At 37.0% G+C, this 288,358-nt stretch overlaps 9 protein-coding genes and 1 pseudogene across 16 annotated transcripts; 7 read left to right on the forward strand and 3 right to left on the reverse strand.

The window, feature by feature from the left end:
• Positions 1-2,876: 2,876 nt before the first annotated feature.
• Positions 2,877-6,010, forward strand: LOC306860278 (retinoic acid-induced protein 2-like; the record flags this gene model as incomplete). The annotated part of the gene is made up of 1 exon (XM_079401895.1): positions 2,877-6,010. The coding sequence occupies one exon, from the start codon at positions 2,877-2,879 to the stop codon at positions 4,575-4,577; it is 1,701 nt and encodes a 566-aa protein (XP_079258021.1). The 3' UTR covers positions 4,578-6,010.
• A 4,444-nt stretch (positions 6,011-10,454) lies between these two features.
• On the reverse strand, positions 10,455-41,002 carry LOC306860270 (sex comb on midleg-like protein 2). Its single transcript, XM_079401885.1, has 15 exons — positions 40,931-41,002; positions 33,379-33,451; positions 30,704-30,772; positions 30,552-30,628; positions 29,294-29,528; positions 27,713-27,801; positions 27,362-27,605; positions 21,515-21,819; positions 21,277-21,403; positions 19,485-19,688; positions 19,239-19,400; positions 17,956-18,084; positions 17,574-17,783; positions 13,929-14,092; positions 10,455-11,270 (listed from the first exon to the last, which is right to left on the reverse strand). The coding sequence occupies exons 2-15, from the start codon at positions 33,407-33,409 to the stop codon at positions 11,145-11,147; spliced, it is 2,172 nt and encodes a 723-aa protein (XP_079258011.1). The 5' UTR covers positions 33,410-33,451; positions 40,931-41,002; the 3' UTR covers positions 10,455-11,144.
• Positions 41,003-43,528: 2,526 nt separating this feature from the next.
• LOC306860108 (cyclin-dependent kinase-like 5) lies at positions 43,529-111,802 on the forward strand. Of its 3 annotated transcripts, XM_079401643.1 has the most exons (20): positions 43,553-43,638; positions 53,838-54,050; positions 71,450-71,484; positions 91,202-91,247; positions 92,136-92,272; positions 92,361-92,481; positions 93,332-93,391; positions 93,792-93,882; positions 94,766-94,955; positions 95,042-95,122; positions 97,544-97,707; positions 98,229-99,270; positions 100,031-100,132; positions 100,389-100,494; positions 101,831-101,924; positions 103,868-103,973; positions 105,248-105,370; positions 106,831-107,019; positions 108,514-108,887; positions 111,537-111,802. In XM_079401643.1, the coding sequence occupies exons 2-19, from the start codon at positions 53,987-53,989 to the stop codon at positions 108,841-108,843; spliced, it is 3,081 nt and encodes a 1,026-aa protein (XP_079257769.1). In that variant the 5' UTR covers positions 43,553-43,638; positions 53,838-53,986; the 3' UTR covers positions 108,844-108,887; positions 111,537-111,802. The 3 variants fall into 3 exon arrangements, with proteins under 3 accessions (XP_079257770.1, XP_079257771.1, XP_079257769.1); XM_079401645.1 differs by lacking the exon at positions 100,031-100,132 and having other exon boundaries at positions 43,538-43,638; XM_079401644.1 differs by lacking the exons at positions 100,031-100,132; positions 111,537-111,802 and having other exon boundaries at positions 43,529-43,638; positions 108,514-110,892.
• On the reverse strand, positions 110,179-119,779 carry LOC306860109 (retinoschisin-like). The gene is made up of 6 exons (XM_079401646.1): positions 119,682-119,779; positions 119,062-119,087; positions 118,516-118,702; positions 115,052-115,193; positions 114,702-114,897; positions 110,179-111,659 (listed from the first exon to the last, which is right to left on the reverse strand). Exons 1-6 carry the CDS (start codon positions 119,725-119,727, stop codon positions 111,501-111,503), a joined length of 756 nt encoding a protein of 251 aa, XP_079257772.1. The 5' UTR covers positions 119,728-119,779; the 3' UTR covers positions 110,179-111,500.
• A 5,759-nt stretch (positions 119,780-125,538) lies between these two features.
• Positions 125,539-146,239, forward strand: LOC306860774 (AP-1 complex subunit sigma-2-like). Of its 5 annotated transcripts, XM_079402674.1 has the most exons (7): positions 125,539-125,667; positions 126,791-126,969; positions 134,412-134,520; positions 134,596-134,733; positions 136,289-136,319; positions 141,416-141,493; positions 144,217-146,231. In XM_079402674.1, exons 2-6 carry the CDS (start codon positions 126,791-126,793, stop codon positions 141,466-141,468), a joined length of 510 nt encoding a protein of 169 aa, XP_079258800.1. In that variant the 5' UTR covers positions 125,539-125,667; the 3' UTR covers positions 141,469-141,493; positions 144,217-146,231. The 5 variants fall into 5 exon arrangements, with proteins under 5 accessions (XP_079258800.1, XP_079258802.1, XP_079258801.1 ...); XM_079402676.1 differs by lacking the exon at positions 141,416-141,493; XM_079402675.1 differs by lacking the exons at positions 136,289-136,319; positions 141,416-141,493 and adding an exon at positions 139,000-139,082 and having other exon boundaries at positions 144,217-144,311.
• A 23,093-nt stretch (positions 146,240-169,332) lies between these two features.
• On the forward strand, positions 169,333-185,603 carry LOC306860948 (protein-glutamine gamma-glutamyltransferase K-like; the record flags this gene model as incomplete). Its single annotated transcript, XM_079402974.1, has 14 exons — positions 169,333-169,337; positions 170,110-170,222; positions 170,451-170,642; positions 171,944-172,192; positions 172,278-172,396; positions 172,815-172,922; positions 174,895-175,072; positions 175,279-175,417; positions 179,809-180,001; positions 180,138-180,291; positions 182,957-183,241; positions 183,825-183,985; positions 185,151-185,287; positions 185,429-185,603. 14 exons carry the CDS (start codon positions 169,333-169,335, stop codon positions 185,601-185,603), a joined length of 2,208 nt encoding a protein of 735 aa, XP_079259100.1.
• A 3,874-nt stretch (positions 185,604-189,477) lies between these two features.
• LOC306860949 (protein-glutamine gamma-glutamyltransferase K-like) lies at positions 189,478-204,856 on the forward strand (the record flags this gene model as incomplete). The annotated part of the gene is made up of 16 exons (XM_079402975.1): positions 189,478-189,810; positions 189,957-190,210; positions 190,297-190,542; positions 195,199-195,311; positions 195,540-195,731; positions 196,672-196,920; positions 197,006-197,124; positions 197,867-197,974; positions 199,803-199,980; positions 200,243-200,381; positions 201,101-201,293; positions 201,430-201,583; positions 202,574-202,858; positions 203,312-203,472; positions 204,436-204,572; positions 204,712-204,856. The coding sequence occupies 16 exons, from the start codon at positions 189,478-189,480 to the stop codon at positions 204,854-204,856; spliced, it is 3,006 nt and encodes a 1,001-aa protein (XP_079259101.1).
• A 3,012-nt stretch (positions 204,857-207,868) lies between these two features.
• On the forward strand, positions 207,869-222,493 carry LOC306860950 (protein-glutamine gamma-glutamyltransferase K-like; annotated as a pseudogene). The gene is made up of 10 exons: positions 207,869-207,878; positions 208,020-208,203; positions 210,320-210,427; positions 212,156-212,333; positions 212,541-212,679; positions 214,054-214,165; positions 219,853-220,015; positions 220,703-220,863; positions 222,041-222,177; positions 222,319-222,493. The product of its transcript is annotated as a protein-glutamine gamma-glutamyltransferase K-like (transcript).
• Positions 222,494-223,817: 1,324 nt separating this feature from the next.
• LOC306860995 (protein-glutamine gamma-glutamyltransferase K-like) lies at positions 223,818-236,172 on the forward strand. Its single transcript, XM_079403039.1, has 15 exons — positions 223,818-224,229; positions 224,456-224,545; positions 225,866-225,978; positions 226,203-226,394; positions 227,282-227,530; positions 227,616-227,734; positions 228,473-228,580; positions 230,833-231,010; positions 231,269-231,407; positions 232,148-232,340; positions 232,633-232,786; positions 233,792-234,076; positions 234,543-234,703; positions 235,654-235,790; positions 235,932-236,172. The coding sequence occupies exons 3-15, from the start codon at positions 225,879-225,881 to the stop codon at positions 236,074-236,076; spliced, it is 2,160 nt and encodes a 719-aa protein (XP_079259165.1). The 5' UTR covers positions 223,818-224,229; positions 224,456-224,545; positions 225,866-225,878; the 3' UTR covers positions 236,077-236,172.
• Positions 236,173-247,505: 11,333 nt separating this feature from the next.
• Positions 247,506-260,654, reverse strand: LOC306860650 (E3 ubiquitin-protein ligase TRIM39-like). Its single transcript, XM_079402460.1, has 7 exons — positions 260,510-260,654; positions 259,248-260,083; positions 258,192-258,281; positions 256,345-256,578; positions 249,702-249,849; positions 249,127-249,153; positions 247,506-249,012 (listed from the first exon to the last, which is right to left on the reverse strand). Exons 2-7 carry the CDS (start codon positions 260,079-260,081, stop codon positions 248,480-248,482), a joined length of 1,866 nt encoding a protein of 621 aa, XP_079258586.1. The 5' UTR covers positions 260,082-260,083; positions 260,510-260,654; the 3' UTR covers positions 247,506-248,479.
• Between the last annotated feature and the right edge of the window lie 27,704 nt (positions 260,655-288,358).

Consider the following 288,358-nt stretch of genomic DNA (forward strand, 5'->3'; position numbering starts at 1 on the left):
TCACCAGGAATTCCATAACTATATTTTTTAAAAAAATTTTAAATTAGCTAAAATAATGTGGGCTAATGCCATGTAAATGTATGTACGAATGATCATCAAGCTTGTAGCTCACAGTAGGTCTGTCTTTAATAGTTTATAAGATCAAAATCAATTCCCCTATGGAGAAAATTGATTTTTTCTGAATTTGTTTATAATGGAATTTTTGCAACTGTTGTGCTCTGTTGCTGTAATATTATTTTGCTTTACTGAAATAACCAATTTAAAATGAGTTTTATACCAGTGAATTTCCAAGTAGGATTTGAGTTTTATTTCAGTATTGCTGAAGTCTACCCTCAAGCTCGTAGCAGAGTTGTCCATGTTAGTGAGCATTCGATACTTCCCGTCTAGACAGTGTTAATCATCACATTCCAGCTCATACCGGCATCAAAGCTCAAAATTCACTTCATTGTATCTGTATGAAACACTTCCAGTAAACACTATCATTGCAATTGGAAGTTTCACATCTGTGTCTGTCTTTTTTGCATTCTTGTTTGCCAGCCACATGCTTTTGTAATGACAGATAAAGTTAGTCATATTCTTCTTGGGTATGACATATCCAGAAAAAAAAAAAATCAGGACTTATATTTTAGATATTAATGTGTATAAGGTTATATTCTTTATTCAGAATTATTTAGATTTTGGGGTGAAGTTTGACCTAGACATTTCATTTCTTGATGGTTTTCACCTTTTATAGCATCACAACTACATAATTTAGCTCTAATGAGTGAATCAGTCACATGAGAACATTTCTTTTCCACATTTTATTGTTGCATAACCTTTTAGATGCGACAACAGCAGATGGTGTGTTTGGTGTTTTTTTTTTTTATCTGTAACGTTTTTAGCTCTGACTTAGTGTTGAGATCTAACCGATCTCACCTGCTGCTGTGAACACACGCTTCTGTAATACTGTTTGCATTTAACTGTCTCACACTGCAGGAATCCGTCAGTCCACAGAAAGCCCATCTGGAATGCAGTATCTCTGAAACAAATCATACAGAGGGTTTGGCGACCCACCTTGTTGGCTTTCCAATGCTAGATTGTAATTTATCGACTTTTATCCCTGCTCAGGATTTATTTCCGAGTTTTTGGCTGTTCCTCTCACGGATTGTAATTGGGTAGCATTTGAAGCATGTGTTTGTTTTCCAAAGACTTCAACAAACGCGGCGTTTTGTGCCAAGTTACGTCACTCAGCGTCTTTGGCATAGAGAATGCAGAGACTAATACTAATTTTAAATTAAAGACATGTTTGTGCAAAGACTGATGGGGGAAAAATGCACCTCACACATGTAATGTTATCCAACACAGGGCTGCAGCAAGGAGACTAAAGGTGATAAAGCAGGAGAGCGTAGAGTTAATTTTGCATGTAAACGTGCACAGGTTCACACTGTGGATTAACGTGAATTTATTTACCTGCTTGGAATGTCATAAAATTCACAAAATGTGCACAAAATATGCTTCACAATATCATTTGAAACAAAAACAAAACAAAACTGCAAGGCAGTTTAGAAGTCACGTGTAACTACTTGGAGAGGTCTGATCTTGGATCAGTGTTTCTAAACCACAGCACTCATCTATTGAGGGTTGATTTAGGGTCGGTGGGAAACACTGTCACTGAGTAATCAGAGTGGAGCAGATGTGTCGAGGCCGTCTGCTTCCTTATCTGACTTTTTCCACTGTTCTTCCGTCAGTATGGCAATGGAAATTCAGTGCTTTAGAAGTGGTTCTGAAATTCACCCTGGGACACAGTTGATCCTAAATCAGTTGGCAGCTTTCTTTTGTTTCACAGCTTGCCTGAAAAAACGCAGATAAGGCAGTTCTCGCTGTGCTAGCATGAGCCTGCCCTCCAACCTTTGTCAGCATTACATTTATTTTTTGGTATGATATACTGACGGAGAAAATGTATACTTTTCTGCTGTTATGCTTTTGGGAGTGTTGCAGATAAAATCGTTGATAATGTTTTTGGTAGTGAAAACAGAAATGCAAAAGTTGGTTTTAGTGTGGTTTGTGGATGGTGCACGTGTTCAGGTCATCCTGTTAGCAAAAAAAGTTACAATGTTTAATGGGTACTTAACGCAGACTGAAAACTAGCTGTTTTGAAAGCTGTTTCTTTGAAAGATTGCACCCATTTTTGCATCCCCTGATCTTTTTTCCTTCACGTTTTTGGCTTTTCTCTTCCTCCCTCACTCTTTTTATTTCTTCCCATTTCTCTCTTCTTCAAGGTACTCTCTTTTTCCTCATTTCTGTCTCTCTGGCGTTCTTTCACTCTCTGTGTGTTTGCCAGAGGGAGGTTCACTTCATAGTCTTGGCAGTATTTTGTGTAATAAACTCCACACTAACGCTGGCTTATAAACAAATAAACCCAGGCACTCTGCGACGTAATTTCATCAAATCCTCCCCCGTGCTCTCTTTGCTCCCCTCCCAAGCCAGCGAAGCAGTCTGTCTGTGCAAAAGGGTCCAAGTCTTTGTAAACTTTCTTCTGGTGTCTCCCATAATTCTGTGTTTGTGTCTGCGATTCCACTCTCGTGTCATGACGTCATTCTGAAAGCTTACAGTTCTAGATGGACAAAAACAGATGGCTGAACTTTTAGCAGAAAAGGAAACAATGGCTCCTTGGTGCCTTGTTAGCTTTGTGTATTAAGTTGTAGAGGACAGGTAAGGATATAACAGATTATGAAGGTTTACCAACAATTACTATGTTGACTATTGTGGTTTACATCGACACAGTTATTGCCAACTACTAATCCTCTTCTCCCATTTGATTCTAGGGTTTGTGTTGAAGAAAACCATGAAATCCTCTACTTGCAGCACCTGAAAGAGATTTACATAATCAAGACACGATGGAAGAGCCGTACAAAGATTCTGTAGCCGTAGACATGGCAAACCCTCAGGAAGAGGTCTGCAATGGTGGATCCGCCGTCACCAATGCAGTTGGGAAACTCGAAGGAGAACCCACTCCAATTATTTCAACCGAGACATGGAATGTCAGCTCTCCAACCATCACAAAGCGATCCCCGTCGCCCTTGCTAACAATACAAGCCACCCCCGTGGTGACCCCGGCTGCTGAGTCTCCCAACGGTGTTGCCCTGAAGGTTGCTACAACTGTGCTCCAGCCAATCTGCTTAGGCGAGAGTCCAGTAGTATTGCCAATCCTTGCTGGACCAGCTGGCCCTCAAGTCGGACAATCAGGGGCCACTTCGTACCTGATGACTAGTCAGGGCCCCGTGTCCCTACCTCTGGTCTTGGAACAACAAGTCCTCCAACATTTGAATCCTCAATTGCTTCAACAAATGGCAACTTGTCCTGCCCTGCCACTGCAGAACAGCATCCTGTGCCAGAACCCATCTCTTGCTCTTGGAGCCCCTCCAGTCCTGGACCAGAAAGGCACAAGTCCAGTGTTCGATACTAGTCTACTGACTCTTCTTCAGAACCCTAACTTTGCAGCCATCTTGCAGGACCTCTTCCCTGGCCAAGGCAACTCTTCTCCCACTTGCCACCCAGTGTCTTCCCCGCAAGTTGACCTTTCCTCTGCGTTCCTTCCTCCTCCACCTCTCTCGCACCCCTACAGCTGTCCACTAGCCCCTCTGGTGCCTCCAGCCACCTTGCTCGTCCCCTATCCTGTTGTGATCCCACTTCCAGTGCCTCTTCCAATCCCAGTGCCAATCCCAGTCCCGGTCTCCACTTGCAAGGTAGGGGTAGACACCCCTAAACCGGCTTGTACTTCAAGCAAAAGCACACAGACTTCACCTAGTGACATCTCCCCTCATTTGACATTTACCAGCAAGGAAATGGCAGTAGTCCAACAGTCTCTTCGCTCTTGCTCGTCCCCTGTAGTGACAGATGGAGAAGTGCTAGATTTATCCATAAGGGCACCTCAACCTTCAATGCATGTTGACATGCCACAAGGGATCCAGCTGTTTCAGCAAGACAGTGTCCTTGATTTGTCTATACCTAGTATAAGAAAGACATGCATCCAGACTTGTAGCACATATGGGCCGTTGGCCCCGGAGCGGGAGAGGTTGTGCCACTTGGGGGACGATGTTAGCAGTGGGGCTTTGGCTCTTGGGGTTCTCCGGCCAGTAGACTGCACACCGAAGTTAGACACCAAGCTGCTAAGTGGTTTAGCATCTCTAGAGTTCAGCAGACAGCACAAGTGGGTGGTAGACAGCGGTCACGGTAGCACAGTGGCTGGGGCGGTACATGACTCTGCGCTCACCGGAAGTGGCAACATCGAGATCGTCAGCACGTCGCAGACTGCCAAAGTCATCGTGTCAGTCAAAGACGCCATGCCTGCCATTTTCTGCAGCAAGCTAAAAGGATTATCAGGCGTTTCTACAAAGAACTTTTCCATCAAACGTGATGCCAGTCAAGGGGGCTACGCCGCACTGCCCAGAGTCCCAGGGGATCAGCGAGGAGAATCCAGTGACACGCTCAAAAAGATCTCTAAAAACAGAGGCATCAAACTGAAGAAAGTAAGCTCCCAGGAGATTCATATACTGCCAATAAAGAAGCAGCGACTGGCGTTTCTGCCCAGAAAATAACACATGCTCTCTTGCTTTGAGAGTGAGAAGGGACAACCAAGGACATGAGCAATGAAACGGCTACTGAGGTGTACCTAAATAAATAACTACAGTGAAAAAGCTGGTCTGAGAAATTTAACCAGGGTATGATGATGATAAATGCATTCCTGGCAGAAATAAAGCCTAAAGCTTGTTCTCCAAGCTGTCCAGATGATTTAGACTGATGCTGGCCGCCTCTGGTCTGACGGTTGGCATTTGATCCATTCATTATAAAGCAATCAGATGAAGTCGACAGGAAAATGCTCCAAGTATAAAAGAATCAATCTGAACTGCCTAAACTGCACTACTACTGATATTTTTTAGCATTAATGCCAGAATCGACTCCCTTCCTATGCATTTTGAATTCGGTCACACCTCCTCATGAATGATTCATCATGCGTAATCTGCATTGTCATTAATATGCATGAGATCTGTTTTGAAACCTGGCCAGCTGTCAGTGAGAAACGTGACGTGCAGCACTGACAAATTCTCCTATCGCTAGTATGCTGTATTCTTGCTCTCCTCTCGCTGTTTACACTTGGAGTGCAAGATGTTTCCCATTTTGGTCCTAATGAACTGTAGAAGGGTACCGTGACCTTTTGCTTTCCTATTCACTGTATTAATCAGTGGGGCATTGGAGCGGAGCATTCTCTTTGAAGAACAGGAGGGGTAAGCAGTTAGCATGGTAGCCTGATAAGGACTTGGCAAAGCCCAGATCTCGGTTTCATTAAGTCTGATGATTGGAGGAAATGGTTGTCAGTAGCAACAAAGCATAGTTTTCATCATTCTCCCTTTGGGGGGCAAAAAGCCTCCCCCCACCCGCCTCAAACCAAATTAAAACGAAATAATCATTGGGGGTTCGTCCCTAACGACAACAAATCTGAGTGAAATGGCTTATTAATGCTGTTTTTATGGCCGTGGGTTCAACTCTCAGTCATTTTTTAGGTTATAGTCAGCCAGCTGTGTGAACACACAAGGAGAGTTTCACTTGCAACAGTGTAAAGAATAATCCTAATATACCTTCAGTGTTTTAGATGGTGAATTGCTGACAATGGACGTGAAGAGTTCAAAATTAAACATCTATCCCTCAGCAAGCATTAAGATCAGTTTTCCTTCTCGGGTGAGCTTGGTTTTCTTTATACTTGTCATTACTTGTCATGTTGTGCAAAATTCATCGGTGTATGTTATTCCTTGTTTTAAAAATCTTTGATAAAAATGAAGAACTTGGGTGATATCAGCAAAGTTGCACAAGCAATTGGCTAATATTAAGACTATTTAGTCGATGTTTTAAGCTACTGTTGCAGGTGATGCAGTCTTGCTAATAGATAATGCAGAACATTTAATGCCAAGTAACATTACAGGATAAAAGGTTACAGCAATAATGATACAATTAAAAGTGTTACCATTTGAATATGTGGAGATGCTCTTGAGGGTGAACTTGACCTTCAGTCTCAGTCAAAACACCTCTTCAAAGGTGTGTGCTGGTGATATGTACAATCCACTGCATACTCCCCTTTAAGTCTGGCCTCATTATCTCGGTTTTCATGATCAAATACATTTCTGATGGATAAAATTAAATGCCACTTTTTAACTTTAAACCATTCATTAAAAATTTTAATGTGGATCACGAATGCTGCTTTATGGCACAAAATCTGTTTTTGTTGCTTTCATGTGGCTGGTGGTTTGATTGATAGCACGAGGGCGTGTATTGAACCACAGGTTTCCACCCTCTCATTAACCTAATGATCATCCCAGTTTAGTAATCAACTTATTAAAACTGTGCTACAGCTGACAAACCCAGATCACAACCTCAATACTGAATCAGCAAAATTAACCCCATAAGCGCATATATATATATATATGTATATACAGTGCTGCTTGAAAGTTTGTGAACCCCTTGCAGAATCTGTGAAAATGTGAGTAATTTTAACAAAATAAGAGAGATCATACAGAATGCATGGTATTTTTTATTTAGTACTGTCCTGAGTAAGATATTTTACATAAAAGATGATTACATTTAGTCCACAAGACAAAAAAATAGCCGAAATTATTAAAACAACCCCATTCAACAGTTTGGTTCTTAATGTTGTTGTGTGTGGTTACCTGGATGATCCATGACTGTTTTTTGGTTTTGTGATGGTTGTTCTGAACAGTTAAACTGAGTGCTGTTCTTTAGAAAAATACTCCATGTCCTGCGGAATCTTCAGTTTTCCAGCATCTTTTGCATTTTACATCTTCATCCTGTTCAAAAGTTTTCTCTTAATGCATCGTGTTTCCATCTATCTGTCTGTCTGTATATATATATATATATATATATATATATATATATATATATATATATATATATATATATATATATATATAAGTGGCATTTACTGAGTAGAGTTGATTTACTGAGTTTACTCCTGTTGTTCAAAAGGATATTTTTGGGTAAAGTTCACAAAAATGGTCAAGAACATGCCAGCAAGTCATATTGCACCCAAAAAATGAAAATATACAAAAGAAATTAGATTTTGCATTAAGAAAATGAATAGAATCAGAATTCAGAAAGAACTGTTTTTAGGACCATTTTTAGTTAGTTGGTTAGTTTGTTTATGCATTGTGATATTGTTATTATAAACACCATTTCTTTTCATCATAATGAGAAATTATATATAATAATATTTTCTCAGTTACTGTATTTAGTTGACCACAAAATTACTGTAATACTTTTTTTTTTCAATTTATAGCAGCATTAAAGGTAAAATACTGTCACAATATATAAATCCGTTACAAATTTTACTTTGACTTTTTTGTGCATTTACAATAATGAGAATTTGGATGGAAAATGGTGTTTAAGATAAAAAAATCACGATGCAAAAAAATTCTCATCGGACAGAATTCTATTAATTTTCTTAAAGCAAAATCTAATTTATTTTATATCTTTTTATTTTGGGGAGCAGTATGACTTGCTGGCATGTTCTTGACCATTTTTGTGAACTTTACCCAAAATCTCCTTTTAAACAACAGGAGTAAACTCAGTAAATCAACTTTTATTCTATATAAGGTGCTGTATTTCATACTTCATGCAAGTTCACCCCAACCGTAAGATCATCTCCACAGCGAAACTACCAGCTTTGAACGTTTCATTTGTAGGTACAGCCAAACCAACAGGAGTCTCGTTTGGTCACACGTGAAGAGTCTGTGTAACGTAATTTAAAGTCAGTACCAATATGATGCAGTGGCTCAAAATGAGCTTCTAGACACACCATCAGAAGTGTCCGTAGAAAGAAAGATGAAAGCCAGTCAGGATTTATTTGACATGTCAGTATGAAATGTGCCGTCTCGTGTTTGCGTGTTTGCTTATTGGAATTCCTGCAGAAGGAAAATCAGGAAGGCGTCTTTTATAGTTCACATTGAGCCAGGAAAGGTTTTCATGTCGAACTCTATGAACTTTCTCTTCAGCTTGACAGATTTCCTCCATTTTCAGAGTACACTCTCAAGTATTGGGTTTTATAGCATACACTAAATACATCTGATGAGCAATTTTACTTTTTTTGTCAGCACTGAAGTGTGTTTTTAACTCTAAAGCCTTGCAAAAATGTCCTTCCTCAGTTTTTTTTCCAGCACAAATATCTAAACATTCTTAAATCAAAATGTATTCACTTGAGAAGCAAAATGTGTTATTTTCTGAAAAATTGCTTATAGTGACTAAGTAAGAAAAATAAACTTGTTTTCCTTTGAAATACGTTTATATTTCTTAACACACTGGTGGATGTTTTTTCTTGGTTTAAGCAAAAAGTCACTCAGTTTTGACAAATGTTTCAAAATCTTGCGGTGTAAATCATTTTCCAGCATGTGATACAGTATATTCTCACTCTTCTCAGATCTACACAAAAAACAATCCGCATGAACACCAGATGAAGTTTATGAATAAACCATGAGCGTTTCTATGATGTGAATTAATTTGTGTCAGACGACCCTCCAACTCTTTTCCAGGTACTGAACTTTTACGTATTGAATGTTTGTTTGTGTTTGTTTTTTAACATGAAGAGCTTTTGTAAACAACTGAATGGGTAAAAGAATGAAACCGAGTCTGGTGATGTTTTAAATTATATATTTATTATTTGTATCGTTGAAAATGTGTATGTGACGAATGCATTAGCTTTAAAAATTTCATGATTAAAAACGTCTCTGGTATCAAGATCGAAGCATGTGTGTGTTTCCATAACAAGTATTGATATTCAATCATTTGATGAATCTATATGGCACAACATTACGAATACATGTGATTTTCTTTTTTACAAAAGGTTTGACAAAGGAACTGAAAAGTCTAAACGATCACACTCACGACTAACTTGAAATGCTACGTTACAAAAGATGGAAAAAAACCTGAGAAGTCTCAAAATAAAGCAAGGCAATTTGAACATAGATGGACGTTTCCTCCCGGTAAAAAGCGCTGGAAGGCAGTACAAGGTATATTAAACAACGAATCCCGAATAAACAGCCCCCCAAATAAACGCTTCCCACCTCCATATACAACGTGTGCAGCTTAAAATATTTCTTCTCTACAAAATTGTACATTCCTGTTGCTGAGTTTTATGGTTAAACCCATAATACACCATTGACGTCTGATCTATCAATGAAACTGATCAAATATCAACATAAACTTCGAGATAAAGGACACGCCGGCGTTCACATTACATCACATTCCCACTATTTTAGTGATATTTCAAATGAGGCTTCTACTGCGACGCTTCATTGAAATGAACAAGTTTAGACGACTTTCCTGTTCTCGAGCGGCACTCGTTCATTTCTCCATCACGTGCTGCGTTTCGGTCTCTTGAATACTGTTCTGCGGCTGGTGGAGGTGTTAGGTTAACGTCTAACCCTGGCTTCACAACACTTCGTAACACAAGTCCATTCAAACATTCCCCAGATAAGAGCTCGACGAGTTTCTGTAACAAACCCGAGGTCAACTCAAACAGCGTTATCTCGAAAGCATTATAACGCTCTGGAACATCCACACTCGAGACGAGAAAGAGAAAATACACAGCGATAGAGGAAAAACACAGTGTACGGAAAACTATATTAGATATATGACATAACTCTGAGGTTTTTCAAAGCAGAAGGGCATTTCCCTGTTAAAGATTAAACCTACAGTATTTCATTACTGTTTAGGCTTACATTTAAGATTTATGTATTTAAATTGCATATAAAAGTTTAGATTTCACAGTTTTAACATGAATAAACTTAATGTGATGCATATTTGTCAGTCATACAGAATTGAATACGCAACAACCAGCTTTATATATTTTAAATATATGTATATTTTTATTTATAAAATTATGTATTTACATTTATATATATATATTAGTGCTGTCAAACGATTAATCGCATCCAAAATAAGTTTTTGTTTACATAATGTATATGTGTGTACTGTGTATATTTATGTATATATAAATACAAACATTATGTATTTATATATACATAATAAATATACACAGTACACACATATATTATGTAAACAAAAACTTTAATTTTGGATTAATCACGATTAATTATTTGACAGCACTAATATATATATATATATATTATATTTTGATCTCATATAATTTTGGTTTCACTGCTTGTCATATTTAACCATGTTTATCATTTTAAACTGAATTAATGTAATTGTTTTCGCAGTTAACAATTTATGCTGATTCTAAGCGATTTGAATTAATGCATTTTGAAAATATTTAAATAATCAAATATAACCTTGCAATGATTCTGAGTGCAAAAATCTGTTAAAACTGTGTAATACAAAAAGATGGACATTTTATATACAATTCAAATACATAAATGCCAATTTTAGGCCTAAATGTTTTTTTTTTTGTTCTGATGTGATTTACTTAAATTAATATGTGCCAAACTGGTTCAAAATATGCGATTGGTATTGTTTTGATGTCTGGAGCGAAAACACTCTTAAATCTAATCTCCAACCAAACAAAAACAAGCCGTTTAAAGGGTCTGTTTGGTCAAAAATAAGTTCGCCAATGTAGCAAAATTGCATGAAAACGAGCAGCGTGAACATTCTACAAAATTCGACGTAAATAATGACGATTGGCAGAACTTTTCCTTTAGGATTGCAAAACATGATGTGTTTTGTTTGAACTAAATACATAAACGAAACGCAACTAAAAAGCAGGTATTCAGTGGCTGTAAGTGATTCCAGAAACACCTGTGAACTAGTATGACGTCACGGGAGGTAGAGCGATAAATAGCCAACATCAGACTCAAACACCACCACTATCGGTGAGCTAATCAGCCCGTAAAGCATCTGCATCTTTGGGGAGACGAGATGGCAGGAGGTAAGACCCATCCAAACACACCTTCGCTCCCGTTCGCTGGTCGTTCCCAGAGAGCGGCACTAATGTTCCTCGGAGTGTGCTCTGGCTGCAGATGAACGTCCAGGTGTGTGTGTTTATGGAGAGACGAGCCTGTCCGCTGAGCAGCACACGGCGGTTTCCCATCAGCCCCCTCTGTAGCAGCGTGTCGGTGTGGAGGTGAGGTTTCTGTCCGTGTGTTTCACTGCTTGCCCTGCTTGAGTCTCTCGATGTGGTGGCAGAGTTTGAGCGCCGGTCCGAGTTTCAGACCCATGTACTTCATCACCATGTCGCTCCTCAATAACATCAGAGCTTTACCGTCGATCTCCTGCAGACAGAGTTTTACCACGGTTAACACTTTTCCCGCCAAACACAGAATTTTCCGTTATTCATGAGACGGTTGCAGCGTCCCAATTCGCATACTAGCCGTCCTAAACGTGACCCTGGAGCACAAAAGCAGTCATAAGTAGCACTTAATGCAAAATACAGTCAAGTTGGCCTTATAAAAACCAGTCAGCAGTAAATATATAATTAAAAAATACATGTTATAGAAGCTAGTTAGTTATAGAATGTACTACTATTTTATAGTAAATAAACTTTATCATTTTAATATTACACACTTATTGAAATAAATGTATGTTTTGAATACCTTTCATTTGATATTATTTAAACAACTGAAATATAATGGTATTTATGACAAAAACATTAAGGATCTCAGTTAGCATGCACATAAATCTATACTAAATATTTCTAGTAAAACCTTATAAACATCAAATTGTAAACATAGTGACAAGCTATTCATAATTCAAACGGCAAAATAAGTCATTATTCTTTTAAAAATGTAGTCAGCTTCAAATAAATATTAAATATATTATAAGTAAATAATTTAAAATTTGTATTTATTATTTCATAGCAAATAAAGTGTTTAATTTGTTAAATGTATTCACTACCTACCAGATTACATAATTTAAACAACCAAAAATATGAGCATTATTTACCTGATATCTATGACAAAAACATTAAGAGAATGAAGCATAAATATTAAAATTAATTTTATATAATAAACATTATTTAATGAATATTCATAATATTAATTATTTATTGATATTATTAATTTTATTAATAAAATAATATTTTAACGATTTTTGAGAAGATCGGTATCTAATGACATTTTACTTAAAAAAAAAAAAGTCAGTAAATAATTTCATTTACTGAAATAAACCGTATAAATATTTGCTAAAATTAATTAGGATTCCCACATATAATGTAATCAAGAGAATATTTTAAAAAGAGCGTTTTTGCTTATTGCTCACTTTTTAAGCATGAGTGTGTGTTTGCGTTTATGCATTTGGCAGAAGCGATTTGCATTGCATGTAAGTTTAGAATTTTTTTTATTATTTGTTGCATTTTCTGGGAATTGATGCCATAACCTAGATGCAAGATTTCACATGATAAAACCAGCATTACTTTCACACAATTTGAATACTAGCACTAAAGAAAGGAGTTAATTTAGTAATGCTGTTGTATGAGCTACTCCTCAATACGGATACAGCTGTGAGTCTGTCCAGATGGGGTGTGTGTGTGTGTGTGTGTGTGAATCTCGCCGGTCAAGTCTAAACACAGATAATACATGTTCCCACTCTCCCTCGCACCGCGCTTGATTTACAGGCAAATATAAATCACAGAGAGCGCATGAAGTAGTAATGGGAAGATCAGATCGTTTTACAGACTCGGATCTTTGAATCTCGTTCATCTAAATGAACAAATCTTTTTTTGAGTCATTTCGTTCCTGTTAATGCAATAAAAGTATAATGCAACCAAGGCCAGATTATGAGAAACAGAAAGGCATGCCTGGCTGTTAAATTTTGACCGGTTGATGAAAAACAAGTTTAGTTGGATTCTACACATTTAAACAATTCAGATAAGTTATCTAGAGTAATTTATGGAGCTGATAAAATACATATAATCATTTATTAATCAATTACAATTTAGACTTAACCCTATTTTTTATTTAAAGGCTGAAATGTGAGGTTTATCTTTTTATAAAACTTTTTCAAAGCTTTATTTGAAAATTTCGAACATGCTATTAGATAAATTGTTGTCAGTTTAGTGTTCATGCAAACAAAAAGTCATTTTATTTGTTTTGTTGATTTTAAATATAAAACTTGGTGAAACGATTTGTGCCAGACCTTTATGAACATTTCCAGCACATTTGAACAATACCGTGATAATACTGATAAGCGTGATAATTTTGGTCACTATTATCATGATAAGAAATTTTCAGACTGTTACATCCCTACTCGTTTGTAAGGAACGTTGGTAATTATTAACTAATTTCTGTATCCAATACTGCTGTCACGTCACATGACAAAAGAACGAACGAATCAAGAATCGAGAGGTGAACTAATCATTTCTGTTTCCTGTAGAACTAATATGTGACCCTGGACCACAAAACCATGATTGTCATATGGGTCAATTTTTCAAAATTGAGATTTATACATCTTCTGAAAGCTGAATAAATAATGTTTCCATTGATGTATGGTTTGTTATGGCAGGACAATATTTGGCTGAGATACAACTATTTGAAAATCTGGAATCTGAGGGTGCAAAAAATTCAAAATATTGAGAAAATAAAGTTGTCCAAATGAAGTTCTTAGCAATGCATATAACTAATCAAAAATTAAGTTTTGATATATTTACGGTAGGAAATTTACAAAATATCTTCATGGAACATGATCTTTACCTAATATCCTAATGATTTTTGGCATAAAAGAAAAATGGATAATTTTGACCCATACAATGTATTTTTGGCTATTGCTACAAATATAACCCAGCGACTTAAGACTGGTTTTGTGCTCCAGGGTCACATATGATGTTGCGCATGCGCGGTTAATGCGAAATCGTCGTTACCGAGTCATATTAAAGACTAGGTCAAATTGAACGAATCATTCATGTTCGACACATCACTAGTGTGAAGGTCACTGACGTGTTTTCTGAAGAGCTCTGCGTGAGGAGCCAGCGCTGTTGGGTCTGCGTCCCGCACAAACTGCATCACTTCCTCTATGGACCACGAAGACGGGCTCCTGCCGGGGATTCTGGGAAGGTCCGCCGCCACCGCCGCTGTCTCAGGACCCGTGGTAGAGCTGGCAGCTGGAAAGAGAGAGAGATGCTAACGTGATTATGCTGTCAGTCTCTGATGTTTCTCTGAGTTTGATGTACTACATAGTAGAATTAAATAGTATATATTTAAATATAGTTATTTCTGTCAAAATGTTGACACTAAAATGGTTTATATATTAAATAACCACGTGCTAATGTCTATTTTGTATTATCCAGTGACTGAAATGCTTTACAAATGAAATTATTATTTAAAATTACATTTACCAAAAATAGACATTTGAAACGTATAATATATATATATATATATATATATAGTGATATATGTATATATCCTACTGTATATACATATTTCAATAATATATGTATTATACACTGAACAAAATTATAAACGCAACACTTTTGTTTTTGCCCCCATTTTTCATGAGCTGAACTCAAAGATTTTTCTATGTCTAAGTTTCTTTTTGTTCCTTTTTTCTATGTACACAAAAGGCCTATTTCTCTCAAAAATTGTTCACAAATCTGTCTAAATCTGTGTTAGTGAGCACTTCTCCTTTGCAGAGATAATCCATCCCCCTCACAGGTGTGGCATATCAAGATGCTGATTAGACAGCATGATTATTGCACAGGTGTGCCTTAGGCTGGCCACAATGAAAGGCCACTCTAAAATGTGCAGTTTTATCACACAGCACAATGCCACAGATGTCGCAAGTTTTGAGGGAGAGTATAATTGGCATGCTGACTGCAGGAATGTCCACCAGAGCTGTTGCCCGTGAATTGAATGATAATTTCTCTACCATAAGACGTCTCCAAAGGCATTTCAGAGAATTTGCCAGTACATCCAACCAGCCTCACAACTGCAAACCACGTGTAACCACACCAGCCCAGGACCTCCACATCCAGCATCTTCACCTCCAAGATCGTCTGAGACCAGCCACCCGGACAGCTGCTGCAACAATCGGTTTGCATAACCAAAGAATTTCTGCACAAACTGTCAGAAACCGTCTCAGGGAAGCTCATCTGCATGCTTGTCGTCCTCATCGGGGTCTCGACCTGACTGCAGTTCGTCATCGTAACTGACTTGAGTGGGCAAATGCTCACATTCGATGGCGTCTAGCACTTTGGAGAGGCGTTCTCTTCACGGATGAATCCCGGTTTTCACTGTACAGGGCAGATGGCAGACAGCGTGTATGGATTATTTTGGCAAAGGAGAAGTGCTCACTAACACAGATTTAGACAGATTTGTGAACAATATTTGAGCGAAATAGGCCTTTTGTGTACATAGAAAAAGTCTTAGATCTTTGAGTTCAGCTCATGAAAAATGGGGGCAAAAACAAAAGTGTTGCGTTTATAATTTTGTTCAGTGTATATACATATATCACTAGTTCATCTACAGTATCTCACAGAAGTGAGTACACCCCTCACATTTTTGTAAATATTTTATTATATCTTTTCATGTGACAACACTGAAGAAATGACACTTTGCTACAATGTAAAGTAGTGAGTGTACAGCTTGTATAACAGTGTAAATTTGCTGTCCCCTCAAAATAACTCAACACACAGCCATTAATGTCTAAACCGCTGGCCAAGAAAAGTGAGTACACCACTAAGTGAAAATGTCCAAATTGGGCCCAATTAGCCATTTTCTCTCCCCGGTGTCATGTGACTCGTTAGTGTCACAAGGTCTCAGGTGTGAATGGGCAGGTGTGTTAAATTTGGTGTTATCGCTCTCACTCTCTCATACCAGTCACTGGAAGTTCAACATGGCACCTCATGGCAAAGAACTCTCTGAGGATCTGAAAAAAAGAATTGTTGCTCTACATAAAGATGGCGTAGGCTATAAGAAGATTGCCAAGACCCTGAAACTGAGCTGCAGCATGGTGGTCAAGACCATACAGCGGTTTAACAGGCCAGGTTCCACTCAGAACAGGTCTCGCCATGGTCGACCAAAGAAGTTGAGTGCACGTGCTCAGCGTCATATCCAGAGGTTGTGTTTGGGAAATAGACGTATGAGTGCTGCCAGCATTGCTGCAGAGGTTGGAGGGGTGGGGGGGTCAGCCTGTCAGTGCTCAGACCATACGCCACACACTGCATCAAATTGGTTTGCATGGCTGTCGTCCCAGAAGGAAGCCTCGTCTAAAGATGATGCAAAAGAAAGCCCGCAAACAGTTTGCTGAAGACAAGCAGACTAAGAACATGAATTACTGGAACCATGTCCTGTGGCCTGATGAGACCAAGATAAACTTATTTGGTTCCGATGGTGTCGAGCGTGTGTGGCGGCAACCAGATGAGGAGTACAAAGACAAGTGTGTCTTGACTACAGTCAAGCATGGTGGTGGGAGTGTCATGGTCTGGGGCTGCATGAGTGCTGCCGGCACTGGGGAGCTACAGTTCATTGAGGGAACCATGAATGCCAACATGTGCTGTGACATACTGAAGCAGAGACTGGGCCGCAGGGCAGTAATCGTTCAGGTAACAACACAGTATTAAGAATCAAGGGTATGTAAAATTTTGAACGGGGTAATTTTTATAAATTCAACTATTTTCTCTTGTGGACTATATGTAAACATCTTTTATGTGAAATATCTTATTCAGGTCAGTACTAAATAAACAATAACATGCATTTTGTATGATCCCTCTTATTTTGGTAAAATAATTAACATTTTGCCGATTCTGAAAGGTGTATGTAAAGCTTTGACTTCAACTGTATATTATGGTGAATAAAGTTTATAATTATATTTATAATTATGTATATACTATTAATATTTATACTTTAATTTAAATAAATGTATATTATTAAACATATTCATTACCTTTCACATTATTTGAACTATAAAATCTGAGCAGTATTTAAGATAAAGCATAAAACATTATCATGCACATTAATATTTACAAAACACTTGTAATACTGAAATATTTTCTTGATTTTAAGAGATTTTAAGAAAATATTTCAATAACTTAACAACACGTTTGTGGTTTTCTGATGACAATTAATAGTTGCATGATATGCAGTTAAACAAATGACATATTTAATCTTTATCTGTATTTTTATATTATTTAATTGTTTCATAATCCATTTTTTATTTGAATTTATTTTTAGAAAAAAAAAAATATATATTTAAATTTATTTTTTATTTACAATAATAAAAGCGAAAGATGCACAACATTTAAACTAATAAAACAAAATGATAGTTATGATAGACTCTCAATTCTAATGGCAGCTGATTTGTAATTACAAGGGTCTGGAACGGGGTTATTATAGTTAACTGAAACTAAAACCCATAATTTTTTTTTTTTTTTCATTTCAGCTTTATTTCTCATTTTCATAATTCATTTACTAAATTGAAAATATAAATTAATAAAACTACAGCCCTTAAAAAATGACAAAAACACAACAAAATTACTAAAACTTTAACTGAAATTAAAATGAAAACAGAAAATGTTAAAAGAAGACTAATTCAATTTCTGAACGTAATCTCTGATATCATCTCAGTGACGTCTGCATGAGACTCACCCTCCACTCGTCTGTGTTTCTGTGCGAGGGGGTTAGAGGCATGTCTGCGTAGAGGCGGGCCGTTGCCATGGTAATACGGGCTGCTGGGTGTTGATTGGTACTCTGAGGTGCTTCTCAAGATCTGTGGGCGGGGCGTCATGGAATTAGAGGCGGAGTCCATGAAGCGCTGTTCCTTCAGTAATCCATTATGTTCTGGAGGAAGAGTCTCTGCTACACACACACACACACACACACACACACACACATAACTATTCATAATTCAATAGAAATTCTTTTCATACATCTTTAGAAATTGCACTGACTGAGCAAAACCATTTTATTAGATAAATTACTTGAATAAATGTAGCATGTAATTAATCTCAAAAGTTAATGTTTGCTGTACCTTCTGACGGGTGTGTGTCTGTGTGCAGGAGTTTCGGGGAGAGAGGAGCGCAGTACGGCGGAGAGTCTCTAGAGATCCGCTTCACACCTCTGTTCAGAGACGGACCATCTGACAACAGCTCCTCTTTAACTACACAAAACACACACAAAAATAACATTACAATCCATCATTTACTCACTCCGGTCCTTCCAAATCTGTATGACTGACTTCTGTGCAACACAAAAGAGTTTCAAAGATTGTCACCAGTGTTATTTTAGTATTATTTACATACCAGTTTTATACTTATAGTATTATAATAGTTTAGTATTCATATTTATATATTTTCTGTTTTCATTTTAGTGTTAGTCATTTTATGTGCTTTTGTCATTCTATTAGTTTTATTTACCATATATACTATTATAGTATGGCTTTTATTTTTTTATCTTTTCAGATTTAAGTTTAATTGTAGTTTAAAATGTAGTATTTATTTATGTGCTTTGACATTTTTATTACTTTTAGTATTATATTATTGATATTTTTAATTAGTTCTTAATTTTATATGTCCAGTTTTCATTTTTATTTTTTAATTTACATTTTAATGCTTTTGTCATTTTTATTTGTTTTTAGTATTCTTTTGATACAATTATAGTATTTACTAATATTTTTATAAGTTTTTATTTTCAGTTTCATTTTAATTTTGGTTTTAGTAGTTTTGTTTTTGTTTGCATATTTTCATATTTGCATAGTTTTGTTTTGTTTTAGTAATTTTGTGTTTTAGTCATTTTAATAGTTTTTTAGTATATACTATTATAGTATTTATTAATACTTTTAATTAGCTTATTTTCATAATATATTTTAGTTTTAGTAAATATTTTGCTTTTTTGTGTCTTATTAGTTTTTAGTATTTTTTATATGCTATTATAGGATTTATTAATATTTAGATTTTTTGTATTAGTTTAATTGTAAATTGTACTGTATTGTAATCTTATTTAATTCCTTTTATTTAGTAAATTTTATTTTATTAATATGTTGAAATGGCTTGTATTGATATATTTTCAATTTAGTTTATTTGGTTTTTCACCTTGTATTTTTAATATTTACTTTCCTCTTCAAATGAGAATGATTTTTAATAGTTTTAGTCAACAATACATTAGTTAACCTAACAACTTAAGCAACTTGAGGGTGAGTGAATGAAGAAATAATTTTTTTAGTTAATTATTCCTTTACATAAACAAAATAAAGTGACACTTCACAGCATCAGAACACCAGACACTCTTGTGGCCAGTCTGAGCCTGTAAATATACCTGATTTAGCGCGGTCATAGGTGTTGTGTGGACTGAACGGTTGACTGCTAAACAGATTATCACACTGCAGGTGTCGACACACTCGCTCCAGGAAGTGCAACACAAACCCGGCGCTCGACGCTGACGGCAGCTTCACCAACCGCTTCCCGCCATCTGTTCGGACTAGAGAGACAAACCGATACTTCATTATTGTGAGTGCTTTAATATCATATTGAATCAGTTTTGTTGTTAAATGCTCGTCAGTACCTCTGACCACCTCTCCTTCACTGTCTTGGCTCTGCAGGCATCCCAGAAGCACTTTGGGCTGGTACGCGCAGTCCAGACAGGCCTGAACCGTCTGCTGCAGAACTAGATTCACCGCCTCCGGCCCGAAGTGATCTGGCAGTCTCTGAACCTGCTTACGGTCCAGATGTGGGCCGCAGTTCCCGTGTTTGTTCACATATACGCATACTGATGGAAACAGACAGGACAGGCATGTGTAAAAATTACTGTACAGAAACATTATGACAAAATGCATTAAAATGAATCTGAACAGATTATTGTGGTCATGTAATCTTTTCATAGTGGTTACATAGTCTGATTACTGCAGTTACTGTATATAGTCTACTTATTATGGTTATGCAGTCTGATAATTGTGGTTATAGAGTCTGATAATTGAGGTTATAGAGTGAGTTATAATGTTTGATTATTGTGGTTATCTTGTCTTATCATAGTGGCTATATAGTCTGATTAGTAAGGTCATATGGTCTGATAACTGTGTTTACATAGTCTGATTACTACAGTTACTGTATATAGTCTACTTTTTATGGTTATGCAGTCTGATAATTGTGTTTACATAGTCTGATTACCACAGTTACTGTATATAGTCTACTTTTTATGGTTATGCAGTCTGATAATTGTGTTTACATAGTCTGATTACCACAGTTACTGTATATAGTCTACTTTTTATGGTTATGCAGTCTGATAACTGTGTTTACATAGTCTGATTACCACAGTTACTGTATATAGTCTACTTTTTATGGTTATGCAGTCTGATAATTGTGTTTACATAGTCTGATTACCACAGTTACTGTATATAGTCTACTTTTTATGGTTATGCAGTCTGATAACTGTTTACATAGTCTGATTACCACAGTTACTGTATATAGTCTACTTTTTATGGTTATGCAGTCTGATAACTGTGTTTACATAGTCTGATTACCACAGTTACTGTATATAGTCTACTTTTTATGGTTATGCAGTCTGATAATTGTGATTATATTGTCTGATTACTGTAGTTACAATGTCTGATTATTGTGGTTATGTATTCTGTTCATAGTGGTTATATAGTCTGATTATTATTGTCATAGTCTGATAATTTTGGTTACAAAGTCTGATTACTGCAGTTGTTGTCTATAGCTTACTTATAATTATATGATAAATGTGGTTATATAGTCTGATTACTGTAGTTATAATGTCTGATTATTGTGCTTATGTATTCTGCTCATAGTGGTTATATAGTCTGACTATTATGGTCATAGTCTGATAATTGTGGTAACAAAGTCTTATTACTGCAGTTACTGTATATAGCCTACTTATTATTATTATATGATAAATGTGGTTATATAGTCTGATTAATATTGTCATGGTCTGAATCAAAAATAGTCTGATTATTATGGTTATTTAGTCAGATAATATAATCTGATCATCGTGGCTATGTTGTGTGATTATTGTGATTATGTAGTCTGTTTACTTTAGGTATGTTGTCTCATTTTGGTTATGTAGTTTGATTATTAGGTCCTATGGTCTGATAATTGTGGTTTTTTATTATTATTTAACCTTTAAAGTCTTATTATGTTTACATAAACAGATTATGGTGTTAGATACCTCTGGTAAAATAATCTGATCATTGTTGCTACGTAGTCTGATTATTGTGGTTATACAATCAAAAATGTGTGGTTATGTAGTCATATAGTGATTAAGAAGTCAGATTTTCCTCTCTTTTATGGCACACTAGCAGCTTTTTGTAAACAATTTGTAAACAAGCTTATTTTATTACCAGTAGATACCACAGATGAGGGGGATCCCAGAGGAGAGAGTCCATCACTGGGCATCTGAGTCATAGGCACCCTGGAGTCTGAGCTGGCTGCTATAGACATGGCGCTTTGGAGGAGTCTGGGCTTCCTCTGAGAAACAAAAACACAATCTGCTTAAGTAATTCACCAAATGACACCCTCCACAACCTTATCTAATGTGACAGTCCTTCATAAATCCACACAAATGTCTTTTAATGCTACCTTGCTGCCCGGTTTAGGTCCCCTCTTCTTGTATGGATGCAGGGGATGCTGGGAAATGGGCGTGGTTTGGGGCGTGGCTTCTCCTTGATCCTCTGTGTCCTGGGATGCAGTGGAAGCGGCCAGGGCTTTCAGCAGCGCGATGGTCTCACTTTTCGGCCGCCGTCCCCTAATGCCCTTCCTCACAGGGAGTTGAGGAAGAGGAGTCGGCAGGCGGTAAGGAGACGGCATGGAGCGCCGAGGTGGCTTAGGGTTAGAGGAAGAGGATGAGGAGGAGGAAGGTGTAGGACCCGGTTTTGGAACTGTGACTGCAAAATGGGAAAAATAAAGAAAAATGTAAAAAATAATAATAAAAAATGTTTATGTAGTCTGATCATAGTAGTTACATAGATGATTATTGTGGTTACATAAACTGATTACTGCAGTTGCTATATATAGTCTAATTATTGTGGTTATATAGTCTTGATTACTGGAGTAATGATTACTGCAATTATTATATAGTCTACTTATTATGGCTAAAGTATGATTATTGTGATTATATAGCCTACTTACTGTTATATGGTCTTATTACTGTGGTTATATAATCTGATTACTGATGCTACAAAATATAGTCAATTTATTATGATTATATAGTCTGATTACTGAGGATACTATATATAGTCTACTTTTTAAGGTTATATAGTCTGATTATTGTGGTTATAGTCTACTAACGGTTATTTGGTCTGATTATTGTGGTTATATAGTCTGATTACTAAAGTTACTATATATAGTCTACTTATGGTTATATAGTCTGATTAATGTTGTTATATAGTCTGATTACTAAAGTTACTATATATAGTCTACTTACAGTTATATAGTCTGATCATTGCGGTTATATAGTCTGATCATAGTGGCTATAGTCTGATTATTGTGGTCGTATGGTCTGATAATTGTGGTTATGTTGTGGTAATGTTATGTCAGATAACTTGGCTATGTTGTCTGATTGTTGTGGTTATATTATGTCATTATTTTGGTTATGTAGTCTTGGTTAGATTATTGGGTTTTATGGTCTGATGATTTTGGTTTTATAGTCTGATTACTAAAGTTCTACTGTATACTTATTTATGGTTATATAGACTGATTATTTTAGGCGATAACTGTGGCAGTATAATCTCATTATCATGCCTCTGATTGTTTCATGAATCTGTCACAATGTGATGCATACAAAGAGGCTGTTATTGGATATTTCAGACTGCATAACCATTGAATTCTTTGATATTTATTGCTAGAAAACAGGGCCTACAATCCCAAATTTTAGTAATAAGTATTGCAAAAATGAATTTCACATATTCAGAACAGCTCATATAATATTTAGTATGGCCTCCATTCGTTAAATAAACAGGAGCCCTATTTTGTAGTGTATCCGTGGAAAGTGCCTGACCAAACACACACACACACACACACACACACACACACACACACACACACATATACATCTGAACACATCCTGTCCTTTAACACACAGTGAGTGTGTCAGTGTGTGGCTGTGGATACGAGTGTATGTTTACCCTAAATAACTCTAGTATAACTAAATTAGAGGGCGTGCGGGAGGAAAAAGAGTTTGCCAGAGATCTGACACACTTGTACTCAAGCATATGGCAGCGATCACACAGACAGGCTGAGTTTTAACACGACCCTCTACCCTACAGTACAGTAAAACAAAAACATGGTAAAAAAACATTAGTAATGTAATTGATTTCTGTGATCAAAGCTGTATTTTCAGCATCATTACTCCAGTCTTCAGTGTCACATGATCTTCAGAAATCATTCTAATATACTGATTTACTGATCAAGACACATTTCTGAATATTATCAATGTTGAAAAACAGTTGTGCTGCACAATATTTTTGTGGAAACCATGATACATTTTATTTTTCAAGATTCTTTGATGAATAGAAAATTCAAAGAACATTTGTGACCCAGGACCACAAAACCAGTCATAAGGGTCAATTTTGTGAATAAATAATCTTTCCATTGATGTATGGTTTGTTATGATAGGACAATATTTGGCTGAGATGCAACTATTTGAAAATCTGGAATCTGAGGGAGCAAAAAAATCAAAATATTGAGAAAATCACCTTTAAAGTTGTTCAAATGAAGTTCTTAGCAATGCATATCACTAATCAAAAAACAAGTTTTAATATATTTATGGTAGGAAATTTACAAAATGTCTTCATGGAACATGATCTTTACTTAATATCTTAATGATTTTTGGCATAAAAGAAAAATCAATAATTTTGACCCATATAATGTATTGTTGTCTATTGCTACAAATATACTCGTGCTACTTATGACTGCTTTTGTGCTCCAGGGTCACATCTATTTGAAAAATAAATCTTTTGTAACATTATAAATGTCTTTACTGTCACTTTTGATCAATTTAATGCATCCTTGATGATTGACAGTATTATTTAAAAAACATTAATTAGGCACTGTGACATGTCCCACCTGAACGTCACAAAGCACAGAAAATAAACCCACACTCATTAAGACATTTTCTCATTAGAATTCTAACTTGAGACTAATTTAAGTGTGTTGGTCTGTCTTATGTGTGTTTCAGTTAAACGCTTTTTTCTAGTCGCCGGTCTTTACTGTAAACACTCTCACCATTTTCCTCTCTGTCTGTCCTGTTTCTCTGGCTATTCTCCATCTTTTCTCACAGATGTGTGTGTCTAAGTGTGTGATTTGTTTATTTTCACACAAACTCTCGAATCCCTCCTGACCCGCGCGGCTCGCTCGCTAATCATCTCATTTACACATAATTACTTGGATGGGCTACAAAAAAACAAACAGCGCAGGTCATTCCATATTATCCAGATCCAAAACAAATCCTTTAAACAAATGTCTGTAATTCCCAACACAACATGCGATGCGGAATTACAAACACTGCAACACGAGATCCGGAGGTTTGTATAATTTGGGGGAAATTTTCTGCAAACTCCAAATGAATTCCAGCTGCGGCCGAATGAACATTAATGAAAACGCGTATATCATCATCTATGGCTCAGACTGACTCCATTCAAAACACCAGATCTGGTTTAAATCCAAGCCAGTTCATGACTTCAGTGTGTGTTTTATTTTACAGAACATTATAAAATCATTCTGGATTCTGTTCGGTCAAATAAAGCGTTTTCTGAAGACTGTCTTACTTTCGTGATCCATTCTTGTTAGTATGAGAATGAAACGTTCACCTTCAGTAGCACAAATTACATTGTATATGGCACACAATATACTGTACGTGCTACCTAGATTGCTAGTATGCTATCCCAATCATAACCTATATTTTTGGAGGGCCCACATGTGAAATTTGAAAGATTAAATACGGATCGCAAGTCGCAAGCCCAATCAAATGCATCAGTCTCGCTGAGAGAGCTTTACTCAATACTGCTAACAGCAGACGCAATTATGATAATTAAACATTCCTAGTTAGTCTTAATTAAATAATTAGAATTCAGCGTGAGATTGTTCGCAACAGTGAAGGCGGGGTCGTTGAGTGGGTTGTCATGACAACAGGAATGATTGACAGTTAGGCTGAACTTGCTATTGTTAACTATTTAAAAACACTTTTGTTCGTCGAAATACAGCTGAAATAAATGAAAATGAGAAATGTTGCCGAACTGAAAAAACATGTTAAAGTTGAAGTTAGTTTAAGTAAAAAAAAAGACAAAATACACATAACAAATTTACTCAAATGTAAACTAAAAATAAAAAAATAAATAAATTCAAAATCCTAATAAATACTGTAATAGTTAACAAATAATACTAAAATAACACTGAAGCTGACTGAATGTTCAGAAATAAATAGTTTAAAATGAAGTACTAAAATTACTAAAACAAATAGAAATATAAAAAACTAATACAAATGACAAAAGCATAAAACAAAATGACTAAACTTAAACTATAAACTGAAAATATAACAAAATTAATTCAAAATCTTAGTATTATAGCTCTAAATAATACTAAAATAACACTGAAACTAACACATGAAATGATTCTCCTTTTATTTCTTATGAAATAATCATTCTTGTGTTGTTGTTGTTGTTTTGTTTCAATCAATATATTTATATTTTATTTCATCCCAGGTGAGGTTTGAGTTTAGGCCAGATGGAAACATACCATAGAGTAGACCAAATTATGATTGCATTACGTTTTAAAGGCTGAAACGGCTTTAAAAACAGCTTGGAGAAACAGACAGCCTTGATTCAGACTGAAGGAAAAGTGCTTTCATCTCAGAAGATCTTCCTCATTCAGTGGTCATGTGATTCCTGAGGGTGTTTCAGAGAGCTGTAGCGCGCCCTGCTGCTCACAAGCGGTTTACTCCTCTTTGTTTTCTGCCTTTATTTTATAGAATAAGAAGAGCACAGGAACCAGTGGCATTTTAGTATTATTTATATGATATCATAGCACTTACCTTTTTTTTAAAAATAGATTTTCAGTTTTATTTTTCATTTTTGTAAGTGCTTTTGTCATTTTTATATATTTTTTTAATATTTCTATTTATCTTTCATTTATTTTTATTTCAGTTCTAGTTTTAGTCATATTAGTACTTCAGCTTTTTTATTGCTAGCTGTCAAGGCATTTAGTTTTGATGCACTAAGTAACTTTTTGTCCTCTAGCGATAAATAAATAAAACTGCAATGATCTTGAGGAACAACATTGTTTTTAAAATGGGTGATTTGTTGTATTATAGTTTTCCTATTTTGAATGAGTTTTTATTGTTATATTTTCTGTTTTCATTTGAATTTTAGTTAAAATTGTAGTAATTTTGTCAATTGTGTTATTTTTGTTTAATACATCGCGCTCTCTCTCTCTCTCTCTCTCTCTCTCTATATATATATATTACATTTCCATTTATGCATTTAGCAGACGCTTTTATCCAAAGCGACTTACATTGCTGTCAAGTTACAGTTTTTACACTTGCTTTCCCTGGGAATCGAACCCATGACCTTGGTGTTGCTAGCACCATGCTCTACTATTTGAGCTACAGGAAAACCTGAAGGAAATCAATACAATACAATATTAATTAGAATATATATATTGAAAATATTTGTATATACATTTATATATTTATATTTGTCACGTGTTGGTTTCCGTTTAGTTCCTGTTTGCCCTTATTTGGTTTTTCCTGTCCTAGTTTAGTTAATCATCGTTTATTCCATTCACCTGTTTTGTATTTATCATCTTGTTTGCTCTTTTGTTCTTGTTCTTTTATAAGTCCTCAGTTCTCCCTTTGTCTTTGCCTGAGTTTAATGTTATTTAACGTTCATTAAAGGAAAGAGTGTGTTGATGCTACTTCGTTCTCGTGATCCTTTGTTTATTTTTACTACAACCACTAAATCCCGTAACAATATTCTTATATTTAATATATAAACAACATATTTTTCTTAAATATATACATGCATGTGTTTGTATTTATATATATATATATATATATATAATAAATATACACAGTATACACATATATTATGTAAACAAAAACTTTTATTTGGATGCGATTAATTGTGATTAATCGTTTGACAGCACTATTTAAAATAATATTTAATTGACTTTTCAATTAAATGTAACATTGATGAAAGTATACATAGTATTGTTTTGTTTTTAAATTGCACATTTATTTGTTGTTATTTTAAATCTATGTTTGATTATTTCTTAGGGATGCAAAAGGCATCGATTTTGTGGAATGACCCCTAAGCAAATTTCATAGGTGACCTATTTTGATCTGAAAAAAGCGAGTTGTCAGTGAAAGGTGAGGAATTTGCATCCTTGATAACTAATCTACAGCATTCAGTGATTTGTGCAGTGGTCACTCACTGCTGTTTCCGGGCGGCTGCAGGCTGTGTTTGGTGACGGCGCACCAGCCCACGGGGAAGATGTCCCTGGAGTCATAGCGGCACCAGTAATCGAACGCCCCCCTCCAGCCGTCGAACATTACGAACACCTCTTCCCCCTTCACCTCGCCGATGGTGGCTGGACAGATCAGGTACGGGTTCTTCTTGTCCACGGCCTCCAGTTTCATGCCGGGCTTGAAGCTGTTCTGGGGCGGCCGCAGCGGCTCCTGATAGAATTACAGAGCATCAGTGTCACCAAAACCTTTTAATGTGATTGCATGATGTGACACAATCATCCATGTAAATGAATTCTCTCTCTGAGGAGGTCCAGCACCTTTTTAAACGCTGTGGCAGGTGCTATTTCTGCTCCATTAAGGGTCCTCAGGAGAAACATGGGCCACGACGAGGCGTTCATCCTGAATCCTGACAAAATGAGGGAGAGAGACGCAATTATTATCTGTGATTCTACTCCAATGTGATCACATTCATCTCCAACAACAGTCAAAGCAGAAAACAGGAAACCAGCAAAACAGGAAGCTGAAAGCAGGCAAAATTAGAGAAGACAATATCATTTCCTGCAACAGACCAATGTTCGTTATAATTAGCTATCTGTAAAACTAAAAAAAAAAAACCCTTAATTATAAAAAGGAAGTGTAAAAATCTAATGGAGTACTAATATTACAACAACTAAAACAGAAATGAATTAAATCAGAAAATTAAAAACAGAAAATGAATCAAATCTAAATAGGCATAGAAAACAAAACAAAAAACAACTTCACACAAAAACATGAAAAATATATTGTTTTAAAATATTAATAAACTCTAAGGTAGTAATAAAATATAAGAAATATTAATAAGTACTAACTAAAAGGCAGGCGAACATTAGACAAAAGGATGTAATTTTCCCGTGCTGTTATCGTTAATTACTAAAAATAAATACTGAAAAAAAAATGGTTCCTTGAAATCAAATAAACTTAAATAGCAATATAAAAACAAATTATTGCAGTTAGTTGCGAAGGAAATATATCTAATTTTTGAATTGAAGTGCTTCAATCTTAAATAGATAAAAACTTATAAAAAGACCAAAATACACAGCAAAATTGCAAAAACTAACTAAAAATGTAAACTAAAATTAAAATGAAGATGGAAAATGGGAGAATAAAAAAAGCTAATTCTTTCATTTTTGTTTAGTTTAAGATGATGTACTAAAATCACTAAAACTAAAATAAAACTGAAAAAACTAAACATTTAAAAAAAAACTGACAGAAATTATTAAAATGCAACAAAATTGCATTAACTAACTAAAATTAAAATGAACATGAAAAAATATGAATAATACTAAATAAGCAATAAAATAAATATTAATAAATACTAATAAAAACAGGAAGCTGAAGACAGCCAAAATTTAGAGAAGAGGATATAATTTACGTTAATTAAAAAACCTACACTTGTTTTATTTCAGTTGGTTGCAAAGGCAAAATTTCTCTTTATCGTTTAGTTTAACCTGAAGTATTAAAATTACAACAACTAAAACTGAAATAAATATGAATAGAAACTAAATAAACATACTTTAAAAAAAGAAATAAAAATGACTGAAACACAACAAAATTACAAAATCTTGATCTAAAATGAAACAGAAATTAAATGAAAACAGAAAACATAAAAAAGGTCATTCAAAATATAAAGACTATGATAGTGTAATAATGATAGTAAAATAATACTGCATCAGATCTGTGGAGAATTAAGCTAAGACTTTAGATGCACGGTCCCTCTGAAAAACTGCCTTATGGAAATCACAGCCAAATCAGTCGCTATATTTGTCCACTTGTTTGTAGCTCATATTAAACATTAACTCTGCTTTATATGACTCATTGTTCTGGGATCAGCTATGGAGGGGAAGTGACATCAATCGTACCCAGCGGAGGCTGCAGCATGTCTCCGTTCTTCTCGCAGGTTCCGATTGGCTGGATGTCGGCGGAGTCGACCAATCGCCAGAAGTCGTTGGTGCTGTCGCTGCCATCCAGACGGAGGCGGAGCCTCACGCCCATCAAGCCCATCACCGTGGCGATGCAGGTGGAGGTGGAGTTACGAGGATCCCGGGCCTCCAGCTTCATTCCCACCTTGAAATCGTTAGAGGGAGGAATCCGAGACTGGAGAACAAACACTCTGTATTAACATACTATGAATTATTTTGATAGGTTTGCATTTTAATTATTATATATTATAAAATAATAATCTGAAAAATATACACTACCAAACGTTTTTGAACAGCAGGATTTTTTATGTTTTTTTTTAAAGAAGTCTCTTCTGCTTACCAAGCCTGCATTTATTTGATCCAAAGTACGGCAAAAGCAGTAATATTGTGAAATATTTTTACTATTTAAAATAACTGCTTTCTATTTGAATATATTTTAAAATGTAATTTATTCCTAATTTCAAAGATGAATTTTCAGCATCATAACTCCAGTCTTCAGTGCCACGTGATCCTCAGAAATCATTCTAATATACTGATTTACTGCTCAATTTTTTTAATTCATATTATTAGGTTGAAAACAGCTGAGTATAAGTTTTTTGATTAATAGAAAGTTCATAAGAACAGCATTTATCTGAAATAGAAATCTTTTGTAACATTATAAATGTCTTTATCATCCCTTTTGATCAATTGAAAGCATCCTTGCTAAAAAATTCTCACCCTTTTGTGCAACATCAGCTGCTCCGATCACATGATCCTAGCTCAAATCATATTGGATTAGTGTTTTCACTTTGCGAAACTGAAAAGATTCGTCGGACTGGACGGAAAAAAAACATTTGCATTTTCGGTGCGAGGATGTTCGCGGTCTGTGTGGAAGCATCCATAGGAAGCTGCTGCTTTATTCCAGCGTGACATTGCGTCCGAAATTTGTTTTGCTTTTTTGCGCTCAGTGTGGAAAGGCCTTTAGACTGGTAGTCTAAAAAAGCTAAATTTTGCATATTTGGTTTTTTTTGAGTGTCATATTTGATCCATCAGGCTTTTATGGCTCATGTAGTCTGATTAAGTGAGAATGTGGAGGAAAGGGTTAATGTGGTTTTTATTCACAGAGCAAACTAAAATGTAAAAATGTTAAACAATATAAAATGACTTGAAATGCTCTTTAAACATGGCCAAACCATCTTTTCTCACCGAGACGACTCACCTGTCTGAAGCAGCTGGGTGGAGCGGGATCGGACGACGTCTCTTTCAAATACTCCTCCCATGAGAACGACTCCATCACTGCAGCGGAGAAACACACCGATGCTTCACAAACTCATGACCATCACATACAGCACTTCAATTCAGAGTCTTTACCTTTGACTGGCCCAGGACCTGTGAGAGACATGCTCCGACCCGCTTTATCCTTCTTAATGTCTTTGTGATCTGCAAAAGAGAAATGATTTATGAAGTACATCAATCTCAAGTCTTGAATCTCATGTACAGCATTCCTGATCAGCTGAAGCAAGAAAGTCATAGAGGTTTGCAAATGATGAATGTATTGTCAATTCTGGGTGACGTTAACAGTGTTGGGGGGGAATGCATTACAAGTAACGCAAGTTATGTAATCAGATTACTTTAACTAGTACAGTAACGCATTACTTTTTAATTTAGAATGAAATATCTGAGTTACTTTTTCTATAAGTAATGCCAGTTTCACATGTATAGACTGGCAGCTCTGGTGTTGCCATGTTCAAATCAGGAGTAAGTGCAGAGGCGTTGTGTGTGAACATGATCTTAATGTAGTTCTAGACTAAATATGAATATGTTTTTACTCATCTCTCCTGCACAAAAACAGATTCAGTATTCCTCAAGATGAATAAAAAGTCAAATGCAAGCTCAGAATATGACTAGGGTTGGATCGGATTTCAATTTCAGAATCGGATACTTACAGTCATGGCCAAAAATATCGGCACCCTTGGTAAATATGATCAAAGAAGGCTGTGAAAATTAATTTGCATTGTTAATCCTTTTGATCTTTTATAATTTTTTTTACAAAAATCTAACCTTTCATTGGATAATAAGAATTTAAAATGGGGGGAAATATCATTATGAAATACATGTTTTTCTCAAATACACGTTGGACACAATTATTGGCACCCCTAGAAATTCTTATGAGTAAAATATCTCTGAAGTATATTCCCATTCATATTCACAATTTTGAGCACTCCAGTGTGATTATGAACATGAAATTATCCAGCCATGGCTTCCTGTTTCACAGAAATATAAATAGGAGGGAAAACAAAGCCCAAATTCCCTTAATCATCCATCACAATGAGAAAAACCAAAGAATATATTTCTGATGTGCAGCAAAAGATAATTGAGCTTCACAAATTAGTGAAGTGGCTTTAAGAAAAGAGCTAGAGCAGTGGAAATTCCCATTTCCACCATCAGGGCAATAATTAAGAATTTCCAATCAACATAAAATGTTACGAAACTGCCTGGAAGAGGACATGTGTCTATATCGTCCTGATGCACGGTGAGAAGGAGAGTTTGAGTGGCTAAAGACTCTCCAAGGACCACAGCTGGAGAATTGCAGAAAATAGTTGAGTCTCGGGGTCAGAAAACCTTAAAAAAAATTGTCAAACAGCACCTACATCACATGTTGTTTGGGAGGGTTTCAAGAAAAATTCTCCTCAGTCATCCAAAAACAAACTCCAGCATATTCAGTTATCAGACACGACTGGAACTTCAAATGGGACTGGCTTCTATGGTCAGATGAAACTAAAAAAATTAGCTTTTTAGCAGCAAACACTCAAGATGGGTTTGGTGAATACAGGGATAAAAAGTACCCCATGTGTACAATGAAATATACTGCTGTATTTTTGATGTTGTGGGCCTATATTTCTGCTGGAGGTCCTGGACTTCTTGTTAAGACACATGGCATCATGGATTCTATCACATACCAACAGATAAAAAATCAATAAGTGACTGACTCTATTAGAAATCTTATAATGGGCCATGTTTGGATCTTATAAACCGTACAATAATCCAAACACAAACCTCAAGAACAACACAAAAATGGGTCACTGAGCACAAAACCAAGCTTCTGCTGGCCATTCCAGTCCTCTGACCTGAACCCTGTAGAAAATGAGTGAGGTGAACTGAAGAGAAGAAGCACAAACATGGAGCTGTGAATCTAAAGGATCTGGAGTGATTCTGGATGAAGGAATGGTCTCTGATCTCTTGTCAGGTGTTCTCTAACCTCATCAGGCATTATAGGAGAAGATTTAGAGCTGTTAAACTGGCAAATGGAGGTTTCAAAAAGTATTGAATAAAAGGGTGCCGTTAATTGTGGCCAATGTGTATTAGAGAAAAACATTTATTTCGTAATGATATTTCCCCCCATTTTAAATTCTTATTATCCAATGAAAGGTTAGATTTTTGTGATTTTTTAAAATAAAAGATCAAAAGGATTAACAATGCAGATTAATTTTCACAGCCTTCTTTGGTCATATTTACCAAGGGTGCCGATATTTTTGGCCATGACTGTAAGTTCAGGTATCATAAACTTGTAAAATAAAAATTTAGATTCTGATAAAATTAAGATTTATTGATTACGTTGTTATGCCAGTAGGTGGCAAAAAGGGGCTGTTAAAAAGATTTGTTCACAAATGCTGATTCATCCAGTAATGAAACAAGTAAATTTTGAGTGAGTCATTGAATCATTCATTCATTCATTACATGTGATTTTGTTTAGTAAATTTTTTTCTTCAGAATCTTGAGAGAACCCGAGTCTCCATTAAAAAACATAAACAAACTCAGTTCCTGAGGCGTATTCATTTCACTTTTGTTGTGAAAAGCAAGCAAGCCCAGCCCAGATTTAAAAAGTAACTCAAAGGTAACGTAACGCATTGCGTTCCATAAAAAGTAACTAGTAATTAGTTACATTTTTTAGGGAGTAACGCAATATTGTAATGCATTTCTTTTAAAAGTAACTTTCCCCAACACTGGAAGTGAAAACTGTAAGTTACTCTCTGGATGTGTTTTACCTTTCAGTGCCGTTCGGACCATGTTGAGCATCAGCTGCTGTATGAACGTCCTGCAGAGATCCGAGCAGTCGATCTGTGAGACACACAGCGATCATGCAGATCTTTATAAATTTATATGTTTATAAATCAAAATATGTCTCTCAAGTGAGATACATTTCATATCGCAGCAGAATTTATGAAAACATGCATAGCCTTTAATGCTTGAATTGCTCCAGTAATAGTAGGGGTGCACTATTATGACAAAAATAATAATTGTTGAGTATTCCCTTGAGATTGGCTAGTACTGGCATCCATAATCGTAATCGAGATTAGAAATTTGATTAATTGTGCAGCCCTACATTTTAGCAACCCCAACAACTGCTTGGCAACTACTTAGCAAGGTCTAACAACACCCTATCAACCCGTAATGACACCTTGGCAACGACCTAACAATTTCTAACAATACCTTACCAACTCAACTCCCTAGAAACGTCTAATGGCACATTGGCAATTGCATAGCAAACCCAATCAACATCTTAGCAACTACCTAGCTACACCTTAGTAACAACCTAACAACACCTTAGTAACTATCTAGCAACCCATCACAACAGCTCAGCAACTCCACTACATTGTTTTCACATTAGAAAAGGCAAATATAACCTTCAAAACTCTCTACAGGATGCTGCCTAAACACAGTTACATTAATGCACAATCATCATCTCGATCATATTCTGATATACAGCAGTCATTATAAGAAAACACCCATGCATTCAAAAATCACATTAAAGACTCTTAAAGTAAACAATAAATAACCACTGCTCGAAAATGGCTTTATATTCTGGCTCTGAGACAAACTGCAGCACTCTATGCCCTACTGACACACAAATCAATGCAAAAGACATTATTTTCATCCAGATTCATGTGTGCAGTCCACCAGTGCTGGATTCAGACGCTTCTCAAAAAGCATCACAACATTCAAAGAAGAATCACAGCTGAGAGCTCAGATCCAGCGTCAGACACACAGCAGATCCCTCTGGACCGCATTCATCCCACAGGGAGACGCGCACAGAAAAACACACAACTACAAACTACTCTATTTTGAATAAATGCTGTTCTTTTTAACTTTTTATTCATCAAAGTATCAACGAAAGGTAAAAAAAAAAAAAAATGAAGCAGTTTCAACACTGTGCAGCCCTAAGTAATAAGATAATTCTTTATTACACTGCAATTTACAAATGGGTCATGGGTATGAAGGACCAAACCAGAAAATTAAAAGTAAAAAAAAAAAGGTAAAAATAAATACAGAAATACATAAAGGTGATAAAAGTAAATTCAGGATTAAATTTGATAACAAATTAATTATATTTAATTATCAAGTCATTTATTTCTTTATTTATTTTCTTATTATTACATGTGTGTATGTATGTATTTATTTGTAATTTTTGCAGGTTTGGTCCTCCATACATGGGGCATGAATTGTTCATTTGCATATTCTTTTGTTATTGCATTTGTTTTAAAATAATTAATAATACCAAATTACCTCACACATTTGTGTGTGTGTGTGTGTGTGTGTGTGTGTGTGTTTCATAAATAAATAAATATATAATATTAATTGAGCACCAAATCAGTACACTATTTCTATTAAAACAGGTATTAAAAAAGTTTTTTTTACAGCATTTCAATATAATGTAAATTTTGATATCTATATATTTTGATATCTATCTATCTATCTATCTATCTATCTATCTATCTATCTATCTATCTATCTATCTATCTATCTATATATATTTTTTTTTGCACATAATGCTTCTTTTAAACAAGACAGATCTACTCTTATGAAAACTGTGATATTTTAGTATTTCAAAAAATAAAATAATAATTACATTACACAGTTTATCACAAAATGTACAGTAACTGATGCTTGAGGAAGCAAAACACAATTTTAAATATTCATAAATAAAGTTGTTTTATTTTTTGTCAAATAGCTTCATCGGGGTAGTAATGCCATTTTTAGGATTCTTATAAAAGATTAAAAATGCATTTTCAGTAAGGGCCATGTCATGTGAACTATTAAAGTTAAACCACAAACATCCCTAAGCGCTTCACGGCACAGGACACTGATCTCTCTCTTATGAGACATGAAACAGAGAAAACACTCTCTGCTGAGGGATGGAAACTTCCCAAAACACACAAACACACACACTTTATTTCAGCCGCCCACACAAACACACACTTCCTTCATACAGCAAAGAAACGAAAAGCATCAAATGAGCGAACTCTCCTGCGCTTGAACAAGTCTTATTAGATCAGTAACTGAATCCCCACGCCAGCAGACAATTATAAGCTGAAGAAATGAGTTTTTTTATTCATGTCAAGCAATTAAAGAGTTCATTCCGCTTGCGTCTCCAGTGACCTTCTCGCTCTGTCATTCAGTTATTCCGTCTGCCATCATAATCGCTCTCTTTCACTCTGACTCTCCTTCGTTCGTCTGCCGATGTCGCCTTCTCGAGTTTCACATTCGCAGGCCACAGAATAATGTCAGTGTTTCTGTGCTTCTCTCAGACCAGGGCTTTTATTGATAAAACTAAAACCATTCATTACTGGAAATATATTATAATAATATTAATATAATAAACATTATATATTAGAGATGCAGCGATTGCAATGTTCTTGGCCGATTCCGATTTCCGTTTTTTGGGAAATGTGACGTGCCGATACCGATTTTTGCAGATTCCGATTTTCTTTCTAAGAATTATAATTGACAGCATATACAAACAAAAATCTATGCAAATTTCAATTTACATAATAATAGATATTATTAAACATTACGATTCCCTCAATCAAGTTACAGATTTTCTCTCACTTAAACAACTCTCAAAATAAAATACTCTGAGACTGGAAAGAGGAAGAAATGGCTAACGTAAAATGAGTTGTTGTATGTAACAAAACAGATGTCATTTCCCACTATGTTTATACAAACTTTCTTTCCACAGCCATAAATGCATTTACACTGCAAAATTTCAAATGCATAAATAATCTTATAAGATTAATGTTTATTTAGAAAAAAAACATACAAATAAATGTTGAAAAAATGCAATGATACTTTTAAATATGACTAAACCACCAGTAGGTGGCGGCAAGTGCCTGTTTTAATGAGTGAGTCATTTAGTCATTCATTCAAACGGCTGATTCATTCAGAAACGAGGCAAGTGACTGTCCTTATGAATGGGCCACTGAATCATCGACTCACTCGATTCGTTCAAAAACGTGGATTTATTCAGTAATGAAACACCGCTATGTGTTGCTCGGAGATACACAACAGTTCTGCTGTGGCTTTGATTTGAAAAAATATATATCCTATTCCTAAAATAAGAAATGTCCCAATATATCGCTTTGCTTACAGTCTCGCAATGTATCGCAATATATCGTATCGCAACCCCTGTATCGTGATACGTATCGTATCGCCAGATTATTGCCAATACACAGCCCTACTATCTATCATATGCTGCTGCCTTCATTACTGTGCTATAGATTTAAAAGAAATGTATTTTAATTTTATAGTATATATTTATATATAAATGCTTTTGCTTGTTTTTTCATGGATGTATTTTACAACAATACAAAGAGCAATGTTTACCATTTTTCCAGATTTAGTCCTACACTTATTCACTTTTAAAAATAGTTAGAAATGTTTCACTAGGTTTTGATAAAACTAGAGTATCTTTTGTCATGATTATATATTTTTTCATTTGTTATTTTTCATTAAGATTAAGTTATCTATATGTAGTAGATTGTGTTTAACACACAAAAGAGTAACACACACAGACGCACAGAAATTCTACATCGATAAAAAAAAAAAAAAAAAACTGCGCTGTATCGGATTGGATCGTATCGGCAGAAACTCAGAATTTTTGGTATCGGATCGGTTCTGAAAAAATGGTATCGTTGCATCCCTAATTAAAACAACAGCGCTAATGATGGGTCAGAGGTCATCACTAATTGATTCTCCTGCTAACGAGTTCAGCTATAATTACACACGTGTGTGAATAAAGCTATCACATTAGTGAAACTGGGAATAAATACAATCAAAACTTCCTTAAAATGTATAAAAGAATCATTCAGTTCATTCACCAAAATTATAAACTAAATATGCATGAATCTCATTAAATGCAATTTTCACCACAAATTCAAAAGAAAAAAAATGTCATTTTTATTTTATTTTATTATTTTACAAATACAAGCAAACATCAGGATTGTACTTGTTGTACTCAGTTTAATTTATGTTGCATTGTAGCATTTTTACATAAGCTTAAATATCATGAAAATAATGTTACAATGCAAAAAATCCTAATAGTCCTTAAAACAGGCTTCATTTATCATGTTGTTTTTTTCCACTTTTGATTAAGAGTGATTCTTAGCTTTAAGAAATGTGATAATTGCTTTTATACTTTCTCAGCATTTAAGACTAAAATGGCACTTTGAGAAGCTTGATAAATACAGGCCCTGATTCTCAGACACGTCTAATAATGTTATTTTAGATTTAAGGTTTTCTCTACATCAGAGAGTAAACTATCTGTACGCAGCGCTAAAAAAACACATTACTCAATGCAAATCATTATGCAAAATAAATCAAATATTCCACACAAAGAACGTCCTAGATTCACACACACACACACACACACACACACATGTTGGTTTTTGTGGTTTATGGGGACTCTCCATAGGCGTAATGGTTTTTATACTGAACAAACTGTGTGTGCTATTGCCCTACACCAACCCTACACCTAAACTTAGCCCTCACAGGAGACTTTGTGCATTTTTAGATTTTCAAAAAAACACCATTTAGTATGTTTTTTAAGCCTTTTGAATTACGGGGACATAGGCAGTGTCCTCATGTCCTCATAAACCACCTTCATATTGTCACTCTGTCATACCCATGTCATTATACACATTTGTGTCCTCATAAACCACATAAACATGCACACACACACACACACACACACACATATTAATTTCACTGTTTTGCATCAGAATGATGAATTTACAGTCAAATGATAGCATATGGAAAAAGATATAGGGCTGAAACCTATTTTTCTTTTGCAAAAAACTTTTGCGATCATGTTAATTTCAGTCATCTGTTTTTATCTTGATTAATTGGACAAAAATCAGACAAAAGCTCCTAAAGGTAACATTAAGAATTTTTCGTTTGATCTGTAAAACTGGTCATATTCCTGAACTGGTTTTGATAATCACTTATTCTGCTTATTTTTAAAATAGTTTGATAAGAATCATATTTAAAAAAACAAAACAAAAAAACCCAACAACTTAAAACTAACAAAAAGCAGGTAAACATATGCTATACTTACAAATAAACTGAATATATACATCAAATATAAGCTGAATTTAATTTGTCAATCATTACAAACTGATTGAATTGAATGCAGCATTCACTGCACATGTAAAAAAAAAAAGTTTTTTAAGTTGTAGATGAAAGATTATTGGAGAAATTACAGAAAGTGATTAACATTAAAATTACTATTAATATTTTATTATCTCATAGAGAAGAAAACCCCTCTTCTGACTCTCCTACAAAGTGTTTTATCCTAATAACATATCTCATAATTCCCCCTGAGATTCCCAGAGAAATCCCAACGTCCTGCTCCTGAAGCCACCATCAGGAATCTCTCCGATCCCATCATTCCCCGAGGCGTCACATTCCTGAAACTCGTCCGCCCATAAACACAACACACAGACCCAGCAGTCAGATCTGACAACATCCACAATCATTCATTCACAGAAACGTTTGATTCACCGGTTCACTCGTTGCAGTGAATCAGCTCAAACTGATTGACAGGTGGGGGCGGGGCTTAGTGCCATAAATGGGTGTGGTGGGCGGAGTTTGTCTGTGTTTCTCTGGCTTTTCATCATTCATAAGAACAAACATGCGCTCAGGAGTCAGGACTGCTTTCATTTGCATGTTTGATTTCAAGGGGTTTGCATCATACAGCAGGCATCGCTCTCTCTCTCTCTGTTCTACATCACAGACACGCTCCAGACTAAACACAACAACCTCCACCTGATCAACAGAATATTCATCAAACACCAGACATTTACATCACAAACACACACATTCATTTATCAGGCCGAACAGCTCACAGCTTCTACATTTATTTCAAAAATAAAAAAAATAAAGAAGACAATATTTGAAGGAGATCCAATTTTCATTTATATCATTTTTTCCCCACCAAAGTTATCAAACATGTAAATAAATATGTGATCCCTTATGGTTGGTATGGATTTGTTTTTGTTTTTTTATATATATCAAGAATTAATACATTTATAATAAACTGAATATTTAGATAAATCTAAAATAATGTCAATAAATATTATTAATTATTATATAATCAAATGATATATACACATGAAATGTATTATAATTACAAATTAATAAATAGATATATAATCGTGTCATTTATTTTTACAAATATTGCATAGGATTAGTGCAGTCAAACGATTAATCGCATCCAAAATAAAAGCTTTTGTTTACATAATATATATGTCTGTGTACTGTGTATATTTATGTACATTTATTCTTATATTATACATAAATATATTTAATATATAAACATTAAATATATTTTTAATAAATACATACATGCATGTGTTTGTATTTATATATATAATAAATATACACATATATTATGTAAATACAAATCTTTGATTTTGGATGCGATTAATCGTTATCCATATAGTGCATATAATATTTTATTATAATATATATATATAGTAATTAAAAGGTGTAATATATAATACAATTGTAAATAATCCATTGAAAACACTTGAAGAAAGAAAAACTATTATAGACCGCAGCTGTTAAGGCAGAATATCAGAAATTATTATTAATTAATGTAATATTTTATCCTTTAGCTCATATCATACAGAGATAGTAATAGATACTATGCTAATCTGATTCATAATCTAGTATTTAATAATTCCTATATTAATTTTCCGATGTGTTTACATTGAGTTTGTAAATAATAGTATGATACATGTCGCAAAAAACAAACATGGTATTACCATGGTAACGGTACCTTAACTGTGGTATTTTATTTTAGCGTAAATGTTGTTTTTTTTGTTTTTTTTAAACTGTGAATATGGTAATAAACGGATAATACTGATATAATAACGCAAAAAAAAAAACACGACATAAAAATGATTGATTGATTGACAGTGAATATGATGAGTTTGTTTACAAACAGCTTGATTGACAGCTGATATAAAGCGATGACGACACACACCCCTGATCATACACATAATCAACAATATGATCAATATACCGACGAAAAACAACACATCTGCGCGTTATTTGAGCAGCTCGTCCGGATCCACAGACACCTCACAAATAACAACATCAATATTCGCCAGCAGCACAGAAAGTGCTGAACATCAGGCAAAATAAACAACGAAATTATCATATCTAGTCTTCAAAAAAGCTCTTCGTTGTCATCTGATACAACGACTAATATCATAACGCGCGGAAGAAAATAAAATAAGTGCAGAAATGTCGACCAACCTTCGCGATTTTGTCGAAATGTAGCCAGAATTCAGCACTTTTCTCAGCTCTCCGTCGCCATGTTTGGGTCAGAACTGCGCATGCGCAGACGCACAGAAGCGTTGCGTGCTGCTTTTCTCGCTCATACGCATTCGTTTATTATTCTACATTGTGGTGAAAACACATTACACTATTTAATTATTAAAATAAATGGCGTCCCAAGCATTGTTTACGTTAAGCATATTATAATTATTTAATTAATAATTTATTTATTTATTATAACCAGTTATAACGTATGCAATTTATACATATTAATATATAATTTTTTTTTTTTTTTTATTGTTTTAATACATGCCAGTGTAGTTTTATCGTGTTCACTTGTGACTAGCCTGCTAACAAAATGTTTTGCTAATGTTCCCATTTAAGTGGGCCGAATGAAAACGTGATTTCGTAATGTTTCCTGAACACTTTAATTTATATTATTTTATTATTTTTTTTTTTTTTTGCAAACGTTAAGGGAACATTCCATTTTATAATGGAGCACAGAAATCACAAAAATATTATAATTTAGGCTTATAATATAACAGTTTTAAACTTAGTGTTAAAAAATAGCAAATCACTGGGAGAAAAAAAAAACAAAAAGCATACATTTGTGGGGTTTTACATTATTAACTTTACATTATTAATGCCATTATTATTATTTTTTGTCAACCATATTATTATAATTTGATGTGTGTTTTCTTCTGTTCTTCTTTCCCTCAGCTTTGCCTGTGTTTGGGCCCTCTGTATAGCATGTAGGTGGCTGACATCAGGCTGTCTGCGATGAGTTTTTATAGTTGTGGTGTGGGTGTATCTCTTTGACATTAGACACATAACTACATCTCAAGGCTTCATCGGGTGGATGTGATGCAACACAGCGTGAAAACTTAGAAACAATGATCTACTTGTTGACTTTAAGAGACATTTGGGCTGTGAAGGTCAAGATGCTGATTTCCATTATTCAAAAGCAAATAATCATCATGACCTTCACATTGATTTAATTCATCTAATCCATAATCCAAGTCCTTTTTTTTCCAAAACCAAGTGCAGATTGCATTTAAAAGAGCATCATATTCAAAAGGACTGAAATGAAAACAGAACAAAACTCTTAAAATCTAACATTACTTAAATTAGATATTTTATTTTATTTCTCTGTGTACACATCTGTCACTAGCAAAAATGTATTGTTTTTGCAAAAAGTTATTTTTTTCATAAAGTATTTTATCCATTCATCCATATTTCCATCCATGCATGGCATCTTAAATGATTGCTGTTCTTCATTTGTCCACTAGGTGGTGTGAGTGATTTGATTTGTTAACAGGTGAATATATTGAATTCATTAACTAATATATTCAGCGTTTTGTCAGTGTCATACAATTTAATTATATATATACAATATATTAATTTAACATTGATATAATCAGAAATGTTTCTTGAGCAGCAAATCAGTATATTAGAATGATTTCTGAAGGATGTAATGATGCTGAAAATTCAATTTTGCATCACAGGAGTACATTACATTTTCGCATATATTCACATAAAAAAACATTTATTTTAAATTGTAAAAATATTTCACAATATTACTATTTTTTTAATGTATTTGTGATCAAATAAATGCAGCCTTTTTTTACATAAAAATATTAAAAACTAAATAATTATTACCATCACACAAATGAATTATATTTTGAATATTTTATTTTATTTTAAATGAATTATATTTCCATAGAAAACAGTTATTTTAAATTGCAATAATATTTCACAGTATTACTGTTTTTACTGTATTTTTATTAAAATAAATGCAGCCTTAGTGAGACACTTTTTCTAAAAATATAATATATATATTTAAATAAATAAATTACTCCAAAACAAACTTTGCCACCACATAAATTATATTATAGAATAGTATATAGCCTATTAAAATATAAAACAATTATTTTAAACTGTAATAATATTTCATGATATTACAGCTTTTACTGTATTTTTGTTCAAATAAATGCAGTACTATATAAATGCAGCTTGTTATTTATGTTATTTTTAAATATATTTACACATATATTTAAATTTATAATTTCACTGAAATGTGAAAAGTAAATACTAAATAAATCATTATTTCACACTACATACATTATATTATATTATATTAGGTTACTAGATAAAGGTGTGTATGTATTGAGATAATAATAATAAAAAACTCACATAAATTATTATAACTTGATTTTATTAAGTTTTATTCATTTTTATTTTATTAATTTTATTATCAAGTTCTTTTTAATCATTTAGATTATTGAGAATCTTTGAGAGTTTAGAAGAATTTATCCAAATGCATTTCTTTGTTTAGCCAACATATTTTCAATATTTTTAATATTCAATCACAATTGAAATGTGAAAAGTAAATACTAAATCATTATTTCGCACTACATGTATTATATTATATTATTAATAAAAATGCATCATATTACAGTGTTTCTCTTCTGTGATGTTACTGTGTGCCACGCCCATATTGAGCTACCGCTCTTCTGATTGGTTTAGATCCCAGAAAGGGCGTGTCTGCTTTCAACGTCAATCACTGGAATCGGCTCCAATGACGCCAGTCTGATAACTGTTGCTGTAGTCGCGGTGCGTTGAGACACACATCGTTGCGTTTGTTTGGGGATGTGCGTGACTTCCCCGCGTCCAGATCAGCGGAACGCGTGAGTACACGGCTCGTTTTCTGATGCGTGCTTTGACCGCAGCGCTTTGACGCGCTGTTATACTGCGGTGCTGTGGTATTTGTGTGTTATGTGTAATTAGAGTGTGCCGTGTTTCTATGTGCGTGTGACTCCCACGCAGCGCGGATCCGCTTCACTGCGACGCCGAAGCACAGAAACACACGCAGACACCGAGATGCGTTCCTGTGCGTGACTGAGTCTGTCAGGGGTCGCTCATTTACTCAGATATGAACATAGAAGCAACACATCAGTCTACTGAGTTCTCTGTCTGCTGCCGTATTACTTATTCTTACACACATCAGGGATTGTTTCTGCAATTAATGCTGCTTAAAACACTCTCACAGGTTAATTGTATTTGTTTACTAACAGTGTCCAGTGAACATATATGACCCTGGAGCACAAAAGCATACAGGTATGTTTGTAGCAATAGCCAACAATACATAGTATGGGTCAAATATATATATATTTATTTATTTATTTTATGCCAAAAATCATTAGTATGTTCCATGAATATATTTAGTAAATTTCCTACTGTAAATATATCAAATGATTAATAAAATGCATTGCTAAGAACTTAATTTGGACAACTTTAAAGGCGATTTTCTCAATATTTTTTTTTTGCACCCTCAGATTCCAGATTTTCAAAGAGCCAAATATTGTCCTATCCTAACAAATTCAATAGAGAGCTTATTTATACAGATTATGCATAAATATCAATTTAAAATGGACCCTTATGACTGGTTTTGTGGTCTAGGGTCACTTATATGAATCGCATGTCATTTCCAGCGCATCTCAAATCATGGTTTGTGTAACATTGTGCAATGGAAATTACATTAAAAATGTTTTTTTGTAATTCTATCACGGCATCCTAATGTTATGGATACAGTTTTATGTCGGCAAAATGTGCCTAATTGAATGACAGAATTACAGCTTGTTTGGAAATTACAATAGAAATGTCAAGTTTTGGATGAGGATAAATTAAAATTTAGGCATGTGATTGGAAGAAGTTACAGTTTTGTTGTGATTGTCATGTCACAAAAAAAAATAAAAAATCCATAAAAGTGCTGAACAAAAAACAGCCTTTAATGTCTGTTGCTCAAATTTGATATAGACGTTATAGCCAAGTTTTCCGGTTTGTATTTCCACAGCGTTAAGGTAAAGTCATACAAATTTATGAATCGCTTTCTGGTCTACAACATCACTAGTTTCGCCTACTACTGTATAAATCACCATATAATTCACCAGTGATGCCATAGAGATGCAAAAACGGAGGTTCAAAGGCACAATTAGTTTCTCTGACACATGAGGTCTATAACAGTTACAGTTGTTTTGAAATCTGTCTAAATGGTGTAATTTTAACTTTAAAAGACTGTAAAGATGCTACGATAAAAACCGGTCAACATTAATTTACTTAATTGACTTCATGTGCTGTAAAACTATATCCAGATATTTCATGGAGTTTTGAAATACTGTTAAATGTACAGTTTTTGGGAATGAAGAAGAAGAATATGTACATGGACATTCCCAGAATTCCCTGTGCGACGCATTTTCATTTAAATAATTTAGTTTCTTCAGAGTTATGTTTCTTCTTGCATTTTTAAGTTTGTTTCTTTTTTGTTTTTAATTAGTTGTTACAAAACAGGTTTTTAATGCTTTGGTATATTAACGTTATATCAGTTGATATTTATTTATAGAACTGTAAATTTAAGTTAAAATTGTCAAATTTAAAATATTGCTACTGTATTTTTAAGGTAAGATTCTGGCAACCACAGCTGCCTTTTTTAAAGTAAAATGGCATTATTTATTTATTACATTGTAATGCTAGGTGGCCAGACTGGTGTTCAGCTTTGTGCAGTTTTTTTATTTTCCTTGTAGATGAAAAGCATTTCTCAGACAGTAAAGCTTGATGCTAGCAACACACAAATCTTGGGTTTCATTACAGGGAAGGCATTTTTCCCTGTATCTTTCATTTTTCCTTCTCATGCATGATAGTGATTTGAATAAACGTAGCTTCTAATGGGTGAACACCATTGCTGTTAAATGACTCTCATTCCTCTGAGTCTGAGTGGATGGGTGTTTTGCATCTGATGAAGTTATCTGAGGTTGGAATCAGATATTTTGAGCCTGCATCCCTCATGTTTTACATGTCCGTTCAGCTTTTGAGGTCATGACGACCTTGCATGCGCTCAGTCTGGGCTGTGCTTGTGTTGAAGTGGATGGAAGTCGTTGATTCTCTTCAGCTCTTGGTGAAGAATCCTCTGTTATTGTCTCTTACAGGGGCATTACACTGCAGGGTTTGCTTCAAAACAACCTCTTATTTGAATGAAGTTAAAGGTGAAGTGTGTCATTTTATTTGGATGTTAAAATACTTTCTTGTATGCCAGCTTAACGGAGTAGTTCACCCAAAAATAAAATTGACTGAAAATCTCCTCACCCTCAGACCTTCCAAGTTTTTCTTCTGTAGCTCACCAATGGATCCACTGCAGTGAATGGGTGCCGTCAGAATGAGAGTCCAAAAGCAGAGTGTCTGTAAGAAACAAATCCATCAAGACATTTTTAACTTCAAACCATTGATTCAAACCATCCATTATTACGGATTAGTCCATAAAAAAGCAGTGAAAAAGTGGTCTGGTCTGAATCAGGAGAGAAATCTGCACAGATCAAGCACCGTGAACAAGCCAAAACAGCTCTTAACAAATATGTGGCTGGATTTTGATGTTGAGAGACAACAAGAGATGGACTTTTTCACTGGAGGAAGCATTGTTATGGATTATGAACTCGTATTTTGCCCAGAAGCAATGGTTTGAAGCTAAAAACATCTTGATCTTGATGTTTCTTGCAAATACGCAGCTTTTCTCTTCACAAGATGTTAACTGATGGACTGGAGTGGTGTGGATTATTGTGATGTTTTTATCAGCTGTTTGGACTCTCATTCTGACGGCACCCATTCACTGCTGAGCATCCATTGGTGAGCTACATTTCTTCAAATCTGATGAAGAAACAAACTCATCTACATCTTGAATGGCCTGATTATGGCCTTGAATGTCTTGATCAATGGCATGAGTTTGGGGCAGGACTATCTGTTTGGCTAAACAATGGCAGACATGTGGAACGTTCACTAAACCTTTTTGAAACTCATTATTTCAGTTACTGAATTGATGCAGTTCAGTCTTAAAATGCAGTATTTTAGTGTAGTTAATAAGTAAAATGAACAGTTCTCTCAAGTCTGATCTGAGAAGACAAACATACTTTCACACAAATAAAGTGTCAGTTGGACAATGCATTGCCTTTCAGGAATGACAAAAATCTTTGAAAACAAGCAGAAATGCAAATGATTTCAGAAAGCCAGTCATTGTTTACTGTTCTGAAGGCGTTTATAGTCGTCTCTCTGTCGTTTTTCCCCTCGTACTCCTTCCGTGTCCTCATTCTGTGTGTCTGACTCTGGGGACTGAACCCAGAAACACACGGTGAGTTTAGACACGTGTCAGCAGGTGCCGTCCAGTCAGATGGGCTTTAAATCCGGAAGATTTGTTCGTTTCTAGCATTTGACTCTCTTCGTAAGCAGTAACAGTCAGCCGGATGTCCAAACGCCACACTCAAATCTCCTTTGAACCCCGTTTTTGATGTCCGCTCATAAACCTCTCGCCATTCTTATCCAAATCTGTGGCAGATTCATGGCAAAAACCTGCAAAGTGGCCTTATTTTCTTCAGCTGGAGCATTTGCTGGTCTGCTATTTCTGACATTTATAGGCTGACGGCTGTATTTTTAGCTCTTTTCATAGGCTCGATTGAATTAGTCTGAGTTCAGAGCTCATACACAGTAAAAATCAGGCTGCTTTGGCATTTTTATTGTTCATTTGTCTGAGACGGGATGACCTGCGTCGAGCTCTCAGCCGTGGCATTGACTCTCTCCCGAGAGCTTCATCAAGGGTCATGAAGACACAAATCAATTTCTTCGAACGAACTTTGGCTGTAAAAAAAATTTGTATAAAAAATTCAGTCCTTGAACTTATTGAATAAACTTTATTAAATGGATAATATTCATATTAGATGAAAAGCTTAACTTAATGTTTCTTTGGCAAAAAAAAAAATCAGAAATAAGCTGAAGCAATAGAACTACTTACTTGAAATAAAATAAAACTAAAGCTGAAGTAAAACTAAGACTGTAGTAAACATATCTTAAACCTAAAATGCTATATTTTCAAATGCCAAATTCCACAAACAGGTTCAAATATGCAACTTTGATCACATTCTGAATTAGAAAATCATAATGCAGCTAAATATAAATTATGAGAAAGAAAATGTATTTGATTTATAGTCTGATACTTTAATTTGTTTGTCACTTGACAGACGCAAAATGAATAAATCATTCATTTGACTGCATCTGGGAGACACACTATTTTGGTCATATGTGGTTTTTAATTTTAAATAATTTTTATAAATATCTGTTTATCAGTATTTGGCAGATATTTGACATTTCTGGCAATACAGTCAGGTCCGGAAGTATTCACAGTCTAAATTTGAGCCATTTGAGCCATTTTCGGGGGCTCAAATGTAATTGGACAAATAAATGTAATCATAAATAAAATGTTAATTTTTAATATTTTGTTGAGAATCCTTTGCAGGCAATGACTGCCTTAAGTCTGGAACTCATGGACATCAGCAGAGATTGGGTTTCTCCTTTGGGATGCATTGCCAGGCCTTTACTGCAGCTGACTTCAGTTGTTGTTTGTGGGTATTTCTGCCTTTAGTTTTGTCTTCAGCGAGTGAAATGCAGCTCAATCGGGTTGAGATCAAGAGATTGACTCGGCCATCGCAGAATATTCCACTTTTTTACCTTTACAAACTCCTGGGTTGCTTTTGCTGTGTGTTTTGGGTCATTGTCCACTTGTGCTATGAAGCGCCGCCCAATCAACTTTGCTTCATTTGTCTGAATCTGGGCAGAGAGTATATCTCTATACACTTCAGAATTGATCCGGCTGCTTCTGTCTTTTGTCTCATCATCACTAAACAGCAGTAACCCAGAGCCACTGGAAGCCATCACTCTGCTCCATGTTTCACAGATGATGCTGTGTGCTTTGATCATTGGCTGCTCCAAGCCTTCTCCTGACTTTTTTCCCTGTCATTCTGGTACAGGTTGATCTTAATTTCAGCTGTCCAAAGAATGCTTTTCCAGAAGTGCTCTGGCCTTGTTTGCTGCTTGTGGTGAAGCCTGTGTATTTGCTCTGGTGAAGTCTTCTCTTGATTGTAGACACGTCTGTCTCCTGGAGAGCATTCTTCTCTTGGCTGGATGTTGTGAGGGTTTTTCTTCACCATGGAGAGGATTCTCCGATCATCACCACTGTTGTCCTCTGTGGACGTCCAGGCCTTTTTATGTTGCTGAGCTCACTAGTGCGTTCTTTTTTTTTTTTTCTCAGAAATGTACCAAACTGTTGATTTGGCCGCTCCTAATGTTCCTGCTATCTCTCTGATGGATTAGTTTTGTTTTTGAAGCCTAACAATTGTCTGTTTCTCTTGTATGGAGAGATCCTTTGACTGGATGATGTGGTTCACAGCAACAGCTTCCAAATGCAAATGACACACTTAGAATCAACTCCAGACCTTTTACCTGCTTAATTAATGTAGAAATAACGAAGGAATAGCCCACATCTGTCCATGAAATGGCTTTTGAGTCAACTGTCCAATTACTTATGGTCCCTTGAAAAAGGGGTGAGGTTCATATTAAAGGGCTGTAATTCCTTAACCTTTCCTCTAATTGTGATAAGCATACCCTCAAATTAAAGCTCAGAGTCTGCACTTTAACCTCATATTCATTATATAACTGTAACTTGAATATATTTTGGTCCAAATATATATTGACCTGACTTTATATGTATGTTTATCAGAATTGTCAGATATTTAATATTTTGGCAATGTTTATTTATTTTAATCCATATTGGCAGATAATTCATATTTTGTGTGACATTTGTTTTTTACCTGTATTGGCATACTTTGGGCAGTATTTATTTATAATTTTATTCTCTATTGCCAGATATTTGATATTTTTTGGCAATATTTAGTTTAGTTTAGTATGTTAGCTGAATGTATGCATTTTTTGTGTATATGTGTAATTAATTAATACATTTGATTTATTTATTGGTGTTGGCAGACATTTCCTATTTTGGGCAACAATTATTTATTTGTTTATTTTTATATATTTTAAGTCCGTTTGGGCAGATATGAAAAAAATTGGGAAATTTGGATGTCATTCATTCATTCATTCAGTATTGCCAGATATTTTATATTTTGGGCAATATTAGTTTAACTATTTATTTTTAATCAATATTGGCAAATATTTGATATTTCAGGCTTATTACAAATTTAAAAATCATTATAATCCAGCTAAATATAAATAAAAATGAGTATTTCACCTCTTTCTAGTCCCTTCAGTCCTGATTTTTTTTTCACTGAACTAAAGTTTCACTGAACAAAGATGATATACTCTTCTCCAATATAGAAATGAGTCTTAAAAAAAAATTGTGCCAACTGATTTTTTCTCATGTCCACTACAATGGACGCCATGAACTGAAGAAAAATAAAAATCCTCCTATTTTAACCATACTAAGCGTTTGTGCACTACAGTTGAACTAGTGTTTAAGATTTAGAAAATAACACGTACTGTAAGAATGAAAAAAACATGTTTGATCCTTTTTGTATAATGTATAAATGTCTTTGTGTGTATGTGTACTTGCTGATTGTTTTGATGAATATATGATTGTGTGCATTATATCAAGGCATCAGTGAGTGTGTGTGTGTGTGTGTGTGTGTGTTGCTGTGTATTCACTGATCTCACATCCACTATCTCACTACAACCAATGAAAAGTTCATTGACAGGCTGTGGTCACTTTGAAGACATAAAAGAAATCATATTAATATTAATTTCATTAATTAACATTAGAATTTGTAGCTTTGTGTTTAGCTTCCACAAATTTCTCAACCTGTTTTACAACTAATTCATGAGGTTCCTGCTGATATCGTTGAAGACCTGATGTCCGTTGGACATTCAATTAAAAAAACATCCTGTGTCTTGCAACTCTGAAGATCTTCAAAATAACTTTGAATATTATCATTTGATAGTCTTAATTTTATAATAGGTGCAAGTTGATGAGGCTACCATTAACATAAATCTGCATATAAAAGGTCAAATGTGGTCTTCCTCCTCTTCTTGTCTAGTTGGTTAGTCGTGTCTCTCTTGTGTGACGCTTGTAGCGCAATCAGATTAATTTAGGAGTCATATCTTCATTGTGATTGGTTGATCAGGGACCAATCAGTGACCAGGCATTGCTCATATTATAAACACATAACATTTTATTGGTTTAAACAAAAAACGTGATGTCCATTTCAATGGACGCAGGGTCTGAAGGGGCTAGTCTGAGTCTTTCATTCTTTTGTCTCTTGACAGACACAAAATAAACGAACGGCTGATGAACGGCCCCTCACTATTCTGATCTTCATGTCATCGGTGTGTGTGTGTGTGTATGATCACTGATGTGACGTGTCTGTCAGAGTCCCAGGCCTTTGCCTTCATCGCTGGTTTGTTGCCGTTTTGGTCTGAAGTGATGACACGCAGTAACTGTATGCCAACGGAAACACACGCTCGCACGCAGACGAACATAAAGACATCCATCTGTTTGTGAGGAGTGCAGTGCTGACACCCAGAAACACCACATGGACGTCTGATTTAAACGAGATGCTCCAGGAAAAACACGTCATCTTTTTTGTCAATTTTTTTTATCACCAAATGTATTGGCAAAAATAATGATTGTGTTCTAACAGGTTGCCAGAATGGTTTATAGTCTGCCATTGTTTGGACAAACAGGTCACCCATGCAAAGTCTTTCTGAAGCAAATATGCTGGTTTTGCTAAGAGGCTTCAGTGTTAAACAGATGATGCCGTTTATAAACCGTAGAGATACACAATAAATTGACTCCATATCGCTTACTGAGGTTATATGTGGTTTTTGTTTATTAATTTATTAATTTAATAGTATTGGCAAATAAAGTATTTGTTATTTACAGCAATATTTATTCATTTATTAATTTTTTTTTTTATTTGTATTGGCTGATATTTGATATTTCTGGTAGTATTAGTTTATTATTTTTTTAATCGATATTGGCAAATATTTGATATTTCAGGTAATATTCATTCATTCATTCAATATTTCTTTTTTTTAAATCATTGGCAGATATTTTATATTTTGTTTCTTTATTTTCTCAGATATTTGGTATTTCTGGTAATATTTCATTCATTCATTCATTTATTCTATATTGCCAGATATCTGATGTTTCCTGTAATATTTAGTTTGTAATCATATTTGCAAATGTTTTTGAAAATATGTATTTATTAATTATTTTTTTTAATTGATATTGCCAAGTATTTGATATTCTTAGGTAATTTGTAATTGGTATTGGCAGATACTTGTTATTTATGGCAATATTTATTTATTTATCAGTATTGGCAGATATTTTATATTTTAATCGATATTGGCAAAATGTTAATATTTTGGGGAAGATTTATTTATTAATATTGGTTTTGGCAGATATTGCATATTTTGGGGTGATATTTATTAATTAATTTATTTAATCTGTACTGACAGATATTTCATATTTTGGACAATATTTTTCCCCTTTTTTTCTTTTTTAATTGATATTGTCAAACGTTTGATATTTCTGGCAATATTTAATTAATTAATTAATTTAATTTGTATCTGTAGATATATGATATTTCCAGCAATATATATTAATAAAATTTTTAATAAATTCTGCCAATTATTTTATATTTTTAGGTAATTTTAAATTGGTATTGCTGGATATTTGACATTTTCAATATGCCTATCGGCAAAATTTAAAAGGAAGATTTATAAATTTTTCATATTGCACAATATAATGTAGTTAAATGGACTTATTTTAGTTGTTAATGTGTTGTTATAGATTTGGATCCATATGCCGAGCGCTAGCATGCAGTCTAGTGAAGATGTGCTGATAATGTGGTGTATTTGTCTCGTCTCTGTCTGCTGGACACGTCGAGTCTCACCGGCTCTCTCCTTCAGTTCAGTGTGTCGCTCTTAAAGGCCGCTGAATATTCTTCTGTGGTGCACTATTTATAGCTGCATCCTAATTATCTGTGACCCACACACACTCAAACACAACACACTGCCGCTGTTGCTTCAGGATTCAGATCTTTGTTTCGTTTCGGAGAGCGTTTGGTGGAAGTGGTAAACAGCCACCTAGAAGACCCTAGCAACCACATAGCGACGCAATAGAAAGCATCTGGTCAAGTATTTAAGCAGCAGATACTGGTTTTCTGGCACCTCTTTGCTAAGAGTTAAAGAGATGTCTTTAATAAAGCATAACAGACCTACACAATATATTCTCTCCATATCGATTACTGGGTGATATGTAATGCTGTTCGTTCATTCATTTATTCATTCATCTAATAATTTTATCTGTACTGGCAGATTTTTCATATATCCAGCTTTATTTATTTATTTGTTTGTTAGTATTGGCAGATACTTGATATTCCTGGTCAAAAATCTGTCTGTCTGTCGTCAAATTATATAAAATATTTGGTATTTCCAGCTTTGTTTGTTTATTGGTATTGACAGATATTTGATATGTTGGCCAATACTTATTTATTGATATTGCCAGATATTGAATATTTCACTGGCAAATGAATTAATTTATTTTCCTTGGTATTGGCAGATTGATTGATCATTATTGGCATGTATTCGACATTTCCAGATTTATTTGTTTGTTTGCATTGTCAGATATTTAACATTTTCGTCAATAAATATTTATTTTATTTATTTATTTGTCATATATTGTATATTTCATGTATATTCTTCTGTAATATTTTATTGATGTATTTATTTAATAGGTATCGTCAAATATTTGATATTTCCAGCAATATATTTTTTCTTTATTTAATTACTTTCTAATTGATTTTGGCGCATATTTTGTAATATTTAGGGCAATATATAAATATATACATTACATGTTTATTTATTTATTGCATTGGCAGATATTTGGTGTTCTAGTAACCACATAGCGATGCACTAGACACTACTCAGAACACCTTAGCAACTGCATAGCAACGCCCTGGTATGTAAACATCTGTATGATGTGACTGGTGTGTTTCCTCAGGTGTGTGTGACGGACATCATCATGCTCAAAGGCTCTCGGTGATCCGCTCTTTCCCATGATTCCTCACCAGGCCGCCCCATGCCAGCCCGTAACCATGACGACCACTCGCCCCCGTGAGCCCCTCCGTCGCCCGACGGCCGTTTGACTGGATGAGGAACCCGGCCTCCAGTGATGTGATGCACAGGTTTGAGGTTCTTGGGATTGTGGGGGAAGGTGAGTCCTGGCAGACCACACCAGACTGAGAAACTAGGCTAAAATAAAGAAATGATGTGGAAAATACAGGATAAAAGAACACTTCATGCACTAAGTGCTCTGTTTTGTTCTGCTCTTTCTCCATCATTTGTCTCAAATGCTTTTTATGGCCTTGTTTCTTGAAGCACTTAATGGGGTCACAAATGAAAAATTTAATTTTCCTTGATCTTTGTTAATAAAAGTTTGATGTATCGTGAGAACTTGCTGTAACCTTCAGAACTCAGGGCAAAAAATAACTTTTACTGAGACTAAGCTGCAAAAACAATTTATTTTTTGCCTGGGTTTTTGATGTCAGACATTGCAAATGCATTAACACATGACTGTTTTGTTTGTAATGCTGTCTTTATGGGAGGTTTGTCTGAAATAGAGCACTGAAGATTACATTTTGAATTGATTCACACTTATTTTCTCTGAATCTGTGAATCAGTGTCATCTGATCACAGTCTCAGGAGCCTGATTTGGGTCATAATTTTATTCTGACAAAGTGTGCAGTGACTATATTTCACTTAATATCCTGGCATGGAAAAAAACGGTGTCAGTGTGTTTTTAAGTGGAAATGTGTGTATAGAGAGAGGAATATACAGTTCTGCTTGTCGATATTTATTTTACATTACGTACCTCAGTGAGTAGTTCTTACCGAAAAGCATTTGAATGACTCCTTTCATACATTTAATAAGGCTTTTTTTTATTGAACTCATATATTGTACTGGTCAGAAGTTTGGGGTCAGTAAGATTTTTTATTTTTATTATTGTTTTAATTGCTTTTTTCAGCTAATATAGATTAAATTGATCAAAAGTGACATGTTACAAAAGATTTCTGATTCAAATAAATGCTGTTCTTTTGAACTTACTATTCATCTGTAAATCCTGAAAAATAAAATGGATCAGTTTCCACAAAAATATTCAGCATCACATCCGTTTTCAACATTGATGATAATTTCTTGAGCAGCAAATCAGCATATTAACACTGAAGACTGGAGAAATAATAATTTGTTCACAGAAATACATTTTATTTTAACAGATATTCACATATAAATCAGCTTTTTGAAATTGTAATAATATTTCTGTTTTTGCTGTATTTTTAATCAAATAAATGCAGCTTTGGTGAGCAGAAGAACAAAAAAAAACAACAATAACAAAAACTTACTGACCTCAAACTTTTGACCGGTAGTGTATTTCTTTGTCACTGTTCTGCAATATTCAGTCAAGGTCTTTATATTTAACATGAACATTGCATTTAAAGATCTTGTGCATGACTTATGAATGTGCTGGATCTTCTGGCGATTCTATGTATTGTAGGAACGTGTGTGTTGAGGTGTGTGAAGTCGACCTGCAGCTTCTCTCTCTCTCTGTACATTTTGTATGAGGGTATGGTAAAAATCTTGGGGGATCAGGTTATTTTTACTCTTCCATCTATCTCTCACATTCTGATGCCCCACTAACACCGCGGTGAGTGTGTGTGTGTGTTGTGGAGGGCTGGTGGTGTGATCGTTGGGTAAGATGTGTGCTTTCTCACAATGAGTCTTAAGGGTGAATATCATGAAAACTGTAAAGTTGAGGTCATATTGAACCCCAAAATCTGAAATGACATTTTGCCTAAAGAAAATGAATGCCATTTGCAACGTTTTCTTGCCCTGTGACATTGTTTTTCATGACAGTGATGCTCATTAAGATGCTAATGGGGTTAATGCCACTGGAATAAGTCCAAAATATAATTCATTCTAAGATGGACTATATTTAGTAGCCCTATCCCCAACTTTTGGGAACATTTGTTAAATATCTGGACTCTGGGGTTGCAAAAATTATGTTGTTCATATTACACTATAAAGTAAATTACACTAAATTAGTTAGCTTCTAATCTTTTTTTATTTTTTATATTTTTTTAAATATTGTAAACAATACCCATTATTTGGAATAACAATATAAAAAAAATAATTAAAACATAAAATTATGCTTTTGTATGTGTTGTATGTGTATTTGTGAAACCATCAATAAATATATTGAGAGATGTGAGCACACAGCAGGGCAATTTGAAAAATATTTTTATTTTTGAATTTTAAATTGAAAACATGGGGCGCAGGGCAGTTTAATAAAAACCACAAGGTCTAGAGACAAGTTTTTGTAAAGTTTACTATCTTTTAACATGCATTTTTAAAACATGTCATGTGCAAGATGCTGCAAAAGACATGAGATGTGGGCACAGCATTCAAAGATATCTGTCTAGTGTGTACTTGCATAGAAAAACAATGGAAATGCAGTACAGTTGAATGCAAAAACGTCCCCTGCCTCTACCAATTTTATGTAATGTAATGCAAAACTATTGAATAAACTTTTAAATAAACTGTAAAGTAAAATTGTAAGTGGGTAGTTGATATTCAATCCTTTTTGGAAGTTTATTTGTCCTGAAATTTGGTTTTCTGAAAATCCGCCTTAAACAACATTTTGCTAATAATCTTACTAATTTTGCTGATTTATTAGGTCATATTAATGGGAATATTTGTAGAAATCTATCTTATCTTACAGATATTTGTTGCATTGCAATAATGCGTTTTTTGGGGTGTAAAAATAATGATATAATTTATGACAATCAGCCATCATAAAATAGGCAAAAACATGCTTTGGTTACTTTTAAGATTTTGTGCTATTTGGGCTGATCCCAAAGATACACTCGTTTATTTTATTGCACTTAATCTATTTGCATATGTATATTTCAATTACAATACATATCTTTAAAAGTTTTCTTCTCCACTTACAAATTTAGCAGTTTTATTCCTTTCTATATTCTGAAGGTTTTTACTGAGGGGTTTGTTCATATTTAATTCAGATGAATTTATACAACATTTTATTCCCAAAAACATGATAATTTTTTCTATATTATAATTTACTGTTATTTACTTTCTCCTAATTCCTAATTTTATTGGCGTTTTAGTGGAAACAGAATCTTCTTTCAGACTAGTGGAAAGAAAACACAAGTATTTTTTATTGCACTTTATTTGCACTTCTGTAGATTTCAGTTACAGTGTATATATATTTAATGAGTTTTATCTCCACTTCAGCAACACTTACAAACACCAAATTTAGCAGTTTTATTCCTCTCTATATTCTGAAGGTTTTTACTGAGGGGTTTGTTCATATATCATTCACACTGATTTATTCATAACAACATAATGAAAATGTTTTTTCTCTGGCTGTTGACAGTATATTCTGATTTATGGAGTGATAAAAAGAGAAATCCAAAATCCCTTCAGTAAAAATCTTTGTCTCAAATATGTCAAGAAAATTAAACAAAAACTTTGAACATGGCCTTATCCAGCATTCGTATTTATTTTCTGGAAATGTATGCAAATTAACACATTACTACACATTTCAGAAAACTTATAATGCAAAAAATGTTTGCAATTTCTAATGTAATCAATCAATTCTGGGGAATATGGTGATATCTAATAGTTACATTTTTAACCTTATTCGCCTGGGGTGTCTGAAATATAATTTCAAATTTTTTTCATACATTTTTTAATGAGATTCACCCATAAGGTCTTGTTGTCTTTGGTTATTAATGGTCATTAGTAGGGGATTCTTGTTGGTCTGTGACTCCAACTAATCCGTTTCAGACGGAAAGTAGCCCAAGGCCCGGGAGAGAGATGATAGTTATAAAGATCATTGTGTAATATAATCCAGATTAACACACAATAATGTACAAACCCGATTCCAAAAAAGTTGGGACACTGTACAAATTGTGAATAAAAACAGAATGCAATGATGTGGAAGTTTCAAATTTCAATATTTTATTCAGAATACAACATAGATGACATATCAAATGTTTAAACTGAGAAAATGTATAATTTTAAGGGAAAAATAAGTTTATTTTAAATTTCATGGCATCAACACATCTCAAAAAAGTTGGGACAAGGCCATGTTTACCACTGAGTGGCATCCCCTCTTCTTTTTATAACAGTCTGCAAACGTCTGGGGACTGAGGAGACAAGTTGCTCAAGTTTAGGAATAGGAATGTTGTCCCATTCTTGTCTAATACAGGCTTCTAGTTGCTCAACTGTCTTAGGTCTTCTTTGTCGCATCTTCCTCTTTATGATGCGCCAAATGTTTTCTATGGGTGAAAGATCTGGACTGCAGGCTGGCCATTTCAGTACCCAGATCCTCCTTCTACGCAGCCATGATGTTGTAATTGATGCAGTATGTGATCTGGCATTGTCATGTTGGAAAATGCAAGGTCTTCCCTGAAAGAGACAACGTCTGGATGGGAGCATATGTTGTTCTAGAACTTGGATATACCTTTCAGCATTGATGGTGCCTTTCCAGATGTGTAAGCTGCCCATGCCACACGCACTCATGCAACCCCATACCATCAGAGATGCAGGCTTCTGAACTGAGCGCTGATAACAACTTGGGTTGTCCTTGTCCTCTTTAGTCCGGATGACATGGCGTCCCAATTTTCCAAAAAGAACTTCAAATTTTGATTCGCCTGACCACAGAACAGTTTTCCACTTTGCCACAGTCCATTTTAAATGAGCCTTGGCCCAGAGAAAACGCCTGCGCTTCTGGATCATGTTTAGATATGGCTTCTTTTTTTACCTATAGAGTTTTAGCCGGCAACGGCGAATGGCACGGTGGATTGTGTTCACCGACAATGTTTTCTGGAAGTATTCCTGAGCCCATGTTGTGATTTCCATTACAGTAGCATTCCTGTATGTGATGCAGTGCCGTCTAAGGGCCCGAAGATCACGGGCATCCAGTATGGTTTTCCGGCCTTGACCCTTTACGCAGAGATTGTTCCAGATTCTCTGAATCTTTGGATGATATTATGCACTGTAGATGATGATAACTTCAAACTCTTTGCATTTTTTCTCTGAGAAACTCCTTTCTGATATTGCTCCACTATTTTTCGCCGCAGCATTGGGGGAATTGGTGACCCTCTTGCCATCTTGACTTCTGAGAGACACTGCCACTCTGAGAGGCTCTTTTTATACCCAATCATGTTGCCAATTGACCTAATAAGTTGCAAATTGGTCCTCCAGCTGATCCTTATATGTGCATTTAACTTTTCCGGCCTCTTATTGCTACCTGTCCCAACTTTTTTGGAATGTGTAGCTCTCATGAAATCCAAAATGAGCCAATATTTGGCATGACATTTCAAAATGTCTCACTTTCAACATTTGATATGTTATCTATATTCTATTGTGAATAAAATATAAATTTATGAGATTTGTAAATTATTGCATTCCTTTTTTATTCGTAATTTGTACAGTGTCCCAACTTTTTTGGAATCGGGTTTGTATAAACAATGGTAGTGTATTAACTGATGCTCTCAAATGAGTGTGCGCCTGTGTGTGTGTGTGCGAGAATGTGTGTGTGTGGCGTGCTGTGTGTTCAGCTGTCAGTGGATGGGTTTCTCTCTGTTGGCCATCAGTAGTTTAATCTCCTCTCAGCTGTTCTCTTCTCTCTCATATTCCTCCATTCCCATCCTGACGTCTTTGTTTATTCTCTCGCCGCTCAATGCTAATTGAAAGCCAATTGATTTGGTTGAAACTTGGCAATAAATGTCTGCCTTCAGGTGATCTTCAAATGATGGTGTTTATGAGATGAGCGCACATGAATGGCAATGTCCTAAGAGGGAAAGTCTGGATTTTCAGAGGAGCGTGGTGGAAGTTAATTGGTTTCTATTATAATCAGGCCCAAATGGAACTGAAATGCCTGTCATTCACAAACTTCTACACAGCTGCTGCCCAGTGTATTTTTGTTTGTCCTTTTAAAGGGTTGGTTCACCCAAAAATAATCATTCTGTCATTATTTATTGCCATTTACAGCCTCATGTTCCAAACAGTGTTATTTTAGTATTGATATACTATTATAGTTTTCGTTAATATTTAAAATTTGATTTTTTTTTATATTTAAATTACATTTTGTATTTATGTTTTCTTTGTTGTTTTCAATGTAATATTAGTTAAAGAGTTTGTAATTTTGTTGTTTTTCTTGCTATTGTTCTGTTTTTCTTTGTAGTTTTTAGTTTCATTTTTAGTTATTTTAGTACTTAAAATTAATGAAAAAGAGAAATGTTGCCTTGACAACTAGCTGAAATAAAATAATTGTAAGCTTTTTATGTTTTATTTAAGTAATGTTTATTTTATATTATTTTTAAGTAATGAATTTTTTTTTAAATTAATTATAATAAGCCTATTTACCAAATCTGTATGACTTTATTTCTTCTGTGCAGTGTTATTTTAGAATTATTTATATACTATAAAACTTTGTATTGATATTTTGAATTGGCTTTTATTTTTATATGTTCAGCTTTCTTTCACAATTGAATCACAATTCTTTCTAATTGTGCGTTTGTCATTTTGCATTATATAGTTTTTGTTTAAAAAAACATTTCTATATTTTTTTATTTTAGTTATAGTTTTATATCAGATTTAGTTTAAATTTTATTTCAGATAGTGCTTTTTGTAGTTCAACTTAAGCTTATTTCAGTTAGTTGTCAAAGCAACATTTCTAAATTTGTCTATTTAGTTTAAGCTTTTTCAACCAAAATTTTAATTTCAGCTTAATTTTATATAACAAATGTTTTTAATTAATATGCATGTTTTCATTTTAGTTTTAGTTAACGACACTGTTTCTGTGAAACAAAATAATATATTTTCAACAACATTTTACTTTCATTGTATGACAACACAAAAAAATCACAATACATTCTTTAAAATGTCTACTTTATTGTTTCATAGAAGACCTCATACACGTTTGATGGATATTTTTGAATGAACTTCTCAAGTATTTGCACTAATTTGAATGCACTTTCAGCAACAAAACAACATTGAGATTTCAGCTGTTAAACATATTTTCCCATATTTAAATCTATTTTTGTAGCTTTTACTCATACTTTTTCTAAAATAATTGTGCAACCTTTACACATTTTGCGTACTGTTGATGAATAGTGGCAAAACTTAACAGAAAATACTGCTCATTTAACAGTTTATGAAGGCAAACTACATTTCCCATCATTCTGTGCGACAGCATGATATTGATAATATAGACAGATTAGAGCATCAGTTACACTCTGGTAGCTCTTCATTTGGTTGTGTTAGTCCTAAAAGCATCCTGTTTTCATCAATAAGCTAAAAATAGAGAAACAAATATGAAATTGCCCATTTTATTTCATTTAATTGTCCAGAATATGATCATAATTATGACTTCCAAACTTGTATGAACATCACAGGAAGAATTCAAGAAAGCCTTTGGCCTGTTTTTGGCCTAGCAGTGATCTCAACAGTAAAACCAGTCCAAAAAAAGAGAGAGATTGTGCGTAATTCAAGATCGTCACATTGAGTCCTTGTTGAATGTTTTCCTCGAAAATCGATAACAAACGCTGATGGAAAGTCTCTGTGACTGTTGCGCCTGTTAAAACAGGTCACATAGTTCCACTTCAATGGCCTCGTTTTTCTTCTTTTTTTCTATACCGTCTCTGGAAAAAGCAGGCTAAGCTAGATACGTCTTGAAGATTAGTCTGTTTCACATGAGTCTGGAGATTCATTGCCTTGTCACCCACTCGTAGAATGCGCCGTTTCTCCTCAGCGGATTGGTCAAGGCGCGTGTGGCTCTCCTCCTGATTGGCTGCGGCAGAGGAGTGGGCGGAGTTTCAGCGTAGTTTACCAGCATCACGTCTTCATCACACATTGAGTTCAGGAGATGCTAGATGCGTAGATGCTACGATCATGTGCATCACGCAGGCCTCGTCGCCGCAGGACGCTCGCAGCACTCGTGTGTGTGTGTGTGTTATTTTGGTTCTTCTCCTTTTGCATCAGTGCAGCTGATGTCATTGCATTGTGAAGTGTAGGATAATTAATGTGACTCAGAGAAACAAACGCTACAATGATCCCAGAGGAACAGTGTATTGCTCTTTTCTAGCTCAGCAGCTCAGTTATGTTTTGGTTAATTATCAGCTTTGTTTGATTAGGAGAAATAAAAATAGTCGTATACAGCAGAGTTAACTATCAAATCATCCTGAGATCTCTGACTTTTATTGCTAAGATCTCTTCTCAAACTCCAATTTTAAAAAAAAATTGTTCATTAATATAAAGCTAATAATAATAATAATTAACATTATAAAATACATTTGATCTTAAAAACTTGAAATGTTTCCCTGGTAGCTAAATGATGAAATGAAGTAAAATGAGATTAAGTTGTAGTACTACTATTTTATATACACTGAACAAAATTATACACGCAACGCTTTTGTTTTTGCCCCCATTTTTCATGAGCTGAACTCAAAGATCTAAGACTTTTTCTATGTACACAAAAGGCCTATTTCTCTCAAATATTGTTCACAAATCTGTCTAAATCTGTGTTAGTGAGCACTTCTCCTTTGCCGAGATAATCCATCCACCTCACAGGTGTAGCATATCAACATGCTGATTAGACAGGTGTGCCTTAGGCTGGCCACAATAAAAAGCCACTCTGAAATGTGCAGTTTTATCACACGGTACAATGCCACAGATGTCGCAAGTTTTGAGGGAGCGTGCAATTGACTGCAGGAATGTTCATTTCTCTATGATAAGCCTTTGGAGACAGCTTATCGTATGTATATATGTATGTAAGTAAAATAACACAAGATTACTGGGGTTACTGAGAAGCAGTGAGAAGCAATTTTATTATTTATATTCAGTAAAAAAAATTATCAATTTTGAATTACTGTTTTTTTTTTTTTTATATAATTAAATTTTTCATTTTTGTTTTAGTTAAAATGTTAGTAATTTTTCATTTTAATTTTACTTTTGTCATTTATTTGTTTATTTGTTTTACTATGTAAATGTATTTCTTTTTATTTCAGTTTTAGGTTTACTTTTTATTTATTAGTCTTTCTAACTTGTTGTTGGCTTTACTATTTAAATTATTGTACTTTACTGTGTATTTAGCTTTAGTTTTGTAGTATTGTATGTTGATTTCATGGATATGCTCTTGAACCTGACTACAAATTATATCATACATGTCAACATGTATAGAATGACAAAAAATTAGGGCTGTCAACGTTAACGCATGCGATTTAATCAAAAAATATTTTTTAGCACAAATTAAGCGTTTGATAAGTTTGACCCCAACTTCTTGCCGTCATCGCAGTGCGGAAGGTAATCTATCATTGCCTGCGTCCCAATGTGCCCAGCAATGTACACACTATCCATCCTAAATTCTATGTGATATTAGTAATTTTTAATACTATTTAGGGCAGATAGGGTGGATAGTATGCACATTGGGACGCAGGGATTGTGTGATTGAGGCGCCGGGCTAGACGAAAAGCGAACGCGGAGAGAGAGAGCGACAGTGCGCGAGAGATATGTATACTCGTATAAGGGTACAGCGAACTAGTGCTGCCAGGGTCACGGTTTTCCCGCACAATTGGGCTATTTTGAAAATACAGTCGCGGGAAAAATTACAGAGCAGTGGGTTGCGGTTTTGGGCTACTTTTAAATGTACCACAGTCGCCCAAAGTGTATATATACACATGTGATCGCAAAAGGAAGTTATTACAAACACTCGATGGTGGGTTAAAGTGAGTTCTGAGTAAAAGTAATCTCATTAATCTCATAAATTGTCTTATGTAGCATGACGCTAATGTTAGCTCTAATGCACCTGCAAACAGGTCCAATTTTTCTTCCTAATGCATTTTGTCATAATACTTCATGTAAGGTCACAAGAAAATGTTTTGTTGTATTTATTTAGAAATACTTTTGATAATAGTTGGGTAAATGTATACTGGGATTGAAGCGATGTGGCTTGGTAAACGTTTTATTGCCAATATAAAGGCTGATAATGGCTGAAAAAATAATAATAAGGATTATGTCTCATACTTTGTGGAGATGTGAAAGGTTCTGTTTCCTTAAACTAGTGTCGTCATGCTTTTCTTTATTTCAACACATTTACAGGTAAATCCTAGTATTTTAAATTTGCGATTAATCGTGATTAATCACAGTCAAGGACTGTGATTAACGCAATAAATTTTTTAATCGTTTGACAGCACTACTAAAAATTAAATTAAATAAAATTTCCAGTTAGTACTTTTAGTGCTTTAGCTTAAACTTGTTTAAGTTAGTTGTCAAGGTAACATTTCAAATTTTCATCTAGTTTAAATTTTTCATCTAAAAATTAAATTAGATTTTATTTCAGCTGTATTTCAATTAACGAAAATGATTTTAATAGTTGTAGGGAAGTCGTGGCCTAATGTTAGAGATTCGGACTCGTAATCCAAAGGTTGCGGGTTCGAGTGTCTGTGAAACTGGGGGTAAAGTGATTTAATGTCTGATTTCTCTCTCTCATGGTCTCCTGCAGCAGAGACTGGAGTAAAATCATCCTGATCCATCTTAAACGTCTTTCTCTCTTCATTATTCATGACAGTGAAGTGATAAAATCTTAACGTCTTATCTCAGAATATGAATCAGTGAGTCCATCATCATTAATCTTGTGAATCATCTTTTTTTGGGGGGTAGAAAATCAAGCTACACTTTTGGAGTTTTTCAGTTAGAAAAATATTTATCTTCTCAATCAAACTATTCTTCTGTGCTGCTTTGAAATCTGTCTGTTGTCGAGCAGCTGTTTGGAAGAATCTGTCCATGTTAAATGTGAATCTGTTTGCCTGTTTATCTCTCTTACCTAGTGATGTTAGATGTGACACTAAAGCTTTGAGGCGTGTGTCAAAAAAATGAAACGATTTTCAGTGAAGCTTTGTATCGATGCTTGATTCGTTCTATCAAAATCACGTGACCGATGACGTCCGAAGCTTCGTTTCACACGCACACACGTGACCTCTTCATACTTTGATTCAAAGGTTTAAAAATGCACGACACAGGGTGCACCCTCGTGGGTTAGTAAGGTGTATTGCGAGAGTTTAGGAGCGTTCATTGTTGCCAGTTGTGAGACTTTGTCATGGAACCTGTTGCAAAGAGAAATGTGGGATCACTTTCATTTGATTTCTCACAATAAGGTTGAAAATATTTTGTTCTGATTCATAACATTTACATATATAACATTTATGACTTAAATCACAGTTGTCATTATGCAATTATCTCTGCTGAAATGAATTGTGACTGATAAAATGTGTAATTCACATTTCATATCATTCTGCTCATCTCATTCCCCTCTGCTGCGACTCAATAAACCTGTTGATTGTATTGCACTTACCTCTGTGTGATGTGTCTATCTGCTGACAGAAGACCAGACCAGAACCAACGACCGGAGATGGAGTTCCCCAACCCCGCCGCTGTGGATTCCCTTGAAGAGCTGGTCAGCGCTCTTCGAACAGGTCTCTCTCCGGTCACACACCCTCAGTCTGCCTCTGCCAGTCCCATGGCCATCCCTGCTAACTATTCGTGTGAGGCGGTTGAATGTAGAGATTATTTACTCCAAGTTTCATTCTACATAGAGATGCAATCCCATAAATTTTCCAGCGAACGGGCTAAAGTTGCCTTCCTGATCTCCCTGCTAACCGGACCGGCATTGATCTGGGCACGAGCCATCTGGTACTCACACACCACTATAATTAACACTTTCGATTCTTTCTCTTCCCACTTCAAGGAGGTATTCGGCCTATCCACCGGCTCGCTCTCCATTGCTGACCAACTCATCCGCCACCGTCAGGGAGATTCTTCGGCCAGTGACTATACCCTGCAATTCCGGACTCTGGCGGCCTCGTGTGGATGGAACGAGGCAGCGCTACTCACTGCTTACCGTCAGGGCTTGGATCCACAGATCAGAGCCCAGATGGCGAGCTATGATGACACTGTCGGTCTGGAGAGCTTTATGCAGAAGGCCATTAAGATCTCCCAATGTCTCATGGCCTGTCAGCCGGACATAACCGCTCATTCTCCGTCCTCACCAGCTGCCTGTCCTCCAGTACCAGAACCTATGCAAATGCATACTAATTGCCTCTCACGCACTGAGCATGCTCGACGTCTCGCCACGGGGCTGTGACTCTACTGCGGAGTTCCGGGGCACATCATTCGGGTGTGCCCCTCTCGTCCCCCACGCCCAGCGGTGAGTACCCTCCAATTGGAGCCTGCTCTCTCTACCCTACCACTGCTAATGGTACAACTGCTCACCCCATGTCATTTCATTTAAGTACCCGCCCTTGTGGACTCGGGATCCTCAGGAAATTTCATCTCACAAGCCCTCCTAAAACAGCTTGATTTACCCCAACAGAGACAGGCCGAGCTGAAGATCGAGACCATACAGGGAAAACCGCTCGGGTGTGGGCACATCAAGTTCTGGTCTCCGCCGATCACTCTGCAAGTAGGCTGTCTTCATCAGGAGAGAATTTCCTTTCTGGTACTGGAGGGACCCACCGTCGATATCATCCTGGGACGCCCCTGGCTATCTCAACATTCCCCCGAAGTCAGATGGGATATCAGCGAGATCCTTTGATGGAGTAAAACCTGCATCCAAAACTGTCTCTCCAATGTCCCTGTACACCTGGTTAGTAACCTGAAGCTCCAAGTTCTTTCCACTCTAGTGGAGAGCCCCGAACCTCGTGAGGTTCCGACGATCCCATCTGACTACATGGCGTTCCAGGATGTGTTCAGCAAACAGGCAGCCATGAAGTTACCACCGCACCGGCCATGAGATTGTGCCATCGATCTGCTGCCTGGAGCTATACTCCCCAAGGGTCGAGTATACCCCCTGTCCATCCCGGAGCGGAAGGCGATGGAGGATTACATCAAGGAGGCTCTCCAACAACAGCTCATTCGTCCTTCCACCTCTCCGGCGGCATCAAGCTTCTTCTTCGTGGGCAAGAAGGATGGAGGCTTGCGGCCCTGCATTGACTACCGGACCCTCAATGATCACACTGTCAAGCTTCCTTATCCTCTTCCCCTGGTCCCGGCCACCCTCGAGGAACTCGGTGGGGCCCGCATCTTCTCGAAGCTGGACCTGTGGAGCGCCTATAACCTTGTTCGTATCCGGGAAGGCGACGAGTGGAAGACTGCGTTCATTACCCCCTCAGGCCACTATGAATATCAGGTCATGCTGTATGGCCTTTCCAACTCCCCGTCCGTCTTCCAGGGGTTTATGAACGAGGTGTTCCGGGAGTTCCTCCACTGGTTTGTCATCGTGTACATAGACAATATCCTGATCTACTCCAGGAACCTGGCCGAACATCGCCATCACGTGACGCAGGTCCTACGCCAACTCAGGAAACACCACCTCTACCTGAAACTCGAGAAGTGTGAGTTCTACCACACCACAGTCCAGTTCCTCGGCTACATCCTCAGTGCGAATGGGATCCAGATGGACCAGGGGAAGGGGTCCAAGCCATCCGGGACTGGTCCCAGCCTCAGTCAGTAAAGGAACTCCAACGATTCCTCTGCTTCGCAAATTTCTACCGGAGGTAGACACTGACCACAAAAACCTGCAATATATCCGAAGTGCTTAGAGGTTAACCCCCCGGCAGGCTTGCTGGGCCCTCTTCTTCATCCGCTTCCAGTTTTCCATCACGTATCAACCCGGCGGTAAGAATGTCAAGGCGGATTCCCTCTCACGTATCCATGCCCCCGACGAATCCTCCACACCTGAACCCATACTCCCTCCAGCCGTCCTTGTGAGCCCCATCCAGGGGGCCCTGGATGAACAGATCCGCATCGCCTCCATCACCGAACCCGCTCCGCTGGGAGGCCCAGAGGGCAAAACCTACATGCCCACTTCCTTGAGGACTTCCCTACTTGGCTCCCTGCATGCTTCCCCGGGCTCTGGACACCCAGGCAGCCAGTGTACTCTCTCGCTCCTCCAAGCTCGGTACTGGCCCAGTATGGCCTGGGATGTCTCCCAGTATGTTTGTGGGTGCTCGGTCTGCGCCATCTCCAAGACTCCACATCACTTACCCGCCAGAAAATTAGTCCCATTACCCATTCCATGTCGCCCCTGGCCCCATGTCGGAGTCGACTTCGTCACAGATCTCCCCAAGTCAGAAGGTTTTACCTGCATACCCTCCGGGGTTTACCCACAGCCCTCGAAACAGCAGAGGCCCTCTTCCATAAACCCTTCCGCACCTTCGGCATCCCGGAAGATGTCGTCTCCGACCTTGAGCCACAGTTTGTCTCCCGTGTCTGGAAGGCTTTCTTCGAAATCGATGTCCCCGTCAGTCTCTCCTCAGGATATCACCCCCAGACTAACGGCCAGGCTGAGCGGAAGATTCAGGAGATTGGGAGATATCTCTGGGCCTACTGTCATGACAACCAGCACAGCTGGAACCGCTTCCTCCCGTGGGCCGAGTATGCACACAATTCCCTCAAGCAAACCACCACCGGCCTCACCCCTTTCCAGTGCATACTTGGCTACCAACCCCCTCTGTTTCCCTGGACAGAAGATTCCTCTGACGTTCCAGCTGTCGACCACTGGTTCCGAGCGAGAGAGTTTGGGACTCAGCTCATGTCCAACTCCAGCAGGCAGTGCGGAGACACAAGACCTATGCAGATACCCGTATATGTCACCCCTGTCTATCGTCCTGGAGATAAAGTCTGTCTCTCCACCCGGGATCTGCATCTCCGCCTGCCCTGCCAGAAGCTGAGTCCCCGCTATATCGGTCCCTTTACCTTAGAGAGGCAGATTAATGAGGTCACCTTCCGTCTCAAACTCCCTGCACGGTATCGTATCCATCCCGCATTCCATGTCTCACTCCTCAAGCCTGTTTCTCCCTCTTGTCACAGAACCCGACGAGCCTGCAGTACCTCCTCCTCCCGAGCCCCTAGTCTACTGAGTGTAGGACATCTTGGACTCTCGGCGACGGGGTGGTCGCCTGGAATATCTTATTGACTGGGAGGGATACGGACCGGAAGAAAGATCCTGGGTAGCCCGGGAAGATGTGCTGGGTCCCTCTCTCCTGGCCGAGTTTCATCAGAACCACCCTGACTGTCCCGCACCCAGAGGCTGTGGCCGACCCCGTAGCCGTAATAGGGCATCAGGAGCTGCCCCTGGAGGAGGGGGTACTGTCTGAGAGTCACCGCAGTCTCCACTAACGACACTCACCAGATCCCAATCCCCTGATTTCTAATCACCGCCATCTGTCAGCACTCATCAACAGCACTATATCCCTGCAGTCCTCCCGTTCACTTACTGTCTGGTCTCAATCATTCCATGTTGACTAACCTGACCCACTTACCTTTTGTCTACTTACCAGTTGCTCCAGTGTTCCCATCCCTGTTCTCCACCGCTCCAGTTCTCCACCGTCTCCACGCTTCACTGTTACCTCCGGATCCCCTGGAAATGGAAAAAGGACATTCACACTGAGATAAGCCCCCAGAGACATTCCCATTCCCCGCTTGCTTACCTGGACATTCTGCTAATCTCATTCCCCTCTGCTGCGATTCAATAAACTTGTTGATTGTATTGCACTTACCTCTATGTCCTGTTTCTATCTGCTGACAAGTATAGTGTTTATTAATATTTGTTGGCTATTTTTATATTTTTTTGTTGTAATTTTGTGCTTTCCATTTTTATTTGTTTTTAGTTTAAATATTTCTATTTAGCTTTAATTTATTTTTTGTTTCAGTTTTAATCATTGTAGTATGTCAAATTATCGAACCTATTTTATTTTAGTTAGTTGTCAAGGCAACATTTGTAATTTTTGTTTAATATAATATAAATTTTATATTTATTTTTTGTCAGTTTTATTTAACAAACATGATTTGTAATGGTTTATTTTAGGGATGCGCGATATTATCGGACTGATATCGGAATCGGCCGATAATGGCTTTATATGTAAATATTGGCATTGGCCTGATATGAAGAATTATGCCGATATGTCTTGCCGATAAGTGGAATGGGTTAACTCACATGTGCTCATGGTGTGTTAGCGATTAGATCACGTCAACAGTGTGGCTCATTCTTGAAGCAAAGTTTTGTCAGAATGACAATGTTCACTGTTTTGGATTGCTGCATTTAATCTGTGAAAGCACCTACAGAATGACTCATTCGGTGTATAAACAGTAATAGCACGCGCAGCGGTAGCAGTGACAGCCTCCCCTAGGTCCTAACACCCGTTCGGTAAGGAGTTTTAATTTGTAAGGGGCACTGTTGGCCTACTTCTAGTTAAATTAAAAGTAAAATAACTTGCATAAATAACATTTAGACTGTGTTTCTGATTAAGTAAAGCAGTAACTGATGTCATAAAATAATGAGTATGTTTTGATTTAATGGTCAGAATCTATAGCTTACATGAAAAAAAATCACAAACATGACACTTGTAAATTAAATAATTTTAAATATACTGATTTATTAATTAATGTGTAATATAACAAATCATGAGCCCTAAAAGATTTTCAGAATTTGTACAACTCTTTTGTTTTAGACCATCTACAAATGTTAAATCTTAAAATAAAATGTTAGGGTTAACTCTGCATCTTTCTGGGGGAAAAAAGGCAGCGTTTGAGATAGTTTGTAGTTATTTTCAAAGTGTCAATGTACTGTTCATTATTTTTTATTTAATTCTAATAAATAAGTTCTTGTTAAAAACTAACCAAAATTAAAAATATTTTGCTTATAATTTCTGCAGAGGAGAGACTTAGTGTTGTTTCCAAACAAAAGGAAATATATTGGTATCGGTATCGGGCAAAAATGAGTTGGAAAAAATATTGGCATAACGGATATCGGCAAAAATCACACTTTTTATTTTATTGTTTTTTGTTTATTAATTTTTTTTAAGGAAAGCACCCTCAAGAAGTTCAGTAAATGCATGATACATCAATGAGTCAATGATTAATAATCATGACCTCAACATTAACCAAAATAATCATAATTATGACTTTCCATCATCAAGCAGGCCTAATGCACACTGCAAGTCTCTCTGTATCTCTCACATTGAGCAGGTTGTGCTAAACGTGACTCTTCTCGGATGTGGGCCCGGATCTGTTGGCTGGGATCTCAGGATGAGCTCAGCTCTGCGTCTCCTGCGGGGCACTCGTTTTGTGCCGCAGATATGATCCACGCTGCCAAAACCGCACAGACTCATCTGTCAAAAAACACTGCGTTCACAGACACCTTAGCTCCAGTCTGCAGATTGTTTGGGCTCATATGAGATTCCTAATGAACTGGGCTGATTAAACAAATGCTCTGGCAGCGATCGGGTCTCAGGTCTTAAGAGAAAACAGGAGGTTCTTACAGTTCCCTGAACATTTCTCTGTCACGTCTGTCCGCTGAGGTGAAGGCAGGTAAACCAGTGCCTCCTCCCTTCAATCGCTTCATTCATCAGACACAAAACGCTCTGAGGCTTTGGCATCTGCTGAGAATCACGCTCACAAAGACGAGGTAAAGACAGGTGGAACTGGGTGAAAGTTTGAGTAAAACCTGTTTGTTTCTCTCTGTTTCTCTGGCAGGAGCGTACGGGGTCGTCCTGAAGTGCAGACACAAGGTAAGATTTCAGAAACACGAGTTCAGATCATGTCGTTTTTAAGCACACAACACACAATTCAACTCATTTGCAGCCTGTTTGGCTTAAAAAGTGTGTGTGTGTGTGTGTGTTCATAAAAAAGTGTGACTTGGAAAGCATGTAAGTCTATATTAATAATTCATTTTGAAAGAAAGTAGCATGTATGCATGCTTAGCAAATTATACACATACAGTCTAACACAAAGCACAGTGTGCAATGATTTTCTGTATGCATGGAAATGTGCCTTGCCAAAATGTACATATGTGCAATAATAGTGTATCCCATAATGAAATCATGCACTCATAACATAGAGAGCTTATAAAAAAAAACAAAGAGAGCTTATGTGACACATAATGTTGCATTTTAATATTTGAAATGTTTATCGTTTCTCTAAAGTGTGTTGTTTCACATTGTTTTTTTTATAGGCACACTGCAGTGTTTTATATATTCTTGTTTGTTAATTTTCAGTGAAAATACACAACACACAAAAGCAAAATTGCATTCGTTGCATTCACAAAATAGATTTTCAGACAATATATCTTGAATTAAATTTTTTTCTCATTAATCTAATAAACACTCACACACGCACACATTTAGTATAACGTATGTGTGTGTGTGTGTGTATATATATATATATATATATATATATATATATATATATATATATATATATATATATATATATATATATATATATATATATATATATATATATATATATATATATATATATATATATATATATATATATATGAAATAAGATATATTTTAAAAGAATTAATACTTTTATTCATCAAGGACACATTAAAGGGATAGTTCACCCAAAAATGAAAATTCATTAATTACTTACCCCCTATGCCGTTCCAAACCTGCAAGACATTCGTTCATCTTCAGAACACAAATTAAGATATTTTTGATGGAGTCTGAGAGCTCTCTGACCCGCCGTAGACAGCAAGGATATTAAAAAGTGACAGTAAAGACATTTAAAGGGGTCATATGATGCGATTTCAAGTTTTCCTTTCTCTTTGGAGTGTAACAAGCTGTTAATGCATAGATAAGATCCCTGAAGTTGCAAAGACTAAAGTCTCAAAACCAAAGAGATATTCTTTATAAAGTTAAGACTCTGCCACGCCCTCCTAAAACGGCTCACAACTAGAAATCAGTGGTTCAGTTGTATTTACAACACTGTTCCAGAACAGTTCAACCTAAATATTTGAGTGTGTGCAGCACATTTTACGGAGGACTGCTTCCTGAACCTGAGAGAGTAGCCTACAATGCTGGCTGCACAAAGGCTGTTTCTATAAAGTGGGGCAATTCTAACTTTGCAAGGACAGTCTGACGCTTCTGACTCAGCCTGTAAGTATGTTTCTGCTACTGACGATTCAAACACAAGGTTTGAGCAGTGTAGAGTTGCGCTTGTTGTTTGTTGTTTCTCCGATCACAAATTCAGACATGGTAATGTTTACGTGACGCGATGCGTAAAAAGACAGTATAAGCCATTATAATCAGTAATGATGTCCTCATTGGATGCAACAAATGCCTCGTTTATAATGGGTTTTATTGTTTTCGTCTCGTGGCGCCGGGACACGGCATCACAATACGGTAAGGGGCGTAACATTTCTGTCTCACGCTTGAAGTATTTGGCCAATCACAACGCACTGGATAGCTGGCCAATCAGAGCACGCCTTGCTTCTCAGAACGATGATCTTTGTAAAAATCAATGCGTTTCAGAAAGGCGGGGCATAGAGGAGCAACAATAATGTACAGTATGTGGAAAATAATGTGTTTTTTTAACCTTAAACTGCATAAACACATTGCATTACACACAATAATGTTCTTTTTAGCAACGTCATATGACCCCTTTAAAATGGAACAAAAGATTTCTATCTCAAATAAAGGCTGTTCTTTCGAGCTTTCTATTCATCTGTGAATCCTGGAAAATCAAATGCATCACAGTTTCCAGAAAAATATTGTGCAGAACAACTGTCTTCAACATTGATAATAATCAGAAATGTTTCTTGTGCAGCAAATCAGCATATTAGAATGAGTTCTGAAGATCACGTGACACTGAAGACTGGAGTAATGATGCTGGAAATTCAGTTTGATCACAGCAATAAATTACAATTTAACAGATAAAACAGCTAGTTTAAATTAAAAAAATATTTCACAATATTACTGTGTTTTTGATCAAATAAATGCAGCCTTGGTGAGCAGAAGATACTTGTAATTTTTTCTTCTGTGCTGTAGTACTGTACAGTCTGTCGTGTTAAAGTGGTAAGAATAGTAACAGGTTTGCGTTCAGCGCTGACAGAAAGTGTGGTGATGTGACATATGGTGAGTTTATCTATTAATATCTCCTCCGGTCATGAGCGGTGCTGGTCGTAGCGCCCCGTGGCCGTCAGACAGATGGTCTCTGTGTTCACGGCTCTCAGTCTCTCTCTCTGACCCAAACACTCTCTCTGACCCAAACACGCCGGTCATGCCATCTGCCGCTCTCACCTGCCGTCTTTCCCTGTCAGACAGCCGCATGCCATCATGTTCACTCGCTGGTCTCACGCTCTTCACTCACATTTCAGCATGGTGTTGATGTATGCAGAGAAATGAGTGATTGACTGACTGTAGAAATGTTTACATGCACTCATTTTCATCAGTCAAATGTATCCAGCCTGATGACTGATTCTGAAAGCTCTGTTTATACGAACCCTAAATGCTGCAAACCCAACTCACATATTTGTTTACATGTGCATTATATGCATTCTGAACAAAACTTCCCAGTCACTGTCGTAATAGCAAACACTGTACTATTTATTTTAATCAATATAGTTGTAAATGTATTATTATTTTCTTTATAATTTTCTTTCTTTCTTTCTTTTTCTCCAGACCTTGCACACTAAGAACTTGTGCACTTAATTTTGTTATTATTTGTTGTATCGTTATTGATTATTTATTAATAACTACTTCAAACAAACGTCTGCATATGCTTAGCATTGTTGCCACTTTTAAAACAGTTTAGTTTATTTATTTGAACTTATCAAATGTTATTTTATCAATGGTTTATTTTAATCAAATTAATTTTAGTTTAATCTTATTTTATTATCTGTATTTATTTTTAATTTAAATTTGCATCATTTTGCATTTGTTACATTCCATTATTTATTCTTATTAATTATTATACATTATTTATTTTAATTATTGATTCTTATGATTATTATTGTAATAATTTATTATAAAATGCTTAATTTCTTCCTGTCATTCAGATTATTTCAGCTCTTCACCATGCAATCCAATTAAATAACTTGTGCCCATAAGATAAAATCAGTTTTCTCTTTCATCTGAAATAATGTAATGCTTGAGCAACAGTTTGACAGGGAGAAACCTTCCCTTTATCCGCCTCAGATCAGTGTGTGTGTGTGTGTGTTCAGGTTAGTTTGTGTGAGGGGTAGCGTTAGGGTAAGTGGATATAAAATACAGTTTGTACAGTAGAAAAACCATTACCTGTATGGAGTCCCCATAAACCACATATGCACATGTGAGTGTGTGTGTGTGTGTGTCTGTCTGTCTGTGATTGTGTGTGTGTCTGTGTCTGTCTGTGATTGTGTGATTGTGATTGTGTGTGTGTGTGTGTGTGTGTCTGTGTGATTGTGTGAGTGGGAGTGTGTGTGTGTGGTTGGTTTGTCGGGTGCAGCTGTGTTGGCAGTAGATCACAGTCAGTGTGAATTATAAAGCTGATCATTCCAGCCACAGGCCTTTATTCTGACACTGTTGCTTTCATCTCAATAGCCAGGTGCAGCAGAGAACACACACACACACACACACAGACAGACACACGCACACAGACACACACACACACACACACACCAGTGCATTACATGCATGCATTCCGTTTAAAATACTTAACATTTGTTTACTTTAATCATTTATTTATTGATTGATTTAAATAAAATTTTATTGTGTTATTTTAGTCATATGGTTTTTCATATTAGATCTTTTTTATGTTAATCATTTCATTATTTGATTTATTTAAATAAACTTTATTTATTTTAATGCTTTTTATTTTAATGCTTTATTTATTTTATTTATTGGGACCACTTTGAAAATGAGATGATGCATCTCAACGAGTCTATGCTAATAAATAAATGTAATTATTTATTTAAAGCGAATTTATTCATTTTAATATTGTCTATATATATATATATATATATATATATATATATATATATATATATATATATATATATATATATATATATATATATATATATATATATATATATATATATATATATATATATATATATATATGTGTGTATGTATATATATATGTATGTATATATATATATCAATGATATTAAAATAATTTGTGTTTATTTTAATAATATTTTTTATCTTAATCAAATTTCTTTTTCTTTTTTGTTTTCACTTTTTTTTGTTTAATCTTGTTTTCATTATTATTATTAATTATAGCTATTTTTATTTGCAGTCTGATATTTCACTTAAAATCAAGTTTGCATATTTTCAATTAGTGGTATTTTGTATTGTTGTCACATGAGCTCTTGATGTTGCATGTTTAATGCAGCATGTGACGTCTAGATAGATAGATAGATAGATAGATAGATAGATACATTTACAGTAAGTACATAAATAATATACTTTTGCTCCAATTCTGTGTAAATATATCTTAACCTTTGACAGTCCACTCAAAACATTTGCCAAAAAAATCACTCTTCTGCTTGATTCATCACACTAGAACTGAAAGGTCAGGTCAAGCGCACTGCATTGTGGGTGTGTTTTGTTATAAATGCATGCACACAGTAAATGTTGATGCGAGTGTTGTGTTTTGGGCAGTGAAGAGCTGTCTGTGATTTGATCAGGTTTGTGACTCAGAGATGTTTCTGTGGTTCACTGCTGACAGGCTCGTCAAAGCCTCAGAGAGACAGCAGCGTTTAGAGGATCCTGGGCTTTAATTAGCCTGGTTTGATCGTCAGAGCTCTTCATCGCTGCTGTCAGGCTCATCAGTCTTCATCACACCTGACTTTCTCCTCTCTGCTTCTGTAACTCCTGATTATGAGCTCTATGTACATGTCTCTGGATAGACTGACTGGTGTTGACGTGTTAAACAGAGTTAACGTGGAGACAGCAGAGATCTGTTTAGCTGAGGCTCTGATTCCTCGTGAGCAGATCTAGTTCTGTTTCTGCTTTTTCACCAGCATCTAGAGCAAGGGCTTTAATGCCATGGATACAAATATAATGATCTCCTTACTGAAGGCAGATCAATATTTTCATGCATAAAGAACCTTTTATACTGTGAAAAATAAAGCAAATTAAAATTTCCTGTTAAGCCTGAATTAAGAGTAGATGTCCTGTATAAACTATGGGTGTCAAAAAAATCTTATTGAATCTCATGGTATTCGTTTTAATTCATTTATTTTAATTGCTTTTTATTTTATTCATTTGAATTTATTTACTGTCATTTTAATATTCTTTACTATTTATTTACGTTTTACCCTATTTTCTCTTCATTTTTAAATAAACCCCTTATTTACATTTTAATTTATATATTTTATTATTTATTTATTTACATTTTACTCTAACTTTTCAGCAGCTCCCTTACTACCTTTTAATATAAATTTTAATTTAGTTACTTTTTAATTTATTTATTTTAAGTGAATGAATTTATATTTTTATATTATTATTATTATTTATTTACATTTTACACCATGTTTCTCTTAACCTTTCAACAGACCCTTTAGTACCTTTTTAGTCTGTTTTAATACATTTTAATTAATTTATTTACATTTTAAGCTGTTTTTCTCTTTTCAGCTGCTCTCTTAGTAGCTTTTCATTTAAATTTATTTACATTTAAATTTATTTAATTTAGTGATTTAATAGTAATTTATTGACATTTTTAATTTAATTAATTTCTTTACAATTTACACAATTTTTCTCATAACTTTTCAGCAGATTCCTTAGTACCTTTTAATTTTAATTAATTTTCTATTCTATTCTATTCTATTCTATTCTATTCTATTCTATTCTATTCTATTCTATTCTATTCATGCCTTCTTGCAGCCTCATGGTCCTCAGACCTGAATTTGAAAACTGTTGATTTAAAAAAGCAGAGTTATGGCTGATATAAGCCTGATTTATCATTTTATATTTCCTATAAAGCATGTGTGCATTGAGTTGCTGCCACATGATTATCAGATACTTACATTAACGAGCATTTGTTCACTTATAATAATAGTGACCATTAATGTATTTGATATAATATTCTCTACAAAACATTCTTTAATAATGTTGGTGGTTTTGGTATGTTTTTGATAATCTGCTGGTCATCTCAGTTAATGGTTCTGTAGATATATTGTTCTGTCACGGCTCATGAATTAAGTGCGGCATTTGCTTCACATTTCCCACAATGCACCTGTGCTGTGCTCTTAGAAAACTCTCTGAGCGTCACCGAGAGAAAAGAGGTCAGCATGTATTCTTAGTTCTGCTCACTCAAGACACTCAAATCATCATATAATCACGCCGAAGCAATCTGACTCATTTAGTTTAACTCGAGCATTCTGATGATGCATGAAGAAAGAAATATGACTGTATTTTTTGCTAAAAAAAAAATCTTAATGACTGTGACAATTGCTATTTTTCCATCCAAAACACAATTCTTGTTGTTCATTTATTTCATTTTTGTTCAGTTTGCTATTTATTTTTTTATTTTAATGTGTATTTTTAGTTATGTTATTTATTTACATATTTAACTATTTTTTTTATTTGAACTTTTCAGCAGATCCCTTGATTTTGAATTTATTTACATTTTTGTTAATTGTAATTATTTAAATAAAATGAAAGGCTTTGTATCTAACATTAACAATATAGATTTGCAATATTTGTTTTGCCAATCAGTTTTCTTAAAGACTGGGACAATTGCTATTTCCCCCCCAAAATGTCAAAACGTTCATTTTAAGTATATTTTGCTTGATTTTTATCTCTTGCTTTGACAAATAATGAGGAAGAACATCATTTGTTCTAGTGTAAAGCCAATGTTTATGTTGTTTTGAGGCCTGGGTTCACTCCTCAGTCTGATTTGAGTTTGTGTGAAGTGAAAGCTGAAGTGTGTGTTTGTGAAAATCGTCTCACGCTGAACTCTCTGTGCGTCGTGGTTTGGCCGGTTTGTCTCTGATCGTGTCTGGACTGGTTTCTGGATGGATTTAATGAACCTGAGTGTCTGGTTTGAGCAGTTCTCTGTGATGAACTCCCTCAGCCAGCGGGACCCGTCAGATATAAACTGATGAAGTATTCACAGTCATCTCTCTGTGGAGTGAACAGATCTGCTGATGTGTTTTTAGCTGTATTTCTCACCTGAGGCTCTGGCCATCGTCCAGTGATTCTCTTCTGCTGGTAAATGTTTGCAGAGGAATCTCTTTTCTTGTGCTGGGATCTCCTCTGATCTTCTTGAGCGTTTGAGATGTTTCTCGTGTCGTAACGCTGCTGATCCGACCGTCACGTCAAACTCTTCTTGGGGTTAATTTGATTGTTTCTCTGGTTCAGTTTGTTCAATACGATATGAATGTGATTTCTAATTAAGGCTATTATTAGATATTTTTGCCACCGTTTTCAACTCTGCAGTGTTTAATCTGGAAACTTTTTGACTGAAATAGTGTTGACATGTTTTGAAAGAGAAATTGTGTTGTGTTAAATTGACCTGAATTACCCATTCAAATTATATATATTATTTTTGCATATATATTATTTTTGCATATATATATATATATATATAATTTTTTTTTATTAATTATTTCAATACCTATCTATTAAAATATCTACATTAAAATGAAAGTGACAGTAAAGATGTTTGTTAAATTTTACATTATTAATTTAAATAATTTCTATTTCAAATAAAACATTTGCAAATAATTTAATTCAAATAAAAAATAAAGTACACATTTTTGTCCTTATTACAATGAATATTTCACATGTACAACACCATTCAAGTCAGTAAGATTTATACTTAATAAATCTTGTACTTTTATTTATCAATGACGCATTAGATGGTGACAGTACAAACATGTTACAAATTATAAATCTATTTCATATAAATGCTGTTCTTCTGAACTTTCTATTCTATGAATCTTCTGTGAAAATAAAATGTATGACAGTTTACACAAAAAATATTGTGCCGCACGACTGTTTTCAACATTGATAATAATCAGAAATGCAGTATATTATTATGATTTCTGAAGGATCATGTGACACTGAAGACTGGAGTAATGATGCTGAAAATACAGCTGCAGATCACAGAAATAAATTACAGTTTGACAGATATTCACATGAAAGATTGCTATTTTAAACTGTAATAATATTTAACAAATTTTACTGTATTTTTAATCAAGTAAATGCAGCTTTGGTGAGCAGAAGAGACTCTTTCAAAAACATAAAAATCTCACAGACCCCCAAATTTCTGTTACTGTGTATATAAATATATATAGATCATATGTATTTGATGTGTGTTTGTGTGAATGAATCAGACAGAAGCACCTGTGAGTGTCTGAGACTCTTTCGTCTGAATTCATTATTTCTGAGCTTTCTAATAATCAGCGGTGAGGATATGTGGGTCGTTCTCCTCTCGAATGTGTCTCTATCAGACGGGTTATTTATACACACTGATATTTTTATTCCCGGGCTGTTTGTTGAGGCCGGACGCAGGTGCTCAGCATCTGACCACTCAAGAGCTCAATGTGTTTCTCCATCTCTTCATCCTGTAGTTTTGTTCATGTGTTAGTTATTATAACCGCATTTAGTTCACATTAACCACATTATTATGCATTGGCATCTTGAATATTGATGCCAGTGCTAGAAAATGTTGACTTTTTGTGTGTTTTAATAATGACAGTTAGTGTGTTTTATTTAAAGTTGTAAAATTCAATGAGAAACTGAGCTTTTTGGAGAATTTAAAATGAAGAGCCCAAGTTTTATCAGGCCAGGGTTATTACAGTAAACTAAAACCATAAAAACTGATATTTGAAATAAAATGAACTTAAACAGAAATAACAATACAATATTTTGAAAATTAAACCTATTTAAGTTCAGGTAGTCAGCCAGATTTCTCATTATCATTTATATAACTTAATAATAAAATAAGTAAAACATAATCTGAAATAAAGATGAATAATAATAAAACAAATTTAAATAAAAAAACCCACTTTAATTAGTCTTTATGTATAATGCATTAAAAAAAGTATTCATAATGTAGTTTGTAATGCTTTTTATTGCATTATATATTTGCATAAATAATTGTAACCAAAGTTAAAATGCATTATAATATTTGAAGGTTTGCTTATTGCATTATACTTTGTATAGGTGTAACAATTAATACATAAGTATTGTAATACATTGCAATTGTGGTTACAATACATCATTCAGTGCATTATAAGGTGCACCCCACAAGACCGGCTCTTCCAACACTCATGCTCTCAAACGTTCGCTCTCTGGAAAACAAACTGGACTTAATTCAACTCAGTCGGTCTACACAGCATGAGGCAAGGGATTGTTGTGTGTTTGTTTTCACCGAAACATGGCTAAATGACAACATCCCGGACTCCGCCATTCAGCAGCACGGGCTAACCACCTTCCGAGCGGATAGAGATTCATCACTGTCTGGTAAGACCCGCGGAGGTGGCTTGTGTGTGTATATCAACAAAGACTGGTGTAACAATGCTGCGGTATTATCAAAACACTGTTCATCGCTGGTGGAGTTTATGCTTGTGAAGTGTCGACCGTTCTATCTGCCGCGGGAGTTCACGGTCACTGTTATTGTTGCAGTTTACATCCCCCTGTGTGCAAACGCTAAGGACGCGCTTCGTGAACTGTATAGCGCCATCAGCTGACAACAAACAAAAAACCCCGACGGCTTTTTCATCATAGCCGGTGACTTCAACCACGCAAACTTAAAGACAGTTTTACCAAAGTTCTACCAACATGTGAACTTTGCAACAAGGGGAAACAACACACTGGACTTTGTTTACACAACAGTAAAGAACTCTTACAAGGCTGTTCCCTTGTCCCACCTCGGGTACTCAGACCACATCTCTGTTATGCTAATACCAGCATATAGACTACTTCTCAAACTCGCCAAACCGGTTCAAAAGCAGATAACAGTATGGCCAGACAATGCCACCTCAGCACTGCAGGACTGCTTCCAGGACACAGACTAGAACATGTTTAAAGAGGCAGCCACCTACAACAACCACACAGACCTGCATGAGTACACTGAAACTGTGACTGCTTACATCAAAAAGTGCACTGATGATGTGACAGTCACCAAGACCATCACCACACGTGCCAACCAGAAGCCATGGATGACAGCAGAGGTTCGTGGGCTGCTAAAGACCAGAGATGAAGCATTCAGATCAGGAGATAAAGCAGCCCTCAAAACAGCAACCAGTCTGTCCTGTGGCATCAAAAATGCAAAATGGTCATACGCTCAAAAAATCAACAACCACTTCACAGACAGCAGAGACACACGGAGCCTGTGGCAAGCCATTCAGACCATCACTGACTACAAGCCCCCACCACAGGCCTGTGATGATGACACATCCCTCCCCGATGTACTCAACCACTTTTATTCACGGTTTGAAATGCAGAATGACACACCTGCACAAAAACTGCCCACAACTCCCAACGACCGGGCGCTCTGTCTGTCTCCAGCCGACATAAGGAAGACCCTATCTAGGATTAACCCACGCAAGGCTGCGGGACCTGACAACATACCTGGCCGTGTTCTGAGAGACTGTGCTGCACAGCTGACAGATGTCCTAACAGATATCTTCAACACCTCGCTGAGCCAGGCAGTCATCCCCACGTGTTTCAAATCCACAACAATCATACCGGTACCAAAGAAATCCTGTCTAAATGACTACCGTCCCATAGCACTGACTCCAATCATGATGAAGTGCTTTGAGAGGTTATTCATGCACAACATCAAAACCAGCCTCCCCGCTCCAGTTTGCATACCGTCCAAACCGCTCTACGGACAATGCAATTTCCTCCACCCTCCACCTGGCTCTTACCCACCTAGAAAATAAATACTCCTATGTTAGAATGCTGTTCATTGACTTCAGCTCGGCATTCAACACAATAATCCCACAACAGCTCATAAATAAACTAAACCTGCTGGGCCTTAACAATTCCCTGTGTAATTGGATCCTGGACTTTCTAACCGGAAGACCTCAGTCAGTCCGTGTCGGCCACAACACCTCGAGCACTACCACACTGAGCACAGATGCCCCACAAGGCTGTGTGCTTAGCCCGCTGCTCTTCACACTGCTGACCCACGACTGCACTAGCCAAGTTCAGCTCCAACCAAATCATCAAGTTTGCTGATGACACAACAGTGGTAGGTCTCATCAGCAACAACGATGAAACGCACTACAGAGAGGAAGTGGCACAGCTGGCTGAATGGTGTGGCACTAACAATCTGTCCCTCAATGTGGAGAAGACAAAGGAGGTTGTGATGGACTTCAGGAGAAACTCCGTTGACCACCCCCCGCTGACCATCGACAGCTCGACTGTGGAGAGAGTCAGCAGCACTAAATTCCTGGGGGTGCACATCACAGAGGATCTCACCTGGACCACCAACACCATGTCACTCTCCAAAAAGGCACAACAGCGCCTACACTTTCTCCACCGGCTGAAAAGAGCAAGTCTCCCTCCACCCATCCTCACCACATTCTACAGAGGCACCATTGAGAGTGTGCTGACCAGCTGCATCACTGTCTGGTACGGGAACTGCAGTGATGCTGACCGCAAGACCCTCCAGCGGACAGTGAACACAGCTGCAAAGATCATCGCTGAACCTCTCCCCTCCATCCTGGACATTTTCCTTACACGATGCTCCAGCAAAAACAACAGCATCGTGAAGGACTCCACCCATCCCTCCCACAGTCTCTTCCAGCTCCTACCATCAGGAAGACGGTACCGGAGCATCAGAGCCCGCTCCGCCAGACTGCTCAACAGCTTTTTCCCCCAGGCTGTGAGAGCCCTGAACTCAAATCACCCCGCCCCCCTCTGAAACCCCAGCAAAGAAAAAACTGTATGAAACTTTTTTTTTTGTGCAATTGGAAGTGTGCTACACACAGATGAGTGGGCCTGTACAAACCACCTGTAGTAACACACTCTCCTCTGTGTGCACTATGGACACTTACACACACTGCTGTGTGTACACAATCCCACAAAAGACTCAGCAATATATATATGTTTACATGCTCATGCACTACAAATCATCCTGCACTGTTCCCCAACCAGCTGCTTGACTCAAATGTCTCTCTTTGCACATGTACAGTATTTATGAAGCATTCGTATAGTTTATTTTTTTATCTTCTATTTTTTTTAGTTTGTATAAGGTAAATACTTATATATAGTATACTTATAGTTAAATCTGTCAGTAGGTTAGTTGTGTATAGGTTTTACTTCATTGTTGTATGTCTGTATTTATGTAGCACCGTGGTCCTGCGAGGCACGACATTTCGTTCCACTGTATGTCCCCACATGTAGCAGAATGACAATAAAGCTCAACTTGAACTTGAATTACAAGGCATACTTAATGCATTAAAAATATGTTTATAATTCATTATATATAAAAGCTTTAAGTAAATTGTTACCAAAAAACAAATATGTAAAAAAAAAAAAAAAAAGTAAAACAAACAAAAATGCCAAAACATTACAAAAAAAGAGACCTAAAATGAAATAATAAAAGACTAATATTAATATATTAATAAAAAATTGTATCTAACTGAGACTAAAATAACACTGGATCAGACACCTATGAAGTGAAATAGATTGTGATCAACACAATGAATATGTAGCGTTTAGTGAGATTTTGTGACGTTGTGTGTGTGTGTGTGAGAGCTTGTTTTAAAGGCGTCTGAACTCATCTGACAGCAGTTAAATCATTGATCAGATTCAGTGTTTGCAGATCTCAGAGGAATGTGGCTCACTGATGGACCCGTGTCACGGCTGCTGTTGAGTTTCATGGACAGACTCCACAGATCACACTTATTCATGAGCCGCTCTCACACTGAACAAATATACAATATTCAGCTCAAACCCATATTAAACTGCTATTAATAGTAGTAGTAGTAGTAGTAGTAGGAGTATTTATTTTTTTATAAATACTCCTAATTTTTTATTTTACAGTGTATATTACAATAGTAATAATTCTTGTTTTGTTTGATATTTTTATTTTGTAGTAGTAGTAATAATAATAATAATAATTATTATTATTATTATTATTATTGTTATTTTTGTTGTTATTATTATTATTATTATTATTATATTAAAAATGAATATTACTATTTTAATATTCACTATAAAAAATTTGAGTGATTACTAAATATATTATTATATTTATTTATTTATTTATTTATTATTATTATTATTATTATTATTATTATTATTATTATTATTATTATTAAATCACCTTTTGAATAAAATTTTTTATCAGACACAAAAATACGATTTGCCCCCCCCCCCAAAAAAAAACATGCAGTCCTAATTCAGACATTATTTTGTATATTATTTTGTCTTTAATATACTATGTATTTTTAATTGTTATTTAATTTAAACAATGTTTTTTATTTTATATTTATATTTTTGTTATTATTTTTATTAAATATTTTACAGTGGATGTTACAATTGTAATATGTTTTATATTTTAATATTTACTATATTAAAAATTATTAAAATATGTATTAAATATGTAATATTTTATTATTTATTACATCAACAACAACAACAATAGTAGTAGTAGTAGTAATATAATACAATATAATATAATATAACTTTTAAGACAAAAAATCTTCTATTGCTTTTTTCTTATTTATTATTTTGTTTTATTTATTGTATTGTGATAGCAATAGAATTATTATTTTTGCTTAAGTAATACTCTCTAAGTTATACTTTAAAAATGCACAATTAAAATTTGAAACGTTCCAACTGAATACAATTAGCGTTCAAAAATCTGACTGACAGCGGTTTCATAACATGCATATATTTGCATAATGAACTGTGTTTGGTTTTGTGTTCCTTTGTATCTGTTTAACAATATATTTAGCTGTAATTTTTATTTGATGAAGACACAACAGAAAACCTTGTACATTAAAGTTTACTGATGCATAATGCAAATAAAGCTGAATTAGAAGCATGCAAGGCTTTGATTGAATAACGTCTGTAATAAATGTTTGCGTGCTCAATGTCAGACAGATTTATCTTCAGTAAGTGTATATTAGGCTGAAGTTGAGATGATCAGCACGGAGGAGTCACTTGAGGCGTTTGAGAGAAAGAAACTCGTCATCTGACCTCTGACCTTCTGATCTCTGGAAACCTCACCTGGTCTAATAAACCGGCGAATCTCTCTCACTTTCTTTCTGAAGCGCATTGGCGTCACGCTGTCAGAGAGATGAAAATAGCGCGGGCGTTCACCGACGTCTCTCTCATTGTTGGGATTGTTTTTATCTCGTTTGGCTCAGTCAATCAGGAGCCGGTGTGTGTGTGTGTGTGTAAGCTATGAATATGCATGACATGCTGATTCCCGTTGTGTGGCCTGTAGTTTTTCTCAGCGAGTGTTTGAGCTTTAATAAGAGCCTGCAGTGCTTCTGGAGCTCCAGACCCTTCAGGCTTCAGGATCTGGAGTCTGTGTGCGCTCTCAGATAAACTAGTTCAGCTCCGGCGCCCCAGTCCTCCTCCTTATCACGCGCAAACACACGCAGCAAAGCAGAATTATTTATTCAATTAGTTTTTATCTTATACTTTTTATTTTAAGGGCCTTATTTCTATTTTGTAAACAGCAGAATTTATTTTTTTATTTCTTTTGGAGATTTTGTTATAGATTTTTATTTTAAGTGCCTTGTTTTTTAATTTTATTAACAACAGAATTTATTTATTTGTAGTTTCTATTTTATGTCAAGTAACTTATTTTATTTATTTATTTATTTGTAAGTTTATTTTATGATTGCAGAATTCATTTAATTAAATTGACTTAAATTAATTTAATTTTGAAGTTTTTAAATTGTTTATAACAAGTGCCCTATTTATGTTTTATGAACAGCAGAATTAATTTATTAATTCATTAATTTTGTCATTATTATTTTATTTATTTACTTATTATATATATTTTTATTTTATTTTATGAGCAGCAGAATGAATGAATTGATTAATTATTGCATTTATTTACTTGTTTGTTTTTATTTTATTTCATGATAAATGCCATATTTTAATTTTTTTGAACAGCAGATATATTTTTTGTTTTATTTTCTTTTGTTGAAAATGCCTTTTGTTTATGGTAGTAATTTAATTTTGTAATACAAACTTAAAAAAACCCAACTTAATAAAAAATTACTAAAACTTGAACTACAATTAAATTAAAAACAGAAATTATACAAATAAAATCTAATTCAAAATATACTATACTAGTGAATCAATGATACTAAAATAACATGAAGTCACTGCATCTCAGTGATGAAAAATCAGTTTCATAAATCCTATTAGGAGAAAAAAAAATAGCTGTCTGGCCAATATTTTTTTAAATTCCATGTCTTTTTTTTTTTTTTAAATCAATCAACAACAAGATATAGGCTTTTAGTTTGTATGTCTGGAACTGGAAAAATATGCTTGATATTTTGCATTAAGTGTGTGAATGAACAAGTGCATTTTGATTTCATCGAAGTATGCAAACTTTTCAGACACATTGATTTAAAATCTGAACCTTTAGTATAAATGGTCTTGTTTTTTTCACAGCATTTTTGTTTTACTGCTTCACTCTGATGGTCCATTTAATTTTATGATCATTTCCAGCCATTCATTTCTTTAGAACAGCACCTTGAATATGAATATTGTCATTTGTGAACTCTATTGCAAGGCGTTTATATTCTGAGCATCTTTAATAAATGTATGTAAATGTAATATTTGTGTACGTGTGCAAATGGCTTTCATTACACGCAAACATTCCCATCCTCTTCTTATTTGGTGAGTGTTTTGTTTTTGCCGTGTTTTGCATGCGCTTCCTGTGTTTCTTCTGTTCATCTGTCCTTATTTCAACTTCCTGTTCTTCACAGACTCACGCTGGGCTGAGTTCATCCCGTTAGTCTTTAATAATCCAGTTAAATCCTCCTGGATGCTGTTATGAAGGAGCCTCAAGTATTTGATGATGCCTTTATGCTGCTTTTTCTGGTCTTTTTTTTTTTTTTAAAGTTTGACACAAACACAGATGAGGCAGGGGTCAGAGGTCACTGAGGAGCGGTCAATCACTCAAACACCTGTGACCTTTGACCTGCGTCACATCTGACAGGAAATACAGCAGCGATCCACAGCAGCTTTGGAGCCTAATGAGTCTAAATCTACTCTACTGTTCAAAAGATTTCTATTTCAAATAAATACTGCTATTTTGAACTTAATATTCATAAAAGAATCTTGAAAATGTATCACAGTTGCCACAAAAATGTGAAGCAGCACAACATGACTGGAGTAATGATGCTGAAAATACAGCTTTGATCACAGCAATAAATGACATTTTCCAATATATTCACATAGAAAACAGTTATTTTAAATTATAATAATTTTTCACAATTTTTACAGTTTTTTAGCTGTATTTCTGATAAAATAAATGCATCCTTGGTGAGCAGTTTTCTTTCAAAACATTTAAAAAAAAACTAACTTTTGAACGGTTAACTAAATAACTAGTTAACTAAAACTATAAACGTTAAAAAAAAAACATTATACTTGAAATAAAATGCTTTAATTGTAATAAAATTAAATGTTAAAGTCAATATATTAAATATATTACTTGTAATATTAAAATAATACATTTTATTTCAGTTAGTTTAACTTGGTGTGCTAAAATAAAAAACCACCAACGAAATGACTAAAACTTTAACTAAAATTACAATTGAAACAAAATCTGAAAAATAAAAAATAATTCAGAATACGGATAAAACTACAGTAGTTTCTAGTTCATTCGTCTTCACTCTGGAAGAGGGTCGAGCCGAGCACATTGCATTGTGGGATATGGTGCAATGTCACCTGATTATGAACACATTTGACCAAATATAGTAGTGTATTTGCATACTATTCCCAGTTTGCATACTATATACTGCAGAAATACAGAAATCATATGCCATTCTGTGTGTGTGTGTGTGTGTGTTTGTTTTGAGGTGAGAGTGTGTGTGTGTGCTTGTTTGAGGTGAGTGTGTGTGTGTGTGCTTGTTTGAGGTGAGTGTGTGTTTGAGGTGTGTGTGTGTGTGTGTTTGAGGTGTGTGTGTGTGTGTGTGCTTGTTTGAGGTGAGTGTGTGTGTGTGTGTGTGTGTGTGCTTGTTTGAGGTGAGTGTGTGTTTGTTTGAGGTGAGTGTGTGTGTGTGTGTGTGTGCATGTTTGAGGTGAGTGTGTGTGTGTGTTTGAGGTGTGTGTGTGTGCTTGTTTGAGGTGAGTGTGTGTTTGAGGTGTGTGTGTGTGCTTGTTTGAGGTGAGTGTGTGTTTGAGGTGAGTGTGTGTTTGAGGTGAGTGTGTGTTTGAGGTGAGTGTGTGTTTGAGGTGAGTGTGTGTTTGAGGTGAGTGTGTGTGCTTGTTTGAGGTGTGTGTGTGTTTGTTTGAGGTGTGTGTGTGTGTGCTTGTTTGAGGTGTGTGTGTGTGCTTGTTTGAGGTGAGTGTGTGTTTGAGGTGTGTGTGTGTGCTTGTTTGAGGTGAGTGTGTGTTTGAGGTGAGTGTGTGTTTGAGGTGAGTGTGTGTGCTTGTTTGAGGTGTGTGTGTGTTTGTTTGAGGTGTGTGTGTGTGTGTGCTTGTTTGAGGTGTGTGTGTGTGTGTGCTTGTTTGAGGTGAGTGTGTGTTTGAGGTGTGTGTGTGTGCTTGTTTGAGGTGAGTGTGTTTAAGGTGTGTGTGTGTGCTTGTTTGAGGTGAGTGTGTGTGTTTGAGGTGTGTGTGTGCTTGTTTGAGGTGTGTGTGTGTGCTTGTTTGAGGTGAGTGTGTGTTTGAGGTGTGTGTGTGTGCTTGTTTGAGGTGAGTGTGTTTAAGGTGTGTGTGTGTGTGTGCTTGTTTGAGGTGACTGTGTTTAAGGTGTGTGTGTGTGTGTGTGTGTGCTTGTTTGAGGTGAGTGTGTGTTTGAGGTGTGTATGTGTGTGCTTGTTTGAGGTGAGTGTGTGTGCTTGTTTGAGGTGAGTGTGTGTGTTTGTTTGAGGTGAGTGTGTGTGTTTGTTTGAGGTGAGTGTGTGTGTGTTTGTTTGAAGTGAGTGTGTGTGTTTGTTTGAGGTGAGTGTGTGTGTTTGTTTGAGGTGAGTGTGTGTGTGTGTTTGGGGTGTGTGTGTGTGTGTGTGTGTGTGCGTGCTTGTTTGAGGTGAGTGTGTGTGTGTGTGTGTTTGGGGTGTGTGTGCTTGTTTGAGGTGAGTGAGTGTGTGTGTTTGGGGTGTGTGTGCTTGTTTGAGGTGAGTGAGTGTGTGTGTTTGGGGTGTGTGTGCTTGTTTGAGGTGAGTGTGTGTGCTTGTTTGAGGTGTGTGTGTGTGTGTTTGAGGTGAGAGTGTGTTTGTTTGTTTGAGGTGAGTGTGTGAGGTTAATAAATGTGTCATCCTCAGCGTTTACAGCACCTGTGATGAGTTTGTGTTCAACATAAACAAGCACAAAGCCTGAGGGAGCAAACACACATGTATGAGCACACATGAACACACACACAACCGTGTGGCGTCAGCTGGATCTGTAAGGGTCTGTTTTTCTGTAAAGCGTGAATCTGGTGCACTGAAGGATGCTGGGAGGATACAGAGAGTGTAAAATAGGCCAGAGATAGAGAGAGTGTGTGTGTGAGTCCTTTAGTTCCCCTCGAACACACACACACGGTCCAAAACACTCGCCAAGAATAATGTGAGTAAAAAGGGCTTTGCTGAGTACTGAGCTGGTCTCCATATGTTTGCTAACCATCTGCTCCACATTTATTAGGAATACGGCTGAACAAAAGACTGTCAGTGATTCACCGGCTAATAATAAAAACATCTGTCGTGAAGCTTGTTTTTAAGTCTTTTAGCGTTAGAAAAGTTTGAGGAAAGCAGTCTCTTCTGCTCGCCAAGGCTGCATTTATTTAATTAAAAATACAGAAAAATGTTGTAAAATTGTCAAATATATAACAATTAGAAATGTGTTGTTTCCTATATGAATATCTGTTAAGCTGTAATTTATTCCTGTGATCAAAGCAGTATTTTCATCATTACTCCAGTCTTCAGTGTCACATGATCCTTCAGAAATCATAATAATATACTGATCTGCTGCATTTCTGATTATTATTAATGCTGAAAACAGTTGTGCTGCACAATATTTTTGGGGAAACTGTGACGCATTTTATTTTTCAGGATTCACAGATGAATAGAAAGTTCAATAGGACAGCATTTATTTGAAATAGAAGTCTTTTGAAACATTATAAATGTCTTTACTGTCACTTTTGATCAATTTAATGCGTCCTTGATGAATAAAAGGATCAATTGTAAGTCGCTTTGGATAAAAGCGTCTGCTAAATGACTAAATAAAAAAATAAAAAATAAAAAAACCTTTCAATGGTAGTGTATATGTGAAATATTCCTTTTCATGAGGACAAATTTGCGCATATATCTGAAGAAAAAACACTGAATAAGTCCGTATTTCTGGCTGGTAATTGTTCAGTTGTGTTTCTGTGCTGCAGGAGACCAATGAAGTCGTGGCCATTAAGAAGTTTAAGGACAGTGAAGGTGAGTCTCTTGCTCTGTTACTCAGATCTTCAGTCCTTTATCTGACCTGATTTACTCTGCACGCAACCAAACCTGCATCAATGAATATTAATAAGGTTCCAGTAATGATAGAGACTGTAAGCACATTAATGTCATATTAATCTGAAGATCAAATTTATAGAAGAGCATTTGTTAAAAACATTCTATATCGAAATAATAATAATAGAAATTATTCCATTTAATTTAATAACAAATTGTGATTAGAAATTATGCATAAAATATGCATTTTAAAATGGCAAACTGTTTTATATCAGAATATTAATAATAATATAAACATTACATATGTAACATCAAATTATGAGAAATTAATATACATAAAATAGGCTTTAAAAAAATTACTGAAGAGCATTTGTTTTATAAACATTCCATATTGTTGAAAAAAAAAACTTTTTTAATTAATACTTTAATTTGCATAAACGTCCATATATACACACATCTTTGTCTTTGTACTCTGTTCCAATGCTAAAACTAAAATTATTCAAATCATTTTTTGTTAACTGAAATAAAGCTAAAATAGAGAATAATATATATATTGGGTGCAAAACTGTATTTTTATTTAAATTAAACATTTTTACGTCAATCAAAAATAATATAAAAATTAAATAAATACAATGAAATCTGAAAATATAAAATAAAAGCCAACTCAAAAAAAATGAATAAAAACTATAATTAGAATATAAATAACATTTAAGTAATGTTTTACATTGTGCTACAACTGAAAAAAACAACAACTATTGTTATTTTTTAAATTGAAAGTGACATTCGTTTTTAGTTTCTACTTTTTTGTTATTTCTGTTTAATTAAATATAAAAAGTAATGCATGTTTACTTCTTGTGGCTCTCTGCTCAGAAAATGAGGAGGTGAAGGAGACGACCATGCGTGAGCTGAAGATGCTCCGCACGCTGAAGCAGGAGAACATCGTGGAGCTGAAGGAGGCGTTTCGACAGCGAGGGAAGCTGTACCTGGTGTTTGAGTACGTGGAGAAGGTGAGATGGAGAAGGAGAGCTCTGAAATGTTCGGTCGGAGTTCTCCTGATGGGGTTTGTTGAGATGATTGTGTGTGTTTGTGCTGCAGAACATGCTGGAGCTGCTGGAGGACATGCCTAACGGAGCTCTGCCGGAGAAGGTCCGGATCTACATCTACCAGCTGATCAAAGCCATCCACTGGTGCCATAAGAACAACATCGTCCACAGAGGTCACATCTCCTAGAAAATCAATTATACTCCAAGAAAATAAAAACAAAATCACTTATATTTTAATTGTATTATTTAATTATATTTTAATCATCCTAATAAAATCAATAATATTTTTATAAAATCAATAATAATACAAAATATAAATGGTTCTAAATGTTAATGAATAAAATAACATTTGTTTTATTTTATTAAAATATATATTAAATTTTTCCTATGTCCTATCGTCCAGAGAGATGTTAGACCACTTGTAATAAAATTTATTTTATTTTATTTAATTTTACATTTAATTTTTAATTTTACACACAATTTACATTTTTTATTTTATTGAAATATATTTTAATTATACTATTTAATTTACATTGTCCACCAAGGTGTGAGACCACCTGTAATAAAATAAATTAATGTATTTATTTAATTTGATTAAAATTATTTTTTTCATTTTATTAAAATCTATTTTAATTATATTATTAATTTGTCGTATTTTTTATTTTATTAAAATTATTTTTAAATATACTGTTTAATCATAAAAATACAGTTTGAATCTTTATCCACCTTTTATTAAAATATAATAGATTTTTTATGATTTTTTAATTTAATTTAATTATTTTTAATTATATTATTATTGTTTTGCGACAATTACAATTAATTGTATTTTATTTTTTATTAGAATTTTACAAAAATTATAAATTATATATAAATAAAAAATAAAATGAATTATTTTATTTAAATAAAATATATTTTTATTATATTTAACATGAATCATTGTCCTCTGAACCGTCCATTAAATATGTGTCCACAGACGCATATTACACATGCATGCTGGATTGATCTGTCTCTCTGGCTTTCTAGATATCAAGCCGGAGAATCTGCTCATCAGCTCCGAAGACGTGCTCAAACTGTGCGACTTCGGTGAGTTTCTGTAGTCATGTGATCAAGAAGCACCAATCACTGGGCTTCTATCTGGATTGTCCGATGCGCATGCAAATCCGAATTCTCACACTGACCTGTATTAGACTCGTGTGTGTGTGTGTGTGTGTGTGTGTGTGACAGCAGGTGGTCTGTCTGTCTCTCACTCCACAATCACTGTGAGATGCTCAGTCTGTCTCTCTGTGCTCCATTCTGCTGGAGACACTGCCGTTGTTTTGATTGGGAAATGCAAGCAAACACACACACATGCACATCTTCTGTCCTCCTAAAATCCTCTCATAAGCCGGAAATTCACCTATAAGATGTTTTTATGTCTCAGTTATTTCTTTAGCATGCTTGATCAATCACTTTGATGTAAATGTGAGGTCTGTTTCTCTGGCAGGTTTTGCACGGGATCTCTCTGAAAGCACCGATGCGAACTACACTGAGTATGTGGCGACTAGATGGTACCGATCCCCGGAGCTGCTGCTGGGGTGAGTGTGTGTCCGGATCACCGCAGGGGCGCCGTAAGCGGGGGGAGGTTAGGATGATTCTAAGGGCCGATGATGGAGGGGGACCCCCCAAGGGAGAAATGCAATTTCTAACGAGGGGAACCCCCCTCCCCCATAAGAATAACTAAATGAATAAATAAATATTTATAAAATGTCAAATAAAATGTTAATCATAAAATTGTATTTTAAATAATATTTATAATAATATTATTTAATATAATCTGTCTGTTAAAATGTAAATATATACATATATATGACAATAAATTTGTAATGAATTAATAAATAAAACCTAACATAATATAATAAAGCAAAAGTATTATGAGAATATAAAATAACAGAAAAATAATAAATATGAAATCTAGTTAATAAGAAATAAAAATAAAATTGAAATGTTATACTATATATAAAAATTAAAGCATTAATTAATGTAATTAATAAACAACATAACATCACAAAATATGTGAATAATGTAATATTACGTAATATATATAACTACACATATAACAATATCTATAGCTTTATATATATATATATATATATATATATATATAATAACAACTATAATATAATTGAACTCTAATTAATAACATAACAAAAGTAATACAACAATATAAAAATAATAAATATTTAAAATATAGTTAAAAGATTACAAATACAATTTATATTATATAATTTATTTTAATTTTTATTTGTCCATTATTTAATTGTTTAATTTCAATTATTCATCATTTCATTGTTTAATTAATATAATCAATAAACATAACATCACTGCTCTTGGCAGGTTTCACAGATTCGCTGAATGCGAGCTGGTTGTCTCTAGTGTTTGTTCCTGAGTCTCGTCTGATAATCAGTGTGTCTCTGTCAGGGCTCCGTACGGGAAGGCGGTGGACATGTGGTCAGTGGGGTGTATTCTGGGCGAGCTGAGCGACGGTCAGCCTTTGTTTCCGGGTGAGAGTGAGATTGACCAGCTCTTCACCATCCAGAAGGTCCTGGGGCCCCTGCCGCCCGAACAGATGAAGCTGTTCTACAACAACCCGCGCTTTCACGGGCTACGGGTCAGTCTGTCTGTCCCTCTCTAATCAAATCACCTGTTCCTGTTCTTACTGTGACCGATTCATCAGTGTGTGTTATTCGTGTGCAGTTTCCCTCGGTCAGCCATCCGCAGACTCTGGAACGACGATATCTGGGAATCATCAATCCAGTTCTGCTTGACCTCATGAAGGTAAGTTCTAATACTGTTTATGTAAAAAGAACATATGATAAATAAAAATAGAGTATACTTTAAAAAGTAAAACAAATAATTATTTTTATAAATACTTTATACAACTTTTTATAAATAAATAATTACATATTAAATACTAATAATTATTATAATTAATAATTATAAAATAATTTAAAATAGCAATAGTATAAAATAAAGCAACAATCGAAATAAAATTATTATATAAAATTCTATATCATTGTGTTTTTAATTGTATTGTATTGTATCTTATTGTCTTTATCTTGTTAATGATGTGCGGTGACCTTCAGTGTCAAGAATGGCACCTATAAATAAAATGCATTTTTGTTATTATCAACATAAAACATGAAAATATATATTAAAAAAAAAAGTAAATAAATGTAAATAAATTATAAAATAGAAATGTTTTTTTATATAGTTAAAATTAAATGTAATTATGATTAACATAATATATTGTAATATATAATATAAAAGTAGATGGTTTAGATTTGGTTAGTTTGTCATGATTCATACTTGCTTTATATAAAACAATAGCGGTGTATAATATGTAATATAGCTGTGTATGTGTGTGTGTATCAGGTTTGGATCGGTGTGATAATTGTGAGGGGTGTGTGTGTGTGTGTGTGTGTGTGTTCATCACATGGAATGGTACTAGTACTATAAACAGACTAAAAGGGAGAGAAATTAGTCAGTTTTTCCATAACCTTCACATTCCAAAGCTGTATAAAATATTAAATAATGAACCTAATTAGTGTTTTTGTGTTTGTCATCCGTCCCCCACACAGATCTAAACGAGCCTGGCCTTCCCTTCTCTTGTCTTTTGTTCACCTGTGGGTTTGTGTGACTAACGCAGCTTCGTTCGTCTCAAACACTCGTTCGCTGGGTTTCCATTCGCTTGCACTTCATTAGTCTTTACCTGAGGTCTGAATCAGTCCGTGTAGCCTACATACTACACCTGTTTGTGTGTCTTTTCACTCTCTGTGAGCGTGTTGCTGTGTTTGTTAGCGGTTAGGGCAGCTGGTACATGTTTATGCTAATGAGCGTGACTCACGGCGCTTCATTAGGTGAAGGTGTCATATCATCACCTCCATAATTGTGCGATAATTATATTTGCAGCGCGGTGGTTTCCTTATTTCTGTAGCGGTAACTCTCCTGCTGCTAATAATCCTGACACTGAAAGTATCCTCCGGAAAACTCCAACAGGATGCTTGTTCTGTCATGTTGTTTTATTAAAGCATGAATCATGCCTGAAATAAATGAAGTGTAGGACATTGTGGTAATTAATGCTAACGGTGTTCTGGTGCGATGGGCTTGTTGGAGCTTGTTTCCTCTGGCAGTCGGATATTAATAGATATTTGTTGGGTGAATCTCATGAAATCTGTCAAAATGATTTTCAAGTTGTTTCACCACAAAAATCAAAAGAGGGGGAAAAAAATGAATATGTATTTTGCATAAAAACTCGCTTTTAGGACCATGAAGTGTTTTGCAACATGACATGCAATGCAAAAAAACATTATTTTTACCATAATGTTTATCCATAACACGGTACACAATATACTGTATTACTATAATGAGAATCATCATTGAGAATAAGGACCTCAAAGAAAACAACAGTAGCCTATATATAATTGTTAATTATGTGAGTGAGTGTGTGTGTGTGTGTGTGTGAGTGTGTGTGAGTGAGTGTGTGTGTGTGTGTGTGTATATATATATATATATATATATATATATATATATATATATATATATATATATATATATATATAATACATACATGCATACATACACATATATAGATACATAGATATGTAAATACACACACTCACTCACACACACACACACACTCTCACTCTCTCTCTCTCTCTCACACACACACACACACACACACACACACACATAATTAATTATATATATATAGAGAGAGAGAGATACGTAGACACACACACACACTGATAGATAGATAGATCGATAGATAGATAGAATATAGATTTTAATTTACAGTATATAATATAGTATATAATAATATATAAGTATTTATATATCATGGAGCAGTTGTACTTTCTTTAATTTATATTAATTAAATGTTTTAATTTAATTTATAATAAAATGTAAGCTAATTATATATTACTATGATAATTATATATTTCTATAAGATAGTATATATGTATATTCTAAAATATAGTACAGTACACAGAAAATTGTATAGGAAGGTACTGTAATATTATAGTAATCAGAATTAAAGAAATGTGCTTAGTTTTCATGAAAATAATACTACAATGGAAAAATAGGCTTTTTTTTCTTATTAATTTTTTCTTTCGATTTCATTGTGAAATGTTTTCATAGGATCGAATGGTTGAGACTGTCAACCAAGATTATCCATGTCATTGTGGTTTGTATTTTCAGAACCTGTTGTTGTTAAACCCGAATGAGCGCTATCTAACTGAACAGAGTCTGAACCACCACGCCTTCCAGACTCAACGCCTGACAGAGCGACCCGGCCCGCTCACACCTACACCTGTCCGGTCCTCCAAGAGGAAACCGCTCCTGGACAACAGCGCCCCCAGCAGGTGAGGAGGAGTAATGAAATCAGACTGAGGGTAGTCATTGTTACAGTGATGGGCTGTGCTTAGAATGGAAAACTAGGGTACTTATTGTATACTGGCTAATTATTTGGTTAAGTATGCAATATTTAAAATAGTAGTATGCTATTTTTGGTGACGTGATCTTATTACATTTACAACTGGAAAATAGTTAATTTTACATTTTTAATCCAGTTTGTGTACAATTTTTAGCTTTCTAAATGAGTCTTACTTCATTTAGATTCGTCTTTCTGCAAGGTCAAGGTCAAGTAAAATTAATAGAATGTCCATTTGAGTACGTTGCATTATGGGATACAGAATATTACACAATGTGCTCGTTGAATACTGCAAATTTTGCTACATTTAGTAGATCATTAGGTATTCCATAAAAAAAAATATGATGCACCAAATGCAGATAGATAGATAGATAGATAGAACAGTTTTCTTCAAACAGTGTTGCATACATTCACCTAGGTTTGCATGCTTTAATTTTTTTAATGGGTCTTTAGGGGTCATGTGGTCAAGAGTTCAAGTCACCATCGTTCAAACAGCCGCGATTGCTCCAGTCTGCCCCGTCACGAGCACGAAGACCTCCACCCGTCCAGCACCGAGGCATTCCTGAATGGGTCGGTACCATCTGCCAACAGCCTGAGTCCGGTGATGCACCCCAAATCCTTTCAGCCGCTCAACCGCTCGGCATCATGCGGTAAAGACCTGGCCAGCCTGCAGCACGCCAAAGAGGCCAAATCCAAAGCAGGCGATTTTGACTTTGGCAAACCGGTGGATGGACCGGTGCCCAAATACCTGAAATCCAACACGCCTCGCTCCCAGAACCGCCATTCCTTTGTGGAAGGCAAGACAAGCACGCTGACGGGGGAACGGGAGAAACAGAGCCGCCATGGTTACGGCGAGTCCACAGCGACGTCGTCTTCGGGCGGGAAGGGGTCATCTTCGTACCTTAGTTTGTCCAAGAGTCACGGAGTACTTAGCGACGCCAAATCTGTCAGCAACCTCAGCGACATGCGACTGCACCCGGATGACCCCGCTGGCTCTCCACGCTACTTCCCCAGCAGCTGCTTGGACCTCAATATGAACCTGAACTTGCCAGCGCCGGGCAGTCCATCCCTGCAACACGGGGAGCGTTCTGGACACAGTCCCGCAGTGGGGCGTCGCAGCAAAATGGAACGGGACGGAAGCACGGCTGAGCCGTCCACCCGCCGCTCCTCATCAAGGCAGAAGAGTGACGGAAACCCCGTCGATCCGCTTGAACCTATAGGGGGTCTGTCTCTTTCGGCACCCCATGAGTTCCCCTACGGCGTGGGCTACACCAGCCCATTTTCCTCCCAGCAGAGGCCGCATAGGCACTCCATGTACGTGCGGAGGGAACGGGGACGACCCCACGGGGGTGAGGCGGGCGGATTGGCAGTGGGGCAAGGGATGCCCACGAGGACCAGCAGTCTACAGCTCCTGACCCCTCAGCTACAGCATCGGACCCTGCCGAGACACATGGGCAGCGCCGTGTCACGGGACGCAGGATTAGACGACATCAGGGTCAGTCCTCCAAATCTCTTTCACTTTCTTTAGTGATTTGCTAGCGCAGAGCATTGCAGCATGCTTTCTGATGCCTGTGAGTGTTTGTGAAGTGTGTAGAGTTGGTTCAGTGGTGGGTCTGGATCAGGACCTGATGGGCCTGTCCTGCAGAGTTTAGCTCCTATCCCTAATCAGTCAGACCTGAAAAATCCATCCAAAATCTTCAAGTTTGCAGGTTGAAAATTGCAGGCAGGTATGTTTAGTCAAGGTTGGAGCTATACTCTGCATGACAGTAGTCCTCCAGGACTGGAGTTGCCCATCTCGGGTCTGGATGAAGTCTGGACGTGTGGCTTATAAATATTAGGCTCCGTTCCAAACCTTAATAAGCTGCCCCAGTGTCTATTGTCTACATAGGCCGCTAGCTTCTAAGGCAGTGAATTTGATTTTAATTGTCCACAACACACAGCGAGTTGAATTTGAATGACAGGAAGAGGAATTTTCTATCTATCTATCTATCTATCTATCTATCTATCTATCTATCTATCTATCTATCTATCTATCTATCTATCTATCTATCTATCTATCTATCTATCTATCTATCTGTCTATCTGTCTATCTGTCTATCTGTCTATCTGTCTGTATCTGTCTATCTATCTACCTCTCTCAGTATGATGTCTGAGTATGTTGTCTAGGTAGGCAGCTCACTAGGGTTTGTAACGGTGTTTGTAGGAATGTGTGCGGGCGCTTTGTGCTTCACCTGCTGTCGTCTCTCCATAAACAGAGCGACCCCGCGGCCGCAGAGGTCAGTCACACGCGACCTTTAATCCGGGAGTCCACACGGGACAACACAGCTGCCTTTCACGCGCCACGGCAAAAGAGCGAGGTCCGCACCATCCTGCTTTCCCTCTCTTTCACTGTCTCTATACCTCCCTCTCTTCATACTTCTCTTTCTGCTGCCCATTCTTCTGTTTGCTTTGCTCTCTCATTCAGACATTTCAGAGGCATTTTGGTTGTTTTCTCTTCTGTTTGGAGTGTACACACAGGGGAAATTGTCACTGTTCATGATAAATAATGTCCTCAGTGTTACATGCAGCATTTTTTCAGCTGGAAAGCATCTTTGACAAATGTTAATGCTGCAGGGAGGCGTTTATCACGAGCAGCTTGCAGATGACAGCGGATCGGCCAAAGAGAATCGCATGATGTACAGCGACTCAGTGCCGCGACGGGTCGGGAGCTTCTACAGGGGTCAGTCACCTCACACTTATGCACATGTTTCTGATTTTAACAAATTATACAGACAGAGTTTGAAGTGACAAGTTACAAGAAATGTGCATGCCATCAGATTGTTCTTTGTAAGCAAACGATAAAGTAATGTGTTATCATAATATATAATAATTCTTACGTTATTTTTTATTTGATTTTATTTCTATGTTGTCTAGTTAATTTATTAGCAGATGCAATTTAACACCTCTCTGTTCCTCTGTTAATGCTGTAGTCCCGTACATTAGTGCATGCATAATAAAAAAAAAAAAAAGGTAATGTGTTGTCTTAATACTACAGTTAATTTGTTACTTTAATTTATTTAAATATAATTATAATTTAATATAATTATAATTTTATTTAATTTTATTTTATTTCTATATTGTCTAATTTATTTAGTAAAAATAAAGAAAACTGTTCCTCTTACTATAGTGCATGCATAAATAATAAAAAACAACAACAAAGTAATGTTTTATCATTATACTGGGATTTATTTAATTAATTTATGAAGTTTATAATTCAGTTTAATTTAATTAATTTTTCAGTTGTCTGATTTATTTATTAACAAATGCATTTGAAAACTGTTCCTCGTACTGTAGTTCATGCATAATAAATAATAAATAAACAACAATAATATTTTTATCATAATGCCAGAGTTATTTTGTTAATGAATTAAATTTAAATATTGTTTTATTTTATTTAAATTTTATTGTATTTATTTTGTTTTATTTTATTTGTGTTCTCTAATTTATTTACTGACAAATGCTATTGAAAATCTCTCCGTTCCCCATACTGTAGTGGCGTAATGTAGGTGCATGTGTAATAAATAACAACAAAGTAATGTTTTATCATGATGCCAGAGTTTTGTTAATTTTTTATTTAATTTAATTTATTTATATGTTGTCTAATTTGTTCTTTAATGAATGCAATTGAAAAGTTCTCTGTTGCCCGTATACTGTAGTCACACATTATAGGTTCATGCAGTGTTTGCTACAGTCTCTACACGGCAGGCGCGATGCAAATCAAATTAAATTGCTCCCATTATAATCAACAAAACTGTCAACACTGCATGCGTCGCGGTATCTACTGCGATACAGTCATTGCATGCTAACTGTGTTGGAAGGACAATCAAAACCCAGCAAAATAAATACCACTTAAAAAAAACAAAGACAAAAAAGTTGTTGTTCTGGAAGAGAGGCCGAGTGAGAAGTAATGCAAAAGTTGCTATTAACAGTGCGATATAATTAGTTGCTTTCTGTAACATTGGTTGATCTCAGTGCATTAATCGATTAATGTGTTGCTGTTTTTCTGTTTTGATCAGTGCCATCTCCCAGACCCGATAACTCTTTCCACGAGAGTTCAGGAGTCACGATGGACAGCAGCCACAACATACACCAACCCACATACGACCCGTGGTGAGGATGATGCACTGACACACTCTATTAGTGACCTACTCTAAATATGCTAAATACATATATATGTGCTACTGTTATTTGGCTCCACCAAAATTTAATTTGAATCAAACTTTTTTCCATGATAACGTGAAGTAATAAACAGTATCATGTAAGGACTGTATTAGCTTTCCTGTGCTTGGAATAAACAAATACATTTATATTAATAGCCATGATGCAATGAATGCTTTTTAAACTTATTTCTGATACTTGAGTGCATTGGACAGTCAAGCAGGAAGTGAGTACAGGAAATGAGTCTAAATAAAAAAAAAAAAAAAAAATTGGAATAGTTGTGATATGACCATAAAAATTTAAACTATTTATCATTACGTGGCAGTCGTGGTCTCAGGTCCGGGAAGGGATTGTAGGTGGGTGAGTGAATAACCAACACTCTCTCCACCTTCAATACCACGACTGAGGTGAGACCCTTGAGCAAGGCAACAAACCCCCAACTGCTCCCCGGGTGCCGCAGCATTGGCTGCCCACTGCTCCGGGTGTGTGTTCACTACTGAGTGTACACTTGGATGGGTTAAATGCAGAACACACATTCCAAGTATACTTGGCCACACCCCATACTTGACCACACCCCATACTTGGCCACACCCCATACTTGGCCACACACCATACTTGGCCACACCCCATACTTGGCCACACACCATACTTGGCCACACCCCATACTTGGCCACACCCCCTTCCTTTTCCTTTCCTTATTGTTATAATTAATTAGAAGCTTATTTTTAGAGAAATCTCAGTTTCCATGGTAATTCTTGTTAATTAAAACTAAAACCATTAAAACAATTTCCTTACTTGAAATAAAATAAACAATAACTAAATAAAACATTAAAAAACATATTTTATTTCAGCTAGTTAGCAAGGAAACATTTATCATTTTTGTTTAGTTTAACTTGAAGTGCTAAAATAGCTAAAACTGAAACAAATAAGAGAACTCCAAGAACACACACTAACAGGCCATGGAACAGTTTCTTCCCCAGAGCTGTGGACAGGCTGCAGAAATCAGCATCATAACCTCCACCAACACCACTAACACTCAGTTCCCCTATAAACATGTACATAGACACATTTACACACGCATACAATATACACAACATACACACACATATGCAGACAAGCTGTAGCACATGGCCTAATTGCAATAATGGACTTAGTGCAATAATGACCCTTCGAACCTCTGAGTGTCTTAAATGTGGCTAATGGACTATGGGCACAAATGAATGATCTCTGTGCAATAGCTTGTGTTTTAGTGTTTTTATATTCTTTATATTTTTAGAGTATTTATTTATATTATGGGTTGAATGTATTATAATGTTAATGTGTGTAATGTTAAATGTAACTTTTATTTTAATTTATTTTATTTTAATATATTAATTTTTAAATTAATATTAATTTTTATTAATTTTAATTAACATAATTTTGTTGTATAAGCATATGCAATGACAATAATAAAGATCTGAAATAAAACCAATGAAATCTATATAGACATATAAAAAAATAATTAAAAATATTAATAAAATAATGTATAATAAAATATAAAAAGAGATTGTAAGCATGAGTTGTACTAGTGCAGTCAAACGATTAATCGCATCCAAAATAAAAGTTTTTGTTTACATAATATACGTGTGTGTACTGTGTATATTTATTATGTATATATAAATACACACACATGCATGTATATATTTCTAAAATATTTACATGTATATATTTATATAATTTATATTATACATAAATATATTTAAAATATAAACACATTTTTACTAAATATATACATGCATGTGTGTGTGTGTTTATATATACATAATAAATATACACAGTACACACACATACATTATGTAAACAAAAACTTTTATTTTGGATTGACTGCACTAATTAAGTGTGTCTTGTTTGATGAGGACGGGGTCTGAGACGCGGGACATGAGTCCTCCAGAACCCACCAAAGAGAAGGAGAAACAAGGCTTCTTCAGATCCATCAAGAAGAAGAAGAAGAAGTCTCAAACTGTGAGTCTGTGTGTGTGTGTCACGTGTTTTAGTTTAATGTGTGTGTAAGTGACTAGTAGAGTGTAAACCAGACCCGTCACCCGACTCGACCCAGTCTTTTGAAGTCATATGATAGCTTTTTGAGAGGAACAGTCCAACATTTTGGTCATTTTTTCATGGAATATCACATTTAAAAAAAAAAAAAAAAAAGTTGGATTCGATATAATCATTTTTGTAATGTTATAATTATTTAACCCATAATCAATATTCATTTTTTTCTAGAGTTAAAATCTCTCAGGTAGGGTAACCAGTTTCCAGGGCTATTGTTGTTCATTAAAACCAAAAACTTTTTTTTTTTTTTGGCTTAAACATAAAATATACATTAACTGAAATCAAATAAAATATTTAAAAACTCTTATTTTAATAATTCTTAAGTTATCTGGAAGTACTAATATAACTAAAACTAAAAGTTAATATTAAATTAATATTAAAACTATATAGACAAAAACTAATAAAAGTGACAAAAACAAACTTAAATGAAAATGTAAAATATAAAAACTAATTCAAAATATTAAAAATAAAAACATTAAATATTTATTTTTATATTTAATTATAAACCCTAATCAATCAAAAATCTAAATTCTAGAGCGTTAAATCTGATTAGTTTTTTTTGTTACTTGGAAGAAAAAAAAAAAAAAAACTATATTAAATATAAAATAAACATTAACGGAAATCAAATGTAAAAAACAAAACTAAAAAGACAATTTGATGTGCTAAAATAACTGAAACTAAAGCTGAAATAAAAAATATATAGATGAAAAAACTTAATAAAAATGATAGAAACTAATATAATTAGTTTCTATCATAAAACTATTAATATAAAATTATATATATATATATATATATGTTAAAGTATTATATTAAAAACAGGAATATAATATTATAATAATATGATGTTGTGAAAAACTATCAGTGTTTTTACTGTTTGATGTGCTCAAGTAACCAAAACTAAAGCTGAAATAAAAATGATATAGAAGAAAAAACCTACTAAATGAGCAAAAACATTAACTAAAATTTAAAATGAACATGAAAAATATATAAAAACCAATTCAAAATATTAGTGAGAACTAACAAAAAAAATAGAAAATTTAAAAATTAAACCAAATTGCAAATATGAATATAAACTCTAAAAATAATAAATAATAGAAATATTAGTATGAGCCCTTATCAGACTCGCAGTGAGTGGGGTGGCGGATGTGCTGCTGTTGTGTGAGTGTTGTGCTCTTGTATTGCAGACAGACGCTGATGACGAGCGACGGCCAGTCGTGAGGAAAGCTCTGTTTCCTCTCTTTCACTCTCAGAGGAGCTTCGTGCGTAGCTCCTCTGAGAGAGAGCGTCCCCTAGTGGCCACAGCAATGGTACACCAGTCTCACACACACAGATACAGTCCGCTAACACACACTAAACCTGCATGATTAACCACACTAAGTGGGCTGGGCACGCGTCTCCTCATTGGCTGTCAGGTCTGTGATGTCATCATCTCATTTGAATGAACATGCCTTAATGTATAATGAGCCTAACTTGCATAGAAAGTAATAGTGATTTTTATTATTACAGGAGCATATAAGTTATGAATAGATTTCATAGACAGCGCTGTGACGCATGTGCTATATAGCTATTTCAAGAAAACAAATATTATACGTATATACGTATAATTTAATTGAATTATAATAAATATGAAAGTATATTTTAGATTTGAAATAACACCTGAAATTGTTAAAATCATCTCACTTGCAGGAATAAAATACCCACACAGAAATAATGCATAATAGGGTTTATTAATAGTACACTTGTATGGTTACAGCTCAATATGTTATATAATCAAAAGAGTCAGTTTTGGATTTTTATAAATAATGCATTAAATTGCATATACATTTTATATAAAAATTATAATATATATATATATATATATATATAGAGAGAGAGAGAGAGAGAGAGGATTCAGTTTTTTATTCTTTTATAAACATAATATATATGCTATATGTATATATGTGTATAAAAAGTTATACATGTAAATGTTTTAAATTATATAAATATATAAAGATTCTGTTTTTATTTTTTTTAAATGGTCTGTAGTAAATTACTTACAGATATCTTGTGTATAAATGATGTAAAAAAATAAAAAATAAAAAAAATAATAATAAATATATATATATATATATATATATATATATATATATATATATATATATATATATATATATAATAAATACAAATATTTATTTAAAATATAAAAATATTCAGTTAGATTTTTATAAATTAAGTATAATAAATTATTTTATAAATTAAATGATATATAAATGATCTGAATCATCAGTTTTTGATTTTTTTATAAATTCTGTAAAATTACTTCTAAATTACTTGCATAGAGATAATGTACATTATATAAAAAAAATAATTCCGTTTTTGATTTTTATAAATTATGTATTAACTTACATATATATAAATTGTACTATATATATATATATATATATATATATATATATATATATATATATATATATATATATATATATATATATACATATATGTATATATTAAAGTAATATTAAAACAATAATAATCTAGTAAGTAATAACAATCATCATCATAATATGATTAAAGTAATATTAAAAATTATAATAATACAATGATGTTGTGAAAACCCGTCCGTGTTTTTACTGTCTAATCTGGTTAATAATAATAATAACATGATGATGATGAAAAAAAGTAAAAGTATATAAAAAAAAAAGGTAAAAATTAAAAAGCAAGTGCTGTATTGTGGGTGTTGTTGTGTTGAGCTGCTCTGATGAGGAGGTGATTGTGTGTGATTGGTCAGGTGTCGAGCGAGGGGCCGGATCAGGTGCTGATGCAGAAACCATCCCGCTCGTACACACACCAGGGCAGCAGACATCGCACCCGCAGCCGAGACCGAGAGCGCAGCCGCGACCGAGAGCGGGAGCGAGACCAGGATCCGGAGCGGGACGTAGACTGGCCCACGGAGAGAGCGCCCGACACACACTCACAGGTGCTCTCTCACACTCCACTGGACTGGGTCATCAGCAGAGATACACACACTGTCACACTACAACAGTTTGAGTCATTAAAACTGTGCTTATAAGGAGCTTTACATAAAAGAACTGCATGTTAATATGCATTCAGAAATAAAACATGCATACCGTACTAGCATTCAGAAATTTTGGGTTGGTAAGATTTTCAAATGTTTTAAAAGATTCTCTTCTGCTCAGCAAGGCTGCATTTATTTGATCAAAATACAGTAAAAAACTGAAATATTATTACAATTTCAAATAACTAGTTTCTATGTGAATATCTGTTAAAATGTCATTTATTTCTGTGATTTTCAGCATCATTTCTCCAGTCTTCAGTGTCACATGATCTTCAGAAATCATAATAATATACTGATTTACTGCTCAACAAACATTTCTGATTATTATCAATGTTGAAAACAGTTGTGCTGCCCAATATTTTTGTGGAAACACTTGGATTTTTTCCCCCAGCATTTATTTGAAATAGAAACCTTTTGTAACATTATAAATGTTTTACTGTCACTTTTGACCAATTTAATGCGTCCTTGATGAATAAAAGTATTATTTAAAAAAAAAAAAATCTTACTGACCCCAAACTTTTAAAGTGTACATAATAGCAATCAAATAATATGATAAAAGAAAAATAAAAAATATCTAATGAACATGCCTTAATGTATAATGAGCCTAATTTACATAGAAAGTAATAGTGATTTTTATTATTATTTAAATTGTTAAAATCATCTCACTTGCAGGAATAAAATACCCACACAGAAATAATGCATAATAGGGTTTATTAATAGTATACTTGTGTGGTTACAGCTCAATATGTTATATAATCAAAAGAGTCAGTTTTGGATTTTTATAAATAATGCATTAAATTGCATATACATTGCATAAAAATAATATATATAGGATTCAGTTTTAAATGTTTTATAAACATAATATATATATGTTTATAAAAAACGTTATAAATGTAAATAAATGTTGTCAATTATATAAATAAATAAAAAAGGTTCTGTTCTAAAAAAATTAATTCTGTAGTAAATTACTTGGACATCTTGTGTATAAATGTAAATAAATATAAAAATATTTATTTAAAATATAAAAAGATTCAGTTTTTGATATAAGTATAATAAATTATAATAAATTATATATAGATTATCTGAATCATCAGTTTTGGATTTAAAAAAATAATAATTCTGTAAAATTACTTACATAGAGATGATATACATTATATAAATATATATATATATATATATATATATATATATATATATATATATATATATATATATATATATATATATATATATATATATATAAAAGATTAAGTTTTTGATTTTTATAAATTATAATAAATTATAATTTTATATATAAAATTATAATAAATTATAGATAAATGATCTGAAATCAGTGCAGTGAACATATTGTGCTGTAGTTTTCATCAGTAAAGTAAAGCCTTATTTCTCTCTCAGCCTCTGAAGTCTCTGCGGAAGCTGCTTCATCTCACCTCCTCGTCCTCCAACCAAACCTCGGCAGATCTCCACTACCCCCTGCCCTCCTCCAAAGGCGGCGGGAGTTTCGTGGAGCCGCGTGGCCTCGGCTCCATGCAGCCCAAGGGCCGTCCGGCTGCGTATGGGGCCCCGGGGCCCCTGGAGTCCGGCTGGCACTCCAGCGCTCTGGGCCGTCCCGAGGGAAACCCGTATCCCGACCAGCTGACCTCCAAACCGGGCCCCAACGGCTTCGCTCGCCACTTTCGTTCACGTTTGCCAAACCTGAATGACCTTAAAGAGACGGCGCTGTGAGTCCAACTCACCCCTGATGGACCTTCTTATCTTGCGTATTAAGGGTAGGCCTATATGTCTTTATTTTTGTCTTTTTCTTTTTAATATTTGATAGCACTACATATTATTTATGTACTGTAATTACTGTATTTTTTTGTTATCGGATAATACAGTCTAAAAGCAGAAGATATATCTCTATGTAAATGGGAATATATAAATGTATAGCACTGTATGTGCGGCTTTAGATTCTACTCTGGTTGTAGTATATAAATATATCTGATTCTGCATAGTTACTCTTATATTTGGCTAAAGATTCATGTATAGATGACAGTATTGACATTTATTTTATAGTTATAGAATAAGACTACAGTATATATAGATATTACGACTTTGTCTTTGAGTATTTTCTGTTTACAATTCAGTGAATATCAGTAGATATTAAGAGTAACAGTAATTAACGGTAAGAATGCGCGATTATATGTGCGTGTGCTTCCCAGATAGCGCACGTATGTTGCTTTAAATGTCATATTTATGTATAAATTAATTCTTAAATGTTGTGAATGTTATACTAACACACAACAGGGAGAGCAGTCTCTTCTGCTCACCGAAGCTGTAATTGTTTGATTAAAAATACAGTAAAAACATCAAATAACAGTTTTCTGTGTGAATATCTGTTAAACTGTTATTTCTGTGATCAAATCTGTATTTTCAGCATCATTACTCCAGTCTTCAGTGTCACATGATCCTTCAGAAATCAGTCTAATATGCTGCTCAAGACACATTTCTGATTATTATCAATGTTGAGAGCATTTATAATGTTACAAATGTCATCAAAGAATCTTGAAAACAATATTGAGTATCAATAATAGAGCAGCAAATTATAATGATTTCTGAAGATCATGTGACACTGAAGACTAGAGTAATGATGCTGAAAATACAGATTTGATCACAGAAATAAATTATATTTTACACTATATTCATATAGAAAAGAGTTATTTTCAATTCTAATAATATATTTAAAAAAAAAGCAGTTTTTACTGTAATTTTAATCAAATAAATGCAGCCTAGGTGAGCAGAAATGACATTAAAATTCATAATTATTCCAAATTTTTGACCCATAGTGTACTGCAGATGACGAAGGGTCTAAAAATGACAAAAAAAAAAAATCGTGCGCTATCTGGGTTTCGTGTGGGTCTTTTGTTAGTCTTTTCAAATCACAGCCACTGAAATTTCTTAAGCCTTTAAAATAACAATTGAAGCAAAAACGTCAACCAGATCTGACCAAATCAAATGAAATGGTGTGACTTCACCTGCTGGCCATTGAGATCCACTGCAAAAAAAAAAAAAAGTCAGAGTATATGATGCCTTTTTTATTTTTAAAGCAAGATTACTTTTTACTATATCTTATCATTCTTTGATTCCCTCAGGTATAGAGTTCTTTGAACACTGCAAATACAGTTTTACATGCAATATCTGGATATCAGATGTCGAAGCTCTTTAGATTGTTTCATGTTTCTGTTTAGGGAAATAGAGCCAGTGTGTGTATACACAAGGAGGAGAAATAATAATAATAATAAAATAAATTTTATGCAATATGTAATTTCACATTCGCCAGATAATCTTCTAAATAAAGCTCAAGGTTCCTGGAGGCGTATTGTTTCCTTTCAGCTGGTTTCTACACAAATTATTCATATGTCAGTCGGGTACAAGAGATGTCAAACGCCAGGATTTCCTGGAAAACCAAGCTCGATTACACATCAGCGATATGCATCTCGTTTTATTTTCAGAGATTTATGTATAGGAATTATCCTCTAATCATCAGATTGAGAATATGGATCAATTAGCCGCTAATCCATCACTGTGTCTGAAGTTTATTCATCAGTCTCTTCTATTGTCACACGTTTCATATCGCAGGATTGTCATGACGGATGGTGTTTCACTCTATAATCATGTGTTTTTCAGCTACAGCGAGGAGTTGAGATGCTAATGAGCTCATTTAAATAACCATAAGACTGTCTGTTTTTTAAAAGAATCCATGAATAAATAAACCCAAATGAAACGTGAACTGTCCTTTAGCAGTGCACTTGAATGTTTTTTTGTCTTAAGTGTAAAATACTACACTAGGAGAGCAAATGCAAGCATTGCATAGAATGGTTTAGTTCTTGCTAGAAGACGTGTTCATTGAACAATTGCAAAGCTGAAAATGAAATTTGAAATGACATTTCAGTATCAATAGCAGTTACTAGGTTGGCACATCCTGTCAACCCATCAAAAAAAACAACATTCCCATATGGTTCCCATTTGGTTATTTATTTTGAAAACCATATAAGAACGTTCTTGGAACTGAAAATTAACCTTCCCAAACAAACAAGCAAGCAAAAACCTAACCTTCCCAGAATGTTGCAAGGAGGTTTTTGGTTATAACCTAAAGAGAACCTATAGGCCTACAAAACATTCTCTAATGGTTATTTTTAGGTTTTATTTTTAAAAACTATAAACTAATCTCCCCAGAACGTTGTGATAACCTAAAGAGAACATTTTGGGAACCAAAAATGTATTGCCATTTATTAGATAATAGTAGTTTATTTTGTACACTCAGAAGCTACAGTTATAGGGTATTATTTCAAATTGCCTGTTACCTACTAATGAGTATTTTACTTTAGTGCCTAAAGCTGTTCTTAACCCGTGGTGCATTTGTTCATGCACATGAGCAGCTCCAGGCGTAGGGCGATGCGTGTGTGCCAGCCCAGAGGAAGGATCCGCAGATACCGCGCCACGATCGGCGGACGCAGCAGGTTCTGGACCGTGGAGGATCGGTCCGTGTTTCCATAAAGCACCTGATGGATGAACACAAGCCATAAACATCATTAAATGATGGGGGTTCATGCCAGTATACTCACTACTGACTGATCCAATATTGTCATCAAAAATCCTAAATTGTCATTGCTCTATTCTTTTTCTATTGTTTTCTTTATTATATAATAAAAAATAAAAACCTTGCTACGTGTTCTGCCTTAAAGGGTTACTCCGCCCCAAAATTAACATTTTTGTCATTAATCACTTGCCTCCATGACGTTCCAAATCCTTAAAAGCTTTGTTCGTCTTCGGAACACAATTTAAGATATTTTGGATGAAAACCTGGAGGCTTGTGACCGTCCCATTGACTGCCAAACAATTAACACTGTCAAGGCACAGAAAAGTATGAAAGACGTCGCCAAAAACGATGTTATGTCAAAATTAGGTCACTGTAATTTTACGAAGCTACGAGAATATTTTTTGTACGCAAAGAAAACAAAAATAACGACTTTATTCAACAATTTGTCTCCTGTAGCACCATTTTGGAGAGTATCTGCTGGACATAAACTGCGTACGCTGTTCTGTGTCAGCCGCACCACACAGATACGCGGTTTTCTCTCAAATCAAAGCGTACATAAACGTTGAAAACGTATCTGTGTGGTGCGGCTGACACAGAACAGCGTACGCAGTTTATGTCCAGCAGATACTCTCCAAAACGGTGCTACAGTGACGCGGAGGAGACAAATTGTTGAATAAAGTCGTTATTTTTGTTTTCTTTGCGTACAAAAAATATTCTCGTAGCTTCGTAAAATTACAGTGACCTAATTTTGACATAACATCGTTTTTGGCGACGTCTTTCATACTTTTCTGTGCCTTGACAGTGTTAATTGTTTGGCAGTCAATGGGACGGTCACAAGCCTCCAGGTTTTCATCCAAAATATCTTAAATTGTGTTCCGAAGACGAACGAAGCTTTTACAGGTTTGGAACAACACGGGGTAGGTGATTAATGACAAAATTTTAATTTTGGGGTGGAGTATCACACAAGCTAACGGAGACTTGTTATAGCACTTGCATATCATTGCTCTTTTGTTGATTTTGATTGCTTTTGTCCTCATCTGTAAGTCGCTTTGGATAAAAGCGTCTGCTAAGTGACAATGTAAAAATATTAGCTATGTTTCCATCCAAAGATGCAAATTTAACTTATGCACAAAAGTGGAATATTACATAAAACATTTGCGAACAAAGCACCGTTTCCATCCAACGAGTCAAAGAGAACAAAATCGGCACTTCCTGATAAATAAAGATGAATGCGTTTTGTGCATTTTTTCTTATCGGATAAAACGTTTATCCTACTCAATTGTGCGCATAAGTTTTTTTTAATGAACATTTTTAGTATTTATGCGCATCTGGGCGTTTCCATCAAGCGTTTTGTTGTGTGATATTCCAAAATGTGCATAAAAATAGGTGGATGGAAACATAGCTGTTATCTCCCGGTTTCATTGACCAGGCTTAAGTTAGTCCCAGACTAAAATGCATGTCTGGGCTGTTTTAACTGAAAGAAACTTGCACTTATCTTAAAATATCAGTTTCATTGTTTTGTCTCAAGATGCACAGTAGTAGTGTTTTTATCTAAGGCATGTTACTTTAAGCAGTAGTTCATTTTCAGAGCAAAAATTTACAGATAATGTACTCACCCCTTTGTCATCCAAGATGTTCATGTCTGTCTTCCTTCAGTCGTAAATAAATTATGTTTGAGGAAAACATTTCAGGATTTCTCTCCATGTAATGGACTTCTATGGTGCCCCTGAGTTTGAACTTCCAAAATGCTGTTTAAATGCAGCTTCAAAGGGCTCTAAACGATCCCAGATGAGGAAGAAGGGTCTTATCTAGTGAAACGATCAGTTATTTTCTCAGTTATAGTTTATTAGCTCTGCGTGAACTGTTTTTTCCTGTTCATGACAGTTGGGGTATGTCGAAAATCTCCAATCTCATTTTCTCCTTCAACTTCAAAATCGTCCTACATCGATGTTTTACTGTTTTTTTGTAAACACCTTTGCATGTTCACTTTGTAAACACTGGGTTGGTACTTCTGCAGCGATGTAGGACGATTTTGAAGTTGAAGGAGAAAATGAGATTTGAGTTTTTCGACATATGAACAGGAAAAAACAGTTCACGCAGAGCTAGACAAGACGAGCGTTTGAGATTAAAAAGTATATAAATTGTAATATTTTTTAGAAAACTGATCGTTTCACTAGATAAGACCCTTCTTCCTCATCTGGGATCGTTTAGAGCCCTTTGAAGCTGCATTTAAACTGCATTTTGGAAGTTCAAACTCGGCACCATAGAAGTCCATTACATGGAGAGAAATCCTGAAATGTTTTCCTCAAAAAACAAAATTTCTTTACGACTGAAGGAAGACATGAACATCTTGGATGACAAGGGGGTGAGTACATTATCTGTAATTTCTTTTTCTGGAAGTAAACTACTCCTTTAAATGTCCTAACTGAACTATGGCCCTTAACTTAAGCCCTGTCTGTAAAACTGGGCCTATCAGACATGTGCCCTGTGTTTTTGGATGGGAAACTTTACAGAAATTAGGCAATAAGGTGGTAAAACTTTGTCTTGGTATTAGATACATAGATTTACCATTTAAGAACGTGTCACACCAAGAACCATTACTGTAAAAGGTATTAGCGCCCACACCTACGGATAACTTTGTTTGTTATAAGCGCGCGCTGCAATACTGTTTAAATGTTTGCGCTCTTTAAAATCAGAAAGATTGTAATTGACTGTAGATTTTTATCGTTCATCAGCGGGAAAATAATTGAAAGTGAAAGAGATTCCAGCAATATTGTTATGGTGTGTACTTCTCTATTCTCTTAGAATTAGAATGATAATTAAAACTTGATATTTATTGTTATTGTCTTTGGTGTGGATCGCATGTTCATTAATGGAAGACCAAGGGGCTAGTATTAAAACTTGACTGTGTTACTGAAGGTTTTATCACATAGGATCAAACGTCAGAAGTAAGAGGAATCCTTTTGATTGCACTCAAAACACTCTTGTATTTTAAGGCTTTTACCCTGTTATTCCCGGTCTGGTCTTTGTAATAGATCCAGTTGAGGTTGTCTTGAGTTCGGTACTGCAGGCTGTATTTCGTTGTCCATTCGTCAGCATCACAGCGGCCCTGAGCCAGGATACCAGAGACCACTCGCATTTCCTGGAGGTCGATCTGAAGCCACTGATTCGTGTCCTGGAATTTGGACAGCCAAGCACAGCTGTGACGGAGCAGAGAGTCAGTCAGAGTCCGCTTTATTATGACCCCACACGAGTTAAATCAGATTTAGCGCTAGTCATTTTGGTAATGGTGAAATCCAAACTTTAATGTCTGGCTGGTTTAATGCTGCTAGAAGGTTTTTCTGAGACACTTACCCAAACCCCTGATTGTTCAGTCGGGCTTTATTTGGGGTCCATGAGGAGAACCAGCCCACGTACTGATCCTGGTTTGAACAGGTAAGCTGCTCCGGCATCACCGACCCGGACTCAAACCCCAGCGGCTTGTGGTAGGGACACTCTGATTGGAAACAAGGAGCATGGAAACCATCAGGTCATGCTCACCATCTCAAGAACAACATGTTCAATGTGACTTACACAAGCAGGACCATCATCCACCAGTTCCTGGAACTCAAAATGGTAAAACTGTCAACAGGAAGTGATGTATCATGATGCATTTTTGTAAGCCAAAAGCGCAAATTTAGCATAAACCTGGTCACCTGTACAAAAACCCAATAGGATTTTTCCAATGGCTTTAGTATTATTGCAGAAAACAAGCTCTGTGACCAGAAGTGTAAAGAGTACCGGAAAACCATACTTGAGTAAAAGTACAGATACCTTAAAGTGAAAATTACTCCACAAGTTACAAGTCACCAATTCCAAAACAACTGGAGTAAAAGTCTTAGAGTATCTGATTTTAACAGTACTTAAGTATTTTACTTATACTAAATATAGGCTCAAAGAGACATGCCAGTCAAAAACTGTAATGTTGTGGAAAAGCTGGGGAAACCAGGCAGAGGCACGGATCTATGTGCAGGCATTTCATGGTAAAGCTAGAACAAACAATAAGCCAAAAAAACCACAAAGAACAGAATGGCAGGCAAACAGACAACCATTACATTCAACAACTCACAAAGAACTAAAGTTAGTTACTGTCTCAGAATTGTAATGCGTTACATGACTCCTGTATTACTTTTGAGTTACTTTAACCAAAATAACTACAGAAGTAGAGCTTAACATTCTAAAATGACAAAATGTACTGCAGAGCATCCAGTAGAGGGCGACATGGTGTAGCATAGGGATCCTCAAATCTTTCCCTGGAGGTCCAATGTGCCGCAGAGTTTAGCTCCAACCCTGATCAAACTCACCTACCTGTGATTTTCTAATGATCTTGAAGACTCTGATTAGCATGCTCAGGTGTGTTTGATTGGGGTTAGAGCTAAACTCTGCAGGAGTGGGCCAGATTTGAGGATGCCTGTAGCATAATGACTGTGGGCTATCCAGGCATCTTGAGAATGTGTCCAAGCTCGGTCCTGGAGGGCCGATGTTCTGCAGAGTTTAGCTCCAACTTGCCTCAACACACCTGCATGGAAGTTTCTAGTATGCCTAGTAAGAGCTTGATTAACTGCTTCAGGTGTGCTTAATTAGGGTTGGTGCTAAATTCTTACTGTAGATCACGTTAATTCATTTTGCCGTTGTATTCTAAGAACGTGGAGCAAAGGGGTGTCCTGCCGTTTTGTTTTTGCTATTTGGTTTTGGTTCTGTTTTGTGTTAGGCAGTTAGGGAAATAAAAATGTATTTTTAGACATTATTGGAGGCATTTAACCAAAAATCCATTGACTTTAAGATGATGGTAGCAAAAATGCTAAAACACAATTTTGCATTTGGCCTACATAAACACATAATCCCTGCGGCATCCAGAATATGAATAAAATGAACACAAACTCTTGCTCTAAATGTATTATAATAATGAATGAATGAGTGAATGAGTGAGTGAGGCATTTATATAGCGCTATATTGTGTATTGCTGTACACTCAAAGTGCTTTACAATCATATGGGGGGGGATATATTGTCATATATGAGTCTTTTCCAGGTTGTATGAAGATCAGGAGCCCTGTTGATTGGCATGTGTGGATCTCCAGCAGTTTGTGATGCATGGGGCAATGACAGAGGACCCTATTTCAGGCCCGGTAATCTGGGCATCACAATCATTAGTCATGAGATTATCCACTGGTCTCTCGCTCATCTCCTCAGACAGTCCTCTAGTTCTCGTTTTCCTGATCTGTTAATAATTTGATCGTAATGTCCGCTGCTCTGTCAAACTGAGGTCAGAGGGCGGTTCATATGTTATCGGTTTTAGCTGATGCATCATGGATGATCGTTACCCATGTAATCGCTCGAACGCCTCTTGGCTTCATGCCTTGAATCAGTAAGCATGCACTTCTGAAGGGACCGAGAGGTGCTCTCGTCTTGCAGTGACAATTAATGCTTCTGTTCACTGCAAGACCTTGCATGTTTTTGCCATTCATCACCCACGCAGGCCAAATACAGACATGCATGTAATGCTCTACAAGCATGTGATCCTGTTTAGCATGCTTATATTCAGGATTTTAAAAAAAACTGTAACTGAATATAGTCCTCATAAACATTCTAGGTTCTATAACTTCACAAAACTAAAGCTTCTTCAATATCTCTCATTTTATTATGATATAGTGCATAGCAAACCATCTTGCTGACAGCAGGACAAGGCAACAATTCAATAAGCAAGAAATAAATATTAATTGATTTGAATGGTAGAGACAAAATTGTAATTTTTGCTAACAAAAATAATTCCAAACAAAGCCATGTTGTGCATCTCTGCAGCAGCACACAGCGGTGTTTCCTCACTGAAAACATTTGTATTTTAAGCAAATCCGTTGAGTCTGTGATTCACTGATCTATAAAAACAGTTTCTTTCTTTGCTATAAATAAATTAGTTGTTTTGAAAGAATGGATTTACCAAATTATTCAGTGACTCACTTAAGACAGTGGCTTGCTGCCACATACTGGTAATTTTAGTTTCTCGTTTAAAAGTATCATATATTTTTCTATCATTTCTATCATTTTTTAAAATAAAGCCACTTAGCCAATGTAAATTTTAAACACACACACACACGTATCTGTATATCTACAGTGGTGGCCAAAATTATTAGAACACTTGTATTTTTACCAGCTAAAAAATGGTTTGGAATCAACGTCTCCAAGATGCTTCAAACCTACCTGCAAAGCTCCCAGAAAAACTCTGCTCAAGTGCACCGAGGGCATAAGCTGCTTTAAACATGAAGGATGCTCACACCAAATGTTGATTTAATTTACTTCATAGAAGTTAACTGATAAAGAAAATCTATTTATGACATTATTATTGACAGCATCCTCATTTTACAGCATTTTTACACAAGTGCCAATAACGTTTCATAGTACTGTAGCTTTGCAGGTAGGTTTCTTGAAGCATCTTGGAGACGTTGCCACAGTTCTTCTGGATTTAGTCTGTCTCAGTTTATTCTGTTTCTTCATGTCATTCCAGACAGACTGGATGATGATCAGATCAGATCTCTGTGTGGAGCGCTGGCTGTTTGTCAGACAAAAATCTCACTGGATTATTACAATTAATGGCATGTTTGGAAATGTAAACTGATATTTCCTACTGACACACTAAAGATAGAAATAACTGACTTAAGCTGCTGAAAATACTAGTGTTCTAATAATTTTGGCCACCACTGTATATCTATATGTATGTTATGTGTGGGTGTGTGCGTTATAATTATTTTTGGAAGAGTCATATACATTGTAGACAGGCACTGACCCGGCATGCAGTCCAGATAGGGGGTGCGTGGGGATGGTGTGGTGCTGATGGAGGTCCAGGTGGCTGGAGTCCCGGTGGGCCGCGGCTTCTGACAGTCACAGTTACAGCCCGTCGGCATTTGATTTTCTGCCACTTGCTTCACACTCACCTCATCCTCATCTTCATAAGGCCATGGCATCTCTAACTCCTGACACACACATGTACACATACAGTAGTCACACACACTGTCATATGTAATACACACCTGTACACACACACACATGTTGTGTTTTATGGGGCCGTCCAATAGGCGTATGGTTTTTATACTGCACAAACTGTATTTTCTATCGCCCTACACCTAAACCTACCTCTTACAGGAAACTTTCTACATTTTTAGATTTTCAAAAAACTTCATTCTATGTGATTTATAAGTTTGTTTCCTCATGGGGACCTAAAAATGTCCAAAATGTACTGGTATTACTATCCTTGTGGGGACATTTGGTCCCCATAATGTAGTGAATACCATCAGGTACACACACACACACACACACATACATTTATACTCACCCCCTGTGTGTTTACACCAATGAAAACTGTGACAGAGATCATAGAGATACATGTTATTATTAAAGAAATATCTATCCCAGTACAGTCAAAAATACATTTTATCTGGCCAAAATATATTTTAAATATATATTATAAACAACGAAACTGTATTTTTAAATGCTTTTAAAATATATTTAAATTTTTAATAATATATTGGTAGAATATATATTTACATATTATAGTAATATATGTCTACTATAGTATGTCTACAATGATAAAAGACTTGAGAGGAACGATATCGGTGGAGTCACTTTCAGAACGATTGATATATTTCCTGCCTATGATAACAGCATTGAGCCAATCAGAATCCACTCCACAAACAGCTTGAGCACATAAAATGGCAGAAGGCACGCTTAGTATAAGCATAATCGGTTATTGGTTTTAACAGGCCTTTAAAATCATTAAAGTAAAGCTCCTGAATTTAATTTTCCAAAAATGAATAATTCTGCACACTTCCGCTTCATTAATTTTTCCTTTTACTCCAAATACATAACTTTCAAGATCACGGAAACTAGGCTACTGTACTACTGGAAACACACAGATGGTGTGTCCAGCTCTCATATCACACACACACTTTGTACCTTGAGTCAGCAGCAGCAGAAACACGCTGAGGATCTTCGCGTCCATCTCGATGAGCAGGTCTAGTGTGTTATGAACAGCAGCGGTCAGTGTTTTCTGGATTACTGTAATCCACTGACTCCATACATCCAATAATAGTCCTGATCGCCTCTGCCTGACTTCTCTCTCATTGCTCACTGGTTGCTCTTTCAGAGCACTGAGTTCTTAGCTGGGTGTCATTGAAATAGGTACCCACTTTTGTGTTTCTCTTCTACAACTGCTTAAACCGTGTGTTTGTTTACACTTGATTAAACAATAAAACAGTACTCAGAGTAGGGTCATATTTATATTTTTGACAGGAATCTGTGAGGGACTGAATTACAGAGCAATCAGAATTAGAAAGAGCTTTACTGCAAGTATATACAATATACATACAAATAATTTGTTTTAGTGACAGAAGCTTACACAGACAACAACAATAGATATTAATTTTTTTTTTATAGATATGAGTAAATAACACATATGAAGCCTATAGACTAGCCTATATAAATAAAAACTAAAAATTGTGTGTACAGGTGTGCTATATGTAAGATGTAGGGTAGTATGGATGAACAATACATGCATTTTTCAGCTGATGAAAGTAGACAAAAACAAAATTTTGTGGAAATGATATGATCTAGGATCTTTATACAGTGCATACCATTGTAAAGACTGCAAGTCTTCCACGTTAAATTCAATATGAAGTCTATAGATCCAAATATAAACAGCGCTGGAAATCGAGTTTATCAAATGCAAATATTTTATAGTTAGGCTGCATCCTATATAAAATTCTCAAACCTTAACACACTCTGAAAAATGGTCACCTATAAATGAGGCCTACAATAACTGGTGTTTATTCAAAGTCAAAATATTATTTTATTTGATTACTGAATCAACTATGATACAACAAAATACATTTTTTTTTGCATTAAATCAGTGAGGCAGGGGACCACTTTTTACAGTGTAGACCAGTCTTTAAAAAACAATAGCAGTGCTTTTATTTAAAACTAAACTAGAAAGAAAGAAATAAAAAGAACAAAGCTGATATATAGGCCTACATATAAATGTGTGAAAACAAATCATGTAATAGGCTGTTCCTAATGTGAACAAATAAACGCAAAAACTATTCGTTTATTATGAAAACTTTGATTTATCATCACAGTGTGACTGATTGGACCTTTAGTTTGTGTGAACGTCTTAATTAGGGAAATAATTAATTAAGACTGAACTGTTTCACCTGTGCTGAGCTGAGCTGAGACACAATAAGTAGAGAGTTCAGAGGCTCGTTTATCAGCTCTACCGAAGAGAACAGCAGCGATCATGAAAGCCTCATCCGACCGGAGACAGTCCAGGAGAACCGGCTGGACGCGCAAACGGAGCACCGGGGCATATTCTGCTTACATCTACAAAATCGAGAAGGTATGTTAACGCAAACAATGATTGTTTTTTCTCCCCTCTTTTGAACTAACTTCACACAACAGTTTCGCGTTTTAAAATTATGTTTCTTGTTTAAGGAGCTGAGTGACGTGAGTGACGCCGTCTCTTTGATGCGGCACCTGTCCGACGCGCATGCACAGATAGGCGCCGAGGCCGCGCGACTCTCCAAGTTCAACCGGCGGCGCGTCATCACGCAGCGAGAGCTCCACACCGCCGCCAAGAAGCTCCTGACCGCTGAGATTTAAGTGCTGCATTTTTTTTTTTTTTTTTTTTTAAACGTGCAAATAATGAATAAAGAGATTCCATTTTTAAAAACACTGTCTTTACGCCATGTCACTTTGTTTTACTTATTGCAGCAAAAAATTCGCTTTGGAGTTCAGGCCAATTTAAGTTTTCGGGTCTTGTGTTGCTGCGCAACTGGCCGCCGGCACGTTTTTAACCCTTGTGCATCAATAGGTTACACTTGGGTCCATAGTGGACAAATGTCCATGTCATAAAAATTGGGAGCAGAGACTTAAGTGTGGTCTCATTTTAAAGACGACCCATGGCAGATTATTGTTGAAGTAAAAAGTGAAATCAAAAGAAGTTATACAGGTTTATGAACCATATTTTATGTATGAAACCTGTTGAACTCTAAACCTGCTAGAAAGTGATTTTTTTTTTTTTTTTTTTTTTTTTTTTTAGCTTGGGAGCACAAAGTTAAGTTTTGTCTCCATTTTAAAGACCAAAGGCAGGTTATCATTGAAGTAAAAGTTATAGAAGTTTATGAAAATGCTTTACGAACTATTTTATATAAAATATATTATGTTGCATGTTGAACATGCCATAAATCTAAAGTTGTGTTCCAAATTTGAGGTTGATATCTCAAAAAATGAGCTTTCAGTAAAATTTTGTTTGGACGCAGTACCAAATTTTCCCCATTAGATGCCAGCAAACCTCTGCTGGTGCACACAGTGCTTGGATTTGTGATTTACAGTTAGAGTTTCTCTCAGTTTTTACAACACAATTTGTTTTAGGACACGCGTACAAACCACACTCTGACATCCACATCAACACACCCACACAATTATAGCTGCTGCATTTATCCAATTGGCTCTATAATATGCAGAAGCAGAAAACGGGAATAAAGCAAGTATTTGCTTTATAGACCCTTTTTTTTTTTTTATAGACCAAATAGATTTTTTATATTCTTTTTTTTTTTTTATAGACCAAACCTGAAAAAATGGCACCATCTGGTAAATTTAATTTTGAAGCCTTGAAAGCCTATTAACAAAAATTGCATAATTTTACAGTTAAATGGCACTGCGATTAAAAATAGCTGTTTCAATGGGGACATTTTTGTCCAAAAGGTCCTCTGAGTGTAACAATTTTGTGTACCTAGTGTAAAATGGATTTATTAAAGGAAATGAGGGTGAAATATTAAAATTCCAATAAAAATACACACCTGAGCCAAAATTTATGCAGTTAGCATTAACACAGGCAAAATTATATATATAAAAAAAAAAAAAAATGGACAAAAATGTCCATAAGGGTGCACAGAACCAGGAGTTGCTTGGCAACAGCACCTTGTAATAAAAAAACAAACTGCTTTTAATACATGATTCAATAATTCGTTCTTTGCAGTGGAGCCGTCTCTAAAGGAAAGGTCACCGATGAGTTGGTCAGACAGTGTACCAAAGTCTTTAACATTTACCTGCTTCTCTCCTGCCATAGTTTAGCTCAAGTAGGCTATATTAATTAGGATATGCAGACGTATTTAGCAGCTGAACTCATTTCTGCAAAGACTACCACGGAAGGCCGGTGCCCTGTCAGATTTTCCTACCTCCCATTAAAATAGTAGATAGTACAATTCGACAACGAAAAATGCTACCTGTTAAATTATGATTTATTAATGTCTACACCTACCACAACCCTAAACCTACCCTTACAGTAATGCAAATACAGTAATTATGTTATATTCGTGGTTGTGGCTAGAAGGGATACAGCTCCCGGAAACCAACAATACATTTTTTTTCTACCAATTTGTTTTATTAACGTCTACACCTATCAAAACCCTAAACCTACCCTTACAGTAATGCAGATACATTAAATATTATTGTTCAGCGTGAGAAAAATGACGAAATATTAATGTGCGCATGCGCAGTAAGCCCCGGTAGGAAAATCTGACCATTGTAAAAAATAAAACAGGTGTCCTGTAGGATAAAATGTCAGGACACCTGTTTTATTTAAGAAAAAAAAATGTAAATAAATAAAAAAATTCTGAGCGTGTATCGTTTTGAATGCGTTTTAACCTACTGTGCCCTTCCTTAAGTGAAGAAAAGTTGCAATTAATAACAGGTTTTTTTTTTTTTTTTTTTTAAATGTAGACCGCTTAACCTGTTTTTTTCACTTGCTTAGAGACCATAACAAATGTCAACTTTGCTTTCCTTTCAAAATAACAGGATGATTTAGATGGAATTTGTGATAGGCGTGAAAAAAATCGGGACCGATAACTCCCTCAGAAGCCGTTCCAGTGTTTACTAGTATTTTTGTACTTTAATACCAGGGTAGGCCGAATATGTTATGCATGTAAATACTTTAATACCAGGGTAGGCCGAATATGTTATGCATGTAAATACTTTAATACCAGGGTAGGCCGAATATGATATGCATGTAAATACTTTAATACCAGAGTAGGCCGAATATGATATGCATGTAAATACTTTAATAACAGGGTAGGCCGAATATGTTATGCATGTAATTAGGCCGAATATGTTATGCATGTAAATTATTTAATACCAGGGTAGGCCGAATATGTTATGCATGTAAATTATTTAATACCAGGGTAGGCCGAATATGTTATGCATGTAAATACTTTAATACCAGGGTAGGCCGAATATGATATGCATGTAAATACTTTAATAACAGGGTAGGCCGAATATGATATGCATGTAAATACTTTAATACCAGGGTAGGCCGAATATGATATGCATGTAAATACTTTAATACCAGGGTAGGCCGAATATGATATGCATGTAAATACTTTAATAACAGGGTAGGCCGAATATGTTATGCATGTAATTAGGCCGAATATGTTATGCATGTAAATTATTTAATACCAGGGTAGGCCGAATATGTTATGCATGTAAATTATTTAATACCAGGGTAGGCCGAATATGTTATGCATGTAAATACTTTAATACCAGGGTAGGCCGAATATGTTATGCATGTAAATACTTTAATACCAGGGTAGGTCGAATATGTTATGCATGTAAATTATTTAATACCAGGGTAGGCCGAATATGATATGCATGTAAATACTTTAATACCAGGGTAGGCCGAATATGATATGCATGTAAATACTTTAATAACAGGGTAGGCCGAATATGTTATGCATGTAATTAGGCCGAATATGTTATGCATGTAAATTATTTAATACCAGGGTAGGCCGAATATGTTATGCATGTAAATTATTTAATACCAGGGTAGGCCGAATATGTTATGCATGTAAATACTTTAATACCAGGGTAGGCCGAATATGTTATGCATGTAAATACTTTAATACCAGGGTAGGTCGAATATGTTATGCATGTAAATTATTTAATACCAGGGTAGGCCGAATATGATATGCATGTAAATTTTAATTATATAGTGAGAACTTATAAGCGATGCTATAGTGGCAGAAAAGCGGTCACAATCTGTGAGAAGGGTCCATATCGATGTTTGTCACTAGGTGGAGTTGTAACATCAGTAAACTTGATTTAAACAGCCTGTGTTTTAAATTATCAAGGGTTTTAGTCTGGTTTAATTGTCCAGCAGATATTGTAATAAGCGTATCTGAAACGCACGTGACAACTTGCCCCGACCTGACATTTCAGAAAGAGCTTTATTGCCAAGAATCGAAGCTTCATGCGAATAAAAAACTTAATAATAAAATTAAGAAAATATACAGTTTTATATAAAATCAGCATAGGCCTATTAAGTACCACCATTATGTAGTTATTTCCTAACTGTCCAGATAATTTAGTTTGGAAAACATCAGTTTAATCCACTGCTAGTCTATCATTAGTGATGTGTATATTAAGATATTTAATCTGAGGTTCAAAAACATAGCAATGATTGTATACATTTTTTGTTTGTGCATTAACTCTCACAACTGTTGCCAATAAAAGACTAATTATGTGAATAAGGGGTTGTTTGTCGCAAAGCAATTAGGCCATAATAGACAGATACAGAAAGAACAACGCTTTTAAATTTGACATTGTACGTGATCCTCTGTGTAATCCCTTTTAAAAACCCACTGACGGGGGGCGTGACTCTAGCGGTGACTGGCGCAAGAACCCTCCAATCAGCTGCCTGCGCTCCTGAGTGGGCGGGAATAACGGTCTTGTTTCCACCAATGTAAACTCCCCGAGCGAACCCTTCGTCCAATGAGTGAAGAGTCGTCAGCTGACACTGTTTAGCATCTACTGTACACAAGTCTGGAGCTGAGACAGACGCGAATCACTGTGAATCCAGAACTCATCTCTTTTACAAACTGACCTCCTCATAAAGGTACGTCGTGTGTTGTTTCAGCATTTCTTTTCTGAAAAAGGCTAAAGGTTGTAAACGCGTCGCGTGACTAGAAGTGTAAACAGTAGCGTGTATTGGAGCTCACATGGCGTTTAAGTTCAACACATTAATTGTAATCAATATCATTATATTATCCGTACGACATGCATTTTTAAAGTATAATAGTGGTGATGATAATAATAATGTATAACTAATATAAAAATGTACCTGTTTGGTTATAATGGTAATCTATATATATCATTATATTATCCGTATGGCATGCATTTTTTTTAATTATTATAAATTTTTAACAGTATATTAATATTAATGCAACAGTAATAATGATGATGATAATAATAATCTTATTAATTAAATATTGAATTAAATATCAATTATAAAATATTTTTTATTTTTCATAAAAACATAAAAATGTGAAATACATCTTTATATACAAATAGAGAGAGTTTATCATGATTTTTATATTTTCCATTTTCATTTAATTCGAAAGTTTTAGTAATTTTGTGTGTTTTTGTCCTGTTTAGGTTTTTTGTTTAAATGTCTGAACAGTTTTTATTTCAGTTTTACTTGTTAAACTAAATAAACTAGTTCAACAATATTTTATTTCCATTATTTCAACTTTTTTTCACCCAAGTTTCATGGTTGTAATTTTCTGTATGCTGTTTTCTAAATATTAAATTGTTAGATAAAATAGTAAACAAATATCTTTAAATATGTGCCTTTTCACATTTCAGAATAGATGTCTGATGCATTGATGTATATATAATATTTACATTTGTATGCCATTAAATTGTGAAAATAGTAAAACGTGAAAAATATATCATTAAATAGGTGCCTTTTTACATGCTTTTTGTTAATTTCACAATAGATATCCCAGATGCATTTAGTTTTTCATGATTTGATGCTATAGCTATTAATTTGATATTAATTTGCATAATACTGTGCCACTGAATATATTCGAAACTGAGTGATTTAAAAACATTAATAAATCAATAAATGTGTATAGATCACATTTTCTGGGCTTTTCTTTACCATAAGACATTAAGTATGGAGTGAATGCGTCTGATCTGCGTTCCTGTTCTTGGCTCATCTCACCTCCCTCTCTCAGATGCAGTTCATGCTGTTGTTCAGCAGACAGGGGAAGCTCCGTCTGCAGAAATGGTACGTACCTCTGTCCGATAAGGAGAAGAAGAAGATCACGCGGGAGCTGGTGCAGACCGTTCTGGCCCGCAAACCCAAGATGTGCAGCTTCCTGGAGTGGAGGGACCTGAAAATCGTCTATAAAAGGTCAGTAGAGCGGCTGGAGCTCAGCTTTGCTTACTGTCTAACTGATGAAAACACACAAGGGTTAACCTGTTTTTGAGCGATCGAGTGGCCTATCGTCTATCCCAGAGCAATGCTCTCAACAGGCACAAAGACAAATGTTGATGGAGTTACTGTACATCCTCTTCTTGATGATCATATGGATCAAAAAGTTGAGACGTTGCACAACTAAACTTGCAAAATAATAAGAAATCTGGACACCACACAAAAAGTTGAGCAGCGTATAAATATTACTGTAGTTTTATTAATATTTAAAATTTTATATTTCCCATTTTAGTAATTTTTTTTGTGCTTTTGACATTTTTATTAGATTTTGTTAAATTTCTCAGTGTAGTTTTTATAAAAAAAAAATCTTCAGTTTTAGTTATTTTAGAATTTCAACTTAATGTTAATAAGTTGTTGAACTAAAATAATTCTATGTGTATTTATTCTTAATTATTTTTGGAAAACTTAACCAGTAAAGTGTATAGTGTAAGACTTGTGTGTTTCCTGAGTTGGGAATGATGTTTGTTTTGTTTATTTACTTATTCTTTGGTGCTTAGACAGAGGTTAATGAATTAACATCATGGCTACTGATTTATCCATGCTGTGGAAAACCCTCATTGCTGATTGGCTTTAATTATTAGCTAAAGCTGGGCTTCAGTTGAAGTAGAGCTACTTGTCACTTGATAGCTGTTGGAATTATTTCAGTATAAATTGGCATTGACAGCCCATTTTACTTCTGTCAGTTGACTTAATCCATAGTAAAATATGATAAGCAATGAGAAAAACGACTTGATTTTATGATTAAAAAATAATAACATGAGCTATGAATCCACAGGATTATTACTATAAACTAAAAACAAAATCCTTATCTGATTGCTTTAAACAAAGTACTAAAATAACTAAAGCTTAATAAACTAAACTTTATTAAAAAACAAAATTGCTTAAAATATAAATCATATTCAAAATATGAACAAAAACGTTAATAGTATGTTGATGCGACACTGTTTTCAGCTAAAATCAAAAACCTTTTAAGTGTTTTGGCCGTTCATTTACACAACAGTGGCATTTTGGGAGCCTGAAAATACACGCTTTTGAAAACTCAAAGTGTTAAGTCCAACGTGGTTTTGAAAGAGACACTGTAATTGTTTCAAATGATTAAAATGTTCACATATTCAGAGCTAGTTTATCGGCACAAAATAATGGTGGAATTAGGATGGTAATTAGTTGAATTTATTACATTTATTCATTTTAGCTGACGCTTTTATCCAAAGCGACTTACAATTGCTATATATGTCAGAGGTCGCACGCCTCTGGAGCAACTAGGGGTTAAGTGTCTTGCTCAGGGACACATTGGTGTCTCACAGTGGATTCGAACCCGGGTCTCTCACACCAAAGGCATGTGTCTTATCCACTGCGCCATCACCACCCCTATATTTGTTTCTGTGTTCTCCTCATGTGAGTGTGTGATCGTTCACTCGGATGGGAGTGTTGAGATGATGCTGTTTCCATGGCAGCGGAGGAGGGGGTACATACACACTGACCTGAGACCTAACGCACACACACATAGACACAGACTCACAAACACACAACCTGTACCGGCGCTGCATTGTTTTATATACATCTAATATTTCACTATATCACTAGAATAACAGTAAACCTGGTAGATTTGAATGTTTCCTATAGGAAATGTGAATGTTTGCTAAGATAGTAAGGACTGCTGAAAAAATGATTGGTGTCTCGTCGCCGTGTTTGCAGGACATCTACACTGAACGCAGCATGCGCAGAGCAAATGGCATCATGAAGGACTCTACTCATTTCTTTCATGGCATGTTCACACTCCTGCAGTCTGGTAAAAGATACAGAAGTATCCGATCAAGGACTTCTAGGCTGTTAAACAGCTTTTTCCCTACAGCTATCAGACTGCTTAACTCGAGAATGTGAACTACACTAAAATTCTATTTTAGTGAATTTGTTTATTTATTAGTATTCTTAGAATATCATAATATTTTGTCACTCATTTCAGAAAGTGAAACCTATATATTATATAGATTCATTACACATAGAGTGAAATATTTCAATCCTTTATTTCTTGAAATTTTGATGATTATGGCTTACAGATAATGAAATGAACTTTTTCACAATTTTCTAATTTTTTTAGATGTACCTGTATCTTTTTTTGCACTGAATTACTGAGGTGTGGACGTGTGAAACATAATTGAATAATAAAGGAGTCTGAATCTGAAAGGATGCTAGAGCATTTCTAAATGGTTGCTACACTCTTAAAAATAAAGCTGCTCGAAAGGTTCTTCAAGCGATGCCATTTTTGGTTCCACAAAGAACCATTCAAAGGTTCTTTAAAGAACCATCTCTTTCTTACCTTTTTATAATCTGAAGAACCTTCTCTCACCACAAAGAAGCTTTTGTGAAACAGAAAGGTTCTTCAGATGTTAAAAGTTCTTTATGGAACCATTTAGACAAGAAGGTTCTTAATCTATGGCATCGTGAAGCACCTTTATTTTTAAGAGTGTAAGATGTTGAGAGTTTGAAGTTGCTATTATTACCTGTAGAGATGGGCTGATTGATCAGGTTTGTCTATTGACAGGCTATCTAAAACAGGCTATCTAACCAGTCATAACACAGAATCTGCTATTTTTGTCTAACAAGCAAACCAGACAGAAAAGTAGATTAACGTCGGTGGACCTTCTGATGTTCATTCATGTTTATTCCTTGCTATAACAAAGAGGAAGAGACGATCGGTTCACGTGCTACAGCGATCTGTCACGACACATTAAAGATCCACAAAATGGTATTTACTGTTTGAATTACTTAAAAAATGACAAAATTTGAAAGCTGAGACTTTGTTTCATACCTAAAGGCCCGGTTTCACAGACAGGGCTTAAACTAACTAAGCCAGGATTAGGCCGTAGTTCAATTAGGACATTTAAGTCATTTTTATAAATGTAAAAAATATTAGGCCTACTGGGGTGTATCTTGAGGCAAAACAAAGGCACTGTTATATTTTAAGATCAGTCAGAGCAAGTTTCTTTCAGACTTAGATTTGAGTCTAGGACTAGGTTCAAGCTTTACCGGGGGAAAGTAACCTCCTCTGTCTTGTCTGACGGGGTGTTAGATATTGAAATATGGCTTTCTTTAAAAGACTGTTTGGGTTTATGTGAAATAGTAACACTTTGTAACATTAACCCTTTGAGCCGCAACCAATGACATGCATGGACACAGATCTAAGGTTAATAAATGCTCTAGAAGTATTGTTCATTGTTAGTTTGTTAATGTACACATTTACTAGTACATTTTCATCTGCTGTTATTTGCTAATGCACTTTGAACTAACGTGAATGATCAAGATATTAAAAAGCACAGTACATTTTCATGGTCCAGTACTGTTTTTTTTGTAATGGTGTTTAGCTATTTTTCACTTTGAGTGTTATGTTTGTTTTTATTCATTATTCTGGGTGGTTGCTATGGTGTTGCAGGTCCACACACACACACACACACACACTAAACTTTAATACCTTAGTGTTTTGTGACATTATTGTGTATGTTTTTGCTTTGGATTGTGTGTGTGTGTCAGCTTCTGAGAACAAGCGGAATACAAATCTGAACATTGGCATAACTGATGTAGCAGTGTATGATGTTATTGTGTTTTCTGGTGCGTCTGAAATGAGCAGCGTGAGCTGATTGTTAGTGTGCGGTTATGATTTGTGTTGAGTATGATGAGTGAATGTAAAGTATGCGGCACACGTTTGCTGTGTTTCTGTTGGAGTGTGCTGAAGGGCGTCTGTCCTCACGTTCGCTTTGTTCTCTTCTTTGTTTCATGAGAGGTCGAGTTGTGATTCTTCTGGACACTACAGGGTCAGAGTGAATGCAGGAATACACACCAGCACTTTCACTGTTGCATGTCAGCAATTTAATTATAAAACTACAGATCAACACAAACCCAAAGGCTGTGTCTTAAGATACCTTATAGCTTTTTTAGAGTTGTTTTTTTTTTTGCATTTTCCTTTTAATTATTCATTCTCTTTGGATATTTATCTTTTCATTTATTTGCATATTTTTATTAAAAAACTTTACTTCTGCACTCTACTTGCATGGTATTATTTATTTTATTACATTTACTCCATTTGTATATATTTTTATTATAAGTTACAGTTGAAGTCAAAAGTTTACATCCCCCTTTCAGAATAGAATCTGCAAAATTGTAATTATTTTACCAAAATAAGAGGGATCATACAAAATGCATGTTATTGTTTATTTAGTACTGACCTGAATAAGGTATTTCACATAAAAAGTTTACACTCAGTCCACGAGAAAATAATAGTTGAATTTATAAAAATGATCCCATTCAAAAGTTTACATCCCCTTGATTCTTAATACTGTGTTGTTACCTGAATGTACTTTTTGTTTAGTGATAGTTGTTCATGAGTCCCTTGTTTGTCCTGAACAGTTAAACTGTCTGCTGTTCTTCAGAAAAATCCTTCAGCTCCCACAAATTCTTTGGTTTTCCAGCATTTTTGTGGAACTATTACAGAAGGTTCAAACGCTCACTAATGCTCCTGAAGGAAAAACCATGCATTTAGAGCCGGGGAATGAAACGTTTTTTTAAATTTTCACTTGATTTGCTCTTTTTTTTTTTTTTTTGGAATATTGTTTAATTTAATTATATTTTGCCACTTGTACACTCTAGTTGCATTATTTTTTTCCTGTAAATGACCCATTTTACACTATTTGATATAGGCTGCAGACACTTCAGCAGGACAGATGGAGTTCTTTGTAATGCCAGTAAAACACACTAAACTGAAACTGCTGCAGAAAGAGAGTCTAGACAGATGAACAGACTGTGGGCTGTAATAATGAACGTGACCTTGTGTCTACAGCGGTTCCTCTGGTTCTTCAGGCTTTGGTTCTGTTCCAGATTGATTCCCTCACAGCTCGCCTCGTTTGACCTCTGACCCCAGCCGTCCTCTCTTAACAGCCTTCCAGTCTGTCTCTGTTAGCGGCGTCCAAACAGAGCATTAGCATTGCTAAGCAGGAGCGTGTGTGTTTGGATGAAACGCCTGTCAGTGCTTATTCTGATGCATGTTGTACAGTATTACAAAAGTACATGTTCCATCCTGGCTGGTTTATGCAATTTCTGACAGTCAGTGTGTACAGGTTTATATGTTAGTTTGTGTGGAAACAAAGTTTTGATAAACGTGTATATGTACACTAGGTTTGCGGTTTCATATTTTTGTAGCAATCAAATAATTTGAGGCACTTACTTGCTTAACTATTAATTGTCAACACCATTTTTTATTTTATTCCTTGTTTGCTCCATTTGCATATTTTTTTATTTTAGGCCCTCAATTTGCATTTACATTTTTTTCTTGTATTTTATTACACTCCTTTTGAATATTTTTTAATTTTTTGTTATTACTTGTTATTATTATTACAAATTATTATTGTTTCACTCCATTGGCCTATTTAATTTTAGTCACCCCATTTGCTGATTTTTTTTTTTTTTGCATTCAATACTTTATAAAATACATTAAATATTTTTTGTTGTATTTTATTATTTGTTCATTGAATATTTTTTATTTTAGTACTTATTCATGTCATTTTCATTTTTAAAATTATGACATTCGCCCCATTTGCATTTTCAGATTTTTTTTATTTGCATATTTTTTAATTATATTCCTTATTTGCCTATTTTTTTCTTGTTCATTCCATTGGCATTTTTATTTTATTTCATTACTTGTTCACTTCATTTGAATTTATTACATTCACCCCATGTGCATATTTTATTGTGCCAGTTTTTCACTATTATTTTCATCTAGGCAGCACACCTGGTAGCTAGTAGCAAAGAAACTTGACATATGCGTATTTGCAGACATAAGCATATTCATATTACAGAATGTTCGACAGAAGTTGTATTTGCTGAATTCGTTCTCATTTTGTCTGCATCTCACACACAAACGCAGTGAAAGAGGACTGTCCAGAAGACTAAATGATGACCATCCCGTCTGCTGATCACAGCAGCACATTATCGCAGAGAAAAACGCTCGCTCAGCAGCTCCCACCGGTCAGAGATCCGTCTGAGAGAATGAAGATTAATGAAGTGTCAGCTGGAAAAAGATTTATTATTATTATTATTATTATTATTAAACTAGACACACACACACACAACTGATCAGACAGAACTAGACGATTCATTGGACAATAATCCATTTTTCCTGCCTGTATAGATGTGTCCACATGATGTGATATCCCACAATCCTCCAGTGTGTGTGGTTTGATGGTTGGCGGAAAGAATAATAATGCTGTTTGATGGAGAGGTTGAAAAGTGTAGGCTAATTCACAAATGTCAAATCATGTTTTTAACATATGACTTCATTTCTCCTGAAAATATCCATTTAATCTAAAGCTCGCTTGAATTTGATCATTAGATGTGACTTACGGTTCTTTAGAAGTCGATCTGAGAGCGGTTTCCTCAGGAGGTGCAGAGAAACATGTTGCACTCTGTCAAAAATAATATCACTCCTGTTATTATCAATAAAGCTGTCAGTTTTTTTTGTTTGTTTTCTTTGACATTCTCCACAGCTTTTTCATTTTGTTTTCCTGGTCTGTCTGAAATAGAAATGGTCTCTCTCATAAATAATGTGTACAATGCATTTTTTGGGATACCTTTATACAACAAACATATCTATTCTCCCAATCATCTATATCTCAAAGTCAGACTGAGTTTCTAATGCGTGTATGCAGTTAAAAGCATTTTTAAACCATACATTTTAATTTGTAAATGTATCAGTTTGCCGGTTTTAGTCTAATGTTTGATCTAATTGTCTAAGTGTAAAACCACTCAGAACATCTTGACAACCGCATAGTAACACCTTGACGACAATCTAAAATATTGCAAGAAACACACTGTAGCAACACATAAAAAAAACACCTTGACAACTGCATAGCAACACCTTGGCAACCATACGGAATATTAAAACAAAACACACTGTGGAAGTACACTTAAAAAAAAAAACATTCAGAACACCTTGGAAACTGCATAGCAACACCTTGGTAACCATCCAGAACGTTTTAGCGACCACATACTGTAACAACACACTAAAAACCACTCAGAACACCTTGACCACTCCACTGCATAGCAACACCTTGGAAAACATACAAAATATTATAACAGAAATGCACAGTAGCAGCACACTAAAAACACGCAAACACCTTGGCAACCACATAGCATCACCTTGGAAACCATCCAGAATATATTAGCAACCACTTACTCTAGCAACGCACTAAAAACCACTCAGAATGCCTCAGAAGTCATTTTTGCAACGCCTTGGTAACCACTCAGAGCAACCGATTCAAATCAGTTTGAATTAGCGACAGTGCACTAAAACAAATGTTGTGTTTATGTTGTAGATACGCAAGTCTGTATTTCTGCTGTGCCATTGAGGACCAGGATAATGAACTGATCACACTGGAGATCATCCACCGTTACGTCGAGCTGCTCGACAAGTACTTCGGCAGCGTAAGTCATGCAGCAGAAAATAAATTGACGTTACTAGTTGCCTCAGATAACAGTGAGTAATGTTCGCAAACTCAGGTCTGCGAGCTGGATATCATCTTTAACTTCGAGAAGGCGTATTTCATCCTGGACGAGTTCCTGCTGGGAGGCGAGGCTCAGGAGACGTCGAAGAAAAACGTTCTGAAAGCCATCGAGCAGGCAGATCTGCTGCAGGAGGTGAGGCGCCTGTCTTCCTTGAAGCATTTCGGGGACAGAAACACTTTGCTGAGCAAGATAGTTGAAGTGAATTAATCAGGTGACTTGTTTATATCTAGCTTCTATAGAATAATAACACATCAGGTTTAATGGGTCTCTTGCCCTCTTGAGTACTGAGGTTTAGTACTGCCACAGCAAAGCAACAGGGCTGTTAGCGTACATCGTGTTTTTGGCCTCCCACTTTTAATTGAATAGTAGAAATCCCTCAGGAGCTGCAGGTTCACAATGACTCATTGGTTATTGGCGCAGACACACACACACGCTGCCCTTGTGTGTGTGTGTTACCCAGCTGGTCCGGCGCTTGCAAAACAAAACGTTCCTTTGTTCGTTAGAGTGTAGAGGAACTGAGCTTTCAAACACAATCTTTTCATCTTCGTCTTCATGGAGTCTTCCAGACGTGCAGATCTGCAGGATATCTGTCCTGACACTGGGATTTCAGATTGAAGCTGAGGTGTGTCTTTTTTTTTTTTTTTTTTAAGGTTATAGCGTTTTCTCATTCCATTTGAATGTGCAGAGTTGCTATAAATCTAATCTGAAGTCCAAACGACTGCCTAGTAACACTTTTGCAATCACCCAGATCCCTAGAAACCACATAGCAACACCATAAGAACCACTCAGAGCACTCTATCAGTCGCCTTAGAACTGCAGAGCAACATCCTGGCAACCGTCCAGAGCACTGTAGCAACACAAAAAAAAAGACTCTGGGTACCTTGGCAGCCACATAGCAATGCCCTAGCAACCGGTCTGGCAACCATCCAGAACACTGTAACAACCACATACTGTAGCCGCACACTCAAAACACCTTGACAACTGCACAGAAGCACCGCATTTACCTCTCAGAACTCCAACAGTCGCCTTAGAACTACATAGCAACACCCTGACAACCATTCAAAATACTGTAACAACCACATACTGTAGCCGCACACTCAAAACACCTTGACAACTGCACAGAAGCACCGCATTTACCTCTCAGAACTCCAACAGTCGCCTTAGAACTACATAGCAACACACTGACAACCATTCAAAACACTGTAACAACCACATACTCTAGCAGCACACTCAAAACCTCTTAAAAACCTTGGCATCTACATAGCAACACCTTGGTAACCATTTGGTATATTATAACAAAAAGAACTGTAGCAACACACAAAAACACTCAGCGCACCTTGATAGCCACATAGCAACGGCATAACAGCCAGCCAGAACATTCTAGCAACTGCATAGAACATGATAGCAAGCAAGACTGTCCTAGCAATCTCTTAATTACAGCCTAGTAACTAGCCAAAATTATGACTATCCAGGCTGCTTTAGACCTTAGCGACTGCATAGCAACGGCGTGGCAGCATAAATTGCGCTTGCAGTTCCGCTTGGTGCCTCTAGAGGAGAAATGACACACTTCAGCTTTAATTCAGGTGTGCTGCTGTAGAGACATTTTCACAATGCATTTGATGTCTGTCTTCTCTCTGTTGCTTTCTGTATCCTTCCTTTTGCCCAACTAAATTGTTTTGATTTACAGAATCTAGATTTTCAGATCCGTCTGCTTCCAGGTATGATTTATGGATTATTGACCGTAGTCGTCCGTCTCCCTGTAGCTCTAGTCTTTAATCTGATCCCCGTGTAATGTGATTTTATTCTACATGTTGTTAGCTTCCGATCTGTCCTCTGGACGCCACAGTTAATCTGATCTAAACAGGAAGTTGATGACATGTAGAATTCTTCTCAAATAAAAAGGTTAGAGTTAGTAGTAACTATAGAATAACTGAGTGAATCTCATGAAAACGGGTCACATTTCAACACAAAACCAAATGACTGAAACAAGAAAATTGAGCATCGCGTTAGTTCAGGCAGGCCACATCAGTCAAGCTCGCATCAGCTGACGATCAGCTGTTCCTGACGTGTACCAATCCGGTTTCGACACACATTACAGCGGTCTATTTAAATCCTATTCATTCAGCCTCTCTTCTATTGCTTGCCTCCTCCATCCCCAACTCCTCCTAGCCGGGATTTATTAAATATGATATCTGTTGAGGTGTTTGAGTACATAGCAATCATCCTCTATGTATCTGGAGGTTTTCTACAACTCTACAACTACAACTTAAATTGTGAATTATTTTATGGATGCATGATTTATGGATACATTTTTTATTCTTCCTCCAAAAGCCAAAGAAAAAAATTAAAGAATGTTTTATAAAATATATAATTAATATTTTGATTTAGAGAAATCAACATGATTAAGAGTGATTAATGACTTTCTTGTATTTTTTGTTGTTGTTGAATTTTGACCAATAAATTTCCACTTAAGCCAGTTATTGTTAAAGTAAAATACAAATATTATGTGTAAATAAGTATCTGTACTTAAAAAAAAATGCATTTAATTTTCCACCCCAAAATCAAAATGGAAAAAATAGAAAAATTATATTTTGAGTATAAATAAGTATTTATAATTTTTAAATTAATAAAATTTTTAATAATTATTTTTTGAATTAAGATTTTATTTTTGCATTGACATTATTAATTTGCTCATTTTCTTTAAGTAAGATACAGATTCTTATTTCTTATTTTGATTGAATGCTCTTGACACATTTTGTGAGATTCACCCATTTAGTTACTAATGAAGCCAAGCAGTTTAGTTCCTGTATATTATCCTAAATTCTCCCAGCACACGGGTTTTTAGATGAATTAATAATGTGATTGGCTGTTTTTGTAATTCCGCTTGATTTAGGCATTAGTTACAGACTAGAGGAAATAGAAACATTCATTCGCCATCGTTAAACCCAAGTTTGTGGAGCTTTGAAAGCGGCCCGGAGCTGTGGTTTATCATCTCTGACTGCGATCCTGACAGACTTTGTCCCGAGGGCCAAATTACAGGCAGACAAAGAACGAGAGAACAAAGACGTGCTGTCCACGCTTTAGCAGCAAGACATGACCTAAATGTGCTGTTCACCCACAGAGCACAGCACAATGATTGAACTAGTTCTGCATCTTCATTCTGGCATCATGGTTTGAGTAACTGCAGGAATTTATGTACGAGATAAACAAATGTGCATAGATAACATAAAAAACCATTATCGGCTTGAGCCTCGGGGGCTGCCGTAGTCTCGATTGGGGTTTGTCCTTTATCTGCTGATTTGAGGTCAGATTTGTGTTTGATGTTTTTATTGAATCTGCTTTGGGTTTTAATGAGCTTCTGCTCCATTTCAGCAGTTTGTGACTGAATTGTTCATGCATTTAGTAAATAAATTAAAATCATTAGTGAAACAGATATTTTTACACATTAAATTAGTCAAATCACTTAATTATTGTGATTTTAACTACTATTTTTGTGCTCTTTATTATCAGTGTTTAATGTGTACAGCATTTTGACCATTGAGTTTATGCTCAAGCCAGGTTTTTCCCTCTAAAATGTACAAATGTTGTGTGAATTTATATATGAACTGTTGCATCAAAAGTATTACCTATTTCCATAAAAAATACTTTACATATATTATTGCATTTTACATTTTCATATTTTATTTTAGTAAATCAAATCTAATTTGATTTACTAAAATAAATGTGAAATGTGACCCGCTTTCATGAGATTCACATGAAAGCATGTCACATTTGAACACAAAATTAAAAGATGAACCACAAAATAATATTTTAGATACTTAATACTAAAACTTTAAACTTAAATTGAAAACTAAAAATAAAAAAATATTTCTAAATTATTTATAATTTATCATTAGTGTATAGGCCCAACATAAACTTCTCACCGGTTTAGCAGAAAAGGGTTAAAATGCATGAAAATTGTCCTGGAAATCACAATTTTCCATGACCATGGAGCATGTGTGTATATAACTTAAATTTGTAATATCATTTTATTTCATCACTCAATGTTGAGATGCTTATTTTCTGCAGCCAGTTGCACAAATGCAGCCATTATGTTTGTCTTAACTAGTCCAACCAACTAGCAGTTGGGATAAAATTGTCTTAACGTTGTTTTGACCAATAAAAAATGAGATTACGGCGATGTAATCCTTCGTCTAAGCGGTTTATGCAACTGAAGCACACATTTACCTTCAGTCTGAGATGTAGTGCGGTTTATAGACTTTTTTTTCATTCACCGTAACCACATTCTCATTCAGTTGATCTTAATCCGATTCCAAGAAATTCTGGCCTCCTGTGAAACGGATTTGGGGTCATTTTGTGGAATCGGGCTGTTTGATTGGCTGGTGTTTCTGTCCATAGAGCCAGACTGAAGACTGGGGCGGTTTGGCCAATGAGGAGATCTTATAAGGGAGTGGAGTCCCGCCCACCCTGTCAGCCTATTGGTAAATGGTGTGATTTGCTTGAGCTGAATTCTGATTGGGCATGACGAAGCTCTCGCTCGCTTTGATTGGAGGAGACGTGGTGATGTGAGGGGGACGTTTAAACAGCTTAACTCTTGACCTTTGACCTGGTCACAAGATTTAGGCTGCATCCCAGTTCACTGACTAAAAGTATGTGGAAGTATATACTTTTGAGTTTGTATTAAGACAGTACGCTTGAAGTGAGACCATGAAATAAAATAACGTCTTAATACACAAAATAGTTTTTCCAAAGCGAGCAACTCTGTGTCTACATGTAAAAATTATTCTTCGAAGTTATAAATAAAACGAATATTATTAGAGTAAGAAAATACAATTTAAATAAAATTGCTCAAATAAAATTAAATGGATTTGAGTGAAAATAGTTTCTACACCACTTCTTTTCGGTGTAGCATTGATAATTAAATTATTATAATTATGAAAAATTATTTATTAATATTTATTATGAATTAAATAATAATTCAGAGTTTGCAATAACTTGTTAGTAATCCATTCTGAACTAATCTATATTTATAACTGCAGCTTTTGAAAATAATTGTGAATCATAACTTGGCATATATAATTAATAAATTGGGGTGAAGTTATCGGTTTACATTTAATTATCAATATTTAGCAAATGACTTAAATATAATTAAATTATAATATAAATAATATAATTATATTATTAATATATAATTTAATATTTTTTGTACTTTTATTTATTTCATTATTATTATTATTATTATTTGTTTCTTTTGTTCTTTCTGGAATGTTCCAAAATAGTTTTTCCAGGTGGATAGTTGACAAAACACTGCCAAATAAATAAGTAAATAAATAAATAAAAATAAAAATCCAGTGTAGAATTAAGAACATTATTGATTATAATAATGTACATAACATATAACATATAATTATTTAAATAACATTATTTATTATTATTATTAATTACATTATATAAGAATTAAATAGTGAGCATGCAATGTAATTTGTCACTGCATATTGTATTATATAAAATAGTACACACTTTGTACTGCAATGAGTAGTACAGTAGTACTAATCCATGTATTTAAAACTACATAAAAGATTTGAAAGTGAATCCTAATCTGGCATACTATGCAAACGGGGTTGCAGCATCAGTCTTAAAGGGCAAGTAATAGTAATTTGTGTCATGCCTTCAGTTATTGTTTTGCATGACTCATTCAGCAAATGACTGAACTGTGAATACATGCATGTCATGCAGATGTGTTGCATTAAAAACACGCACCCCGTCTCCACAATCAGACGCTCTTAGTGTGCGTGTGTTGACCTCTGACATGATGCTCGATGGGAACTAACCAGCACGGGATGACTAGTGATGTTTTAACTGCATTTCATGCCTGCAGTGAGCGGTGTTGCTCTGTCAGCGCAGGAGTGGGAGGGACCTGATTATGTGTGTGCGTGTGAGCTGAGGATGAGACATGAGTGCCTTCCTTTTCATTTTGGGGCTTCGGTGCTGCATAAATATCCCACTGCATCAGAATAAATCGCATTATGTGGTGAGGGGTTTGCGTTTTATGATGTGATCTCTCTCTCTCTATCTCGTCTCTATCTCTCTCTTCCTCGCTGTTTGCCTTTTGCTGATGTTCTTGTTAAAATTTTTGTTGAATTTACACATCATATTCACTTTTTATACAGTTGAGTACATCTCGTATAACCTTTCAAAAGCAAATTATATATATCTTATATATTTATGTATTTATAAATAAATATATATCTAAATTCACACACACACACACACACATAAAAAAATTATAAAATTAATAGAAAAATTATATATAAGCACATGTAATATAAATGAAAATGAATGAAATTTGAAAAAAAAAGTATTATACTTGCATATATTCTAATTATATTTCAAATGTATAATGGGGGGTTAATAATAAACTGATTTCAAGCTTAGGTCTTAAACTTCAAACAGACGCCCTGCCGCCTGAAATGCCTCCCTCTGTTTGCTGAGAGGGTTTTAATTGAAAGCACACAATCCCTTGCTCAGTCTAATGAGAGCTCAATCCGGGAAAGTCACTCCGGAACATTCCTTAAAGAGCAGAAGAAATTCCACACGGACTCAGAGCTCAAAGCTGGCTGATTGGGCTTAATTACAGAGCACAGACGAGGCGCTGGAGTTGATCTGAATCAGTCTTTGATGAGAAACCTGAAGGAGCCGCTGTAGATGCAGCTGTGAGACGGATCAGGAGATGGATCCATACACAGTTAGCTGCTGGAAAGTGAAGTCTAGTGTCATGACGCTGCCGTTCTGTGTGTTTGTGAATGTCCTGCAGGTGTTTTGAGTCCGAACATGTCGGCCGAGTCCTCTGGACTCTTCCAGAGTTAAACCGGTTCAGATCGACGCACTTCAGGTCTGGGTTTCCTTCCATCTGTAGAATGGTTTTCCTGTTGTTAGTGCAGAAATGCCACTAGATGGTCCGTTTAATGTAGCTGTAACGAGTGTTTGTGTGACGGGTTTGTAATTCTGCCCTGTTTTGTGTTTTTGTGTGTCATTGTGGTCCTCCTGCTCTAAATTTATGGTTTATATTGTTGTTCCCCATCCTGTGTGTTAGAGAGAGATGGTTTACAACTGGTTTTTGCTTCAGGACCAACACAGTACTAAAATCACCATAAAAGTATCTTATAATCATCTGAATTGCATTTGTTTGGTCAGAAATACAGTAAAAATGATAAAATATTTTTATGGTTTAAAATAAAAATTTTCTGTTGTTATATATTTGAATATTTAATTTATTTCTGAGATCAAATCTGTATTTTCAGCATCATTACTCCAGTCTTCAGTGTCACATGATCCTCCAGAAATCATTCTAATATGCTGATTTGCTGCATTTCTGATTATTATCAATGTTTAAAACAGTTGTGCTGCCCAATATTTTTGTGGAAACTGTGGTACATTTTATTTTCCAGGATTCACAGTTGAATAGTTCAAAAAGTGCATTTATTTGAAATATAAATCTTTTGTAATATAAGTCTTTACAGTCACTTTTGATCAATTTAATGCATAATGCATCTATTTCTTAAAATAAAATTATACTGACCCCAAACATTTGAACATGAGTGCAGTTAGTGATCATATTTAGTAAAAATATTTATATATTTGTCATACATATTAATTGTATAATTTTTAATATGAAATAATGTTCTCTTTATATGTAGTTTTGCTCATTAATATTTGATATTGCATTGAAAATCAATTTAATGCATATTTGATGCATACAATTATTTTTTCAAATTAAAGTTTTGAATGGTAGTTTTTATTGCAATCAGAATTTGAGATTAATTACAGTACATGCACTACAATAAACCTCTTGTAATTTATTTTAAACTTATGACAGGGGTGGTTGATTGTGATTTTACTTTTTGTGTGTAATGTTGCTGTTTGAGCATAAACAATATCTGTAAAGTTAAAGGGATAAATCACCCAACAATTAAAATTTGATGTTTATCTGCTTACCCCCAGGGCATCCAAGATGTAGGTGATTTCGTTTCTTCAGTAGAACACAAACGAAGATTTTTAACTCAAACCGTTGCAGTCTCTCAGTCATATAATGGCAGTCAATGGGACTCACTGCTTTGGGAGAGAAAAAAAACATACACCGACAAAACCAAATTAAACCCTGCGGCTCGTGACGATACACTGAGGTCTAAAGACACGAAACGATCAGTCTGTGCAAGAAACTGAACAGTATTTATATTGTTTTTTTTACCTCTGATGCACTGCCTGGTCCAACTTTCCTGAGCGCGTTCACAACAGCCGGCGCGTGACGCGTCTTCATCATCTTGCTTTACGGTGGATCGCAGACTTATAAGTGCATTACCGCCACCTATCTCTCAAATGGACCATTGACACTCCTAATTGAGATTGTAGATAGAGTGCCAGTGGTCCATTTGAGAGATAGGTGGCGGTAATGCACTTATAAGTCTGCGATCGTTTGGTGTCTTTAGACCTCAGTGTATCACCACGAGCCGCAGGGTTTAATTTGGTTTTGTCGGTGTATGTTTTTTTTCTCTCCCAAAGCAGTGAGTCCCATTGACTGCCATTATATGACTGAGAGACTGCAACGGTTTGAGTTAAAAATCTTTATTTGTGTTCTACGGAAGAAACAAAGTCACCTACATCTTGGATGCCCTGGGGGTAAGCAGATAAACATCCAATTTTCATTTTTGGGCGAACTATCCCTTTAAGACACTGAAAGTTCAATGGAAACTGAGATATTGTCTTTTAAAAGTCTGTTTGGTAGGGACTACGCCAAGCTAATACCCGGGTTGGTGACATCACAAACCCTGCAATTAACATAACTGCCCCCGGGAACATGCAAAACAAAGAGGGCGGGGCCATGCTGCGCAGCTTTTCCACCAGAGCACATGCAACTATTGCCCATAATAGTAAGGGGTGTAACATTTCCGGAGAACGTGCAATACACGGTTAACGAATGACAATACACTGGGCCAGCTAACCAATCTGAGCCCACTGCGTGTTTAGGAGGGAGTGGTATCGTAGAAACAGGAAGTCAACCAGCCGACAGCGGTGTAGAATAAAGGTAAAATATATGAAAAATAAGCCGTTTTTTAAAAAACAAAGCATGAAGACATGTTACACTGCACCCCATAAACACAATCAAGCCTAGAAAAAAAGCAGTCAACCATCCCTTTAAAATATAACAATCCCATTATAGAAAGTCTGACCAACTTGTGTATTAAGTGCATTTACATGTGCAAATTTTTTTTTATTAATATTACAAATCTCATCACCTCCATCAGTATTGATGTAAAATTAAAAATAAATATGAAAAATGTAAATTAACATGCTCATATTTAATAAAACGACTGATGCACCATGAAAGCGTGGTAATGCATAAACCCAAGTGTGTCAGTTTGTCTTAACCTGATTTTACCAGTAATCGCTGTGAAGTTGTGCATGTAAACTGCTGTGTGTTGAGTTGATGTGGCCTGTCGGTGGTTTGTTGAAGCACCTGTGTTTTGCATGTCGTCCTGCACGCGTCTGTCTGTCTGCATCTCACAGTTGTGTTTGCCTGCACCATTATCAGTGTGTGTTTGTGTGTTTCTCCTTCAGCCCCGACATGAGTACTTTAACGTGCCCGTGTACTGATTGGCTGCATGCTGAGCCCCTCCCCCTGCACGCCTGCAGGCTCCGCCTCTGCCTCCAGCACCGTCCAATCAGAGAGCTGCATCTTGGACCCTGTCTCACCTGCACACTGTCCAACTGTGTGTGTGTGTGTGTGTTTAACAGTGCTGTGCTAAATCAATGTTATTCCTGTATCTTGCTCAGGCGACTCTCAATCATGTATCTTTAGGAAATCATACTTTATTGGTGGACAGAGCTGTTCTTCACTTTGAAGACACTTTTAACAGACATTTCAAATTCACTGAATAATTAATTCAAGCTGTAGAGATCCAGGTTATAAAGATAAAAGTAGACTCTCAGCCTTTGTTTCAGAGCAAAACTCATAACTTCCTTAGGTTTTGCAATTAAAAATCAGTTGAAAAACGTATGATTGAGTGTCTGAAAGCAGGTCATTTTATGCAGTTTGATTCTCAAGTAACTTGTTTTGTTTTAAGTGTATTTTAAGATGTTTAAAGAAAATAATTTTGCTGAAGTGTTCGGTATGTTATGAATAGCAGCTGTGGTTCAGTTGTTGATAAATGTAGTCATTTTATAAATGAGTTTGTTTGTGCACATCATTGCAACTTTAGTTTTAGTTTCTTTCTTGATTTTAGTAGAAAGTTATAGCAAATTAGCAGTTTTGCTATATACACACACACACACACACACAGATCTACAGCGGCCTCAAAGTATTTACACACTTAAATCACATGTGAAATGTATGAATGTATTAGATAAAATATTAAAACGTCTTTTTTTTTTTTTTAACCCTGTAGTGCCAGACATGTGAAAAAAATAGTCATATTTAATAGTCATATATATATAATAATAGTAATATTTGTTGTCATACATTAATAATATTTAGAAACAGGAGTGTTCATTGAAACTGTAGACAAAAAATTTAATCTAAAAATGGAAAGTTTACATGTTTTTGGTTGAGATCCTTAAGGCTTTTATGGCTCAAATACTCTGATATAGTGAGAATATGGAGGAAAAACAGCTCGGTTTTATTCAAAGGTCCAAACTGAGCAGAAATATGCAATTTGGTGCAGATGCTGATATTTGTATGATTAAAAATTCTGATGCTTGTAATGTAAATCAGTGAGATCTTTATAACAGTGGAGCAGATACTGATATAAAATGATCTAAATATCAGCGGTCGCTCTATATCTTCAATAAAATGTCTTAGTAAGATGAGATTGAAATGATCCAAACATATAATGCAATGCAATGCTGATTGAGAGATGAAGAAATAAACGCTCCCCAGAAGATGTGAGATCATTCCTCCGCTGAGGAACAGTGAAAGTAAAGCTTCTGGAAACAAACGCTCCTCTAAAGATCCTGATGATCAGATTTGAGACGCACTGATTTATCTAGAAAATGATTGATGGAGAATCAAGTAAAGCTGAGCTGCTTCAATCCAGTTAGTGTTCATCTGGAGATATGACTGCAGTTATTCTGATGTTTGCTTGATAAAAATCAGTCAAGATTTGACAATAAGAGACACGAGAAGCAGCAGCTGAAGCTGGACGTTTGTACAATTACACTAAAAGAGCTTTTACTGGATAAACACTCTAAACTATCAATCAGACGACAGAAGAACTGACTTCATCCACTAAAAAACACCAGCTGAAAACACATTGAGACTTCAAATGTTTCTGAGATGTTCATACATTTATAAATGTGAGTGAAGTGAACAGTTTTTTGGGCCGCTGTATTTCTGCCATCACTGTTTTACACTCAAAACTATTTTGCACTTCAGTGTCCGAAATACAATCTATTAGTGTATTTTGTTCAATATATTTATAGAGATTGATTTGAAAATGTATTCATGTTTAGTGATGCAAAATGAATGTCTTTCATCACACTGAGAATATGATTTGTGATTTAGTTAATCTGCATCCTGAATGAATGCAAACTCGTGTGCGTTTTGTAACAATGTAGAAATAAACACATGAAATGTGAGAAATTTAGTGAAGTGTGTGCTTGTTTATAGCTTTAGATTTGATTGTAGAGCTCATGAAACCTGTCCGGATGATGCATGAAAATCAAAGAGAAAGAAAAAAAACTTTAACAGCTATTATGTTTTTTTTTTTTGCATAATGCAATGATTTTCATATTTATTTTTATATATATATATTGATACTGGCATAAAATATGATCCTGCCATGATTTTTGCGATTCATTTTACATCCATGATGACATTTCTAAGTGAAGCAGGATAATATGTTTGGTGAAATTTAACACATACAATGCTAAAAATGTATAAAAATGCATTTTTGTTTGTTAACGTGATTCAATAGCTGCATCATAAGCGATCAAAGTCGTTTCAAAAGTGGAGCAGTTTATTATTGATGAAAGATGAAAGATAACACGAATTACCAAAGTAAATAATCAGTTTTGATGTTGAATTTGAGGAAAGGCTGAACACTGAAATGAAATAGTGTGTTATTTCCTCTCTGGTTTGGTCTGATACAGTACAGTATATACAGTATATCACGGGGATTTCTGCTCTTGCTGACCGTCAGCAGTCGAAGCCTCCTCCTGGACCTTCACCGCGGGGCCGAACGCTAATTGGGTTTTAACTCCGACGGGAATCTTTGCAGCTCAGTGATCATGAATGATTCAGACTCCTGGAGGAAAGCGAACGCTAAAGACTCATCTGCGCATCGCTGGGATGCTTGTGTCTTTACCCGGCGTTTAAGACCAGAGCACTGAGCCAAACTCATGTTTAATCAATCAGTTCAAAAAAATCAATTCACCTCGCCTAGAGTGCTTTCACTAAAGTGCTTTCTGCAGATTAAGCACTTTTTTTTAGGTTTAATGTGTTGAATCGACACTGGGAAAGTGGTAACCTGCGATTGTTACCTTAAAGACTCCTTACTACCTGATTTAACCCATAAAAATGAGTTTTGTTGGTTTAAGTTGATTCATTGATGTTAAATTATATTTTTGATTTTTTTAAAACCAGTTCATTTAGATTTGACCATTTTTCTGCTGTGTAGTTCAATGTGCACTTTTAAAATCAACACTATTGTAATACATTGGTAAACATAAGTTTATGGCAGCGGCTATTAGCGATAGATGCTATTTACACTAAGTGAAACCTAACCCTACCCAGAACTTAATTTTAAACTTTTTGATTATTTCCTTCATTTTTATTGAAAATAAATGCTTTTCTAATGCGATTTGAAACTTGAAAAGGGAGAAAAAAAGTTCGCCAAAAGGCAGATTCGAACTCGTGTCGATCGCGTCAAAATGAGTATGGCACACATTTTACCTTCTGCATGATGATAATCGACAGTCTTTTGTAATTTGACCAGTTCAATCACACATTGGTGGGCACACTGTAAAAAAAAATCTGTCAAATTCACGGTAAAATACTGGCAGCTGTGGTTGCCAGAATTCTACCGTATAAAATACAGTAGCAACGTTTTAGGTTTTACGGTTTTAACTTAAATTTACAGTAAAATACCGTAATTTCTTCAACTGATATAATCTTAATATACCAACCTATTAAAGTACTGAAACTGTTTTGTTCTTTTGAAATACACTGATAACCACCAAATGCAGGTGATGATGAGAAAGTCACATGATGAGCCAAAGCCCATCACAAGCAACTTTTAAACAATAGAATATACAGAAGGTGCAGATGCAGTGTCATTCATACAAGCACTAAACACCATCATGGTGAGACTCCTTAAAATGAAATATGCTATAAACATTAATTTAACAACATTAGATGTAACATACAACCCTAATAAACATAACTGATAAGAAAAAACTAAGAAGAAACAGTTATTTCAAAGAAAAAACGTCAAATTCAAACAGAATTTGAAATGGAACGCAGGGAATTCTGGGAACGTCAGTTTACGGTTTTTCCCTGTAAATTTTACAGGAAGTTTCCGTTAACCGTGTAACAGGTTTTTACCGTAGCATTTTCACAGTTTTTTACCGTTAAATCACGATCATTTTTTACAGTGCAGAGTTAGTGTAAATAAATAGCTATTTACACTTAGTGTTTGTTTGGTAGATATTCAGTTTTTATAACAAAATCAAAGCTCACATTTGATTTAATTGTTTTTTTGGTAATGTTTAGTTTTATATAAAAAACAAAGCTTACATTTGACTAGTATTTTATGATAAATATTTAGTTTTTTTTGTATTAAAAACAAAGCCCATATTTAAATTATTGTTTTTTGGTAAATATTTAGTTTGTATAAATATAAATAAGTAAAATATATTGTATTGTCCTGTCCTCTTAAGAGACTCTCGCTGCACTATTTGCAAAACCGAAATTATGGATCTGATCAACTGGTCTCTAAATGCAGGAAAGCGGGATCTGGAGAACCGGAATGTCCCGCTGGGACGTTTGCTGCTGGCTACACGATGGACGCATGGGAGAGATGGCGGATCGTGTGTCTGGCGGCTCTCTCCGTGGAGGACATTGAAGACATCTTCTTATTCGGAACAATGATAACTGGGTTTCTGCTATTTGGATTAGGCGTTGCCCTAAATTATCAGAAAATTAAGGAGACGGGACTGGCTGTCCAAAACCTCTCACGGCTGCCCGTCATGATTGAGGCTGTAGGCAGAGCGGTCGCCTCGGAGACTGAGGCGATTAACCGCAATATGGATTCAATCACGGCTAAGCTCTCGGCTTTGGATAGAAAAATCGACGGACATGGAGATCAGAATGGACAATGAGAATTAGCTGTGAAACTGGAAGACAGCTGTTCGCACTAAGACAAAACAATCTTATCTCTTTCCGGCTTCCCACAACAGAACGGCTTGGCAAGGCCGCTCTGGTATCAACTCTCCGGTGAATACTGCAGGGAGACGCTCTTTCTTCCATTCCCTCCTCCCAAAAACACCTTGTTATTGTCGGGCGCTTGTGCTCTGTCCAAGGACGTTTCCATGACAATTGCTATGTCGCATCAACCTGCGAACTGAGTCGACTGGTTTGGAGTGCTGGCGAAACGGATTTCAAGGCATACGAACTCACACGAACTTACACATACACACACTCATACACCTCCCTAACCCCATCCCACGCCTTCGTCGCTTCATCCTGTCAGGCGTTAACGGGTCCGTGGGTTTGCGCTGTAATGGCGGCTGGCCGGATGGCTGTTTCGTCTGAACTAGGATTACTATGCAAGTTATGTTCCTGTGTTGACTGTGCTTTATGCTGAGGTTTTTTGTCTGTTCTCGCGCTGCGTTCTCTTCCAAGAACGCAGTGCGAGGACACTTTTTTTTCTCCTCTCTTTCCTCATGTTATGCTGTATTTCTTCTTCTCTATTGCATTTCGTTGCCTTGTACCTACATGTGCAATGACAATAAATTGAATCCAATCCAAAAAACACAAATCCCATACAGTATTTAAATTATAGTTTTTGGTAAATATTTTTATAACAAAAACAAAGCCTGCTTAATGTTTTTTGGTAGATATTTATATTTATAACATACAAAGTCCGCATTTACAGTGTTTGGTGTTTGCTAGTAAATAAGTTCTTCGTGATCTTTCATCAAATTGCTCCACCTCTGAAGCATCTTTGTGTCGTAGGTTGATTAATGTTAACCACTCACTGTATTAATCTAATCTTTGATGTTTTAACAGTTCTGTCCGGTACTAAAAATGTTTTGCTGTGGCTAAAAACTGTTAAAACCCTTTAAGAATGCAAACAACAGACTGAACTCATTTATGTCATTTTTATTTCTCTTCCCCCCCCCATTTTTGTCCCGATGATGTTCAGGATGCCAAAGTAAGTTGAGCTTGTTCTCTGCTTGGGTTCTGTGTGTTGTAAATGTATTTGTGTCATCAGTGAGTCATTCTACATGGCAGCCCACGTGCTGATTATTTTCAGATCTCACAGGATAATTTTAGCTCGGCTCATCTCCATGTGCTTCATACATATCAAATAAACCTGCTGAGCTCAGAGGGGTGGCACCGAACCAGCGCTAAATCTATAAAATAATTGCTAATGTATATTTAGCACACTGTTTTTATTTGATAGAAGACATTTAAATCAGAAGTTGTCACCTCTCGGCCAGCGTACACGATTGGAAATTCATCCTCCATTTGTGTTTGTGATATCCGTGTTACAGTATATCTTCTAAAAGGTGCTTTGCCTTTCAAAAAGGTTTTGTTAAATATGCTGTTGACTGTGTTAATGAAAATAAAATGATAGTTGTTGAGGAAATCATTCATAGTCTTGCAGAAGAGCTTCTATTACCGTAATAAAATCTACATAAATCTACATATTTGCATAATGAATGCTAAGTAAATACAGATAATCTGCAAAGCTACACTGATTAGCAAATTTATTATAGCAAAAATATTGTTTTTTAAAGTAAAACTTAAAGCTAGTATTGTAATTATTTAGTATTTGTTTGATAAATATTGTTTTTATAATATCCACAAAGTTATTACTTTTATTCAGTTTGTGTTGGTAAATATTTAGTATCTGACTTTTATAACAAAATCAAACTCAACATTTGAATGATCTAATAATTATAATTTGTTAGTATTTGTTTATTTTATTAAACAGTTTTTTTAAACAAAAACAAACAGTTTTATTGTTTAGGGGTTGTTTGTAAATATTTGTTTTTTATAACAAAAGCAAAGGCAAAAATTGAATTTTTTACTGTTTTTTTTTTTTTTTTGGTAAATATTATATATATATTTTTAAATTATAAATAAAACACAAACGTTGAATTTGAAATATTTAGTTTTTGTTTGTTAAATATTGTTTTTTATAATAAAAACAAAGCCAACATTTGAATTGTGTAAATATTTGTTTTTTATAACAAAAACACATGCAAAATTGTAATGATTAAGTGTTAGTAAATACTGGTTTTAATAATAATAAACATAATATTTATTTGATTTGTTTAGTAAATACAGTTTTTTTTAATTAAAAAACAAAACAGAAATAATATTATAAAGCTAACATTTGAATTACATAGTGTTTGTTTAGTAAATAGTTAGTTTGATGTGGTTTGGAATTGGAAAAATGTTCTTGGAAAAAAAATATGACCAGAATATCAACTTGCCTAATAATTTATATGTGACCCTGGAGCACAAAACCAGTCATGAGTAACACAGGTATATTTGTAGCAATAGCCAAAAATACATTGTATGGGTCAAAGTTATCAATTTTTCTTTTATGCCAAAAAAAGATCAGTAAAGATCATGTTCCATGAAGATATTTTGTAAATTTCTTACCGTAAATATATAAAAATTTAATTTTTGATTAGTAATATGCATTGCTAAGAACTTCATTTGAACAACTTTAAAGGAGATTTTCTCAATATTTAGATTTTTTTGCACCCTCAGATTCCAGATTTTCAAATAGTTGTATCTCAGACAAATATTGTCCGATCATAACAAACCATACAGCAATGGAAAACTTATTTATTCAGTGATGTATAAATCTCAGTTTCAAAAAAATGGACACTTATGACTGGTTTTGTGGTTCAGGGTCACACATTGTTTTATAAATAAAACAAAACCAGCATTTGAATGAATTATCTTGTGTTGGGTATAGAGTATTTGGCGTGTATAGCAGAGTTTCAGGGTTTGCATGTGTTGTGTTTTTGCGTGATTTCGATGCTTGAGTGTGTGATCAGGGAACGTGTTGATCTTCCTCCCACAGGAAGCAGAGACCCCCCGCAGCGTCCTCGAGGAGATCGGACTCACATAAACCCCTCCGAGTCGACCGTCCCAAACACACACACACACACACACACACACACACACACTCACTCACACACTGAGAGCCTGTCCATTGAAGATGTAGCAAACACACACACACACACTTCACCATGTTTCCGTGTTGGTCGTCTTTCTTTCCTCCTCATGCGATTGGTTTGCGAGTAGAAGAAGTTACAGAAATGTGTTGAGCGCAGACGACACATCCTACTTTACATCTGCTGTGACGATCAGCGTCCCACACACACCGTGCTGCTTTAGTTCATCAAATATATGTGATTCTCTCATCATTTGGACTCCGTATAATCAGATATTCCTGCTGTAGACACTCAGTCGACTAGCTTTACGGTGTTTGAAACCGTATTACGTGACATAGGGAATTTATGTAATTTAGAAAATAGAGCAAAAGACACAAAAGGGATAAATTCACAAAACCAAAGAGTGCTTTCTTGTGTTAGATTGTAGTGGTAAACACCAGAACACGGACCCGAGACATACTCTACACAAGTATATGAAAGCAAACGCTTAAATGCTTGAAGAATATTTAGGCACAAATTTAAGATTCATGAATTTGAATTGCATAGTTTGGATTACAGAGTTTTAATATAACCAAACTAGTGCTGTCAAACGATTAATTGCGATTAATCGCATCCAAAATAAAAGTTTTTCTTTACCTAATATATGTGTACTGTGTGTTTTTCTTATGTATATATATAAATACAAAATGCATGCATGTATATATTTAAGAAAAACATGTTTATATAATAAATATATTTATATATAATATAAATTATATGAATATAAATATAAACATATTTTCAAAATATATACTGAATGTGTGCTTTTATATATACATAATAAATATACACAGTACACACATATATATTATGTAAACAAAAACTTTTATTTTGGATGCGATTAATCGCAATTAATCGTTTGACAGCAGTAAAACAAACTAATAAAGTTAATGTGATGTATATATGTCATCTACATGAATGGAAAAAATCAGATTTTTACATTCCAAAAAGATTGAATCTATTTGATTTTATATAAAATCATGTTTATAATGCATGCATTAAATTTTTTTTTTTTTTTAGAATCAGCATAAATCGGTTCAATGTGAAAATGATTGAATTGGTTCAATTAAAAAGTATGAAGATGGTTAAAATATGACTAGCTGTGAAACAAGTAATAGTTCAAATGAAACAAATTGGATTTATTGATGATAAATATATAAATCTGATACGCTTCACATTAAGTTTTTTAGTCTGCTAAAAGTGTATAATTCGAACGGATGGAAGATTTATATGCAATTCAAATACAGAAATATGAAATTTAGGCCTGAATATTTGTCAGTTGTTTTAATCTGTGGTTGTTTTTTCTTGCATTAGTACTCGAGTAAAGTGTGTTTCTGTCGTCAGACTGGCTTCATTCCACTAACCTGAACAACCTCACTGATTTCCCACTGTGTTAACCAGGCAACCTACACTTGACCACTGTTAACTTCAATGTATCTGTGATATTTATTGAAATTAGGAGTTATATTTGAGTAAAATGATTATTGAACACATTTATACTGATGTTTCTCCATGACAGTGCATGAAGCTCCATTTTGAAGCAGTTCACCCCAAAAATACATATTTACTACTCTCCCTCAGGCCATCCAAGATGCAGATGAGTTTTTATCTTCATCAGATTTCTAGAAATGTAGCATTGCATCAGTGTCTCAGCAATGGATGCTCTGCAGTGAATGGGTGCCGTCAGAATGAGAGTCCAAACAGCTGATAAAAACATCACAATAATCCACACCACTCCAGTCCATCAGTTAACATCTGCAGAAGACAAGACATTAACTTGTTGCGTGCAGCTTAAAGGGATAGTTCACCCAAAAATGAAAACATTACTTGTGGATTATTGTGATGTTTTTATCAGCTGTTTGGACTCTCATTCTGACGGCACCCATTCACTGCAGAGCATCCATTTGTGAGCAGGTGATGTCATGCCTTTGTTCCCATGACGAAACAAACTCGTCTGCATCTTGGATGGCCTGAGAGTAAGTACATTTGAAGCAAATTGTTTTAAATGAAAACACACACGTGTAATGACTAGCAGGTTGTTACGTGCGTGCTGTTTAACATGTTTAATGTTCTGTACAGATGTTAGTTTTCATTGGCCGGTGTACAGACATCACTCATCTCTTATTCATGTTCACGGGTCTGGTCTCGCTCTGGAGAGACGCTGTGTGTCAGAGTGAAATCAACTGTGATTGTTGTTGAAAATGGAATAAATTTGTCTACAGACGTTTATAAGTGCTTCGTCTGTCTGTTTGTTCTGGTGCTGATAGCCTGTGTGTCCATTCATGTGAGATGAACAGTCTTTCTACTCATCATTTTCTAGTCTTTCTGATGCTGGTAAAATACTTCCAGCTATTAATAACATATAAAGGCCAATTCACAGCGCACAAACGCCAACAAACTAGTCTGTTGGATCAGTGTGTTACACCTGTTGGCATTGGTTGGAGTTTGTTTTCACCCGACTGAACATGCTTATATATAGGATCATCCATGTACTCCCCAGTCAGTGAGAGTTGCTGGTGTCTGTTGGGGCAGAGTGAACATAAGTTTTTTTTCTAAATCCAACGGCTAACTTGAGTCAACTTGTTTGTTGGAGTTTGTCTGTATGAATTGGCCTTAAAATGTATCAGGGATGCACAATATATAGTCATGTTGGTTACTGATGAATCAATCAGCTTTGGTAGACATCTACTATTACAGGCCGAATTCTTTTTTTATTTATTTTTTAATAATCTGTATTAGCACATATTCAATACATTGGGCAACTTTTTAAATGTATGTATTTATTTATTTAGATATTGGCAGATATTTGATGCTTCAGGAAATGTTTTAATCTGTATTTGCAGATATTTGACATTTTGGGCAATATTTATGACTTCAGTCATATATCACTTTCATACTCATCAGTCTTTCTATTTTATTTTATTTATTTATTTTTAAGTAAATGACTGAAAATGCTAATGACATCATCCTGCCCTACACAGATTTTCATCCAATCAGAATCTCTCTGGAATAAGAATGTACTTCCTCTTGCAACAGACAAGCTGTAGCAATTAGCATATTCTGACTCATGTGCCTATAAAGCCATACAAATGAAAAAAATAATAATGGTGCCAATATAGTTGAATCAAAATGGTCTCAAACTCCTGGAGTTTCTGCTCTTCATGTAAATGTCCATCTGTTGTGGACACACTCTTCTCTCTCATTCACATGCAGGGAGTGGATCTGTGGACAGTGTTTGTACATGATGTGTGTGGAAAATCTTGACTGATTTCGTACAACATCATCCTGAAATATTCTGAATGCCCCATGGACTCAGTTAAAGGATTCCTCTCAGAAATCTGGTTTACCTCCATTATGTTCAGAATATTACCACTTCACTTTATTCGACTATATGATTTTTTGAGTGCAGCAGTATGCAGTGCTGAACATTTCAAACAATACATGCTGTTGAATATTGTTAGGTTATCATAAATGTGGCTTAATGTGCATCCAATTTTGATTCAAATGGGCGTCTGATAATGAGACAAACGGGGTTTATGGCTGATCAGACTGAAAAATGAAGTGAAAGTTGAGATGCAGTATTTCATTAACACTTCCATGTTACTATTTCTGCAGTATGTGCACAGTATGCATATTTTCAGTATGCATTGAAAAACGTGAAATAGAAGTTTCTTTCTTTCTTATCCTTTCTGTTTTTAATTTTCTTAAATTCCAATTTTCCAATCTTTCTGTTTATTTGATGTTAATTATTTATTTTTTCTGTATTGGCAGATATTTATTATTTAGTATATTTATTTATTTAGTTTGGGGACAATATTTTACTTTATCAAGTATTAATTAATTAGTTTGTTTGTATTGTCAGATAATCATTTGGCATAAACTATAATAGACATAACCTGTGTCAGAATGTATGATGAATTACATTAAATTCTTCTTTTTTTTGCTGCTTTGTCATCCGAGTACTTGATGCAGCGAATGTCTTGTAAATGCTGCCCTCTGCTGGACAGAAGCTCGTCCTCTGTGAATATCAAATATATGACATATCTGCCTTTGAATCATGATGATGAGTGTCATTCTGTGTCAAAAAAGGCCTCACTCACAGATTCTCCTCTGAAACCTTCAGCGCTGCTTCATTAGTCCTCTCTAACGAGGGGAGACTCTTCTTCATGTCGGACACATTTCAGAATCATATAGATTATTTGCAGTACAACACACAAAACATAAAATATTTACACAGATGAAATGTCCCATTTTAACTCAGCATTATAAAAAAAAAAAAAAAAAAAAAATTGTAATCTGCCCACCAGTTTAAAACATGTCCCGTGTTAGAAAAATGGTTTTCATGGTCCAGACTGTAGTAGTGATAACTTTTACAAATATTTCTTTAAAAAAAAAACATGCTTTTATATATTATCTTTCCACATGTTTCATATTTCAGTGCAATTGATTTGTTAACAGGTGTGATGATCAGTGAGTTTTTACCTCCATGATTAAGGGAAGGGCTAAAATATGGATAGAGTTTCTCAGTGAAAGAGTAGATATGAGATCTGGACTAGTGTACACAACTGTGCTATTTTAGGACACCTAAATTATGAACTAAAATGTGCTTTTAACATATTCTCTCTGTAAAACATTTTTTTAATTATTTATCAGTACAATTGAAACCATCTTTCATACACTTTTAAATATGCTCATCATACATAGAAAATACAATTCCTCACACAATTAGACCATGTAAACAAATAATTATGCAAGTTTCCAAATATAACTTTGAAACACTAAATCTTCATCACATGTAGTGATTTTCATTAACTGTTGATTCTGGAGATCTTTATAAAAATATTTCAAACCTGGAAGACTTTGGGCATCATGCTGTTTTCATGTTTATTAATGTTTCTTCATATAATGCAGGGATTCCCAAACATTTTTGTCAGTCAAACCCCTTTGACGTGAAATATTTACTTAAAATGTATCTGAGGAAGTGAATATTGCAATAATGTAACATATTTGCACGTTTACAATTCGATGCCGCATAATGGTCACATTGACATGCAGGTAAACAAATTAAATATTTCTATTTTTAGTGTTTAAGTGTTTAAATAATTAATTTGATATTTTTATGATTTCATTAATTATTAGCTTTTTAGCAACTCACAAACCCGCTGCAGTTCTTACATTAAGTCCAGTTTGGGAAACTGTAATGTAATTAGTCGTGGCCTAATGGTTAGAGAGTCGGACTCTTGATCCAAAGGTTGCGGGTTCGAGTCCCCGGCCGGCAGGAATTGTAGGTGGAGGGAGTGAATGTCCAGCGCTCTCTCCACCCTCAATACCACGACTGAGGTGCCCTTGAGCAAGGCACCGAACCCCAAACTGCTCCCCGGGCGCTGCAGCATACATAGCTGCCCACTGCTCCGGGTGTGTGTTCACGGTGTGTGTGTGTTCACTGCTGTGTGTGTGCACGTTGGATGGGTTAAATGCAGAGCACGAACTCCGAGTATGGGTCACCATACTTGGCTGAATGTCACTTCACTTTCACTTCACATATCAACACAACAGAAGTAAATTATTCATAATTTATTGGTCCCCCTAATTCTTCTGTTTTCTCTTAAAATTTTCTCTCTAAAATTCCTGCTGTCATACCATTTATCTTAGATTATACAGTATGTACTATACCGAATGGCCATGTAAATGTCATGTAAATAATTTTATGATACATGCCTCTGAATCTGGGTGAAAAACCACCTCTCAAGCAATTAGACTGTGTATGAAACAAATAATTACGCAAATTACCAGATATGAAACACTCTGTCTCTTCATCATATTCAGTGACTTTCAGTAACTATTGATTCTGGAAATCTGGACAAAAATATATCAAACCTGGAAGACTTTGGGCTTGTGATGTCAATTGTTGTTTTTATGTAATGCAGGGATTCCCAAACGTTTTTATCAGCCAAACCCCTTTGACATGAAATATTTACTTGAAATATCTCAGAGGAAGGTAATATTTCAATAGTTTAACAACACATTCACATGTTTACAGTTCAATGTCTCTAAATAGTGACATGCAGGTAAACAAATAAAATAAAAAATATATATTTTTAGTGTTCACCATCCCAGTTGCTAAAAAAAATAAAAAATAAAAAATAACTTGATGCGCCATTGCACTGCATGTTTTTATCAAAACGAAGCCCGTGCATCACTTCATCATCCTCTGAAACGTTTTTGGCTGTTGACGTTTTAATGTCTGAAGTAATTTCACCTCTGCTCCACCAACGCATCTAATATTCTCTCTGAGTTTCCATGTTCCCTTATGAAAATTAGCCATTAACACTAATAAAACCAAAAATCATTGCTCTTGTAGCCACCTTACAGGAAATTAACCATGGTATTATATGGTTTCATAGAAAAGGCCTGGTAATTGCTGCTGCTACACTTATAGGACAATAAAATCCTTGGCTATTGACCAAAACTTTAATTCAAATATCCACTTAATCTTTAATTTTTGGCCACCTTTTTGCTATAGATGACACAGCCTCTATAATCTCTTCAACAAAAAACGTGGACATCACAACCCTTACAAAAATTAACCATGGTTTAATCATAGTAAAACAGCTTAATTTTCTTTGTTATGGTCTCTTGTTCAAAGATACCATAAAATTATTCAGACAACTGTATTAATAAAGTCATAGCCATAGGTAACTGTTTAGAGCTACAACTGTAATTTTAAATAATGCAATTTATTTATTTTATTTTTATATGTTATTAAATTTCTGTGACTTCTGTCACTATAACAAATTCCTTGTATGTGTAAACATACTTGGCCAATAAAGCTCATTCTGATTCTGATTTCTTTTTTGACCCCTATAGTAGGTGTTTTTTTGTTTTTTAACTTCCATAATATTTGAGGGAGGGGGGCACAACAATACAATCCTGCTTAGGCCACCCATTTAGCCAGCAGCAGCCCTGGCTCCGCCCCTAACTTCCTGTCTGAGACTGTTGGTCTGGTGTTTCTGATGACCCTGTGGCACTGCAGTGCATATTATTGGATGGTAGTAGAAGAAAGTAAATAAAGTAGTGGTGCCAAAATTAGCAATACATTTTTTTCAGTTTAACGCTTTAAAAATATTTAACGCAATAAACACTGGGGCGGGGCTAGGTTTGGCCACCTCACTCACAACTGCTAAAGAATTGAGTTTATTCAGATGCCGAACATCTTTACAACGGGAGGCCTTTCAGACGCACACTCCAACTTCACTTCAGCACCAGGCGCGAGTCAAACGAGTGCAGAAACGGTACTGGTGATGAGGAGCTTCAGTAGTACATCAGTGAACTGTGCTCAGATGAGATGTTGTCAGGCCATATGTCAATACAAACCAATCTTCCTGTCCTGCCAGCCGTAATACTGTGCTCGTTGCGCGTGCTCTTCAAGTGCACGCATAAATGTGCCGGCGCATGCTGTATTAGGCTATATTAAAGCGCTGTATCATATTCAAACCCAAATGAAACTACGAGTATGCAATGTCGTCAATTAAGTCATGAAGTTACAAAAAGATACATCCTGCTGCCGCGCGATTTCCCCGTCGCGATCTGCTCTGATCAGCTGGAAGAGATGTAGCATGCTGTCTGGTATGGCGTCATTCAGCCAGGTTTCCGTGAAACACAGAGCAGCAGAGTTTGAAAAATCCCTGTTTGTCCGGGAGAGCAGAAGGAGTTTGTCCGTTTTGTTGGGTAGAGAGTGGAGATTCGCCAGATGGATGCTAGGTAACGCCGTTAGAAGTCCACGCTGTCGAAGCTTCAAAAACTTCAAAAGCTTCAAAATCCGATAAAAGATTTTGTGGTGTGTTCTGCCGAATGTTCAGCAGGTCATCCCTGGTAAAACTGATCGTGTTTGAGAAACAAAAAACAGGAAAAACAGTACAAACACTGAAGAGCAAAGCACTGTAGCTGCCATCTGCGGCGCCATCTTAAGTACACACACATATATAAAAAAACAAACACGATAAATGTAACCATTTTAAATCAAAAATTTTGTTATAGGTTTTGGAACAAGAGCACCATCTTGCAATGCCATGGCGTGTAACATCACGGGGTTGGTTTACTCCGTTGACTAGTGAAGAAATATAAGCATTTCTTTACTTTTTGAACACACTTGTTTTGAAATGGAGGAAGGCGAACTTGAAAGGGCTCTTGAGCCCATAATAAGTGCAATTGTTTATGCATTTGAGCTGATACGTCGAGGGGAAGGCCGAACAGTACTAACGTTAAAGGTGAAAGAAGTCGTGAACAAGCTTGTAACATGCCTATCTGTGTGTGATTGAATTTTAGCATCAGTTTCCATAGTGTCGGAGTCTCGAGCTCACGTGCCGTAAACCCGCACTTTCTTTATTTAAACATGTCCACCTCATGTCTGCCTGTTTAATGCAAGAGGCTGTCCAGGCTGAATAAGAAAAAAAGTTATCAATGGGTTTCATTTCGCATTGTCACAGAGGCTTGATGCTGTGAATGTCTTGTAAACACAGCCCTCTGCTGGACAGAAAATATATGTGCTGCGGTTGAATCATGATGCTAAATGTCATTCTGTGTTAATAAAGGCCTGAAACGGCCGATCCTGCCTCACTCACAGATTCTCCTCTGAAACCTTCAGTGCTGCTTAATTAGTCCTCTCTAATGAGGGGAGAAGCTTCTTTATGTCAGACACAGGGAGTATTTGCAAATCTCATAAACATATATTTTATTGGAAATAGAACGTACAAAACATCAAATGTTTAAACTGAGGAAATGTACAATTTTAACCCTGTATGAAATTACAAAAAATTAAATTAAATAAATAAATTAAAATCTTAACACCAGGTCAAAACAAATTCTGTATTTATAGTAATGAGCTTCCATTGTGTGTCACGGAATGACCTCTCGGACAAAGCAATAAAGGTAAAACAGATGAATGGTGAGTGTCCTGAGTGATGTAAGGTTTCTTGACTTGAATGAGCTTGTAACCGTGGTTCTTGGTTTGCAGGAGATCGTGGGACGGAGATGGAAGTAAGCACACACCTCGGATGATGAGTATGGAGATGATCCACAATGAGATGGAGACTGGAGAGGACGTTGGAGCTAGGAGCAGAAGGTAACTCTGGAGAAGACACAACAGGTAAGTAAACAAGGTAGGTATCTCAATGTATCGGTAGGATATCATGGAGAGAGTCCACTATGTCTGAACGAGATCGGACATCGAGTGAAGTGAGGTGTGTGCTTATAAATGCTGACTGATGAGGGAGTTGATGGCTTGCAGGTGCGTGTGGTTAATACTCTGGTGATGGAGTGCGTTGTGATTGGGTGAGTGAGCCTGACCAATCTGTGACAGTACCCCCCCCCCCCTCCACGGCCCGCTCCTGAGGCGGAGTGGCTGTGGAGGCATTGGAGGGAGAAGCTGGACTGGAGGTCCATTGGATGGGGTTGACGTAGATTTTCTTGGGAATGATGGTATCCGGTTCCTCACTGCCCTCTTCAGGAGCATGCAGACGAGACAGTGCATCCGCTTTAACATTCTTAGGTCCTGGATGGTAGGAGATGGTAAAGTTGAATCAGGTGAAGAATAGCGCCCATCTAGCCTGACACGGGTTAAGTCGCTTGGCATCTCACAAGTATTGGAGATTCTTATGGTCAGTGAGTATGAATGGGTGTTGAGCACCCTCCAGCCAATGCCTCCACTCCTCTAGGGCTAACTTAATAGCCAGGAGTTCTCTTTTGGCGATGTCATAGTTTCTCTCCGCCGGGTTGAGCTTGCGGGAGAAGGCTGCGCATGGATGGAGTTTGGCTGGAGTCCCCTGCTGCTGAGAAAGCACCGCTCCTACCCCAGTGGTGGAGGCATCAACCTCAACTATGAAGGACTTGTTGGGTCTGGATGGGCAAGGAGCGGTGCACTGGTGAAGGCTCTCTTGAGGGTTTCAAAGGCTTCTGTGGCTGTTGGTGACCAGGACAGAGATTTGGGCTTGCCTCTCAACAGACTGGTGAGTGGGTTGGTTATGAAGCTGTAGCTGGATGAATCTTCGGTAGAAGTTGGAGAATCCCAGGAATCGTAATCTATGCAAGGCCTCAAACCTCCATCCTTCTTAGCCACGAAGAAGAAACTCGAAGCAGCAGGGGACATGGACGGGTGAATGTAGCCTTGTTGCAGAGCCTCCTCAATCTACAATGTAAAATAGGTTTTGTAGTTCACGCGCGTTCCAGTATCGACTGAAAAAAAAATCATAATTAGCAAAAATATGCCACAGTGGACAGGTGCTCACGCTGAACGGCTGTGCTGTTTGCAATGAGTAATATAGGTAGTGTGTGCATGAGGAGCCATCGCGATCAAACAGCTGAAACATACTCCATCATTTTTGGTTATTACAGTAAGGCATAATTGGAAAAATACTTTCTAATAATATAATTCTTTAAAATAATTATTTCTAATTCTCTTCCATTCTTATTTCACTCTGGAACCTGAACAAAAAAAATATTTTTGCAAAGAATGAACCGAAATGAACATGTTTTGCTTTTTTCCCACTGATTAATTAACTTGTGACAACACCAGTGTTATCCAAATACACTCGCACATTTAACAAGAAAAGATTTAACAAGAGAAGAACATCTATGACGTTCAGCATCTGTAGCTCTTATTTTGATCCGTAACAACCTGGAGCGCAACACGCTCAAAACCGTGGAGATGATCATGGACTTCAGGAGAAACCCCCCGCTCTCCCCCCATCATGGACAGCACTGTAACAACAGTGGAGTCATTCAGATTCCTGGGAGCCACCATCTCTCAGGATCTGAAGTGGGATACTCACATTGACTCCATTTCAAAAAAGGCCCAACAAAGGCTGTACTTCCTTCGCAAGCTGAGGAAGTTCAACCTGCCACAGGAGCTGCTGAAACAGTTCTACTCAGCCGTCATCGAGTCTGTTCTGTGCACATCAATAACTATCTGGTTTGGTTCAGCTACAAAATCAGACATCAGAAGACTACAGAGAATGGAAGTTCAATGTTTCTCTTTCTTTTTGGCATTATCGCCTGTTTAGACATATTCCATGATGATAAGTTTATTTTCCTTGATTATAACAACTGTAGCGTTGTTTTTAAACTTGTAAAATAGCCAAAGTTATAGCTTGACTACATTTTTCATGTATGACTATAATCATGCAGGGATTAAAAAAGAATTCTGTGCAAAAACGTTTAGGTTTTTTTTTCTCCTTTCTGGTAGTTCAGAGGTCTCTTTTGGCCTGTTTTTAAAGAAATAAAAATAACTGCTTCATTTATTTAGAAGCAGGGGTAAACTTAAATTTAATTTTTGTATTTTAATTGTAATTTTATTAATCAAAATACAGTGCCCCCAACAAGTGTTTGGCTGCCGAAACTCTGAGGGTGAGCTGATATAGTACTATAATGTCTTAATCAGTTTGCAACAAAACTATAGTATATATCTCAGCCTAATTGAACAATTATACTGTATACACTGTTTCAAAAATCTGTAAAAATAGGGCACTGTTCGCTGTGTATATTTATATATTTATAAATATCTATTTCTTTTTAGAATTAATTTGAACATGAAAAGATTAAGCAAAGCAAATATGGAAATGTCTGAGATTCATATACAGTGCCACAAAAAGGTTTTTTGCCCCCTTCCTGTTTTTTGCAGATCAAACTATTTTTAATATTACACAAAGATAATGCAAGTAAATACAAAATGCAGTTTTTAAATGATGATTTCATTTATTAAGGGAAAAAGCTGTCCAAACCGACCTGGCCCTATGTGAAAAATTAATTGCCCCCTCCTGTTAAATCTTGAAAGAACTGTGATTAACCACATTATTTTAGAGCTAAATTTAGAGTTAAATTTCACTAGCCACACCCAAGCCTGATTACTGCCAGACCGGTTTAATCAAGAAATCACTTAAATAGTCTGACAAAGTGAAGCATGCTTAAAGAGCAACACATCATGCCGTGATCTCGAGAAATTTCTGTGCGTAAGGGACAAGGCTGAAGACCTTTGTTGGATGCCCGTGGTCTTCGGGCCCTCAGACGACACTGCATCACGCATCGGCACGATTCTGTCATTTAAATTACTAAATGGGCCCAGGAATACTTCCAGAAACCACTGTCGGTAACAACACAATCCGCTGTGCCATCTGCAAATGCAAACTAAAGCTCTATCATGCAAAAATGAAGCCATATGTGAACATGGTCCAGAAGCGCCATCGTGTCCTGTGGGCCAAGACTCATTTAAAGTGGACTGTTTCAAAGTGGAAAGTGTTCTATAGTCAGACGAGTCCAAATTTGACATTTTTGTTGGAAATCAGAGACGCCGTGTCCTCTGAGCTAAAGAGGAGGAAGACCTTCCAGCGTGTCATCAGCGTTCAGTTCAAAATCCAGCATCTCTGATGGTATGGGGGTGCATAAGTGCATACGGTATGGGCAGCTTGCATGTTTTGGAAGGCACTTTGAATGCTGAAAGGTATATAAAGGTTTTAGAGCAACATATGCTCCCCTCCAGACGATTCACAATGCAAAAAAACAGCTATTACAACAGCATGGCTTCGTAGTAGAAGAGTCTGGGTGCTGAATTGGCCTGCCTGCAGTCCAGATCTTTCACCTGTAGAGAACATTTGGTGCATCATTAAACAAAAATTACGTCAAAGACAACCACAAACTCTTCAGCAGCTAGAAACCTATATCAGGCAAGAATGGGACCAAATTCCAACACCAAAACTCCAGAAACTCATAACTTCGATGCCCAGACGTCTTCAAACTGTTTTGAAAAGAAGAGGAGATGCTACACCATGGTAAACATGCCCCCATCCCAACTATTTTGAGACCTGTAGCAGGCATCAAATTTTAAATGAGCTCATTTTGTACATAAAATTGTAAAATTTCTCAGTTTAAACATTTGTTACGTTCTCTATGTTCTATTGTGAATAAAATATTGGTTCATGTGTTTTAGTTTTCTTTTTTTTATTCAAATTTTAAAAAATGTACCAACATTTCCAGAATTCGGGTTGTACTCACCCTCATGTTGTTCCAAACCTGTATGCATTTCTTTGTTCTGGTGAACACAAAGGACAATATTTTAAAGAATGTTTGCAACCAAGCAGTTCCATAGTACCCCCCCCCCCCCCCCCCCCCCCCCCCAATCAGTGGTGCCCAAAACTGCACCATTTTTGGGGAACTATCAAGTCGATTATCTCATATATGTATATGATGTGATGGTCTTTTTGTGTACATTGTTACATAAAATGCTCTTACTCTTTCTTTTCTTCACCCAGTACCTTAGGACAAACCAGCCTGTGATCTCCTAAGACACCTAATCCACCCCTGATCCACCATTCCCACACCTGTCTCATCACAGTCCATCACCAGTGCCTGTCATGCACACAGATGTGCCATTCACAACATAATCCTTACACAATATCAAGCTCAAATAATTTAGTCTTTCTTAACAGTTTCCCTGATTTGTTATTGTTCACAATGTAGCATGGTCTCTCCTACCTTTGTGCATTCAGTTGTTAAAATATGTCCCTAATATTTGTATTATTTGATTATATCTTAAGTTTATTATTTAAAAGCAAATTCACTAAATCTGTCCCTAGAAGAGATAATAGGTGTGTTTGACTTGAAGCGGTGCTGTGTATAGACCGATCAAAGTATGACATCATAGTACCGCGAGAGTAAGACAGCTTCTTATGCTTTTGAATCACTCTCATGATACTTTGATGTCATACTTCACTCGGTCTGTGCAGTGCCACTTGAAGTCGAACACACCTAAAGTCTAAAGTGCAAACTCTCATGGTCAGCTCTGGGACTTGTGCAGTAATATGATGAACGGGTGTTCAGTGTCATCACCTTACTTTATTTTGAAATTCTATATTGACCTAGATTTAAAACGGTTTAATAAATTTAATTGGAAAATAATTATTCAGTGTCGTTAATGTTGTGAGGCTGCATAATATCTGGTCAGATGAACATTAGTGTAGTCTGATTCCTCCTGAGGTTTCTACCTTATATAGTTAAATATCAAAAAAGGATTGTCTTTGTAACCTTTCTCAATAGATATTGAATGCATTATTTTTTTCTGGTGCTTTTAAACAAAATATTAAATGTAATATGTGTGGTAAACCATGGCTGGGTGCATATCATACAATTTTAATATATGCCATGGAGGTAAAGAACATGAAATGAATCCATAAATCACCCCTTAATTATGATGATCAGGGGTGCCCAATCCTGTTCCTGGAGTAAGTTCATATTCAACACTGATCCAACACCCCTGTCTGTAATTAACGAGTGCTCTTGAAGATCATATAGGGGGAAGTCGTGGCCTAATGGTTAGAGAGTTGGACTCGTAATCGAAAGGTTGCGGGTTCGAGTCCCCGGCCGGCAGGGATTGTAGGTGGGGGGAGTGAATGTACAGCGCTCTCTCCACCCTCAATACCACGACTGAGGTGCCCTTGAGCAAGGCACCGAACCCCCAACTGCTCCCCGGGCGCCGCAGCATGGCTGCCCACTGCTCCGGGTGTGTGTTCACGGTGTGTGTGTGTGTGTGTGTGTGTGTGTGTGTGTGTGTGCATTTGTTCACTACTCACTGCTGTGTGTGTGCACTTGGATGGGTTAAACGCAGAGCACCAATTTCGAGTATGGGTCACCATACTTGACAATACGTCATGACGACGACGACGACTTTACTCATATCTGCTAGTACAGTAACCTCATTACACTGTTGAAGTACAAAATAACTTGTAATCATAATTACTTTCTTTGGAGTAACTTGCTCAACATCAAATATATAGTTATATGTGTACATTTACTCGTTAACCCAATCACTAAGATTGTAATGTTGAACACTTAACTTTTATGTAGTCAATGGTCTACAGTAGTCAACATTTGAGGTGGATCAAAAAAAGTTCATCAAAGTGGTATTGTTTTGGTTTTAGGACAACTTTGATGAAGTTTTGATCCACTTCAAATGTTGACTACTATACATGCTCTCTACAAAATAAACTGTATAGGCATGTAAGATCAAATTTATCTCTATTACAGAAGGATCAAACTAGCAGGGATAGTTGGACAACCAGATTTAAAAGTGCATGATGGATTACGTGGTTAAAAACGTTCCTTTTTTTCTTTTTGTATTGTGCTTTTGTTCTCGTTTGTTTCCAGTAAAGATTGTAAGTCACCTTTTGCCTGATCATTTAGAGCAATATTAATGTCCATGTAAAGCACTCTGTTATTCTGTGCATAAGTAAAGAAAACAAGTGTTGGTGCCTCCTTGTAAATATTAATAAGACAAAAAATGGGACAAGGAATATGGATCCATTGATGCAAAGTCCATCTAGAAAATAATGTAATGTTTGCTTATAATGTAATGTAGTTCTTATAGAAAGAAAAGCAAATATCACAGAATATGGATTTTAAATAATCGTTATTTCCTCACGTATTTCCCTTTAAGTATAGCAGCAGCTTCCTGTCCAGACGCACATACCGGCATATTTCAGGTGATAAATATAGGTTGTATAGATGTCATTTAGAGGTAGGGAAGACGTCTCATTTATCAGCTGATCTACAGATGATGAAAATATGACTATATATAAAAAAAGCAATGTTTACCAGATGATACGCTCTCTGCAACATACCTATCTGGGCTGTCTCAGAAGTCTACAATCTAAAAAAAAAAGCTGTGTTAAAACAACTCAACTTGGGTTATTTGGCAACCCAGCACTGGGTAAATATTGGACAGAACATATGCTGGGTTATTTTTACCCAGCTGGTTGGGTTAAACATTTTTACCCACCATGCTGGGTTGTTTCATTTAAGTAAAATATTGTTTAAAAAATATATTGCTGGCTTAAAATGGGCTGAAGAAACAAAACCAAAAAAAACAATTACTATAGGCAACAGCAATAATCAAAAGATGAACATTTAAGCAAGCACACCCATGGATAAAATGCAAGACAAATTGAATATATTTGAGTGAAGACAGCTTTGTTTACAATATTACATACATTTAAACTCGTTTAACAAGCATTTTATAAATAAAAGGCATATTCAGAAAAAAAATTAAATAAAAAAATAACCCAGCACTTGGGTAAAAATATAAAAAATAACCCAATAAAATGACCCAACAAGCTGAACCCAGCATTTGGCTTTAAAATAAGTAAATAACCCAGCATGTGTTTTATTTTATTTTTTATGTGTACAGACAATTCCTTGGATTTCTTGGCTTGGTTTGTGCTCTAACACACACTGTTAACTGTTGTACCTTATATAGACAGGTGTGTGCCTTTCCAAATCATGTCCAATCAACTGAATTTACCACAGGTGGACGCCAATCAAGTTGTAGAAATAAATCAGGGATGATCAATGGAAACAGAACTCAGAACTGAGCTCTATTTTGAGTGTTGTGGCAAAGGCTGTGAGTACTTGATTTTCTTTTATTTTCTTTCTCCTGTTTTTATTTATAAGAGATATGCAAAGATTTCAAATCAACATTTTTCAAGTTGACATTATGGGGTATTGTTTGTAGAATTGAGGAAAATAATTAATTTAATTCATTTTGGAATAAGGCTGTAACATAAACTGGAAAAAGTGAAGCACTTTCCAGATGCACTAAGTAAAGGCAAGGTGTCAATTTTGTTTAATGGCGTTATGATTTCTGCTGGACTTTTGTTCATTCTGTCTGTTCAAGTAAGTCCTGTTTCTGCCATCTCTAAACTGACAGCACATATCAGTCTTTGATTTAGCCTACAGCTAATTAAATGATGTATTTTTACTAACATTATGATACCACTACATGCTATTAAACTACTGAACGAGCTCACATTTCCATCACTTTACCTGTGAGTCAATATCAGATGTGATCATTAATTTGAGTTTCTGAATAGAATTGTTTGACGAAGCTTTCAGTTCATCTGTTACAGTAAGTTTAACTTTCACTGAAGTCTTTGACTCCCTTGCAGTGATTTACTACTGTAGCCCTGCACATTATTGTGAATATGAAAGCATTTATAATCTCTGCTGAGTGTGTATGTTTAGTTTTGGTTAATTCCTTTTCTGTTGACAGCTGTCATCAAGTTAAAGCAGTTTACGTAATTGTGTACTGTTAGAAACTGCTCAACACCATGTATGTTTTAAGGCTAAATCTTTCTTGAAAGTCATGCAAATATACAAAGTCACTTGAAAATTTAGCAAAAGGCGGCATGGTAATAAATCCAGGACTGCTAGCAGAGCGAACATCTTCATTTCATCGTAATGCCGTATGTGCATAGTATGCCCATCTTAATATGCTTAGAATAATCTACTTTTGATGGATCGGAAGGTGTTTTTTTTTTTTATTAAACCCATTTAAATTACTTGCAAAACCAGAGTACAGGTAGCTCATTTCTCAGTGGCCTAGAGCAGGGGTGTTCAAACCTGTCCTGGAGAACCCCCAGCTCTGCACATTTTGTATGTCTCCCTCAACTAACACACCTGATTCCACTCATCAGCTCATTAGTAGAGACTGCTAGATCTACATTGGGTGTGTCTGATTAGGGAGACATACAAAATGTGGAGGGCAGGGGTTGCGCACAGGGATGTTTGGTCCAATTCTGTAATTTTCTCATTTTTTCAGTCAAAATATCTAAACATCCTTAAAACAATATAAATGCATCTGAAAGGCAAAAGTGAATGCAAGTCATTTTTTCTTGTAGCTGATTTTTCCACTAACTTTTAAATTTAAGCAATTTCAGTTTGATTTTAGCATGAGTGAAGTAGCAAAAAACACATACTGGTTAAATAGTATATAACATAAATGGTTAAAATGTTAAGTTTGTAACTTTTAATTTGAAGTATCTGAGTTTATTACTTTTAGAGTTTTATATATATATTTGGAGTGATTCATGTCTAATAAAATTGATTTCTTATTCTGGGGTTGCCTTGCAATGGGGCAACAATTGTTTTCTGTCTGAAACAGCTGTTGTGTTGTGAGCTTGTGTCTGATATCTTACTGTAATGCTATATTGATGTGTATTTTCCCTTATATTTCAGGCTGATTGTAGAAATGTCTAGCTCTAACCCCAACACCAACGAAGATCCCAGTGCCAGCACCCCTGCAGCTGTGTCTATGACCCCGTCTGCATTGGAGACATCAGCTGCTGCAGGTGAGAAGGAAAAAGAGGGAGGCTCATCTGCATTAAAATAAAGTTCTTTAAGTTTAACTTGGAAAGATTTCTTTCCTTAAAAGATGCATAAAACCTCATTGTGCAAAAGAATGGAAAATGTATAAAACTGCACTTTATTTGGGTTCACTATTGCTGGAAAACACTAAGATTTGATGCTTTAAGTTGGTTGATCTTGGGTCTGTATATCTATGTTTCTCTTTCTCTCAGACAAGCTTCTGATGGTTCATTCGGTCGACCTCCTGAAATCCAAGGATGGGCAGAACCGTCTCAAGCATCACACAGACACTTACTTCAGCGACAAGATGATCATCCGCAGAGGACAGACCTTCCAGATGTGGATCGAGTTCTCCAGACCCTTCAACCCCAAATCAGACAAGCTGCAGCTGCAGCTGAAGTTAGGTGAGCGAGCCGAGTTCACAAAACATGTTTGACTTGTTTTTTTGTTTTGTTTTTTTAAATCCCATAAGGCGCTCAGAAATGACTTGTTTCACCTTTTAAAATGATCTGCGAGTGTCTTCATTTGACACTTTCTAAGAAGTCAAATCTCTGCACATGACCGCCTCAAGTCTGGACTTCTTTGGGTTCCCTCTTGCTGTTTGTTTCATGAATATTTTTCATGATTACTGCTGTACTTCTCATTCCCACTGGACCCCTCTAACATGACAAGCACACTCTATTTCATTTGCATATTTAGATCTAGGGACGTGTTGAACAATTTCTTTTTTTTTTTTTTTTTTTTTTTTTTTTTTTTTTTTTTTCTTAGACCTAGAATCAAAGTCACCATTAAACTCCAAGAAGAGCAGAATTGAAATCCGCATCAGAAGATTACAAAATCAGGGGTATTATAGAGGTATTGTGGTGTGCGTGTATATTAAATAAACATTTAAAAAAACTTGAATTTGACAATGACAAACTGGAATAAAATAACTTTAAATATTTTATTTAATCCAGCTAGTTGGTAAATCAACATTTCTCATCATTAGCTTAACTTGCTGTAGCTGCTAAAACTGAAACAAATAACTAATAGACAAGTAATTTATAAAATTACTAAAACACAATGGTGAAAAACTCAAAAATAAAAACTAATTCAAAAAAATGAATAAGAACTATATAATAGTAAAATTCACTGAAAAGAATCAAATATTTGAGATCTTGACTTAAATCAAATAAAAGCAGTACCAGAAGAACAGCTTGAATCAAAATATTGGGTGCCTATCAGATGCATTATAGAAATTCAGAATTAAAATTACACCATCCTTAAAACGATCAGAAACAAAATCCTAATCCAACAATAAGACTCATTTCAACTTGTTGTTGGATTTATGGTAATTCTTTCTGTAATCAACCGTCACTCATAAAAACATGCTACAGAAATGAAAGCAGGTTTTGTCAATGTTTTTCATCTGGTGTCTGATGCATTAGCATTGACTGAATGATAAATCAGTGTGTGACACAGACTGAAAGATGCCCAGACAATCTGACTGTTGCTCTTTATTCAGAAGAGAGAACCTGACAGATGAATCTTTTCGTTCGTGATGGATGCGAGTCATGAAATAGTTGGGTTTGGGCCAGGACTAGTTATGTAATCTAATCCAGCTGCTCCTTGAGTCTCGTTTACTAATGGATCTCCAGCTGAGTCACTGACAGATTTGATTAAACTAAATCAGTCTAATATTTACATTTCTTTGTTTTTGACACAGATCCCATCTTCACCAGTCATTCCGGGATTCTCATCTCTGTCCCATTAGTGGATGTCCTGGAAGACGGCTGCTGGGAGATGAAGATCGTGGAGCAGAAAGACAAACGTGTGCGGCTGGCGGTCAACACTCTTCCCACCGCCTCCATCGGCCGCTACAGGGTGACCGTCGACTCTTTCTCACCGAGTGGCAGGTTGCTGTTCCCCTGCACCCCAAACGACATCTACATGCTCTTCAACCCCTGGTGTGAAGGTACGGCGTCAACAAGACAAGCACACTCTATTTCCCCCTTATTTACATTAATGAAGTAACACCCCATCGATCTGTCTCTCCTCAGATGATCCCGTGTATCTGGATAATGAAGCGGAAAGGAAGGAGTATGTTCTGAATAGCATGGGCAGAATTTACTACGGAACCGAGCAGCAAATTGGAGGCAGAACGTGGAATTTTGCCCAGGTGTGGAAACCCAATTCCATTGTAGAGGGTGAAATTGATTTATTGGATGTCCCAATCAGGTTTTTATGGATTCTATAATTATACAATTCTACTGTCACAGTTAAGAAAGTCCATGTGTTCCTTGTTCTCCTGCCCGGTTGGTTCTTTTCCTTTTAGTTTCCTCTGTTGCACATTAGTTTCAGGTGTTCTATAATGGGTAAATTAATATAATCTCTGGATGTTTACTTGACAATTATTTGTGCTACGTTTGCGATTCTCCGGTTTCTTCATCGATTTCTTGTTAAACGGCTAGTTTAGATTACACTCCCTCGATGTGGTGTTTTGCTATTGCTAGTGCTATTATTACTGTTGTTGGCTTTTGTAGTAATATTTATTGCTATAGTGTTTTTTTTTTTTTTTTTTTTCCTCCCCCTCTCAGTTTGAACAGGACATCCTGGAAGCATGTCTGTTTCTGCTGGAGAAGGGTGAGGTGGCTATGACCGAATGGAGGGATCCAGTGATCGTGTCCAGAATGGTATCTGCTCTGGTGAGTCACATTCAGATGACATCGACATGGATTCATAAGAATTCATGAATGACACAGATTTGAGAAGGTGAATTACAGTGGACAGCATGTGGTAGTTTTGGGTTCATAGGAATCTATCTTTCAAGACGGTACATGTTGAGCGCCGGTGCTTGTTTACAGAAGCACATGCTTTCTCTTTCATTGAAACGCACTTCTCCTGTCTCATCTGGTTGAGCCTAACTGGAAGGTGAGATTGTGACGAAGCGATGGGTTATCTGAAACTACAAGCAGTTCTGTCTTCGCTAGTTTGAGTTGAAGGTGATGGTCCATTTACATTTTACATTTACATTTATTCATTTAGCTGACGCTTTTATCCAAAGCGACTTACAATTGCTATATGTCAGAGGTCGCACGCCTCTGGAGCAACTAGGGGTTAAGTGTCTTGCTCAGGGACACATTGGTGTCTCACAGTGGATTCGAACCCGGGTCTCTCACACCAAAGGCATGTGTCTTATCCACTGCGCCATCACCACCCCATCCAGCAAGAAATGTCTGTTAGACACGCTGAGATGTGAGCAGCTATCGTTGGATTGTCAGAATGGAATGAGAGGTAGAGTTGTGTCCTCCGCATAGCAGTGATCTGAAAAGCCATGTTTCTGAATGACAGAACCTAGTGATGCCATGTAGACCGAAAAGAGAAGTGGTCCAAGAACTGAGCCCTGAGGCACCCCAGTAGCTAGATGTTGCGACTTGGAAAGCTCACCTCTCCAAGATACTTAGAGTCTTGCCTCTCTGATAGGTCCTTCAAACCACTGGAGTGCGGATCCTGAGATGCCCTTTCTCAATAGGGTTGACGCAAGGATCTGATGGTTGACCGTATCAAAAGCAGCAGACAGATCCAGCAAGATGAGTAATGAAGATTTGGAAGCCGCTCTTGCAAGTCTTAGGGCTTCAACAAAGCAAGGCAGTTTCAGTCAAATGTCCACCTCTCAAGCCAGATTGGTTACTGTCCAGGAGGTTGTTCGTGTGAGAGACCGAGACTTGGTTCATAACTCGTTCAAGTGTTTTTGCAATGAAAGGAAGGAGAAACCGGTCTATAGTTCCCTAAAAGTGTTTTTTTTTTTTTTTTTTTTTTTTTTTTTTTTTTTTTTTTTTTTTTTTTTTAAACTAGCCTTTTAAGTGCTGAAGGAAAAATTCCAGTGTGAAGGGATGTTAACTATGTGAGTGCAGGTACAACTGCAGGAGAAATGGCTTGAAGGAGATGAGATTGAATAGGCTCAAGCGGACAGGTAGTAGGATGACTGGATAGGAGAGATGTCCTTTAATTCTATACACTTCTGAATTGATGGATCTAGAACTGCAAAAAGGTTTGTCACATTTTACTTTTGCAGTCTCCCTTTTAAGATTTGTTACAAATGTCTTGCATAATCAATCTACAACAAACACTGAAATAACAGCTACAACAAACACTGAAATAACAGCTATGTTAATTGAAAGTATAATATTACAAATATACACACAGCCGTTTAAAAGTTTGGTTTGGTAAGATGTTTTTAATTAAGTCTTTTCTACTCACCGAGGCTGTAATATTTTTGCTCTTACTGTATTGGATCAAATGCAGAGTATTAATGGCTGTTTTCTGTGAACATGTTGAAGTGTAACTTATTTCTGTGATCAAAGCTGAATTTTCAGCATCTCTTCAGTGTCACATGATCCTTCAGAAATCATTCTAATATGCTGATTTGCTGCTCAAAAAACATTTCTGATTATCAATGTTGAGAGGAGTTGTGCTGCTTAATATTTAGTAGAAACCGTGATGCATTTCATTTTTTCAGGATTCACAGATTTGTACAATGTTCTTTGCATAGTCATTTAAATTATAATTATTTGACTTCCTGCGTTCTCGCATGTTTCCTGATGTTTTGAGGAATAGAAAAGATGCATGATTCAAGAGATGAAAAGCACCTGTTTTTGAAGAGCTTTTCTGTGACAGGTGAACTCCAATGACGACCGTGGTGTGCTGAGGGGTAATTGGTCAAACAACTATGAAGGCGGGACGAGTCCCACTGCTTGGAGCGGGAGCGGCGACATCCTGAGACCGTATTACAAAAGCTCAGGGACGCCTGTCAAATTCGGCCAGTGCTGGGTCTATGCAGGAGTCACCACCTCTGGTACGTTGGATATGTTTTTATCACAGTCAACAGCCAGGAAAAAAAAAATTGTTTTTAGGAATAAAAATCGGTGTGAATCTGAACAAAGTAGTGTCTTGCCTTGAGCTTTTGACGTTCAGGGCAACTCTAACACTGTCTGCAATTTTTGCATTAATACTGTTAAGAGTTTATATAAATCTCTGTAATGTTTCTTCCATTTCTCTCAGTGTTAAGATGTCTTGGCATTCCCACCCGTTGTGTGACCAACTTCAGCTCTGCTCACGACACGGACCTTTCCTTGACCACAGACGTTTATCTTGATGAGAAACTGGAGCTCCTCAAAGACGAGACCAGCGACTCTGTCTGGTACGATAACAACCATCACCTTAAGTTCCTTTTACGGTCATTAATGTCATCAGTGCCAGCTTCATGTCATACTTGGTCTCTCTGATCAGTAAAAACGTATGCATGGAAAATTTGACAGTTCTCAAATACAGCAATCATTAGACACTTCACTATAATAACCCCGGTGCTATATTAAATGCAAACTAAAACCACTTGAAATAACCTAAACTTGAAATAACCTAAACCTTGGCAACTAACTGAAATATAATTTAGTAATTTTCCTTTAGTTTAGTTTAAAGGTGCAATATGAGATCTTGGAATGCTAACTTTAGCCTGAAAGCGAACGTCCCACCCTCCCTGCAATCTAGTGATGGGAAGTTCGGATCATTTTACTGACTCGGACCTTTGAGTCTCGTTGAGTCCCCAGCCGACCCCCCCCCCCCCCCCCCCCCCAAAAAAAGAGTAATTTTGTTCATTTTAGCAATGGAATTAAAATGTTACGTGCTACTTCCCTAACACATCTACTGCTTATGCCAACGTTGATCACGCTACGAATGATACAAAACTTGGTATATAAAAAAAACTGAAATAAATCATTGTTTACCTGGGTCTTTAGTCTGATTAGCTCGCCTCTTATCTGGGTTTGAGTCGTTTGTTCATCACGTGACCGCCTCCTAAAATAAACTAGGGATCCTCAAATCTGGCCCAAGAGATCCACTTTCCTGCAGAGTTTAGCTCTAACCCTAATCAAACACACCTGAGCATACTAATCCATTGTCTTCCGAATCATTAGAAAATCACAGGTAGGTGAGTTTTATCAGGGTTGGCGTTTAAACTCTGCAGTGCATTGGCCCTTCAGGGCAAGATTTGAGGAACCAGAGCCAGAAAGAATTTATTAGTTCATCTCTCGAGTCGTTTGTTCTCTTGTCACGTGACCACATTGGATGGAGAAACTAATTTACAAATGGCAGCGTAGTAGCTATTCTTTAATAATTATTATTAGGGGTTCAAGCACATTGTAAGGATTCTTTTTTTTTTTTTTTTTTAAGGTTTTACTGTAATCCCAATCTGGCATAATTTAAAAACTGAAATTAGTTAATTTAATTTATGACTTGCAATAAGCTTTGTCACCATTTATTTAAAATCTATGTGCAACAAAGTGTAAGCATGCCTATTGAGTATTAATATACTAGTTTAATCATTTCACTTCTGTTTGTGTGAGCATATTCTCCATTTTGGATGTTTTGCTGTCAGCAATACATCCAGGTTGGCCTAGACCACCTTAAGTGCTTGAACCCCTGGTAATCGCTGCTTGCAGCTATATTTATTGTCCTTTACTCTTACAGTTACTTGACGTGTTTCTGGTCCCACATTGTAGCTGCAAGATTAGCCGCTTGACGTCTCCGCTTCTAATTCGCCCCTGACTGCAAGTCGGACACTTGGTGACTGTAGTGATGATCGCATGGTGTTTCCATACTCTTCACAGAAAGTGAATTAAATGTAATTGTTTGCTCAAACATTTGTGTATTTGACACTTTATATACTGCTTAATACAGCGTCATCTGTTCAAGAATAAACTTCAACAAACACAGGCTACTAAATGCAGATAAAGTGGGGGTATACAGGTGCATCAAACTGGAATGTCGTGGAAAATTCATTTCAGTAATTCGACTCAAATTGTGAAACTCGTGTATTAAACTACTTCAGTCTGTGTGCATTGAATTTAAGTCTTTGGTTCTCTTAATTGTGGTGGTTTTTTTTTTTTTTTTTTTTTTTAGGCTCCCATGTAACAAACCCACCAATTCACTATCGCAAATTGGAATACTTCACAAGACCAGTAAAAACACTTCCCAGAAGGCCAACATTTCAATAACTATGTTCATTTACTGTATATGTACTCAATACTCTGTAGGGGCTCCTTTTGCTTTAATTACTGCCTCAACTCGGCATGGCGAGTTGATTAGTTTGTGGCACTGCTCCGGTGTAATGGAAGCCCAGGTTGCTTTGACAGCGGCCTTCAGGTCATCTGCATTGTTGGGTCTGGTGTCTCACCCTCCTTGACAAACCATAGATCCTCTATGGGGTTCAGGTCAGGCGAGTTTACTGGCCAATCAAGCACAGTAACACCACGGTCATTGAACCAGCTATTGGTACCTTTGGCAGTGTGGGCAGGTGCCAAGTCCTGCTGGAAAATGAAATCAGCATTTCCATAAAGCTTGGCAGCAGAAGGAAGCATGAAGTGCTCTAAAATTTCCTGGTAGATGGCTGCGTTGACTGGACTTCAGAAAACACAGTGGACCAACACCAGCAGATGACATGGCAGCCCAAATTATCACTGACTGTGGAAACTTCACACTGGACTTCAAGCAACATGGATTCTGTGCCTCTCCACTCTTCCTCCAGACTCTGGGACCTTGATTTCCAAATGAAATGCAAAATTTACTTCCATCTGAAAAGAGGACTTTGGACCACTGAGCAACAGTCCAGTTCTTTTTCTCCACAGTCCAGGTAAGACGCTTCTGACGTTGTCTCTGGTTCAGAAGTGGCTTGGTAGCCCTTTTCCTGAAGACGTCTGAGCGTGGAGACTCTTGATGCACTGACTCCAGCTTCAGTCCACTCCTTGTGAAGCTCTCCCAAGTGTTTGAATCCGCTTTGCTTGACCGTATTCTCAAGCTTGCGGTCATCCCTGTTGCTTGTGCACCTTTTCCTACCCAAATTCTTCCTTCCAGTCAACTTTGCATTTAATATGCTTTGATACAGCACTCCGTAAACAGCCACACCTTTCAGTAATGATCCTCTGTGACTTACTCTCTTTGTGGAGGGCGTCAATGATTGTCTTCTGGATCATTTCCAAGTCAGCAGTCTTCTCCATTATTGTGGTTTCAAAGAACAAGGGATACCCAGAATTTATACTGTAGGGATTGCGCCAATCGCCAACAAAATGGAGACATTTTGATGCCATTTCACTTGCCGTTTGCAGTTCTGAATCATGACCACAGCTGGGACTGCTCCATCTTTAAGCCTGGCTTATAAAACGTTTGTCAACAAACACTTGAGACTCCATTGCTGGCCCGAAAAACAAACCGTATTCGCTGTTCACATAACCAGTGGGTTCTTTTGGGAAACTGAACTAGGTTCTCTTTCCCTCACAACCAAAAACACCCCTTTAGAGACATTCTTCTCGAGCGAGTCCCGTGCAGTGCTGTCGAATGAAATGTTGAGTGTGCTCTGGTCGTTGCTGACACGGGCACGTTTTTCCGGGAGAAATGCCCATATAACGAGTTCCAAGTTCGAGTAACGAGTTCAGCAAGAACCATGATCCAAAAAAAACTTGTCTGAACCCGAATTTATTTATTTTTTCTGCACAGAAATACTGTTATACGTCCAAATAGTTTTGAAACCTGGTTAAAGAGTTGGATTCTCATGCTTGGCATGGACAGTGTAAACTACTCGATGCATGAAACAGCATTGTACCCCCCCTCCCTTAACTGAATGCGAGACATGCAAAATATGCAGAGCAGGGGGTGCAAAGACTGGAACCGCTGGGCTACATGTGTCTTTCACCGGTGAGAGAACTTTATAGCATTGTAGTATTTTTACCGACAGTACCACGAAGGAAGATCAGGTCGTTTGTTTGCCTGCCGTTCTTGCTCTGTCTGCACAGTGTGCGTGAACGAGCTGACGTATCCTGTCTGCGCGAACAGGGTGCACAGTTATGCCAGTACATGCGTTGACAAGCAGGTAGGAAAGCCAATTAAAACGCTCGGATCGAGCATTTTGATTGGACTAATACTTCTTGGTCCTACACTTTCCACAGACTATATAAATACAGAAATGCATTTAGACCACTTAAATTTAATGATTGCTTTGCTATCAGGATGTGAAGAGACTTTCAACCAGAATAACAATTTTCTGACGACAATCACCTATGGCACCTTAAGTACTAAAGTAACAATGATCAATACTAATAATAAAAAAAGTAAAAGACAAAATTAATAAATTATAGACCTGTTTAAAAAAAACCGCAACCTTTAACTTGAATGTAAAATGAGTTAATTTACAAAAACTAATGAATTTTAAAATAAAAAATTGTACATCAATACTTTGAAGACAAAGGGACACAAAGTGTTGAGGTAGAATTGTTTTGGGGAAAAACTAATAAATATCTTTAGCAAACTTAAAACTAATTCTTCATGCTAGGTTATTTCTTGGAATTTCATGACATATAGAACATCTCTTCTAATTTAAGTTTAAGTCACACAAATCGGTGTTTTAAATGCTCTGAAAGTATTTAGTTTGAGGTTGGTCAACTTTTTCTGAAGGTAAAGTGTCTTGTTTTAGTCCATGCCCGTTCAAGTGTAATTTTGTAAATTGGCAATTAACACTCACATGCTGGCTTTGTTTCTCTGTAGGAACTTCCACGTGTGGAACGAATCCTGGATGACTCGTCCAGGCCTCCCGGCAGGTTACGGTGGGTGGCAGGTTGTGGATGCGACCCCTCAAGAGCTTAGCGAGGGTTCATACCGCTGCGGTCCCACCCCCGTCTCTGCCATCCGCAACGGACAAGTAGACCTGAAGTTTGACACTCCTTTCGTCTTTGCTGAAGTGAGCGCTTCATACAAACTACTTTTTACCCTCATTTGTGTTTGACATTTCATACTTTGCACTTAATTTAGAACATCGGTCCAACAACTACTCAAAACATCTACTGAATGGCTGAATTGGTTTCACTGTATCTCAGGTGAACAGTGACCGAATCTACTGGCAGAAGAAACCTGATGGCAGTTTAACTCAGGTTCATGTGGAGAAGAGCTCAATCGGTCATCAGATCAGTACTAAAGCTGTAGGATCTGATGAACGTGTGGATATCACACACCTCTACAAATATCCAGAAGGTAACCAAACAAATGCATCTGGCCTAAAGCTGCCTTCCTAGAAAGCATTATAGACCTGTTCCCGATGGATACAGTTCCTTAATTTCATGCAAATTCTGAATGGTGTCTGCTATGAACTAGGGATATGCCGGTATCAAATTTGTAGCAAATTAATTGCTAAAGTTTATCACGGTATACTGTTACGATACTGCAATTTAATCTCAAAGTGTTGTCAATGCAGTATAACAGGTTTAATAACTACTTATAACAAATAACCAAAACTATAAATGCAACAAAGCCATATTTGGTGTATAAATTAAAAATTAGATTAAACTGCAAAGGAATTATAAAGACCAATAGTTATCACATTTTTCAATAAGATCTTATTAGTAAACCTTAGTTAATGCATTAACATTCACAATGAGCAATAGCTACATTTGCTACAGAAGTTATTTATTTAAAAAAAAAAAAAACCTAATTTAATGAGCTAACCTGAACTATCACAGTTGCAACTCCTGATTTTAACAATGTTAAATATTGGCATACCTAAGATTAATGAATGTTTAGAATTTTTCATTGGAGTTTAACTAATAAAGCCCAAGTGTGACCGAACAAAGAATCAAAAAGCTTTCAAACAATATCTAGGGCATGTTGTAGTCCAGCTTAAAATGTAAAAAGATTTGAAAATAGCCTAAAGACTATGTAAGTATTTGACACTGAACACCTTAGCATGTGATTTTTATCATGCAGCCCTAGATTTGCTCTTTACTGCGCATTTTGTCAGTAAAGCCAGTTCTTTAATCAGCGTACATTTCCATCACATGCGTGCCTTCACATGGAGCATTTACATTTACTACACAGCCGTATTCACTGACAAGATGTGCATTAAATATCTTGTGATTTATCATGCAGCCTTAACAAATACACACAATGAATGGCTTTGAATTTAAAGTGGTCCTGATATTTTAAAGATCATTATTTGGTGTAACAGAATATGTTGACATGGTTTAATGTTCAAAAAACATTTTTCAAATGCTGTACCTTTTTATTATAGTTCCACTATACCCCGCCTCTCTCAAACAAGTCCTTTTCTACCAATTCCCTTTATCCGACAAGTGTAGTCTGCTCTGATTAGCCAACTGACCCAGTGCATTGATTTGGCCAAACACCACAAGCATGCGTCAGAAATGTAACTCCCCTTACCATAATAGCAAGCTTCAGCTTTCTAAGTAAATACAAAGACCGTTAATAGTGTCCTTTTGTTCTCCTTTCGGGCTTGAACTGATGCTAAAACGGAGTCATGTGACCGACACAGTGATGAAGCTCGTATGTGTTTGTGCAACAAGCCGCAATTAAAGGGATCGTTCACCCCAAAATTAAAATTTGCGGTTTCTCACCCTCTGGTCATCCAAGGTTTTTTTTTTTTTTTTTTTTTTTTTTTACACGTTGTTTAATTGAAAAATGCACTAAGATTAACGATAGTATAGGAATTAAGATTTGCGAACAATCTCTCCGAAGTTCCAATCTAAATCAGATTATTCACAATATGCATTCCCTAGTCCTGATCTGAATAATGATTTGTGAATCATTTCACTTTGGATCTTTCAATTCGTGAAATTAGATTCACAAACCCGCTCCGAAGTTCTGATCTAAATGATTCGGGATCCACACTCCGAAATCACGATCTGAATTAAATTAATCCCGATACGTGATCCGTTTGGAGCGCTTTGAAACTGAATAATTTTGCAGTGCACTGGTTCTTATTTCGATGTATTGGTTCTATTTCACCCCTCACTACGTGATTTTTATTACAAGTGATGTCGAAATTTGGAAAATGGCTTTTAAACTCTTTTTGCTAGTAAATGGCTTGAAATGATCGAGGTTGCAAGTTAGAGTTTGAATCGATCTGAGCGGTTCCAGCATAAGTGACTCATTCAATTGAATCGGTTTGTCTGTTCTTCTGCATTGTCTGCAGCCATGTTTACTCGACACTGTCTGTAGTACTTCTGGCTTAGCTCGCTAGTTTTGAGATCAACTGAAATAAGTTTAGTGTCTACTAATAAAATATCAATATTTCCATTCTGAAGATGAACCCGAAATATCCAACAAATGTTCACACGACATAACCAGTTTACTGCTAACTAGTGAAACGCTCCATTGATATGGCAAGCTGCAGCTCAAAATTCATGTTAGATGGGAACATTGTGAATTAAGCTACAGAGTCGATCATAATGGCACAGTTACTTTTGTAGTTTGACCACTGCAATTCAGTTGGAAACAGTCAATAGGAAATCAGTCGAAATAATCCAGTTCTCATTCAGATTATTGTTGTATCTGATTGTATTAGTTTAGAGCAGGGGTCACCAAGTTCAGTCCTGGAGGGCCTTACAGAGTTTAGCTCCAACCCTAATCAAACACCTGAAGCGGCTAATCAAGGTCTTTCTGGGTATACTTCAACTTGTCTCAACACACCTGCCTGGAAGTTTAGAGTTAAACTCTGCAGGACTCCAGCCCTCCAGGATCAAGTTTTATGACCCCCCTGGTCTAGAGCAATAGTCTGCATCTCCCATTTGCTCTTTTTACATTGACTAACACACAACCACTAGGGTGACGGTTTGATTTTGACATTGACACAATAAAATATAGTAACTCTCACTCCTCTTTACGGTCCGTTCATGTCCATCAGGTTCAGAGGAGGAGCGCATAGCTGTGGAAACAGCCAGTCGTTTTGGCTCCAAGCCAACTTTGTATCCGTCACCCACCGACAACGATGTGAGTATTGAGATCGTCATGGACGGGACAGGACCACGTATCGGTGGAGATGCCAAACTCTCCATCGTCCTGAAGAACACCAGCCCAAAGCAGCGCACGGCCAGTCTGCTGTATGAGGTGATGGTCATGTACTACACTGGAGTGCTGAAAGACATCGTGAAGAAGGACCGGATTCCTATTGTCCTTACACCGCAAGAGAGTGAGTGGAGTCTGACTATTAAACAGTCCCAGCAGAGACTTTTCTCTGGTTATTGTGCCTCACAATGTCTGAATCAGTTGCTGCTATTATCAAAAATAAGGTAAGGTACTACAATGAACCTTTTAGGTGCAAACAAGATATAAAGTTGCCCCTTTTGGTGTACTTCTCTAGTGACAAGCTGTTGTTCTCCTAAACGTACAATTATTGTTTTGTTTGATTGTAGTAATGCTTATTTTTGATTAGGGCTGCAAAATATATATTTTTTTAAATCATTTTGCGTGTATTTTTATGCTCTTGTAATTTTATTATTTCATATATAAATAACATGTTTCTTTATACATAATAAATTAACACAGTACATGAACTGAATCATTTTGCAGTCCTATTTTAAATTGAATCCTGTTCATGAACAAAGTGTTAGTGTTTCTTACACGCACTGAAAATTTAGCATGGCTAATTGGTCACTCTTATGGGCAGTGAGCAAAGAGGAAACCTTTAGTGGAGTTCTGTGCAAAATGACATGGTTCTCATTGTAATGGTTTTCTCATTGTCACTAATGCCATGCCCCTTTGTCTCCTTTCAGCCAAGACTATTCCTTGGACTCTGCAGTATGAGGAGTACATGAATCATCTGGTGGACCAGGGCGCTCTGATGCTCACGGTCACTGGAAGGGTCGATGAGACTAAACAGATTCTAGCCACACAGTTCAACTTCAGACTGCGAACACCAGACCTCATACTCTCTGTACGTCAATGAGACTAGTCTTGATTGGTGATGCATCATAACTATTGCTGTCAAAATGGGCAACATTAATGCAGGCGATTTTTAACTTTCTTTTTTTTTTTTTCAGTTTAACAGCGTTAAATATTTAACATGGGGGCAGGGTTAGGGTTGGCCACCCCATTCACGACTGCTGCTTGTCTTTTTCTTGACCAGAATTGCGTTTATTTAATGTCTTTACATCAAACGAGACTTTTCCGATGCACACACCACTTCGCCTCAGTGCCAGGCGCTAATCAAACAAGCTCTGAAGATCTGCAGGTGACGATCGGCTTCAGCAGAACGTCATTGAACTGTGGTCAGAAGGTGTTGTCCAGCCATGTTCCTGTCCTGTCAGCCGTTATACTGTGCTCATAGTGCATGCTCTGCAATTGCATGCACAAATACGGAGGCGTGTGCTGTAGCCTGTATAATTTCATATTAAATCACGAATGAAACTACAAGCATGCGTGTCAGATCTACATTACGTTCAGCAGCGGCAGCTCTTAAAGTAATGGCAGCCTAATAACCAGCTGCTGTGATTTCTGTTAATCCAAGGAAAGAGGAAATAAATTTTTTTTGTAGATTTATAGAGTCCTCTTTAATTTAGACTGGTGTTAACTTGCTCAATTTCTGTATGTCTTACATGCTGGTACTGGTAAGTTCTATTTAATGGGTTTGTGAAGATTGTTTTAAGTTCACCTTAAAAAAAAAAAAGTCTAATGTTGAAATTCATAGCTCTCAATTATACGGTGATGTTACATGGCTATAGTCAATGTTTAAATATTAGGAAAGAGCAATTTCCTAGAGACATCAGTAGTATTGGTATCGGTGATACTTGCCTTCAGCCATAAAGATGACATTAAACAAATTTGAGAAAAATACTGTCTTTGTTTCTACATTAATTTGAAGAGTGAATGAAGTTATTGCAATATAAAAGTATTTAATAACTTAAATGTTTGGGATTAATTTCAGAGAAAATGTGCAATTGTGACCGCTCCAATCATAAGTGGTACATATGACTTGTGCTCTATATTCACTGTCCTCTAAAGTCACATGATTGTGTGAGGAACAATTTAATTCCCTCAATTTTAGCTCTCAAATCTCATTCTCATTTCATTCTCAATCCATTGTGTTTGTGCTGTTTCAGCCTCTGGAGGATGCTGTGGTGGGTAAAGAGCTGACCGTCAAGATCACGTTCCAGAACCCGCTGTCACAAGTATTGAAGAACGTTTTGTTCCGTGTAGAGGGACTGGGAATGCAGAGTGTCAGAAAGATCGAACATGGGTAAGACTTTCAGTGTTTAACAGCATTTTAATTTCAGCTGTGATAGTTTATCAAATTTAATGAAGTACTGTTACTATACATTTACTGTGTCTGAAGAGTGAAAAGCTTCCAGTAAGTTTATATTCTGGTTCTGTCTGTCAGTGACGTGGAGAAGCTTGCGACGGTTACACTGATGGAGAAGTTTGTTCCTACCGTCTCCGGCTCTCAGAAGCTCCTGGCATCGATGGACTGCCGTCTGCTCACTCAAGTGCATGGATTCGCTGATATTGTGGTGAAACCAGAGTTAAACGAGCACTACCAGTGTAAAGCCTTCTAATGCTCAGTTTACTTAATGTTAACTTAAGACACTAATTTATATGAAACTGATGCAAGTCAACAATAAAGATCTCCTCCTTGTGCATATTTTGTCTCCTTGTACTAATGTTTACGTGAGCAGATGTTCATGAACTGAAATCACTCTCATGTGTATTTGCATAATGTACAAGTTAATTTTTTATTTAATTCACAAGCAATTTAGTTTTTATTCAGATGCTGTTATATCAAGAATTGCACCATTTTGCATGCAATTAACAGCTGGAGATGGGGAAAGAAAAGGTCTTCAGTAACTTGTTTACAAAGTAACATGCACAATTCTCTGGAAATGTAGGATTTTGTTGATGTTCATGAAGTCTCATTAAAATTCATAAACCTTTCAACCTAGATTTAAAAAGCTGAAAATGTGAGGACTTCAAGGTAGCCCTATAAGGCAACCAGTAGAGACCAATAGGCACATTACGGTTTCCATTAAAACGGTACAATTTCCATTATAACCAGTAAATCCGGGTGTATGTTCACTACTGTGTGTACACTTGGTTGGGTTAAATGCAGAGCACAAATTCGGAGTATGGGTCACCATACTTGGCCACACAAATAATTTTTTTTTGCAGCAGCCGGGTGGGCTAAATGTTCACATCTCACACAGTTATTTCCTGTTAATCACTGAACGAATCTACATCTGTAAACCTCTGATAGGAAACGTCCAATAGACATTGCAAACACTAAAAAAACCCCCATCTGATTCCGTTATGTACGTGTGCTATCAGGGTTGGCTTTAGAGCTGAGATGGGAGTATTGATTTTGGTCCATTTCCATGTCAATATTAAGCAAAAAACTAAATTTTGCACTAAGCAGGTAAACGATTCATTAGTGTAATTTATGAAATTCTAGTCAACAATGTGCCTCAGAGCAGCACAGTAGACCCACCAGTAAAATCACAAAAGAGGTCACGGAGGATAAAACATTTGTTTAAACATGTCAAATATATATGTGTATATATATGCTTAGAATATAGTGTGTAGTGCTCACTCTAGACCGGGTGTGTCTCACTCATACTGGAAACTGAAGCTGTGGGCTCTTTGATCGCCCCCTGGTGGCTGGCTGCAGTACAGGTCATAAACCCCGCCCTCTCGATGTAAACGAATGGGACTTGAGTCATAACAAAAAAATGAATTACACTTCCAATACAATTTTCCAAAATATGATTTTGGTCATTTAAGGTAGTTGTTATCATGCTGATATGTTCAATTGTTCGTTTTTGTGGTAAGTTTGATTTCAGCTAGTAATTTGATGCTATAAAAACGGGGTGTGTCGTTATGGTTGATTGGGTCTGTGGGAGTTTGGTTCCGCGGCTCCACCTCACAGACTCGGGCTCCAAACGAATCTCTACTGTGCAGACTCTGGCTCCAAATGACGTCATTTACTCACAATGGCAGCGGCTATACTGAGATGTATTCGCTTCACTTTTCTATAATGGAAGGAAGCGGAGACGCGTCGTTCATCTTTTTTTACAGTCTATGCTCTAGACGGTGTGGGGTTCACAGTGTGGATACTGGAGGAGCAGAAAACAAGACACTTCCAGAGATGAAGGGTGTTTCTGCTCGATACTAACAGTAGGTGGCAGTAGAATAAGTGGTAAACGAAATGAAGCTGCAGCAGAAGTTCACACAGTGCTCACAATTCAGAAGAAACCAGCAGTACTAAATGAAATAATACATGTCTGTCCATGCTGGATATTAATATAATACTATATAAGTCAGCCCAGAGCGCCATTTCCTCAGAATCTTCTCCTTCAGCGACAAGACCATCTCTTTGCTGACTCTGCAAGAAGCCGAAAAAATAAGCTTACCTGCTCTACGCTGCTCTTCACCACTTCTGCCATCGAAACCGGCCCCGGCAGTGGACGATTTCCCCTGCGGAAAAAAGAAAAGGAAAAAAGAGCAAATTCCAGAGCAAATTCCTGAGCAGATTTCCAAAGCGCGTTGATTCAAATGCAGGGACCTCCCCACAGCGCCTCTCATTGGATGCGAGTGGCCTGGTTTCCTTCAGTGCATCTGAGGAGGAGATAGCCTATATTATTACTATATGTGAGATATTTAGATATGTCTTTGACGGCATCTGACGCTAACGAGTGGGCATGTTCTGGCGAAGAGCTCGAAGCTCCCCCTCCATCTTAGTCTGCGCGGCCCAGAGTGGACTCGGAGCTGATCCGCGTTCTCACATATGCTGTGGAGGAAATAGGCCTGGCGTGGATGGCCCCGGAAGAGCCTGCCCCTGGCCTCCTCGACGAGTGGTTCCTCAAGGCTCATCATCAGCTTTCCTCACGACAGCAACCAGCTCCGTTCATGCCAGAGGTCCACAAGGAGCTCACTAAAACCTGGCGAGCTCCTTACTTGGCGCGTGTGAACCCCTCTACTGCAGCAGCTCTCACCACTGTTGACGGCGCTGAGGAAAAGGGGTATTGAAAGCTCCCCCCTCTCGAGGAGGTGGTGGCTGCACACCTGCTTCGGCTGACGAGCTGTGGACTAAAGACGGCAACGCATCCTTCAAAGCCCTGCACGATGACGTCAGATCTCGCCAATAGAGCCTATGCAGCGGCTGGCCAGGCTGGTTCAGCTCTGCATACTATATCCGTGTTCCAAGTGTTTCAGGCCAAACTTCTCCGTGACTTGGACGAGTCTGGCCGAGATCACAGCGCGTTTTCGGAGCTGCGAATGGCGACGGATTTAGCTCTGTGCGCTACCAAGGCGACGACGCAGGCGGTGGGCAAGGCCATGGCCAACCTGGTGGTGCTGGAGCTAACATACATCAGGGACGCCAAGAAAATGGCCTTCCTCGATTGCCCGGGTATCACCCAAGGGACTCTTTGGTCCAGCTGTGGATGCCTTTACGGAGAGCTTCACCGAGGCACAGAAGACGTTGCAAGCGCTGCGTCATTTCTTGCCTAAGCTCCCCAGCCTGGCAACTGTTTCAAGCTGCCACAAGCCAGCGTCCACTCAGCAGTCTGCAAAACTCACAAAAGTCAGAGTTGGCTTCAGCAGCGCCCCAGACCGGCGAAGAGGCACCCCTTCCCCAAGCGTCAGGGCCCCCGCCCTCGTATAACGCTAGATCCTTGGCCTCAGAAGCTGTCCTGATCTGCGTGCGGAGAGGAAGAGGAGAGGGATAAATTATCAAAGACAGCTAGCAGGTATTCCCCACCCCTTCGAATGCCTCTGAGTGGTGGAGGTGTTGTAACAGGGCACATCCTGTCATTTCAGTTTGTGCCCCAAACTACCACTGTGATAACAGACCCACACACAACAAATAGAAAATTTCCTCTCCCTGTACTCACACATGTCAGTTCTCCCCTGTTGGGGGCGAACTGTCATCAATAAAGCCTTTCATACATGTCTACTCTCCCCCTTCGGGCAGCGAGCAGTCATTATTAAATGAAAAAACACTCACGAAGGCCAGTTCCCCACACGGTGAGCTGTCTTCGACAAAGATGTCCACAACTGTCAGTTCTCCCCCTGTGGGCGGCAATATGTCATCGATGAAAATAGAACCTCTCGCCTCCCGGCTGCTGGCTTGGAAAGCCATCCCAGGCGTGTCGAACTGGGTTCTTAAAACCATAGAACAAGGTTACTCCCTCCAGTTCGCTTGCAGGCTGCCTGCATTCAGAGGCGTGGTGCAGACCTTCGTGCAGGACAACGAATCTAATGTTCTCCGAGCCGAAGTGCACACACTGCTTGCAAAGGGTGCTGTGGAAACGGTCCCCTTAGCGGACAGCAAATCAGGCTTTTACAGTCGCTACTTCCTCGTTCCCAAAAAAGACAGTAGGCTCAGACCGATTTCTCAGACTTTTGAATCAAGCCCTCATGCAACGGCCGTTCAGAATGTTAACATTGAAGCAGATCCTCACGCAAATTCGGCCCGAGGACTGGTTCCTGTCTATGGATCTGAAAGATGCTTACTTTCACATCCAAATAGCACCCTGTCACAGACCGTTCTTGAGATTCGCTTTCGAGGGAGTGGCCTATCAGTACACAGTACTTCCATTTGGACTGTCCTTTTATGAAGTGCGTAGACGCGGCTCTTTCTCTGGATTCCTTGACTATCCAGCAAGCGGCGGCATCTTTCAAGCTGGGGACTTCACATACCCTCAAAGCATTTCAGAGGATGCTCGGCCTCATGGCCGCTGCCTCCTCAGTCATTCCCCTGGGCCTGCTGTATATGCGGCCCCTCCAATATTGGCTAAAAGCTCACGTTGCGTCCCACGCCTGGCGCCTGGACCGCGCTCATGTCAAGCTAACCCACCGCTGCCATAATAAACCTCAAATCTGTGGCCCCTTGGACAACTTCTTGCCTATGTCAGTCAGGCGTTCAGCTGGGGACGACCTCCAGAAGGAAGGTGGTCCTGACAGACGCTTCCAGCTCAGGCTTGGGTGCTCTGCACGAGGGCAATCCAGCGTACGGCTCCTGGACGACCCACGAGCGACGCCTGCATATCAGTTTGTCTGGCCCTGAAGACCTTCCTGCCAGCCTTGAAGGGATATCAAGTCCTAGTCCAGTCGGACTATTTAACAACACAACGGTGGTGGCCTACATCAACCACCAAGGCAGCCTCAGGTCATGTCCGCTTCACAGGATGACTCGACGTCTCCAACTTTGGGCACAGAAAGAATTCCTCTCACTACGGTTCATGTGCTGGGCAGATTTAACCAGGGAGCGGATATGTTGTCAAGAGACAATGTAGCTCCAGGTGAATGGAGACTGCATCCCCAGATGGTTCAGATGATTTGGTTAGTTTTCGGCAAGGCAGAGGTCGACCTCTTCGCCTCCGAAGACAACTGTCACTGCCCAACCTATTTCTCAAAGCAGCGGGATGCTCTGGCCCACGACTGGCCCAACACCCGTCTGTATGCATTCCCTCCGATCGCCCTGCTACCCCAGGTTATCAGGTGAATCAGAGAAACAAAATGCTGTCTTGGGCCATCACCCATGCTGCAGTCAGCTCACAATTAACACACAATAATCAACAAACACAAACAATAAAAACGAACAATAACGGCATATAAGCAATAACACTGTGATAAGAAAAATAAATAAATAAATACACCTAATACTATATAAGGAGAGTGAGAGAGCTTAAAATGATTAATTACAGCTCCATACTGCCACTATTTAACAGCTTTATAAACACAGGAATAAATTAGTTTTCAAATCTATTCAATCTACAATGGGGTACTCTAAACCTCCACTCAGAAGGCAACAACTCATACTCCAAAATATGAGATGGATAACAGACAATTTTATTAGCTTACCTTAAGGTAACCTGATCATAAATAATCTGCAATGATGTCTGTTCTTTAACACCAATAATTTTCCAAGCAGTGTGAATCATCCGGAACAGTTTAGTTTTCAGATGCACAGACAGATTACCAAACCAGACTGTGATGCTGTATCTTATTAAACTCTCAAGAACTGCCTAATAGAAGTTTATCATTAACTTTTGATCAACACCATGAATTCTCAGACGACGTAAGAAGTGCAACCGTTGATAATGTATGATAATCTGACAATAAAAAAAAAATTAACAACAATTTGGTTTTACCTTAGTGTCGCTCTATAATTTAACACAGAAGTATTTCATGAAGTTCATATTGAACATAATACAGAATTTTGCACAGTCAAAACTAACAAGTCCAGCAGCTTTAAAAAATATAAGCCTACCAATCTGGACCGTTTAAAAGATAAAAGACACGTTCGTATAGATATATATATAGATTTTGAATAATTTAACTGTGCTCTGCACTGTCCTCAGCAGGTGTAATTCATGTTTTGTGAGTTAAAACACTCTCCACTCTTTACCATCAAACGTATATATAGGCATTGTGATCACTTACAGTTATACATTCAACATCAGATCCTTTATCACGCTAAACCCCATCGCTCAGGAATCATCACGTCTGTCTGCTGATCCCTGGTGATTGGCTAAAAGTGCAGCTGCAATGTCAACATCAGCACCAGTCGTCTTTGCAGTGTGTGTGTGTGTTTAGTAACGTGACGACTGATTGGATGCATGCAGTAGGCTATATGTGCACACTTGGGCTTGTTTGTTAACCAATTAGCCTATACAATTTATATGTTTTGAAAACCGCCAAACTGACCAAAAACCAGCCCAAATGTTGGCCACCCGCCCAAGCCAATAATTACCGGCACAATCAAATTCAAACCCGCCCAATCTGGCAACACTGAGCTCAACCCTGCGGTTAGGTTGAAAAAAAAACAACCCCAGTACCTGGGTAATAATATAAAAAAATAACCCAATAAAATGACCTAACAAGCTGAACCCAGCACCTGGGTAATAATATTAAAAACAACCCAATTAACTGACCCAACAGCCCGAACCCAGCATTTGGGTTTTAAAAAAAAACTAGCCCAGCATTGTTTAAAGAGTGTACAGAAAATTAGTTGGACTTAATGGCTTTGTTTGTACTCTGACATGCACTTCTTCTTCTTGGTTTTTAATGTTGACTGGCGACCAACTAAATAGGTGCATTACCGCCTTCTGCGCCGGCGTGTGGAACAGTTTTATATTCTATTTATCATTCAGTCTCTCTAATAAAATCATATAAGGCTTTACTATTTACTTGACCATTTTATTAAAACATTAAAATGTAGATCCTGAATTTAATTTTGTCTTAATTCTTCTATCATTGTTCCTCTTTCTTGCTCATACTTCCTACATTCAATAAATACATGAGGTATTTTTTCTTCAACATTACAGTATTCACATAACCCATTTGGATGTTTCCCTATTATTTTAAGTGTGCTATTTAAATTTGAGTGTAGTGGTGTTACTTTCAACACGGAAGCTCCGAAGCTTGTATAAAAAACCCCAAAAAAACACATTTCACATTGAAGCACTGAATCGGAGCTTGATTCGTTTTGGCAAAAGCACGTGATCTATGACGTCCGAAGCTTCATTCGCCTGAAAACCACGTGACTGCTTCAGTATCTGGTTCAAACAAAGCGAACCTCAGTGATGTTTCCTTTACATTATAATGCGTTAGCATTGTTTTCTTTTTATCGTAATTTATATATTTGAACTTTGCCCATGAAATAACTATCATGGACAGATCACAGATTTAATTCATGAGTTTATGTTTGATTATTTTGAAATATTTTAGTGGCAGTACACAGACACAAATGAAGGATTTTGACAATGGCCATTATTTTTATACAATAGATTAAAACAAGGAATCAGTTGTAGAACCATATGTGAAACTATCTGCGCGGTACTGTTTTTTACGTCGCGATATATTCACTCTTTGTTCAATAATTGTCTTCTCGACCCTTCCTGATTAATTTAGATCTCGTTTCCAGAATCACACGTTTATATTTACTCTATACTGAAAGAGAGAGAGGCTAACAAATAATCTGCACAACATTATATTTATTTTATTCGTCTTGTCAGGATACAATTCGTTTAACCTTTACAACGCAATAAGTGTCGCAGAGGAAAAAATAAAATGTAGGTTGTACAAAAATGGCAAAGGTTGTACAAAAATTATAATTGTATTCGTCTTGTCAAAATACTATCTTGCTGTAAACAGTAGCTAGCCTAGGAAACTGTCGCAGAAGAAAAATAAATTCTACATCATGTCATTTAAAATGATAGGCTAAGCAAAATATAAAGCACCGGAGTTGAACGCATCCACACTTTGCTCATCTTTATTCTGCTCTGTTCTGTCTGCGGGCGGTATATTCACCAGGTACAGCCTGCTCTGAGCATCTTTATGCACATGCTGCGCACAGACCTCGCAAATAAAAGCAGCTGTAGTTCATGCGTGCAGGCTGTACCTGTGCTTGAATAAAGCGCAGATATGCTGTTCTGGGATATTGTCAAATTGAACCAGAGTTACCGACCGCTGCCGCGTTTTATTCGGGAATTTAATCCCGCGTCGCAAGAAATCTGGTCGGGAACTCAGACCTCTGTGAAACCAGCAGCTGTAATGCAACACGGTACTTTGGGAGGTGTTATTCATTTTTATGACCACTAGATGACCATGAAAGATGACCTCCTCTTTCCTTACTTACCTATACACTTTATATTTTCATTTATTAAACTAAAGAAAGTAATATATATTTTCCCCATTTTTCTCTGATGTAGCTACTGTTAACTGTGGGATCTTATATAGACAGGTGTGTGCCTTTCCAAATCATGTCCAATCAACTGAATTTACCACAGGTGGACGCCAATCAAGTTGTAGAAATAAATCGGGTGACCAGCGGAAACAGAATACACCTGAGCTCTAGTTTGAGTGTTGTGGCAAAGGCTGTGAGTACTTGATTTTTTTCTGTTTATGTTTTTAAGATGTTTGCAAGGGTTTCAGATAAGCATTTTTTGTGTTGACGTTATGGGGTAGCCTATTGTTTGTAGAATTTTGAGGAAAATAATGAATTTAATCTGTTTTGGAATAAGGCTGTAACATAAACTGTGGATAAAGTGATTGAAGTACTTTCCTGATGCACTGTAAGTAAAGCCAAGGTGGTTCTGCCATCTCTAAACTGACAGCACATATCAGTCTTTGATTTAGCCTACAGCTAATTAAATGATTTTTTACTAACATTGATACTACTACATGCTATTAAACTACTGAACGAGCTCACATTTCCATCACTTTACCTGTGAGTCAATATCAAATGTGATCATTAATTTGAGTTTCTGAATGGAACTGTTTGACGAAGCTTTCAGTTCATCTGTTACAGTAAGTTTAACTTTCACTGAAGTCTTTGACTCCCTTGCAGTGATTTCATACTGTAGCCCTGCACATTATTGTGACTCTGAAAGCATTTATAATCTCTGAGTGTATACGTTTAGTTATGGTTAATTCCTTTACCGCTGTCAAATATCAGGTTAAAACGGTTTACACAATTGTGTATTGTTAGAAGCTGCTCAACACCATGTATGTTTTAAGGTTAAATCTTTCTGGAAAGTCATGCAAATATACAAAGCCACTTGAAAATTGGCAAAAAGGCAGCATGGTTTAAAACAAAAAAAATCCAGGTCTGTCCACCAAAAATCCAGTTCGTTGTAGTAGGCTTTGCATAGAACAACCTACTTATGATGGATGGAAAGGATGTTTTTTGAAATGATCATTTAAAAAAAACAAAAATCTGTCAAAAGAAGCCTGAAATGACTCGCAGAACAGATGTTTGGTCCAATTCTGTAGCTTTCTCTTGTTTTTCAGTCAGAATGTCTAAACATCCTTAAAACAATACAAATGCATCTGAAAGGCAAAAGTGAATCGGTGAATGCAAGTCATTTGTCTTGTGGCAGATTTTCCCACTAACTTTTAAATTTAAGCAATTTCAGTTTGCTGTTAGCATGAGTGGAGCAAAAAACACATACGGTTTAAAGTGGTTTATAATTTATTTATTTTTTTAATTTGAAGTATTTGAGTTTATCAATTAGTAAAACCTCTTATTCTGGGGTTGCCTTGCAATGGGGCAACAATTGTTTTCTGTCTGAAACAGCTGTTGTGTCGTGAGCTTGTGTCTGATATCTTACTGTAATGCTATATTGACGTGTATTTTCCCTTATATTTCAGGCTGATTGTAGAAATGTCTAGCTCTAACCCCAACACCAACGAAGATCCCAGTGCCAGCACCCCTGCAGCTGTGTCTATGACCCCGTCTGCATTGGAGACATCAGCTGCTGCAGGTGAGAAGGAAAAAGAGGGAGGCTCATCTGCATTAAAATAAAGTTCTTTAAGTTTAACTTGGAAAGATTTCTTTCTTTAAAAGATGCATAAAACCTCATTGTGCAAAAGAATGGAAAATGTGTAAAACTGCACTTTATTTGGGTTCACTATTGCTGGAAAACACTAAGATTTGATGCTTTAAGTTAGTTGATCTTGGGTCTGTATATCTATGTTTCTCTTTCTCTCAGACAAGCTTCTGATGGTTCATTCGGTCGACCTCCTGAAATCCAAGGATGGGCAGAACCGTCTCAAGCATCACACAGACACTTACTTCAGCGACAAGATGATCATCCGCAGAGGACAGACCTTCCAGATGTGGATCGAGTTCTCCAGACCCTTCAGCCCCAAATCAGACAAACTGCAGCTGCAGCTGAAGTTAGGTGAGCGAGCCGAGTTCACAAAACATGTTTGACTTGTTTTTTTTTTTTCCTCCATTTAATCCCACAAGGTGCTCAGAAATGACTTCACCTTTTAATGACCCATGAGTATTTTAATTTTACATGAAGTCAAACATCAGACAATTACATATTCATGCGGTTGTGTAACATTTTAAACTTGAATAGTAAAATTACAAACTGAAAGTATTTAAAGTAATTTTATTTCAGTTTGACAAGTCAACATTTCTCATTTTCAATCGTTTAACTTGCTGTAGCTAAAATCTAAAACTGAAACAAATGAAGAAACTGCATAGAGATTAAAATAGTAAGTGATAAAATTACTAAAACGTAAAATGGTATAAATGAAGTGCTAAAATTAAAGAATTCAAGAAATTAAGAAACTAATGGTAAAACTCACTGAAAAGAATCAAATGTTTGCGTAATCTTAATCAAAATCTGAAATTAAAGCAGTACCAGAACAACTCGGGGGGGGGGGGGGGGGGGGATCCTTGCATATCAGATGTGCAATAGAAATTCAGAATTAAAATTGCATAATCATTAATAAAAAGAGAAAATCTGAACCAATCATAATCGGACAGTAAGGTGTATTTAAATTTATTTTCATCCGGAGTCTGAATCGGCATTGTCTGAATGATAAATCAGTGTGCGACACAGACTGAAAGATGCCCAGACATTCTGACGGTTAGTTCAATTACCTCTTTATTCAGAAGAGAAACTGACAGATGAATCTTTTCGTTCGTGATTGATGCGAGTCATGAAGTTGGGTTTGGGCCAGGACTAGTTATGTAATCTAATCCAGCTGCTCCTTGAGTCTCGTTTACTAATGGATCTCCATCTGAGTCACTGACAGATGATTTGATTAAACTTGATCATTAAAATGCTCTTCATCTAACATTTCCATGTCTTTGTGTTTTTGACACAGATCCCATCTTCACCAGTCATTCCGGGATTCTCATCTCTGTCCCGTTAGTGGATGTCCTGGAAGACGGCTGCTGGGAGATGAAGATCGTGGAGCAGAAAGACAAACGTGTGCGGCTGGCGGTCAACACTCTTCCCACCGCCTCCATCGGCCGCTACAGGGTGACCGTCGATTCTTTCTCACCGAGGGGCAGGCTGCTGTTCCCCTGCACCCCAAACGACATCTACATGCTCTTCAACCCCTGGTGTGAAGGTACGGCGTCAACAAGACAAGCACACTCCATTTCCCCCTTATTTACATTAATGAAGTAACACCCCATCGATCTGTCTCTCCTCAGATGATCCCGTGTATCTGGATAAGGAAGCGGAAAGGAAGGAGTATGTTCTGAATAGCATGGGCAGGATTTACTACGGAACCGAGCAGCAAATTGGAGGCAGAACGTGGAATTTTGCCCAGGTGTGGAAACCCAATTCCATTGTAGAGTGAAATTGGATTTATTGGATGTCCCGATCAGGTTTTTTGTGCCCCTGATCAGATCCAAGTCATTGCATATTGAGTATCTGCCAATACAGAGTCCTGATCCAGTACTTGTATGTTCCTGTAGGAATATGTTTGGTGCACACTTCAGGTACATTAAAGTTATTAACATAATCCAGAGTTGTGCAGAGTTAAAAGTAGTGTGTATATAATTTAATCATGCACACTATATATTAAGACATTGGTAGATGTAAACGATACAATGGTAGGAATTCTAAACCGTGTGACCGAGAGACAGACATGGTCATCCTTGAGATTGGCTCGGGAAATCCCTGTTTATCTATCTTATGCAATAGTTTTATTAGTTTGAACCGATTCTATAATTATACAATTCTACTGTTATGGATTTTTCCTGCCCGGTTTAGCTCTTGTCTATAGTTTCTGATCTTGTCATTAGTTTCCTCGGTTGTACATTAGTTTCAGGGGTGTCTTATTAATTGACCATATATATATATATCCCCCTTTTCTGTTGGCTATTTGCTTTACAATTAGTGCTACGTTTGCGGTTCTCCTGTGTTTATTCATGGATTTATTATTAAACTGCTATTTTGGATTATACTCCCTCAATGTGGTGTTTTGCTATTATCACTTATTGCTATTAGTATGCTTCATCGGTTTCAATCATAATGAATCTGTTTTTATGAATTTTAATTTTTTTCAGTTTGAACAGGACATCCTGGAAGCGTGTCTGTTTCTGCTGGAGAAGGGTGAGGTGGCTATGACCGAATGGAGGGATCCAGTGATCGTGTCCAGAATGGTATCTGCTCTGGTGAGTCACATTCACATGACATCGACATGAATTCATAAGAAATCATGAATGACACAGATTTGAGAAGGTGAATTACAGTGGACAGCATGTGGTAGTTTTGGGTTCATAGGAATCTATCTTTCAAGACGGTACATGTTGAACACCAGCGCCGGGGCTTGTTTAGAGAAGCACATGCTTTCTCATTCATTGAAACATTCTCCTGTCTCATCTGGTGCAGTTTCAAGCATCATTAGTGTCGAAATGCCCTTTAATTCTATACTCTTCTGAATCCAGTTTCTCAGTCGCTTTGGTACATTTTCTCAGATCAGAATTGAAATTCTCAACTACCTGTTCGATCTTCACATCATTGTCACTTGTGCACATCAAACAAGCAGTTTCTCATTTATTTGAACAAGTTGCAAATGATTATGTACAATTCTCTGCTGTTTCCTACATTATCACTGTAGGAAACTTCACAATTCAGCTCGGCTCATCAATGATTACCCCATCAACTTCGGTCAGAAATCTTGGTGTAATCTTTGATGACCAGCTGACCTTCAAAGAGCACATTGCAAAGACTGCTCGTTCCTGCAGGTTTGCACTACACAACATCAGAAAGATCAGGCCCTTTCTGACAGAGCATGCTGCGCAACTTGTCCAGGCCCTTGTTGTTTCTAGACTGGACTACTGCAATGCTCTTCTGGCTGGTCTGCCATCAAACCTCTACAAATGATTCAGAATGCAGCGGCAAGACTGATCTTCAACGAGCCCAAAAGAGCGCATGTTACACCTCTCTTCATTTCCTTGCACTGGCTACCAGTGGCAGCTCACATCCAGTTCAAGTCACTGATGCTTGCGTACAGAACTACCACAGGCTCAGCACCCTCCTACTTCCACTCACTATTACGAACCTACATCCCCTCCAGAAGTTTGAGATCTGCTAGTGAGCGACGCCTTGTGGTACCATCACAGAGGCTCAAAATCACTCTCCAGAACATTCTCGTTCACCATTCCTGGCTGGTGGAATAATCTTCCCACCCCTATCCGGAACGCCGGATCCCTGGCAACCTTTAAGCAACAACTGAAAACTCATCTCTTTCGGCAGTACTTGACTTCATCCTAAACTCTAAAAAAAAAAAAAAAAAAAAAGCCTTTCCCTCTATCTTTCTCTCCACCTACTAGGAGAGTAGGTGGAGAGAAAGATGACAATATTAAAATAGCTGTGTTCTGTGAACATCTGTTAATGTAATTTTATTTCTGATAAAGCTTTTTTTTTTTTTTTCCTGCATTACTCCAGTCTTCAGTGTCACATGATCCTTCAGAAATCATTCTAATATACTGATTTGCTGCTCAAGAAACCTCTTATCAATGTTGAAAACCGTTGTGCTGCTTAATATTTAGTAGAAACTGGTGCGTTTTATTCAGGATGCACAGATTAATAGAAAGCTCAAAAGAACGGTTTATTCAAAATAGAAGTCCTTTTAACATAAATGTCAATACTATAACTTAATTCTTAGCAATGATGCATTAAAAAGGCTTAAGCCTTATAAATATTTTTGAACGGTGTAAATTGAATTTAAAAAGGGAAATGCAGAATTTTTTTTTTTTTTTTGTGAAATCGCAGTCCTCTTGATTTACCATTGTTATAGCAAAAGAACTATACATTAAATGTCCACAACAGTTCAGTCTTAAACAATTTAATGATCATGTCAAGAATATTGTAATATTTAATTTCCTGCATTCTCGCATCTTTCCTGACGTTTTAAGGAACTTTTAGGAACAAAAGATGCATGATTCAAGAGCTGAAAAGCACCTGTTTTTGAAGAGCTTTTCTGTTCTTCTGTGACAGGTGAACTCCAATGACGACCGTGGTGTGCTGAGAGGTAATTGGTCAAACAACTATGAAGGCGGGACGAGTCCCACTGCTTGGAGCGGGAGCGGCGACATCCTGAGACCGTATTACAAAAGCTCAGGGACGCCTGTCAAATTCGGCCAGTGCTGGGTCTATGCAGGAGTCACCACCTCTGGTACGTTTGGATATGTTTTTATCACGGGCAAGAGCCAGAAAAATATTTCATGGTTTTAGGAATAAAAATCAGTGTGAATATGAACAAACCCCTCTGTAAAAGTCTTCAGAATATAGAGAGGAATAAAACTGTTTTTCCTGAAGTGTCTTGCCTAGTGTTGGAGTTGCTCTGAACGTCAACGGCTTGTTTGCAATTTTTGCATCACTTACTGTTCAGAGTTTATATAAATCTCTTTTGTAATGTTCTTTCCATTTTCTCTCAGTGTTAAGATGTCTTGGTATTCCCACCCGTTGTGTGACCAACTTCAGCTCTGCTCACGACACGGACCTTTCCTTGACCACAGACGTTTATCTTGATGAGAACCTGGAGCTCCTCAAAGACGAGACCAGCGACTCTGTCTGGTACGATAACAACCATCACCTTAAGTTCCTTTTATGGTCACTAATGTCATCAGTGTCAGGTTCGTCATATTTGGTCTCTCTGATCAGAAAAAATATATGCATGGAAAATTTTATTTTATTAGCGACCTTTCTCAAAAACGGCAATCATTATTGACACTTGCCATTAATATGGCACCAGGGTTATTTTAGTTAACTAAAACTAAAACCACTTGAAATAAAATGCATAATGAAATTTTCAAATTTTCCTTTAGTTTCAGTTAGTTGCCAAGGCAACAAGTTTAGGTTAAGTACTAAAATAATGAACGATACAAACTAAACACTACGCAACAAATTTAGCAACTTTTAAATGAATGTAAAATGAGAATTCAAAATATTTACAAAAACTATAATATTAATGACACTGCAACACTTTAGTGTCCCTTTTTGTTTTCAATTTTATTTTAAAGTATTAGAGGTAGAATTGTTTTGGGGGAAACTAATAAATGTTTAAGCTTAACCTAGCATGAGAAATTAGTTTTGGTTCAGTATATTTCATGGAATATAGAATGCATTTTTCTTTTTTTTCCCACTTTGTTTAAAGTCACAAATCAGTATTTAGTTTGAGGTTGGTCAAGATTTTCTGAAGGTAAAGTGTCTTGTTTTAGTCCATGCCCGTTCAAGTGTAGTTTTGTAAATTGGAGACGAACAAACTCTCTCATGCTGGCTCTGTTTCTCTGCAGGAACTTCCACGTGTGGAACGAATCCTGGATGACCCGTCCAGGCCTCCCGGCAGGTTACGGTGGGTGGCAGGTTGTGGATGCGACCCCTCAAGAGCTTAGCGAGGGTTCATACCGCTGCGGTCCCACCCCCGTCTCTGCCATCCGCAACGGACAAGTAGACCTGAAGTTTGACACTCCTTTCGTCTTTGCTGAAGTGAGCGCTTCATACAAACTACTTTTTACCCTCATTTGTGTTTGACATTTCATACTTTGCACTTAATTTAGAACATCGGTCCAACAACTACTCAAAACATCTACTGAATGGCTGAATTGGTTTCACTGTGTCTCAGGTGAACAGTGACCGAATCTACTGGCAGAAGACACCTGATGGCAGTTTAACTCAGGTTCATGTGGAGAAGAGCTCCATAGGTCATCAGATCAGTACTAAAGCTGTAGGATCTGATGAACGTGTGGATATCACACACCTCTACAAATATCCAGAAGGTAACCAAACAAATGCATCTGGCCTAAAGCTGCCTTCCTAGAAAGCATTTTAAGGCATTATAGACATGTTCCCGATGGATACGGTTCCTTAATTTCATGCAAATCCTGAATGATGTCACTATGAACTAGGGATATGCTGGTATCAAATTTACATGTTGCAATTAATTGCTAAAGCTGATCACTGTATACAGTATTCCCACGATATTGAAATATAGTTGCAAAAAAAGTGAAAGTGGCATTAAAATGTCATGCAGTGTAACAGCTTTAACTTTAGTTTTTCCGTAACCCTAACAACTTTGTATCTCAAGTCTTTCAATTTGTGAAATTAAAGATTCACGAACCCACTCTGTAGTTCCGGTCTAAATGATTTGGGGTACGTGCTCCGGTCACGATCTGAATCAAATGATTTATGATCTATTTGGAGTGCTTTGAAACTGAATTTTTGCAATGCACTGGTTCTTATTTCAGTTTATTGGAACATTGTGCATTATGATCGACTTTGTAGCTTAATTCACGATTACTTTCAATAGTTTGACCATTGCCATTCAGTAGGTAACAGACAATGGGAAATCAGTCGAAAGAATCCAGTTCTCATCCCATTGGAGTGAATGTTACATTTTACTATTGTAATATTTGAGATTGTTGAGATCTGATTGTATTAGTCTAGAGCAGGGGTCACCAAGGTCAGTCCTTGTACCGTTGACATCAACTTGACGTCTTGCAGAGTTTAGCTCCAACCCTAATCAAACACCTGAAGCAGCTAATCGAGGTCTTTCTGGGTATACTTCATCTTGCCTCAACACACCTGCCTGGACGTTTTGAGTTAAACTCTGCAGGACTCCGGCCCTCCAGGATCAAGTTATATGACCCTCTGGTCTAGAGTAATGGTCAATGTAAAAAGGGCAAATGGGAGAAGCAGATTAACACAACCGCTACATCGACATGCATAGTAACTCATACTCCTCTTTACTGTCTGTTCATGTCCATCAGGTTCAGAGGAGGAGCGCATAGCTGTGGAAACAGCCAGTCGTTTTGGCTCCAAGCCAACTTTGTATCCGTTGCCCACCGACAACGATGTGAGTATTAAGATCGTCATGGATGGGGCAGGACCACATATCGGTGGAGATGCCAAACTCTCCATCGTCCTGAAGAACACCAGCCCAAAGCAGCGCACGGCCAGTCTGCTGTATGAGGTGATGGTCATGTACTACACTGGAGTGCTGAAAGACATCGTGAAGAAGGACCGGATTCCTATTGTCCTTACACCGCAAGAGAGTGAGTGGAGTCTGACTATTAAACAGTCCCAGCAGAGACTTTTCTCTGGTTATTGTGCCTCACAATGTCTGCTTTAGTTGCTGCTACTGTCAAAAATAAGGTACCACAATGAAGCAACTTTATCTGTTTGAACCTAAAGTTCAGTGACAAGCTGTTCTCCTAAAGGTACAACTCTTGTAAATTTTGTCTGAGATTGTAGTAATGCTTGTTTAATTAGGGCTGCAAAAATCATTCAAAATAACAGTCTATATACTGTGTGTGCTGTATATAAATACACGTGTTGTATTTTACTTTTGTAACATCTCATTCTTTTACATGCGTGTTTCTATATGCAAACATGCATGGTACACTTTAATAACTTAAATTATATTTGAGTGTGGGGGAGATGAACTTTAATTGTAGACATTCATTGTTTTATTGTCATTAATGCCATGCCCCTTTGTCTCACTTCAGCCAAGACTATTCCTTGGACTCTGCAGTATGAGGAGTACATGAACTATCTCGTGGACCAGGGTGCTCTGATGCTCACGGTCACTGGTCGGGTCGATCAGACGAAACAGATTCTAGCCACACAGTTCAACTTCAGACTGCGAACACCAGACCTCATACTCTCTGTACGTCAATGAGTCCCTAGTCTTGATTTGTGATGCATCATAACTAGTGCTGTCAAAATTGGTACATTAACGCAGGCAATTTTTCTTGTTTGATGCAGGTGTTCTGCTGAAGCTGCAGGTGACTATCAGCTTCAGCAGAATGTCATTGAACTGGTCAGATAAGGCCATGTCACTGAAAATCTTCCCGTCCTGTCAGCCGTTATACTGTGCTCCTAGCTCTGCAGTTGCGTGCATAAATACGGAGGCGTGCGCTGTAGCCTGCATTTCATATTAAAGCATGAATGAAACCATGAGCATGCGTGTCAGATCTACATTACGTTCAGCAGCGGCAGCTCTTAAAGTAATGGCAGCCAAATAACCTAATAACCAGCTGCTTTGACTTCTGTTAATCCAAGAACAAAAGGAAATCCATAACTTATCAACACCAGTCTAAATTAAATGGATGAATCCTTAAAGCTATTTTATTCAATTTCTGTACATTTCCTACATGCTGAAGGGCACTGGTAAGTGTCATATTTAATGGGTTTGTGAAGCCTGTTTTAAATTCACAAGTGGTGGGTTTTTTTTTTTTTTTTTTTTAAGCGTCTGATGGCTCTCAATTATACTGTGACCTTAAATGGCTATACATGGTCAGTGTTTAAATATTAGGAAAGAGCCGTTTCCTAGACCGTCGTATTGGTCTCGGTGATACTTGCCTTCAGCCATAAAGACGGCGTTAAACGAATTTTGAAATACTGTTTCTACATTAATTTGAAGATTGAAGTTATTGCAATATAAAAGTATATTTAACTAACTCTGAAATTAATTGCGATTAATCCCTTTTTTTGACATATGACTTGTTCTCTATATTCAATGTCCCCTAAAGTCACATGATTGTGTGAGGAACAGACTACGTTTAAGTTCATTCCCTCAATTTTAGCTCTCAAATTTAATTCTAAATCCATTGTGTTTGTACTGTTTCAGCCTCTGGAGGATGCTGTGGTGGGTAAAGAGTTGACCGTCAAGATCACGTTCCAGAACCCGCTGTCACAAGTATTGAAGAACGTTTTGTTCCGTGTAGAGGGACTGGGAATGCAGAGCGTCAGAAAGATCGAACATGGGTAAGACTTTCAGTGTTTAACAGCATTTTAATTTCAGCTGTGATAGTTTATCAAATTTAATGAAGTACTGTTACTATACATTTACTGTGTCTGAAGAGTGAAAAGCTTCCAGTAAGTTTATTCTGGTTCTGTCTGTCAGTGACGTGGAGAAGCTTGCGACGGTTACACTGATGGAGAAGTTTGTTCCTACCGTCTCCGGCTCTCAGAAGCTCCTGGCATCGATGGACTGCCGTCTGCTCACTCAAGTGCATGGATTCGCTGATATTGTGGTGAAACCAGAGTAAAGCACTCCGCGTAAAGCCTTCTAATGCTCGGTTTTCTTTAATACACTAATTTATATGAAACTGATGCAAGTCAACAATAAAGATCCTTGTGCATATTTTGTCTCCCTGTACTGTTTGTGAGCAGATGTTCATGAACTGAAATCATTCTCATGTGTATTTGCATAATGGCTATAACTATTTGCATAATTTAATAAGCAGTATTGTCTTTATTCAGATGCTGTTATATAAAGAATGAAGACTCATACATTTTGTAATCCCATGTTAACAGCTGGAGATGGTAAAGAAAATGTTTTCAGTAATTTCTTTACAAAGTAACGTGCAATTCTCTAATGTAGAATTTTGTTGATTTTCACGAAGTCATACTAAAATTCACTTAATCCTAGGCTTTTTTTTAAGCTGAAAATGTGAGGACTTCCAGGTAGCCCTATAAGGGGACTAGTATAGACCAACAGGCACTGTTACAGTACCAGTAAATCCACTACAATCTTTTCTGGGGCCACAGACAACTGTTTAAACCGGATGGCCTCCACCTAAACAGACTCCGTGCTAAAGGACAATATCTATTTATCCCTCTGTCATCCTTCAGCGGTGTGTGCCAATCTACTCTGCCTGAATGGCGCACACACACACCTGGACAGTATATGAGTGACCACAGGAATTCATGTCAGCTTCTGAGTCAACATGTGGTTGACACATCCCACAAGAATACTGATAACACCACGCAGCCACAACAAGCACTGCTCATGGACATCCTGGCTGAGCCCTGCCCACAGAGCTCATCACATGCAGACTGTGACGTGCTCCAAGACTCAGCACCCAAGGACGACTTTCTGGAAAACAGCATCTCACAGCCACCGGAAATGCCAAAGCCCTGCTCACCAGACACACTTTCCCTCTCTCCAGAATCTCCACTTCTAAGCTTCTCACAGAAAATGTAGGAACTGGTATATGCTGGGACCAAACTCTTTCGCTGCAAGCCCCCAGATATCAACTAAAAAACGGCGGGCCCCACAACCACCAAAGACTGCAGGCCCAGCTCACCCTCCTCCTGCGAGAGCTCTCTGACCGCTGCCACAACGCCAGGGCCCAAACCCCTCTCCATCTGGTGTAGGTGAACCAAAAACAACTGATAACAGCTCTCAGTGATATGTGTCGGGTCCCCTCTATATTAGCAGCAACATTCACAAATGTTTACAGAACAAGCGGGAACCCAGTGTGCCTGTAGCCTCCTCTATTTCTGTTTTATCACGCGATAGAAAGTCTAAGGCCTTCTCAAGCCGTACGGCTGACCCATCTAACCTGCGGCCTATAATGCATCAATCTAAGACTGCTGTAGAGACCAAATGTAAATCCATCAAGTTAGCATTTTTAAACATTCGCTCACTTAAAAATAAATAATTTCTGATCAACGATTTAATAACCACAAACAACCTGGATTTTATGTTTCTAAATGAAACATGGTTAGAAGACGGCTGCAGTTCAACAGTCCTCACTGAAACAGCCCCTCCTAACTTTAATTTTATAAGTGTCTGCAGGACTGTTAGGAGAGGTGGAGGTGTAGCTGCTCTGTTTAAAGATGTTTATCAGTGCAAGCAAATGTCATTTGGTCAGTATTTGTCTTTTGAATACCTAGGTATTGTGCTGAAAGGTGCTCCACGCACTCTTTTATAATTATTTACAGGCCTCCAAAATATTCTCCAGCCTTTGTTGATGATTTCACTGAACTGTTATCAATGATTTCCTCAGAGTTTGACTGTTTTGTTATTGCAGGGGATTTTAATATTCACATAGTAATGCAGAAATCAAAACGACAAAAGAAATTATAACTGTTTTAAACACTTTTGACCTGAGTCAGCATGTGCATGGACCCACACACAGTCGTGGACACACTCTAGATTTACTCATCAGTAGAGGTCTAAACATCTCATCCATTGTAATCAAGGATGTAGCACTATCTGATCACTTCTGTATTTTCTTTGATATATTGATCTCAGTCACCACTGAATCTAGATCTGTATCAGAAAGAGATGCATTAACGAGAACACTAGTGCGCTATTTATGGAGGCAATATCATTAACACCAAGCATTTCTGCAGACTCTGTTGATCTTCTCCTGGAGTCATTTAACTCAAAAGTTAAGAATGTTATTGATATTTCCCCGATAAAGGTCAGCAAGAAGACGGGGAAACAAATCAATTTGGAGAAAATCAACAGCAGTTCAGAGCATGAAAAGACAATGCAGAAAAGCTGAGCGGATGTGGCGGAAGACGAAACTCGAAATCTAACTGACTGGGTAATTCCTTGTTTTTATAATAAACTAATTCCTTGTTTTTATAATTTTTATTTCCATGTTTTTTATTGATTTTAATGGCTATTTCACTTTCTTTTATGTAAAAGCACTTTGAATTACCACTGTGTATGAAATGTGCTATATAAATAAACTTGCCTTGCCTTGGAATAAAATAACTTAAATTATTTAATCCAGTTAGTTGGTAAGTCAACATTTCTCATCATTTGCTTAACTTGCTGTAGCTGCTAAAATAAACTAATTCAAAGAAATTAATAAGAACTATAATAGTAAAATTCACTGAAAAGAATCAAATATTTGAAAAATCTTGATTTAAATCAAATAAAAGCAGTACCAGAAGAACAGCTTGAATCAAAATATTGGGTGCATATCAGATGCATTATAGAAATTCCGAATTAAAATTACACCATCCTTAAACGATCAGAAACCAAATCATAATCCAACAATAAGATGCATTTCAACTTGTTGTTGGACTTATGGTAATTCTTTCTGTAATCAACCGTCACTCATAAAACAAACATGCTACGGAAATGAAAGCAGGTTTTGTCATTGTTTTTCATCTGGTGTCTGATGCATTAGCATTGTCTGAATGATAAATCAGTGTGTGACACAGACTGAAAGATGCCCAGACAGTCTGACTGTTGCTCTTTATTCAGAAGAGAGAAACTGACAGATGAATCTTTTCGTTCGTGATTGATGTGAGTCATGAAGTTGGGTTTGGGCCAGGACTAGTTATGTAATCTAATCCAGCTGCTCCTTGAGTGTCGTTTACTAATGGATCTCCAGCTGAGTCACTGACAGATTTGATTAAACTAAATCAGTCTAATGTTTACATTTCTTTGTATTTTTGACACAGATCCCATCTTCACCAGTAATCCTGGGATTCGCATCTCTGTCCCGTTAGTGGATGTCCTGGAAGACGGCTGCTGGGAGATGAAGATCGTGGAGCAGAAAGACAAACGTATGTTCTGAATAGCATGGGCAGAATTTACTATGGAACCGAGCAGCAAATTGGAGGCAGAACGTGGAATTTTGCCCAGGTGTGGAAACCCAATTCCATTGTAGAGGGTGAAATTGATTTATTGGCTGTCCCAATCAGGTTTTTTTATGGATTATACAGGTGCTGGTCATAAAATTAGAATATCATGAAAAAGTTGATTTATTTCAGTAATACCATTCAAAAAGTGAAACTTGTATATTAGATTCATTCAATTACACACAGACTGATATATTTCAAATGTTTATGTCCTTTAATTTTGACGATTATAACTGACAACTAATGAAAGTCCCAAATTCAGTATGTCAGAAAATTAGAATATTGTGAAAATGTTCAATATTGAAGACCCCTGGTGCCACACTCTAATCAGCTAATTAACTCAAAACACCTGCAAAAGCCTTTAAATGGTCTCTCAGTCTAGTTCTGTAGGCTACACAATCATGGGGAAGACTGCTGACTTGACAGTTGTCCAAAAGACGACCACTGACACCTTGCACAAGGAGGGCAAGACACAAAAGGTCATTGCTAAAGAGGCTGGCTGTTCACAGAGCTCTGTGTCCAAGCATATTAATAGAGGGGAGAAGGGAAGAACAAGATGTGGTAGAAAAAAGTGTACAAGCAATAAGGATAACCGCACCCTGGAGAGGATTGTGAAAAAAAAAAAACATTCAAAAATGTGAGGGAGATTCACAAAGAGTGGACTGCAGCTGGAGTCAGTGCTTCAAGAACCACCACGCACAGACGTATGCAAGACATGGGTTTCAGCTGTCGCATTCCTTGTGTGAAGCCACTCTTGAACAAGAGACAGCGTCAGAAGCGTCTTGACTGGACTGCTGCTGAGTGGTCCAAAGTTATGTTCTCTGATGAAAGTAAATTTTGCATTTCCTTTGGAAATCAAGGTCCCAGAGTCTGGAGGAAGAGAGGAGAGGCACATAATCCACGTTGCTTGAGGTTCAGTGTAAAGTTTCCACAGTCATTGATGGTTTGGGGTGCCATGTCATCTGCTGGTGTTGGTCCATTGTGTTTTCTGAGGTCCAAGGTCAACGCAGCCGTCTACCAGGAAGTTTTAGAGCACTTCATGCTTCCTGCTGCTGACCAACTTTATGGAGATGCAGATTTCATTTTCCAACAGGACTTGGCACCTGCACACACTGCCAAAGCTACCAGTACCTGGTTTAAGGACCATGGTATCCCTGTTCTTGATTGGCCAGCAAACTCGCCTGACCTTAACCCCATAGAAAACCTATGGGGTATTGTGAAGAGGAAGATGCAATACGCCAGACCCAACAATTCAGAAGAGCTGAAGGCCACTCTCAGAGCAACATGGGCTCTCATAACACCTGAGCAGTGCCACAGACTGATCGACTCCATGCCACGCCGCATTGCTGCAGTAATCCAGGCCAAAGGAGCCCCAACTAAATATTGAGTGCTGTACATGCTCATACTTTTCAGTTGGCCAACATTTATAAAAATATTTTTTTTTGCATTGGTCTTAATTGATATTCTAATTTTCTGAGATACTGAATTTGGGACTTTCATTAGTTGTCAGTTATAATCATCAAAATTAAAGGAAATAAACATTTGAAATATATCAGTCTGTGTGTAATGAATGAATCTAATATACAAGTTTCACTTTTTGAATGGTATTACTGAAATCAACTTTTTCATGATATTCTAATTTTATGACCAGCACCTGTATAATTATACAATTCTACTGTCACAGTTAAGAAAGTCCATGTGTTCCTTGTTCTCCTGCCCGGTTTAGTTCTTGTCATTTAGTTTCCTCGGTTGCACATTAGTTTCAGGTGTTATTAATTTACCCATTATATATAATCCCTGTTTTGTCCTGTTGTCTGTTGGATATTTACTTTACAATTATTTGTGCTACGTTTGCGGTTCTCCGGTTTCTTCATCGATTTATTATTAAACTGCTAGTTTAGATTATACTCCCTCGATGTGGTGTTTTGCTATTACTAGTGCTATTATTATTATTATTATTATTATTACTGTTGTTGGCTTTTGTAGTAATATTATTTATTGCTATTGTATGCTTTTTTTATTTATTTATCCGTTTCGATCAGATTCTGATTTATTTATGATTCTGTTTTTATGAATATTACTTCCATTAATTCACTTTCTTTTTTTTTGTTTTTTTTCAGTTTGAACAGGACATCCTGGAAGCATGTCTGTTTCTGCTGGAGAAGGGTGAGGTGGCTATGACCGAATGGAGGGATCCAGTGATCGTGTCCAGAATGGTATCTGCTCTGGTGAGTCACATTCACATGACATCGACATGGATTCATAAGAAATCATGAATGACACATTTGAGAAGGTGAATTGCAGTGGACAGCATGTGGTAGTTTTGGGTTCATAGGAATCTTTCAAGACGGTACATGTTGAACACCAGCGCCGGTGCTTGTTTACAGAAGCACATGCTTTCTCTTTCATTGAAACACACATTCTCCTGTCTCATCTGGTTGAGCCTAAGTGGAAGGTGAGATTGTGACGAAGCGATGGGTTAGCTGAAACTACAAGCAGTTCTGTCTTCGCTAGTTTGAGTTGAAGGTGATGGTCCATCCAGCAAGAAATGTCTGTTAGACACGCTGAGATGTGAGCAGCTATCGTTGGATCGTCAGAATGGAATGAGAGGTAGAGTTGAGTGTCCTCCGCATAGCAGTGACCTGAAAAGCCATGTTTCTGAATGACAGAACCTAGTGATGCCATGTAGACCGAAAAGAGAAGTGGTCCAAGAACTGAGCCCTGAGGCACCCCAGTAGCTAGATGTTGCGACTTGGAAAGCTCACCTCTCCAAGATACTTAGAGTCTTGCCTCTCTGATAGGTCCTTCAAACCACTGGAGTGCGGTTCCTGAGATGCCCTTTCTCAATAGGGTTGACACAAGGATCTGATGGTTGACCGTATCAAAAGCAGCAGACAGATCCAGCAAAATGAGTAATGAAGATTTGGAAGCCGCTCTTGCAAGTCTTAGGGCTTCAACAATAAAGCAAGGCAGTTTTGGTCAAATGTCCACTTCTGAAGCCAGATTGGTTGCTGTCCAGGAGGTTGTTCGTGTGAGAAAGACCGAGACAACTCGTTCAAGTGTTTTTGCAATGAAAGGAAGGTGAAACCGGTCTATAGTTCCCTAAAAGAGTTGTTTTTTTTGTTTTTTTTATACACGAGCCTGTTTAAGTGCTGAAGGAAAACTTCCAGTGTGAAGGGATGTTAACTATGTGAGTGCAGGTACAACTGCAGGAGAAATGGCTTGAAGGAGATGAGATTGAATAGGCTCAAGCGGACAGGTAGTAGGATGACTGGAAAGGAGAGATGTCCTTTAATTCTATACACTTCTGAATTGATGGATCTAGAACTGCAAAAAGGTTTGTCACATTTTACTTTTGCAGTCTCCCTTTTAAGATTTGTTACAAATGTCTTGCATAATCAATCTACAACAAACACTGAAATAACAGCTATGTTAATTGAAAGTATAATATTACAAATATACACACAGCTGTTTAAAAGTTTGGTTGGTAAGATGTTTTTAATTAAGTCTTTTCTACTCACCGAGGCTGTAATATTTTTGCTCTTACTGTATTGGACCAAATAAATGCAAAGTATTAATGGCTGTTTTCTGTGAACATGTTGAAGTGTAACTTATTTCTGTGATCAAAGCTGAATTTTCAGCATCTCTTCAGTGTCACATGATCCTTCAGAAATCATTCTAATATGCTGATTTGCTGCTCAAAACATTTCTGATTATCAATGTTGAGAGGAGTTGTGCTGCTTAATATTTAGTAGAAACCGTGATGCATTTCATTTTTTCAGGATTCACAGATTTGTACAATATTCTTTTGCATAATCATTACATTATAATTATTTGATTTAATAATTTCCTGCGTTCTCGCATGTTTCCTGATGTTTTGAGGAATAGAAAAGATGCATGATTCAAGAGATGAAAAGCACCTGTTTTTGAAGAGCTTTTCTGTTCTTCTGTGACAGGTGAACTCCAATGACGACCGTGGTGTGCTGAGGGGTAATTGGTCAAACAACTATGTAGGCGGGACGAGTCCCACTGCTTGGAGCGGGAGCGGCGACATCCTGAGACCGTATTAAAAAAGCTCAGGGAAGCCTGTCAAATTCGGCCAGTGCTGGGTCTATGCAGGAGTCACCACATCTGGTACGTTGGATATGTTTTTATCACAGTCAACAGCCAGGAAAAAAAATAATTTTGTTTTTAGGAATAAAATCGGTGTGAATCTGAACAAAGTAGTGTCTTTCCTTGAGCTTTTGACGTTCAGGGCAACTCCAACACTCTGCAATTTTTGCATCAATACTGTTAAGAGTTTATATAAATCTCTGTAATGTTTCTTCCATTTTCTCTCAGTGTTAAGATGTCTCGGCATTCCCACTCGTTGTGTGACCAACTTCAGCTCTGCTCACGACACGGACCTTTCCTTGACCACAGACGTTTATCTTGATGAGAAACTGGAGCTCCTCAAAGACGAGACCAGCGACTCTGTCTGGTACGATAACAACCATCACCTTAAGTTCCTTTTATGGTCACTAATGTCATCAGTGTCAGCTTCATGTCATACTTGGTCTCTCTGATCAGTAAAAATATATGCATGGAAAATTTGACAGTTCTCAAATACAGCAATCATTAGACACTTCACTATAATAACCCCGGTGCTAAATTAAATGCAAACTAAAACCACTTGAAATAACCTAAACTTGTTGCCTTGGCAACTAACTGAAATATAATTTTGTAATTTTCCTTTAGTTTAAAGGTGCAATATGAGATCTTGGAAAATGCTAACTTTAGCCTGAAAGCGAATGTCCCACCCTCCCTGCAATCTAGTGATGGGAAGTTCGGATCATTTTACTGACTCGGACCTTTGAGTCTCGTTCAGCAAAATTATTATTATTATTTTTTTCTTCCCCCAAGAGTAATTTTGTTCATTTTAGCAATGTAATTAAAATGTTACGTGCTACTTCCCTAACACATCTACTGCTTATACCAAGTTTTGTATCATTTGTAGCGTGATCAACGTTTGCATAAGAAACAGAAAAAAAATAAATCATTGTTTACCTGGGTCTTTAGTCTGATTAGCTCGCCTCTTATCTGGGTTTGAGTCGTTTGTTCATCACGTGACCGCCTCCTAAGCTAAACTAGGGATCCTCAAATCTGGCCCAAGAGATCCACTTTCCTGCAGAGTTTAGCTCTAACCCTAATCAAACACACCTGAGCATACTAATCCATTGTCTTCAGAATCATTAGAAAATCACAGGTAGGTGAGTTTTATCAGGGTTGGCGTTTAAACTCTGCAGTGCATTGGCCCTTCAGGGCAAGATTTGAGGAACCAGAGCCGGAAAGAATTGATTAGTTCATCTCTCGAGTCGTTTGTTCTCTTGTCACGTGACGTGACCACATTGGATAGAGAAATTAATTTACAAATGGCAGCATAGTAGCTATTCTTTAATAATTATTATTATTATTAGGGGTTCAAGCACATAGTGCTGAAACCCTATTGTAAGGATTTCAATTTTTTTTTTTTATTAAAATGTTTTACTGTAATCACAATCTGGCATAATTTAAAAACTGAAATTGGTTAATTTAACTCTTAAGACTTGCAATAAGCTTTGTTGCACATATAGATTTGAAATAAATGGTGACAGTGTGTAAGCATGCCTATTGAGTATTAATATACTAGTTTAATCATTTCACTTCTGCTTGTGAGCATATAATTCTCCATTTTGGATGTTTTGCTGTCAGCAATACATCCAGGTTGGCCTAGACCACCTTAAGTGCTTGAACCCCTGGTAATCGCTGCTTGCAGCTATATTTATTGTTATTTACTCTTACAGTTACTTGATGTGTTTCTGGTCCCACATTGTAGCTGCAAGATTAGCCGCTTGCAGTCAGGGGCGGAATTAAAAGCGGAGACGTCAAGTCGGACACTTGGTGACTGTAGTGATGATCGCATGGTGTTTCCATACTCTTCACAGAAAGTGAATTAAATGTAATTGTTTGCTCAAACATTTAAACATTTGTGTATTTGACACTTTTATATACTGCTTAATACAGCGTCATCTGTTCAAGAATAAACTTCAACAAACACAGGCTACTAAATGCAGATAAAGTGGGGGTATACAGGTGCATCAATAAATTGGAATGTCGTGGAAAAGTTCATTTCAGTAATTCGACTCAAATTGTGAAACTCGTGTATTAAACTACTTCAGTCTGTGTGCACTGAATTTAAGTCTTTGGTTCTTTTAATTGTGGTGATTTTTAGGCTCCCATGTAACAAACCCACCAATTCACTATCTCAAATTGGAATACTTCACAAGACCAATAGAAAGTTTTATTGAAATGTTGGCCTTCTGGAAAGTATGTTCATTTACTGTATATGTACTCAATACTTTGTAGGGGCTCCTTTTGCTTTAATTACTGCCTCAACTCGGCATGGCGAGTTGATTAGTTTGTGGCACTGCTCAGGTGTAATGGAAGCCCAGGTTGCTTTGACAGCGGCCTTCAGGTCATCTGCATTGTTGGGTCTGGTGTCTCATCATCCTCCTTGACAAACCATAGATCCTCTATGGGGTTCAGGTCAGGCGAGTTTACTGGCCAATCAAGCACAGTAACACCATGGTCATTGAACCAGCTTTTGGTACCTTTTGGCAGTGTCGGCAGGTGCCAAGTCCTGCTGGAAAATGAAATCAGCATTTCCATAAAGCTTGGCAGCAGAAGGAAGCATGAAGTGCTCTAAAATTTCCTGGTAGATGGCTGCGTTGACTGTGGACTTCAGAAAACACAGTGGACCAACACCAGCGGATGACATGACAGCCCAAATTATCACTGACTGTGGAAACTTCACACTGGACTTCAAGCAACATGGATTCTGTGCCTCTCCACTCTTCCTCCAGACTCTGGGACCTTGATTTCCAAATGAAATGCAAAATTTACTTCCATCTGAAAAAAGGACTTTGGACCACTGAGCAACAGTCCAGTTCTTTTTCTCCACAGCCCAGGTAAGACGCTTCTGACGTTGTCTCTGGTTCAGAAGTGGCTTGGTAGCCCTTTTCCTGAAGACGTCTGAGCGTGGTGACTCTTGATGCACTGACTCCAGCTTCAGTCCATTCCTTGTGAAGCTCTCCCAAGTGTTTGAATCAGCTTTGCTTGACAGTATTCTCAAGCTTGCGGTCATCCCTGTTGCTTGTGCACCTTTTCCTACCCAAATTCTTCCTTCCAGTCAACTTTGCATTTAATATGCTTTGATACAGCACTCTGTGAACAGCCACGCCTTTCAGTAATGACCCTCTGTGACTTACCCTCTTTGTGGAGGGCGTCAATGTTGTCTTCTGGATCATTGCCAAGTCAGTAGTCTTCTCCATTATTGTGGTTTCAAAGAACAAGGGATACCCAGAATTTATACTGTAGGGATGGTCATTAAATGAAACTCAAATGTAAGTATTCTAATATTTTGAGATACTGATTTGACTTTGCGCTTAAAGCTCATGAAAATGAAAACAAACTTTTGAAATGTTTTACCTGTAACATTTCAAAAAGTGAAACTTTCATATAAATTTGAGATTCATTACAAGAAGAAATTAACTTTCACGATATTCAAATTTTTTTTTTTTTGTTATACCTGTATGTGATCGAAAGGCGGCTGCAACGCCAATCAAAGTTGGACAAGTGTTCTAACCAGAATTCATTGCTTTTGTCAGGCGGCAGCCGATCTTTGCAGTGCCGCATGAAGTTGAACAAGCCTATGAACTAATCCATTATCTTTCCGGCTCTGACTACATGGGTTTAGCTTATGAGGCTGTCACGTGATGAACGAACGACTCGAAACAGGTGAACTAATTCAGTGCAGAACCTATTTGGATGTGCATGCGTGACTGAACGAATCCCTCCCCGAGACGACCCGTTCTTCCCGAGTCACATTCAAAATGAACGAATCGTTCAAGAAAGACCCATCACTACTGCAATCGCCGTCCAAATCCACGCCCCCTGAACGCATGCGCTACATTAAATTACTATATGGCTATAATGGCTATATCAACAGTTTCAAAGTACAGTCCTCGCGCCCTCCCCATTCTGCACATTTCTTAAATGCATATCACGTCCGTCGGTTGTTCTGTTCGACCGCAAGTCATAAGTGCCCTGCGACGTGGACATCACCAGACATTACACCATTATTCTAGTTCAAAGCTCATGTTCCATACAAAGGGCATTAAAGGGTGCAATTACGTGACTTTTATCTGAATAGGGTGATTTAAAGGGGACCTAACACACACTTTCACCCAATCTTGTTAATCTTGAGTACCTATAGAGTAGTACTGCATCCTTCATATCTCAAGTTTTTATTTTTATCATATTAATAAAAGAAACCTGCAGCTTTGATTCTCTCTGGAAAAAGCCGAGCTTCTGGAGGTGTGCTGTGTGGGTGGAGCTAAAGAGTGACAAGCACTTGCGCCAATCGCCAACAAAATGGAGACATTTTGATGCCATTTCACTTACCGTTTGCAGTTCTGAATCATGACCACAACTGGGACTGCTCCATCTTTAAGCCTTGTTTATAAAACGTTTGTCAACAAACACTTGAGAGACTCCATTGCTGCCCCGGAAAAAAACAAACCGTATTCGCTGTTCACGTAACCAGTGGGTTCTTTTGGGAAACTGAACTAGGTTCTCTTTCCCTCACAACCAAAAACACCTCTTTAGAGACCTTCTTCCCGAGCGAGTCCCGTGCAGTGCTGTCGAATGAAATGTTGAGTGTGCTCTGGTCGTTGCTGACACGGGCACGTTCTTCCGGGAGAAATGCCCATATAACGAGTTCCAAGTTCGAGTAACGAGTTCAGCAAGAACCATGATCAAAAAAAAAAAAAAACTTGTCTGAACCCAAAAGTGTTTTTTTTTTTTTGTACAGAAATACTGTTATGCGTCCAAATAGTTTTTTGAAACCTTGTTAAAGAGTTGGATTCTCATGCTAGGCATGGACAGTGTAAACAACTCTGAATGCATGAAACCGCATTGTAAAGACCAATAGTTATCACTTTACAATAAGATCTTATTAGTTAACCTTAGTTAATGCATTAACATTCACAATGAGCAATAGCTACATTTGCTACAGAAGTTATTTATTAAAAAAAAAAAAACCTTATTTAATGAGCTAACCTGAACTATCACAGTTGCAATTCTTGATTTTAACAATGTTAAATATTGGAATACCTAAGATTAATGAATGTTTAGAATTTTTCATTGGAGTTTAACTAATAAAGCCCAAGTGTGACCGAACAAAGAATCAAAAAGCTTTCAAACAATATCTAGGGCATGTTGTAGTCCAGCTTAAAATGTAAAAAGATTTGAAAATAGCCTAAAGACTTTGTAAGTATTTGACACTGAACACCTTAGCAAATCTAGGGCTGCATGATAAATCACATGCTATTATTTACCGCGCATTTTGTCAGTAAAGCCAGTTCTTTAATCAGCGTACATTTCCATCACATGCGTGCCTTCACATGGAGCAGTATTTACTACACAGCCGTATTCACTGACAAGATGTGCATTAAATATCTCATGTGATTTTTATCATGCAGCCTTAACAAATACACAAACAATGAATGGCTTTGAATTTAAATTTAAAGTGGTCCTGATATTTTAAAGATCATTATTTGGTGTAACAGAATATGTTGACATGGTTTAATGTTCAAAAAACATTTTTCAAATGCTGTACCTTTTTATTATAGTTCCACTATACCCCGCCTCTCAAACAAGTCCTTTTCTAACAATTCCCTTTATCCGACAAGTGTAGTCTGCTCTGATTAGCCAACTGACCCAGTGCATTGATTTGGCCAAACACCGCAAGCACGCGTCAGAAATGTAACTCCCCTTACCATAATAGCAAGCTTCAGCTCTAAGTAAATACAAAGACCGTTAATAGTGTCCTTTTGTTCTCCTTTTGGGCTTGAACTGATGCTAAAACAGAGTCATGTGACTGACACAGTGGTGAAGCTTGTATGTGTTTGTGCAACAAGCCGCAATTAAAGGGATCGTTCACTCCAAAATTAAAATTTGCGGTTTCTCACCCTCTGGTCATCCAAGGTGGTTTTTTTTTTTTTTTTTTATTAATACGTTGTTTAATTGAAAAATGCATTCGTGAATCATTTCACTTTGGATCTTTCAATTCGTGAAATTAGATTCACAAACCCGCTCCGAAGTTCTGATCTAAATGATTCGGGATCCACACTCCGAAATCACGATCTGAACCAAATGAATCCCGATACGTGATCCGTTTGGAGCGCTTTGAAACTGAATAATTTTGCAGTGCACTGGTTCTTATTTCGATGTATTGGTTCTATTTCACCCCTCACTACGTGATTTTTATTACAAGTGATGTCGAAATTTGGAAAATGGCTTTTAAACTCTTTTTGCTAGTAAATGGCTTGAAATGATCGAGGTTGCAAGTTAGAGTTTGAATCGATCGGAGCGGTTCCAGCATAAGTGACTCATTCAATTGAATCGGTTTGTCTGTTCTTCTGCATTGTCTGCAGCCATGTTTACTCGACACTGTCTGTAGTACTTCTGGCTTGGCTCGCTAGTTTTGAGATCAACTGAAATAAGTTTAGTGTCTACTAATAAAATATCAATATTTCCATTCTGAAGATGAACCCGAAACATCCAACAAATGTTCACACGACATAACCAGTTTACTGCTAACTAGTGAAACGCTCCATTGATATGGCAAGCTGCAGCTCAAAATTCATGTTAGATGGGAACATTGTGAATTAAGCTACAGTCGATCATAATGCACAGTTACTTTTGTAGTTTGACCACTGCAATTCAGTTGGAAACAGTCAATAGGAAATCAGTCGAAATAATCCAGTTCTCATTCAGATTATTGTTGTATCTGATTGTATTAGTTTAGAGCAGGGGTCACCAAGTTCAGTCCTGGAGGGCCTTACAGAGTTTAGCTCCAACCCTAATCAAACACCTGAAGCGGCTAATCAAGGTCTTACTAGATACAGTGGGGATCGAAAGTTTGGGAACCCCTTGCAGAATCTGTGAAAATGTGGATAATTTTACCAAAATAAGAGAGATCATACAAAATGCATGTTATTTTTTATTTAGTACTGTCCTGAGTAAGATATTTTCCATAAAATATGTTTACATATAGTCCACAAGACAAAAAAATAGTTTAAATTATTAAAATAACCACATTCAAAAGTTTGGGAACCCTTGGTTCTTACTACTGTGTGTGGTTACCTGGATGATCTACGACTGTTTTTGTTTTGTGATGGTTGTGTTTGAGTCCCTTGTTTGTTCTGAACAGTTCAACTGAGCACTGTTCTTCAGAAAAATCCTCCAGGTCCTGCAGAATCTTCAGTTTTCCAGCATCTTTTGCATATTTGAACCCTTTCCAGCAGTAACTGTATGATTTTGAGATCCATCTTTTCACGCTGAGGATGATTGAGGGACTCAAACACAACAATTAAAAAAGGTTCAAACATTCACTGATGCTCCAGAAGGAAACGCGATGCATTAAGAGCCGGGGGGTGAAAACTTTTTGAAATTGAAGATCAAGGTAAATTGTACTTAATTTGTCTTCCAGGAAACATGCAAGTATCTTCTGTCGCATCAGAAGGGCAGTACTAAATGGAAAAATATGATATTTCAACAAAATAAGAAAAATTTGGACATCATCCTGTTCAAACTCTCCATCGTCCTGAAGAACACCAGCCCAAAGCAGCGCACGGCCAGTCTGCTGTATGAGGTGATGGTCATGTACTACACTGGAGTGCTGAAAGACATCGTGAAGAAGGACCGGATTCCTATTGTCCTTACACCGCAAGAGAGTGAGTGGAGTCTGACTATTAAACCGTCCCAGCAGAGACTTTTCTCTGGTTATTGTGCCTCTCAATGTCTGCTTTAGTTGCTGCTATTATCAAAAATAAGGTAAGGTACTACAATGAATTTTTAGGTGCAAACAAGATATAAAGTTGCCCCTTTTGGTGTACTTCTCCAGTGACAAGCTGTTCTCCTAAAGGCACAATTTTTTTGTAAGTTTTGTTTGATATTGTAGTAATGCTTAGTTTTGATTAGGGCTGCAAAATATATATTTTTTTAATATATATATATATATATTATATATATATATATATATATATATATAATTTTGCGTGTATTTTTATGCTTGTTTGTAATTTTATATATAAATAACATGTTTCTTTTAATATGCATCTGTGTATTTCTTTATACATAATAACTTACACAGTACATGAACTGAATTAATCACAATTAATCATTTTGCAGTCCTATTTTTAATATTTTAAATTGGATCCTGTTCATGAACAAAAAAAAAATTATTGTGTGTATGTTAGTGTTTCTTACACGCATTGAACATTTAGCATGACTAATTGGTCACTCTTATGGGCAGTGAGCAAAGAGGAAACCTTTAGTGGAGTTCTGTGCAAAATGACATGGTTCTCATTGTAATGGTTTTCTCATTGTCACTAATGCCATGCCCCTTTGTCTCCTTTCAGCCAAGACTATTCCTTGGACTCTGCAGTATGAGGAGTACATGAACTATCTCGTGGACCAGGGTGCTCTGATGCTCACGGTCACTGGTCGGGTCGATCAGACCAAACAGATTCTAGCCACACAGTTCAACTTCAGACTGCGAACACCAGACCTCATAATCACTGTACGGCAATGAGACTAGTCTTGATTTGTGATGCATCATAACCATTGCTGTCAAAATTGGCAACATTAATGCAGGCGATTAACTTTTTCAGTTTAACAGCGTTAAAAATATTTAACATGGGGGCAGGGTTAGGGTTGGCCACCCCATTCACGACTGCTGCTTAGACTGCTTATTCTTGACCAGAATTGCGTTTATTTAATGTCTTTACATCAAATGAGACTTTTCAGATGCACACACCACTTCGCCTCAGTGCCAGGCGCTAATCAAACAAGCACTGAAAATCTGCAGGTGACGATCGGCTTCAGCAGAACGTCATTGAACTGTGGTCAGATAAGGTGTTGTCCGGCCATGTTCCTGTCCTGTCAGCCGTTATACTGCGCTCATAGTGCATGCGCTGCAATTGCATGCACAAATACAGAGGCGTGCGCTATAGCCTGTATAATTTCATATTAAATCACGAATGAAACTACAAGCATGCGTGTCAGATCTACATTACGTTCAGCAGCGGCAGCTCTTAAAGTAATGGCAGCCTAATAACCAGCTGCTGTGATTTCTGTTAATCCAAGGAAAAAGAGGAAATCTATAACTTTTGTAGCTTTATAGATTCCTCTTTAATTTAGACTGGTGTTGATAACTTATTCAATTTCTGTATGTCCTACATGCTGAAGGGCACTGGTAAATTATATTTAATGGGTTTGTGAATATTGTTTTAAGTTCACCTTAAAAAAAAAAGTCTAATGTTGAAATTCATTGCTCTCAATTATACGGTGATGTTACATGGCTATAGTCAATGTTTAAATATTAGGAAAGAGCAATTTCCTAGAGACATCAGTAGTATTGATATCGGTGATACTTGCCTTCAGCCATAAAGATGACATTAAACAAATTTGAGAAAAATACTGTCTTTGTTTCTACATTAAATTTGAAGAGTGAATGAAGTTATTGCAATATAAAAGTATTTAATAACTTAAATGTTTGGGATTAATTTCAGAGAAAATGTGCAATTGTGACCGCTCCAATCATAAGTGGTACATATGACTTGTGCTCTATATTCACTGTCCTCTAAAGTCACATGATTGTGTGAGGAACAGACTACGTTTAAGTTCATTCCCTCAATTTTAGCTCTCAAATCTCATTCTCATTTCATTCTAAATCCATTGTGTTTGTACTGTTTCAGCCTCTGGAGGATGCTGTGGTGGGTAAAGAGTTGACCGTCAAGATCACGTTCCAGAACCCGCTGTCACAAGTATTGAAGAACGTTTTGTTCCGTGTAGAGGGACTGGGAATGCAGAGCGTCAGAAAGATCGAACATGGGTAAGACTTTCAGTGTTTAACAGCATTTTAATTTCAGCTGTGATCGTTTATCAAATTTAATGAAGTACTGTTACTATACATTTACTGTGTCTGAAGAGTGAAAAGCTTCCAGTAAGTTTATATTCTGGTTCTGTCTGTCAGTGACGTGGAGAAGCTTGCGACGGTTACACTGATGGAGAAGTTTGTTCCTACCGTCTCCGGCTCTCAGAAGCTCCTGGCATCAATGGACTGCCGTCTGCTCACTCAAGTGCATGGATTCGCTGATATTGTGGTGAAACCAGAGTTAAACGAGCACTACCAGTGTAAAGCCTTCTAATGCTCTGTTTACTTAATGTTAACTTAAGACACTAATTTATATGAAACTGATGCAAGTCAACAATAAAGATCCTCCTTGTGCATATTTTGTCTCCTTGTACTAATGTTTATGTGAGCAGATGTTCATGAACTGAAATCATTCTCATGTGTATTTGCATAATAATGGACAAGTTAATTTTTTATTTAATTCACAAGCAATATAGTTTTTATTCAGATGCTGTTATATCAAGAATTGCACCATTTTGCATGCAATTAACAGCTGGAGATGGGGAAAGAAAAGGTCTTCAGTAACTTCTTTACAAAGTAACATGCACAATTCTCTGGAAATGTAGCATTTTGTTGATGTTCATGAAGTCTCATTAAAATTCATAAACATTTCAACCTAGATTTAAAAAGCTGAAAATGTGAGGACTTCCAGGTAGCCCTATAAGGCGACCAATAGGCACCATTACGGTTTCCATTAAAACGGTACAATTTCCATTATAACCAGTAAATCCGGGTGTATGTTCACTACTGTGTGTACACTTGGATGGGTTAAATCAATGCAGACCACAAATTGAGTATGGGTCACCATACTTGGCCACACAAATACATTTATTTATTTTTTGCAGCAGCTGGGTGGGCTAAACGTTCACATCTCACAGTTATTTCCTGTTAATCACTGAACGAATCTACATCTGTAAACATCTGATAGGAAACGTCCAATAGACATTGCAAATGAGCAAACACTTAAAAAAAAAACCCATCTGATTCCGTGATGTACGTGTGCTATCAGGGTTGGCTTTAGAGCTGAGATGGGAGTATTGATTTTGGTCCATTTCCATGTCAATATTAAGCAAAAAACTAAATTTTGCACTAAGCAGGTAAATGATTCATTAGTGTAATTTTTGAAATTCTAATCAACAATGTGCCTCAGAGCAGCACAGTAGACCCACCAGTAAAATCACAAAAGAGGTCACGGGAGGATAAAACATTTGTTTAAACATATGTCAAATATATGTGTATATATATATATGCTTAGAATATAGTGTGTAGTGCTCACTCTAGACCGGGTGTGTCTCACTCATACTGGAAACTGAAGCTGCGGGCTCTTTGATCGCCCCCTGGTGGCTGGCTGCAGTACAGGTCATAAACCCCGCCCTCTCCATGTAAACGAATGGGATTTGAGTCATAACAAAAAAATGAATTGCACTTCCAATACAATTTTCCAAAATATGATTTTGGTCATTTAACCTTTACAACACAAGTGTCGCAGAGGAAAAAATAAAATGTAGGTTGTACAAAAATGGCCTATTATAATTGTATTCGTCTTGCCAAAATACTATCTTGCTGTAAACAGTAGCCTAGGAAACTGTCGCAGAAGAAAAATAAATTCTACATGTCATTTAAAATGATAGGCTAAGCAAAATATAAAGCACCTGACGCATCCACACTTTGCTCATCTTTATTCTGCTCTGTTCTGTCTGCGGGCGGTATATTCACCAGGTACAGCCTGCTCTGAGCATCTTTATGCACATGCTGCGCACAGACCTCGCAAATAAAAGCAGCTGTAGTTCATGCGTGCAGGCTGTACCTGTGCTTGAATAAAGCGCAGATATGCTGTTCTGGGATATTGTCAAATTGAACCAGAGTTACCGACCGCTGCCGCGTTTTATTCGGGAATTTAATCCCGCGTCGCAAGAAATCTGGTCGGGAACTCAGACCTCTGTGAAACCAGCAGTTGCACGGCAAAACACGGTACTTTGGGAGGTGTTATTCATTTTTATGACCACTAGATGACCATGAAAGATGACCTCCTCTTTCCTTACTTACCTATACACTTTATATTTTCATTTATTAAACTAAAGAAAGTAATATATATTTTCCCCATTGTTCTCTGATGTAGCTACTGTTAACTGTGGGATCTTATATAGACAGGTGTGTGCCTTTCCAAATCATGTCCAATCAACTGAATTTACCACAGGTGGACGCCAATCAAGTTGTAGAAATAAATCGGGTGACCAGCGGAAACAGAATACACCTGAGCTCTAGTTTGAGTGTTGTGGCAAAGGCTGTGAGTACTTCATTTTTTCTGTTTATGTTTTTAAGATATTTGCAAGGGTTTCAGATAAACATTTTTTGTGTTGACGTTATGGGGTAGCCTATTGTTTGTAGAATTTTGAGGAAAATAATGAATTTAATCTGTTTTGGAATAAGGCTGTAACAAACTGTGGATAAAGTGATTGAAGTACTTTCCTGATGCACCGTAAGTAAAGCCAAGGTGTTAGTTTTGTTCAAGTAAGTCCTGTTTCTGCCATCTCTAAACTGACAGCACATATCAGTCTTTGATTTAGCCTACAGCTAATTAAATGATGTATTTTTACTAACATTATGATACCACTACATGCTATTAAACTACTGAACGAGCTCACATTTCCATCACTTTACCTGTGAGTCAATATCAGATGTGATCATTAATTTGAGTTTCTGAATAGAATTGTTTGACGAAGCTTTCAGTTCATCTGTTACAGTAAGTTTAACTTTCACTGAAGTCTTTGACTCCCTTGCAGTGATTTTATACTGTAGCCCTGCACATTATTGTGACTATGAAGACATTTATAATTAGTCTCTGCTGAGTGTGTAAGTTTAGTTATGATTAATCTCTTGACCGCTGTCAAATATCAGGTTAAAACGGTTTACACAATTGTGTACTGTTAGAAACTGCCCAACACCATGTCTGTTTTAAGGTTAAATCTTTCTGGAAAGTCATGCAAATATACAAAGCCACTTGAAAATTGGCAAAAAGGCAGCATGGTTTAAAAAAAAAATCCAGGTTTGTTAGAGCAAATGTCTTCAGTGCATTGTAATATGCATGTACGTTGTAGTAGGCTTTGCATAGAACAACCTACTTATGATGGATGGAAGGGATTATTATTATTATTTTTTTTGAAATGATCATTTAAAAAAAAAGTCATTCTGTTAAAAGAAGCCTGAAATGACTCCCAGAGCAGCTGTTTGGTCCAATTCTGTAGCTTTCTCGCTTTTCAGTCAAAATGTCTAAACATCCTTAAAACAATATAAATGCATCTGAAAGGCAAAAGTGAATCGGTGAATGCAAGTCATTTGTCTTGTGGCAGATTTTCCCACTAACTTTTAAATTTAATTTCAGTTTGCTGTTAGCATGAGTGGAGCAAAAAACACATACTGTTTAAAGTAGTTTAATCTTTTTTTTTGGAAGTATTTGAGTTTATCAATTAGTAAAACCTCTTATTCTGGGGTTGCCTTGCAATGGGGCAACAATTGTTTTCTGTCTGAAACAGCTGTTGTGTCGTGAGCTTGCGTCTGATATCTTACTGTAATGCTATATTGATGTGTATTTTCCCTTATATTTCAGGCTGATTGTAGAAATGTCTAGCTCTAACCCCAACACCAACGAAGATCCCAGTGCCAGCACCCCTGCAGCTGTGTCTATGACCCCGTCTGCATTGGAGACATCAGCTGCTGCAGGTGAGGAGGAAAAAGAGGGAGGCTCATCTGCATTAAAATAAAGTTCTTTAAGTTTAACTTGGAAATTTCTTTATCCTTAAAAGATGCATAAAACCTCATTGTGCAAAAGAATGGAAAATGTATAAAACTGCACTTTATTTGGGTTCACTATTGCTGGAAAACACTAAGATTTGATGCTTTAAGTTAGTTGATCTTGGGTCTGTATCTGTTTCTCTTTCTCTCAGACAAGCTTCTGATGGTTCATTCGGTCGACCTCCTGAAATCCAAGGATGGGCAGAACCGTCTCAAGCATCACACAGACACTTACTTCAGCGACAAGATGCTCATCCGCAGAGGACAGACCTTCCAGATGTGGATCGAGTTCTCCAGACCCTTCAACCCCAAATCAGACAAACTGCAGCTGCAGCTGAAGTTAGGTGAGCGAGCAGTTCACAAAACATGTTTGACTTGGTTTTTTTTTTTGTTTTTTTTTCTTAATCCCACAAGGTGCTCAGAAATGACTCATTTCACCTTTTAAAAATGATCCATGAGTATCTTAATCTTACATGAAGTCAAACATCAGACAATTACACATTCGTGTTGAATATTTTATTTCAGTTTGTCAACATTTCTCATTTTAATTTAATTTTCTGTAGCTAAAATCTAAAACTGAAACAAATGAAGAAACTATATAGAGATTAAAGTAGTAAATTATAAAATTACTACAACGTAAAATGGTATAAATGAAGTGCTAAAACTAAAATAATTCAAGAAATGAAGAAACTCTAAGATTTTGCAAACATTTGATTCTTTTCAGTGAGTTACCATTAATCAAAATCTGAATTAAATCGGAAAGGCAGTACCAGAACAACTCGCATAAAAAAAAAAAAAAAAAATCATTGCATATCAGATGTGCAATAGAAATTCAGAATTAAAATTGCATAGTCATTAATAAAAAGAGAATCGGAACCAAAATCATAATCGGACAGCAAGGTGTATTTAAATTTATTTTTTTCATCCGGAGTCTGATGAATCGGCATTGTCTGAATGATAAATCAGTGTGCGACACAGACTGAAAGATACCCAGACATTCTGACGGTTAGTTCAATTACCTCTTTATTCAGAAGAGAGAACCTGACAGATGAATCTTTTCGTTTGTGATGGATGTGAGTCATGAAGTTGGGTTTGGGCCAGGACTAGTTATGTAATCTAATCCAGCTGCTCCTTGAGTGTCGTTAACTAATGGATCTCCAGCTGAGTCACTGACAGATTTGATTAAACTAAATCAGTCTAATGCTTACATTTCTTTGTATTTTTGACACAGATCCCATCTTCACCAGTCATTCCGGGATTCTCATCTCTGTCCCGTTAGTGGATGTCCTGGAAGACGGCTGCTGGGAGATGAAGATCGTGGAGCAGAAAGACAAACGTGTGCGGCTGGCGGTCAACACTCTTCCCACCGCCTCCATCGGCCGCTACAGGGTGACCGTCGATTCTTTCTCACCGAGTGGCAGGCTGCTGTTCCCCTGCACCCCAAACGACATCTACATGCTCTTCAACCCCTGGTGTGAAGGTACGGCGTCAACAAGACAAGCACACTCTATTTCCCCCTTATTTACATTAATGAAGTAACACCCCATCGATCTGTCTCTCCTCAGATGATCCCGTGTATCTGGATAAGGAAGCGGAAAGGAAGGAGTATGTTCTGAATAGCATGGGCAGAATTTACTACGGAACCGAGCAGCAAATTGGAGGCAGAACGTGGAATTTTGCCCAGGTGTGGAAACCCAATTCCATTGTAGAGTGAAATTGGATTTATTGGATGTCCCGATCAGGTTTTTTGTGCCCCTGATCAGATCCAAGTCATTGAATATTGAGTATCTGCCAATACAGAGTCCTGATCCAGTACTTGTATGTTCCTGTAGGAATGTTTGCACTTCAGGTACATTAAAGTTACTAACATAATCCAGAGTTGTGCAGAGTTAAAAGTAGTGTGTATATAATTTAATCAGACGCACTCTCTCGATGCACACTATATATTAAGATATTGGTAGATGTAAACGATACAATGGTAGGAATTCTAAACCGTGTGACCGAGAGACAGACATGGTCATCCTTGAGATTGGCTCGGGAAATCCCTGTTTATTTATGCAATAGTTTTATTAATTTGAACCGATTCTACTGTTATGGATTTTTCCTGCCCGGTTTAGTTCTTGTCTATAGTTTCTGATCTTGTCATTAGTTTCCTCGGTTGTACATTAGTTTCAGGTGTCTTATTAATTGACCCGTTATTTATTTATATATATATATCCCTGTTCTGTTTTCTGTTGGCTATTTGCTCTACAATTAGTGCTACGTTTGCGGTTCTCCTGTGTTTATTCATGGATTTATTATTAAACGGCTATTTTGGATTATACTCCCTCAATGTGTTTTGCTATTATCAGTTATTGCTATTAGTATGCTTCATCGGTTTCAATCATAATGAATCTGTTTATCTTTTTTTTTTTTTTTTCAGTTTGAACAGGACATCCTGGAAGCGTGTCTGTTTCTGCTGGAGAAGGGTGAGGTGGCTATGACCGAATGGAGGGATCCGGTGATCGTGTCCAGAATGGTATCTGCTCTGGTGAGTCACATTCACATGACATCGACATGGATTCATAAGAAATCATGAATGACACAGATTGTGAAGGTGAATTACAGTGGACAGCATGTGGTAGTTTTGGGTTCATAGGAATCTATCTTTCAAGACGGTACATGTTGAGCGCCGGTGCTTGTTTAGAGAAGCGCATGCTTTCTCATTCCTTGAAACACACATTCTCCTGTCTCATCTGGTGCAGTTTCAAGCATCATTAGTGTCGAAATGCCCTTTAATTCTATACTCTTCTGAATCCAGTTTCTCAGTCGCTTTGGTACATTTCTCAGATCAGAATTGAAATTCTCAACTACCTGTTCGATCTTCACATCATTGTCACTTGTGCACATCAAAAAAGCAGTTTCTCATTTATTTGAACACGTTGCAAATGATTATGTACAATTCTCTGCTGTTTCCTACATTACCAATTGCTTATGTCATGTTGCTCAATGTATTATATAGTTCTCGGTGCTACTGTCTTACCCCTCAAAACATCTAATCATTAGTTCATCGTATAAGTCATTAAATGCAAAATGGTTGATCTAGTTGTCAAACTCACGCATATTTTCTACACCTCTGTAGACTTTTTGTAAATTTCCCATGAATTGTGCAAGTGAATCTTGACTTTCACTAATGAAGAGAATATAGATCAACAAATTCTCTGAAATGGCTCAAAGGTTCATTTCATGACCCTACAATTGGAAAGCATATATAGATGGGACAACCCAAAACTTACAAATTCTGACAATGGATGAACGTCCAGAAAAAGATCAGGGACAACAGCAGAGAGGAAGAAAAGTAAGGATGCATGGAAGTGTACAGAGGCAAAACGGAGGAAGGGGCTAAGGGCAGAGGTGCATATCAGATGAAGTGTTGTTAATCATGGCCTTACAATGGCTGAAGGGTGCAGCTAAATATTGGGAGATTGACCATATCCTCAATTCAAACATTTTGAAACTGTCTTTCAAGCCATATCACGCATGTGTAAATTTGTACTTTTGAAGGAAATATGGCATGCATAAGTGCAGCCTTCTGCGTTTCAGTACAGTAACTGTCATCCAAACTGTAGCCGTAGTTTACATCAGAACATCCCTCCCAGAGTGCGCTGTTATATTGACAACATGACTAAGCAATTTGACTGTCTTATCAGTACACAAGGACTTGCCATTCTGATGGCACTGACATGTTCATTGACATCTATTTTTGAGAGATAAACTAAGTATTTTGAGCAAGAGACTGGTTTTTGCAGGTAATCAGTGGTGTTTTGCGACTTAGTAATTGAGTTTCTCAAAATCGTACAGTTTTGCAAATGTCAAGGATTATTCGAGAAATGTACCAAATTGACTGCGAAAAACTGTAATGGATCTAGAACCGCAAAGAGGTTTGTCACATTTACCTTTGCAGTGTCACTTAAGACTTGTTACAAATGTCTTGCATAATCAATCTACAACAAACACTGAAACAACCGTTAATTGAAAGTACAATATTACCAACCACAAACTCTTAAACCGCAGTGTATATTTGTAAGATGTTTTTATTTTTCAAGTCTTTTCTACTTGCCGAGGCTGCATTTATTTGATCAAATACAGTAAAAAATGACCATATTAAAATGGCTGTGTTCTGTGAACATCTGTTAGTCATTTTATTTCTGATTAAAAGCGTTTTTTTTTTTTTTTTTTCCCCGCATTACTCCAGTCTTCAGTGTCACATGATCCTTCAGAAATCATTCTAATATACTGATCTGCTCAAGAAACCTCTGATTATCAATGTTGAAAACTGTTGTGCTGCTTAATATTTAGTAGAAACTGGTGCGTTTTATGCAGGATACACAGATTAATAGAAAGCTCAAAAGAACGGTTTATTCAAAATAGAAGCCCTTTTAACATAAATGTCAATACTATAACTTAAACCTTTTTAATGCATCATTGCTAAGAATTAAGCTTTATAAATATTTTTGAACCGTGTAAATTGAATTTAAAAAGGGAAACACAATTTATTTATTTTTTGTGAAATCGCAGTCCTCTTGATTTACCAGTGTTATAGCAAAAGAACTATACATTAAATGTCCACAACAGTTCAGTCTTATTACAATATTCTTTACATGATCATTAAATTATTGATTTAATTTCCTGCATTCTCGCATCTTTCCTGACGTTTTAAGGAACTTTTAGGAACAAAAGATGCATGATTCAAGAGATGAAAAGCACCTGTTTTTGAAGAGCTTTTCTGTTCTTCTGTGACAGGTGAACTCCAATGACGACCGTGGTGTGCTGAGAGGTAATTGGTCAAACAACTATGAAGGCGGGACAAGTCCCACTGCTTGGAGCGGGAGCGGCGACATCCTGAGACCGTATTACAAAAGCTCAGGGACGCCTGTCAAATTCGGCCAGTGCTGGGTCTATGCAGGAGTCACCACCTCTGGTACGTTTGGATATGTTATCACGGGCAAGAGCCAGAAAAATATTTCATGGTTTTAGGATTAAAATTCAGAGTGAATATGAACAAACCCCTCTATAAAATTCTTCAGAATATAGAGAGGACTAAAACTGTTTTTCCTGAAGTGTCTTGCCTAGTGCTGGAGTTGCCCTGAACGTCAACGGCTTGTTTGCAATTTTTGCATCACTTACTGTTCAGAGTTTATATAAATCTCTTTTGTAATGTTCTTTCCATTTCTCTCAGTGTTAAGATGTCTTGGCATTCCCACCCGTTGTGTGACCAACTTCAGCTCTGCTCACGACACAGACCTTTCCTTGACCACAGACGTTTATCTTGATGAGAACCTGGAGCTCCTCAAAGACGAGACCAGCGACTCTGTCTGGTACGATAACAACCATCACCTTAAGTTCCTTTTATGGTCACTAATGTCATCCGTGTCATATTTGGTCTCTCTGATCAGTAAAAATATGCATGGAAAATTTTATTTTATTAGCGACCTTTCTCAAAAACGTCAATCACTATTGACACTTGCCATGTAATATGGCACCAGGGTTATTTTAGTTAACTAAAACTAAAACCACTTGAAATAAAATGCATAATGAAATTTTCTAATTTTCCTTTAGTTTATTTCAGTTAGTTGCCAAGGCAACAAGTTTAGGTTAAGTACTAAAATAATGAACGATACAAACCAAACACTACGCAACAAATTTAGCAACTTTAAAATGTAAAATGAGAATTCAAAATATTTACAAAAACTATAATATTAATGACACTACATAACACTCTGGTGTCCCTTTTTTGTTTTCAATTTTATTTTAAAGTATTAGAGGTAGAATTGTTTTGGGGGAAACTAATAAATGTTTAAGCTTAACCTAGCATGAGAAATTAGTTTTGGTTCAGTATATTTCATGGAATATAGAATGCATCACATTTTTTATTTTCCCCACTTTAAGTGTTTTAAAGGCACAAATCAGTGTTTTAAATGCTCTGAAAGTATTTAGTTTGAGGTTGGTCAAGATTTTCTGAAGGTAAAGTGTCTTGTTTTAGTCCATGCCCGTTCAAGTGTAATTTTGTAAATTGGAGCCTAACAAACTCTCTCACGCTGGCTCTGTTCTTCTGTAGGAACTTCCACGTGTGGAACGAATCCTGGATGACCCGTCCAGGCCTCCCGGCAGGTTACGGTGGGTGGCAGGTTGTGGATGCGACCCCTCAAGAGCTTAGCGAGGGTTCATACCGCTGCGGTCCCACCCCCGTCTCTGCCATCCGCAACGGACAAGTAGACCTGAAGTTTGACACTCCTTTCGTCTTTGCTGAAGTGAGCGCTTCATACAAACTACTTTTTACCCTCATTTGTGTTTGACATTTCATACTTTGCACTTAACTGCTCACTTGGCTGCCCACTGCTCCGGGTGTGTGTTCACGGTGTGTGTGTGCATTTGTTCACTACTCACTGCTGTGTGTGCACTTGGCTGGGTTAACCGCAGAGCACCAATTTCGAGTATGGGTCACCATACTTGACAATACGTCACGACTTTAATTTAGAACATCGGTCCAACAACTACTCAAAACATCTACTGAATGGCTGAATTGGTTTCACTGTGTCTCAGGTGAACAGTGACCGAATCTACTGGCAGAAGACACCTGATGGCAGTTTAACTCAGGTTCATGTGGAGAAGAGCTCCATAGGTCATCAGATCAGTACTAAAGCTGTAGGATCTGATGAACGTGTGGATATCACACACCTCTACAAATATCCAGAAGGTAACCAAACAAATGCATCTGGCCTAAAGCTGACTTCCTAGAAAGCATTATAGACATGTTCCCGATGGATACTGTTCCTTAATTTCATGCAAATTCTGAATGATGTCACTATGAACTAGGGATATGCTGGTATCAAATTTACATGTTGCAATTAATTGCTAAAGCTGATCACTGTATACAGTATTCCCACGATATTGAAATATAGTTGCAAAAAAAGTGAAAGTGGCATTAAAATGTCATGCAGTATAACAGCTTTAACTTTAGTTTTTCCGTAACCCTAACAACTTTGTATCAAGTCTTTCAATTTGTGAAATTAAAGATTCACGAACCCACTCTGTAGTTCCGGTCTAAATGATTTGGGGTACGTGCTCCGGTCACGATCTGAATCAAGTGATTTACGATATATGATCTATTTGGAGTGCTTTGAAACTGAATTTTTGCAATGCACTGGTTCTTATTTCAGTTTATTGGAACATTGTGCATTACGATCGACTTTGTAGCTTAATTCACGATTACTTTCAATAGTCTGACCATTGCCATTCAGTAGGTAACAGACAATGAGAAATCAGTCGAAAGAATCCAGTTCTCGTCCCATTGGAGTGAATGTTCCATTTTACTATTGTAATATTTGAGAGATTGTTGAGATCTGATTGTATTAGTCTAGAGCAGGGGTCACCAAGGTCAGTCCTTCTACCGTTGACATCAACTTGACGTCTTGCAGAGTTTAGCTGCAACCCTAATCAAACACCTGAAGCGGCTAATCGAGGTCTTTCTGGGTATACTTCATCTTGCCTCAACACACCTGCCTGGAAGTCGAGTTAAACTCTGCAGGACTCCGGCCCTCCAGGATCAAGTTTGATGACCCCCTGGTCTAGAGTAATGGTCAACGTAAAAAGGGCAAATGGGAGAAGCAGATTAACACAACCGCTAGGGTGACGGTTTGATTTTGACATCGACATGCATAGTAACTCATACTCCTCTTTACTGTCCGTTCATGTCCATCAGGTTCAGAGGAGGAGCGCATAGCTGTGGAAACAGCCAGTCGTTTCGGCTCCAAGCCAACTTTGTATCCGTTGCCCACCGACAACGATGTGAGTATTAAGATCGTCATGGATGGGGCAGGACCACATATCGGTGGAGATGCCAAACTCTCCATCGTCCTGAAGAACACCAGCCCAAAGCAGCGCACGGGCAGTCTGCTGTATGAGGTGATGGTCATGTACTACACTGGAGTGCTGAAAGACATCGTGAAGAAGGACCGGATTCCTATTGTCCTTACACCGCAAGAGAGTGAGTGGAGTCTGACTATTAAACAGTCCCAGCAGAGACTTTTCTCTGGTTATTGTGCCTCACAATGTCTGCTTTAGTTGCTGCTACTGTCAAAAATAAGGTAAGGTACTACAATGAAGCAACTTTATCCGTTTGAACCTAAAGTTCAGTGACAAGCTGTTGTTCTCCTAAAGGTACAACTTTTGTAAATTTTGTCTGAGATTGTAGTAATGCTTGTTTAATTAGGGCTGCAAAAATCATTCAAAATAGCAGTCTATATACTGTGTGTGCTATATATAAATACACGTGTTGTATTTTACTTTTGTAACATCTCATATTCTTTTACATGTGTTTCTATATGCAAACATGCATGGTACACTTTAATAACTTAAATTATATTTGAGTGTGGGGGAGATGAACTTTAATTGTAGACATTCATTGTGTTTTATCATTGTCATTAATGCCATGCCCCTTTGTCTCACTTCAGCCAAGACTATTCCTTGGACTCTGCAGTATGAGGAGTACATGAACTATCTCGTGGACCAGGGTGCTCTGATGCTCACGGTCACTGGTCGGGTCGATCAGACGAAACAGATTCTGGCCACACAATTCAACTTCAGACTGCGAACACCAGACCTCATACTCTCTGTACGTCAATGAGTCCCTAGTCTTGATTTGTGATGCATCATAACTAGTGCTGTCAAAATTGGTACATTAACGCAGGCAATTTTTCTTGTTTGACGCAGGTGTTCTGCTGAAGCTGCAGGTGACTATCAGCTTCAGCAGAATGTCGTTGAACTGGTCAGATAAGGCCATGTCACTGAAAATCTTCCTGTCCTGTCAGCCGTTATACTGTGCTCATAGCGCATGCTCTGCAGTTGCATGCATAAATACGGAGGCGTGCGCTGTAGCCTGCATTTCATATTAAAGCATGAATGAAGCCACGAGCATGCGTGTCAGATCTACATTACGTTCAGCAGCGGCAGCTCTTAAAGTAATGGCAGCCAAATAACCAGCTGCTTTGACTTCGGTTAATCCAAGAACAAAAGGAAATCAATAACTTATCAACACCAGTCTAAAATAAATAGATGAATCCTTAAAGCTGTAACTTATTCAATTTCTGTATTTCCTACATGCTGAAGGGCACTGGTAAGTGTCATATTTAATGGGTTTGTGAAGCCTGTTTTAAGTTCACAAGTGGTGGGTTTTTTAAGCGTCTGATGGCTCTCAATTATACTGTGACCTTAAATGGCTATACATGGTCAGTGTTTAAATATTAGGAAAGAGCCATTTCCTAGACCGTCGTATTGGTCTCGGTGATACTTGCCTTCAGCCATAAAGACAGCATTAAACAAATTTTGAAATACTGTTTCTAGATTAATTTGAAGATTGAAGTTATTGCAATATAAAAGTATATTTAACTAACTCTGAAATTAATTGCGATTAATCCCAAAATTTTATTGGCCGCATGACTCGAGTGGTACATATGACTTGTTCTCTATATTCAATGTCCTCAAGTCACATGATTGTGTGAGGAACAGACTACGTTTAAGTTCATTCTCTCAAATTTAATTCTAAATCCATTGTGTTTGTTTCAGCCTCTGGAGGATGCTGTGGTGGGTAAAGAGTTGACCGTCAAGATCACGTTCCAGAACCCGCTGTCACAAGTATTGAAGAACGTTTTGTTCCGTGTAGAGGGACTGGGAATGCAGAGCGTCAGAAAGATCGAACATGGGTAAGACTTTCAGTGTTTAACAGCATTTTAATTTCAGCTGTGCTCGTTTATCAAATTTAACGAAGTACTGTTACTATACATTTACTGTGTCTGAAGAGTGAAAAGCTTCCTGTAAGTTTATATTCTGGTTCTGTCTGTCAGTGACGTGGAGAAGCTTGCGACGGTTACACTGATGGAGAAGTTTGTTCCTACCGTCTCCGGCTCTCAGAAGCTCCTGGCATCGATGGACTGCCGTCTGCTCACTCAAGTGCATGGATTCACTGATATTGTGGTGAAACCAGAGTAAAAAAAGCACTCCACGTAAAGCCTTCTAATGCTCAGTTTACTTTAATACACTATATGAAACTGATGCAAGTCAACAATAAAGATCCTCCTTGTGCATATTTTGTCTCCCTGTACTGTTTATGTGAGCAGATGTTCATGAACTGAAATCATTCTCATGTGTATTTGCATAATGGGTATAACTATTTGCATAATATAATAAGCAGTATTGTCTTTATTCAGATGCTGTTATATAAAGAATGAAGACTCATACACTTTGTAGTCCCATGTTAACAGCTGGAGATGGTAAAGAAAATGTCTTCAGTAATTTCTTTACAAAGTAACGTGCAATTCTCTAATGTAGAATTTTGACTTTCATGAAGTCATATTAAAATTCATTTAATCCTAGGCTTTTTTTAAGTTGAAAATGTGAGGATTTCCAGGTAGCCCTATAAGGGGACTAATATAGACCAACAGGCACTATTACAGTACCAGTAAATCCACTATTTTTTTTTTTTTTTTTGCTGCAGCAGGCTGGGCTAAATGTTCACACTATCATGCAAAATATGGTTAAATTCTGTTAGTCACTGTACAAGTGTACATCTGAAATGCCCAATAGACATCTCCGTGATGTACGTGTGCTATCCAGTGTTGGGGAAAGTTACTTTTAAAAGTAATGCATTACAATATTGCGTTTACTTCCTAAAAAAAGTAACATTGCGTTACTTGGCCAATTTTTATGGAAAGTAATGAGATGCGTTACTTTTTTTTTAATATGAGCAGGGCTTGATTGTTTTTAATAAAAGTTCTAATAGCAAATGTAAAAGCCCTTTCACCAAAAAGTGTAAAGAATAAACCTCAGGCTGAAGGAAGAGTAAATTCACGTCTGTAAAGTACGCAGAAGAAGAGGGTTCAACACTCTTCAGCAATAAAAAAACAATCAAGCACAATAAATTGTTAGTTTATCTAAACTCATTTTTGGCTTAGTATGGTTGAACTGGATCATCAAAGGTCAGCAGCAAATACATCGGTTAATAAAATGGGATTAGATGCATTTGTTTAACATATTTAGGCCCGGTTTCACAAACAGGGCTTAGACTAAGCCTGGATTAGGCCATAGTTTAATTAGGACATTTAAGTAACTTTTATAAACATGCTTGAGACAAAACAAAGGCACTGATATATTTTAAGATCAGTCAGTGCAAGTTTATTTCAGTTGAAACAGCTCAGACTTACATTTTAGTCTAGGACTAGGCTTAAGCCTTGTCTGCGAAACTGGGGGACAATTATTGCAGGTTTACGTCATATTCTGAGTTTGCATTTCACTGTTTTAATTAATTTTGATGAATACTGCTTTTTGCGAGTGTGATGAATTACTGCACATTTACATTTAGTCTAGAACTACAGTAACAGCATGTTCACAGTGCACTTTTTTGAAAAAGTAACTCATATTTTCTTGTAAATTAAAAAGTAATGCGTTACTTTACTAGTTACTTGAAAAAAGTAATATTACGTAACTCGCGTTACTCCCAACACTGGTGATATCAGGTAGAGATCGACCGATATATCGATTTACCGATATTTTTCCCGATATTTAAGCATTTTTCCATAATCGAATATCGGTTTTGTAATATCGGATTCCCCGATAAACACCGCCATCTTGTGGACGTTTTCAGAATTGCGCGCAGGATCGCAATTGCAGCGCATCTGAGGGGAGACGAGACAGCAACGGCGTGCAGGTACTTGATTTGCTGTAGTTAGTAAACTATTTAATATTACAGGCATTAATGCACAAATCAGATGTATTACATAAATGCCTGATATATAGTTTAAATGCAACTTGGCTCTAAGAAATATGATAAATAAGATACTCTGTCAAGCCCTGTCCCTATAAAGATAGGCTATAACTTTGCCTGAAATAACACAGCCATGAATTAGCACATGGTGGAAATAAAAGCGCTGAATTTAATTCTCTCTGTGGTCTATTAGTCTCGTGAAGTCGGAGTCACATAGATAATCCGTCAAGTCCTCTCCCAATAAAGACGTAATTTTGCATGAATTAAATAATACAGCCATGAATGATTGCATGTTGGAAAGAAAAGCATTGAATGTAATTCTCTCTCTGTTGTCTATATGCTCATCATTAGTCTCGTGAAGCCGCTTTCATATTGCAGTTCACTCAGCGTGTTGATGTTCAAGAAATGCTCAGCACGGCCACCGCATGTAACTTTTAACAAGATTCACTTTTTTGAAGCACCCTAAATTGTATTAACACTTACTATATAACCATTATTTCGTTTATAAACATCTAAATTAATACAACTCTATGGAAATAAATTATTTATTATCTCCGCGATCGATCGCAGTTTGAGTAGCCTAGTTCTGTGTAAAGGCACAGATAAACCGCGCTGTCAGCAGCATAATTTAGAGCATGCCAGTTGAGAAATGCAATAAAATACAATGCTTGTTATATTCCAATATTCCAGAGAATATTATTCTGTGAATTAACATTATCCAGTGAATTATTCTTCACTCTTTATCCTATTAAACAGCTTATAAACCTACTAAAACTGTAGTTAAAAATGAAGTTGATATGACTCCTTTCCTTTATTTTCTCCATTTGAAAACATTAGACTTTCTATGTTCATTTTGCTTACTGCTAATATTAGTGTTGCTACTAAAGCTTTTTATAAATAAAATGTTTTTTATTGTTGTAATACGAAGATTAAATTGAACATGACAGGGCTCTAGACTGCGACCAAAATGGTAATTGTTTGCGAGTTAAAATTTGACGTGGTCGCATTTGTAGGAGTGCCAGGTCTGCGCTGCTCCAAAGCGTCTGCTTCATACAGCGCGCGCTGCCAGCCTCAGCACATTATAGCAGGAGTCAGATTTCACTGATCACGTGAAGAGAGGTGCTTTCAGCGCGAGCGCTTAGTGGGTAGAGCCTGGTTTATACTTGCCGCGTCAGCTCGAGCGTGAAGGTGCGCGTCGCGAATGGAGCGCAACGGATGGATTTGTTTTCAAACTAAAGTAAAAGACCGCTTCTTAAACCAGAGAAGGTGAACGTGGTGGTATTCTTGTAGAAAAAACATGCAAGTCCTGTCAGCTACAGCCAGTTTAGTTTTACTTTTCTTTTTGTTTTCGTTTTGAGAAGCTTGTTATCTTTGCTGTTTACCTCAGGTTATGCTATGGAGGCTTTCCTTAATTAAAAAAATATATATATTAATATTTATTTGCTTCCTCAGAGTTTGCTAAACATTCTGTAATATACTAGGTATATAGTACAGCATGTGGTGTGTCCTATGCCATGCCTCGTCTTATTCGTTTTTGTTGATAAATGTTATGTAAGAGTTTGTCATTGTCAACGTACTGTTTTATTGTTGTTGCGCTTTTTAATTAAGAATAACAATGAATCCATCTTTTGTTTTAGTCTTAAAAAGTTAAAGGTGTATAGATATAAGCAAAACAGACAATGATCTTTTCTTGTAAAATGTGACACCAAGATTGCAAATTTGAAAGTAAAAAGCGCACGAAAAAAGGAATTCCTGTTCACAAAATTTAAATCACAAATAATACAGATGAAAAAGAACGAGTTGAATGTTGAAAACTTTCGTTACCATATAACTATAAACTATGATAAAAGTTCATCAGCATGCATTGATTAATCAAATGTTGTAGCAAAAACAAATTGCAACCAAATTATGTGCTCGTGCGCAACTGTGAGATCAGTGGGAAGAATGAGTCTAGAGCCCTGCATGAAAGACTGCTAATTCTCAAAACATTTTTTGTTAAGATGACTGAAAGGAGGAAAAACCAAAGTGAAGTATGGACTATACTTTATAACAGTAAATAAATATCGGTTCTGCATATCGGTTATCGGGCACATAGACATGCAAATAATTGGTATCGGTATCGGTTATAAAAAATCAATATCGGTCGATCACTAATATCAGGGTTGGTTTATCGAGCTGAGATTGATTTTGTTCCATTTTCATGTCAGAACAATGTAATTGTGCAAAAACCTAAAATTTTGCACTTCTAAGCAGGTCATGTGGGCAATCATGTGATTTAGTGTTGTGTGTAAGGGCGTGTCATGTATGTCATTGTCTGATGAAGAGGGTTTAAGCTCGAAACGTCACCTGTGGTGAGAACATAATTAAATACTTCTATATCTCTGGAGCTGTGGTGTGCCTACTATGTTTTCTCTTCTTATTCTTTTACCGGAATGACTGTGTATGCTGTTAAATTGATTAATTGATTGGATTCCAACATCTTCCTCAGTTTTCACCTTGCTTTACTTCAGGATATGATAGTGATTGGGTCATTCCTGTTATACAGTGACTTTTCTGTCTCTATGATTTACTTATATTTTCTCTAAAATAGTCACATATTTATAAGGAATTGCTTAAATTTTACATAATAGGTCTACTTTATCACTTAAACAGAGATAATAGACATTAAAAACATTTAGTTTTTTTTTACACACCTTTTTATTGATACAGGCATTCAGTTTTATCATGTCCTCAGTGCAAAGTAATCAACTTACACTAGAAATATAAACCATGAAATGATAAAAACCTCAAAATATTTTTTAATTATGTTATGGACTAGGCTAAACTTCATCTAATCATACATATAAATCATGTGAAACTAAAGTCATCTAGTTAGTATGCACTCCCTCGCCTTCCAAAATAGACTACAATTCCACTGAGATCATTTTCAGGAAGTGATATTGTTTATTTTTTCCCCTGGAATTGAGGTAAGTGTCAGCTCTCACTCCTACCTTTTTTTTAAGTTTTTGAAATGTTCTCCTGCTTATAAACTAGAGTGAGCGAGCAAAATCAGGGTTAAGCATAAAAGGACACAGTTATTGTGTCACAACACAATAAATAAATAAGTCCGCCCCTGTTAATAAATAAAAATCAACATGCTGTAAAATCAAGCACTGGCATATGCGCAGATCTGTTTCAGTCTGAATAAATATAATCTGATTGAGTATTCTGACTGCAGTGTTTATATGTACTTTAAAGGTGCCATAGAATGGAAAACTGTATTTACCTTGGCATAGTTGAATAATAAGAGTTCTGTACATGGAAATGACATCCAGTGAGCCACAAACACCATAGTTCCCTCCTCCTTATGTAAATCTCGTGAATAAAAAAGACCACAGGCGAATCAGAACATAACACAGACTGTGACGTAACGGTCAGGATCACTAATAGTTACACCCCCAACATTTGCATAAACCCACCCATGTTCTAGACCAGCCGCCAGCCGAACCTACACAGCCGAATCATCAGAAGTTCTGCAGTGAAAACAAAATATGAATTGTTTCTATTGTAAAGAAACAAGTGAGGACAATGGCAGGTCATGGAAATAAAGTTATGTTGCAGGCTGTGCAGGGGATGTGAAGTACAGGGATGGGTTGGTGTCTGTATTCAGAAAGGCATGGAAAGAAAATAATGTGTTCTAATAAAATAACGCGAGCCCCTAAAGGGACATGGATAGCATCTTGCTAGCAGTAGACTGATGGAGAAGTTAGTTCCTATACGGCTCTCAGAAGCTCCTGGCATCCATGGACTGCCGTCTGCTCACTCAGGTTTACCCATTCACTTCATGTAGAACACACAACTGTACAAACTGTGGGCATATAATGCAGAATTTCACAATTTTTGTATTGAATAATATTATGTAAAAGTTAATCATAGCACAGTGGTTTTCCACCACTCTGCATATTTTGTATATCTTTCTTATCTGATACACTCAGTGCAATTGATCATATGCACGATTACTTCCTGGTTTTAGATAAGCCAGCTCAGTCATTTCCGGTCAACTGTACTGTGCCCTAAGGGAGAGCCCTTTGCTCGGTTTCTCTACATAATCCATTCACAATTTGGAGAAAAGTTTGTTTAAGAGAACGTCCAAGTATAACGTTTCAGGAATGACAAACACAAATGTTAATCCGTTAAATCATGCTGCGAGTCATTGCTATGATTGACAGTGGCAACGGAAAGAATCATCTGACGAGCCGATGTAAAAATAGAGCTGTGATTCAGACTAAATTCAGACTAGCAAAGCATCACAAAAATGAACCAAAACTCAGCAAGTACATGCATCACAGACATTATACATATATCTATAGAAAGCTTTAAATTACTACTTATTGAAAATTAAAAAATAACTCTTTCATTATAATAATAATCATAATCCATGCATTTCTCACTAAAAGTGCGTCTAATGAGGAGACGGCCCATGGTAATTACTTGCTGGGGCTTTGCGGCCATCTTTTAGCCTATTGCTGTGTTTGAACACTGAGCTCTTCAGCTGTGCTAACAGCACTCACACTCGCGCTCTCTGCTGCGGGACACTAAACACAGCACGGTCTCGTGTTGTTTCCACCAGCACGGCAAACTGCCAAAACAATTACGATAGTGTTTATTTGTCAGCATTTAAATGTACAGTTACATGTCTGGGTACTTTTCTGGGATTAGGCTACCAGACTCTACATATAAATGTATATGTTCTTTAATAACATAAAACAGTATGTTAATTCCGCTATCATTATTTATGGTGTTGCAGTTATTTTGTTTCTCAGTTTCTGATAAGAATGAGGCAGGAGAGGTTTCTGTTAGAGTCTTTACCTAGATATAGCACATATAAAATGAGCTTCACCAGAAGATTACTTAGCTGGCTAAGTTCTAGAGGAAGTTCTAGATAGCGCTCTGTGCGTATGGTCAATTCATGGAGCTCCCTCCTAATGAGCTGCTGATTTGAATCAGGTGTGTTAAATAAGAGACATATACAAAATGTGCAGAGCAGTGGGTCCCCAGGACCAGGATTAAAAACCACTGTCATAGCAGATTTAGGCTGTGTCCAAATTCAGGGTCTGCATCCTCCTTAGGATCCTTCCTACCCGGTTGAAGGAGGAGGGATCCTCCGACGTCCGCAAAACCCGGAAGTCGGTGTTTGTGAATTTGGACAGCCTACACTTCTTTCAGTTCCCTCCCTTACCCGTTGCTCATATCCTGTCGCCTAGCAACCGTGACAGCGCCAAGCAAGAAGCGGGAAAATGGACAAACAAAGAGTTATTCTCCTCATTTTAATTATTTTGGAAGAAATAAAGCAATTAAATAAATTAAATACTTTCTTTGCTCGTTGTCGGAGAGTTTTTTATATCAGACTACAAGACAGTCACATCCAGGTAAGCCATTATAGCCTATTTTTATTTGTTTTTAAGTATTCTACTAATTTCTCCTACAAATTCATTGAGCCGAAGCATAAACTTTAGCTTGTTTTGTCAGAGAAACTCCTCTCCCACTCCACTACCGCTCGCTTCGTCCGCCATTACGCTCTGCCGAAAAGAATTATGGGATAGGTAGGACGGGAAAGGATCCACCACACCCATCCTTCCAATTCGGGGAAAAGGAGGACGTATTTGTGGGCCGCATTTGAAGGATCCTACGAATTTGGACAGCCTTCGTCGCGGCGCTGTGACGTAACATCCTTCAAATGAGTACTCCGAAGGATGCAGACCCTGAATTTGGACACAGCCTGAAAATATTAATGTATACATAATGAAAAAATAAAAGATTGTGAATTAAAAAAAAAATTGTCTTGATTAGAAAAAAAATACTCATAACAAGTCTACGGAAGGAATTTTTTTCTTGTTTTCTTGTGAGCTCGACATAATATTTTTTTTCATTATCACAACCTAATATTCTCGTGATCTCAACATAAAAGTTTTTTTCCTGAAACACAAAGCACTGGAGTCTACTGTTACTATAGTAACGAATACAGCTTCACGCACATCTGATCGACATATAAACCAAAGAGGAAGAGTTGGCTACTGTATCTGGGGGAAAAAATCAACAGTAATTGATTAGCCTATATTTACTTATATATTATAGACTGTATTAGCGGCACAAACCTTTGCTGAAATATACACAACATACAAAAATGCATCTGGTTTATCTGTCGATCAGATGTGTGTGTGAAAGTTGCATTCATTACTATAGCAACAGTAGACTCTGGTGCATTGTGTTTCAGAAAAATCAGAAAAAAATACGCACACACACACGTATATATATTTATATATTTTTTTATTTCTATAACAACTTATTATATCACCTGGCTGGGCTGATCAGAAGCCGGCCACATCATAATTTGGAGTAATTCTCTGAAATCAGACACAAACCGCAGGAATGCTTTGACGTTCCTGGGAGAGTTTTACCATCTAATAAAGCCGTATGGTGTGGAGTTATGGGAAGCGTCAGTGTGTGATGTCAGTCTCTCGATGTCTCCCCTACGTGCCAGAGGCTTTGAAGATGTTGTACTAGATTCCCCACTTTATATACCATTCTTCCCAAACTCCAGACCAAACATAAAGAAATGTGAGTGCTTTTTGCCCATGCACTTGGTGCAATGCGTTTGATAGGGTATTATGGGATACTGTGGTAGTTTATTTTTTTCATTTTATACCTAAGAAAAGTACACCAATTCTTAATTCCTTGGGCTATAATTTACATGCAAAAGTTTAATTTGTTTCGGAAACATTTGCATAAGCGAGCACATATTTTCAAAACAATGTTCAATAAATTGTTGAATGTAATAATAATAACTGAAATAATTCTTACACCAGTAATTCCAAATTTTTTTATATATTTCAAATGTAGGTTGCTTACATTTGTCAAGAATGAATTTAATATATTGTATATATAAAATATACAAATATGAATGTAATTTAATTGCAGTAAATATGTGTGTGTGTCTGTGTTTGTGTGAGACCACAAAACTGTCACATCACTCTCACGGCACAAGGAGCGAGGAGACACGGAGATTCAAATATCAACCTTTATTGAAATCCAGATCAATGAGACAAGGAGCTTGGGGAGAGACGAACATAGATGACGATCAGACCGGACACAGAAGCAGGGAAACACAGGGCTTATGAACATGGGGAAATCAACGAGGAAGAACGGAAACAAGTGAGGAGTAATTAAACCGGGCTTGGGACTAATTAACTAATGATCACAAGAAGCAAGGACAGGAACAGAAAGGCAAAATAGAGACACGAGAGGAGGGGGAAACAAGACACAGGACTGACAAAAACCAATCTTAAGGGTAATTTTTTATACATCATATTAAAGCTGAAATAAGCGTTCCATTGGTGCATAGTTTGTTATGATAGGACAGTATTTGGCTATACTATTTGAAAATCTGGAATCTGAGGGTGCAAAAAATCTAAATATTGACAAAATTGCCTTTAAAGTTGTCCAAAGGAAGTCCTTAGCCATACATATTACTAATCAAAAATTAATTTTTTATATATTTTCGGTAGCAAATTTACAAAATATCTTCATGGAACATGATCTTTAATGATTTTTGGCATAAAAGAAAAGTTAATAATTCTGACCTATACAATGTATTGATGACTATTGCTACAAATATATCTGTGCGACTTATGACGGGTTTTGTGCTTCAGGGTCACATATCTGTTTCTAAATTAACTTAATAAAGAAATTAAATGAAATATAACTACTTATATTGCCATTAAAAACCAAAACTGAACTGTTTTAATGACTGAACAGCAAAACACTGGCTCGGGTCGGACTCGGCGGAGAATACCTGCATACCCAGACGCTACCCCTGATATATATATATATATATATATACATATATATCTCCTCTTGTCACGCTGTCTTCAAAATTACATTCTTACACAAAAACAGTTTTTATATATAAGAATGTAATTTTGAAGACAGCGAGACAAGAGGAGATGAGAGGGAGAAGACAATGGAAAGCAGAGAAACAGAAAAAGAGGCTGAGAGAAAGAGCACATGAGATATAAAGGGAAAAGACTTGGAGAGTTCGCATGAACAGAGCAACGCAAGAAGAGACCAGGCTGGAAAAGAGGTGACAGGAGAAGAGGAGAGAGGGAAGAGAGCTGATGGCAATCAGAAAGAGCCATTTCTAAATGAATTTGATCCAGCCAAGTTTAAAAATAAACAGTTCAATTCAGTTCAAGTTTATTTGTATAGCGCGTTTTACGATACAAATTGTTGCAAAGCAGCTCTACAGGAAATTAAGTTTCCACAATATATTTATATATTGCAGAACCTTAATAAACAGCTAACAAGTGAAGATAAGTACTGACTTCTAAAGAACAAGTGGTTCAAAGATAACCATAATTACCCTAAAACAAAGTTTGGTGAAAAGTAATTACACTATAATATGAAGTGGAAATACCTCTGGCTTAGATATTCAGTTTCAGAAGTTTCCACCTACTGTGCTATTTGTATGTCATTTAGCAAAAAACACGATTTTCATAAATGAAGGGTTTCGTGACTGGAAAAATGCTATTGGAGAGAAGAGGGGAATCATTTCGAACCACAGCTGTTTTCCAGGACACCTAAAGGCTTCTGAGTTTGCTGAGAATTTTCTTTCAGTTGCACAAGGGCATCAGAAAAGCATTAATTCTGTTCTAAGCTGTGCATATGCAGAGAAGGTCAGTGTGAATCGAAAAGCTCTCCTTTCCATTCTAGATGTTCTAATCAATCTGTCAAAGAGGAACATAGTGGTAACAGCACTTACCCGCTGGCCTCTGATACACTCACCTCCCTAAACCTCACTCCCATCCGGGTCACAGCACCAGTGTTGCAGTCCTACTCATCCCGCTCTGAGCATTATTCGAACTATGGTCTCTGGCATGGGAGGTGGGCGCTCATGGATCATCATGGATGGGGCAGGACCTCATATTAGTGAAGATGCCAAACTCTCTATCTCTATATGCCTCAAAATGTCTGAATCAGTAGCTGTGTTTGTCAAACATCACTTGATGATGAGTTGACAGTCAAGCTCTCATTCCAGAAGCCGTTGTCACAAGTGTTGGAGAATGTTTTGTTGTGTATTGAGGGATTGGGATTGTGGAGCGTCAGAAAGATCATGAATTGGTAAGACTTTCAGTGTTTAACAGTATGCTCATTTCAGGTGTGATGTTCATACACTTTAGATTTGTGAACTGTGCTACACTAAATATGAAAACAGTTTTTAAAGAGTGAAAATCCAGTAAGTTTATGTTCTGTCTGTAAGTGATGCGGAGAAGCTTCCGACGGTTACTGTGATGGAGAAGTTTGTTCCTACCGTCTCTGGCTCTCAAAGCTCCTGGTACTGATGGACTGCCGTCGGTTCACTCAGGAGCACCGATTCACTGATATTGTGCTCAAACCAAAGTATACAAGCATTTTTATTGTCTTTTAAGAGTATTTCTAGATTGAAGAGTGATCTACACTATAATAATATACTTAATATAAAGCTGATGCAAGTCAACACTAAACATTCTTAATGTTTTATCCTCATCCTTATTATCATTGTTTATGTAAGTAGATGTTCATGAGATTAAAACCTTTCAATGTTTATTTGCATATTTAATAGTAAGCCATTTCGTTTACTTGATTTTAAGTTTTATTGGTTACAGAATCAATTATTCAACTCAGTTCACATTTTAAGTCATTTTAAATTAATATCATTGTTGACAGTTGGGGAGGAGAGCTAGTAATTTACTTCAGAAATTTCATTACAATGCAATTAGCAGAACACTGGAAATTTTGAAAATTTGCGTTTACATAACATTTCATTATTTATCCAAAGTGATTTACAAATGAGGAACAACAAATTACCAACACAAGAGCAATAACATTTAAGTGCAGTGACAAGTCTCGGTTAGTCTAATGCAGTATACGTAGGGCCATGTGGGTTTAGATTTTGTTTTCCCTTCATAAAAAAAACCCTTCATTTAAAAACTGCATGTTGTGTTTACTTGTGTTATCTTTGATTAATATTTAAATTTGTTTGATGATCTGAAATATTAAAGTGTGACAAACATGCAAAAAAAATTAAAAATCAGGAAGAGGGCCAACACTTTTTCACACCACTGTGTCTTAAACGCAGGTATACATGAAAGAGGAATCAAATCGATTTGCCGTGCTGTCTGAAACACGTCTCTATGTTTGTGCGCGCTTCGGGTGTGTGCGAGAACAGCGCACGAGTAACGCATTGAGTTGTGTTTCGTTTCTTCGTCTTGTGGTTTTAAATAGCTTGAACATGCAAATTGGCAAATTAATCTGCGAATCACATGCCGAACGATGGGGTCTGGACCTGGTCCGTATATCACAGATCAACTGCGATCTGTTTAAGCCCTAATAGTCTATATGACAGATCAGAGCAATCTTTTATTTACTAATTTAACATGAAATCGTCAAATTGCTACTCGATATCAATCACATACAACGAAAATACAGAATAATTAGAAATATAATTTACGCACAATAAATAACAGTCCCCAGAACTTTCTCGCCACCCGGTAGGAATTCTTCCATGGCCCAGTAGTTCAGATTTTACGTTTCACATTTCAGCGAAATCACTTTGTTTCAGCTGACAGGTGAAATTATAAGTGGGTTTTTTCTTCCATCATCAAGGCCTGGGCCAAAATATGGATAGAGTTTCTCAGTGAAAGTCTGACCAGTGAAAGAGTAGATATGAGAGCTGGAGCCCACATCATAAAAAGAGACCAGACCCTCCTCATAATCCACAAACACTCCCACAATCTCAGGGGTTTCTCTGTGAGAGAAAGCGACTGCTTGATTATCACAAGCTATATACTGGCTCTGATTAATCGATAACATAGACCAGAGACCATCCTCAGGACTCGGGCTAATGCCCCCATTCCTGTTAATGGATTCTCTGGCCACTCCTACACTCCACCGAGTCTTTCCCTTCACCTGCACCTCATAGTAAAATCTCCCTGAACTGAATCCCTCCTTTGCCAGAACACACAAACCAACATCAAATCTCTTTGGGTTTTCTGGGACGTCCTGCTTAATATCTCCATGACTGACTTGTTTTCCATCATCAGACAGGATGAGTTTTGGATGTGCTGTATCAGGATCCAGAGTCACATCCACTAGATGAGAGATTAGACATTATCAATCAACTTCAGAACAAGCATTTTCATGTGTATATAAAGCAGATTATTTTAGAAATTATTTTAAGTGTATTGGAGAAAATGGTGTCATACCTGCATACTTCTGTACACAGCTCAACCCTGTGGATACAGATGACAATATAAATGTGATGAATTCTGTATAGGACTAATTCAGATGAAAAAAAAAGAGATTTTTATTTTTTCCCCACAAACATTATACCTATATTTACTGTAAAATCAACCCTATAGAATCTACACAATAGATAGATTACACAAGAGATTAATTGGGAAAATACCACAATTTCTTTTTTACAGCTATGACACACTAAAATACATCTGGTTTATCTAACATTTGGCAATGCAAAAAAAAATAAAAAATATATATATATATATATATACCGTATGTATATAATATGAACACTTGTTATTGTTAGCAATTACTGTGTACACTATAAATAACTAACTTAGAAAATATTTTTTATGAATTAGTAAGTAACTTATCACTGCTATATCAAATATATTGTATGTGGACAAAGTACAAAATATCCAAAAATGTGTACATGTAGAGATATGGTCACTCTGAAGTTATATGTTAAGTTTCTTGAAAATCTGATGCTCAGAGGACCAACAGTAAATGTTTTTCTACACTGTGCTTGATGTTCACATACCAGTTTGACTGAGTTTTTTATTTAGAACCTTTTGTGTTTTCTTCAGTTGCGTCAGAGCTCTATACAGAGGGAGCACATTCACATCAGTATCGATACTGATCTCAGTCCAGTTCTTGGTGTGTGGATGGCTGTTTAGAGATGAGTACATCTACAGCAGGAGAAAGGACAATTAACCATGTAAAAAAAAATTTGTGATAAAAAAAAAATTATATATATATTATGGCATGCCGTTCAGGAAATTATGGTATTTATAATATGAAGTTTGAATATACTGAAAGAAAGTCTGAATATATAGAATGAAAGTTGAATATATTGAATGAATGTTTGAATATATAGAATGAAAGTTGCAGTGTATGGAATTAAAATGCAAATTTGACAGTATTTAATGAAAAATAAGGGAAGGGGTGTGTGGCCAAGTATGGTGACCCATACTCAGATTTTGTGCTCTGCATGTAACCCATCCAAGTGTACACAGAGTAGTGAACACACACCCGGAGCAGTGGGCAGCTAATGCTGCGGCGCCGGGGAGCAGTTGGGGGTTCAGTGCCTTGCTCAAGGGTCTCACCTCAGTCGTCGTATTGAGGGTGGAGAGAGCGCTGGTCATTCACTCCCCCACCTACAATCCCCGCTGGCCCGAGACTCGAACCCACGACCTTTGGGTTACAAGTCCAACTCTCTATCCATTAGGCCACAACTGCCCCTCAAATAATATACTGTAGCTAGTTATATCCTTGTTTTCAGAGCAATAGTTTTCTGAATTGAATGATTTTAATAATGTAATTTCCTCAAATTTTCCAATACTGTGTTGATTTAAAACGTTTGGCAACAGCTGATCATATTCCAAACAATGCAAACAGTTTTGAGTGTACATCCTATCATCTTGATACCCCATCATCTCAGACATTACACACAGTGTTAATTCTGACAGCATTTTGATTTAGTTTTAGTCTAAAATACCATATAGTTTTAGTATTTATTTTAGTCATTTGAATTGTTTTAGTCTACTAAAAATACAGTAAATTTATTAGACTAAAATCTACTGAGTTTGGTTAATGCATTAATTAAGCATTTAAGTATCACACAACTGTTACTTGAATACATGACTAAACTGACAGTTTGACATAATTGTGTGTTTTTTGACAATTTAAGTGCAAAAAGAAACAAAATAGAGCTTAATTCTGTGCTCATCAGGGCCTAACGCATACTTTTTATGGTTCTAGTTAACTATAATAATCCTGATAGTAAAATCTATTTACGAATAATAGGTCAAATAATGTCCTTAGTCTTTCCTTCCTGTAACTGGAATCCCTGAAACAAGACCGAAATACACCGGAATTCCTATTTGCAGGCTGTTCATTCAAGTTCATGAGGGAGATAAAATATGCATTCTTGCAACCGTCTAAAACACATTACCATATAAACATTGTAAAGTAAACATTCAAGTTTCATTCCATACATTCAGATTTTCATTCAATATATTCAAGTTTCATTACATTCTATATACTCAAATTTTCCTGAATGGCATGCCATAATATATACAGTATATATATATATATATATAATGTGTGTGTGTGTGTGTGTATAGTGTATGTATGTATATATATATATATATATGTGCGTGTATATATATATATGTGTGTGTGTGTGTGTGTGTGTGTGAAGTTAATGAAATATGCTTCATTCATTAGTAAGTAGCAGTATGCGATTTCTAGAAAACAGTGTTGGTATTCAAAATTAAAAAAATAGGAGTGATATGGTCCCATATTTAAGCACCAGTCAGGAGTATGGCTGATGCATTTTGAACTAACTGTAATCAGGCACAGAGCTGATTGGCTAATCGCTGCATAATGAGAATTACAATAATTAAGCCTGGAAGAGATAAAAGCATGGGTTAAAATTGTTTAAGGACATAAATGACTTTATTTTGATAACATTCAAAGCTGAAAAAAGGATGATTTCACCATCAGGTTTATCTGCTTACCAAATTTCAGTGATTTCAAATTTAAAAAACAAGCTATTTTTTTCAACCACGTCTTCAGACAAGAAGACAGCACACCAAGATTCATTTTGGGAGTATTAATCGAATCTAAAGGTCCAAATACAATAACATCAGTTTTACTCTCATTGAAATGCAGAAAGTTTAGAGACAGCCGAGCCAGGCCTTTACATCTGACAAGCAGGCCATGAGAGTTTTTAAGGGCAGATAAACTTTGGAGCCATCAGCATAATAATGGAATGACAGCCCATATTTCCTAAAGATAGAACAAAAAGATAGTAGCATGCATAAAGAAAAAATAATGGGAGCCAAAATGGATCCCTGAGGAACCCTTCATGATAAAAAAAAGCATCACTAGAAAAGTGCTCTCCAATGTTAATTGAAAAACATCTGTTAGTAGAATAAGATCTAAACCAATCCAGTGCACTACTATATCAAGGAGCTGCGGGATTATCATGAGCAATTCAATGTTTACTAAAGGATTTTGATGCTTTGATAGTGATACTGGAGCCACATATTTAAAAGGCACCTATTATGCAAAATTTACTTTCACATGTTGTTTGGACATAAATGTGCTTTAGCAGTGTGTGTACACAACCACATGTAATGATAAAAATCCACCCGCTCCTTTTTTTTAATCTCCATATATCATTAGCAGCATCTCAGAGCAAGCCGATCACAGAATCCGTAAAGTGTGACATTACATTTTACAAGCCCCACCCACGATTATTGATTGACACTGCCGTAAATCTAGCCGAGACACTGCCCTGATTGAGCCGCACACAATCCGCCATGTTTATCTTCATGCTATAGCATAAAAAGGGGTCATATGATGCTTTTTTAAAGATCATTATTTTGTGTGTTTGGTGTAACAGAAAATGTTGACATGCTTTAATGTTCAAAAAACAATTTTTTTAAATACTGTACATTATTGTAGTTCCTCTATGCCCTGCCTCTCTCAAATGCATAATTTTCTACAAAGCCCCTCCTTCCGACAAGCACAGTCTGCACTGATTGGCCAGCTGACACAGTGCATTGTGATTGGCCGAACACCACAAGCACACATCGGAAATGTAACTCCCCTTACCATAATCATGAGCTTCAGCTTTCAAAGTAAATATAAAGACAGTTAATAATGTCGTACGTTTTAGCATCAGTTCAAGCCCGAGAGGGAAACGGCACAGTGATGATGCTCGTATGTATTTGCAGTACACAAGCTGTGGTTAAGACAGCTGACTCCACTGTGATGTGACCCTGTCTCTCTCTCTCTCACACACACACACACACAATGCGTTACTCTACACTGCGCATAACTCTGCATTTGAATAGTCAACAGCAAATACTTAAACTAATAACAAAACATACTTACAGTCGCTAATTCAGAAGCACCAGATTGTCAAAGCAATGTCAGAACTGACCCTTTTTTAGAAAAAGCATCTTTGTTGTTTATGATGAATTCGGTGCTTGCACGTACACAGCTTTTATTAGATGTTCAAATAGCTGCAGTACTCCGACTTTGCCACAAGGAAAAGTGCGTAAGCCTGCTCAGACTTTGACGTGGCGGTAAGTACTTTTCCACGTCAAAGACCTTTTTTATAAATATGAGCGTTTGCGTGGATTTAAGCGCCCGCACACTCTATGATCAAATCTGAGCATACTCACTCTTTATAAATGAGGCCCCAGGTGAGGAGTACAAAGACAAGTGTGTCTTGCCTACAGTCAAGCATGGTGATGGGAGTGTCATGGTCTGGGGCTGCATGAGTGCTGCCAGCACTGGAGAACTACATTCCTTCATTGAGGGAACCATGAATGCCAACATGTACTGTGACATACTGTAGCAGAGACTGGGCCACAGGGCAGTATTCCAGCATGATAATGACCCCAAACACACCTCCAAGATGACCACTACCTTGCTAAAGAAGCTGAGGGTAAAGGTGATGGACTGGCCAAGCATGTCTCCAGACCTAAACCCTATTGAGCATCTGTGGGTCATCCTCAAATGGAAGGTGGAGGAGTGCAAGGTCTCTAACATCCAGCAGCTCCGTGATGTCATCATGGAGGAGTGGAAGAGGACTCCAGTGGCAACCTGTGAAGCGCTGGTGAACTCCATGCCCAAGAGGGTTAAGGCAGTGCTGGAAAATAATGGTGGCCACACAAAATATTGACACTTTGGGCCCAATTTGGACATTTTTTTCCTTAGGGGTGTACTCACTTTTGTGGCCAGCGTTTTAGACATTAATGGCTGTGTGTTGAGTTATTTTGAGGGGACAGCAAATTTACAAGCTGTACACTCACTACTTTACATTGTAGCAAAGTGTCATTTCTTTAGTGTTGTCACATGAAAAGATATAATAAAATGTTTACAAAAATGTGTGGGGTGTACTCACTTCTGTGAGATACTGTATATCAGGGAACAAACAGAAGGGTTGATAGGAGCGTTGATCATATTGAAGTGACTTTTCGGCCTGTGACAGTTCTTATTGATGATTTCTGAAAAATCTTGATTTTGCTGCTTTCACGTCTTTCTGTAACAAATCTTTTAGCATTTCAAAAGAAACTCATAGGTCTGCAGGTCTGCCTGAGCGGATGGTGTCATCTATCCAGGGCTCAGACCTAGATTTTTGTTGTGAAGTCTTTAAAGGGGTCACCGAGTCTAAGATATATGCAGAGATAGAATGAAACTTAGATAGGAGCTTCTCAGCTCTCAGGTCAGATTGAGAATCATCCAGGGATAGATTGGCTTCTCAGAAAGCTAATGAAAATGCATTTCCGGTGAGAAGTAATCAGCCGAGACCGGTGAGGATATGTAATAGGATTAGAAGCATTAGATACACATGGAACAGTAAACATAACAGTCTCATGATCAGAGAACCAGTTTTCACACACCTCGAGGTCACAGAGAGAAAAAAGATGTAATAACACTAGATCAAGTGAATGTCCATGCTGATGAGTTAGGCACATTGACCTGAAGAGCTATGCCAAAGGCATACAGTAAGTTTGTATATTCCTTAGCTGTGCAGCAAACTTGAATACTGAAATCTCCCAATATTAAAATTTTCTTAAATTTCTCATTTTCAGTATGAATTCCCCAAAGTCTGCAAACTCAAATAAATGTATAAATAGAAGCTAGACCTCCACCCCGGCCCGTCGTATAAGGAGAATTATGGTGTGTTCACACTTGTCATGTTTGGTTTTAATAAAATGAACTCTGGTGCGATTGCTCTGTTAGTGTGGTTCGTTTGAGTAAGTGTGAATGCTGCCATCCGAACCCTGGTGCGCTCCAAACAAGCGGACTGAGGCCACTAGAAAGATCGGTCTCAGTCCGCTTCCAAACGAACTCTGGTGTGGTTCGGATGATATATGAACGCAACGTGGACCAAATACTTCTAAAACGAACCAAAAACAGGAAGTAATGACAAGATGCAACGCTATACGTTTTGATGGCACTGAACGAGCGGTGTGTCCAAAACAAAATGAGCAGAGGGCGAACTTGGAGCAACAGGGAGGTAAAGTGCTTTTTATGAACTTTGTGAGTTTGCAGGTGGTGAAAATTAAAATAGGTACACGCAACGAGAGCACGCTTAGTCCAGCAGACGGTATTAGGTGTGTTCGAATTTAAGCAGTACTGACCAGGGGTGCATTTCCCAAAAGCATCGTTAGCTAACTATGGTCGCAAGTTCTGTCGTTACCAGCATAGTTAAATGATTCGGTGTTTCCCAAAACCATAGTTAAAATGAACATTCGCCATCAGCATCATAAACGTGGTTGGAACTACAGCTCTCAAACTGTGGTTAGAAGCATAGTTTCTTGTTAGTAAGATATATGGGCTTAAATAAATATGCTCTTGGGCACAACAAGCAAGCTAACATGCAGTACTATCTGTATCTTCCATTCTATCTAAATATAAAATGCATTTTAATTATGTATTTTTGCATTTGTAAGCTCCGTGCGCATGTGGATAAATGCCTACGGGAACCCCGGAGTATGACGTAAGAGGGAACCCGAGATGAAACAAACATCAAATAAAGCAAAATGACAGGGAACAAAAAATAGTAAATTAGTCAGGATAGGTGCCATGTTCAATACAGCAGCATCTTAGAGATCTCTAATCAGTTAAATAGCAGAAGTTATTCATCCGCCACATGCGTGTGACATCATTAACAATGGTCCTATGTTGTTGAACCAATGTGGTTCAAACGACAGAGATGCGACTGTGTTCGGGAAACAGTCGTGACTAGCTAGTTTGTTGATAACAGTTCAGAAAATGGGCTTAAGTCCTGAGCCAAGTTTCAGTAAGAAATAAAAAAAATCCATGTCACAGGAAGAGACAAAAATCATTAATAATAAAACTCTTCATCAGTAAGGGTGGGGAAATGTAATGAGAACCGTTTTGTACTGGGCATTGTTTGTTTTAAATGACCTGTAGGTTTAAACGAGATAGACAGTAGTAGGTCAATACCAGCCAAGTTGCTCTGTGCCAAATAAAACATTAAACAAAATAAAATAAACAAACTTGACACCAGACCAAGCACTAGATGGTGAACCACAGACACAACGGTGCCATCTTGCCATGCAAAGCACAGCATATATTTGCTCTGAGAAAAATCAACATGTACATTCTCAGAGATAAGACAGATGTTGACAGACCTGTAGGAGGTGCAGATGATCATCAGTGTGTGAGAGCTGCTCAAGCTCAGTGTTTCTCTTCTTCAGATCAGTGATTTCCTGCTGTAGCTCTTTAATGAGATCTTCAGCCTGTTTCTCTGCTGCTTTCTGCTGTTCCTCCATCATCTTCAGTAGCTTAGACTGACATCTCTTCATGGTGCGGATCAGATCAGTGAAGAGCGCAACACTGGTAGATTTCTCTTTCTCTGTGTTATTCTGGTGAATGAGGACAATTATCATGCTCATCTGTTATGTGTTTATAAGTATATTTAAAGGGTTCACTCAAAAATGAAAATCAAGACAAGTCAAGTGCTTTTTATTGTCATTCCTCCCTATAAGAAGAAACAAAACACAATATCTCCGAGGGCATCATAGTAAAATGCTCTCATCATCTACAGACCTCATGTGAAATCTGTTTTATCCATTTAATTCAGAACCTGTGTTAAACATACTGAAATGCACTGCTCAAAAAAAAGAAAAAGAAAAAGAAAAGGGAGGGGGGGCACTTAATCATCACGGTACTGTATAACACTAAGCCAGCTTAACTTGAGGGATATCAATCTGTCCAGTTAGGAAGCATAAGTGATTGTGAATCAGTTTCAACTGCTTTGGTGCAAATTAATGTGACTGGAGAGGCAACAGCAAGAGAACCTCCAAACAGGGAATGCTTGGAATGCCAAAGACAATTGCTCTCTCCTTATCTTTCCTGACTGATTTGTCTAGTTTTGGAGATATTGGGAGATGGGCTGTTACACGAGGAGAGCAGGACAGGGACATAGAAGGGCAGCAACCCAGCAGCAGGACCAGTATCTGCTCCTTTGTACAAGGAGGAACAAGAGGAGCACTGCCAGAGCCCGCCAAAATGACCTCCACCAGGCTACTGTGCATGTTTCTGACCAAAATGTTAGAAACCGACTTCATGAGGGTGGCACGAGGACCTGACATCCTGTAGTGGGATCTACACTCACAGACTAGCACTGTGCAGCTCAATTGGCATTTACCAGAGAACACCAGAATTGTCTTGTCCTCCATTGACCTCCCGTTCTCTTCATGGATATGAGCAGATTCACACTGAGCACTTCTGACAGACATGAAAGTGTCTGGAGATTTTGTGGGGAATGTTATGCTGCCTGCACCATCATCCAGCATGACTGTTTTAGTGGTGGGTCAGTGATGTGGGGAGGAATATTCTTGGAGGGTTGCACAGACCTCCATGTGCTCCAGCGGTACCCTTACTGCTGTTCGGTAACAGGATGAAATCCTCAGAGGTTACACTGGTACAGAGGGCCCTGGGTTCCTCCTGCTGCAATGCTCGGCCTCATATGGCCAAAGTATGTAGGCAGTTTCTGGAAGATAAAGGCATTGTTGCCATTGACTGGCCCTCTTGTTCCACCAGACCTGTCAATTGAGGATCTCTGGGACTTTATGTATCAGAGAATCTAAATCCGCCAAGTAGCACCACAAACTGTCCAGGAACTCACTGATGCCCTGATCCAGGTCTGAGAATAGTTCCCCCAGGACATACAGCCTCGTGGGAGCCATACGCACTACTGAATTTCATCATAAGTGGCTTTGATTAAATTCATGTAAATTCAATCAGGCTGTAAATACTTTGGTTTTCAGTGTGATTTTGAATCCAGCCCTCATTGGGTTGATGAATTTGGTTTGCATTGACAATTGTCACATCATTTTGTTCTCAACAAATAACAATGTAAATACGATTTTAAACTTGATTAAATGTGTGCTTTAAGTGTCCCCATATATATATATTTTTTTGAGCAATGTATTATAATGCATAATTAATTTGACATTTTTTAACTTCCACTTACTTTTCTTAGTTCTGCTGAGTGTTGGATCTCTTGAATCTTCTTCATTCTGTTCTGGATCATCTGCTGAATGTCTGTCTTTTTCTGAACCAGCTGATTGTACATAAGCAGAAGAAGACATTTATGACTGAATTCAGCATTCCATCTTTTCACAAAAGGTTTTATTTGAATATTGATTTTGGAAACCATTTATAAAGACCCTGTCAATTCAAAATGGTTGTTTTGTATCTTTTAGGGTGCTTTCACACTTGGTTTGATTGCCTGGTCCAAACTCGAGTTCGATTGCTCCCCCCCCCCTCTCACTGTTCCCACTGGTTTGTATTCATAATGTGTTTTTTCGTTCTGAACCACTGTACGTTTGCGTCATCAGAGTGGCAGCTGTTTACCCGTTACTCGGTAATGACTATGCAGAAGTCGGCAAAATTAATGGATGCTTGCTCGCTTCATTTTTATACTTTGGATTTTTTTTAAATTTTGATTAATTTCCAAAGCACCAACACAGAACGGCACATTTGTCTGTTTGTCAGGACTGTAATGAAAAGGGTTCAAAAGAACATGGGAGTCGGTTTCTGTGAGCAGAAATTAGACATATATTCTTTCTGCTGCAGTGTGTCAGTCATGCTTATCAGGAAAACGAGTGAGTAAATGCATAAATACACATTTTGTCCAATTCATAAATCATTAATAGTGGTTCACTTTCATGACTTAGTAAGACTGTATTCACATCAAAAGCGAACCGTACTGGAGTTCACATGAACCGTGCCCCAGACCACTCTTTTTAGGTGGACTCGGGTACTGTTCGCAGGTGCGCACCCGAGTTGAGAAAACAGCGTTTACATTATCCGAACTCTGATATCAAACGAACCCAGGTGCGCACCACAAGATCTTCTATGAAAGCCCCTTAGTCCATGTCTGACAATTTTGAGGGCAATATGCTGTATTTTGAAAAATTAACAAAATCAACCTGTTGGCTTTGGTTGTTTTAAAAAGGAACATGTTCTTTAACATGTCAACACACAAGAAAGAAGCATTTAATTTGGTCTATATTATGTGTGTGACCTTCTCTTGAATCTCCTCCTCCATAGGAACAGTGTTGTGAGTCCTGTGGTCTCCTTCAGTGCAGGACAGACACACACTCGTCTGATCATCTCTGCAGAACAGCTCCAGAGGTCTCTGGTGTTTCTGACATATATAATCCTCCAGATTTTCCACAGCGTTGATCAATTTGTGTTTCTTTAGAGATGAGACTTTGTGATGAGGCTCCAGGTGAGTCTCACAGTAAGAGCTTTGACACGTCAGACAGGACTTCACAGCTTTCTGTTTTCTTTCATCACAGATGTTACAAAACACTTCAGATCTTCCTAGATTGAGCTTTTCCTTAAAGTGTTGCACAACACTCTCAGCATTGTATTCAGGGTCACCACTATGGTTTCTGGGCCCCCTGAATAACATATCGACTTGGGCCCTCGGTAGAGGTTGCATTCGGGTGAGCAGGGGTTCGTTTTTTCTCCTTAGAGATCGAAATCGGGGGAGCGGAACCGGGGGTTTGTTTGTTCCCCGCGGTAGAGATCCTGTTCGGAGGAGCAGGGGTTGGTTTGTCCCCCTCAGTAGAGGTTGCGTTCCGGGGCCTCCCTCTCTGACCAGGTCCCTTTGAATCATCCTAACCTCCCTCCCCATTACACCACCCCTGGATGTATTAATCTTGGGATCAGGTCTTCTGGTGAATGTTTCTTTACAGGTTGGACAGAAGCAGGTCTCTGTGTTTGTCCAGCACTTGTTGAGGCAGGTTCTGCAGAAGTTGTGTCCACATGGAGTGGTGACTGGATCAGTGAACACATCCAGACAGATTGAGCACTGGAGCTCTTCATTTAGTGGACCACTGGAGGATGCCATGCCTGAATGCGTAATGACAATATAAGTATTCAGTCTTCTAAACTGGTTTAACTTGTGGGTTAACTTTGTGTATTTTCCCTTTCGGTAAAACTGAAAGTAAGTTTGCGTTTATATCCTTGCTCTTGTTTAATTGCATACAGTAAATGTGACAAAACATAGGTAATTTTATATTTAGAGTTGAAATTACAGAGATCGTACATAAAAAAATAAACTAATAATTGCTGTTTTTAGCCAAAGTGTTTGTCAAAATATTTGATTATCAGTTCTGTGCAAACTAGAATTACAATACTGAAACTGAATATAATGTGTATGACACAGGTCTTTACAACAACATTACCACAGTACAAGTTTCCTTCTATATATGGAAGACAACAACAAAAAGGGTGAAATGTATATTTTTCAAACAATTAACCTTTTGTATCACTTACCTGTGAGTGAATATCAGATGTGATCACTAGTTTCAGTGTTTAAATATAGAGGTTGTTGTTTCAAAAAACTTTCAGCTCATCTGTTCAATTTAGTTTCACCTTCACTGAATTCTTTCACTCACCTGCAGTGATGTCATACAGCAGTGCCGCCCATAATCATGAATGCATCCTGATCATGCACACCTGCTCCGGGTGTGTGTTCATGGTATGTGTGTGTTCACTGCTGTGTGTGTGGACTTTGGATGGGTTAAATACAGAGCACGAATTCCGAGTATGGGTTACCACACTTGGCAGTATGCCACTTCACTTTCACTTTCATCATATGATTTAATGGTGTGACAGTGACATCAACTTCCAGTTAAACACATTAAGGTACTTTCACCTTTGTGGTTTTTGTAATGTATATGTAAATCAAACAACTCCGCCGCAAATAATGAAACCGTAAACAAAGAGTGAAATAAACCATTCCAATATTTGTTGTGGGAAAATACAAGAAATTGTATATCAATATCACTTGTCAAGTAATTTTTATTTCAACTAACAATTGTGCAACTAGTAAATGTTACTGTCAGTGAAGAGGATGAGATTAAACATTTCAACCACAGATTGCTAGTATACACATCATTTGAAATGCGGTGTAAATATTCCAGAAAAATAGACAAAAAGTGATGGAATTGTCATGCATGTCCTGTGATGCACTTATGTACTCTGTTACAGATTAAATTAAATTTATGAGAGTGTAAAAAGATTCATTTTGTGGTTAGCTGTAGTGGCTATCTTTTCATCCATTTGTTTTTAGCTACATAACTATATTTAACCTACCTAAGTCAATTATTCATTGTTAAATTCAACAATACAACATAGTCTCTGGTAGTGTTTAGTCATTTTAGACTGAAAATGTCATTTTATTATTTTTAATTTATTGAAATGCTACAAAACTTGGTGACTTTTCTGACGCTTGCTATATGAACATAAAAATGGACTTATAAAATGCAAACTTGTGTACGAACAATACAGAGTCTATCTGCCTATCTGTCTGTCTGTCTGTCTGTCCGTCCGTCCGTCCGTCCATCTATCTATCTGTCTGTCTATCTATCCGTCTGTCTGTCTGTCTATCTATCCATATATCTGTCTATCTATCCGTCTGTCTGTCTATCTATCTATCTCGTCGTCCGTCCGTCCGTCCGTCCGTCTATCTATCTATCTATCTATCTATCTATCTATCTATCTATCTATCTATCTATCTATCCGTCTGTCTGTCTGTCTGTCCGTCCGTCCGTCTATCTATCTATCTATCTATCTATCTATCTATCTATCTATCTATCGATCTATCGATCTATCGATCTATCGATCTATCGATCTGTCGATCTGTCGATCTGTCGATCTGTCGATCTGTCGATCTGTCGATCTGTCGATCTGTCGATCTGTCGATCTGTCTATCTGTCTATCTGTCTATCTGTCTATCTGTCTATCTGTCTATCTGTCTATCCGTCTGTCTGTCTGTCTGTCTCTCTGTCTATATGTCTATCTATTTGTGTACACTGTAAAAAAAAAAAAAAAAAGTTGATCCAACTTAAAATTTTAAGGCAACCAGCTTCAGCAGATTTGAGTTTTCTCAACTTTTTTTTTTTTCTCAACTTTTTGCTGTATAAACTTAAAACTCAAAAATCTGCTGAAGCTGGTTGCCTTAAAATTGTACAGTTTTTCTCGGTCAATTTGGTGCATTTCTCGAATCATCCTTAATATTTGCAAGTAATTATGTGCATTTCTCAAAACTATTTGTACAAACAGCACCACACAATAGATTACCTGCAAAAGCCTGTAACTTACTCAAAATCTTTAGTTCATCTCTCAAATGTAAGTATTTATGTGAATGAACATATCGGTGCCATCAGAATGAAAAGTCCTTGTGTCATTGTTCACAAACAAGATAGGCAAAATGCTTAGTCATGTTGTCAATATAACAGTGCACTCTGTTACCTAAACTAAACCTGTTCTGTAAACTATGGCAACAGTTTGGATGACAGTTACTGTACTGAAATGCCGAAGGCTGCACTTCTTATGTATGTAAGACAATAGTGGCCCTTATTTCATCTGATATGCAACTCTGTCCTTGGCCTCTTCTGCTTCTTCCTGTTTTGCCTCTGTACCCCTCCACCATGCATCCTTACTCCTCTTATTCCTCTCGACTGATTGTTTTCTGGATGTTCCTCCATTGTCAGAATTTGTAACTCTTGTGTTGTCCTCTGTCTATATATGCTTTCCAATTGAAGGTTCATGAGATGCACCTTTGAACTATTTCAGAGAACTGGTTTATAATTAGTTGATTTATATTCTCTTCCTTAGTGAAAGTCAAGATTCACTTGCACAATTCATGGCAAATTTACAAAAAGTCTGATAGAAATGTGTAGAAAATATGCTTGACAGTCCCATATATATATAATTTCCCATATATAATCTGCAACATTTTCCAGTAGAGCTTCTGCTCTAACACTGTCGTAATGCTCTAACATTATGTCATAATGCAAGAGATGTAGTTTTGATATGTCGCTGCTCTCGTGTTTGGTATAAACACATCACTGTAGTTTGTTTACAGTTTCTGTATTAATGTATTTTTCAGTTGCTTCAGTATTTTTCAGTCGGTTTGCGTTCATCAAGTTCAAAATATAAAGAGAAATGAAATTGTTTGAGGAAATGATCATAAACTAGATTTTAGAACTAGATCATAGACTAGAACTCTTTGAGATCAAATCAGCAGTAAAAAAAAAAATTTAAATACAAAGGAATGTTTTTGTTGAGACTCTTGTGCACTTTTAGATTTAAATCCATCAATCTATAGGAAACCACACAGTGGTTAAAGAAAGTTGTTAAAAGTGGTCAAACTGAATGCTTATAAAGGAGTCTGGAATATAGCTGGTGTTAGAGAGTCACCACAGTCACCGCAGTCTCCACCAACGACACTCACCAGATCCCAATCCCCTGATTTATAATCACCGCCACCTGTCAGCACTAATCAGCAGCACTATATCCCTGCACTCCTCCCGTTCACTCACTGTCTGGTCTCAAATATTCCATGTTGACTAACCTGACCCACTTACCTTTTGTCTACTTACCAGTTGCTCCGGTGTTCCTATTCCTGTTCTCCACCGTCTCCACGCTCCACTGTTACCTCCGGATCCCCTGGAAAAAGGAAAAAGGACATTCACACTCAGATAAGCCCTTGAGACATTCCCAATCCCCGCCTGCTTACCTGGACATTCTGCTCATCTCATTCCTCTCTGCTACTACTCGATAAACCTGTTGCTTGTATTGCACTTAGCTCTGAGTCCTGTGTCTATCTGCTGACACCTGGAATTATAGCTATAGCCGCTATAGTATAGCGATGCAGATCTAAGACAATGTGGAGCATTACTACATGATGTCTTAAGTGATTTTCTGACGACGCTGAAATGAACAACAGTATTCATCAGAAATAACCATCTTTGATATTTCTATAAGGGTCTTTAGCAGTGCATTTATGTAATGCTGTTCACTTTAGGCTTTTACATTAAGTATGTTTCTTAGCTTAAAAAGTTATTCTTTTATTATTTAAAATGTTTTTATTTCTGCTTCTCAATGCTTGTTTTTGTTGTGCCTGTATATATCACTTGTATTTGTACATGTTTGATGTAAAAGTTTTTTTTACTACACCAAAACAAAACTTTGTGAATTTCACGCTCTCCATGTTTGTTCTTTCACTTTCACTTGAAAGTACATTTATTGGAGATTGGCATCGGTAATACCAGAGTAACTGCATGGCAAGCTACCCAGATCACTCTGGCATCATAGATGTGACTATTGCACAGGTAAGTACCAATCACATTTCAGTTCTTATCTTATGTGATGACTCTTCACCACCACCAGATAGCAGCACCTTCAAACAGGTTAGATGTGCACACATTGCCTTGTTTAAAAAAAAAAAGAAGGGGGGCTAGAGTGTATCCCTTTTTGGTGGGGTTTGAGTCAGCGTTCTGGTACCTGGAAACCCTGTGTTAAACTGCCCTGTTGTTTTTGTATTTCAGATGATCCATCACCAGACATGTTCAGAATGAATGTGATCAGGTAAATGTCAACCAAACCACTGCTCTGATCTTCATCAATCCCAACATCATCTTCCCAGCGCCAAAGACGTCTTCAGTGCATCATTCTCATGTTGTTAAAGTAACATATTGCTGTTCATCTTGTGTAAAGATTCTGTATCTATTGTTTCAAGTATGTAATAACAATTTTGTCGAACCTTGATTTGTGAGCTTTTCCTCCCAAAATCCCTAAACCATGCCAAAAAAAATGTTCGCATCTTCGTCCGATTGAACATGCATAGCTGTTGCATTAGACTTAAAAGGACAGTTTACCCAAAGTTATCAATTCCGTGATCAGTAATTAACCTCTTAATGATGTTACAAACCTGTATGATTTTTTTTTTTCTCTACAGAATACAAAAGATAATTTGAAGAATGTTGGGAACCAAACAACACTGGATTCTATTGACTTTCTTTGCATGTGCAAAAAGTAAATACTAAGACATTTTTCCCAAATATATGGACATGAAGGTGAGTACAAGATTATAAAATGATCCTTTTAATTGAACTATCCCCTTAAATGCTGTGTGGTAATTCCTCTCCACCACAAGGTGCCAGCACCTCCCAACATGAGATTAGTGCTTTCTTCATGGTTTGCATATTACTATTGTTTTCATGCACAGAAAACCCAGATAATCTACCACATTTGCCAAATGTGCAAAATACAGCCAGAGGACACTGTTTGAGGTCACCCTGACCTACCATTTCTAGTGAAACAAATTACATTTTCTCACAAAATGTAATTAAATTGATGCAATAGCCGCTTCGTATCCAGAATGAACTAACTAAAACAGCATGTTGAACCATATACAATATGCAAGAATAAACATTTCCAGCACAATGTGTTGTTCTGCATACAAATTTTGGCATAATCCATACTAAAACCTCCAAGTGCTGATTTAAATTACTAGGTTCAATGACACTGAACCTCCCAGAATCCACCTGGAAACAAAGTTGTGTTTACAAGCCTCTGGACTGATGCATTGAGTGGTGTTGAGGATGAAGTTTAGCAGGTTAATGCTCAAGTTCTGTTTCAGACACAGAGTAAGCTTACTAGATATTTTTGAGCAAAAACTTATATAAAGTTGAAGTTGTCACAAAGTGTGTACAACTGTTCATGGAGTCTGTCATTATTACGGTATAATCTACTTAAACCAGGTCCTGAATGTGACAAACCAAAATGAACTGTGATTTAAGGCTTTATCTCAATCAGAAGGGCTTATAAACTTATGAAAATGTTATTTCGGAATAGCCTATTCTGTAAACGATCAAAACATCCAGTTTTCATATTCTAAAGTTTTTCTTGGCAAATGTTAGGGGAACATTCCATTTTGCTACATTATGGGAATGTTACTGTTGAATGTCCTGTAAACATTCTAAAACAAGTAGTGACATTTAAAAAAGAAATGTTAAACAAATGTTCAACAACACAGTATTTCAGGAAAAACCCCAAAAGTGAAAAATCTTTCATTTACTCAAGTTATTCTAAAACTGTATGAGTTTCATTCCTCTTTTGAGTTTCTTTACTCATCACTTGCTCGCAAAATACATTTTTACATTTTAATAATAATACATTTTTTTAATAATGTTGGTAACCAAACACTTGATGGCACCCATTGACTTCCATGGTATATTTTACATACTATAGAAGTCAATGGCTACCGTTATCTGTTTGGTTACCGACATTCTTCAAAATATCTCCTTTGAGAGTAAATTATGACAATTTTCATTTCCAGGTGAACTGTCCTTTTAACGTTAAGAATATTGATAATGGATAATTCATAATACTTTGTTCATAACTTTGAGAGAACCTTGCCAGAACATTCTGAGAATGTTCCCTGTTAGCTGGAAGAGCGTTATGTTTGCTCCAGATCATGCTGTCTGTCTCTGAGTTAACTTAAGTAGACTCCCGCCGCACTCAATGAAGTATTTCCTGGAATGAGCATCAGTCACATGATCTCTCGGCCTCACGCTGCTCTGGTCCAGAAGCCTCTATAGGAGGTGTGAGATTCCCTATAGCAGCGTGAGGCCGAACCCCTGGACTCTTCCACTTACTGTAACCATCTCCTGATGGATTCTCCACAGTCTGAAGGTGATTATGTTGGTAATGATTCAATTTAACCCAGTGAAGTCTGTCCATTAACAAGCAATGATTAGAACAGTTCTCTGGAATACTGGACGGATTAATCAGTCCTGGGATTCACTGTATAATGTCGCCACTTAATTTGAATTCAGATCAGTTTCATTGCATTGCTGTGTCAGGATCCTGATCACCCAATTGAGTAAATTTTTCATGGTTTGTTTTTTATTTTATTATCCATTTAAATTTTTGATATTCATCACCATGGTAAATGACTACCATATTTTCATGGTACTCCAAAGTACTTCAAAGAATACCATGGTACTAGCATGTTGTATGTCCAGCATGGAAATACAAGTGATACGACATACGGCCAAGTATGGTGACCCATACTCGGAATTCATGCTCTGCATTTAACCCATCCAAAGTGCACACACACCGCAGTGAACACACACCCGGAGCAGTGGGCAGCCATTTATGCTGCGGCGCGGCGCCCGGGGAGCAGTTGGGGGTTCGGTGCCTTGCTCAAGGGCACCTCAGTCATGGTATTGAGGATGGAGAGAACGCTGTACATTCACTCCCCCCACCTACGATCCCTGCCGGCCCGAGACTCGAACCCGCAACCTCTGGATTACGAGTCTGACTCTCTAACCATTAGGCCACGACTTCCCGAAATACAATGGTATTGTTATGATTACCATAGTATACAGTGTTTTCATGTTGCTCCTATAAGTACTTTAAAGAATATAATTGTATTACCATAGTACAAGTCCAAAATATGTGGCACTACCATGCTATTGTACAATTTGCATAATCATATGCCTTTGTATTTTAATGGTTTACCACTTGTATTATCAGTAAATCATTTGATTTCATGGACCACTTAGAAACAAACTTAACTTGTCTAATAGATGCAGCAGTTTTAAAGGAGGAACAGTGATGTGAGCGCTTGATTCTGTCTCTCATTGTCTTCCTCTTGTTTGTCCAGATTGCAGTGCAGATTGAAGTTACATGTTCTGTCATGGAGGAAAACATTTGTACGTCTGCCTGAGGCCGCACAGCAGCAGAGTTCAACCTTAGATTCATGCTGAAGTTTGATTCATTCGTTTCATGCTCTGAATTGATAAACGTCCTCTCCGTGCAAACACGTAAGTACATGCACACACATAAGCAGGAACTCATATGCTTAAAGCTTATAAATTTGGCTCATGATTAATTAATTCATATTGCTAATGCAACCGATGATGTGAAAGCATGCTGGTCAAGCAAAATGCTATTTCTGATAAAAACATTATTTCCCAAAAACAATTTGTATAGGTCGCTAGGCCTCTGCATGTACATGCAAACGCATGGCTGACTATTGTTGCCCTGGGGCAGGTTCAGCAGGGCAGGTAGGGAGCAAAGCCCTCGTGCCCCGCTGAGGAAACACAGCCCTCTAACCTGACCATCAACCTGACCTGTGAAATCACCCATCACCTAAAACCCCCAAACAACAGCTGTACTTCAGCAGCACAAATTCATGCTTAAATATCTGATGCATGAACATAAAAATTGACTTAGAAAGCTAAAAGCATCATACTTATACAAATTTATATGAACAATATTGGGACATTTAGGGGTGTTCATGCGAGTCACAGATTTAACAAGATCATTAAAATGCAAACCTGACCGTGTCAAACATTTACTGATTTGTATTTGCATTCATTTGCATGATGAAACTTTGCTGCAGATGTGTTTAATGACTGCTGATCAGAAACACAACAAACTTTATACACTTCCTGTCTACAGTATGCAATGTTCAAAATGTAGTTTGTGCATTTATACACTGCAGAAGAAAGAAATGCATACAGAATGACATAAGGTGGAGTAAATGATGGCAGAATTGTCATTTTTGGTTCTCACAATTTAAAAATTAATGGAAATTATATTAATATCTTTTAACATAAAAACGATTAAATTAAGTTATAATTTGTTTATAGTTGTTGTTTTTTTTTTACCCCATGTCATTAATATCCTCAGTATCACTTTCCATCCTTTTTTTTTTTTTTTAGCTGACATAGGCCAGTTTCTTAAAGACAACGCCCTCTAGGAAGTGACATCATTTTCGAGGGAAACCCACAGCACAGGCATCGGTAAGTATTTTCACTGCATTTGATGAATTCTGTGATGTTTGTGCTTATTATTTGTATAAGCACAAAACTTTAATACATTCATCTTCCGAAAATGGTAATAAATCTGCAAAAGATGCAAAATTAGAAAATAAAATTTAATGTCAATGTCATATACAGTGGGGCAAATAAGTATTTGATACACTGCTGATTTTTCAAGTTTTCCCACTTACAAAGAATGGAGAGATCTGTAATTTTCATCGTAGGTACACCTCAACTGTGAGAGACAGAATATAAAGAAAAATCCAGAAAATCACAATGTATATTGAATAATTAATTCCCATTTTATTGCATGAAATAATATTTGATCACCTACCAACCCGCAAGAATTCTGGCTCTCGTAGACCTGTTAGTTTGTAATTTTTCTATTTTTAAATGAGTTAGTTGAATTCAATATTTTTAATAATTTATGTAAATATTTATATTGCATTAAACCCCTTGCAGTTCCTTCACGAACCCCAGTTTGGAAGAATCTGGCATACTGTAATGTTTAATACACTTAATGAAGAATTATGAGTTATGTCAAAAGTAATCTAAGAGTAATGCATGCATTCATTCATTCATCCATTCGTTCTCAAAAAGTAGTCCGAATACAATACCGAATTTATGTAATCCAAAAGATTACATTACAAACTACAATTTCTGTCATATAATTTGTAATTAGTACTACAGTATGCAAGCAATTTGCCCAGCACTGTTTATAAGCAACTTTTCTTGTCACATTCATTAAGCTATAATTAAGTATAGTGTCTGATCTTGAGCAGAGTGTATTTCTGAACATCTCCAGTAATATTTTATAGAAATAAATCCTTAAATAACAGCACATTCATTTTATTGATGAGTTCAGACATTAAGAAATGTTTTGCATGTTTATCAGAGCATTCGAGTCTGTTTCTGTCTGACAACTATGTGAACCAAAACCACAGCGAGATGGATTATGTCGTCTGTTATATATGTAAATAGACTTTTGGCTATTTAGAGAGTCAAAACAGAGGGAAAATGAAGTAAGCTTGACTGAGATCGAGACGGAGAGAGCCAAACGAAAGAGAAATTAGTCAAATCACCAACTTATTTTTTAACATAAGTGCAGCACTTCCGGTGTCATCCACTTTTCAGCTATTTGTAGCTATTTGTACAAAACGGCTCGCTATGTTGCCAAATTGTATTTCTTATATATTTTATTGTGTTGTCATAATTATTAACACTGGTTCATAGCGCTAATAGTTTTACCACTTACTGCAGTTGAGTTATTCTTCTAGTCATTTACCTGTAGCAGCTCATGAATCTGAAGTCTCGTCCCTTCACAGAAAACAGCTTATTGTTCTTCTGCTTTAAAAACATAAAGTGGATAATAGACTTTAGAGAAGCAAAGACTGTTCACTTACCCAGTGCCTATCCTAGACTTCTGGGGCCCCCAAAATGCTCCCCAACCTCTTAACCTATTCTTTCAGAGGAGTTTCACTGTCAGCAAACAACAGTGAGTTTACAAACCAGCGGGAACGGATTGCGAAAGCGTGCGCATGGATTATGAATTTGTGGGCATGGATTCAAAAATCGAGGGTACGGTTTACAAAATCTGAGCGCACGGATTGGAAATTCGTGGGTACAATTTATTAATCCGTGGGCACGATTTGTTAAACTGAGGGAACTGATTGCAAAACCATCGCCACGGATTGTTTTTTTTTTTTTCTCCTGTAGGTGACATGCCGGGCTCCGTACAAAACAGTAGGCTACTGTAGCTGTTTGGAATTATTTGTTGTTGGCGAAATAGAGCAAAAACAGGCAATATGGTGTCTAAAACGTAAGTCTCTTAATATTAACTTATTGTTTATTGAACTGTTGTATAAAATCAAGATCACGTATGTCATCATGCTGATTTTTGAAGAAAAAATGGCACTCTTCATGTGATTTTTAACTATATGAAATATAAATATATACATTTTCTGCCCCCATATCTTGAATTTTGTGATCTTTCTTAATGCATTTTAATAGACTGAATCATGCAGTGAAAGAACACTTTCTAAATGCACATGCGCTGTAGTCTAGACTTCATCGCGTAATGTATGCGTGCACTCCATAAGTGTTGTTTGGTTTTTGCAAAATACTCGATATTATCAAATTGCACATCATTAAAACAACAATTACGATATTATCGCAGACGATATACACTCACCGGCCACTTTATTAGGTACACCTGTTCAATTGCTTGGTAACACAAATTGCTAATCAGCCAATCACATGGCAGCAACTCAATGCATTTAGGCATCTAGATGTGGTGAAGACGACTTGCTGAAGTTCAAACCGAGCATCAGAATGGGGAAGAAAGGGGATTTAAGTGACTTTGAACATGGAATGGTTGTTGGTGCCAGACTGGCTGGTCTGAGTATTTCAAAAACTGCTGATCTACTGGGATTTTCACACACAACCACCTCTAGGGTTTACAGAGAATGGTCCGAAAAAGAGAAAATATCCAGTGAGCGGCAGTTGTGTGGACGAAAATGCCTTGTTGATTGATGTCAGAGGTCAGAGGAGAATGGGCAGACTGGTTAGAGATGATAGAAAGGCAACAGTAACTCAAATAACCACTCGTTACAACCAAGGTATGCAGAATACCATCTCTGAACGCACAACACGTCGAACCCTGAAGCAGATGGGCTACAGCAGCAGAAGACCACACCGGGTGCCGCTCCTGTCAGCTAAGAACAGGAAACGGAGGCTACAATTCGCACAGGCTCACCAAAATTGGACAATAGAAGATTGGAAAAACGTTGCCTGGTCTGATGAGTCTTGATTTTTGCTGTGACATTCAGATGGTAGGGTCAGAATTTGGCGTAAAGAACATGAAAGCATGGATCCATCCTGCCTTGTCTCAACGGTTCAGGCTGGTGGTGGTGGTGTAATGGTGTGGGGGATATTTTCTTGGCACACTTTGGGCCCCTTAGTACCAATTGAGCATTGTTAAAACGCCACCGCCTACCTGATTATTGTCGCTGACCATGTCCATCCCTTTATGACTACAGTGTACCCATCTTCTGATGGCTACTTCCAGCAGGATAATGCACCATGTCACAAAGCTCAAATCATCTCAGACTGGTTTCTTGAACATGACAATGAGTTCACTTTACTCAAATGGCCTCCACAGTCACCAGATCTCAATCCAATAGAGCACATTTGGGATGTGGTGGAATGGGAGATTCGCATCATGGATGTGCAGCTGATCAGCGGCATGCTTGTGAGATTAGTTCGTAGCGCGAGATTCGTACAATAGCGCAGTCGCACGGCTCGGTCCATTGATCCGCGCCGATGACAGGTCGGCGTGGCACGAGCTCTGTAACATCGTGCTGTTTCGTCCCACTTTCAGTGCATTTGACTTCCCATATGTACGGCAAACACCGGTTTTCTCGCTGTCAGTTATGTTGCTTATACCGGCTGTTTATTGCTGTAGATATGCGATGCAGAGACACGTATACGTGACGCCCTCTTCTGGAAACTAGGCGGGAATATGCAGCTCATTTGCCTTTAAAGCCATACACTCCAAAACAGCTCATTTTTTAGACACACCCCAAAAATGACATTTTCCAGCTGTTATAATAAATGATCTGTGGGGTATTTTGGGCTGAAACTTCACAGACACATTCTGGGGACACCCAAGGCCAATATTGCATCTAGTAAAAAGGGGCATAATAGGTGCCCTTTAAAGGAACATTCGTGTTTTCATAACTGCTGACCAAAATAAAAAAATGAAACTGAAATGAAATCGTCTTTGAGAGGAAGGGGCTCCCTGGTGTTTCTGGAGCCCTACTCTGTGTAGCCTACTTTGTGTATGGAGAGGACTGGCTCAGCACTCACCTAATGGATGAATTGTTGAAACAAGGCAGAATAAGTCTTGCCTTCTGAATATAAGAGCTGATCGTCAATTGGTAAAATCATCGCATCCCTGCTGCTGCAGTTAGAAGCAGTCATAGGACATGCACATTAGCTGGTCCTGCTTTAAATGTATGCTTTTTAACGCTATTTGTGAATAAGAAACAGCATTTATGGGACCGTTCATGTCAGACTTTGTTTCTGATTTGACTATATCCGGGTTTCCATCCAAAGTTGCGAATTTAACTTATGCGTAAAATTGGAATATTGCAAAAAAAACATTTGCGAACAAAGCTGTTTCCATCCAATGAGTCAAAGAGAACAAAATCGTCACTTCCTGATAAATTGCCACTATAAATCACTAAGAAAAATAGGAGAAGCCACTGAATATAATAATATTCATGTATGATAAATTACTTGCGCCTCAGAGCGAGCAGACGAAGCAAAATAAATGTGGTCATTGCTTTCGGAGGGGGATGCCTGCTGTTTGGGAACGCAGAATGTTCTGGGAGGCAATTATACATAAATACTTTAACGACAGACTTTGCTCGGGCATTTCAGAATAACCATAACAACATTTCAGATGCTGTGCAACGAGATCAGTCTGCTGGTTAGTCAGGTTTTGCCGCCCCATAGCGCAAAGTCACATGATTTTTTGTTGTGCATGGAGGAATTTATTCGGCAAATGCATTTTCATCTTCCATTATTCACATTAACCCTTTTTCGCACGGGTCAAAAACAACCTCAAGCAAGCGTGAAAACGTTTTCGCGAATTAAGGGATTTTTATTTGAAATCTGCTGTTTCCATCACTCGTTTTTGATACGATACTTCAAAATGTGCATTAAAACAGAGTTAGAAACATAGCTTATGTAATTTTAAATGTGAGTGTGGCAAGCAGTTTTTGAGATTTTATTTCGTCATTCAAGTAACCTATATATAAGACTTGGTGAATTTTTCTGACCAAAATCACGTCAGCACACATCACATCGTAGTTACGACTTCTGAACTCATAAGTATGAGCATCTGAACACAGCATATGACTCCAGCATTGGCTGAAGAGGTCATGTGTGTCCTTTTAATGAGCGCTGGAGCTAAAGGACTGTACTTTAGAGGCGCGTCTGCTGACTTGACCGTGATTGCGCAGCGCAACGCACTTTAGCAGTTCAAGGTCAGAGAGCTAATCTCTAAAACAAAGATGCTAGCTGAGAGCCTAATCCGCATCTTCTTTCCCGGACAGAGATGTCACACTTGCCTCAGCTGCTAGCAGGCTCCAATTAGCATGTCGTTAAAGAACTGTGAACACACGTCAGTCACATTCCATGAGGCTTTCTGATTTTACTAATCACAACAGAAACCAGTTATTAGAGAGTGCTGATTGTTATGCTACCAGATGAACTTGAACTAATTGCGCAGTAATTACTGCGACACGCTTAAACTCTGATCTGATCATGTGTACAGAACAAAAAGTATAATGAATTATAAATCTGGACTAGCATAGGAGAATCTTATATTACTATTTGTTATTAGAACAAATGGTTCTGGCTGTAAAATTTGATTGGTTGAGCCATGTTTTTTTTTTACTTTTTTATTGTTAAAAAAACAAGAAGCCACAAGAGGTTGTGCTTTATAGTGATTTCTCCACATTAATATCATATTACTTTATTTTAAACTATTACTTTTATAATAAGTTATCTGTGTGTTTGTAACTATAAATATACTTATGTATAAATATGACTTTGTGTAATGTAACTTAAATTTAAAATGTGTTTGTGTGTGTATCTATCTATCTACACACATTATATATAATATTATATGTTGAACCAAGATGGAGCAGCTGATGGCAGCTATTGTACGTTGCTCTCCAGTGTTTGTACTGTTTTTGTTTGTTTTTCCTGTTCTTTGTTTTTCAAATACGAGTTTTACCAGGGATGACCTGCTGAACATTCGGCAGAACACACTGCAAAATCTTTTACCGGATCTTGATTTTTCGGACGTTTTGCTGGACACTGTAGTTGGTGGAGCCGTAGCTCTGGTCAAACGCTACAGGAAGCGTAGAAGGGGGAAGCGAGCGGGCACGCTCGTGAAGCTCAGACAGCGTGGATTTCGAACGGCGTTGCCTAGCATCCATCTGGCAAATCTCCACTCTCTACCCAACAAAACGGACAAATTCCTTCTGCTCTCCCGGACAAACAAGGATTTTTCTAACTCTGCTGCTCTGTGTTTCACGGAAACCTGGCTAAATGGCGACATACCGGACAGCGCGATTCATCTGCCTAATTTCCAGCTGATCAGAGCAGATCGGGACGCGGAATCAACAGGGAAATCGTGCAGCGGCGGGATGTGCTTTTACATCAATGAGAGGTGGTGTACAGATGTAACTGTGTTAAAGATGTGCTGTTCTGATCTAGAAACACTCTTCATTAACTGCAAGCCGTTCTATTTGCCACGGGAGTTCTGATCTTTCATTCTCGTGAGTGTCTACATTTACATTTATGCATTTAGCAGACGCTTTTATCCAAAGCGACTTACATTGCATTCAAGTTACAGTTTTTACATTTTTTTTTTTTTTATCAGCTCTTGCTTTCCCTGGGAATCGAACCCATGACCTTGGCGTTGCTAGCGCCATGCTCTACTATTTGAGCTACAGGAAAGCCTACATTCCACCGCAAGCGCACGTGAGCACAGCTTTACAGAAACTCGCTGATCTGATCACAGAGAGTGAGCAACAACACCCGGACTCTGTTTTAATCATTCTCGGGGACTTTAATAAAGCAAATCTCTCCCGCGAACTGCCAAAATACAGACAGCACATCACATGTCCCACCAGAGACAGTAATATATTGGATCACTGTTACACAACAATAAAGGACGCATATCACTCTGTCCCACGAGCAGCTTTAGGACTCTCTGATCACTGTTTGGTTCATCTTATTCCGACCTACAGGCAGAAACTTAAATCTGCAAAACCTGTATTAAGGACTGTAAAGAGATGGACTAATGAAACAGAGCGGGATTTACAAGCCTGTTTCTCTCTCCCTGATTGGACCGTTTTTGAAGCCGCTGACATTGATCTGGACGAGCTCACAGAGACTGTAACATCTTATATCAGTTTCTGTGAGGATATGTGCATTCCTAACAGGACTCATCTAATCTACAACAAAGACAAACCATGGTTCACTGCAAAACTCAGACAGCTCCGTCAGGCCAAAGAAGATGCTTACAGAAAGGGGGGTAAAGTCTTGTACAAACAGGCCAAATACACACTGGAAAAGGAGATCAGAGTGGCAAAGAGGAATTATTCTGACAAGCTAAGGAAAATATTATCTTCCAGTGATCCTGCTTCAGTGTGGAAAGGCATGAAGGATATCACCAGTTACAAGTCACCATTCTCCAGTGCTCTGGAGAATCAACACCTGGCAGAGGACTTGAACAAGTTTTATTGTTGTTTTGAAAAATCACCCCACACCCGCCCTGAACACCTCTCCACACAACCATTAACACCTCCAGAAACCCTCCTCTCCCCCACACCTGCAATTCAGATCAGCAAAAAAGATGTGTGCCAGGTCTTCAGGAAGAAGGAAAGCACCAGGCCCAGATGGTGTGTCACCAGCCTGTCTGAAAATCTGTGCTGACCAGCTGGCCCCCATCTTCACACAGATCTTCAACAGATCACTGGAGCTGTGTGAAGTCCCCTCATGCTTCAAACGCTCCACCATCATCCCCGTCCCAAAGAAACCCAAAATTACTGGACTTAATGACTACAGACCTGTGACCCTAACGTCTGTAGCCATGAAATCATTTGAAAGACTGGTTTTGGCTTATCTGAAGGACATCACTGGACCCTTACTGGGCCCTCTAAAGTTTGCCTAAAGAGCAAACCGGTCTGTGGATGATGCAGTCAACATGGGACTGAACTTCATCCTGCAGCATCTGGACAGACCAGGGTCTTATGTGAGGATCCTGTTTGTGGACTTCAGCTCCACTTTTAACACCATCATCACGGAAACCCTTCAGAATAAACTAACCCAGCTCTCCGTCCCCACCTCCGTCTGTCAGTGGATCAACAGCTTCCTGACAGACAGACAGCAGTTAGTAAAGCTTGGTAAATTCACATCCAGCACTCGTACCATCAGCACTGGAGCTCCTCAGGGCTGCGTACTCTCCCCACTGCTCTTCTCCCTCTACACCAATGACTGCACTTCTAAAGACCCCTCTGTCAAGCTCCTAAAGTTTGCAGACGACACCACACTGATCGGCCTCATCCAGGACGGTGACGAGTCTGCTTACAGATAGGAGGTTAAGGAGCTGGCTCTCTGGTGCAGTCTTAACAACCTGGAGCTTAACACGCTCAAAACTGTGGAGATGATTGTGGACTTCAGGAGAAACCCCTCTGCTCTCCCCCCACTCACCATCATGAACAGCACTGTGACTGCAGTGGAGTCATTCAGATTCCTGGGCATCACCATCTCCCAGGACCTGAAGTGGGATATTCACATAGACTCATTGTCAGAAAGGCCCAGCAGAGGTTGTACTTTCTTCGCCAGCTGAGGAAGTTCAACCTGCCACAGGAGCTGCTGAAACAGTTCTACTCTGCCATCATTGAATCCACCCTCTGCACCTTAATAACTGTCTGGTTCAGCTCAGCTACCAAATCTGACCTCAGAAGACTACGGAGAATAGTCCGGACTGCTGAGCGAATCATTGGTACAACCCTCCCCACTCTCCAAGAGCTGTACTTATCCAGAGTGAGCAAAAGGGCTGGTAAAATTACTCTGGACCCCTCACACCCAGCACACTCCCTCTTTGAATTGTTACCGTCTGGTCGAAGTTACAGAGCTCTGAGCACCAGAACGACCAGACACAGGAACAGTTTCTTCCCTCAGGCAATCCATCTCATGAACACTCAACAATAAATGTGGAACACACAACTATTGTCAGGATCCTGGACTGTTTTGTAGTGTTTTTTCTCCTCGTGTTCCCTGTGACCCAGTTTCTCCCCAGTCTGATTGTTTTAATTTGCTCCAGGTGTGTCTCATCATCTTCCCCTATTACCCAGTGTTTATAAGCCCCAGTCCTTTCAGTTAGTGTTTGTCGGATCTTGTACGTCATTCCTAGTGTTTCCTGTGCCTCCCATGCTCTCAGTTGATGATTAAAAGACTTGTTTGTGAATTCTTCGTCTCCTTGCTCCTTGCTCCGTGTTCCCTGGCAGAGTGTGACAACTATAATACATGATCAATTCACCATACTCACTTATTTTTATTTTTTTTTGTATTTTATTTACTCACTCATGTCTAATTTGCACATACTTGACCTGTACATACATAGTTGTCTATATATTGTGTTTTTGCTGCTTTATACGTTGCCTATTTGGATATTTGTATATTATTCTTTTATTATCTGTGTCCTGTCCTGTTGCTGTCTTTCTGTTGCACTGTGGAGCTTCTGTCACTACAACAAATTCCTTGTATGTGTAAATATACTTGCCAATAAAGCTCATTCTGATTCTGATATTAAATATTATGTTAATTCTTGACAGTCAATTTGTATATACATATTAACTATTAGATATAAAGTATAATCTTATTAATTCTAATTCACATTCTTATATAAATTAATTTATTTATTAATTGAATTGCTGAAAATTAATCATTTTTGTATATATGTATGTTTGTTAATGTAATTTAATTGCCAAGAATTTAGTTTTATATCTAAAATTTAATTTTTGTATATCACAAAGTAATTTAATTGCAAAAAAATTTTATGTAGTATTTTATATTTAATATAATTTTAAACATGCGGCAATATTGCTGAAGAGAATTGCTGGAGAATTGCTGAAATCGCGTTTGGTCTCATACTGTATCACGTATCTTGTCAGTGTATGCACTTGCTTGGCCATTTTTAGTGATTAATAGGAAAGTGGGTTCAGCTGAATTCTAGCAGTGATTTGTTAGATAGGTATAAAAAAGGTTATTATACCGCGGCAGCCCTCGTGTGAAGCCCTCTTAGTGTGAAGACCAAAGAGTGTAAAGACCATCGACTCTACCGTGCGACTCCACCGGGCTAGGACACCGGCAAAGGATATAAGTATCGCTTTTTATTTTAATTTTATTTATTTATTTTCCTTTATATGTTTACTATTGAAATGTTGTTGTTGTATGCATTTGTCAATTTTATTTAATTTCTGCATTTTTTTAAATGGGTGTGTATAGAGTATTTACAGTGTTAACTTTTAGTTTTAGTTACTTTTTCTTATTTGTAAGTCGCTTTGGATAAAAGCATCTGCTAAATGACTAAAAGTAAGTAAAGTAAGATATGTTTATCATCTTTATTATCCTCTAAATTTTACATTTTTGTGCCAAATTACTACATTGTTATGCAACTGTAATATTACTGTAGACGTTATTCATTATACAGAAAAAAAATATTTTATCATAATTATTACTGTAGTGATTTAACATTGTGTTTTATCATAATGCTGTTGTTGCTGTCGTTTTATAACAGCAATATAAACCATGAGAGACAGTAATTAACTCGCTGTAAAACTACATCCCTTTACCATGGTAAAATGACTAACACACATCCTCCAGTGCTTTATTGCTTTGTGACATTTGAAGCATCATAATTTGGAGTAATTCTCTGAAATCAGACACAAACCGCAGGAATGCTTTGACGTTCCTGGGAGAGTTTTACCATCTAATAAAGCCGTATGGTGTGGAGTTACAGGAAGCGTCAGTGTGTGATGTCAGTCTCTCGATGTCTCCCCTACATGCCAGAGGCTTTGAAGATGTTGTACTAGATTCCCCACTTTATATACCATTCTTCCCAAACTCCCAACCAAACATAAAGAAATGTGAGTGCTTTTTGCCCATGCACATGGTGCAAAGTGTTTGATAGGGTATTATGGGATACTGTGGTAGTTTATTTTTTAAATTTTATACCTAAGAAAAGTACACCAATTCTTAATTCCTTGGGCTATAATTTACATGCAAAAGTTGAATTTGTTTCAGAAACATTTGCATAAGCGAGCACATATTTTTGAAACAATGTTCAATAAATTGTTCATGTAGTAATAATAATAACTGAAATAATTCTTACACCAGTAATTCCAAAAAATTCTATATATTCCAAATGTAGGTTGCTTACATTTGTCAAGAATTAATTTAATATATTGTATATATAAAAGATACAAATATGAATGTAATTTAATTGCAGTAAATATGTGTGTGTGTCTGTGTTTGTGTGAGACCACAAAACCAATCTTAAGGTTAATTTTGTATACATCATATTAAATCTGAAATAAATAAGCTTTCCATTGATGTATAGTTTGTTATGATAGGACAGTATTTGGCTATACTATTTGAAAATCTGGAATCTGAGGGTGCAAAAAATCTAAATACTGACAAAATTGCCTTTAAAGTTGTCCAAATGAAGTCCTTAGCAATGCATATTACTAATCAAAAATTAAGTTTTGATATATTTTCGGTAGGAAATTTCATGAAACATGATCTTTAATGATTTTTGTCATAAAAGAAAAGTCAATAATTTGGACCTATACAATGTATTGATGGCTATTGCTACAAATATATCTGTGTGACTTATGACGGGTCTTGTGCTTCAGGGTCACATATTTGTTATGTATACAAATTATATACATTTGACCAAGTTAAGATGTGTTGATCGCTAACACTATAAATCGGTCGTTTAATTTTAGTATCAGCTGATACACTTACAAAGTAAACAAGTATTTTGTCATGAACCAAAGCAGTTCCAGGTGCTAGTTCAGAGCCAGTGCTATAGCCGGTTCTTAGTTGGTTCGACTAGCGAACCCTTTAAGAACCGGTTGCTTTTCCACAGGCTAGAGAGCCAATACAGAGCCAGGTCTTACGTCACTGAATACGTTTCATGTTTCAGTTCACTAGCGTGGCACAACAGGCTTGTTCGAGGTGCATCAGCGCCACGCAGATCGATCGATCGGCACACAACACACTAAAGCACCGTTAGAGCGATCCAAAAGCATAAAGAGCCGTCTGCTTTCCAGTTGCTCCCGCATTACCCCGATATGCCTCACACCGTCCGGTCCACGCAGCGCCGATCCATCCTGGACAAGCCTAAACAAACTATCAGCAATGGCGGACGCCACGTTGTTATTGATGTTCATGGCTTTTTTCATGGTTTCCTTCTAGCCCAGAAATGTTTTGGTGCTACTTACGAACCTCTTTTCCTGGTTTGGAGCTGGTGCTTTGGGTGTTGAAAAACAAAGAACCGGTTTGAAACTAGGCTCTGGCTCCGAACCAGCACTAGAACTGCCTTGGTGGAAAAGCAGTGTATCAGTTGATACTAAAATCAAATGACCGATTTATAGTGTTAGCGATCAACACATCTTAACTTGGTCAAATTATGGATCTCTCTGTCAGTCGACAGGATTATGATGTCATCTAAAGATTTCCCTCATGCCATCTTTTCTGCCTGGCCTGCACTTCTGTGTTCTCGAGCTGCTCAGCTGTTCCTGTTGTTACTGGGGTAAAAATAGCCGTTGGGCAGAGAGTTAATTCAGGCCGCCGTCAGCTGCAGGTCCTGGTTGACAGCTCAGGTCAGGAGATTCTCTCTGCTCGGACTTCATGTTGGAAACCCAAATTCATGTGACGTCATTATAGACACCGCTGAGGGCCGAACAAATCAAACACTGAAATTCATTTATATCTCCATGAACTACACAGGCTCAACAACATGCAACAAGATAGTTTCCAAATGAATTCAGCTCACAAAATCATGTTTGTTCTCACTTCAAATGGACCCGTAGTTAAAGTTGATTGGGTCGTATTTACATTAGTCGAGTAGTTTAAAATGTTCTCTATAGGTGAAAGGACTGCAGGCAGGCCAATTCAGCACCTGGACTCTTCTACTACGAAGCCATGCTGTAATAGCTGCAGGATGTGGTTTGGCATTGTCCTGCTGAAATACACAAGGCCTTCCCTGAAATAGACGTCGTCTGGAGGGGAGCATATGTTGCTCTAAAACCTTTATATACCTTTCAGCATTTATAGTGCCTTCCAAAACATGCAAGCTGTCCATACCATATGTACTTATGCACCCGCATACCATCAGAGATGCTGGCTTTTGAACTGAATGCTGATAACATGCTAGAAGGTCTGACTCCTCTTTAGCTCGGAGGACATGGCATCCATGATTTCCAACAAGAATGTCAAATTTGGGCTCGTCTGACCATAGAACATTTTTCCACTTTTAAACAGTCCATTTTAAATGAGCCTTGGCCCACAGGACACGGCGGCGCTTCTGGACCATTTTTATATATGGCTTCCTTTTTGTATGATAGAGCTTTAGTTGGCATCTGCAGATGGCACAGCGGATTGTGTTTACCGACAGTGGTTTCTGGAAGTATTAATGTCAATGACAGAATCATGCCGATGAGTGATGCAGTGTTGTCTGAGGGCCTGTTATCTTTACAGAAAACTACTTGGTTTCAGTCAGTCATCTGATTATACTGTGCATAATAAATTTGCGTTTATGAATTACAAAGACATTTTACATTTACATTTATTCATTTAGCTGACGCTTTTATCCAAAGCGACTTACAATTGCTATATATGTCAGAGGTCGCACACCTCTGGAGCAACTAGGGGTTAAGTGTCTTGCTCAGGGACACATTGGTGTCTCACAGTGGATTCGAACCCGGGTCTCTCACACCAAAGGCATGTCTCTTATCCACTGCACCATCACCACCCCACAAAGACATGGGGCACGGCGGAATAAAAATAACAACATCGCTGGTCTCATGCTATCACAAACTTTATAAGTCCCACTTCTGATTATGAGTTCGACAACTTCAAGCGATCGACTCGCATTGCTTTCATATGCAACTTTTAACTCCCACATTCCTATTCATGATCATTCTGGCAGCACTTAGAAGGCAGCATCAGTGAAAACACACAGAGACAATGATCGCTTTAGCAGTTAGCCTTACAGAGTGACTAGAAGCTCTTTCAGAAAGGCAATTTGGAAAACAAATGCGTGATGTCTGGAGCTGACGTTCGTGCACGAAGCATTGGTATTGATTCCTAAACATATAGGGGACGTTACCGATTTTTTCCGGATATTTCCTTCGAAAATGAAATTTAACCACAGTGTCCTCTGCTCAGATTGAGGGGAGATTATGGAGACTCCTATGTTCATTACTGCATCCCAAAACACAACACTTGTAAAGCGTCTTTGGTGCTGATATTGTATATATCTCCAGTAATGGACTGCAGCTTCTCACTCAGGGCTGTGTTTATGCTAATAGGGCAGGGTCACAAATGGGTGGGACTTTTTCCCCTCGGTGACGTGAACAGAGGGAGAATCTGAAACAGCTCGTTTGGGGAGACTGTTTATGATTTATTGGTTTTATAAAAAAATGAGTTGGTGGATTTTTACCATTATAGGCTGTAGTTTTCACACACTGCAGCCACACAACTGTGTTCAAACACCTTATATAAGTGATTTTTGCATAATAGGCCCCCTTTAAAGAAAATAAAGTTGAAAAGAACAGCATTTATTTGAAGTGGAAATCTTTTGTAACATTCTAAATGTTGTAATTGTCAATTTTGATCAGTTTAACGCATCCTTGCTGATTAATTTCTTTCAAAACAGAAAAATCTTACTGACCCCAAACTACATATAAATCCAATCAAACCATTTAAAGTCTTCATTTTGGTTGTTGATCTAAAAGTCTGTTCAGGTTTTATCATCTGGCAGTCAATCAAAAGCTGAACATCTCAAAACACTTTACATTACTGAGTAGCTATTTTTATAACTATGCGGCTGGTGTTCTTTATTATGTGCAGTAATGCATCTCTGGCTATAGGGCAATATATATAGATCCCACATGGGAACAATAAGGATTCTCAGAAGACACACACACACTTGAGGTGGAAAATGACGTTTCTGCTGTTATAACGCTAAACATGGTAGACCATGTCTTTTTTAGACTTTACATGAGAAGCACGAGCCTGTCACGCAGCTTTCAGCAGCTCGCGCTTAGATCAGCAGAGTTGATCCAAATATGAGCCGCGTCTTTAAAAGGAACAATATGTCAGTTCGCTAAGCCACCAAACAGTCCGTACTGTATTGACAAGTAACATCAGAGTGGAAAATCTTTCTAACGTCATTGTTGTTGGGCGGAAAGTTCTGTGGGCATTTACGATTGATCTATTGAAATATGTCATCATAGTAAACACAATAAACTGCGTTTAAAGCCTCTGGGATGACGAATCCAGCAAACACGAGGCTATATTTGTGCCGTCTTACTCGGTCCAAAAAAAGCAACTGTTGAATAATGGATGACATGTGAGGAGGTTCGAGCCAGTTGAGAACAACAGGACACTTTTTACTGAGATAATTGGCCACTTTTGCTGTTGGGAAGCACTTCAGCGCGATAAATCGAAACAGGATCTCGGTAATTGGGAATTTGCGTTTGGTGCATTGCGTGAAGGATTCTATAAGTAAACCGCAACGTGTTTTGTTAATGCCATTTTTAACAAGGAGACAATGATGCATGCATGTAAAAACATTGCTTTTATGTCTGTCTTAGGTCATTGGATCATACTAATGACACCCACATTCTTCAACGTAAGAAGTTGAAATAGCCAACAAAGTCCTGAAATTATCACTTACACCCGTATGTTTTATAAGTGGTGCTTGTTAAGCTATATTTATTTTTCATTCTAAAGCATATATGTGACCCTGGACCACAAAACCAGTCTTAAGTCACTAGGGTATATTTGTAGCAATAGCCAAAAATACATGGGTCAAAATTATTGATTTTTCTTTTATGCCAAAAATCATTAGGATATTAAGTAAAGATCATGTTCCATGAAGATATTTTTTAACTTTCCTACTGTAAATATATCAAAACTTAATTTTTGATTAGTAATATGCATTGCTAAGAACTTCATTTGGACAACTTTAAATTCGATTTTCTCAATATTTAGATTTTTTTGCACCCTTAGATTCCAGATTTCCAAATAGTTGTATCTCAGCCAAATATTGTCCGAACCTAACAAATCATACATCAATGGAAAGCTTATTTATTCAGCTTTCATGGTATGTATAAATCTCAATTTCGAAAAATAGACACTTATGACTGGTTTTGTGGTCCAGAGTCACAAATGTTTGTTAACTCTCCTATTGTACTGAATTTCTGGGTACAATTATTGTCAGATTGACCAACCATTGGTTTCCATTCAACAAAAATTGACACCACGAAGCAAACTAAAGACCCATGTAAACACAGAAACTCTTTATTGTACCTTCTCAGAGACATAGAAGTCAGACAGTTGTCCCCCTAAATGAGAGAGAGTCAAATTTTAAGAAGAAATACAGTGCATAATTCAGCCAATTTTCAAGCAATTAAAAAAAACAAAAAAAATACTAATTTGAGTCAAATTGACCGACACAGAAGGAGGGTAAAAACCAACCAAATGTATGAGCAACAGTAATGGATAAAGTGATTTTAATCATGATTTGCTGTGTTAAATATCTTGTTTTGCATATTTTTACTGGTCCTGAATGCAAATATTTCTAATGGGGGCTCTAATTACTACCTAACAACCTTTTTCTTTTTGCATTTCAGGTAATTTGATAGTTTTCCTGACTAATTGTTCTGTTGAACTCATTTCACCATGTTAAAACCTTTAAACGACATTGCACGAGCAATTATAGCTAATTTAAACTTTTTCCCACTACCTGTAACACTGTTTAACACATTTCACTACTGAGAAAATATGAGAACGGTCTGCAGATTCCATCCAGACCTGTATCTCACTGAGTTTCTACTTCTGGAAGTGTTCTGTTCCCAGCAGGAGCATTGCATGGTGGATGTAAACGCACACTTCCTCCCCCCCGAAATTGTTTTAGTCCAGTTGCTCCTAATTTCTCCCAGAGCCTGATGTTTTATTGCTCTCTATATCCTGAATGTTTTTACTGAGGGGTTTGGTCATATATTATTCACCTGAGTTTATTTTTGCACTTTATCTGTTTGCATCTGTAAATTTCCATTACAATCCATATCTTGAAAAATGTTCTCCTCCACTCTGGCAGCACTTACATACACCAAACTTAGCAGTTTTATTCCTCTCTATATTCTGAAGGTTTTTACTGAGGGGGTTGTTCATATATCATACACACTGATTTATATAGCATTTTATTCCTAAAAACATAGTGACTTCACATGACTTGGAATATAAAGTCACATGGACTACTGTTATAGTACTTTTATTGTGCTTTTTTGTCATTTTTGACAATCTCTTGACATTCACTGATCATGTGTGTATTTCTCATGTTTCATGGATAAAATACAATATATATGTTTGGAACGAGATGAGGGTGAGTACAAAGAGTATAAATTGGAAGTGAGTTGGCCTTCACTTATCAGTAGACGTGTGAAATGTCTCCGAGTCGTTTTAAGTGCGGTGTGAGCGCCGACAGAGGAGTGTGAATTCTCTCCTGGGGTGGATCTCCTTCTCCATGAAAGACGGGAAACCTTCTTGAACTTGACCATCATGTCATTGTTTCCCGCTGGGTTGCCAATCAGAGTATATCTGCAGAGTTGATTGAGGGATAAAATCCCATTAATGCAAATAGTTGTCATAGAGCTACAAAGTTAAGAGCAGCGTTTGAGACGTTGTTGAGATTTCTTCTGATACTCTAGAGGAGACACGTGTGAGGTTATTGGAGACTTTTTTCCCAGGAGGGAAATATCCAGTACTCTCTTCACCCTCAATACCACGACTGAGGTGTCCTTGAGCAAGGCACCGAACCCCCAACTGCTCCCCGGGTGCCGCAGCATAAATGGCTGCCCACTGCTCCGGGTGTGTGTTCACTGCTGTGTGTGTGCACTTTGGATGGGTTAAAAGTAGAGCACGCATTCTGAGTATGGGTCACCATACTTGGCCGTATGTCACTTTCCAGCATATATCACTTTCACTTTATAGTCGACAAAGGTTGTTTAAATGATCAAATTATTATCACTTATAATAATTTTTTTTAAAAAGACGTATTACCTGTTAACCACTTTTTGAGCATAGACCTTAAATTTCCAACTTAAACTGTCATTAATTTGTTAAAGAGGACACAGAAGCCAAATTATTGCTGAAGTGAAAAAAGTAATACAAAAATGAAACTTAAAGTTATAGATGTTCAAATTTATTATTATGAAAACTGCTCAACAATATTTTCAAATTTTAAATGAAATGCATATTTTCTGAAACATGTTTTACTCTAACACCGTGAGAAAAGCAAAGTCATGAATCTAAACAAGTTGTGTTCCAAATTTGAGGTTTATATTTTTTTTGGTATATTTGCAGTACCAAACATTTCCACTAAATTAACTTCCCATTTTGACTACTTTTTTTCAGGACCGTTTAAACTTTTCAAATCGTGTCCATTATTTATTTATTTTTTATTTTTTTTTGTCATTTACTAAGCGAATGCTTAGTTTCGTATGATTCTGATGAATTAAAAAATAATATAAAAAAAAACAAAACAAAACATGTTTCACAAATTTTACTTAATTTTTAGTCAAAAATTACCAAAGGGCACCAGATAGTTCAAATGTTTTTCACACCAGGACAAAAAACTAGTGCTTTTAATAACTGTTCCATGAAAGGTTCTTTAAGGAACCCAAATGCTTCTTTGGTGGAATCAAGCAAAACAACCTATTTGAAACCTTTATTTTTAAGAGTGTAAGGGGTGTAACACTAGATCCGGATGACAAACAATAAAAAATTGGAGAAGCCCTTCTTGTTCTTTCCAGTGTAAAGTCTCCTTCTCAGCATCATGAGAACGGCTGAGAGCGTTTCCAGTAAAAGTCTCTGTGCTGATTCAGTTGTTTAGACATTGTGATGATTCAGCAGATCGAGGCCGCGTTCGGCTCAGATTCCCACCGCTGATGGTTCCAGTCCTGCTGTTTGGGAAGCATCCATGAATCATGGTTAACAAGCTTCTTTAATGAGCACGATAAAGATCTTAATGAAACCATGCAGCTGATGCAGCAGCTTCAAGAAAACCATCACCCTCATTCACCAAAAAAGGTATTTTACTACTAGTCTAAACTCTCAAACCTTGCTCAAATTTTCTTCAAATCTTTTGAAATGGAAACTTTTGCAGATATTTCTCCTAAGATTTTAGAAGAGTCAAGATATTTGGGATCTCAATATGCATAATTATTTTACTTGATGCCCTTCTGTTTTTATTCTTTTCTCCAGGTCTGACAACTTTGAGGAGGAGCATCTGGGACAAAGTTGATGTTGGAGTGAAACATCACTGGGAACATTTAGTCTCTCCAGCTATGAAAGGGAACCCTAAATTTACATGGATTCCTTTGGCAGATGTTTTTATCCGAAGTGACTTACAGGGTATTGAACCCTTGATCTCGGCGTTGCGAGTGTCATGCTCTACCACTTGACCTACAGGAGCCTCTGAGCATTAAAGTTTCCCTCAGTCTCCAGTTGCAGTTCCTATGCTGTTCTCCATCTCTGACATATATAAATCTGTGAGAGTTTCTGCAGATCACAGGAGACGTGGCTTTGTGAGTCATTATTCTATAAGACGAGCTCTTTCCTT

The sequence above is a fragment of the Barbus barbus genome (assembly GCF_936440315.1).
Source record: "Barbus barbus genome assembly, chromosome: 41".
NCBI lineage: Eukaryota > Metazoa > Chordata > Actinopteri > Cypriniformes > Cyprinidae > Barbus > Barbus barbus.

What these genes read in the sequence shown, in the direction of transcription:
- LOC306860650 (XM_079402460.1), bottom strand. Translation starts at nt 260,081, where the DNA reads ATGGCATCCTCCAGTGGTCCACTAAATGAAGAGCTCCAGTGCTCAATC. An exon ending in TAAAAAACTCAGTCAAACTG is followed by an intron (nt 249,154 to 249,701) that starts GTATGTGAACAT and finishes CTGTATCCACAG; the next exon opens with GGTTGAGCTGTGTACAGAAG. An exon ending in CTGTGTACAGAAGTATGCAG is followed by an intron (nt 249,013 to 249,126) that starts GTATGACACCAT and finishes TCTCTCATCTAG; the next exon opens with TGGATGTGACTCTGGATCCT.
- LOC306860109 (XM_079401646.1), bottom strand. Translation starts at nt 119,727, where the DNA reads ATGGACGCGAAGATCCTCAGCGTGTTTCTGCTGCTGCTGACTCAAG. An exon ending in TTGGTGTAAACACACAGGGG is followed by an intron (nt 118,703 to 119,061) that starts GTGAGTATAAAT and finishes TGTGTGTGTCAG; the next exon opens with GAGTTAGAGATGCCATGGCC. An exon ending in CTGAACAATCAGGGGTTTGG is followed by an intron (nt 114,898 to 115,051) that starts GTAAGTGTCTCA and finishes GCTCCGTCACAG; the next exon opens with CTGTGCTTGGCTGTCCAAAT.
- LOC306860108 (XM_079401643.1), top strand. Translation starts at nt 53,987, where the DNA reads ATGAGGAACCCGGCCTCCAGTGATGTGATGCACAGGTTTGAGGTTCTT. An exon ending in TTCTGCTTGACCTCATGAAG is followed by an intron (nt 95,123 to 97,543) that starts GTAAGTTCTAAT and finishes TTGTATTTTCAG; the next exon opens with AACCTGTTGTTGTTAAACCC. An exon ending in CAACCCACATACGACCCGTG is followed by an intron (nt 101,925 to 103,867) that starts GTGAGGATGATG and finishes TTGTTTGATGAG; the next exon opens with GACGGGGTCTGAGACGCGGG.
- LOC306860270 (XM_079401885.1), bottom strand. Translation starts at nt 33,409, where the DNA reads ATGCTCAACATGGTCCGAACGGCACTGAAAG. An exon ending in CTCATCTGTGGTATCTACTG is followed by an intron (nt 19,689 to 21,276) that starts GTAATAAAATAA and finishes TGTTTCCATCAG; the next exon opens with TATGCGTATATGTGAACAAA. An exon ending in CTATGACCGCGCTAAATCAG is followed by an intron (nt 18,085 to 19,238) that starts GTATATTTACAG and finishes TGTTTTGTGTAG; the next exon opens with TTAAAGAGGAGCTGTTGTCA.
- LOC306860774 (XM_079402673.1), top strand. Translation starts at nt 126,791, where the DNA reads ATGCAGTTCATGCTGTTGTTCAGCAGACAGGGGAAGCTCCGTCTGCAG. An exon ending in CTGAAAATCGTCTATAAAAG is followed by an intron (nt 126,970 to 134,411) that starts GTCAGTAGAGCG and finishes TTTATGTTGTAG; the next exon opens with ATACGCAAGTCTGTATTTCT. An exon ending in TCGACAAGTACTTCGGCAGC is followed by an intron (nt 134,521 to 134,595) that starts GTAAGTCATGCA and finishes TCGCAAACTCAG; the next exon opens with GTCTGCGAGCTGGATATCAT.
- LOC306860995 (XM_079403039.1), top strand. Translation starts at nt 225,879, where the DNA reads ATGTCTAGCTCTAACCCCAACACCAACGAAGATCCCAGTGCCAGCACC. An exon ending in TGTCCTTACACCGCAAGAGA is followed by an intron (nt 234,077 to 234,542) that starts GTGAGTGGAGTC and finishes GTCTCACTTCAG; the next exon opens with CCAAGACTATTCCTTGGACT. An exon ending in GTCAGAAAGATCGAACATGG is followed by an intron (nt 235,791 to 235,931) that starts GTAAGACTTTCA and finishes TCTGTCTGTCAG; the next exon opens with TGACGTGGAGAAGCTTGCGA.